This window comes from Schistocerca americana, chromosome 7 (genome assembly GCF_021461395.2).
Source record: "Schistocerca americana isolate TAMUIC-IGC-003095 chromosome 7, iqSchAmer2.1, whole genome shotgun sequence".
NCBI classification, from domain to species: domain Eukaryota; kingdom Metazoa; phylum Arthropoda; class Insecta; order Orthoptera; family Acrididae; genus Schistocerca; species Schistocerca americana.
The window spans coordinates 459,860,372-460,148,729 of record NC_060125.1 but is presented as its reverse complement, the minus strand read 5'-3'; the positions used below and the strand labels follow the sequence as shown (position 1 = coordinate 460,148,729).

The 288,358-nt window shown below is 42.1% G+C and overlaps 1 protein-coding gene and 1 non-coding gene across 2 annotated transcripts; one reads left to right on the top strand and one right to left on the bottom strand.

Annotated features, from left to right (window-relative positions):
- Window positions 1-70,138: 70,138 nt before the first annotated feature.
- Window positions 70,139-234,409, bottom strand: LOC124623009. Its single transcript, XM_047148800.1, has 3 exons — window positions 234,290-234,409; window positions 165,829-165,957; window positions 70,139-70,354 (listed from the first exon to the last, which is right to left on the bottom strand). The coding sequence occupies exons 1-3, from the start codon at window positions 234,407-234,409 to the stop codon at window positions 70,139-70,141; spliced, it is 465 nt and encodes a 154-aa protein (XP_047004756.1).
- Window positions 154,348-154,421, top strand: Trnat-ugu. The gene has a single exon. It is a non-coding gene; the product is annotated as a tRNA-Thr (tRNA).
- Window positions 234,410-288,358: the final 53,949 nt, after the last annotated feature.

The window sequence follows — 288,358 nt, the reverse complement described above, 5'->3', positions numbered from 1 at the left end:
GCAATGTTGTAGAATATGTTTGGCAACTATGTGATCGTCGATTTACTTCTTAGTGTGGTTCAGCCTTGTGCTACTAAATTCACTTGATATTTCGTTGCCATTCCTGTGAAGTAATATGATTCATTCTCACTTACGGTATGACATTTGGGTGTCAAATTTATTATATGGCTCGGTAAAGGGCATTTCACGCGGAATCTAATCTCAGATTTAACATACTGATTCCCTCTGTTGATAATGAATATTGCACTGAGAGGGCATTGAGGGCAGTAATGATTCGCTAGATAAGTGGTAACGTGACTACTTTCTGCATAAAACGCTGCCTCCGTTCTAGATTCTAATCACGTTAGAAGCGTAAAAATTTCTTTGAATATTTACTTCTTCTATTGCCGAGCTATAAACTTGTAACCTCCCCACAAAAATTTTAAAAGAAAATAACGATACTAATTAGAAATGCTGATGGACATGGCTCTATGCGTAACCTGCCCACAATCAAATGTACTGACAATAGCAACAAATGTGAAATTCGCAATCTGACTCAATTATAAATCCTTCAAAAAATTAAAGTCCATTCAGTGACAAGAAAATTCAATTAAACCGAAATATCGGTCTTTGGCCCTGTGTAAAAACAATCAGAATTAAAGTCTTACCTCAGAATAAATGGATGTCACATATCTGCTCTTGTTGTTGCGCACCACTTGGAGGAACTACATTGCAAATAATAATATTCTCCTTTTTTTTTGTAATTCTAGTGAAATTTTTCTTCAAAAAGAAGTGGAATGAAATGGGAAGTGCAACGAGATCTTTAGTTCAAAAAAATTAAACTTTTGAGAAAATGCTTTTGAAATAAAAAATTATTATTGAGAGACTTGTTGGAGAATAATTACAATAAATAAAATTTTTCATTATCTAATGATTATATTAATTAACAGTATACCTTATTCCTCATCTTGACCATTGTTGCCGACCGCCTACATCACACAACCGCACTGGCCTGCTACTACTGACCGACCGCTCTGCATGACGACTACAGACTGAGTACTGCTCTCAACTAGACAGAGCTACAGACTCGCAACGACTGACTGACTGCTACTCTGCATAGCGACAACTAACTCGCAAAGACTACTACTGACTGAGAACCGCTCGCAACACTCGCGCGGTCAAGCGCATACTCTCTGGTCACAGATGCTACAATGCCTCGCCATCGCTGCTGCGTTACATACGTGTTTCATAACCCTCCACTCGGGGGGCAAAAATTTGGCAGCGATGGTGAGTCATTTGGACTTGCCAAGCGCGGCAAAATTTTTCTTTAATTAACAAAATCCTACAACTTACAGAATATTTAAATGTTGTGCACACGCACTAAGTACAAAATATATCAGACAAGGACAAAATGTGAATACTAAACATAGTAGCAAATCAGAAAAAGTATATACAAACTTTTTGACAGATAAAGTGCACAGGCACTGAAAAAATTCTTTAGCATATGCAGAACAAATAAACAGACTGGCAAGAATAATTAGATGTAGTACATAAAGTAAATGTTGTGCACACGCACTAAGTACAAAATATATCAGACAAAGACAAAATGTGAGTACAAAACATAGTAGCAAATCAGAAAAGTATATACAAATTATTTGACAGATAACAAAGTGCACAGGCACTGAAAAAATTCTTTAGCATATTCAGAACAAATAAACAGACTGGCAAAAAATATTATGTTGACAAGTGTACATGCACTGAAAAATGTCTTTAGCATTTTCACAACAAATAAACATAATGGCAAAAAAAATTCATGTCCAAAGTGCACATGCACTGAAAATGTCTTTAGTATTTTCACAACAAATAAACATAATGGCAAACATCATGTCGACCAGTGACATAAGTGTACTCACACTGGAGTTTAGCGAATCGAAAAATGTATAACCTATGAACATAAATGATGTTACCAAAAAAAAATTTTTTCTTTATGTGACAAGAATCAGGATAGGAAAGGGAAGGATTGCATCATGGTTGTAGCACTTTAGATTGCACACAGCTGCTCTGAAAGTCCATATCTTTCCACAGTAGTACAACACCAAGTGACACAACTTGAAGTTCTTTTCCCATCAGAATTTATCAGTGTAGTCAAGACACTGAACTGTCGTAGTAATGTTCCATGTTTTCATTTTGGCAGTACATTAGGTACACCAAACAGTGGGACCATAATAATGTCTTCATCGCTCATGGTGGTGGACAGCATGTCGTGTCAACACCACACTCTTACAAGGCACACCAACGTAGAATTAGTGCAAAACCAAATATAGTGCTCCATGATCACTGGGATAAACAGGACAAATGGACATTGCAGTAATTCAGGGTAGTCAGCTTATGAGGTGAAGGACATCAAGTCACATAATATTGACAATTACAGTCTTCATTGATAGTTCGTGGCATTCATAGCCCAGTTATTGAACATTTCTGTACCAAGTATGTAGTATTACAGAAAAATGTTCATTAATTGTTTTACATAGAATCAGTAGCCTTCTTTTCCTGGTTACAAAATATTATGAAATAATCGCATTCTTTTCAGTTACAGAGTATAATTAAGAATCATTAACCTTCTCCTAATTACAGTTAATTAATCATTTGTCATTCCAATCTATTAAGAATCATTAGCCTTCTTCTAATTACAAAGCATTATTAAACAATCACATTTATTTCCAATTACAAAGTATGAACATTGAAAACAAGAGTTAATTAATGGCATAATTAATAACAATTTCGTTGATTGACATTAATTATTGGCACTCAGTGGCCATCAAGTATTGAATAGAATAAAACATAGTTCATCATTCAGTATTATTCAGATCATTACAAAGTCATTATTAAAAATCAGTTAATTACAGTCAAATCATTAGTAATCACAGGCATTACAATAAACAGTGGCAGTTATTAGCTAGTGACAAAGCATTATTTTGAATATAGTCTCATTAAGAGGTCATTACTCGAGTGACATGCTATTCAGAGTTGATCAGTATTATTCAGAATTATCATAAACTAGTGACATTATGTGGGACTGGTAATACATTTTTTTGGTAGCAATGCATTGCGTTGGGATCGATAATTAATTGCTGAGGCATAATACTTTTTGCTTTTGACCTATTGCTGCAAATGAGGATAGGTAACGTCATTCGTCATGAGTCAGCTGTAGCAATATTATGTAACAAGGCAGTACATGTGATCACATTTATAAATGATAAACACAAATGGGTAAAAAAAAATATAAAAATGCAAGTACTAGAACAGGTATAATAAGTAACAGGTTTAGTAAGTGTCATGAAAAACTTCTCCTGGAAAAAATACAAAAACGGATTATTGACCTGAAAGAAGAAACGCACACTATGCTGAAAAGTAGTGAACTTCGAATTAACAAGTAGTGAAATGTGTATAAAATGTGTTCCATAGCTGTCCTTTCCAAAACTTTCCGTCATCCTACTATGCAATGTAACACCTGCTGTCAAAGCAAACCGCAACAAATACTTAAATAACTACGTGGCATAAAGAAAAAAACTTCATTATCCATATCATCATAACTTCACCATTATCATCACCTGTAAAGAAAAACTTCATTATTCATAATACCATTTCCTTCATCATTATTCATCAGTATTCACTATCATCTGCAAAAAATCACTTCATTACTCATTACCTAACTATTCCTTATCTCTAGCATATTTCATCACCATTATCATCACCTGTAAAGAAAAACTTCATTATTCATAATACCATTTCCTTCATCATTATTCATCAGTATTCACTATCATCTGCAAAAAATCACTTCGTTACTCATTACATAACTATTCCTTATCTCTAGCATATTTCATCACTAAAACTAAGATGTGTAGTTCTCTCTGACAGCCTGCATCAATCACCTTGTATTCTGAAAGAAAAAATTAGTTAAGACTGCTATTCTGTGATGAGTATAGTATAGTCTTGTTAATGCTTGTTAATCCTGATCCCTTTACTCTTCCTCATAAAGTTATTGCATCTCCTTTCGTTTATTCCGTAGGTGAAATTCCCATTTATGTTAAATTTATTTCTTAGAATCATCATTCCTTTCTGAAATTGATGAACAAAGATTAATGTCTTGCATTTAAATCCTATACCCACTAAATAATGACTGGTTTATGGTGACACAATTAACCAGACAGCATAACATGACAGAAAACGTAATATGTCCAAGACATTGACAGTGTTCGGATGCGAAAAAATGTACACAGAATAATACAATGCAGTAGCAAAAAAAATGTGAAACAGTCACGATGTTGAGATGTCATAAGGCAAAAAAAAAATGTCAAAGTCGACTGGTGTGTGTTATATCTTAACTATTTCATAGTGCATACAAACAAAACTGGAGTACAGTCATATACACAAAAAAATGGAAAATGTGCACGGTCTGATGTGTAACGACAAGAAAAGCGACCTGCTAACCTTACCTTGCCGGGCACTTGCCAAGAAAAAAAATACGATAATCATCAATAAGTAGTCACATAAATATAATTGCAGAAATAGTCGTAAATGTGTAAATTCATCTGGAAAAATATGCACGGTCTGATGTGTAACGACAAGAAAAGCGACCTGCTAACCTTACCTTGCCGGGCACTTGCCAAGAAAAAAATACGATAATCATCAATAATTAGTCAGGTGAATTAATTGCATTAGTAAATGGCATCATAGTGTGTTGAATCATACAGTGGTTTCACTCAATAAACGGTTTAATGTTTGAGATATGGTGATTGCCTTTCGATTTTCTGGTTCTCAAAGTTTCGACGTGTACAACATTGGGGTGAGGGATGCTACGAATCCGATACGGACCTGCGTATAGAAGTTCAAATTTACTGCACTTACCTTTTAATTTGCTGGATAAATAGTGTGTACGTACTAATATCTTCTGTCCAACGTGAAAGTCGCGGCGTGTACAAACCTGTTTTTGCTGTCTTCTCCGGCGCTCTGCGGCACGTTTGATGTTGTTCAGCGCAATGTCAATTATTTCGTGGTGTCGTAGGCGACGATTTTTGGGGAATTCTATTAATTCTTTAATTTTGTTCGGTGGTTCAACGTTTTTCAGTATAACAGTCGGAGATAGCATAGTGGATTCATTTGGAATGGAATTAATTACATCTTGGAATGAGAGTATGTGTGTATCCCAATCAATATGTCTTTTGTGGCAGTATATTCTGCACAGCTTACCAATTTCCTTCATTAATCTTTCACAAGGGTTCGAAGAAGCGTGGTACTTGGATATATAGATCGGAGAAATGTTTTTAGCTCGTAACATGCGTGTCCATACACTACTACGAAATTGAGATCCATTATCAGAAATTACTTTCATTACATGCCCTACATGAGATAGAAAATGTTTTACAAATGCTTTCGAAACAGTTTTAGCAGTAGCTTTGCGTAACGGAGTGAAAGTAACAAATGTTGAAGTGAGTTCAACAGCGACAAAGATGTAGCAAAAACATGGTAGTGAGGTCGGACATGTTCTTTTGTGTTCCGATTCTACTTTGTTACTATCCGTAATAGTTTGCACGTGTCAAAATTAATCATTTGCTGAAAAACATTTGTTTGTGTTTTGTGAGTGTCGTAAATTGGTAGTGACAGCAGAAGACAACACAGCTGACGGACAGAAGCATTAGCTCGCGCAGCTGACCAAAGCATGTGAAGAAAAAAAAAAAAAAAGAATACTATGTCTCGTAATGACGACGAAATGAAATTTTCAAATGCAACTTGTTGAATGTACATGACGCTGAAATTTGCTTTGCAGAAGTTGGTTGCGATGTCTTGCTGATTGTTGCCGAGAGAACGCGATAGTGCGTCTGCTATAACATTTTGTGTACCGGGAATATGAACAATCGTAAAATTAAATTCTTGTAAATATAGTTTCCATCTACTTAATCTGTCGTGAGTAAATTTAGCTGAAAGCAAAAATTGTATAGCTCTATGGTCTGTGTAAACGGTGGTATGTCTGCCATAAAGAAAGTGCCGAAATCTCGTAAAAGCCCATACAACACATAATGTTTCAAGTTCTGTAACGGAGTAATTTCGTTCAGCAGGTGACAGAATGCGGCTTGCAAATGCGATGTTTTTGATTACAATTGAACCATCTTCTTCAATTTCCTGGAAAATATGTACGCCTAAAGCGGTGTTGGAACTGTCGGTGGCAATGGAAAAATTTCTAGTAAGATCTGGGTGCGACAAAAGTGGTGCATTCAACAAAGCATGTTTCAGGTTCATGAATTCAGAGTATGCTTGCTTATCCCAAGACCAAATACTGTTTTTACCTGTTAATTGGCATAGTCTAGGCGTGTCTAAAGCAGAATGATGAATAAATTTACGAAAAAAGTTAATTAAGCCCAAAAAACTGCGTAATTGCTTTTTTGTTGTAGGAACAGTAATGTCACGTAGAGCTTGAAGTTTTTCCGGATCAGGTGCAATGCCTTCTGCTGAAATTACGTGTCCAAGAAATTTTATAGAAGTTTTGCCAAAGTGCGATTTACTGAGGTTAACTGTGAGTCCTTGTGCATGAAAAGTTTGTAATAGTTGTTCAAGAATCATATTGTGTTCAGACCAGTTAGCTTCTGCGATAAGAATATCGTCTACATACGTCGTAATTCTGTCTTTAAGTTCTGTCGGAAGTATTGTGTTCAAACCGCGAATAAAAGCTGCAGAAGAAATAGTTAAGCCGAACGGTAGTTTGCAAAATTGATAACAGTCGCCGAAACAGAGAAAAGCTGTATATTTTCTACAATTCGGATGAAGTTGAATTTGCCAAAATCCTGATTTCAAATCTAATGTGGAATAAATAGCTATACCGTGAAATTTCTGTAAAAGTTCCTCTAATGTCTGTGGTCGATCTGTTTCATTAATAATAATGTCATTAATGTGACGTGAATCAAGTACAAGGCGAAGTGAGCCATCTTTTTTCTTAACAATATGTAGCGGGTTTATGTACGGACTAACTGCTGGTTCTATAATTCCTTGGTCGAGCATATCCTGCAATTCTTTTTTAACCTGTTCTCTGTGAATGTATGGAATAGGATAATGCTTTGCTTTAAATGTGTCATGCGGTTTGACTTGGAATTCATACATAAAGCCGGACATAGTACCAGGAATGTTGTCAAAAACTGGAGCTTGCTGTAGAAGAATTTTGTGTAATTGCGTTCGTTCGTCGTCTGTAATTGCACTACTCTCTTTAACTTTATCGGAAATCATTTGTATTACGTCGTAGTCCATTTCGTCTGGAGTATTATAGTTGTGTACGTACGTATCCGTTAACAATGTGGGATTACAGTCTATGTCATGTGTTGCGGAAATGACCTCTGTGCGGTTAATTGTTTGTTCTTCCGCAGATAATGAGTGCTGAAATTCTAAAGCAAGTTGTACATTTTCATCCTTTAACATTAAATAAGAATTCTGAAAATCAATGACTGCTTCGTGTTGTACCAGAAAATTCGTGCCTAAAATAACGTCTGTTGTCAATAAAGGAACAATCCAAAAATTAGAGTGAAACATGTGACCTGCGATACAAAATGATAAATGTGTCTGTAATTTAACGTCTACTCCTTTACTCGATACTGCTCCTTTCACTTTTGTTTTGCCTAAAGGTAATGTCGGATAAGTATTCTCTTTGTTGCACTCATTAAAAGTCTCCTCATTTATTACTGATATAGGTGATCCGGAATCAATTACTGCTGAGAATTTCGATGAACCAATTTTAATTTCGATAACAGGATGTGAAATGGTTTTCTGAATAACTGGTCTTTCCTGTAAAAGAGTGTCTCTGATGTCGTCAAAAGTAATTACATTTTCGTGAACAAAATTCTGCGTGTCAAAAGTAATGTTTGCGTTACTGTAGTATGCAATCTGTGCTGTATCTGGTTAAATTCTATCGTACGTGTTATTATTTACGGGAGAATGTTGTGGCATATCCACTGTATGAACTGTTCTGTTATTTCATACTGACGTGTTACGCTATGGATGACACCTATTGTCTGGATCATTCATGATAATGTGTTGTTGCTAATGTTCTTGCTGCTGAAAAGATCGACTGTTATTAAATGTACGCTGAAAATTGTGCTCATCATTTTTACGTCTGTCATGATAGTAATTTCTATACGGCGCATAGCGATGCGAGTTGAAATAGTGTGTTGTCTGTACGTAGTTATTTCTTTGCTGCCATGCGTTACTATTTGTTGGGGCTGGGACTATACGTGCACGCGGCGAAACATTAAAGTTTGGTTGACCTTGTAGACTGCATTGTTGGTTACGTATGCTAAGCGGTTGACTTTCATGCTATTGTGGTGAAAAACATCTATTATTACAAAAATATGGTTCCGACTGCTCAAAATTTTATACATACTGATGATTACGATTTTATCTGTAATTAAAATTACGGCGGTAGTTGTCATTACGGGAGTGCCTACTGAAAATTGTCACATTCGGTAAAAGTTTGTCACATCGGATATTCATTACATGTTTCTTAATACTAGGTAGAGCAATAGTTAAAGAGCAGTTTGGATAGATATAAAGGATAGTAGAAGAAAAGGCAGCAGTGCAGAAAACTAAAGATGAAACAGCACTACTACAGCTCGGGGCCCTATGCTCGCTACGGCACATATTCATTAAAGCGTAATGAATCCCCTGAGGTCTTTTACGCACTGCAAATAAATTTTAGCTTTTGTGTTACAGGCAATAGCGGTAAAATTTCAAAGGCAAATTGTTGTATTCGTGCTAATTCAAATTTCTTCATTACAGGCAATGCTGTTGTAAATACAAAAATAAATTGTCGCATCTGGTTCAAAGCTAGCTTCTGCATTACCGATAATAGCGGTGAATGTACAAAGATAAATTGTCGTATACAGTGCAAATCGTGTATCTGTGTTCTGTCATTATTAAATTCTTTACATTTGCTTACAAATGCAAATTGCTCGAAATCTACGTTCTCGTCACTCAGTTTGATAACACGTTCAGGTTTGTGTGTGAATCTGTTCGTCTCTGTCATTTCGGTTTTCAAGTTGCGTAGCTTTTCAGATTTTAATTCGCGTGGCTTTTCGGATTTTAAGTCGCGTAGTTGCTGTAAATTGCTCACATTATACACGCTGCGTGACTCTGACACATGTTCATAAGGTGGCGTCTGTTGTGTATTATTAACAGAAGTGTTTTTCATTTCTGTTACTTCTTGTTGTAAATTTGATAACTTCCGACGTAACGTGTTGTTAGATGAATCGATTTCATTAATTGTCAGCTGTAAATTTTGAAATTCAGGTGTTTGGATACAAGAAACCGGTGCAGTATCGTCTGATTTATTGTCATTAGTATTTTCGATAACATCAATACGACTGGCCAATTCATCACATTTTTCAGTCAGTATTTTAACCTGATCATCGGTTTTAGAATCAGACGCATTAATCTGTTTTTGCAACTTGCGCGTAGTTTCGCTCAGTTTTTTAACATCAGCTTTGATGACATCGCAATCCTGTGTTAGATCTAGTTGTTCGAATCTATCTGTCACTGTTTGAATATTTACTGTGTGTGTATCCGTTTTTGCTTTAAGATCAGAAATTTCATCCCGTAATTCCGCGTTCAATTGTTCTATGGTATTAATTTTGTCGGACACTGTAGTAATATTATTGTCTACATACGTCTTCGCTTTCGCGAATATTTTACGTTTGTCCTCTTGTCTCTGTGCAGTGATTGTTTCCATGACTTGTCGTTTTACTTTGTTTTGATCCTGAATAAATCTGCGGAAACGCGTATCACTGTTCTGTATGTGCTGATTAAAGCGCTCGTTAATCTGAGTGTTCTGCTGTTCGAATTTCGCGTCTATCTTTGCGTCCATAGTGCGCGAAAGTTCTACCGTCATTGCTCTAAACTCGTCCCGTAATTGTGCAGCTTTTTCAGAGCATTGTTTAGCGACTCCGCTAATTTCGTCTCTGAGTGTTTCTGTTGCGGCTGTTTGCATTTCTCTTAATTCTTGCGCAACACACTTAATTTCTTCGCTATTTTTTTGAGAACAAGCCTCAATTTCCACGCGCAACTGTTCCTTAGTGTCATGGCACTGCGCGGCAACGTCTCTAATTTGTTCACTAAGTTTGTCTTGTTTTTTGTCATTATTGTCAAGTTTTTCATTTAAGTGTTTGTTATCTTCCCTAAGTTGTTTGAAATTTTCACTCTGTTGTTTATTATCTTCCCTAAGTTGTAGCAGTATTGCCATAATTGGATCCGAGCCAAAATTACCATTTCTATTATCTGTACTGTTCAATAGTGGATCTGGAATTGTTTCACTTTCTGTAACCATTTGGTCATTTTGAAATTTACAAAAAGGTTTGTCACTCAAATGTATACTATCAGTTATTGTTTCGGAATTAAATACATCTGTCCTACTTTGTGTGATCTGTTCATTTTCATTAGACAGATTTGTCTGTACATTACTTGAGTTTTCTAAATCGGGTGTGTTAAACTCGGCAGCGCTCATTACCATAGAGCATTCTGCGTCATCAATTGTCGTCAAGTTAACAGACGAGACAATTGAATTCGTTTGTTCATCATTAAGGTGAAAGTCATCATTAGTGGTCGGAATGCACTGATTGTTAGTGAACGCAGGATTGTCATCATTACGTTGCGTATCACAATTACTATCGGTCACGTTGTTTAAGTCGGTAATTTCATTCACAATACTTCGCGATACACTATTCACAGTCTTTCGCGGCATTTTTACAATAGTCAAAATTTTTCACAAAGCAAATAAGCACAATGCGAAAGCAACACACAAATACAACAAAGCAGCAAATTGCCGTTGACCTGTAGAAAGAAAGTCACAATATTATTAAAAGCGTTGCGCCAAATCCTAATTATCTAAGCAAATAAGAGCAGATATCTGACTGTCGCTCAAAAGACTCTCAACGAAATACGATCCTGGACTGGGTGTCGCCAAGTGTAACCTCCCCACAAAAATTTTAAAAGAAAATAACGATACTAATTAGAAATGCTGATGGACATGGCTCTATGCGTAACCTGCCCACAATCAAATGTACTGACAATAGCAACAAATGTGAAATTCGCAATCTGACTCAATTATAAATCCTTCAAAAAATTAAAGTCCATTCAGTGACAAGAAAATTCAATTAAACCGAAATATCGGTCTTTGGCCCTGTGTAAAAACAATCAGAATTAAAGTCTTACCTCAGAATAAATGGATGTCACATATCTGCTCTTGTTGTTGCGCACCACTTGGAGGAACTACATTGCAAATAATAATATTCTCCTTTTTTTTTGTAATTCTAGTGAAATTTTTCTTCAAAAAGAAGTGGAATGAAATGGGAAGTGCAACGAGATCTTTAGTTCAAAAAAAATTAAACTTTTGAGAAAATGCTTTTGAAATAAAAAATTATTATTGAGAGACTTGTTGGAGAATAATTACAATAAATAAAATTTTTCATTATCTAATGATTATATTAATTAACAGTATACCTTATTCCTCATCTTGACCATTGTTGCCGACCGCCTACATCACACAACCGCACTGGCCTGCTACTACTGACCGACCGCTCTGCATGACGACTACAGACTGAGTACTGCTCTCAACTAGACAGAGCTACAGACTCGCAACGACTGACTGACTGCTACTCTGCATAGCGACAACTAACTCGCAAAGACTACTACTGACTGAGAACCGCTCGCAACACTCGCGCGGTCAAGCGCATACTCTCTGGTCACAGATGCTACAATGCCTCGCCATCGCTGCTGCGTTACATACGTGTTTCAAACTATATGGTCTAAAACCATTAGGGATATCTTAACTTCACCATCTTCACTCTCGTAGCATATTCGTTTTAGTACCTCGTAGATCCAAAGACGGAAGATTTAAGAAATTGTGAGCATGTACCATTGTTCAAACTTATATTTTCCTGCTTATACCAAAGCAAATCTTATTTTTCTGATTATGGAATTCACTTGACTATGTTAGGTATTGATTAATTTGGTAATTGTGTTCTCGCAACAAGGTTTACATATGTCTGTGGTAATTCGGAAATGCTTCTTAAGAAGGACACAGGAAACACATAGACGCAGATCATAGTGGGGTCAAAAAAGCGTAATGTCTAGAAAATGCGTGATATTTAGGGTGGCCTCTTGTTACAGAAACTATTCGCCTTATTGAGGTAGACTTTAACAGTAGGGGTATTCTGGTAAGGCTAGAACAGATCATATATTTTTGGCATTTCTCGTTGGTTTATGGAACATAAGAGAGAGCATAAGAAGAAAATTAATCATCAACAATATATTCCCTCCACCCACTAAATAAAACAGGTTGACGATGGTCAAGCAGCATTTGGATTCCACGTCTACAGAGAGCTACGGGTTTGGAGATAAAGAAGTCGATAATCCATGCGTAAATTCGATTTTCGTCCACAGAGAAATATTCTTGATGGTTGTTCGATAAGAAGCACAACCAAACTCCTGGACAGTTTCTTTTGTGAAATCGACCAAGTGTAGATGGGCGTTGTCGAACACTAGCTACACTAGCTGCGGTGTCCTTGGTCGCTTTTCGTATGTTGGGATCGCGAGCCGTTTTAGTTGTTGACAATGAATTATAAGTGCGATGAATATACCACTGGTATACACTTCTTAACACAAAATATCGTCATTTTGCCTCAAGACGCAGAACGTTCCATTATGAGAACTCACGCTGGCCTTTGCTTGATTTTCTTGTTAGGGCCAGCCATTTTTTTCTGTGTATGAGGTTAATACACAGTGTACAGAGTGATTTTCCGTTATTTCCTTAAGTTGGATTTTTTCAGTTCGTTTATTTGCACTCAAAAGACACGGTCATATATGTCACTTACCTTGGTACTTGCAAACTCAGTCATGAAATCCGATAGATGAAGGTGTACAAATATGTCGGTCTTGGTGGTCTTGCGGTGAAGTGCGTCCATAAAGCCTGACAGGTAGTGACGCCCAGTCATGGACGGATCACGGATTTTTTAGTCTTCCTTTTAACCTTGCTCTGACCTCTCAACATTGTGAGTAGTCACCACAAACAAAACGCGATTCAGATGCCACGTAAACTGTAGCTCTACTTTTCCCAGATGGAAATATAAGGTATGCTAGAGAGACGGAAATCGCCTAAGTGGCGTCCAATAGGAAGGCCTGCACCAGGACAATGAGTCACAAGATATTTTTAGTATTACTATTATTATTATTATTATTATCGTTATAATCACTATTATTATTTCTTTCCTTTCTCAGGCGTTATATCTATTATTATTATTATTATTATTATTATTATTATTATCAATAAACATAGATTAAGTTGTGGTGGAATCCTCAGACCGCGTGTCCTACTTGCATTTATCCCGTTTCTTTACGCGAACTTTATCCTACATAAATCCATACTGTTCACATTACATGCGGTGTAAGGAAATGTCACAACGTCCTTACGTACGTAGTTATAGAGATCGGGCTCGGATTAGAATCGTAAAGAAGAGTGTGCTCGATTTATTACCTTAAGGTTTAAACTCCGTCATGTCTATGCGCAGACCATAACTATATACCTCAACACAGACTCTCAAATGGTAAGTAACACTACGTGCAGATATTTCCGCACCCTTCGGTGTTACCAGTTGGAGCAGCTGCCTGTTACATGATTTTCTTTCAGTGATTATAAAATCAAGTTAAAAGTACGCACTGGATAGCAAAGTCTGCTAGTGAATATCGATGTAAAAAGAACAAGGAAATGAATGTTTCGAACAAGTCGTAATCAACCTCCAGGAATCAGCATTTACTTTCAATGTGCACTACCATGAACCGATACTCTGTGTAGGTTGGTAGTCTACTGGAAAGATTCTAGCTACGTATGCTTAAGGTTTGGTTTCCACGTAAGGCAATATTATAAAATTATAAATTACGTGTTATTCACGCACGTTACTTTCGTATGGAATTGAAACGTCCATATGCTGAACACTGAGCAAGAATTTTGATTTGTTGTAATCAGATTTGTGAGAAAGACATCAGAAAACTGTCAACATTACTGTGCAGTCACTAGAACGCTGTAAGTGGCCGTTTGCTGCCCAGAATGGTGGCGACGTAGGAAAAGCGACCCTACGGTACCGCTGTAGCTGAGTGGGTTGGAGGTACGATGAAAAGGGTTTCCGCCATCTTCTTCACTACGTTTACATGCGTCACGACTTCCTAAAGGCGAAAACAGAAATTCAAAAACCCTTTTTAGCTGTCGTGTTTACGAGTTAACGTCTGAAGCGGATTTGTTAGCCTAGTTATATATAGCGCCTGATAAACAGCTGTTACCTCTTATGATTTAATCAGAACCATCGCTATTTCTCTGCAGTTAGACGAAGTGTAAACAGCTTCATTCCAATATTTCAACTTATCATTCACCGTACTAAAGGCCACTCTGTCCACATTAGCCGAAAATTTTTGAAAATAAGACGAAACCTGTCCAAGCACGTTTCAAAACCGGCTTCATTTACATGGGAGCGAAAATCGATTACAGAATTGGGAAACCGGCAACCAGAAGCGGGATTACAGAATCGATTTTGAAGTGTTTACATGACCACCCAAAAGCGGTATTGGGAAATCGGTTTACGAAATCCAAATTTGGGAGCCCCATTTAAACGGGGTGATTCTGTGCCGACGAAACAGTCATGCCATGCATATCGTCTGAGTGTCGTGAAAGTGAATTACAGAGACGTTCTTGTTGAAGTATGGCATTTATTTATAGTAATGACAATGAAACGATGGTCATGGGCCTCGTTGCAACTCATTGAGTAAATGTGTATGACATTTTAACATCTGTTTAACATGCTGGCAGCAGGCAGCCAGGCCGCGTGTAACCATACTGCTAGATCGAGTAGGCGGGCAGTTGTTCCAACAATGACGATTTCCAACTTCCACCTACCATTATTGACCCTCGCAATACCAAGGGGTCGGGTGGCTAGAAGACCTTAAGCCCACCTTTTGAAAATATTGTAATCTCGTTATGTACTTCATATTATAAATTTTTGTCATTGTTTTGAATTTCCGGTAAAACGTAACCCAAAAACTTAAGCCTTGTTAGTGAATGTGACTTTTTGCGACAATTGTCGTCTTCATATAGTCAAGTTTAGGACCCTTCTTACTCAGGTATGTATCTTTAAAAAGTATGTTCTGAATATAACTCAACGACACTTAATGAAATTAGTATGTTTCAAAATTCTTACAGCGATCATAGGGTACTCACTCTGGAAAATTTTTGGTGTTCCTATGATTGTGCTGAATGATATTTGCAGGCTGAGGATCCTACCTATGCATCAGTACCTATTTAAAACAAAGCTTTTGTTAATAAATGTTTACAATAATTAAAGAAATTAGTTTTTATTTTAACTTTTTTGTGACGAGAACGAATTACCCCGTCCTTGGTAGCACGCATTATGGAAAATCCGTTGGTATTGCCAGGTTCAATAAGAGGAAAGGACAAACTCAGTGGTGGCAGCCCAGAGTAATCTATTTTCATAAAGAATATAATCTGGAAGTAATGCCTAACGTTCTGTGGCTCCAATAGTGGTCGGCTATTAAATTTACGTGCGTTAAATTAGGGTTGTCAAAATGGTGAAGAAGAAACGCTATGTTCTTAAGATTTTTTCACGGGGCACTTATTCACATCATGCAGAACACAAGTTTGGTGAATCCTTCTCTAGGCAGTTTGCCAGTAAAGTCTTTGCCAGCTACAATGGTTGCGCCTCGCATCCGAACATGTGAAATAAATAGAAACCGCCATTCTGCGAAGTGTACCTGGCCACATGGCCTGGAAAAACGATGATACGTATTCGCACGTCGAAACAGTCCGCCACTGTTTACAGATACATTACGGTACGCAGTAGCGCGTCCCCTCTGTTTGATCCGAGCGCAGCTGACAATCGCCTGCGGCAACTACTCCGAAGCACTTTTCTTGTTCCATTGTTTACGCGCAGGTTGCACAGGTCCGTAAATGGACGCAGGGTTTTTTTTAAGCAAATACGGAACGGCCGGTGGGGAAGGCGAAGCCTCGCGGTCGGATGAGCACATACACGCTGCGAGCGGGCAGCGGGCCGAACTTTGCGCAGTTTAATTCAAAAGTTCTGCCGCCCGCGACGCGTCGGGCGAGGGTGGAGTCGGAACGTCGAGGGCCTCCACTGCTCTGGGAGGGGGGGGGGGGGGGCTGAGGGTGGTGTGGTGGGGGGCAGAGGGAGGTAGAGCAATGGAGCTCCGACCGCGGCCACAATTGCGGCGAACCGCGGCGGCAGCCGCGGTCTGAGGTTTTGGCCTTAAAAATGTCGCAAGTTTTCTCGCTGACGAATGGTCGTAATATACTACCATCTCTGCGCTCACTTGCACAGAGGTCGGATATGTTGTGCATTGCGGCTCTCACGGCCTTGCTCTAACGGTCCTCCAAGTGTAATAAATCCTGTGTTAAAGACCTCATCAGCACGGGAAAGCGGAAAGAGGGATTCTCTCTATTTCCTTGCTCTCATTTAGGAAGAAAAAGATGAACATGGCTTTCGAAGCGGTATACTTACCATATGATTTCCGACTTAATACCACCGCTCGCTTCTTATATAAAAGTCATTCACTTCTTATAAGTGGTGATGATTTACCGCGCTGGGTGGCGAAATCTACAAAAGACTGCATACGCTATTGATGCGGCGTTGTGTTGCTTGACACGGGAGCGTCTCGCGATTAAATATCTAAGTTTAACATTGGAGAGCGTCGTGAAGTAGAACGAAGACGTAAGATAGGCTAGGGAAGGCTAATGGTCGAATTTTGTTTTGGGACCTTTATAGGAAAGTGTACCTGCTGTAGAAGGCGGACCTCATACAGAACGCTTGTGCTTTCCATTCTTGAGCGCTGCTCTAGTGTCTCGAATTGTCAACAGGTCAGGTTAAAGGGAGACATCGAGGTTTTGCCACAGACGTGCGCCTAAAGTTTGGTCTACAAATGGCATGAAAATCATCCTACAAATCCGCGAACAACATGATATCGCATTATATAGTTACTGTGGCACCTTTCAAGACTTACTAATGTAACTGTGCGGCGAGTGGGTTGCCTGGCTGGAGTATTATACTTGCCAGTCGTCCGTCGTCTGTGTGTGTGTGTGTGTGTGTGTGTGTGTGTGTGTGTGTGTCGGCCGTGGAATGAGGTGTATACGACCAAGTTTGCAGCGTCAGAAGGAAACAGAAGAGCTGTGAGGTGGCGACCATACCAAACACTGCTGTTCTAATTTTTATTTCATCATTTTAATGGCTTCTACACAAACGAGAATGTGGTTGCAGATACCTTTCTCATAAGAGAGCCATTTCAGAAGTTCTGCACACTGTAATATAGAATTGAAGAATATAATTTAATTTACAAGATACTTTAACATCCCTTCAATATAATCACCATTTTCACTTAGGACACCTTGATAACCTTGTGCAACGTCTGTATTCCAGATAGGGCAACTTCATACTTGAGCTGTCTGAATACTCGGGTCACCTTGCTGGAAGCTTTATCAGTTGTATCAAAATGTCTACCACAGAGTCTAGTGGACTCATATCAGATCTGTGTGGCGCGTTGGGAAGCATTACCGATCCGTATTTGTCGAGCGTTTCTCTCACGCGTAGCGCAATGGGTGGTATTTCACTATCGTGCAAAATGAGGACATCAGCAGCAAGCATGTCAGTCGTTCTTCGACTGATATTCGGACGAAAATCATTTCGCAGAAACAGGTTTCAGGATGCTCCTATTAGAGGAGCACTTTATATGTTGTCATGGTTCCATTCATACCACACGCGTAAATCATCAGTTTCACCTATGATTGTTGGCAGTGGCATTTTGTCGGGTGTGGAGAGTCGGAACTTTGCCATTGTGACGACAAAGGTTTCAGTTTTCGCTCGTAATCTTGTATCCAGATTTCATCATGTGCAACAATCTTTTTTTAGGAAGTGCTTCAATAATGATAAAAAGAACCAGCGGCTCTATTTGAATCTACCGTCGTTTATTCTTTTTAATACATGCTACCAGTTTCGACACCACATGGTGTCATCTGCAGGCCCCACCACGCCGAAACTTGTAGCATGTATTAAAAACAATCAAGGATAGTAGATTAAAATACAGCAGCTGATTTTATTACAGTTATTCAATTATTATTATTAATTACGATCGCCAGTCGATATGCAGCAGGGGAAGTCGAACGGAGTTCAATATAAAGACATTTCGACTATCACAATTTTATCTGTAAGCTGTCGAAGTATTCGTAACAAAGCTGCAGAATTTACTGCCCTCCAGGAAACATCCCTCGCTCAAATTGACCGATAGCTGGCTGAAACCGGAAGTGGGAAGTTCTGAGATATCTAGCGACTCGTGGAACGTATATCGGAAAGACAGAGTAGTCGGCATAGGTGGGAGACGGTTCACTGCAGTTAACAGAAATATTATCTCTAGTGAGGTCGAAGTTGAGTGTGACAGTGGTCGCGTTTAATAGGTGTAGCTGAAACCAAGTAAATTGTTGGAAGTTATTACCGGCCGACCGATTCCGCTGTGGTAGTTCTACAGTCGCTCAAAGAAAGCCTACGGTCAATAGTGCACAAATACCCAGATCATGTAATACAAGTTTGTGGTGACATCAGCCTGCAGAGTATAGAATGGGATGTCTATGGATTCATTGCGGGGGGTACAGACAGACAGTCATGGGAAATAGTTTTGACCATGTTTTCTGGAAATTGTCTTGAGCAGCTAGCTCGTCAAACCACACGCAATGTAATTATCTCAGACGTTTTAGCTACAAATAGGCTGGAACTTATCGACAGTGTCAGTATAGGAACGGGGATTAGCGATCGTGATGCCATTACAGCAACTATGATTAAGAAAGTGAATAAATCAGTCAAGAAGGCTAGGAGAATGTTTCGCCAGATAGAGCAGGTAATCAGTTATCAACATCTCAGGCAGCGAATTCGAATCCACAAGAACGGACGTAGATGAATTATGGACAGAAGTTAAGCAGATCTGGAGAGCTATTTGAATAAAAGTGGATAAAAGCTGGAAAAGACCCACCATGGTTTAATAATGAAATTTAGCGGGTGCTCAGGAAGGAGAGTCTGTTGCACCCTCGGTTCAGAAGGGAGAGCATAAATGATGACAATCGAAGGTTAGCAGAGAGTAGTGCGTCTCTAAAACGATCTATACGCGGAGCATACGGCTACCATTGTCACACCTTAGCAAAAGATATGGCAGAGAACCCAAGATAATTCTGGTTGTCTGTAGAATAGCTAAGCCGGTGTAAGGCTTCATTTAATCCCTTGTTGACCAGTCTCGTGTGGCAGCTGAAGACAGCAACACGAAAGCCGAAGTTTAAAATATCACACATGAGACTCGTACTAACATACCGTCATTTCACCATCGGAGAGACTACCGTATAGACAACAAAGTAATAAGCATACCTGGCGTAGTGTAACAACTGAAAGATTTGAAAGGAAATAAATCACCAGGTTCGGATGGAATCCCAGTTCGATTTTACAAAGAGTACTCTACGGCATGGGCCTATTATCTAGTTTGCATTTATCGTCAATTTCTCGCCCAGCAGAAAGTCCTAAGCGACTGTAAGAGAGCCAAAGTGGCTGCAGTATATAAGAAGGGTAACAGAACGGACCCACGAAACTACAGAATAATGTCCCTAACTTCTGTTTGCTGCAGAACCCTTGAGAATTTTCTCAGTTCGGATATAATAAACTTTCTTGAGAATGAGACTCTTCTGTCTTCGAATCAGCACGGTTTTAGAAAGCATCGCTCTTGCGAATCTCAGCTTGCCCTTTTCTCAGATGATATACTGAGAATAATGGATGAAGGGTAAAAGGCAGATCTCATACCTCTAGATTTCCGGAAAGCATTTTGTATGGTGTCCCACTGCAGGCTGTTAACGAAGCTACGAGCATATGGAATAATTTCACAGATATGGGAGTTACCCGAAGAATTCTTAAATAATACAAAGCCTATTCGGAAAGTAAGGTCCGATCGTTCGGGAAATGGAAATCACGGTGAAAATCAAAAAGGATTTATTTGCAACAGTTACCTACACCTTCCAGTTACTTCTCCACATAGTCGCCGTTCAAGCTTAGACAACTGTCGTAGCGCTGAACGTCACAGTAGCAGCCGTCCATGATTTCCGCTTTCGGTACGCTGGTCTACAGCTCGTTGTTTGTTCGAAAATATTTTCTTGATAACTAGCGATTCATGGCAGCAGAGATGAATCGGGCTGTTTAATGGGTGGTCAAATGCCGCAGGAGCATCTTCATTGCCCCTGCAGTGTGCGGTCGAGAATTTTCGTGAACAAGGAAACACATGAAAGTTATGTTATGTGGGTTGTATGACACCAGGCGATTTCTCTCACCTGGGACTCACATTTGGCTGGAGATATTGTTTTCTAGGCGTCTTTACGTGCTCACTGTGCGCTCAGAATCGAAAAGAACGACGTGACTTGTCCGACGGGCATAGTAGAGAGCCTTCCCAACACATATGTGCAAAGCTTCAACAGATTTTCACTGTGCTTTCCATTTCGAATCCGATCGGACGTTACTTTCTGAATAGCCCTCGTAGGACCCAGTAAGCTGTTCTCGGCGGCGAGTGTCCATCAGAGAAAAGGGTATCCTCAGGAGTGCCTCAGGGAAGAGTGACAGGACTTGACAGGACCACTGTTGTTCTCTATATACATAAATCATACGGCGAACAGAGTTGGCACCAATCTGCGGTTATTTGCTGATGGCGGTAAGATGTCTAAGTTGAGTGACTGTGGGAATATACTAGGCGACTTAGACTAAATTTCCAGTTGGTGTGATGAATGGCATCCAGCCTAAATGTGTAAAATTGTAAGTTAATGCGGCTGAATAGGAAGAGCAATGTTCGGATACATTATTACTAGCGTCCTGCTTGACACAGCCAGGTCAAGTGAATATCTGGGTGTAGTGTTGCAAGGCGACACGAGATGCAGCGAGCAAGTGAGAACTGTGATTGGGAAGTCGACTGGTCGACTTCGGTTTCTTGAGATAATGGTAGGGAAGAGTGGTTCATCTATAAGGGAAACCGCATATAGGGCGCTGATGCGAACTAACCTTGGGTACTGCTCAAGTGTTTAGGACCCCTACCAGGTTGGATTGAAGGAGGACAATAAAGCAGTTCAGAGGCGCACTGCTAGATTTGTTACCGATAAGTTCTAACAATACGTAAGTGTAGCGGGGATGCTTCGGGAACTCAAACAAGGGACATTCTTTCCGAGAAACACTATTGAGAAAATTTAGAGAACCGGAATTTGAAGCTGGCTGCCCAACGATTCTACTGTCGCCAATATATATTACTCGTAAGGACCACGAAGATAAGACACGAGAAATTACGGCTCCACGGATGCATACAGACAGTTGCTGTTCCCTCGCTCTATTTGCGAGTGAAACAGGAGAGGAAAAGACAATTAGTGGCGCAAGTTACCCTCCGCCACGCACCATACGGTGAATTGTGAAGTATCTATGTAGGTAGACGTAGATGCAGAAGTACTACGTGTCCGACTGCAGTCCCACTTTCCTTCATGGATTATCAGATTTTCGGAAAATGTATTCTTTCCGACCAGCAGCATTGAAGCAATTTTGCGATCCTTCTGCGACCTGCTTCCTGCTCTTCACGGAGATCATGTGGAACCCTCCTGGTATCAACTTTTCTCATCTTTAACTTTTCATTTATGCTTCTGTAAACTGAAATGACAAATATTCTGTCTTCATATGCCATTTCCTGTTTTCCATCGATCCTCTCTCAAATGTCTTTAACAGCCTGGTGGAGCTGATGGCGTTCCACTTCTTGGGTGTTCCTCAGTGCCTACCCGACCGTCTCGGAAAGGACCCGACCACTGTCATACTGTGCTAGGAGCCACTACTCAATTCCCACACACCTCTCGCAAGGCACTCTAAATCTCCGTTGGGTTCTGTCCACGCAGGGATTCGATCTGATGTCGAATCGCTGGTCGCTATGTGCAGTTCGACCTGCAGCAGTTTCAGCTTCAATTTGAGAAATGAATTACTCACGACATAGCTATGTTAAGCAGAAAACAGATATACTACCGAAGCTCCTAAAGTGTCTGATATGAATTTCAACTTGATCACGCCACCGTAACGGTTAAGCTTTATCTTGCATAATCTTAAGCGGTGCGTTAAATTGTTTCATCGTCATATTTGTTCATTTTATTATTTTCACAAGTTTATGACATTAATGCATATTTATTACAAACTCACGTTACCGTACGTATTAAATGTGAGCGAAAGTTTTCTAAAAGTTTATGAATCGTTTAGACGAAGATAAATTTCGGTATTAGTCCGGTATTCACCTAGTGGCATGTGAGAAGCTACCTGAAAGCCATACCCAGGCTGGACAGCACACCGACCTTCCCCAGAGTACACTGTGTCACTGCAGTTATGTGCAGATGTGCATTGTCCTGCTGAAAAAGCACGCCAATTCCCTGTCGATGAAATGGCAGTAGCCTTGGGATAACATGTGCAATGTAATGGGCACTGGTTACTTTACCCTGATGAAACACCAAATGTGACTGCGAGCTATAACTGATAGTCGTGACTCCATGAAGTCTAATGGGCAGGGCTTGTTCGAGAACATTTTTTCCACGTAAGCGATTTATCATCTGGCGACCCATTTCCTTCCCCTCGTAGGCTTTGCACGTGTGTCTGTTTTCGCTACTAATTGTGATACGCTTTGCATTGAATAATCCGTGCATTGTCAGCCGTGTCAAAGACCGTCAACAACGTCGTCCTGTTGCTCTTCACACTGCAAACTGTCGTTTTCGAAAGTGAAAAGTGTAAAACTGAGAGCCCCAAACGAGCGGGTGCTTTCACTGACGCCGCTTACGTGATCCCGACAGGTCTGTTCGATTAGATTGCAGAGGCGTTGAAAGAAGGCGTGAAATTTGTGCAGTAGTGGGTGTGACGGTCTTCTCATGAAGTGGCACGTCCATTGCGGCGTGAGGCAGAAGTGTGGTCAATTCGGTGCCAACATGGTATCATTAACCCAAAGTATACCTCACATGAAGTCTTGAGCTTAGTCCTAATTGTCGCATGTGTCGGCATCTCATTGTTTGAAGCACTACCGACGCCGAGTGTGAGGTCGCAGAGGGCCACGCGTTTTCGCTCTTACAGGCGAAGGTTGTAGGCCCGTATGATCGAAATTTCGAACTTCTACGCGGCAATGGGAGACAATTACGCTGTATCGAAAAAGTGATCCTTTAATTGTTCTGCACAGTGCATTTGGGGCTTTCGTAACAGCATTCAGTCTGTTGCAAAGTTGGAGGTTCATTATGGGCGCAGAAAGTTCATTGTATGTCAAACAATTAAAGAGAATAAAGGGCATATAAACAGCTTCATTTGTAGTCATGTCGGACGTAGGGGGCAAATATTCATGAACATTTAACTACGGGAGTACTTTGTGCATTGTAGGGGCTGCTAGTGTAAAACAATGTTAAGATGTAGGCGAGAAATGTGGACTTCTTTCGAAGAATGCAACGGCCGTTCTCGCTCACGCGCCGAAACCAAAGAAGGTTGCGATGCTGGACTATGTTATGTGGAGCGGGGTCGGCGTTCTAGCGCTTCTCGGCGGTGCTCCATTGGGTTTAGGTCGGGATTCTACGAAGGCCAGTCATTTTGAAGGATGTTAGATACCACAAACCATTGCCCCATAAATGCTGCTATATGACAGAATGTATTGTCACCCTAGAAAATTGATCGTCTCCGAAGTGCTACTCTACTGTATGCAGTACACTCTGCTGCAAAATATTTTCACATCCTTCAGCATTTGGTTTTTTCTTATGCACACCCTAATCACGAAACCACACCGACACCTTAACAGCACCTGTTCGATACATCACTGTCAGCCGGACACATGATGGTATGTAAAGCTCTCCAGGCATTTGCCAAATCCCAACCCTACCACCAGAATTCCTCATCGTACAGCGTGACTTCTGACTCCACTCGTTCCGAATCATCCTCTGTCCAGTTGCGTAGCCCTTCACACGACATCAAGCATCGCTACAGACTACAGAAATGTGTGGCTTCTGAGAAGCTGTTCAACTAATGTATCCCATTCTTTTTAACTACATAAGCGCAGCTACTGTGTTACCTGAATTGCTGGTAGATATTTGGAACTCACTAGCTACCCCTTCTGCTGATATCATGCGATTATTTACAATCACACTCCGCAGTGCTCGACGGTCCCTGCCTGCCAGTACATGAGGTATTCCCGGTCTCAGTGTACCTGTCGTTGTACCTTCTCCTCTCTCCTCTCCTCTGCCCTGACATCTCCAACATTCGACTTGGGCAGCTTTAGAAGGCCTGAAACGTCCCCGAAGGATTTATTACTATGGCGACATGCAGTGACGACTCCATGTTCGCAATCACTGCGTTCTCCTGAACGACCCATTCTGCTGCTATTGCTTCTCTACTGACAACTGCATTCAACCTCGCGTAACATCCAGTGGTCAGTTATACACTACTGGCCATTAAAATTGCTACACCACGAAGATGACGTGCTACGGACTCGAAATTTAAACGAAAAAAGTGGCCCTGAGCACTATGCGACTTAACTTCTGAGGTCATCACTCGACTAGAACTTAGAACTAATTAAACCTAACCAACCTAAGGACATCACACACACCCATGCCCGAGGCTGGATTCGAACCTGCGACCGTAGCGGCCGCTCGGCACCAGACTGCAGCGCCTAGAACCACACGGCAACCAAAATTTAACCGACAAGAAGAAGATGCTGTGATATGCAAATGATTAGCTTTTCAGAGCATTCACACAGGGTTGGCGCCGGTGCCGACACCTACAACGTGCTGACATGAGGAAAGTTTCCAACCTATTTCTCATACACAAACAGCATTTGATCGGCGTTGCCTGGTGAAACATTGCTGTGATGCCTCGTGTAAGAAGGAGAAATGCGTACCATCACGTTTCCGAATTTGATAAAGGTCGAATTGTAGACTATCGCGATTGTGGTTTATCGTATCGCGACATTGCTGCTCGCGTTTGTCGAGATCTAATGACTGTCAGCAGAATATGGAATCGGTGGGTTCAGGAGGGTAATACGGAACGCCGTGCTGGATCCCAACGGCCTTGTATCACTAGCAGTCGAGATGACAGGGATCTTATCCGCATGGCTGTAACGGATCGTGCAGCCACGTCCCGATCCCTGAGTCAACAGATGGGGGCGTTTGCAAGACAACCACAATCTGCACGAACAGTGCGGAGACGTGTGCAGCAGCATGGACTATCAGCTCGGAGACCATGGCAGCGGTTACCCTTGACGCTGCATCACAGACAACAGCGCCTGCGATGGTGTACTCGACGACGAACCTGGGAGCACGAATGGCAAAACGCCATTTTTTCTGATTAATCCATGTTCTGTTTACAGCATCGTGATGGTTGCATCCGTTTTTCCTGACATAGCGGTGAACGAACATTGGAAGCGTGTATTCGTCATCGCCATACTGGCGTATCACCCACCGTGATGGTATTGAGTGTCATTGGTTACACGTCTCGGTCACCTCTAATTCGCATTGACGGCGCTCTGAGCAGTGGGCGTTACATTTCAGATGTGTTACAACCCATGGCTCTACCCTTCATTCGATCCCTACGAAACCCTAAATCTCAGCAGCATAATGCACGACTACATGTTGCAGGTCCTGTACTTGGCATTCTGGATACAGAAAATGCTCGACTGCTGCCCTGGCCAGCATATGCTCCAGATCTCTCACCAATCGAAAACATCTGGTCAATGGTAGCCGAGCAACTGGCTCGTCACAATACTCCAGTCACTACTCTTAATGAACTGTGGTATCGTGTTGAAGCTGCATAGCCAGCTGTACCTGTACACGCCATCCAAACTCTGTTTGACTCAATGTCCAGGCGTATCAAGGTCGTTATTACGGCCAGAGGTGATTTCTCAGGATCTATGCACCGAAATTGCTTGAAAATGTAATCACATCTCACTTCTAGTATAATATATTTCTCCAATGAATACCCGTTTATCATCTGCATCTCTTCTTGGTGTAGCAATTGTAATGGCTAGTAGTGTACACGTTTTGGTCAGTTAGTGCACATAACAGATTTAATTCATTCTGAAACTTTTCATTTTTATTTTTCTGATGTTGTGGGGGTATAATGAACGTCTGACTTGCATTACAGGTATTAACACAGCAAAAACAGAATGTAACAGCTTACGTCGCCATCTGAGCACAGCTGGCTAGCTACCATACGTCTGGTATGTGATAAGAACTTAGCTAGCGGTGGTTTAACACTGTAATCTAACATTCAGGAATGCGAGTTGTGTTAGTAAAGTAATGAGACAGATTTTTTTATCCAGCAAAGTTTTTATTCTTTTTCAACAAACAATGTAATCCTTTTAAACGCAGCTGCCTTCGGCAGATATACACCGGCGGAGTCGTTGTTACCAGTCTTGATAGCAGTGCTGAAAGCTTAGACTGGTATGGCCTTTAAAATGACCGTCACAAATTTTTGAACGTTCTACAGAGTTCCAAAATGAAGTCATTTTCAACATTTTTCAATTTCAGGTAAAGAAAAAGTCATAAGGACCCATAACAGCTGAATGAGACGGGTGGGGAACTACAGGAATGCCTTTTGAAGTCACAAATTCCGTGATGTAAGTGGCCTTGTGACATGGGGCGTTGTCATGATACAGCAACCACCCGGTCTCACTCAATGCACACTAACTCAGACTTTCAAGGACATCTTTGTAAGACAGTTACTTCACATCTTGCCCTGGATCGGTCTAATCTCACATGAGCACACAGCTGTTTGCCATTTTCGTCTATTTTTGGAGTTGAAGGTCTCCCTCAGCATGTGCACGGCTTCCCAAAAAGGATTTGTGCCAGCGTTTCAATATTCTTAAAGGTCACACTCACGGATTCCTCAAGTTTAATACCAAATTAGATTGGATAATGTTGCTCTCAATTCCGCTGTTCCATTTTCATGACCCACAACAAAAACGCAACACTGACGACTCTCTCAAAAATCACATGATGACAGTAAGGGCTGGAAGTCGGACTGAGCTTCTGGAAGGGGGGATCACATCTGTCTACAGAAGTAGAACAACCAAGCATTGCCAGACCGCTCACCGTGTTATCAGTCCCATTACTTTTCTCAGACCCCTCTTATGAAAACATCAGTATACAGTGGACTGGTACTCTTAACTATTCTTCCTGATAGACGCAGATTCTCGTGTTCATGTGCTTAAGTCACATGTTTCCTATCCTCTGACGTAATCCTCTACACTCACTCAGAATAAATTAATGGTTGATTAAATTTTAAAAAGGACACCGAACTGATTTAAAGAAATCATCTAGGTGATTGTTAAAATGCAAAGTGTTCAAGAATTTGGCTCTTGTTCATACGGTAATTTATTTTCCATTAAACCTTAAAATATCAGCACTAGGAGTTGTTTAAAGTCAGGAATCCAAAGTTTCGTGAGTTGACCGCCTGACCTTTCTTTCTAGCTAATTAGATTCCCAAGTTTTCCGTTTGAGGCGACAGTGCCTCGCCCACGTCTTGCTTTCCCTCTGGTTTCGTTACTAATGAGCTTTGTTTCCACACAGAAAAACGGCGCTTTTCACAAAAGGCAAACTTGGACTTACAAAATGTAGCAAAAGTGATGGTTTCTGGATTTCAAGTACATTTTCATTGTTAGAAAACAATGATAACTTTACAAACCAGCCCGAAGACGCAGTTCTACGTGTACTTTTAAGCATCTTCAATAATGAATCCATCAACCCGGAACCAGTCACATGATTATAAACATTTCACTAAAATAATCAATGCTATGGTTCCTGTCGTTCCTGCCATGCCTAGCTGCACCGTTATTTGGAGTGTACATGAACTGAGCCTCCGCCATAACTATTTGAGGAAGTCAGTCCATAAGTTGGAGGACCGCCAAGATACGTCAGTTTCAACAGGACTATACCTAGTAAAGCACAGCAGTGCTCTGACCGTACTTCAGACTGAGGACGTCTTAACATTTTACTTTCTTCTACTAAAGTACCTTTTACTTTTTACGCTTGGTTTACAAAAATCTTTTTATTCTGCACAGAATCTTCGGTAACCACAGCACAGAATATTGATTCGAAACGTTCACTGTAACTCCTCTTTTAGGTTGGTGTAAGAGTTTGTAGTGATTTCCCGTGAGTTTAAATAGACATAATAGAAACTTTAGTCAACAATAATATATTCTCCCTCACCATTTACAACAGTCTGCCAAAGATGGGGTGTAACACTATCGACAGCACAGAATATTGATTCGAAACCTTCACTGTAACTCTTCTATTAGGTTGGTGTAAAAGATCGTAGTGATTTCCCCTAAGTTTAAATGTTGTTGTTGTTGTGGTCTTCAGTCCTGAGACTGGTTTGATGCAGCTCTCCATGCTATTCTATCCTGTGCAAGCTTTTTCATCTCCCAGTACCTACTGCAACCTACATCCTTCTGAATCTGCTTAGTGTATTCATCTCTTGGTCTCCCCCTACGATTTTTACCCTCCACGCTGCCCTCCAATACTAAATTGGTGATCCCTTGATGCCTCAGAACATGTCCTACCAACCGATCCCTTCTTCTGGTCAAGTTGTGCCACAAACTTCTCTTCTCCACAATTCTATTCAATACTTCCTCATTAGTTATGTGATCTACCCATCTAATCTTCAGCATTCTTCTGTAGCACCACATTTCGAAAGCTTCTATTCTCTTCTTGTCCAAACTATTTATCGTCCATGTTTCACTTCCATACATGGCTACACTCCATACGAATACTTTCAGAAATGACTTCCTGACACTTAAATCAATACTGGATGTTAACAAATTTCTCTTCTTCAGAAACGCTTTCCTTGCCATTGCCAGCCTACATTTTATATCCTCTCTACTTCTACCATCATCAGTTAATTTGCTCCCCAAATAGCAAAACTCCTTTACTACTTTAAGTGCCTCATTTCCTAATCTAATTCCCTCAGCATCACCCGAGTTAATTAGACTACATTCCATTATCCTTGTTTTACTTTTGTTGATGTTCATCTTATATCCTCATTTCAAGACACTGTCCATTCCATTCAACTGCTCTTCCAAGTCCTTTGCTGTCTCTGACAGAATTACAATGTCATCGGCGAACCTCAAAGTTTTTATTTCTTCTCCATGAATTTTAATACCTACTCCGAATTTTTCTTTTGTTTCCTTTACTGCTTGCTCAATATACAGATTGAACAACATCGGGGACAGGCTACAACCCTGTCTTACTCCCTTCCCAACCACTGCTTCCCTTTCATGTCCCTCGACTCTTATAACTGCCATCTGGTTTCTGTACAAATTGTAAATAGCCTTTCGCTCCCTGTATTTTACCCCTGCCACCTTTAGAATTTGAAAGAGAGTATTCCAGTCAACATTGTCAAAAGCTTTCTCTAAGTCTACAAATGCTAGAAACGTAGGTTTGCCTTTCCTTAATCTTTCTTCTAAGATAAGTCGTAAGGTCAGTATTGCCTCACGTGATCCAGTGTTTCTACGGAATCCAAACTGATCTTCCCCGAGGTTGGCTTCTACTAGTTTTTCCATTCGTCTGTAAAGAATTCGTGTTAGTATTTTGCAGCTGTGACTTATTAAGCTGATAGTTCGGTAATTTTCACATCTGTCAACACCTGCTTTCTTTGGGATTGGAATTATTATATTCTTCTTGAAGTCTGAGGGTATTTCGCCTGTTTCATACATCTTGCTCACCAGATGGTAGAGTTTTGTCAGGACTGGCTCTCCCACGGCCGTCAGTAGTTCCAATGGAATATTGTCTACTCCGGGGGCCTTGTTTCGACTCAGGTCTTTCAGTGCTCTGTCAAACTCTTCACGCAGTATCGTATCTCCCATTTCATCTTCATCTACATCCTCTTCCATTTCCATAATATTGTCCTCAAGTACATCGCCCTTGTATAGACCCTCTATATACTCCTTCCACCTTTCTGCTTTCCCTTCTTTGCTTAGAACTGGGTTTCCATCTGAGCTCTTGATATTCATACAAGTCGTTCTCTTATCTCCAAAGGTCTCTTTAATTTTCCTGTAGGCGGTATCTATCTTACCCCTAGTGAGATAGGCCTCTACATCCTTACATTTGTCCTCTAGCCATCCCTGCTTAGCCATTTTGCACTTCCTGTCGATCTCATTTTTGAGACGTTTGTATTCCTTTTTGCCTGTTTCACTTACTGCATTTTTATATTTTCTCCTTTCATCAATTAAATTCAATATTTCTTCTGTTACCCAAGGATTTCTACTAGCCCTCGTCTTTTTACCTACTTGATCCTCTGCTGCCTTCACTACTTCATCCCTCAAAGCTACCCATTCTTCTTCTACTGTATTTATTTCCCCCATTCCTGTCAATTGCTCCCTTATGCTCTCCCTGAATCTCTGTACAACCTCTGGTTCTTTTAGTTTATCCAGGTCCCATCTCCTTAAATTTCCACCTTTTTGCAGTTTCTTCAGTTTTAATCTACAGGTCATAACCAATAGATTGTGGTCAGAGTCCACATCTGCCCCTGGAAATGTCTTACAATTTAAAACCTGGTTCCTAAATCTCTGTCTTACCATTATATAATCTATCTGATACCTTTTAGTATCTCCAGGGTTCTTCCATGTATACAATCTTCTTTCATGATTCTTAAACCAAGTGTTAGTTATGATTATGTTGTGCTCTGTGCAAAATTCTACCAGGCGGCTTCCTCTTTCATTTCTGTCCCCCAATCCATATTCACCTACTATGTTTCCTTCTCTCCCTTTTCCTACACTCGAATTCCAGTCACCCATGACTATTAAATTTTCGTCTCCCTTCACAATCTGAATAATTTCTTTTATTTCATCATACATTTCTTCAATTTCTTCGTCATCTGCAGAGCTAGTTGGCATATAAACTTGAACTACTGTAGTAGGTGTGGGCTTCGTATCTATCTTGGCCACAATAATGCGTTCACTATGCTGTTTGTAGTAGCTTACCCGCATTCCTATTTTCCTATTCATTATTAAACCTACTCCTGCATTACCCCTATTTGATTTTGTGTTTATAACCCTGTATTCACCTGACCAAAAGTCTTGTTCCTCCTGCCACCGAACTTCACTAATTCCCACTATATCTAACTTAAACCTACCCATTTCCCTTTTTAAATTTTCTAACCTACCTGCCCGATTAAGGGATCTGACATTCCACGCTCCGATTCGTAGAACGCCAGTTTTCTTTCTCCTGATAACGACATCCTCTTGAGTAGTCCCCGCCCGGAGATCCGAATGGGGGACTATTTTACCTCCGGAATATTTTACCCAAGAGGACGCCATCATCATGTAATCATACAGTAAAGCTGCATGCCCTCGGGAAAAATTACGGCTGTAGTTTCCCCTTGCTTTCAGCCGTTCGCAGTACCAGCACAGCAAGGCCGTTTTGGTTATTGTTACAAGGCCAGATCAGTCAATCATCCAGACTGTTGCCCTTGCAACTACTGAAAAGGCTGCTGCCCCTCTTCAGGAACCACACGTTTGTCTGGCCTCTCAACAGATACCCCTCCGTTGTGGTTGCACCTACGGTACGGCTATCTGTATCGCTGAGGCACGCAAGCCTCCCCACCAACGGCAAGGTCCATGGTTCATGGGGGGGAAGTTTAAATAGATACACGTAATAAAGACAGTATTCTCTGACTCTATGCTTCGTATGCGAAGATGTCACAGAAACTTGGGTATCACTGCAGATTATGACAGACAGAATTGCAATGCTAACCGTACTTTCAATGCATGCTGTTGTCATATTCGGCTCGTACGGTTTTATTACGTGACAAAGCCAGTTGAAGAAACGATCACGGTGGCAAGACAATCGTTTTTACACTCTAGAAGCAGAGAGGGGAGGAACTACAGGTGCACACTCCAGTATTTGCATTGTGGTGCAGGCTCACGCTACACATATATGCGCCTGTACACTGTTTAGCACATCAATTAAATGTTGCCTGGCACCTTTGATTGACAAGACTGTGCAGAAACTAAACTTTGTCAGCATTTATACACAGCGTCCAAAGTTTGTATCCACTGGGCACTTCAGTTGGAACCAAATTTCATGGGCACAACAGTTTTCAGATTCTTTGCTATCCTTGAATTCCATGCGACAAAAACCGAGAAGTTTCCGTAAGGTTGGTATTTCCTTATATTGTTCATGCTATCGGGGAATTACTGCCTGTTAATAAATTTCCGTATTTGGTCACAGAGTTTTTGTTGTCTGCAATTTTCTGTTTCTTGTTTGGCGCAGATACTTCAATTCCAGTCTCAGCATCGTGTCACTCCTGGCGTAATTTGTCGCCCCCCCCCCCCGCCCCCAGCCCCCGCCCCCGCCACCGCCCCCAATTGACTCAGAGAAGATTCGGGTAAGTGTGCGCCGCGGGAAACACTGCGCAACGTTTATATCTGAATTTTAGTAATCCAGCAGTTGGCTATTCTGGCGGGCACGAAATAGCCTCTGTGGCTCACCCATTGTTGCCGTACTTTGATCGTAGTTTCATGGTTGTCCTGGTGTTAACGGCCGGGCAATGCGATAAGAACTGTTTTAAGTTATTCTCATATAAAATTTTATGTTGCAGAAATAAGCTATAACTCAGGCAATAATGGTCTTACGAATTTTAACTTTATTCCACTGTGTCCTACGACGTATTGTCAGCCTTGATATATATGAACGCAACGAGATTCCTACAAAGTGTTTCGATGTGCAGACGAAAACTGCAGTCTCGTAGTACATTGCAAGTTTAGGCGTCGCAGATGGGATAAGGCTGCGCATTACGTATCTTACCCCATTCGTTATAATTATAAACATTTTCGGTGACACGAAACTAGAAACGCTTACGAACGTTGCAGGTGGGTATTATGCACCGATAGAAAAAAACATTTTATTTCTATTTTACTGTCTACAAAAGGAAAGCCGAAAAAATTATGCACTCCAAAAACGCTGGAAGCTGCAAAACAGGGAAAAATGGGAAGTCTGAACGACAAGTAGCCAGGGAGCTTGTAATAAGTGTAGCTGGCTCTGAAATCGCCTTAAAGATGTATGAGGCCCTTTTAAGTGTTCATTAACTCTATATTTTCATTTTGAGGTCTTTTGCCTATGTAAAGATAAAATTAATACTCCTGTCCCTACTTTTCTCAGACTTTTTGGGTAAGCAAACTGGGACGATTCGGAAGAACTTTTAATGATGAGCAGAAACTGGAACTCGCCAAAGACTGCAAATCTTTGGACTGGCGTGGTATGTCACTGAAAGACTTGAGAAGATTAGTTCGTAGCTACTGTACTAGGTAAACACAAAATTTGACAAGATGGCTGGAAAGTACTGGGCTTAAGATTTCTAGCAGAGACGAAACCGTAGCCTTCGGATCCCACAAGAAAATGGTCCCGGAAATTGAATAGGATTCAACAAATAGGAAACGAGTATCTTCTATGATAATCTTTTGACGCTAATGGAGATATATTATTTAAACTTCATCGCATATTTAACATGGGTGAATCTGTTCCTAACAAAATCCCTAAAGTAATTTCAACATGTGACAGGAAGCACTTAGGTAAAACTGCATCCGTAGAAACAAATCAGTTGATAACGGTGTTATATTGTACGGGAGCTGCGAGGAGTTATATCCCTCCAGAAATAATATTTCCTCGGAGAAGGATGAAGGAGAATTTGAAGTAAGATTCCACTCCTGGGTCATGAATGCTGTGTTCGGACACTGGGTACATCAACTCAGATCTGTCTCCCACATGGGTACAACATTTTGAGAAACTTACACAGCTCACAGAAGAAAATCCAGTCTTGTTAATTCTGGATGATCTATCGTCACATTTGAGTGTGAACTCCGTCTTTCATTGCAGGGACTATATTATTCACGTTCTTTCCAATCCTCCACACAGCAGCCACAAACGGCATCCACTGGATCGCTGTTTTTCCAAGCCACTGAACGACTTTTATCCACGACAGTGAGAGCAGTGGTGCATTAATATGCAATTACGCAAGAATTTATTGCTGAATTGTTTGGAGACGTTTATCGAAGGGTGGCCACAATGACGAAGGCAACAAGATACGTGACATTTATCAAGTCGATCGTCACTCATTCACCGAGTAAGATTTCCTGCCTTCGACCACTACAGAGCAAAGTGACAAATTTAATGGTGCAATGCTTAGTTGAAGCTAGATCTTTCCACAGCCAAAATTCACAGACATCTAGAAATGAGCCACAACGAGGACGTTTCCCGAAAAGAAGTAATTTCTTTGCTAAGAAGAAAATATTGCAAAAGGCAATTAACAAGACAAGAAATAAAGAAATCAAACAGAAAACTGTTTGATTAAAATCAAGCAAACAAAAAGAAAGCGAAGAAATACTTAAATAGGTCGATGGAAAAATCACAAGCTTTCCACTGTACTGAAAAGTACAATAATCCACCAGCAGAAGTCTGGGTTCAGCGTCTAAAGTGCGACGAGTGGTAGTATGAATCCTGCTTTTGTTATGAAAGCTCTGGACACTTCATTTGTGATCTCTGTTAAACAACATTTCCTCCGATTGGAATAATTTTAAATGTTCTTCTTCTCAGGCCGCAGAATTGTTCATTAAATCGCATCTTGTATGAACAGTAACTAATATATGCTGAGAAAAAAGGCATATAATGTTTATGTACGCTATAATTGAAATGAAGAAGATGAACTGAATCGCACAAACGTTTTTCTCGTGTAATAATAATGTACAAGTTTACCCCTCTAGAAACGAATTCTTACCCCACGGTCGTGTAAGATCGCACATTTGATTTACTATTTGTACTAAGTACGAATTACAGCTTGAATTGTACAATATGACTTTCGTAGTCTGTTATATAATACACAAAAGTCGAATGAAAAGCCAGTTAACATATAATCGTAATTTGTGAAGTCTCCTTCAGAATATCGCTAATTAAGCCTTAGTGCGCAATCTTTCCCTACTTCACTCTACACAACTTGAACATTTTGTTCATGTAGTAAAAGATCCACTTCAGATACCAGTAATTTCTTATTTACTGCACGACCAGTTTCGAAGTCACCAACTGCGAACAAGAGTCGGAACTACTAGCATACAAATACTACCTGTTTGGCCCACAAGCATTATGCTATGAAACCGGTCGTGCAACAAATAAAAACTACTGTCATTGCGGATTGTTTTTTATATAAATATATTTCTCAGTTGCCGTTGTTCGCCTAATCTGTGTTTTTTAAACATTTTGATTGCACGTTCCTTTTCCTTTACCGTCTCCACTGTCATGTCTTCTTTTCTGCTGATCTCTAGCAAATTTTCTTATGTTACAGCACTTCGCCGCAGCAGTTCGCGAAGTTATTTCCCGCAGTCTCTTTCCTTGCTTGCACTGCGAGGTTTATTTTGCAAGTCGAGGTGTCCCTCCACGCTTGTACGTACATGATGACCATCATAAAAGCGTCAGTATTTCTGTCGAGAAGTCATAGGATGTCCAATTGTGATGTTATCCGTACATCTGGGTACCATCACTAACTTCAGTCTAGAAGACAGTAGACAGAAAGCGGTCGAAGAATAGCGGCTTCAGAGCATGGGGAAGAAGTACAACATCAAGCGCAGTCCGTATGTAAAAGCTCTGCGACGGTTTGAGTGGGAAGTAGGTCTGCAGTCCGAGTTGTGTGTCCAGCAGCGAGGGTGTTAGGGTACGAGTGTGTTAATTACGGTAGTTGCTGGGCGCGGACGAAGGACTGTGACGTAACAGCGCTAGCCACTTTGTGCTGCAGTGCGGCTGTACCTATTCCTGTGACCAAGTTATTTCCTGCTACAGCCGGCTCTACTGTTCGCGTTCGCGAATAATAGCTATTTGGCCACAGAGAGGGAAACAGACCACCTGCCCCCAGAGAGTGCCGGGGTGCTGGGACCTTCGTGCTCCTTGACCTTTGACTGGACGGGTCTGGACGTGGCGAGAACAGGTGTAGAGAGCAACTAACGTCACGCGTACTGCTAATTACCGACGACAGTTACTCTAAGCACATACTGTCTGAGCAGCTGAAAAATTGTGTCCGTAATAGAATCACAATGATTCAAGAGTAATGCAAGTAATACACTGATGTGGGAAAAAAGTCATGGGACACCGTTATGCACATTACAGATGGGAGTAGTACAGCATACACAAGGTATGCGTTGTCGGAGGTGCTATTTCTTCTCAGGTGACTCATGTAAAATGGTCTCCGACGTGATTATGGCCGCATAACGACAGGAATTAACAGATTTTGAATGTGATATGCTTGCATGCTTGCTTTTCGGAAATCGTTAGGGAGTTGAATGTTCCTAGATCCGCAATGTCAAGAGTGTGTCGAGAATATCAAATTTCAGGCATTACCTCTCACGGCGGCCGTCCATTAATGACTGACAGAAGCAGTTTTTGCGTGGATTTGTCAGTGTTAATAGACAAGTAACACTGCAGAAATAACCGCTGAAATCAACGTGGGGTTGATACCCCTCAGAATAGTGCGAAGAAGTTTTACAACGGTCTATGCCAACAGACGACCGAAGCGAGTGCCTTTGCTAACAGCACTACATCGCCTGAAGTGTCTCCCCTGTGCTCGTGACCATATCGATTGTACCCTAGACTACTGGAAAACTGTGGTCGTGTTAGATGAGTGCCGATCATGATGTTAGGGTTCGAGTGTGGCGCAGAGTCCATGAAGTCCTGGACGCAGGTTGTCAAAAAGACACCTTGCAAGCTGGTTGTGGCTCAATAATAGTATGGGTTGTGTGGACTGGATGGTGTCCTCTGTTCCAGGTGAACCACTCATTGACTGGAAATGATTATGTTCGGGTACTTGGAGACCATCTGCAGCCAGTCATTGACTTCATGGTCCCAAACATCGGTGTCATTTCACCGCACCACTGTTGTTTGCGATTGTTTGAAGAACATTCTGGACAAGTCGAGCGACTGATTTGACCACTCAGGTCGCCCGACTTGAATCTCATCGAACAATTATTCGACATTATCGAGAGGTCAATTCTTGCACAATATCGTGCACAGGCCACACTTTCGCAATTATGGACGGCTTTAAGTCAAAATCGCTCAGCATTTCTCCAGTGGACTTCCAGCGACTTGTTGAGCCCATGTCACCTCAAGTTGCTGCACTACGCAGGACAAAAGAAGGTCCGACACGGTATTTGGAGGTATCCCACGACTTCTGTCACGTCGGTATCTCCCGACATGCATTCGACACAGTTGCTTAGTGGCAGTTAGTGCACTAAGCACTAGCTTATCGAGTGTGTGATCAAGTTTGTCGCTTTAATTGGGGTTTTCCTTGCTGACGGAACTGTACACGTCGTGTTTAACGGAACGAAATATGTAGTACAAATGTTACAGGGATCTTACGTGGGCGTACGTGTGTGTGTACCTGCGTTTTTCTGTGTTTGCGCGCGCGCGTTCATGTCAATAACGTCCAAACGCCATTACTATATTTAGAGACGACACTTCCTTGTACGAAAGTAGCTATGCTAGAAAACAATTAATACGCTGCACTATACTCGCCGAAAAGTAGTAAAGTAATTTTGACATATTTCAATGCTGTCTTCTCTTTTGACAAAGTTTTGTCTCAGTTCTTTCATTATTTGTCTATGTTTTCGACTTTCATACGAGCAAAATTATGTATGTACCGATGGAGTCGTAACCGTAAGGTATGTTTCGGCAGATCATTCGATTATCAAATGGACCATAAAAACATTTAGCGTTGGCCAGTACATTACTAAATTGTCCCTGAATGGCCATATGTGTACTTTTGGGATGTACGCTTCGTACTACGAGTTTAGCAGATGCCGTTTAGTTGATGCTCGACGCTGTACGATTCATTTTATTATTTAGTGAACTTCTGAGACTTGTGGAAAAAATGAATACATTTCAAGCAACTACAGTGGTTTAAATGAGACTTCGACACCCTTACAATTTTTTCAGCGGTGACATTGAAGAAGTACAGTCGTGCTCAAAGGTATCCGAACGACCTGAATTGCATTTCGCATGATTCGCATGCTACCCACATAACGCAGCTCTCTAGCAGGTCCTCTATTCGCTCCTTGGTACAGTCGTTTGACTATTGAAAATGGTTCCAACAAGTCACCACGAGAAAACACTGCTCTGTATCGCAATAACTCATGATGTAACGTAATACTTCGATACTACAAATATCAGGGAAACCTTATTACAGGTAAGACTGTCCTTAAGGCTTGTAAGCTCACATTTATTACAATAAATGACATACCTGAAATGTTACCACTCTCATTATTAAGTCAGATAGGTAATGCACGTAGTAAGTTCGTCGTATTCATGGTTTCCTCTTCAAAGTAACTTGCCGTACTTATTATTTAACACAAAATGGCATTAAAAACTTAAGTTATTCACGAGCATCTAGTTGAGAATATGTATGAACTTCAAATGACACGACGAACCTTCTTGTTCTGCATATGGATTCAAACTCAGGTCTTGCAGACTAAGCAAAGATTTCGTGTCCGACGGAAACCAACAGTCGTTCCTGATTAGGCATGCAGAAAGTGATATACCACGATTTTAGACACTATCAATTACCAAATACCAACTTTAAATTACATAACGCAAACATTTTTAACGGACGCGAATTCCTACCCAACACCTATTGTCCCTGTTAATGAACTACGAGAGATGTTAATTATTGCTTCTTCACAAGTAACTTATCTGAAATCCCGTGAGGTAAAGCTTTGTGTTGGACAGAGATTCGAACACAGAGCCTAATAAGATAGATATCGAAGCACAATCAATAGTGACATATCGGATTTTCCCGGCAGTAGCTAGATGTTTTAACTGAAATGACGAGACGAAACATTAATTTTTTCCTTCCCAGGACTCCAACCCGGCTCCTATCGCTGTTATATTCTAGGGTAAAACGAACGTTAAATATGGGTTTGTTGCACCAGCAGTGACATGTGAGCATGTTTGAACTAGAAATAATATGACGAAGAGTTCAGTTCTGACTGGGATTAGAGCTCCACACAAATCGTTGTTCACTACACACAAAGAGACGTCAGCTACCGAATTCTTCTCCACCAGCAGCTCGGTATAACATCTTGAACTTACAGTGATCTCGCAAATAGTTCTGTGTCTAACTGGGAGTCAAAATTGTCAAATATCGTTAGTGTTGACACGAAGTTATTATCCACCAGTAGATAGGTGTTCTCATGCTAGAGCTTGATAATACATAATGAAGTCATTAGTGTGGGGCCAGGATTCGAACCCATTGACTCGCAATAGGTGGAGATGTTGAGGAATCGGCAGTTTTGAATAAACAACAAATTGTAGCCGAGCTGTATTGTCACGAAGGGATCAAATTCGGCGTTAAGGGCGGTCTGAGTTGCATTCCCAGTTCAGAACCAATTTTATCGACATACAGAAGCTCATATAAAAGATGGAATAAGTGTCCTGTGAGCCTACATAGCGTTTGTTTCGTCACTAGTAATAAGTAACTAGTATAAGAAAGGTTACTGGTGATAAGAGTTTCTACATATCGTCACTCCAGACTTTATTGTGGTTCAATCTAACGTCTACTTGGTAGAGAAGGAGTATCATTTTTAATGTAAATTTCAGACCTTAATGCCATTATATTTTTTTCACTTGGTGTAGCCAGAAGAGAATGGAATCTGTCTCTCCCTATCTAAAATCATTGACCGAAATTGGAATCGAACACTGACCATGGATATACGAACCTATCACCAGCTCAAAAGACCACCAAACCCTCTTCTCAGTGGATCATTTTTCTATCGTAACGCCGCTGTACGACACTGGCTGAGAATTCTGACTCACAGGCTCCCTGTATCAATTTGCAGCATGTTCAGTAAATTCATTTATTTGGTTGACCGAATCACCATGAACTAGCTGCCTCGGCTACCCAGTGCATGCATTTAACTTCATTTTGTAATCACCAAAATAAAATCACGTAACTGCCACCAACACAGAACTGCCAACAGCGTAGAATGCCGAAATTTAAATAGGAAGTGTTCCTTTCAACTTGAGCTACTCTATTGCGCTATCTGTTTGTTGAAAACGTCGTGCAGTGCAAACGAAAGGAATAACTGTATGTCTCTCATAAGTATTGACCTGGCAACATGCATTATCTCACTGCGCTGTGGAATGCAGAAGTTCTAGAGGAATTGTTGTGACTTCTGGAGCTGTTCTGGCTATCTGTCAGCTAGTGGCGTAATGGTAAGTATCGCGCACGGTAGATAAGATGTCGCGAGTTCGAGTACATTCACTGCTATATTTTTTTAAATGCAATTCTGCTGTCTGCAAAAATTATCAGTCTACTGGAACTTGTAACGTAATTTCCTTCTTTTCTCAACCCAAAATAGTCGTATCTGGAAAAAGGGCTAACTTCTGCGACATTTTGTTCATTTCAGGTTTAATAGACAGCCAGACAGTAGATGCATCTCGAAACTTTTGTATTATGTACGGGTAGAGCGCATCGTGCCAAAGTACGTCGGAAAAGTATTTTCTACATTAGCTATCGTCTGGTATTCTTCCTCAAACCTTGCTTGAGAGCTTAAACTCAGAAGAAGTTTTCTACATGCATGTAATCAATAAACTGGATGTACATTTTCAGACTGTTGTAGATAACATCAGAGAACCGTTGATGATTAATTTCTCTCTCATGTTTACTATTGTTTTAACAACATGAAAGGAAACCTTACGAAAATTGTGAACTGTATTATAAAAAATGTAATAAAACTACCCACGATAACCTTTCGACGAAACTCTGTTTTAATAAAACTGAGTGTCTGTACACAAGCGTAGCTCTTTCGTCACGAATTGGTAAAATACTACTCACTTAGATTTTGTTTTGGTCTGTCTTTAATTGGTCATCTGTGTCATACTCAAGAGGTATGCAAATGTGGCATTTCATAAATAAAGTTATGTATTCCTACAAACCCAAAATTTGCGTGTCACCAGCGGAATGAGGTGTTACCTATTGTGCAGCATTGTAAGATTTTCACCATTGCAATAAGAGCCGAAAGTATTTTCTTGCGATTTGCTTATTGATGTTTGATCTGTCTGCTTGTAGCTCTTTCACAGAAGGGATAAAAACACTACACTCAGTGAGACTGGAACTGCAAATCATGTCAGGCGCTTTTTCACAGGTCAGCACGTTACCACAGAGCTGGCGAAGAAGTGTGTGTCTTAGCTTCCTCTTACGAGACCAATAGTGGCTAGAACTCGGAAACCGCTATTTGAAGATCGAGATTAGTTGCGATTTCCACGTGCAACGACTTTTCTGGGCTGAAAACCGTAAATTTACACTCTTTTGTTACATTTCAAGCAATAATAACTCAGATTAATCAATGGAAATGACAGGTAAAATCAAGTGAACTTTGAGGCTTAATTCCGCGCACATCAGGAAGTAATTCGTCGATCACAGAGTTGCCAAACATACATTGCCTTGTTGCCAAATCTCGGTTACAATACCAGCAGGATCTATGCGATTTTACAGCGGGCTGGGAAGTGACCATAGGTGGTGTCTCCAAGTCGCGGCTGCTACGACCTGGAATATGTGATGCATCTGATTCGCATTTCTGTAACTAGGTTTAGGGACTGGAGCGTAGTTACTAACAATAGTCAGAACTGACTGCAAACTAAGCATCATAAATCAGTAACTGTCATAGTTGTTTTTATATTTCTTTCGTAAGTGTACTCAAAACCAAAAAACTCATTCACCGAAGTTTTCGTGCCTCGCCGATAGTCGAGCACAGCAAACAAATAAAAATAAAGAATGAGTGTGTGTGTGTGTGTGTGTGTGTGTATGTATATGTGTGTGTGTGTGTGTGTGTGTGTGTGTGTGTGTGTGTGTGTGACAGAGATAGAGAGAGAGCGATAAAAATCAAAAAGAATGAGAGGGAGAGAGAGTAAAAAATCGTAAAGAAATTGAATCATGGTATGTAAAGAAATCTTTCATTAAAATGACACACGTTCCACATTATTACGATATATCGTATTTATGATCTATGAAACAAGAATTAATCTAATGTAATCTAATCTAATCATATCATATTGACGACTAGCCATGGAGAATATGAATTACCGAAGTTTTTGGCAATTCCAGTGACCAAAACTAAACTTGAAAATAAAAGACGATAGTTTTTGTAATAAACCGGGAGTTCTATCAAGACCCTTTCGTCCCTATTAACTAACCACGAAAGATGTCTGATATACCTCCATTCTGAAGTAACAAAGTGTGCATGCATTTAAAGATGAAGTGCATGATGTGAAGTTCTGTGACGGAGATACGAACCCAACATGTAATCGGATTGTTCACTAAGTAAAATCAAATGTTGCGTATCATTTTTTCTTACCAGCTGCTAGGTGTTTGACTCTAAAATAAGGATACAAACTTTTGTGCCTAAGCGACAATCGAACTGCACACCTACCGTGCATTCACGAATATAGCTTAAGCATCAGTTGCTTACTCACTAACAGTAAGAAGGGTGCGTGTTTGACCAGAAATAACGACACCTATTGCGATTGTTGGCAACTTATGAACAGACATTAAAAATGCACGTTAATTTTCACTAACAGGCCGGTGTGCACGTGATAGGGCTTGAAATAAAATTATGAACATTTTTGTACTGGATCAGGATTCGGACCCATATACTTACGTTTGGAGGAAACCTAGAGAAGACTGCGGTCTTAAGAAAAGGAACGATATGTTTGAACTATACTGTTCCGAGAGATTCAAATCCTCGAAAGAGGAGATACGAATTCGAATCACAGTCCAGCACCTAATTTTTCAACGTCTCTAGTTCAATCAAGTACGAGGTGCATTCAAGTTCTAAGGCCTCAGATTTTTTTTCTCCGGACTGGAAAGAGATAGAAACATGCGCATTCTTTTAAAATGAGGCTGCGTTCATTGTCAATACGTCCCAGAGATGGCAGCACCGTACGGCAGATGGAATTTTGCCGCCAGCGGCGTGAATGAGAGCTGTTTAAAATACGTAAAATAGCGACGTTTTCCTTACTTGAACAGCGTGCAATCATTCGTTTTCTGAATTTGCGTGGTGTGAAACCAATTGAAATTCATCGACAGTTGAAGGAGTCATGTGGTGATGGAGTTATGGATGTGTCGAAAGTGTGTTCGTGGGTGCAACAGTTTAATGAAGGCAGAACATCGTGTGACAGCAAACCGAAACAACCTCGGGCTCGCACAGGCCGGTCTGACGACATGATCGAGAAAGTGGAGAGAATTGTTTTGGGGGACCGCCGAATGACTGTTGAACAGATCGCCTCCAGAGTTGGCATTTCTGTGGGTTCTGTGCACACAATCTTGCATGACGACCTGAAAATGCGAAAAGTGTCATCCAGGTGGGTGCCACGAATGCTGACGGACGACCACATGACTGCCCGTGTGGCATGTTTCCAAGCAATGTTGACGTGCAACGACAGCATGAATGGGACTTTCTTTCGTCGGTTGTGACAATGGATGAGACGTGGATGTCATTTTTCAATCCAGCAACAAAGCGCCAGTCAGCTCAATGCGAGCACACAGGTTCACCGCCACCAAAAAAATTTCGGGTAACCGCCAGTGCCGAAAAAATGATGGTGTCCATGTTCTGGGACAGCGAGGGCGTAATCCTTACCCATTGAGTTCCAAAGGGCACTACGGTAACAGGTGTATCCTACGAAAATGTTTTGAAGAACAAATTCCTTCCTGCACTGCAACAAAAACGTCCGGGAAAGGTTGCGCGTGTGCTGTTTCACCAAGACAACTCACCCGCACATAGAGCTAACGCTACGTAACAGTTTCTTCGTGATAACAACTTTGAAGTGATTCCTCATGCTCCCTACTCACCTGACCTGGCACTCTCCGTTGCCGCACATTCACCAGCCATGCTGCTATTGCCTCAGCGATTTTCCAGTGGTCAAAACAGACTCATAAAGAAGCCTTCGCCGCTGCCATGGAATCATGGCGTCAGCGTTGTGAAAAATGTGTACGTCTGCAGGGCGATTACGTCGACAAGTAACGCCAGTTTCATCGATTTCGGGTGAGTAGTTAATTAGAAAAAAAAAATCGGAGACCTTCGAACTTGAATGCACCTCGTACAAGTAAAGTAAGAGCCCTGTTCCTTTAAATGGCTATCGGTTCATCAAATAAAATAATATTTTCTAATGTAAGTAAGTTTACTGGGGACTGTATTTCTGTTTACCATGACTTCCGCTATGTCATTCCCCAACGTAAACCGGCTCTGCCGCCGGCCGCGGTCGTCTAGCGGTTCTAGGCGCTCAGTCCGGAATCGCGCGACTGCTACTGTCGCAGGTTCGAATCCTGCCCCTGACATGGATGTGTGTGATGTCCTTAGGTTAGTTAGGTTTAAGTAGTTCTGTTCTAGGGGACTAATGACCACAGATGTTTAGTCCCATAGCGCTCAGAGCCATTTGAACCATTTGAACCGGCTCTGCCCAGTTGGTAATGAAGGAACGTGATGTTTAATGCGGATTCTGGATTATAAAGTCTTTCTCTTGATGTTACCAGGGGTAAAGTAAATATGTTTGTGCCTCTTAAAAGTAGATGCCTGAACCCACGCATTGCACCTGCTATAGTTCGTTCCGCCAACCATTGTGGCCACATTTCCCAGCCCCAGGAGTGTGCTGTAACAGGTGATGCGCTTAGCTTACAAAATTAGTCACGGCGGAAAAAAACGTGAGACTATTAAATGATTAAACAGAAGCAAGCTTCTGAAGCGGAGATTATGTTATTCTCATGTCAGCAGGATGTAAAGACTCTTCTACGCGTCATAGGCTCGATGTGAAGCCATTTTGAAATTTTCACAAATTCAGCAAATTTCTTAGTTCGAGAAAATCCACTAGGAAGTGTGAAGTTACCGGATAATTCGATTATTACAGTCATTATTACTATCATTTTATTCATACCGCTGCTGGAACACTGTACTTGAAGATCATTTGATGCCTTTTGGTCACTATAGAAGTAGTTTCCCAAGAACAGGTTCTTTCCCTGTCTACAGAATCCTTTTCATGTTAATATCAAACATCAGTAATAACTCGTAGATTACATTAAAACTAAAGTAATTGATGAAGACGTTACTTGATAACAAAAACACGCTGCCTTTCTTCATTTACTTGGGCCTAGAAATGGCTATCGAGTACTGCCAAACCAAAAAGCAAGAGATCTTACTACCTTTCGATATATGTCGCTGTCAGTTCTTCCATATGATTTGGTCGACATGACCTGTTTCAAGTTGTGTGTGACGGACAAAGTTTTAGAAAATCATTTGTTTTCCTTCGCAATAAACAGAAAGATTTTCATTCTAAGCTATCCAAGTACAAAATTTTCGCAATATTTGTTCAAATTTAATATTCGCTTCTATAATGTAGGAAAGTATTTCACAGTTGCAAAACTCGCGTCCGACTCATTGACCTTACACTTAGTCGCTGACCATGAGTTCTAGCTCAGAGTGACACCAGATTAAGTAACCTAATGTAGCGAAGACTGTTTGCCGGTGCTCTTTCTCACCGGAAAATACACAATTCACTCATTGGGCTCCATAAGTACTCTGTAACAGTAATTTCTGTGTGTATGCAATGCATACGAATTAGAATTTAGTGGTGCTCTCTCTTCCACTTCTGTATACATTATGCCTGACCTAAATGGGCCCTTTATAATTACAGGCCCTGGGCAGTGCAAAATCATACTGAAAACAGTAATGTGCTTATACTGACAACCTGACTATTCGTTTTACCTGATTTTGTAATCATTTAAACCTTCCAGTGGGAGAGATTTCGTCCCCCTTTTCCTTCTGTGAAATTTGTCACTAAGCTTTTTGCCATCCTACTAGTGAAATGCGATAGAGTACGGCTGGTAAACAATTCAACAACCACGATTTAGTGCCGTTAAGACGATTTATTTAAACGTCACAAGACTGCACATAGGTGCAATCGATTTCGAGGTGCAAAGTGTTTGTTATCTTACTTTTGTGACAGGTGGGCATAAGTGATTTCCAAAGACTTTTTATTGTACTGAAATAACTTTTGTCACAAAGTAACAAGGTAAGTGTTTTATTCGTATATATTTTTTAGGAAACTGTAATCATGATGGAAGATTATACACCTGAATGTTTGACTCAACTGGTAGGAGAAAACGCTGCATATCAACCAAACCCCGCGCCTCCTCTCCATATCCTCCTATGACACGAGCATGGGATTCTCCTCGCATACCGCTACAGAGCTGTTCGTAGTACAGCTGAGAATTGGCAACATCGTCACAAACGTTAGGCAACACTGTGAAAGGGCAATCACTTCCGCCTATGGTACTGAATTGACTTGCTAAATTCACATGATATTCCTTTTCCATTTGAATGACTCTTGCTATATGATCCTCATGTAAACGAATACACTGAGACAGAAAATTCAGATTTTTGCCTAAAGAAATGCTATTCTTCACATAAGTGACAACTTTTATTATCTTTCATGATGCGTTATGAGGCTGAGCGACAAATATCATGATGAGAGCGGCGTACGGGCAGCAGTGTGTCCGTAGCCCGGTGGTACTGCCCGTGTCTCGGGTCAGAACGGCTCAATCAGTCGTCAGTTCTAATGGTGGTAGGGGCCAGCGTGTGCGAGCTTTTTTCTGATATATTTTATGGAGCTGCGAATTTCCAGAAAAAATTCTGTATCGAAATCGGAAAAAAACCCTTACACATCAAATCCTCTTGGTAGCTCGACTCAGTAAGTTATGTTAATGGTCATAGTTCTTGGCTTTCAGACTGCCAAGCTGCTTCGCAATATCAGTGTCTCTGCAGAAATTCTAATCGACCATCAGCGATACGAATTTCAATATAGTTCTTCACATAAGACTCACACACCAGGGTGATAAGTATGAAGGAAATGAACTTCTTGATTACTATAGGGGCTCCAAGCTAAATTTCCACAGTAGAAATTAGGAACACTCTGCAGACATTTGCGAACAGTGGCTCTACCAACTTACTTTTTCTCTGGGTAGCTTCAAATATGGGCAATTTTGTCGCCTTAAATCCAATTGAATATTTTAAATATCACTTGTGAACAGCGTTCACTTCTCCATTAATTAAGGTATAGACCTCAAAACAAGCAATTTGCCTGAGTAGCTATAGAGCAGGTTCTGATAGGTATTGCCACAATCTTTTGCATCCATTTACCATAGAGAATCAAAGAAAGAAACCAGACACTTTACATTGCATTTACTCTCTGTGCCTTGACTAACACATATGAATCCATGACAACAATAAATTATTTGAGGAACCTTCCGTTAAAGGAAAAAGAACAGAATGTGACGCTTTAATTGCAGTGCACTGGATCAGAAACAATGAAATTAATTCTGTGTCACATTGATGTATTGCATTCTAGTGTAATAAAATAATCATCAAATAAAAATGGTTTTGTGCTTCCTTTGCCATCAAGAATGAAACACAAATTGCAGACAGATTTTATGGGTCACCACTCAACAACATTAAAGCATTTTACATGGTCGAGAGTGCGGAGTGGAGCAGACGTTGTCGGCAGAAGGCGAGACAATGCAGTGCCTCAGCCCCCGCCGGTAGGCAGTAAACGGGTCCCAGGGAACTCAGACGCATGCGGTGTTCAGAAGCAGATGGTTGGCAAAGAAATTTTTCGCTAAAACATTGTTGGACCAAACTATTATTACCAGTGTGACATAAAGCGAAATCTATTGTAGATTCGCTTGAATTACACTCATAGCTTCTGCACCGAGAGGAAAGGGGCGATAAAAACTTTGTCGACGTGTGCTTTTAGTTAGCAGACATCGTACTAGCTAGTCTCGCGTTTTACGTCAAGACTACCGTCGTAGTCAAGAATAAAGTACTAAGACTGGGAAGTGCCGCAGTCTACAATGTTGCCAGATCGAGCATATTGCCGGACATAGGATTCTGAGAGGAGCACGACTGTATTGCCCACCTTACGTGAACGACTCGGCGTTCAATGTTTTGTTATAAGACTGTATCTAGAACACATATTGCACGCTGAAGACCCAGAAGAATTAAAAAACAAAAGTAGTTTACGAGAGCAACGTTAACTATAGCGTTCGAAGTATTCATATTATTGTATACGTGTGTGTTCCAATGCCCACTCAAGGAAGACAACGATACACAGTCTATCTTGTTGTTGTTGTTGTGGTCTTCAGTCCTGAGACTGGTTTGATGCAGCTCTCCATGCTACTCTATCCTGCGCAAGCTTCTTCATCTCCCAGTACCTACTGCAACCTACATCCTTCTGAATCTGCTTAGTGTATTCATCTCTTGGTCTCCCTCTACGATTTTTACCCTCCACGCTGCCCTCCAATGCTATCTTATATATTATAAATTCGCCACAGTTTGCGGATGACCTCAGAGCTATGTTGATAATAATTTTGAATATTTAGCAGTACTGTACTCATTGGTGTTAAACTCGTTGTCAACCAATGATTCCCACAGCTACAAGAACACTACTTGTGATACCTCATAGACAAAATACTTACGCAGTGCTATCAGACGTAACGTTCAACCTCACACAAACTGTGGGAAGTTTGTTTTACAACCTTCGTACCTGGATAATGAGGTTGTTATTATTTGAGATGTCTGTGAATGTTGCTGCTTGAGACGATTTAAGACGAAACTAAATTCCTTCAGCTACGACAATGTTTAAAGAAAGCGTCTTACGGAACTAAATCGTGGTTTGTGAATCGTTTACCGGCCGTACTCTGCAGCATTTCGCAGGCTGGAAGGCTAAAGCTTACTGACAAATTTCACAGAAGGAAAAGAGGGACGAAATGTCTCCCACTGGAAGGTCATGTTATTTTATTTAAATGATTACAAAATCAGGTAATAAGAACAGTCAAGTTGTCAGTATAAGCAAATTACTGTTGTCAGTATGATGTTGCACTGCCCAGGGACCGTAACGATAAAGGGCCCGTTTAGGTCAGGCATATTGTATACAGAAGTGGAAGAGAGAGCACCACTAAATTCTAATTCGTATGGATTGCATACACACAGAAATTACTCTTACAGTGTACTAATGGAGCCCAATGAGTGAATTGCGTATTTTCCGGTGAGAAAGAGCACTGGCAAATAGTCTTCGTAACATTAGGTTACTTAATCTGGTGTCACTCTGAGCTAAAATTTATGGTCAGCGACTAAGTGTAAGGTCAATGACTCATATGCGATTATGCAACTGTGAAATACTCTCCCACATTATAGAAGCGAATATTAAATTAGAACTAATATTGCGAAAATTTTGTACTTGGATAGCTTAGAATGAAAATCTTTCTGTTTATTGCAAAGGAAAACAATTGATTTTCTAAAACATTGTCTGTCATACACAACTTGAAACATGTCATGTCGACCAAATCATATGGAAGAACTGACAGCGACGTCTATCGGAAGGCAGTAAGATCTCTTGCGTTTTGGCAAAACACACACACACACACACACACATTCATTTTTTATTTTTAGTTGTTTGCTGTGCTCGACTATTGGCGAGGCACGAAAACTTCTGTGAATGAGTTTCTTAGTTTTGAGTACACTTACGAAAGAAATATAAAAACAACTGTGAGAGTTACTGATTTATGATGGTTAGTTTGCAATCAGTTCTGACTATTGTTAGTAACTATGCTCCCGTACCTAAACCCAGTTACAGAAATGCGAATCAGGCGCATCACGTATTCCAGGCCGTAGCAGCCGCGACTTGGAGACACCACCTATGGTCACTTCCCAGCCCGCTGTAAGATCACATCGGTTCGTCTTCTTCCTACTTGTATTGTAACTGAGATTTGGCAACAAGGTAATGTATGTTTGGCAACTCTGTGATCTACAAGTTACTTCCTTGTGTACACGGAGTTAAGCCTCAAAGTTCACTTGATTTTACCTGCCATTTCCACTGAATAATCTGAGTTATTATCGCTTGAGGTGTAACAAAAGATTGTAAATTTATGGTTTTCAGCCCAGGAAAGTCGTTGCACGTGGAAATCGCAACTAATCTCGTCCTTCAAATAGCGGTTTCCGAGTTCTAGCCACTATTGGTCTCGTAAGAGGAAGCTAAGACACACACTTCTTCGCCAGCTCTGTGGTAACGTGTTGATCTGTGAAAAAGCGCCTGATATGGTTTGCAGTTCCAGTCTCACTGGGTGTAGTGTTTTTATACCTTCTGTGAAAGAGCTACAAGCAGACAGATTAAACATCGATAAGCAAATCGCAAGAAAATACTTTCGGCTCATAGTGCAATGGTAGAAAACTTACAACGCTGCACAACAGGTAACGCCTCTTTCCGCTGCTGTCAAGCAAATTTTGAGTTTCAGCTAGTAATAGCGAATACCCTGTTCAAGAATCGCAAGAAGAGGATATATACTTGGAAAAGGCCTGGAGATACGGGAAGATTTCAATTAGATTACGTCATGGTCAGACAGAGATTCCGAAATCAGATACTGGACTGTAAGGCGTACCCAGGAGCAGATATAGACTCAGATTACAATATAGTAGTGATGAAGAATAGGCTGAAGTTCAAGACGTTAGTCAGGAAGAATCAATCCGCAAAGAAGTGGGATACGGAAGTACTAAGGAATGACGAGATACGTTTGAAGTTTTCTAACGCTATTGATACAGCAATAAGGAATAGCGCAGTAGACAGTACAGTACAGGAATGGACATCTCTAAAAGGGGCTATCACAGAAGTTGGGAAGGAAAACATAGGTACAAAGAAGGTAGCTGCGAAGAAACCATGGGTAACAGAAGAAATACTTCAGTTGATTGATGAAAGGAGGAAGTTCAAACATGTTCCGAGAAAATCAGGAATACAGAAATACAAGTCGCTGAAGAATGAAATAAATAGGAAGTGCAGAGAAGCTAAGACGAAATGGCTGCAGGAAAAATGTGAAGACATCGAAAAAGATATGATTGTCGGAAGGACAGACTCAGCATACAGGAAAGTCAAAACAACCTTTGGTGACATTAAAAGCAACGGTGGTAACATTAAGAGTGCAACGGGAATTCCACTGTTAAATGCAGAGGAGAGAGCAGATAGGTGGAAAGAATACATTGAAAGCCTCTATGAGGGGGAAGGTTTGTCTGATGTGATAGAAGAAGAAACAGGAGTCGATTTAGAAGAGATAGGGGATCCAGTATTAGAATCGGAATTTAAAAGAGCTTTGGAGGACTTACTGTCAAATAAGGCAGAAGGGATAGATAACATTCCATCAGAATTTCTAAAATAATTGGGGGAAGTGGCAACAAAACGACTATTCACGTTGGTGTGTAGAATATATGAGTCTGGCGATATACCATCTGACTATCAGAAAAGCATCATCCACACGATTCCGAAGACGGCAAGAGCTGACAAGTGCGAGAATTATCGCACAATCAGCTTAACAGCTCAAGAATCGAAGCTGTTTACAAGAATAATATACAGAAGAATGGAAAAGAAAATTGAGAATGTGCTAGGTGACGATCAGTTTGGCTTTAGGAAAAGTAAAGGGACGAGAGAGGCAATTCTGACGTTACGGCTAATAATGGAAGCAAGGCTAAAGGAAAATCAAGACACTTTCATAGGATTTGTCTATCTGGAAAAAGCGTTCGACAATATAAAATGGTGCAAGCCGTTCGAGATTCTGAAGAAAGTAGGGGTAAGCTATAGGGAGAGACGGGTCATATACAATATGTACAACAACCAAGAGGGAATAATAAGAGTGGACGATCAAAACGAAGTGCTCGTATTAAGAAGGGTGTAAGACAAGTCTGTAGCCTTTCGCCCCTACTCTTCAATCTGTACGTCGAGGAAGCAATGATGGAAATAAAAGAAAGGTTCAGGAGTGGAATTAAAATACAAGGTGAAAGGATATCAATGATACGATTCGCTGATGACATTGCTATCCTGAGTGAAAGTGATGAAGAATTAAATGATCTGCTGAACGGAATGAACAGTCTAATGAGTACACAGTATGGTTTGAGAGTAAATCGGAGAAAGATGATGGTAATGAGAAGTAGTAGAAATGAGAACAGCGAGAAACTTAACATACGGATTAATGGTCACGAAGTCAATGAAGTTAAGGAATTCTGCTACCTAGGCAGCAAAATAACCAATGACGGACGGAGCAAGGATGACATCAAAAGCAGACTCGCTATGGCAAAAAAAGGCATTTCTGACCAGGAGAAGTCTACTAATATCAAATACCGGCCTTCATTTGAGGAAGAAATTTCTAGAGTACAGCATTGTATGGTAGTGAAACATGGACCGTGGGAAAACCGGAACAGAAGAGAATCGAAGCATTTGAGATGTGGTGCTATAGACGAATGTTGAAAATTAGGTGGACTGATAAGGTAAGGAATGAGGAGGTTCTACGCAGAATCGGAGAGGAAAGGTATATGTGGAAAACACTGATAAGGAGAAGGGACAGGATGATAGGACATCTGCTAAGACATGAGGGAATGACCTCCTTGGTACTAGAGGGAGCTGTAGAGGGCAAAACCTGTAGAGGAAGACAGAGATTGGAATACGTCAAGCAAATAATTGAGGACGTAGGTTGCAAGTGCTACTCTGAGATGAAGAGGTTAGCACAGGAAAGGAATTCGTGGCGGGCCGCATCAAACCAGTCAGTAGACTGATGAGAAAAAAAATTAATACATAAATTTATTTATGAAATGCAACATTTGCATAGATCTTGAGCATGACACAGAATACCCATTAAACACAAACCCAATCAAAATGTAAGTGAGTAGCATTTTACCAGTTCGTGACGATAGAGGCACGTTTGTGTACAGATACTCAGTTTTATTAAAACATACTTTCGTCGTAAGGTTATCGTGTGTAGTTTTATTACATTTTTTATAATGCAGTTCACAATTTTCGTAAGGTTTCGTTTAATACTGTTAAAACAATTGTAAACACGAGAGAAAAAATTCATCATCAACGATTCTCTGATGTTATCTATAAGAGTCTGAAAATGCACATGCAGTTTATTGATTACATGCATGTAGAAAACTTCTTCTGAGTTAAAGATCTCAAACAAGGATTGAAAAAGAATAAAATGCCACTACCAGACGACAGCTAATGTAGAAAATACTTTTTCGACTTATTTTGACACGATGCGCTCTACCCATACATAATAGAAAAGTTTCGAGATGCATCTACCGTCTGGCTGTCTATTAAACCTGAAATGAATAAAATGTCGCATAAGTTAGCCCTTTTTCCACATACAATGTTTTTTGGTTAAGAAGTGAAGGAAATAATGTTACAAGTTCCAGTAGATTGATAATTTTAGCAGACAGCAGAATTGCGTTTAAAAAAATATAGCAGTGAATGTACTCGAACTCGCGTCATCTTATCTACCGTGTGCGATACTTACCATTACGCTACTAGCTGATACATAGCCAGAACAGCTCCAGAAGTCACAACAATTCCTCTAGAACTTCTGCATTCTACAGCGCTGTGAGCTAATGCATGTCGCCAGGTTCAATACTTATGAGAGACAAACAGTTATACCTTTCTTTTGCACTGCACGACGTTTTCAACAAACAGATAGCGCAATAGAGTAGCTCAAGTGGAAATTAACACTTCCTATTTAAATTTCAGCATTCTACACTAATTCAATCTTTTATATGAGCTTCTGTATGTCGATAAAATTGGTTCTGAACTGGGAATGCAACTCAGACCGCCCTTAACGGCGAATTTGATCCCTTCGTGACAATACAGCTCGGCTACAATTTGTTGTTTGTTCAAAACTGCAGATTCCTCAACATCTCCACATATTGCGCGTGAATGGGTTCGAATCCTGGCCTCGCACTAATGATTTCATTATGTGTTATCAAGCTCTAGCATGAGAACACCTATCTGCTGGTGGATAATAACTTCGATTTTTAATGTATTTTCATACGTTGTCAACACAACGATATTTGACGTTTTTGACTCCCAGTGAGACACAGAACTATTTGCGAGATCACTGTAAGTTCAAGATGTTATTCCGAGCTGCTGGTGGAGAAGAATTCGGTAGCTGACGTCTCTTTGTGTGTAGTCAACAACGATTTGTGTGGAGCTCTAATCCCAGTCAGAACTGAACTCTTCGTCATATTATTTCTAGTTCAATCATGCTCACAGGTCACTGCTTGTGCAACAAACCCAAATTTAACGTTCGTTTTCTCTAGAAATTAACAGCGATAGGTGCCGGGTTGGAGTCCTGGGAAGGAAAAAATTAATGTTTCGTCTCGTCATTTCAGTTAAAACATCTAGCTACTGCCGGGAAAATCCGATATGTCACTATTGATTGTGCTTCGATATCTATCTATTAGGTTCTGGGTTCGAATCCCCGTCCAACACAAAGCTTTTACACGGCATTTCAGATAAGTTACTTGTCAAGAAGCAATATTTAAAATCTCTCGTGGTTCTTTAACAGGGACAACAGGTGTTGGGTAGGAATTCGCGTCCGTTAAAAATGTTTGCTTTATGTAATTTAAAGTTGGTATTTGCTAATTGATACTGTCTAAAATCGAGGTACATCACTCTCTGTATGCCTACTCAGGAATGACTGTTGGTTTCCGTCAGACACGAAATCTTTGCTTAGTCTGCATGACCTGGGTTTGAACCATATGCAGATCGAGAAGGTTCGTCGTGTCATTTGATGTTCATACATATTCTCAACTAGATGCTCGTGAATAACTTAAATTTTAATGCCATTTTGTGTTAAATAATAAGTACGGCATGTTACTTTGAAGAGGAAATCATGAATACGACGAACTTACTACGTGCTTTACCTATCTGACTTAATAATGAGAGTGGTAACATTTCAGGTATGTCATTTATTGTAATAAATGTGAGCTTACAAGCCTTAAGGACAGTCTTACCTGTAATAAGGTGTTCCCTGATATTTGTAGTATCGTAGTATTACGTTACATCATGAGTTATTGCGATACAGAGCAGTCTTTTCTCGTAGTGACTTGTTGGAACCATTTTCAATAGTCAAACGACTGTACCAAGGAGCGATTAGAGGACCTGCTAGAGAGCTGCGTTATGTGGGTTGCATGCGAATCAAGCGAAATGCAATTCAGGTCGTTCGGATACTTTTGAGCATGACTGTACATAAGTGGACAATGCACAAAATTCTCACTGTTCGTAAAAGTACTAAAATCAGTGGATTGCGTCATTAGTGTGCACCAGATCGTACAGTATGATTGAGCTTTCTTGTAGCTTATCTTTGGTGCCAGGCCGGCTTTCTAACTTTACATATTACCTTTCTCACCTTCCAACGATGCCATCATAATATGTTCCACAACCGTACCTCCACTGGCCAATTTTCTCCAAGTTTGCTGATGATGCTGTGGTGTACGGGAAGGTGTCGTCGTTGCGTGACTGTAGGAGGATACAAGATGACTTGGACAGGATTTGTGATTGGTGTAAGGAATGGCAGCTAACTCTAAATATAGATAAACGTGAATTAATGCCGATGAATAGGAAAAAGAATCCTGTAATGTTTGAATACTCCATTAGTAGTGTAGCGCTTGACACAGTCACGTCGATTAAATATTTGGGCGGTATGAAGTGGGACAAGCATGTAATGGAAGTTGTGGGGAAGGCGGATAGTCGTATTCGGTTCATTGATAGAATTTTGGGAAGATGTGGTTCATCTGTAAAGGAGACCGCTTATAAAACACTAATACGACCTATTCTTGAGTACTGCTCGAGCGTTTGGAATCCCTATCAGGTCGGATTGTGGGAGGACATAGAAGCAATTCAGAGGCGGGCTGCTAGATTTGTTACTGGTAGGTTTGATCATCACGGAGTGTTACGGAAACGTTTCAGGAACTTGGGTGGGAGTCTCTAGAGGAAAGTAGGCGTTCTTTTCGTGAATCGCTACTGAGGAAATTTAGAGAATCAGCATTTGAGGCAGACTCCAGTACAGTTTTACTGCCGCCAACTTACATTTCGCTGAAAGACGACAAAGACAAGATAAGAGAGATTAGGGCTCGTACAGAGGCATATAGGCAGTCATATTTCCCTCGTTCTGTTTGGGAGTGGAACAGGGAGAGAAGATGCTAGTTGTGGTACGAGGTACCCTCCGCCACGCACCGTATGGTGGATTGCGGAGTATGTATGTAGATGTAAATGTAGATGTAATTCGTAGGTTGCTTAAGCCTCGTTCCATTTCCTCTTCAAGCTCATCTCTAGGCAATTGGATACTCCTCTCTTGAGTCCTAATGTTCTTTCCAGAAGCAGACTTTATCTATTATTTTCCTAAAACAAGGCTCGTATGTGAGACGGCCTCCTCTGTTGTCATAAGAGTTTAACTAGAAACTAAACTCTGACGATTTTCCACATCGTAACGGGCGATGAGCTTGGTTTTCTGTAAGATATGAATCCTTTGTGCGAAAGAATCAGAGTTGAACGACCTGCTGCAGCCCAGTAACTGTGTTGCTCAGAGCAGCATTACTGCAGTCACGAAATGAAATATTGCTGTCACACTGCAGCGGAAGTTCCGGCCGTGTTTTTACTGCAGAGGGAGGGACGCAACGGAAGTAACCGGGGGCGGAATACGTACTGGCCCAGGAGAGTTGTTCGGAAATACAAACGCTTTCTCTTTCAATACAAAATGATTAATAGCCTTCCTGGTTTTTGAATAGCAAATGTCGCCCCTTCTGTTATTATATTAGCTTCGCTTCTTCCACAGACCATTGACTGCATAAGCTTCATTTGGGCACAGTTACTGTGTTTTCTATAAGAATTTTGTTTGGTACGAAAACATTACAATTGTGCTCATAGTTTCTCGTGTAATAAAGTTCCAAAATACACTGGAGATCACTTCCGCGCGTGTAGTTTGTTTAGATAAAGAAAACGATTAGGAGATAATGTTTCCGAAAAATGAAGTTACGTAAGGCGAGGTTATTAATACTATTGACGAAAAAATGGAGTTGGTGTCATCAACATAAAAAGAAAACGTGAGTTAATGCTAGTGATCAGTATAGACGGAGCCAAACCTCAGTTGCACCGGAATTCTGAGGGAATTATCAGTTTCAAAGTTGACAGAATATCCCGGCATTCGACTGAACTGATTTACACAGACCATAAGAAATTTACGCTGTGACTACGAAATGGAGAACAGTAAAGTTATCTAGAATGAAATTTTGACTCTGCAGGCGAGTGTGCGCTGATAAGAAACCTCCTGGCAGATTAAAACTCGGGACCTTTGCCTTTTGCGGGCCAGTGCTCTATCAACTCCATTTTTTCCTTTTCAAGGGGTCATGGAACTGTTTGCTTATCTAACCAGGTATAACCTTCAAAAGTAAAAGAAACGAAAATCAAATGTACACCTACTTTTCACCGATGCTTTAACACTACCTTAACAAAAAGAAATGAACTATCTCCCTTCAGGCGTTGCTCCTAAAGATTTCCAAAAAGTCTCCCAAGGCGATAGGCTCCACGGATCTACATTTGATTCGTTTCTTTACATATTTATTTATTTTTAACTGTATGATTATAATAAGTAAATGTGTAAAAATTAAAATTCTGTAACGCAGAAAATAAAAATATGATTCAAAGTCTAAACTAAAATAGTTGTGTATATTGCTCGCGCTACTTCAGCCAAGAGAATCTCTCTTCAAGAAAGGATTCAACTGGTGTTTTCTTGTCCGCTGCAGCTAGCGTTTCCTTCTGCCAATAAAGACGTCTAAAATATTTACAACAGACTCATGGTGGCTTGCTAATGCATCAGAAAATGAAGCGTTCCTTGAATCAGCCAATCGATTTCTTTCCGCGCTGATTCCAGTTCAGGTTATCCTGTTTTCGATGTGATACAGCGCGGTACATTACACTGTGCCTGGCAATCCCTAACTGACGTGGAGCGGGTTGTGATTGTTTTGCGGGTACCACCAGTAATAAAGCTCCACTTCCCTTTGCCGAAGATGCAGTCTATAGTCATTGCCAACTGAGTTACCCAAGTCCGACTCACGACCCGTCCTCAAAGCTTTATTTCCGCCAGTACCTCATCTCCTACATTCCATGCTTTACAAAAGCTCTCCTGCAAAACTTAGAAAATAAGCGCTCCTAGAGGAAAGGTTATTGCGGAGATATGGCTTAGACGCAGAATGAAATTTTCACTCTGTGTAGTAATCTGCTCTCGTTTCACTGTTATGTTTAGTGTAATCAGATTCAATTTGCTGTATGCGTTTGCTGTCCAATACTTATAATTAGGAAGCGTACAGGGAACAATAAATTGTTATGGGCCGTTATAGGTATTCTGTAAGGAAGACCGGCAAATGAAATAACAATAATAGTAATAATAATAACAATAATGACAATAGAACCTAATGTGGCTAAGAAATGGGAAGCAATGAGGAAATCTACAAAATATAGAGAAAACAACAGAAGTAATGAATAAAAGAAGATTAACCTTTTTGGGACACCTCTACTGAACGAATGCGAACAGGCCTATGAAACATATATTCCTATGTTTCTGAATGGAGAAATCGACAGAATGCAGAAGAAATAGAAACTGGGAACAACATGGACAGAATATAGGAAAAGACAACATGAAGATGGAGTACTGGAAAAACAGAAAGAAACAAGGAAGCCAGAGGAATTGAGATCGTCACGTGATCCTGGTTGGTCACACGAAAATAAACAAAAAAGATACTGTTTACATACGTAAATTTACACCTCCTCTCCACGAGGTTGGGCCTAAATGCATGATGTCTCGGCAGTGATTCTGGCGTATAACTGCAAATCAGCGTAATGGTAGGAATAATAAGAATTTTTTTATTGACCACTTCAACGACAAATAAATAATGGAGCAATGACATTTTTTAAGTAGTGCATTCTATGCTCAGCTAAATATCTGGACTCTGCGAGCGAACTCTATCGCGTCATTACAAAATGAGTCACTAATGAACCAACAATATGAATTAGAACGTTAACACAATCCTGAAATGTCTTGTATCTCTCTTAACACGCTTCAGACAACCTAGAAAACGCTGGAAATGAGTTAGTGAGATGCAATTGTCAGTAAGTTCTCGCCAAGAACAAATCAATCCATTTCGTTCATTCGACAGCAAGGTCACTCACTGCAAACAAAATTTGCTCTGCGAAAGTTTATGGTGGCAAACCGTTGGAAGTAGTATATAATAAAGCTGTAATGAATACAAAATGTTAGCGAGAGAGCTGCAAACTTCTCACTGAAGTGAACACACATTTCTAGGACCGCTGTGGCAGTTACATATATAGGTAGTGAGGTACTCCAGGTGTTACATAATTTAACGCGAGGAGTATTAATTATGCAGTTCTGCAAGGAACCTCACTCATGACTGCACTGCGTCGCTCGGAGAACTCTGAAACATTCTATTCTAAACTTCTCCCTCCAGATTCAACTAGACGCCGTGGTATGTGTACAGATGTTTAATATAACGCTACAAGAAAATTTCTTGGAGTTTGGTTGTGATGTAGAATAGTCATATATTTTGTTAGTCGTCCCTCATCTTAGTAACAGAATGACCATTACAACAGGATTTTAACCATTTGTAGTTAAATATTTCACCGTTGCAAAGAAGACGTGACGTGGGTACATATAGTACCCTCCGCCACACACCTTCAGATGGTTTGCGGAGTATGGATGTAGATGTAGATATAGTACTATACAATAAAATTCCGGTTGTTAATAATGTCAAGATGATGTAGAAATGAATTATGCGTGGCTAACTAATTAGGTAGTGCTAAATAAGTTACAAATTTCATTTTGAGATTTTTACGCCTTTGTAGAACATTTAACGTCACTTTCCGGTATTATTTCTTCCTTCGTACGTCTATCGTACATTTTTGTCTGTCTCGTTTCTCTTCCTTAATCTGCCGAGGACCTCGTTCAGTTTTATGTACTACAGCATTTCAAGATTTAATCTTGGCTTCGTCTACCTTGCAACCGTCCTTTCAACGACTCCTCGTTCCAGGCTTTTTCTTGTCTCCCCTCACCATCATTTCATTGTCAACTCTGTTTCAACGTTTTCTTGTTTTGTCTAGTTTCTCTGATTTACTGAGTATTTGTTTAAGCACTAGCTTAGTATTTGCATCTCTCGACTGAACTGCGCGTTCTGTAACATTTGTGGCTACTGTTTGAAACTCCAGTTCTGTTTCTACCGCTGTTTCCTACACTTGTATAATGCTGTCTCGTCAATAGAAGCCACCTCAATTCCTTTCAGTTTCGCCTGAACTCTAGTAAACAGTCAGGCAATTGATACTCTCTGTCTTAAAATTGTCTAAGCGGATGCTGTTGGGTCGAAAACATCAGTCCGCCACACGGTCGTTATGTAAAACTGACCTACCACACCTATCCGTGGCTCTTCCCACTAACCGAAGCTGTCACTTTTACAACAACTACCTGATTAATTAGGACAACTCTACAAAACTGTAATCAAGTGTGAATTCGCTGACATAAACCACAATACCTCTTACCGTAACTGGTACGTATGACTGAACCCAATACTCGTAACACACACTGTCTATAGTGCTCCGATAGCAAGGGTTATGTACTCTGTCACAAGTATTTGTTACCTTAATGCACAATGTAGTCGCAACAACACCTACACGACCAAATTCAAGTACCATACTCCTTTGGCAGTTTGGGGTTAACACATAATTCTCAAATCTGAATAAATATGTCACAGAAACCATCTTGTGCCTAGTTTTCCTCTAGAAACGCGCAACACATTCTCAAACTTGGTCTACAAAACTTGAGATACAAATATATACGTACGTAGACACACGTACACAGGAAGGTCTATTGTAATGTTGATTATTGAGAAGTTAATTGTTTGCAATTTTAAATGGATATATGGACTATTATCTCTGTTATGTTTAATGCGTTTGTTACACAAAGAGTAAATGAACCTAAATGTTTTTTTTCTGGCATATATCAGCTGCTTGGTGTTGCTTAAGATATACATATCGAACGCAAAAGAAAAATGTTGACTAGTGTAAATACCAGTCACGTACATAAGTGGAAAGACTAACCAAAGCTAATTTACCGTGCTAGACGCATTTCAGTGAAAGACAATAGCACATATGTAGAAAATCTAAAAATAATGTGTTTGCTGTCACATTAATGTACTCTTTCGTTGTGCCCCGTGTTCAGGTCTCGGTCCGGCACCCAGTTTTAATCTGACAGGAAGGTTCGTACAGAAAATGCTGTTTGAATTGTAATATTTGTTTCTTTTCAGTATCATTATATGTAACCTCTGCGTTTTTTTTAAGCTTTGGCCCAGAAGGAAACGTATTTCTATGAATTTAAAAAACTGTAATCGCAGACGTGGCAGTTCATAAACGATCTATTTACGCAGGCATTCCAAGACATTTTGATGGTCAGGTGCGAGGGCGGATTATCTCTGTGAAAACTCAGTTGTTTTATGACAATAATAATAGTTCTAGTCACGTTGGAAGGCGGAATAGGTTGAAAGAATTCAGAGACAAGTTATTCAGACGAACCGTGCTGTATTTTACAAGGAGAGACGAGTGGAACTCAGAACCCTCTGGAAAACGAATGCTTCAGTATTTTGCATTAATTCACTGATGTTTCGAGAAGAAGATTTTGTTCCGAAAATCGACATAGAAGAGGAGAGCACAAGTGGGGAAGACCAAAGAAGAATTACAAGAGAGAAGATGCATTTTAATATCACTGCAGAAAATGCTGGGTAGGAGAACCTGATAAACAAACGATCTGTCACTTCAATATACGTAACTCCGCAGTCATCATTGTTAAAACTACAAATCTATGCCCAAAAGTTATAACCCGTCATAGTCCATTTCCGCTTTCTGCTCCAAAACAGTTAAAAACGCTGGAGCATTCATGGAGACATATTTGAAATTTAGTAATTCATTTTTCTAATCGACGATCTAGCAACTGCCTTTTACTACGGGTCTGCCATTTTCCGAGAACAGCAGCATTGAGATGGCTGCAAAGAACTTCCTCCACTACAGCGCATTTCCAGGTGAATTATATCCACAGTTCAGCGATTGTCATTCAGCCGCATCCCTTGTTGTACATAGAGGGAAAATAGAATTTCGATAGGCTGTTAAATTAAAGTGAAGAAAGACTGGAGAGCACTGTTAGCATTCGCTTAAGTAAATAATTGACATTATTGTACAGTATATCAATGTATGGACAGTAACAGGAATGTATCACCCAGTTTGAATTTATTATCGTACACTAAAATCATAACTGGGCCAACATTCTGGACTGTGATAACCTGCAGAGGTTAAAGTGATCTTTGTTTTGTTTTAAAAAAAACCAGATTGAAGACGGGAATTAGTTTGAAATACAACGAAAGATTTCAGTAATTGTTGAAATGGCTCTAAGCACTATGGGACTTAACATCTGAAGTCATCAGTCCCCTAGACTTAGAACTACTTAAACCTAAATAACCTAAGGACATCACACACATCCATGCCCGAGGCTGGATTCCAACCTGCGACCGTAGCAGCTGCTTGGTTTCGGACTGAAGCGCCTACAACCGCTCGGCCAATTACATTAATGTGACAGCCACCATGGTGTCAGATTTCATACACACGTGCTTCTGCCATGCACGGCCCTGTCTTTAGCACGGTAACGTAACTCTAATTAGGCTTCTCACATAAATACGTGACCGGTGTTTACAATAATCAACATTTTACTATTGCGTTCGATCTGAATGTCTCAGCAACACTGAGCGGCCAACACATGTCAGGAGAACATTTAGGTTCTCTTGCTTTTTGCGTAACAACTGTATCAGACATCACTGAGGTAATAGCCCAAATAGCCATTTCTCATAGCAATCAGTTAAATTCTTAGTAATCTAGATTACAGTCTTTTCGGACGACGTGTGTTTGCTCGCCCGTCGCTTATGGGTTGGCGGTGTGTCTCATGGTTCGGCCGTGTCATTGCTCGGTCACTGCTTTTAGCATTGATTGCGTTTTCCGTCCTAGCGTTTGTGTAATTGTGTGTAGTTTGTGATGGTGTCTGCTCAGTTATTTTAATGCTGTCTCCGTGCTGGTGTGCGAGCAGTCGGTCGGTTGGCGTGGAGCAGCGAGGAAATCTCTGCGGGGCGTAGTTAGGCCGGGCCCGCTGGTGGTTTCTATACAGTATCGAAGTGTGTGGGGCTGTTCCTATTGCTACGAGGTCCGTGGCTCACCGACCCTGTTCACGAAAGTTGAGTTTGGATTTAATTCACCAGTAAGTCAAGACTGTTCACATTGTTCCGTTTGGTTCTTGTTGTTGGCTGTTGGGACGTTCCCACGAGCAACAACGTCAGTGTTCGAGTTTGCGAAGGTTCAGCCACCTTCCAGTGCAGTCTAACTGTATTTGGTTACTTGCAATTGAAGTGCACCATCGGAATTTTCTACCTTCTGGCCGTTAACGTTCCGGATACCTGCCCTGGACGTTGACGGAAATTTAGGCAGTGTCCTTTCCTTACCGTGTTGTCGCTGTCCAGCACAATGTGTAATTTCACAGCTCAATATATGCTTGGTTGTAGGCGTCCATGCCTTTTACGTTTGGCATTGAACTCCCCGTTGTGTGCTGGTCGAGTGGAGTGCAAGTTACCTTGTCGGTGCGTCCGTTGTCTGTCTGTTGGTTGGGTTGTCGTCGGATGGAGAATGGTTGGGCCGACTGCCTGTCTCACCTAAGTGATCGTTAGTGTTTCAAGTGCTGACCGACCGCTGAAACTTCTGAGCGCCGTTAGCTGCACTGCCTGTCTTATTTTCTGTAGTGTGTATTTGTATGGCTCATAGCCGATGTTTTGAATTAAAGTTTAATTGTTTTAGTGGTATTTTAAATCACGGGCCTTCAGCCGCGTTAAAATTTAACTTCCTTGCTTGTCAAGTGTTAGATAATTTGGGCCTTCAGCCTGATTAAAATGTTGTTTATAGATAGAGCCTTGGGCCTTCTGCCTACTAAAAATTATTTTAGTTGTGTTTTGAGACATGGTCCTTCTGCCATTTCACAATTAAAGGTTTCTTGCTTGTCAGGTGTTAGATTGTTTGGGCTTTCGCCTGATTCATATATTGTTTAAAGATATAGCCTTTGTCCTTCTGCCTACTAAAAATTATTTTAGTTGTCTTTTAAGTCATGGGCCTTCACCCGTTTTTAAATTAAAGTTCCTTGCTTGTCAAGTATTAGATTATTTGGGGCTTTCAGCCTAATTGAAGATAAAACCTTGTGCCTTGTGTTTTTATATTTAATTTTATCTTGACTCTTAGATCATGGGCCTTCAGCTGTCTTTTAATTAAGGTTGTTGTTTTTCAAGTGTTAGATTTTGGGCCTTCTGCCAAATTGTAGAACTTACTTAACGTGAGGCCTTTTTTTTTTTTTTAATTAAGGTGGTTGAGCCCTTAAGGCATAAGACAGTGTGGCGTATTAAGCCGATAACTAACTTCAAGAATTTGTACTGTAATGTTTGAAGCATTCTGTTTTAATTCGAGTCTGTCAAACGAGCGTGATACTTCAAGTTAAATTCGGCCATTCAGGTGCTGTTGCGAGTAAGTTGTGTATTAATATAATAAGTACTTGTGACAGCATAGGGAAGTCGTACTAGCGCAGCATTGTAGACAGTGTGGGTTGAAAGTATTGGTTTCACTCATATTTACACAGTTGTCTGTAAGAGGCATTGTGATTTACGTCAGCGAACTCCTGCTTGCTCATACTTTTGTAAAGTAGTACTAACTAATCCGGTAGCTGCAGTAGCAGTAATAGCTTGGGTTAGTCGGAAGAGTTGCAGAGAAGTATGATAGGTCAATTATGCGCAATGGCTGTGTGGCGGATTGATGTTCTTTTCATACCTAGCAGCATCCAGTTAGACCAGCTCAAGAGAGTCTTCGGACAAAGAGTATCGAATAGGTGACTGTTTTGCTCGAGTTCAAGCGAAAACGAAAGGAATACAGATGACCTCTGTTGGTGAGGTAATTATACCACTTTTGATACATTACCTAAATTTACACGTTATCGCTGTTCTAAATTCTTCAGTTTTATAGCATTCCACATATACACTCCTGGAAATGGAAAAAAGAACACATTGACACCGGTGTGTCAGACCCACCATACTTGCTCCGGACACTGCGAGAGGGCTGTACAAGCTATGATCACACGCACGGCACAGCGGACACACCAGGAACCGCGGTGTTGGCCGTCGAATGGCGCTAGCTTCGCAGCATTTGTGCACCGCCGCCGTCAGTGTCAGCCAGTTTGCCGTGGCATACGGAGCTCCATCGCAGTCTTTAACACTGGTAGCATGCCGCGACAGCGTGGACGTGAACCGTATGTGCAGTTGACGGACTTTGAGCGAAGACGTATAGTGGGCATGCGGGAGGCCGGGTGGACGTACCGCCGAATTGCTCAACACGTGGGGCGTGAGGTCTCCACAGTACATCGATGTTGTCGCTAGTGGTCGGCGGTAGGTGCACGTGCCCGTCGACCTGGGACCGGACCGCAGCGACGCACGGATGCACGCCAAGACCGTAGGATCCTACGCAGTGCCGTAGGGGACCGCACCGCCACTTCCCAGCAAATTAGGGACACTGTTGCTCCTGGGGTATCGGCGAGGACCATTCGCAACCGTCTCCATGAAGCTGGGCTACGGTCCCGCACACCGTTAGGCCGTCTTCCGCTCACGCCCCAACATCGTGCAGCCCGCCTCCAGTGGTGTCGCGACAGGCGTGAATGGAGGGACGAATGGAGACGTGTCGTCTTCAGCGATGAGAGTCGCTTCTGCCTTGGTGCCAATGATGGTCGTATGCGTGTTTGGCGCCGTGCAGGTGAGCGCCACAATCAGGACTGCATACGACCGAGGCACACAGGCCCAACACCCGGCATCATGATGTGGGGAGCGATCTCCTACACTGGCCGTACACCACTGGTGATCGTCGAGGAGACACTGATGGCTCTGAGCACTATGGGACTTAACATCTAAGGTCATCAGTCCCCTAGAACTTAGAACTACTTAAACCTAACTAACCTAAGGACATGACACACATCCATGCCCGAGGCAGGATTCGAACCTGCGACCGTAGCAGTCTCGCGGTTCCGGACTGAAGCGCCTAGAACCGCACGGCCACCGCGGCCGGCGAGGAGACACTGAATAGTGCACGGTACATCAAAACCGTCATCGAACCCATCGTTCTACCATTCCTAGACCGGCAAGGGAACTTGCTGTTCCAACAGGACAATACACGTCCGCATGTATCCCGTGCCACCCAACGTGCTCTAGAAGGTGTAAGTCAACTACCCTGGCCAGCAAGAGCTCCGGATCTGTCCCCCATTGAGCATGTTTGGGACTGGATGAAGCGTCGTCTCACGCGGTCTGCACGTCCAGCACGAACGCTGGTCCAACTGAGGCGCCAGGTGGAAATGGCATGGCAAGCCGTTCCACAGGACTACATCCAGCATCTCTACGATCGTCTCCATGGGAGAATAGCAGCCTGCATTGCTGCGAAAGGTGGATATACACTGTACTAGTGCCGACATTGTGCATGCTCTGTTGCCTGTGTCTATGTGCCTGTGGTTCTGTCAGTGTGATCATGTGATGTATCTGACCCCAGGAATGTGTCAATAAAGTTTCCCCTTCCAGGGACAATGAATTCACGGTGTTCTTATTTCAATTTCCAGGAGTGTATTTTTGTGGTTTCTGCGTACTCAGTTGCGGTAAAGTTGGTACAGTTGTTGAACTCGTCATTTATGTCTTCCTCTAATTCGCTGTCATTTGCTTGTTTCCATAGAGGTTTCCACCAAAAAAAGAAACATTTCAATCGATAGTATGCTATGAGGCAGGTGTTCAAAAACTGCCGAAGAATATCATTGACCTACGCATTAGAAAGCGGGAAGGTGTTACCGTAAAGAAGCTCTACGCTGTTGGACAACAATCCCTGTTGGTCATTTTGAAGGGAGCATCGTAGTCGGTGATGGGTCTGACAGTAGTTCGCTGCAGTTACGATAGCTGCTTTAGACACAAAGTCGATGAGTAGGACGCCATTTCGATAGTGAAACACTGTGGCCGTAGCCATTTTATTGCCGGTTTTTTATGTGGAGTTTTTGGTCTTGATTACGAACGTGTATGAATTCATTAAGGAACACATTGTTTCGCGGATTTTGTGTGAAACCAACTGATGGTTACCAGTAACAAGGTGATTCTAAAACTTCTCGCCATTTTTGTCTTACCTGGTGAGAAATTCAGAGCAGCTCATATTCGGTGTTTTTCGTCTTCCTCTCTCAAAAGACAGAGAACCCAGCTGGCGCTCTTTTATGAGCCAAATCACCACTAAATATCTGGTGTATAAGTGTTAGAGATACTTGAGGCAAGGAGACCTTCAGCCTGTCAGTAGTGAAGGCTGTCCTGCAGAATTTGTACTTTAATCTTTGAGTTCGTCAGTCACAACTGAAGGTCGCTTAATTTCTTTTAATCATAAATATTCTTTCGTTCGCCATTGAACACGGTGCGTAATTTTTCCCACTATAGCTTCTTTTATCACCCTTACATTAATGCCTGTTATCTGTCTAACAAATTTCGATAGAGTTCTTCTTTTTTTATTCGGAAGCAGCATTTACGCGAGGCAGGATCCTCAATTTCATCACACATTTTAAAATCTCCAGAATAAGCAGTAAACGACCGTTGTTTCTGGCAATTAGCGCCATACTGGGACCAAACACTAGAAAGATCTTTGACACGACAAAGGGCATCTGGAAGAGAGGGAGAATTGCGCGACTCGTCAGACAAGACATTCTTTACTTTTCGGATGGACTTCGTACAACAATACCACAAATCTACAACAGCTACATCACTACTCTGCAATTCACACTTAAGTGCCTGACAGAGGTTTATTCAGACTTCTCTTCTACCATTCCACTCACGAACAGAGCATGAAAAAAATAGACACTTAAACATTTCGTGCTCTGATTTCTCTTGTTTTATTAGTTTAATCTTTCCTCATTCTACAAATTGGCGGCCGTAAAATGTTTTCTCGTACAGAAGGGGAAACTAGTCGTATAATTCTCGTGAAATCATCTCGCCGCAACGAAAGTAGCCTTTGTTGTTCATTAAATTATGACCTAGTTTCGGATTTGTATGCCGTTTTCAAGTGACTGAGTTTATGTCTTGCAATATATGTTAATGACATAAATTCAATGACTTGAAAATCGCATAAAAGGCCGAAAAATGGATCGTAATTAAATAAACAACAATACAGTCAAATGGCAATGTGTCAATTTTCTTAGAAAAAAGAAAATAGCCTTTATTTTAATAATCGCCACCCCAACACGCATACGATAAGCGTGACGCTCTCTCCCATATTTTGCGGTAATACCAAACGCGTTACCCTTCTTTGGACTTTTTCGATGTCATCCGTCAATCCTAGCTGGTGAGGATCCCATACAGCGCAGCAATACCCTAGCAGAGAACAGACAAGAGTAGTGCAGGCAGTCTCTTTAGAAGACTGTTTTGTAGTTAGAACAACCACAGATCAGATTATACATTGTTACCTCAAAAAATTCCTAAAATACAGCAAAATAATGTTAAGAAATCCTTCAAACACATTTGAAAAGGAATGAAAATTCTTGAAGGCTGCATGAGCTTTGTACATGTTCCTTTATCAGGCAACACAACTGTTTTCACCCTACTATCGGAGCATCTTCAGCTGATGACCTGTATTGAATACAAGAACTGTTTAAAAAACGCTGTTATTGCATAGTGCAGAGTAGCAAGGAAAAGGAATAGGTTCCTGTTCATAATTTTTCACTTCATAAGGCTTGAGAGAATGCACACTGACCCAACATTCATGTTAGATTATTTGCGTAACCTCTTAAAAGGCTGATCATCAAATGGCTAAAATTAGAATCTATACACTGTAAAATGAACGTCTGAAGTATCAGAACTCATATGGAAAAAAAACCATTGGATGAGAGCAAATCACTGCAAGTTTGGACACAGTGGTAATACTGACTGTGGTAATACTGACTGACCAAGGCTGTGTTATAAGAGACTCATCTCATGGTCTAAATAATTGACTCTTTATCAAACGTAGTGCGAAGATGCTGTCGACATTCAAAGTTATCCAAATGAATTCCTATCAGGAAAACATCCAATTTACCATTGAACACAATTCAGACGGTACGCTCCCTTACCTTGAGTTACTCATTACCTTAAAGAACTCTGGTTTCTTTATGACATTTTCCGCAAATTATCCACCTGTCACAGCTTCAGAGAGTTCTCCAATAGCCGGCCGGTTTGGCCGTGCGGTTCTAGACACTACAGTCTGGAACCGCGTGAGCGCTCCGGTCGCAGGTTCGAATCCTGCCTCGGGCATAAATGTGTGTGATGTCCTTAGGTTAGTTAAGTTTAAGTAGTTCTAAGTTCTAGGGGACCTCAGAAGTTTGATCCCATAGTGCTCAGAGCCTTTTGAAACATTTGAAACAGTTCTCCAATAAAACAGATTCTTTGGTTTGCCTTCTCCACAACATTTACAATGTAATTCCTAGGTATTTACTTGAATTTATAGCTTTTAGATTTTGTGATTTATGGGATTTCTTCTAGTACTCACACGCAGTTTCCCTTACCTAGAGTTGATTGCCACGTTTCGCAGCATATAGATATCGAGTCTAAGTAAAACTGACAGTTGTAGGTGGGTTGCAACCAGTTAGACGTGCCACAAAATGGTAATGTGACACAGGGGCGCCACTATTGATGATGTTGTTTGGTTTGTGGGACGCTCAACTGCGCGGTTATCAGCGCCCGTACAAATTGCAAATTCCCAACCTTTGCTCAGTCCAAACGCTCCACTTTCATGAATGATGATGAAATGATGAGAACAACACAAACACCCAGTTATCTCGTGGTAGGTGAAAATCCCTGACCGCGCCAGGAATCGAACCCGGGACCCCGTGCTCGGGGAGCGAGAACGTTACCACGAGACCACGAGCTGAGGACGGGCGCCCTATTGGCGCGTACTAGTGAGCACTAGGGCGACTCACTCACCGAGGACGTCGAGGCAGCCGAGCTGCTTCTTCATGACGCTGGTGTTGATCTGGCACATGTAGCAGCCGCGGTCCGTCTCCTTGACCTGGCGGATGTGCAGCCGCCACGTGCGCTCCCCGTCGTGCGAGACGGTGATGCGCGCGTTGTGCGTCACCACCTTGTCGTGCAGCGCCAGGACCGTCTGGTCCTCCGCCCTCAGCCACCCCACCTGCGGGCAAGCGAAGGGTGAGCGAACCGTGCTCACGCGTCTCACACCTGCCAATGCACAGCAAAAATGACTTTCAGTACAACCGACATACTCGTCTCGTGAGAATCGGCAACTGCAGGGTGTTACAAAAAGGTACGGCCAAACTTTCAGGATACATTCCTCACACACAAAGAAAGAAAATATGTTATGTGGACATGCGTCCGGAAACGCTTACTTCCCATGTTAGAGCTCATTTTATTACTTCTCTTCAAATCACATTAATCATGGAATGGAAACACACAGCAACAGAACGTACCAGCATGACTTCAAACACTTTGTTACAGGACATGTTCAAAATGTCCTCCGTTAGCGAGGATACATGTATCCACCCTCCGTCGCATGGAATCCCTGATGCGCTGATGCAGCCCTGGAGAATGGCGTATATCACAGCCGTCCACAATACGAGCGCGAAGAGTCTCTACATTTGGTACCGGGGTTGCGTAGACAAGAGCATTCAAATGCCCCCATAAATGAAAGTCAATAGGGTTGAGGTCAGGAGAGCGCGGAGGCCATGGAATTGGTCCGCCTCTACCAATCCATCGGTCACCTAATCTGTTGTTGAGAAGCGTACGAACACTTCGACTGAAATGTGCAGGAGCTCCATCGTGCATGAACCACATGTTGTGTCGTACGTGTCAAGGCACATGTTCTAGCAGCACAGGTAGAGTATCCCGTATGAAATCATGATAACGAGCTCCATTGAGTGTGGGTAGAAGAACATGGGGCCCAATCAAGATATCACCAACAATGCCTGCCCAAACGTTCACAGAAAATCCGTGTTGATGACGTGATTGCACAATGTTGATTGTGAAAATTTACAATTTGATCAAGCTGGAATGAAGCCTCATCCGTAAAGAGGACATTTGGACTGAAATGAAGATGGACACATTGTTGGATGAACCATTCGCAGAAGTGTACCCGTGGAGGCCAATCAGCTGCTGATAGTGCCTGCACACGCTGTACATGGTACGGAAACAACTGGTTCTCCCGTAGTACTCTCCATACTGGGACGTGGTCAACGTTAGCTTGTACATCAGCGACTTCTCTGACGCTGACGTTAGGGTTATCGTCAACTGCACGAAGAATTGCCTCGTCAATTGCAGGTATCCTCGTCGTTCTAGGTCTTCCCCAGTCGCGAATCATAGGCTGGAATATTCCGTGCTCCCTAAGACGCCGATCAATTGCTTCGAACGTCTTCCTGTCGGGACACCTTCGTTCTGGAAATCTGTCTCGATACAAACGTACCGCGCCACGGCTATTGCCCCGTGCTAATCCATTCATCAAATGGGCATCTGCCAACTCCGCATCTGTAAACATTGCACTGACTGCAAAACCACGTTCGTGATGAACACTAACGTGTTGATGCTACGTACTGATGTGCTTGATGCTAGTACTGTAGAGCAATGAGTCGCACGTCAACACAAGCACCGAAGTCAACATTACCTTCCTTCAATTGGGCCACCTGGCGGTGAATCGAGGAACAGTCGTCGAAGGTCCACGAAATTTCGGCGAACAATAGTTCCGCCATCATCAGAGGGTACTGATCGCGTGATGGATCTTCGGTGCGCTTTACAGGGTGTTTCACTAAATGTGTTTGCCTCTGTAAGTTACGAAGTAATAGGCGACGGAAATATTTATTGCGGTAGGTCACCATAAGAAACGTTACACTGTCTGCGGAGCTATGGACATAGTTTATTGTGTTGATATTCAAGGAGATACAGTAAAAAGATATATATTTTTTTAAAAATGGAACAATAGTTGTTTCTAACATGCACTGGAATCAGTAACACCAGTTGTGTATACATTAATTCAAATTACATCCCTATCACTTTTAGTTTGGGAGCAACAACCCTTCAAAGTTTCAGGGCCTGATGCCACACGATGTATATAATACATGGCTCTGTTGTGGGTGATGGGTGTTCTGGCGGTGGGAAGTTGATCTAAATCAGATGTTCAAATGTGTGTCCATGTTCCTGAATGCACAATGCAACGCGCCTTCGAAAGGATCTGCGGACGAGATGTAACATCGCCGGTATCGTGGAGCAACATGCGTCCTCGATGCGCCGTTTTCGATCATCTGGGGATGTGGGCTCAGTGACATAAACACGATCTTTTAGATATCCCCACAAAAATAAATCTAATTGTGTTAAATCGGGCGACCTTGCGGGCCATGAGTGAGGACCGTGGCGCCCCAACTACCTTCCTGCAAACCTGTTGTTTAGTTCTTCCAAGCAGCACACGCAGAATGGACTGTGTGACCATCGTGCTGCATCCATATATGGACTCTCGTGTGTAGACACATATGTTCAAGGAGTCCATCTAAACTGTCGACTATACACGCGCGATGCAACTCGCCTGTCAGTGTACCTGAGAAGTGGTGTGGACCGATGATTTCATCCCAAAGGATTCCACATCATACATTAATAGACCCCCCCATGAACCATGGACCTTGCCGTTGGTGGGGAGGCTTGCGTGCCTCAGCGATACAGATGGCCGTACCGTAGGTGCAACCACAACGGAGGGGTATCTGTTGAGAGGCCAGACAAACATGTGGTTCCTGAAGAGGGGCAGCAGCCTTTTCAGTAGTTGCAGGGGCAACAGTCTGGATGATTGACTGATCTGGCCTTGTAGCATTAACCAAAACGGCCTTGCTGTGCTGGTACTGCGAACGGCAGAAAGCAAGGGGAAACTACAGCCGTAATTTTTCCCGAAGACATGCAGCTATTGTATGATTAAATGATGATGGCGTCCTCTTGGGTATAATATTCCGGAGGTAAAATAGTCCCCCATTCGGATCTCCAGGCGGGGACTACTCAAGAGGACGTCGTTATCAGGAGAAAGAAAACTGGCGTTCTACGGATCGGAGCGTGGAATGTCAGATCCCTTAATCGGGCAGGTAAGTTAAAAAATTTTAAAAGGGAAGTGAATAGGTTAAAGTTAGATGTAGCGGGAATTAGTGAAGTTCGGTGGCAGGAGGAACAAGACATTTGGTCAGGTGATTACAGGGTTATAAGTACAAAATCAAATAGAGGTAATGCAGGAGCAAGTTTAATAATGAATAAAAAAATAGGAGTGCGGGTTAGCTACTACAAACAGCATAGTGAACGCATTATTGTGGCCAAGATAGACACAAAGCCCATGCCTACTACAGTAGAACCAGTTTATATGCCAACTAGCTCTGCAGATGATGAAGAAATTGATGAAATGTATGACGAGATAAAAGAAATTATTCAGGTAGTGAAGGGAGACGAAAATTTAATAGTCATGGGAGACTGGAATTCGTCAGTAGGGAAAGGGAGTGAAGGAAACATAGTAGGTGAATATGGATCGGGGGGAAGAAATGAAAGAGGAAGCCGCCTTGTAGAATTTTGCGCAGAGCATAACTTAATCATAGCTAACACTTGGTTCAAGAATCATAAAAGAAGGTTGTATACCTGGAAGAATCCTGGAGATACTAAAAGGTATCAGACAGATTATATAATGGTAAGACAGAGATTTAGGAACCAGGTTTTAAATTGTAAGACATTTCCAGGGGCAGATATGGATTCTGACCACAATCTCTTGGTTATGAACTGCAGATTGAAACTGAAAAAACTGCAAAAAGGGGGGAATTTAAGGAGATGGGACCTGGATAAACTGAAAGAACGAGAGGTTGTAGAGAGTTTCAGGGAGAGCATAAGGGAACAATTGACAGGAATGGGGGAAAGAAATACAGTAGAAGAAGAATGGGTAGCTCTGAGGGATGAAGTAGTGAAAGCAGCAGACGATCAAGTAGGTAAAAAGACGAGGGCTAATAGAAATCCTTGGGTAACAGAAGAAATATTGAATTTCATTGATGAAAGGAGAAAATATAAAAATGTAGTAAATGAAGCAGGCAAAAAGGAATACAAACGTCTCAAAAATGAGATCGACAGGAAGTGCAAAATGGCTAAGCAGGGATGGCTGGAGGGCAAATTTAAGGATCTAGAGGCTTGTCTCACTAGGGGTAAGATAGATACCGCCTACAGGAAAATTAAAGAGACCTTTGGAAAGAAGAGAACCACTTGTACGAATATCAAGAGCTCAGATGGCAACCCAGTTCTAAGCAAAGAAGGGAAGGCAGAAAGGTGGAAGGAGTATATAGAGGGTTTATACAAGGGCGATGTACTTGAGGACAATATTATGGAAATGGAAGAGGATGTAGATGAAGATGAAATTGGAGATACGATACTGAGTGAAGAGTTTGACAGAGCACTGAAAGACCTGAGTCGAAACAAGGCCCCGGGAGTAGACAAAATTCCATTAGAACTACTGACGGCCTTGGGAGAGCCAGTCCTGACAAAACTCTACCATCTGGTGAGCAAGATGTATGAGACAGGTGAAATACCCTCAGACTTGAAGAAGAATATAATAATTCCAATCCCAAAGAAAGCAGGTGTTGACAGATGTGAAAATTACCGAACTATCAGTTTAATAAGTCACAGCTGCAAAATACTAACGCGAATTCTTTACAGACGAATGGAAAAACTGGTAGAAGCGGACCTCGGGGAAGATCAGTTTGGATTCCGTAGAAATGTTGGAACACGTGAGGCAATACTGACCTTACGACTTATCTTAGAAGAAAGATTATGAAAAGGCAAACCTACGTTTCTAGCATTTGTAGACTTAGAGAAAGCTTTTGACAATGTTGACTGGAATACTCTCTTTCACATTCTAAAGGTGGCAGGGGTAAAATACAGGGAGCGAAAGGCTATTTACAATTTGTGCAGAAACCAGATGGCAGTTATAAGAGTCGAGGGGCATGAAAGGGAATCAGTGGTTGGGAAAGGAGTGAGACAGGGTTGTAGCCTCTCCCCGATGTTATTCAATCTGTATATTGAGCAAGCAGTAAAGGAAACGAAAGAAAAATTCGGAATAGGTATTAAAATTCATGGAGAAGAAGTAAAAACTTTGAGGTTCGCCGATGACATTGTAATTCTGTCAGAGACAGCAAAGGACTTGGAAGAGCAGTTGAACGGAATGGACAGTGTCTTGAAAGGAGGATATAAGATGAACATCAACAAAAGCAAAACGAGGATAATGGAATGTAGTCATATTAAATCGGGTGATGCTAAGGGAATTAGGTTAGGAAATGAGAAACTTAAAGTAGTAAAGGAGTTTTGCTATTTAGGGAGTAGTAGAGAGGATATAAAATGTAGACTGGCAATGGCAAGGAAATCGTTTCTGAAGAAGTGAAATTTGTTAACATCGAGTATAGATTAAAGTGTCGGGAAGTCGTTTCTGAAAGTATTTGTATGGAGTGTAGCCATGTATGGAAGTGAAACATGGACGATAACTAGTATGGACAAGAAGAGAATAGAAGCTTTTGAAATGTTGTGCTACATAAGAATGCTGAAGATAAGGTGTGTAGATCACGTAACTAATGAGGAGGTACAGAATAGGATTAGGGAGAAGATAAGTTTGTGGCACAACTTGACTAGAAGAAGGGATCGGTTGGTAGGACATGTTTTGAGGCATCAAGGGATCACAAATTTAGCATTGGAGGGCAGCGTGGAGGGTAAAAATCGTAGAGGGAGACCAAGAGATGAATACACTAAGCAGATTCAAAAGGATGTAGGTTGCAGTAGGTACTGGGAGATGAAGAAGCTTGCACAGGATAGAGTAGCATGGAGAGCTACATCAAACCAGTCTCAGGACTGAAGACCACAACAACAACAACAACAACATTAATAGACCACCTACGTTGACGGTAGACAGGTCGTATCCACCGAGGATTGTCTGAGGGCCAGTAGTGCACGTTATGGCGATTCACTGCACCATAATTTCTGAACGGTAACTCATCAGAGAACATAACACCTTGTAAAGACTCCAGCGTGAAATTACGCATGGCATATTCACAGAATGTAACTCTTGGACGGAAATCGTTCCCGTGCAGCTCCTGTGTCAGTGACAGGCGGTACGGCTGAAACCTGTGGCCGTGTACTATACGCTACACAGATGTGAGGCTGACACCAGCGACTGCAGCAACGGCTCGTAAGCTGATATGACGATCGTGGTGTACCGCAACTAAAACCAACACCTCCGTCTCCTCACTTCCTGCAGTTCTTCGTCTGTTACTGCAGCACATTAACAAGCTGCCTGTTTCCCGAAGTCGTTGTTCGACACGTAAGAACGTAATGTCTGCGGGAGCACTTCGCCCAGGGAATCTCACGGTGTACGCCATGCTTGCTTCAGTGGCATCGTGTCGGCACTCGCTGAGCATCAGCAACATGCCACCGTACTCGTTGTTAGTGTATGCCATCTTCATCCGATGTCAGTAACTGTAGTATATTGAGCCCCGTTTGTTTGGGTGGCTCGAACTGTCGCGTATACGGCCGTGTGCGGCGACAGTGGGCAGCCTAACAGCCCATCGAGGAAGCTTCTCGCTCCGTGACACCGTTGACCTTACAAATCGGCCGCACCTCATTTAGAAAACGCATTGCATTATGTGCAGCGTGTGTGGTATCTGCCCCTGACATTTTGAAGGGTTGTAGCTCCGAAACTAAAAACGATAAGAATGTGATATAAATTGATGTATACGCAGCTAAGTCCAGAGCATGATAAAAACCACTATTGTTCCTTTTAAAAAATTGAATCCTATACATATTTTGTGCGTCCAGACTTCTGGCCTCGCAGGGTGCACACCGTGTTAAGTTGTGGGGAGACGTGTGGTTGTTGGTGTGGATTGACTGAGGGGGAGGCCAAAGTTGTCTGCGGCCGCCGTCCGCGTCGCATGTCGCATGAGGGTGTTAACGATTTTCTTTAATTGAGCTAAGCACTGGCTCCCATGCATTGCTTAGTTTGAAGTCCGTATCCTTCTTTATTAAATTATCCGTCATACGTATTTCAATCGCTTCTTTAAAAATGCATTCCGACAATTTGTTCGTGTTGGCAAAGACTTCCGTTTGCTTGTGATTCATTACTGTCCACTCTCAATGCAGTGTTCTGCTATTGCCGACTTGCTGCGCTGCAGTAAGCTGGTGTGTACTTCGTCTTCTGTCTTCAATGGTATGGATTGTTTGACCAATATAGGTTTTCACACGTTCACACGGGACTTGGTACATACCCACAATGGTATTTGCGTCATGTATGGGGATAAAGCCAATCCACACAGGACGGCTAGATAATGATTTCTCGTTTTCAGGAGGATAGTTTGGACATTAACGGCTCTCCGTGTTCAGGAAGACTTTCGGAGTTCGATGAAGACCGTTTAAACACATTAATCCACAATGATCCACATCAGTGTACTCTAGAATGGCGGATGTGATGAACTGTCATCATTCTAACATCGTGCAACATTTGTATGCAATGGGGATGGCTATAAAATGTTGTGAACGCTGTAAAGCCAAAATTACAAAAGTCAGCGAGGGGCCACGAGTGTGTGTCTGCTTGCTCCTCGTCTATTCGCCGCTATATGACACCGAGCATTCCTATCCTGTAACATTAGTAGTGACGAGTAATGCTGTGTTTCTGGTACAAAAGAATAATAGAAGGAATGGTTGAGTCCAAACAAAGCAGAAATTCCCCGTCGAAAGACCAGCGCACAGCCTCGAGAGGTAGCGTTACGTATCTGGTGGCGCAGCGACGTTGCGGTTTACTCCGAATTGTTTCACAGAAGTGTAAACACCTCTGGTGGCATTTATTGTCCCAACTGAGACGTCTTGCAGACGCAGCCTATAAACATTTCGAGGGACGGCGTGAAGCTATGGTACTCCACGATAACGCCCGCCCGCATTCTGCTCGACTGACAAAAAAACTCTAAGCAGGAAGTGAGTTGGGAAGTTGCTGCGCGTCTGCCTCATGTAGCCGGTCTTGCGCCCTCAGACCTCACCTTAAACACCACTGCTGGCGTTTGTTGTCACAACGGAGACGTCTTGTAGACGGAGTCTATGAACAACGTCCAGGAAATCTGCTCAATGATGATGCTCCAAAATAACACCCGCCCGCTTTCTGCTAGACTGCTAGATTGGAAAGAGTTGGGTAGGGTAGGCACTCCGCACCTTCCTTATCCACATGATCTGGTGCCCTCATTTCCGCAGCTTTTACTCTTTGTATCGAACAACTTTCAAGGAACTTTCTTTCTGGATCAAACAGCTCCCAAAAATGGCTCAACGACTTCTACGTCTCAAAACACGTGGTTTCTACACTCGCGGAATCGAAAAGTTACCCGAGTGTTAGCAGACAGTTGTAAATAGTAAAGGAGAATATTATGTATGGCTAAAACTTACGTGTATCCTTAAACGTATGGAAAAACGCTGTCAAGTTATCTACCAATTGAATATTTATATCCCCCAGATCGTTGAAGATGCGGAATTTTGGGTATTACTGCCTGTACGAGAGTTTCTTGCAGCATTTTGTTCTAGGAAAAATTTAATTGTGAGTTAATCAAAGAATAAACTAGGTCACATTCATTTCCATGGATACTGATGGGAACACGTCCAATAGCTTCTCCGTGAAATTATAGTACTGAAAGTAAATACACATTTTAAACAGACACTACAGATGAAGTTCAGTAAAGTTTTCATTCATTATATAGTACGTTTTGTCTGCATTTAATTTTTATCATTTTCTTATTAAATGTACCATGCAAAACAATGAAGTATTTATCTATGTGATGCAGTTAATAACCGTTAGATGAAATTTCATACGTTAGAATATTCTGTGGCGGACTGCCTTATTATTTTGGAGCCTGAAGGGATATAACATCTATGTATATCATACTACATCTGAACCTCCACATTGCCCGAGGAGATGGCTGTAAGTTTTATTCACGTTGTATGGGCACTAACTGCGTCGTGTACAGTACTTGTCTGATCTTCCCTTAGTAGCGCACATATTGAACATGGTTACAAGTGTTGATGGACTTGATCACGTAATGGAGGAAGGTCGCTTCCTTTCATTGGCGCAACGTAAATTTGTTGAATTTTAAAGCTGAGTGGACACCGTTACGTAAGTCTGTAGTATCCCTCCGCTCAGAGATCTACCAAATACAGTGGAATCTATGCAGCGTGTGCGATTTGGAAAAACCATACAATAGTGATTACTATAAAAGCATACTCAGTACTGTTAATCTACGTACTTGGTTAGAAAACGCCAAAGCCATAATCTCGGCGAAGAACAGCGCTATAGTTATATGCGATTAGTGACCCCGGTCCGAAATGTCTTTCAGCAGTTATCTCGTGGATCATTGGCAAAATGTCAGCCCGCATCTCGTGGTCGTGCGGTAGCGCTCTCGCTTCCCACGCCCGGGTTCCCGGGTTCGATTCCCGGCGGGGTCAGGGATTTTCTCTGCCTCGTGATGGCTGGGTGTTGTGTGCTGTCCTTAGGTTAGTTAGGTTTAAGTAGTTCTAAGTTCTAGGGGACTTATGACCACAGCAGTTGAGTCCCATAGTGCTCAGAGCCATTTGAACCATTTGAACCAGCAAAATGTCAGCGTAAAGATCCAAAGGTCTGAACTTCGAATTCTGGTCAGTCCTAGGATTTTCATTTGCCAGTTTTCACTTCGTTCACCTCTGCCAATATTTGTTCATGTGAAAAATTCCGAGTTGTATGGTATTTTGGGATACACGTTAAACAGTAGATCCTTCCGTATTCCGGCAGAATAAGTTAATTCAAAGATCAGAAGAAGGCGTTGTGCATACAACTACAAATGGAATATGCATACTAAAGCAGTGTAGTGTTCTAGCCAATCTTCAGGGTGAAGGTGGCTTACACTTTTTACAGCTTACAATCACCCGAGGCTGATATTTAGTAATGGTTGCTAAAAGAAAAAATTATTCCTAATGGAACACAGGATAACACAAATTGCTCTTACGATGCAGGAGGTACTAATCTTGTCTTCTTTGTGTCCCCAAAGTTGCCCATATAAAACATTAAATCATAAAGGTGCCAATCAGTTCGTGAGGAAATTATTGTTTTTGACGGAAATACAAGGAAATACAGTGTGAATGAGGAGGTAAAGGTACATTCATTGAGGGGTGATAATATTAATGATCCGGAACAAAAACTTGATATGAACATATATCCTGTTCCGAATGATTTCCGAGACGGAACACATCACTTAACATCAGTTTTGTGCGTTTTTCTTAAATAACCTTAAAACCGTACACTCTAGCAAAAACATGTCGTAGTACAAAATCATACTACGTTAAATTACCTTTTGCGTGAAGAGAGCTTGAGAATAATGGAAATCTCCCAACCTCCTCTACACTTCTGTGGTACGCCTTAAACAATGACAGTGTTTGACCAATACAGAAAATAGTTAACGATAAACGTTAAATATGATCTATCTCTGAAATCATGCGGAATAGGGCCTATGTCCATATGATGTTTTTTGTTGAAAATCACCGATAGTATCACCCCTGAAAGCATGTACCTTTCATCCTGACTCAACCTTTATATAATCAGTTACGTAACATGGAAATTAGGAAATGACAAACCATATTCTGTGTCGTGGATATTACAAGCAATGAACTACATAATTTAAATGAATTCTATGATAAAATTACGTCTTACGTGGAGTATTATACTAGAACCATGTATATATATATATATATATATATATATATATATATATATATATATATATATATATATGCGAGTGTGAGGGATTGAGAAGTATTAATAATAACAGATTAGAACAATTTATTTGGGTTTACGGGGTGAGTTAGCAGCGACAAATAATAGTAATACACCCCTCGTTAAACGTCTGTTGAGTTCTATGGAAAGTGCTAATGTTGCAGAACTGTTGGAGAAAATTTGGATGGTACCAATTTCTTACCTGCCGGTATCAGTGGAGCTAAGTAGAGTAACAGTGCTAAGGATAATAGTACGACCTACATGGAACTCGGTTGTTGGAGCTACATTGAGATGTTTTGTGAAAACAACGGTGAAATTAAAGCGTTGTTCCTGCTGACTTGTCGATAATCTTCCAGCCAACTCGTCCAGTCATTTTGATCAAGTAAACTGATCAAAAATAAAGTTGAAACATCGTTCTCACTCACTAAATCATGTTCTCTGTATTATTGGGAACGTGTTTCAAGTTCCCTTCTGAGCACAGCCACGAACAGTCACCTGTACAGTAGGAGACGGAAGTAAACGTACATTCTCGATACACACTGACCAGGCACAATACTGTAACCACCTGTCAAGAGCAAGAATAACCGCCTTTCACAGCGTGGACGTGCAGGGAATCAGTACTGGAAGGTACCGATTACGGCGTGGAACCTTGCTGACTCCACTGCCGTGACCAGCTGCGCTAGCTTTCTCGGTTGAGGATCCTTAGCGCAACAACTCGATCGAGCTGGTCCCAAAGACTCTCGACTGAGTTTAAATCGCGAAGTTTGGTTTCCAGGGGAGTGTGGTAAATTCATCATGATGCTCTTCGGACCACCCACATACACTGTGAGAAGTGTGAAAATTCCTTTGCCCTGGTGGTAGATACCAGCATGGTGAAGAAAAAACAAACTGCATGTATAAATGCACATGGTTACGACGGATAGGTGGATACTTGTGTTAATCGACTGTGGCGTCGATCACGACGAGATCACCCAGGGATGCCAAGAAAACGTTCCCCAGATCGTAACGCCCCATCCTCCGGCCTGGACGCTTCCGATTGTTGCAGGACCGACCACGAGCACAATATGTGATTCATCTGAAAAGGCCACCTGTTGCCACTCAGTGGACGTCCAGTTACACAGTACTGGCGCGCAAATTGTAGCCTTCGTCGCTGTTAACAGTACTCAGCACTGACACATGAACCAGGAGTCTGCTGCGAAGGCCCATACGTACCAACGTTCGCTCTATTTTATCGTGTTACTGGTTGTTCGTTAAGAAAATGCAGACTAGAACCAGGTGGGGAAACAGTGCTCGGTGATGGGCCAATTGAAGCACCTATCTGTGGCATACGGAGAAAACTTATTCGGATCTTCGGCTCTTTTACTTGGTTGCCGTCCTCGTGATGCGAAAGGCGGGCCCTGGGGTAACATGAGAGTTCGCCGTGATATCCTTGTACAATTTATTTCAATGTTTTAATATGAAAAATTATGGTTCTATCGTGTAACACATTATGCAAAAAATATTTTAACGTTTTTAAGGTATATTCACTTCAGAGAGAATCGTTTTTCCTGTCCGCCATTGTTGCCTTTAGAATCAGGCAGCTACAATGCAGAGTCTGGATGAAAGAGACGTAACTCGTAAGAAGTAGAAATTCTGAGTTGAGGACGCAAATTGAAAATGCTAGTTCATTGAGCTTGAAAGATAGGAATCCGCATTGTAATTGCGCTTTGCCACACAGTAACTATGTGCGGAAACAGTCAACGTAGTACATATCGCTATATCCCAATTAACATAGAATTTCCCTATATGGGTCCCTCTAGCACATGATATCGTACCACATGTCCTGTAACAATGTCCATCTTTCTTTCAACAGTTTCCACGTATTTCTTTCCTCGTCGATTCTGGAGAGAGCCTCCACATCTCTTAACGGTCCACCTGGTTTACACCATCTTTCTAAAGCAACGCATCTCAAACGCTTCTATTCTCTTCCGTTCCGCTTTTCCCTCAGTCCATGTTCCACTACCATACGAGGTGCATTCAAGTTCTACGGCCTCCGATTTTTTTCTCCGGACTGGAAAGAGATACAAACATGCGCATTGTTTTAAAATGAGGCAGCGTTCATTGTCAATACATCCCAGAGATGGCAGCACCGTACGGCAGATGGAATTTTACCGCCAGCGGCGAGAATGAGAACTCTGTTAAGTACTTAAAATGGCGACGTTTTCCTTACTTGAACAGCGTGCAATCATTCGTTTTCTGAATTTGCGTGGTGTGAAAACAATTGAAATTCATCGACAGTTGAAGGAGACATGTGGTGATGGAGTTATGGATGCGGCGAAAGTGCGTTCGTGGGTGCGACAGTTTAATGAAGGCAGAACATCGTGTGACAACAAACCGAAACAACCTCGGGCTCGCACAAGCCTGTCTGACGACATGATCGAGAAAGTGGAGAGAATTGTTTTGGGGGATCGCCGAATGACTGTTGAACAGATTGCCTCCAGAGTTGGCATTTCTGTGGGTTCTGTGCACACAATCCTGCATGACGACCTGAAAATGCGAAAAGTGTCATCCAGGTGGGTGCCACGAATGCTGACGGACGACCACATGGCTGCCTGTGTGGCATGTTGCCAAGCAATGTTGGCGCGCAACGACAGCATGAATGGGACTTTCTTTTCGTCGGTTGTGGCATTGAATGAGACGTGGATGCCATTTTTCAATCCAGAAACAAAGCGCCAGTCAGCTCGATGGAAGCACACAGATTCACCGTCACCAAAAAAATTTCGGGTAACCGCCAGTGCTGAAAAAATGATGGTGTCCATGCTCTGGGACAGCGAGGGCGTAATCCTTACCCATTGCATTCCAAAGGGCACTACGGTAACAGGTGCATCCTACGAAAATGTTTTGAAGAACAAATTCCTTCCTGCACTGCAACAAAAACGTCTGGGAAGCGCTGCGCGTGTGCTGTTTCACCAAGACAACGCACCCGCACATCGAGCTAACGTTACGTAACAGTTTCTTCGTGATAACAACTTCAAAGTGATTCCTCATGCTCCCTACTCACCTGACCTGGCTCCTAGTGACTTTTGGCTTTTTCCAACAATGAAAGACACTCTCCGTGGCGGCGCATTCACCAGCTGTGCTGCTATTGCCTCAGCGATTTTCCAGTGATCAAAACAGACCCTAAAGAAGCCTTCGCCGCTGCCATGGAATCATGGCGTCAGCGTTTTGAAAAATGTGTACGTCTGCAAGGCGATTACGTCGAGAAGTAACGCCAGTTTCATCGATTTCGGGTGAGTAGTTAATTAGAAAAAAAAATCGGATGCTTTAGAACTTGAATGCACCTCGTACAGTGCTAAATCCTCAGAGATTTCTTCCTCAAATTAAGACCTATGTTTGATACTAGTAGACTTCTCTTGGCCAGGAATCACTCTTTGCCTGTGCTAGTCGGCTTTTTGCGTCCTCTTTGCTCCGTCGATCGTGGGTTATCTTACTGCCTAGATAGCCGAGTTCCTTTACTTCGTCTACTTCGTGATCCCTAATTCTGACGTGAAATTTCACAATGTTCTTATTTCTGCTACTTCTCATTACTTTCGTTTGTCTTTGATTTATTCTCAATCCGTATTCTGTACACTTTACACTGTTCATTGCATTCAACAGATTCTGTCAAAAAAAAAAAAAAAAAAATAAGCGTGTGGCATTGTTGGCCGGGAGGCCCCATCCGGTGAAGTGCGGCCGCCGAGATCAAGTCTTATTTTAGTCGGCGCCACATTGGGCGACTTGCGGGCCGGTGATAAGGATAACACACCCCCCAGTTAACGAACGGAGAAAATCTCCAATCCGGCCGGATATCGAACCCGGGCCGCTGCATGGGAGGCAAGCACATAACCACTCAGCTAAGCAGGCGGACAACAGATCCTGTAATTTTTCTTCACTTTCACTGAAGATAGAATGCCATCAGCGAATTTTATCATTGACATCTTTTCACCTTGAATTGAAATTCCACTCTTGAAGCTTTTTTTATTACCGTCATTGCTTTATTCGATGTATACACTGAACAACACGTGGAGTCGTGTCTTATACCCTTTTGATCCAAGCATTTCGTTCTTAGTCTTCCAGTACTATCGTTCCCTCTCGGTTCTTGTACATATTATATGTAACATCATCCCCTATAATATACTCTTACTTCTCTCAGAGGAAAGTACGACTTTTATAGGTTGACAAATCCAGTGATCGCGTCGCGAATTTTTTTCAGTCATGCTTCCATTATCAATCGTAACGCCAAAATTGCGACTGTAGTGTCTAAACAATCCCTAACGCCAAATGATCGTCATTTAACATATCCTCAATTTTCTTTTTCATTTTTTTCTATATTATTCTTTTCCGCATCTTGGGTGCATGAGCTGCTAAGCTGATTGTGCGATAGTTTTCGTACTTATCTGTTCTTGCCATGATATTTTTTCTGAAAGTCTGGTGGTGTGTCGCCAGTCTCATAGGTTCTACAGATGCTCTTCAATAGTCGTTTGGTTGCCATTTCCGCCGAAGTCCTGATGGAATGTTACCAACCCCCTGCCGTATTTGATCTCAAATCTTCCACAATTCGTTTAACTTCGGACTCTATTAGTTTATACCCTCTGTCTCTCATATCGACTCCAAACATTCTGGCAGACAAGTTCTCCCTCTCATAGGCAGAGTTAATGTTATGACCCGGCTGTTAATTTAAGTAAATGTTGTTTTTCCTTTTCATTATACCTAATTCTTTCAACGATTATTCCTTTTTAGATTTCTTCACATATTTCCTGGAGCCATTTTGTCTTGGCTTTCCTGCACTTCTTATTTATTTCGGTATTAAGTGATTTATATTAATTTATCCCTGTCTCTCTCTGAGGATTTTTGTACTTCCTTCTTTCGCCAAACAGTTGAAGTATTTCTTCGGTTACTCAAGGTTTCTTCACAGTTGTCTATCTTCTACCAATGTCCGTCTGTGTAACATCTGCGTTTGCCGTGTTTGGAGATGTACACTGCTCTTCAGTTAAACTGCCTCCTGTGATATTCCTTATCCCATTATTCCCATCCTTAACGAACTTCGAATGTGTTTCATCATTCATCAGTATTTAACCATCTCACTTCCTCCCGCACTGATTCTTGCGGACTATTGTGTGAAAATTTAGTCACCTCTTCGTAGTTACAAAATTGTTATCTGACTCTACATCGGTTTCTTGGTACACATTGCAATCCAATGTCTGATTTTGGAATCTCTGCTTGGCCATGATGTAATCCAGTAGAATCTTCCCCTGTCTCCAGTCATTTCCTATTATATCTTCTCCTCTAGTGCTTGATGAGTAGAGTATTAACTATTAAGCTCTTACCATCTAATATTTATTCCAGAGCTCAGTTTAATCTTTCTTCTCTCTCATTCCTACTGCCAAGCCTATAAACTGCTGTCACCCTTTCTCTCCTTTTTTCACCAAAAGCGCGTTTCAATCATTATTAGATTTTCATCTCCCTTTACACAATGAACTGCCCATTCAGCATACTATATGCAGACTGCTTAATGTTTGTTTCTCATACAACTTGAAACGCCATAGACAGTAAGCGCTCCTGGAAATCTGACGGTGGACAAATTCTGAAACGCGTCATGAGAGAAATAATTTCATTCCTTGTCTGACGTTTGACATTTACCATTGCGAACCAGCCAGCGTGACTGCAGAACTACTGTTTGCTTTAATTCAAGGCTTACCTCAGATAATAAATGACGAAAGTAATACTTTTTTCGTGTGATATAACAATAAATTAACGATTTTCGGATGTTTTTCCTTTACTTGTTCTATGAAACCTTGCTTCCTGCCAAATTTCATGATTTTAGGTCAACGGGATGTACTGTACATGTTTTGATAAGTTACTTTGCGAGTATCAAAATATGTGACAGAAACGACCGCTACGTTTAGTACACCGAGACTTCAGTATGTGACCGAAATTTCAACTTGGTGCATTGCCGCAGCCTGAGAAAGTGGGGTTTTAACAGTCGGACAGACAGACGGACATACAATAAGGTGATTTTATAAGGGATCCGTTTTTACTGAATGAGGTACGATACCCTACAAATGAATTACCGATGCCGGCTGGAATAGCCGAGCAGTTCTAGTCGCTACAGTCTGGAACCGCGCGACCGCTACGGTCGCAGGTTCGAATCCTGCCTCGGTCATAGATGTGTGTGATGTCCTTAGGTTAGTTAGGTTTAAGTAGTTCTAGGTTCTAGGGGACTGATGACCTGAGAAGTTAAGTCCCATAGTGCTCAGAGCCATTTGAACCATTTTTGAATTACCGATAATCAAACAAATAGCTGTAGTGAACGGATTAAATACAAACATTACACAATATTATTAAGACAAAAATATAGGAGACACCTTGTATACAAAAATAAACAGCGCGTCATCAACTTAAAAACAGAAACACGTAGAACGTAGACACACGGTACACAAATATACAGAACACACACAAAGGCACACATGAACAAGAAACACCCATACTAACAAGCTAAATATACACTCTCACTTACAACAATGAAGCATCCCACAGAATAGGAAACGAACTAAAAAAAGAAAGCCAAAAAATAGCCTGTAGAACAGCTAACGGAAGGCAACTAATACAAATCCAAACAAACAGAACACGTGTGGTATTTACTAACTGATAAGGCACTGCAGCAAATCAATTTATGCAGGACAGACAAGGAGAAATTTTAATAGCAGATACACAGAACGCAGGAGAGCACTAAAAAGTAACAGCTGTCATTCCACATTTTCTGAGCACCTTATGGACTTGAAACACAGTCCAACAGACGTCAACACAGACGCGAAAATTCTCATATGCAACAACAGCTCACCATAAAAAGTAATAATTTAAGAAAACTATCAGTTACAAAAAGCCATCGTAGAAGGAACACAAATTACAAATGAATACATACCTCTATACGGAGGAACTCTATTCTGTGCACTCAAAGAACTATAGGACGATACCAACCCATAAACACACTCACTCATCAACCCACCCACATGCACTAAAACACACACACACACACACACACACACGCACACACATACACATACCCGTTACGTGAAAATGAAATCGATGGACTCAGTAGGACCATAACGCCCTGGTAAATCTCTGCTGCCTCAGCGACTAGCGCCCGAGAGAACAAATACTATCGTTTTCTCGGCTATAACTACCCAACCGTCATGTCACTTACCTTGAGCGTTCAAATAGGCTTGTTTGCCGTAGAGACAAGTTTCCAAGCGAATATTGTGACGGCATCCGGAACACAGCAGACTGTTAACACGGCGTGCATTGTTGCGAGTTCTCATGACGCGGTGACAGACAGGAGCGCGCCGATAATGTACGTCGAATGACAATACTGAAACGCAAGAGTGGCACTGCTTGGTCTTCTCAGATGAATCTCTGTTCTGCGCACAGTAGCACGATAGAGGTACATATATGTGAAAATAGGGGTATACAGATCGCTGCCATCGGACCACATGCGACCCGCCACTCATCTGATGGCGGCCGCAAATCACCGTTCGATCTTGTGACCGTTTTCTTTTTTTTTTTACTGGCCTTTCATTCCGTCGGGTAAAGGAGAGAGCGGGCCATTCCTCAACTTAATTCATTCGTGCCCAGTCTAGCTAGTTGTGGGATAGAGCTATCACAATCCTTATATAAAAAAATTAAGGCTGCGTATGTTTGTGACCGCAAAACTCCAAATCTAGAAGCTCGGCTGACTTGAAATTCTGACCCAACGTTGAATTCGAATATGGGCGTGGATTTACATACCTAATAGAGCGCCAAATGTAATACATGAATACATATTTAATATAAAGGGAAACGTTGTTACAAAATTTTCGGAAGCTTCTTGCACTATTTCCTTCAAATTTTTCCACAATGCTCTCGTAAACACTCAGATGGGCATAGGTTATACACATTTCAACTTATATGATATAAAATACATGGGTGTAATATGTTAATAGTAAATGTTATAATCAAATATCTCGAAAAGTTCTTCAACAATCTATTTATACAATGTACTTTTACAAATTACTCGAACGAATATTTGGACAGATAAAGGCTATTTATTTTGTTACTAAAAGTCTCCAGAAATTTTCGACCGGTTTTCTTCAGATTTCTCCACAATACTCTAATGTACATAGACGGACATAAGCTATTTATATATAGTATATACATATATATGTAATACATGATTGGGAAACATTGTTACCAAACCTTGTGCATCAGTTTACTTCAAAATTTAGCACGATTAGCTAATAAACGTTAAGACAGACATAGACTATATATTTTTCAACGACATTATTGTATTTCTAGGTTATCGGCTTATTACTATAATAGTACTATAGAGTATGAATCGTCAGAAACTTGTTATTTCAGCTGATTTGCAGATTAAGATTATGCGAAAAACTGTTACGGAAACTACAAATCCAGCAGCTGTAGAGGTGTCTCTCATACCAAATATACCAATGATCCCAACTGATTTACCCATTCATTTCAACCGACTTCAATTCTCAGTCAGGTTTTCGTTTGCAGTAACAATAACCAATATTCATGATCAGAGAGAGGAGTAAGAGGACCTGGAGGGGGGTTGAGTGTGGGGGTGTTGGCGGAGGAGAAAATGGATATAGGGAAGAGGAAGGAAGAGATGGACAGAGGTGTGTGTGAGTATGGGGGTGGGGGGAGGGTTGAGCAGATAGGCATAGAGAAGGGTCAGGGAAAGAATTGTGGTGTATATCCAATAACCATACATGCTTAGCATCTGCGACGCACTGCCCCATTTCAAAAATTTCTCCAACATATGCTGCTAATGTGCGAGCACTCAAGCTAGCGTAATGAAATTACACACATTTTAACCAGACGGATGGTCGAGTGCAGCTAGTTGGGAGTAATAAATTGTCTCACGCCACGTTATGTTTGAGCTTGGGGCTCTTATGCATTCATCAGAGTGAAGGTTTGCGACCCGTGGTACTAGCAAGTCCGTACACCCATGGTGTAAAGTCTTCGAGTAGAAAGAACGTTGCCATGTTCCAGTCTCCATCGTCATAAGGGTCCTGAGCCTAGGTTTGAAGAATATATAACACCATCACCTACAGTTCACATAGATGATAATTAGAACAGAAGGCATTACGTTTCTGGAGTATTACGGTACGTTGCTGAATTCTATACCAGAAGAGCTGGGATTTTATCTTTCGACAAAAAAAGGCAGAACCGCGCTGCTCTGATAGAAATCGATGCAGAGTGCATTCGACTTTTGTCCCGACTACCAGATTTTTAAAGTGGCTGGTATCGGTTATCGAGGCAGTACCACGGCCCGAGTTGCCAGGCATTGGCATAATGTTGAAGCAACATTGATGACACTGGAGTCCAGTTCGATGCTATTGTCAACAAGTTTCGAACCATTGTTAGGATCAGAGATAAACAGGTCTTCTGTGGTAGATTTTACACACCGTATACCACCAAATCACCTGCTAATTTAATCATAAATTCTTACTATTGTACAGCAAACACGTAATAAGTATATTTACGCTATTGACTGAATTTCTTGGTGTTTGCAATTTCAGTGGCTACCGGAGTAGATGCGCTGACCGAAAGAAAAAATCACAGTACCATGGAGTTGTGCAAAGATTATCGAAAGTAGGTAGGTGTGTTTCTACATCTGAAAGATGTGGAGCTAGTAGCACCACTATCACGATGAAAATCAGCTTTACTTTAAATACACCCTTGTAGCGGTCGTGAGCGTTAGCAACCTTTGAGATTGGACTTAGTGAATTGACGCTAGTCTCTAATACCTTTAAGATGACGACGACACCATAATTCACCGCTCAATGAGTTTGAATGAGGTCGTTTAATAGGGCTATGGGAAACTGGATGTTCCTTCCGGCGTATTGCAGAAAGACTTGACAGGAATGTAGTTGCTGTGCCTGACTGTTGGCAGTGGTGTTGACGGGAATGTACGGTTGCAAGAAGACGGACTCAGGGCAGCCACGTGCACTACCGTGTGGGATGACCGTTGTGTTTGGTGCATGGTGGAGGCGCATAGTACTGCATCTGCCGCAGCAGTTCGAGCAGTAGTTGGCACCACAATGACTCAGCGACTTGTTACAGATCGGTTACTTCAAGGACAAATCCGAGCCAAATTCCCTGTAGCATGCAATCCACTGACTCCGAACCACAGCCATTTGTGACTTGAGTTGTACCAAGCGAGAACTCACAGGAGGGAAGAGTGTGTTTTCCAATGAACACCTGTTCTGCCTCGATGCCAGTGATAGCCGATTTCTGCTTAGAAGGGGGCCAGATGAGCACCGGCAACCAACCTGTCTGGGGCTTATAAACACTGGACCTACACCTGGACGTATGGCCTGGGGTACGATTTCGTATGACGACTTAGAGCACTCTCGCGTTATCCCACGCACCTTTATCACAAATATATACACCAGTCTGATGATTCGACCTATTATCCTGATGAAAAGCATCCAAGGGAGGGTTTCTCAACAAGATAACGCTTGACCACGTACTGCTGAACCCAATATGTTTTACACGGTGTCGACATGTTGCCTTGGCCTGCTCGATCACAGGATCTGTTTCCAACCGAGCAAGCATCCGACATCGTCAGACGTCAGCCCCAATGTTGTCCACAAACTGCATTAACCATAACAAGTTTGTTTGCGCGGCCATACTCCACAGCAATCACAGAAATATTTCTTTTGTAGATAAACAAACGAAACAGGATAATACATATAGTGAAATTACAGTAGTTACATTTTTGAATTAGAGTTTCGGATCAAATAGCTATAACTAGTGGTAGAAGACTAATAGTACACAATAACAATAAGATCAAACAAGATGAACAGTGTGAAAAAAAGTTCAGAATATAAAACATGCTTATTTTTCGTAAATGAGTGGTAGTGCAACTACCAGCATGTGGCCAGATGAGAAAAACGGTAACTATCCCTCTGAAGGTGCCTTAAAGTAAAAAAGGTGAAACGCCTCTGGGAGAAATAAAATACAGTGCAGGAAGAAGACCCGATTTTTATTTACATAACGAGCATTACCCATCCCTGTACTGACTAACCAAATGCAACAGGCATGGTACTCAATCCTACTAACTGACATCCCTCACCTATGCACATACACGTTTGCACGTTTGAATTGAAGTTTCTGGCGGTTACGCCAGACATGAATGTACCAGCATTTCACATATACCATGGCTTGTTTCACGCTTATGTCATCAGACTTTGAACTTGCAACGTTAACCACTCAGCTAGTTCTCTACATTAAATATTTTCTGGTGCTTGGACTTTTTTCTGTCAGTTTATCTGTGAAATCCTCAACACAAGTAATATTGTACCAATGTCTGAAAGTGCACTGAGTGAAGAGAGGATAACAAGCAGACATGGCAGTACCGTGAAAGTAGCGCGTCTCCAGTGTCGACAGTGTAAGGAGAACAGAGTAATAAACTCGCGTCCTACGGGCGCTTGTGAGTGCTACCTTTACGCCGCTCACTGTGGAAGGCCCCCACCCCGCGCTACAGGCTAGGCTGCTCTGCACAACCGCGCCGTTACTCGTGCCACTGCCCCTCAGGCTGATATTGCGCCATTCTGCGTGGCGATCCGGCCGTACGGCTCTTTTATACGTTTAATTTTCTGTTACGGCTCCGGCAGCGAACTGTCCTCCAGCGCCAAAGACGGATTAAACGGGGAGCGGATGTGGCTATTCGGCACCTTTTAAAAGGCGTCGCCGCCATTTACGCGGAAATTTACTTTCAAATTTCTTCCATTGAAGTAGGTTTTTCACAGCACGTAGTCGCTTAATACGAAGACATTCTGCTCGTTTGTGGAATAAAGTTACCATTCGGCAGCGTATGTCTGATGGTCTCGGAGAATACGGTCGCGTCTCAGTTCCCTCGTTTTGTGACCGGCCCACGAAAATTACTATGTCTTGCGGTACTTGCCCGACAGCGATATAATAATACATAGCTATTGAACAGGACGGTATTATGGTTGGTGCTATTGGAAGGGTGCTGTCTCAGTCCTTCTAATGTAATTGTTATCTATAATACATTCACATTCTTATAGCCTTGCTGCTTACTCTTCAACTGTTTCTTTAGATAAATCGTAACTAGGAGAAGGATTGCATAGGGAAAAATCGTTTACTGATCTTGCTAGCCTTTTCCCCAGAGCTTCGCCGATGCATTCGACATATATAGACAAAACACCTCATCCTGCCGGTCTCTCCATCCCCTTTTCCTCCCTCCATCTGCCCTCCTCATCCTCCTAACTCTATCTGTGAATCTATTCCTCCCCACTCTCTCTCTCTCTCTCTCTCTCTCTCTCTCTATTCGTCTCCTCTGTCTTTGTCAAATTCCTCCACCCCCTTCTCTTCCTGCCCATGTCTTCCTCCCCCTTTTCACTGACCATATTCTGCTCCCCTGAGTCTTCCATCTCCACATCACCCTCTTCCATTTTGAGCTGCCTGCCGTCCCTCTTCACCTTCCACCTGCCTCAGGCATCTTCCCCTCCTCCTCCTTCTCTATCCATTTTCTCCTACCCATGCTTTGTCTATTCCCTCCCCCCCCCCCCCCCTCCCATATTCTTCCCTATCCATGCTCACAGGCGCTTGTAGCCTCAAAAGTTCAATAAAGCAGGTCAGTACTGCTCCCATGCAGGGTAGGCTACAAATCAGGTTGTTTAAAATCATTCATATGACCCTGACATACAGGCCATCATCCAAAGCATATGGATGAATCAGACCAATACTAATCCAACACACGCTGTCATGCAGCGAAGCCTACTTGTCGAAGCAAGGAAAGTCGTTGCTTGCCACTAACGTGTAGGCTGCCCTGCAAAGCAGGTTGATTTGGCAGGCAGATTGCCTGTTGAAATCGATCCAGGAGTTTGGAGGGGACACTGAACATACATAAGTACACTCTCTTTCATATAACAGAAATTTCTGTATTACACAACAGAAACCTGAGTTACCTTCTCCCCATAATTCCTACTGTGTAGAGGCTCTATAATGTGTGGATGAGTGAGTGAATGGATGATGGATGTGTACCTGTAATGGGAGAATCATGTAACAGCTGAATAAAAATAATCTTGGTTACGAAAATATTGAATGACAATGATGTGTGCACCATCAAGTTGTGATTAAGCAGCCGGACATGAAACACATCCCTCATATTAGCCATATTAAATGGAAAATGGACGCAATAATTATTGGACACAAAATCCATCCAACAAAAAACGCATAAAATTCAAGCTGGACCATGAGCACACCAGCTGACACCGCCACAGCAATGTAAAATAGGGCCCTGCTTATAAAATAAACGCAGTATGAGCCTCACGCAACACAATGTCCGTTTGTGTGCACGGCAAAAGGATATTCACCTGGGACAAGGCGACGACCATTTTGGAGGTTTGCTGTCTCCCACCTATCTGGGTAAGCCGGTCACGTCTCCTGAGCATTTTGCTGATTTGCTTGCAACTGCCTCTCATTCTGTCGCTATATTCAATTAACGTAAATTTCTAAAGCGTCGGATGACAGCCCTCTGGCTTTATGGTGTGGTGGGTAAGACATTATCTTTCGGGCTTAACCTGGTATAAGTTATTTTTCGGTTAGGATCCATTAGATAGTTCGTATTTATGTGGAAGTGATCACTGTGTTCTTAAAATTCAACCGCCAGGAGAATAAATGATCATTGGAGATGTGTGAAGTGATGATTTTTCTAAGATCTGCTGCTCTTCTGTTTGCTAAGTATGAGTGTGATCTCATTGACCCAATCCTCATGAGAGTTAATAGCTGAGTCGAACGAAAATCTAGATGGATATTACAATTTTTAATAATTTTTCTACATATCTGGTGGATTGAGCTTAAAATGCTAGACCACCCTCTATTACTGAAAGTTTGATACAATCAATTCCCAAGACATCGAGTAGAAATCATCACATAAATTTCGTTGTGCATTTGATATACTTCAATGCATCACAATCTTTTAACGGTTTCACGTGACATTCCTCCATTCATAAAAGTTGGAGAAAGAGTACTACTGTCTTTCCGATTACCTGTCATTGACAGGAAAGTCTACGTGGCAGAGAGGTATAATTTTCCTCCAAAAATAAATTCTCTGTATCATCAAACCTAACGCCGGAGGTGAGCAATGCACAATACAAATTTGATTCAGCATTTTCCATGGTGCATTTGCTCTTGCCCACGATTTAAGACCTTCATCTTCTTCAGTTCATGGAGTGGGCTTACGACCTACTCTGCCTCCACTGAAGCCATCTGTTCTTCCACAGTACTACTTCATCTCCTTATGGTTTACAACTGACTTTTGTTTAATTGTTGTGTCATCCCCAAATTCCTTAATATGTTGTTTCCATTCTATGCATCCTTACTCAAATTTTAACTCATATGGTACATACTGAGATATGCTCTTATAAGACTGTCTGTATTTGATCTTTGAGGATCCATCCTCTAACAGTCCTGAAAATTTTCATTTCAGTTGACTATTCTTCTTTTGTTTTTCTTAGTTAATGTCTGAAATTCATTTTCATACATTAGAATAGGGTTGCCCTACTTATGTGTCCTGTGTGTTGTGCACATGTCATTTGAATCTATTTTTATTGCATTTTCATAATCATAGCTGTGTAGCAGGATGCACTGGGAGTGGAAATTGGCGGGGGATTATGTGGACGTAAAATCCTTAACAATATTTAAGTACATTTATTAACAACAGAACTCAAGAAATCAAAGCCTACGACTACGATGAAATAGCCAGTGCTCAATTCACGAGCATGCTAAACTTAATATGTAGTTGAATTTAAGAAACGTATAAGTGTTCTAACCATCAGGATACATTTTGCTTTATAACAGTAGATAGGAACAGTTCTTATGTCATATTACATGGATACAATGTGGTGCAGAATTCATTGTAGCACGTCAAAACACTTTTTGCCACTCTGTCATATCTCAATATCGACCCATCGTCCCCCCCCCCCCCCCCCGGTTGCTGAGAGGTTAGCGCGACGGAATGTCGTACCTAATGGCCCTGGTTCGATTCCCGGCTGTATCGGAGATTTTCTCCCCTCAGGAACTGGGTGTTGTGTTGTCCTCATCATCATCATTTTATCCCCATCGACACGCAAGTCGCCGACGTTGCGTCATCTTGAAAGACTTGCACCAGGCGGATGGTCTACCCGCACGGAGGCCCTAACCACACAGCATTTCCATTTCCTTCGACCCATCTAACTGTATTGACTCCATACGACAGACTGGCGCATAACACGAATTCACCATCACGACTTACGTTATCAGTAGAGTGTCACATGGCCGAAACATTAGTCCTACACCGTTTACAGCGCTCATAAGCGAGTCTTATAAGAGAGTATCTAATCCTTTAGACGGTTACCATGTCATCGAAATTGATTGTGACTTACTTACGCTATGTGTTGTGATACGATTAACAAATGTATAACCACTCAATGCAACTTTCAGTTCCTAATACTGTGCAGGCATCTACATTCGGGACGGCGGCGGTTCAGATCCCCCTTTGGCCAACCAACTGTAATTTTCTCATGATACCCCTAAATATCTAAAAGCAAACGCCGGCTCGGTTGCTTTGAAAAGGATTCGGCCGATTCTCTTAGCTATCCTTCCCCAGTTCGAGTGTGTGTTTCGCCTCTAATGACGTTACATCAATTGAGTGAGTACTGTAAGAGAACAGTATGCATACAACTACACATGCGGTTACGATGTGGTGATATGGCTTAAGAATTTGAGTATTGCTGCTCATAATGGGACCCTTAACAGAGGGGACTGATAGAGGAAATAGAAATCTAAAGAAGAGCAGCACTTTTCGTCACAGGTCTTCAGTAACCACAAAAGCGACATGAAGATGATCACTCAACACCACGGGGTGTTGTGCGTCAGGGTGTGGTTTACTGTGGAAAAGAAATATGGGAACACTGAAACAACAATACATTACCATGTCTAGTACGGTGTAGGAAAGTCTTTGGCACTCGTCTCGGAATAGGTATAAAGAGTTTCTGTAAAGTATTCAAGGGAATCTTACACCAGAGTTGCCACAAAGTAGTGGGAAGTTCAGGTAACGATGACATAAGGCCGGCCGGAGTGGACAAGCGGTTCTAGGCGCTGTAGTCTGAAACCGCGCGACTGCTACGGTCGCAGGTTCGAATCCTGCCTCGGGCATTGATGTGCGTGATGTCCTTAGGTCAGTTAGATTTAAGTAGTTCTAAGTTCTAGGGGACTGATGACCTCAGCAGTTAAGTCCCATACTGCTCAGAGCCACTTTCTTGATGACATAGGTGGACAACAATCACGCAGCCTTCTCTCCAAAGCAGATCGTGAAGGCTTAATAATACTGAGCTCTATTGGAGGTGGTGGCCAGTAGAGATGCAACAATTCATCCTCGCGGACGTAAAACCGCAATGAGATCTGTGTGAATAGCCGCTTTGTCATCTTGGAAAACAGCATCATCATTCGGAAAGAAGACGCCACTTGCAGGCACTGCTAGGATCTGCATTTGTGTTCAACCATACATTTGTCGCGGTGTTTCTATGTTTTAGTCCAATCCCTGCATATTTCATTGAAAGATCTAGGAGGCAAAATCAGATTCCAGCTCGCACGGAGCCTTACCAGAAATCACCCGTTCCGGGAAACGTTCGCTAATGAAACAAGGTGTGGATGGAGTGACAGTGGTACACAACCTACGCTGCGCCACACACCACGAAGTTTCTTGGGTAGTGTAGATGTACAGCAGCGTCAGAACGTCACGGAAACACCTGAAATGGCAGACCCAGTTTTAACTAACGCTTCCATGGAGACGGCGAAGCCAGGAGTAGATCAGTTACAGCGCAGGAAATGATTTTTGGTAGGCTGTAATAAGCTGTACATTGAAAGTACTCTCTACCACTCACTTCACAGGATTTTGTAAATTATAGCTGCACAAGAATATGTGTTATGTGATTATGCATCACACGGTTGAATATACACTCTGAAGGATAGCCACACAGTAACACAGGCAGTTATAGTGGCACCTCGAAGTATTGTTATATACACGTTACAAACAAATAAAGGTGATGCCAATACATTTTTATTTAAATGTAAAGTAGTAAAAGTAAGATCCTTCAAGAATAACTGGTTTCTCACAACAAAAAAGTTAGTTTACAAAAGAAATCAATTGTTGTACTCAAAAAATCAAAAAGGTATTGGCAGAAAAATGAAGTTACAGTCTCCTTAATTCACGTAACTCAGTTCTTTGATCTTGTATGGATACTGTTGTCACTGATGGCTCGTTGTGAAGGTCTTGCCACTGAGCGAACCAAGTTGCGAGTAATATCTGATGACATCTTCGTCCATTCCTCTAACAAAACCGTCTGAAAATCATGCTTCCCCGTAGAACGACGTTTTCAAACTTTTGTATTGAAGTGTGCTCAAAGATGCTCTAACGGGTTAAGATCAATGCCCCGCGCTGGAGTGAAAACCCTTTGTGGAGCATTAGATTATAACCACTTCCGAGGTCTCAGAGCCGTTTATGTAGCGTCGTTGTCTTGGTGAAAGTAAAAGACGATATCAAGACCCAGTTTCTACGCAATACCTCATAAATGTCACCGTACAGCATTAATAGGTTTAAGTTTACCCATGAAACCTTCAATAATTGCCAAGTCACAAACACAAGAAACTGCGATGCATCCCCAAACCAATGTGCTTCCTCCCCCATATTTTACTGTAGGTAGGACATGTTGTCACTTGACCTCTGTATTTGCTTTGAGCCACACTTTTAGCTTTCCGTGAGATCCAAACAAGTTGGATTCGTCAGAAAATAGCATAGTGTTCATAAATTCAATGGCTTTATTGACAAAATCTTCGGCGAACTGCAAGCGTTTTCGTCCCTTAACTTCCGAAATAAATGTCTTACTTTCGGATATCTGCCTGAATATCAGCTGCGTTCAAAACATTCCTAATAGTCTGAGCACTGATTATGTGTTGGACATTGACTGATGTCCGATACAAAGGACCTCGCATTTTTAAAGGGCTGTTTTTTTCCGATACGAACTATCCGTCGACGCTTCATACAAGTGAGAATTCTTGGATGTCCGAATATACGTTTATTATCTGTTGGAACAGTCTCTTGAAACTTCTTAATGATAGCCCACACTGCTGTATAATTAACAGAAAGATCCTTACCACGGTAACATTTATCCTCCGAATGCAATGAAAACTCCTTGTTGCAGAACGACACGCAGTAGCCCTTCCCCCTTGTACTCATCGTAGATGTGAAAGCGTGTTACACTGGCCGTCATAAAAGCGACAGAACTGTTTGCCAACTTCGACTGCAAAAGTCTAGTAGGCGCAGAAAACACAATAACAAACGTCGCACAGTGTATACATGCGTGGTGTCTGTTTTTTTCGGAGGCGTGCCGAGATAGCCAGAGCAATTGCGATAAACACTGTGTTCCTGATTCAACTGGTATCACTTTTCGTCTTTTTCTCGTCCCTCCTCCTTCAAGTAAATCGAGTTGAACGGTGTGCCAATGCTTTTTTGAGCAGGAGAAAACACTCATTTAACTGATTATGTGTGTTTTTGTTGTGTTGAAAAAATATTTTAATATACAGTTTATATCCTTATTCAGAGTTAGTGGAATAAAAATAATGTTTCTAATATTTATACATTTTGTATTAGATGCGGGAAACTGCCTGTGCCAATACTTTTCGTGACACTGTACTTAGAGCTGAAGTGGCATAGGTCTCCAATAACAGTTACTTGTGGATATTTAATATACCAGGTTTCCTTTTTGCAAAACATCTATGCTGCCTGCCAATGGTTCCAAAGTTAATAACAAGTAGCCCACCCAGAAATAACGTCTGTCACGTACGAGGATCACTCCAAAAGAAATGCACACTATTTTTGTAAAAATACAGTTTTCATTCTTTATGTGTGAAAGTTTTACAGTGTGTAGATACATCCTTCCCGCTTGTTTTCAAACTCAGTTCAACCTGTTCCCGTGAGTGGTGCCGTCACAGCGTGTCTTCAAGATGACTGCTACACTTGACGTTCGTCAGAAGCAACGTACTGTCATAGAATTCCTGTGCTGTGAAAATGAGACAGTGGGAAACATCCAGAAGAGGTTGAAAAAGGTGTATAGAGATGCTGCTGTCGATTGCAGTACAGTTAGTCGGTGGGCAAGCAGGTTACGTGATGAAAGCGGGTACGGCAATATTGAGGATTGTCCTCGCAGCGGCAGGCCTGTACTGCACACACTCCAGACAATGTGCAGAGAGTTAACGAATTGGTGACTGCTGACAGACGCATCACAGCGAACGAATTGTCATGCGACGTTGGGATAGGGGAAGGAAGTATTTGCAGAATACAGAAAGTGTTGGCGTTAAAAAAGGTTTGTGCCAGGTGGGTTCCCAGGATGTTGACAGTGGCTCACAAAGAAACAAGAAAAACGTTATGCAGCGAACTTTTGGAACAGTACGAGAATGGTGGAGATGAATTTCTTGAAAGAATTGTGACAGGTGATGGAAACATGGCTCCATCATTTTTCGCCAGGGACGAAGAGGCAATCAATGGAATGGCATCATGCAAATTCATCCAAGGAAAAAAAAAATTCAAAACCACACCTTCTGCTTTAAAAGTTATGGCTACGGTGTTTTTCGATTCGATTGCTTGTGGACATCATGCCAAGCGAAATTCTGATGCATATGTGGCGCCACTGAAGACACTTCAGGCTCGACTGAGTTATGTTCGACCACATCGGCAAAAGCAGGATGTTTCGCTGTTGCACGACAATGCACGGCCACATGCCAGTCAAAAACCAAGGAAGCGATCACAAAACTCGGATGGACAACACTGAAACACTCGCCTTACAGTCCTGACTTGGCTCCATGTGACTATCATCTCTTTGGGAAACTGAAAGGCTCTCTTCGTGGAAAAAGGTTTGAAGATGATGACTCCCTTGTGCACGCTGCCAAACAGTGGCTCCAACAGGTTGGTCCAAAATTTTACCGTGCGGGTATACAGGCGCTGGTTCCAAGATGGCTTTAGGCAGTTGAGAGGGATGGAAATTATGTGGAGGAATGAAAATATTGTTCGTAAAGGATGTATCGACACATTGTAAAACTTTCAAACATTTAGAATAAAAGGTGGATTTAAAAAAAGTAGTGTGCATTTCTTTTGGAGTGACCCTTGTATGTATGTGGGAAAATCCCTCAGACAGAGAGTGATACAGCAGCAGCGCAGCAGCGAAGGTTGCAGTTGGTCTCCCCGTAGCATCTGCCGCGGGGCTTGAATGAGGTGTGTGCACAGCGGCGCGGCCCAGGGACCTAAGTCTCCCCGGCTGTCAGCGCGCGTGTGTTATTGCGACAGGCGGCCGCGCGTGCTGAGGGAGGAGTCCGGGAGGCAGAAAGACTCCGGCAAAGTTCCGGCGCGGACTTCCACGTTCCCTTTGCCCTCTCCCCACCTCGTCACCACCCGACCCACTCCGCGATGAGCGAGGCCCCGTGGGTCCAGGGGATAGCGGACTGTCGGCAGACAGTGTGTCAACACAGACCTGGCCGGACGGAATGACGAAGACGTAGAGGGAGCGGGAAGGTGGGACGAGACGGTGAAGGGTCTCGAAGGGCGCGATTCACTGGCGCTCCAGCACCACGTCCTGCGTCGTTCCCCGTGAAGCTGCCGATTTCCCGTATAAGCGTTACACTGTGGTCGTGAGTTTCTTCCTTCTCGGAAGACGAACTGCCTGCGCTAGGAAACGTCAGCGCTCACTTTTCGCAAAAGTATCCCGTCTCCAACAATGAAACTGGGACCTAGAAATATTTTATTGTCCTCCAAAATCACGTTCATCTCAAGTCCTGCCATCATGAAGAACATTCAGTAGGAAGCGAAGTCTCCAGTATCAAGCACTCGTTGCAATCCGTCTCTTATTTACGGAATTGTGTTCAGCTAAACTTAGTAATCTCTTAAAGAATTTTTGCAACGAAAGATTTAGAGTAAGTCCCCACAGTGGGAAATAATTAAAATAAAACTGTTTAATGGTAAAAGTAAATGAAACGTCATGAAAATAAAGAAAAATAAAATTGATTAACTAGGCAAAGCTGGTAAAATTTATAAGAATAGTTACAATTTAGAAAAGAATGTTTAAAACCCCGTGATCACAACACTAAAATTAATTGGAACAGTAATATCAGCTTTGGAGTAGCTCTTCAAAATAGTAATCCATTGCTCTATGTAGTGCCTATGAGGTAAGTTTAGATGTTTTGCTATATTATAATCTAATTTCATCACTTCTGTTTTCCTGGGCAAGAAAACGCTGTGTAAACTTTTAGTATGTTTGACTAGCGCATCTTTTACGTGATGAGTGAAAGCTTGTTTTGTAAAAGTACCCAAAGAAGTTACTTCCCCATTTTAGAAGAGCAACACGTTCTACTAATGAACTTTTGGGGACAGAAAATTGCACTGCTACATCCCTGATGGTGAATTTACTAGTTAATGCACCTTGTAAAGCCTATTGCACTGTCTCCTTATCATGATTTGTTTGACACTGCTATTCTAGCAAATAAACTTGAGAAATGAAAGCTTCAGTTTTTTCATGTAACACATAATGCGTCCCGGATTGGGCAAAAATATGATGTCCGAGACTGGGTTCAACATTACGTGTCTAAAAAAATACAAATGTTCAAATATAGATAAGTTTCATTAGCGAAAAAAACTTCGTAATTCATGCCCATTTTAACTAGTACCATAATAGTTACTAAGAAGTTACAAAATCGTGTCCCAATTTCAGTAGTAATAGTAACTGGTGACTAACCGTTGTCAAGAGGTTGTCCCTTTAGCTAGTAATCAACATGTCCTGGGTCTCCGCTTCTAACCTTCCACTGCTTCAATATATGTCAACAAAAAATAGATGCCGTTCGTTGGTAACCGTTTCAGTCTAGAACGACTGGATAGATGATCATTTTAGCTCTAGTGCCAGAGAGGTAGTAGTGACGTTACAGTTGATAACTGAAGGAAGACTAAAGAAAAATCAAGACAAGCTCATTGGACATGTCGACCTGGAAAAAGAGTTCAACAATGAAAATGGTACAAGTTGTTCGATAGTCTGGGTAAAACAGGGGAAACGTGTAGGGAAAGACGGGTAATATACAATATGCAGAAGAACCAAGAGGGAAAAATGAGACTGGAAGGCCAAGAACGAAGCACTCGGATTAAAAAGGATGTAAGAAAGAGTTGAAGTTTTTCGCCCCTACTGTTCCGTTTATATATCGAAGAAGGAACGGTGGAAATAAAAGAAAGATTCAAGAATGGAATTAATGTTCGAGCTGAAGTGGTGTGAATGACAAGATTCGATGACGAGATTGCTATCCTCAATGAAAGTGAAGAAAAATGACTGGATCTGTTGAATAGAATGAACAGCGTAACGAGTATAGGGTATAGATTGAGCAGAAACGAGAGAAAGAAGACACAATTGAGAATTAGCGGAAATTAGAAAAGAAAGAGACTTAAGATTAGACTTGGGATTACGAAGTACTTTAAATTTAGGAATTCTGCCACTTAGGCGGTAAAATAACCTATGACTGACGGAGCAAAGAGGACATAAGAAATTGACTAGCATTGGCAAACATGACGTTCTAACATAGATTTTAATTTTAAAAGGATGATTCTGAGAATGTACGTTTGACGCAAAGCTTTGTATGGTAGTGAAACGTGGAATTTAGGAAAACCGGAACAGGAAAGAAACGAAACATTTGAGATTTATATCTACGGAAGAATACTGAAAATTAGCTGGACTGATATGGGAAGAATGAAGAGGACCTACGCAAAATCGGCGAGCGAAAAAGTATGTGGAAAACATTTTGCTATATATTTGCTACAGCGCAGCACAATCGCTAATGGGGATGCCCCATATACACTACCGGCCATTAAAATTGCTACACCACGAAGATGACGTGCTACTGACGCGAAATTTAACCGACAGGAAGATGATGCTATGATACGCAAACAATTAGCTTTTCAGAGTTATTCACACACGTTTGGCGCCGATGGCGACACCTACAATGTGCTGACATGAGGAAAGTTTCCAACCGATTTCTCATACACTAACAGCAGTTGACCAGCGTTGCCTGGTGAAACGTTGTAGTGATGCCTCGTGTAAGGAGGACAAATGCGTACCATCACGTTTCCGACTTTGATAAAGGTCGGATTGTAGCCTATCACGATTGAGGTTTATCGTATCGCGTCATTGCTGTTCGCGTTGGTCGAGATCCAGTAACTGTTAGCAGAATACGGAAGCAGTGGGTTCAGGAGGATAATACGGAACGCCGTGCTGGATCCCAACGGTCTCGTATCACTAGCAGTCGAGATGACAGGCATCGTATCCGCATGGCGGTATCGGATCGTGCAGCCACGTCTCGATCCCTGAGTCAACAGACGAGGACGTTTGCAAGACAACAACCATCTGCACGAACAGTTCGACGACGTTTGCAGCAGCATGGACTATCAGCTCGGAGACCATGGCTGCGGTTACCCTTGACCCTGCATCACAGACAGGAGTGCCTGCGATGGTGTACTCAACGATGAACCTGGGTGCACTAATGGCAAAACGTCATTTTTTTCTGATGAATCCAGGTTCTTTTTACAGTATCATAATGCTCGCATCCGTGTTTGGCGAAATCGCGGTGAACGAACATTGGAAGCGTGTATTCGTCATTGCCATAGTGGCGTATCACCCGGCGTGATGGTATGGGGTTCCACTGATTACACGTCTCGGTCACCTCTTGTTCGCATTGACGGCACTCTGAACAGTGGGCGTTACATTTCAGATGTGTTACGACCCGTGGCTCTACACTTCATTCGATCCCAGCGAAACCCTACATTTCAGCAGGATAATGGACGACCGCATGTTGCTGGTCCTGTATGGGCCTTTCTGGATACAGAAAATGTTCAACTGCTGCCCTGGCCAGCACATTCTCCAGATCTCACCAATTGAAAACGTCTGGTCAATGGTGGCCGAGCAACTGGCTCGTCACAATACGCCAGTTACTACTCTTGATGAACTGTGGTATCGTGTTGAAGCTACATGGGCAGCTGTACCTGTACACGCCATCCAAGCTCTGTTTGACTCAATGCCCGGGTGTATCAAGGCCGTGATTACGGCCAGAGGTGGTTGTTCAGGGTACAGATTTCTCAGGATCCATGCGCACAAATTGCGTGAAAATGTAATCACGTGTCAGGTCTAGTATAATATATTTGTCTAATGAATACCTGTTCATCATCTGCATTTCGTCTTGGTGCAGCAAGTAGTGTAATTTTAGAACGAAGAAATTGGAGCCCGGAGATTGTTTTGTACGAAGCGACGAGTGAGTCGGGCCGAAGCGTGCTTGCAGGGCAAATCCCGAGTGCAAGCCTTTCCCACGATCGCATATAAAAGTAAACTATTTAGTGTAAAATTTTTAAAAAGTCATGTTAGAGCCATCACGGAAGTGGGACGCATACGTAAGGGAGTACAGTGATAATCGTTTTAAAATAATAATTTTGAAGCTCAGAATAAATTCTGTGTGGAGGAGTTGTTATATAATTTACTGGAGATTGTACACTAATAGATGGGCTAAAATAAACTCACATAAATTCGAGATACACTATGTGATAAAAAGTATCAGGACACACCCAAAACCATACCTTTTTCGTATTAGGTGCATTGTGCTGCCACCTACCGCCAGGTGCTCCATATCAATGACCTCAAGAAGTCATTAGACATCGTGAGAACAGAATGGGGCGCTCCGAGGAACTCATGGACTTCGAACGTGATCAGGTGATGGGTGTCACTTCTGTTACACGTCTGCAAGGGAGATTTCCACACTCCTAAACAACCCTAGGTCCACTGCTTTCGATGTGATATGAAGTGGAAACGTAAAGGGACAGGTACAGCACAAAAGCGTACAGGCAGACCTCGTATGTTGACTGACTGAGACCGCCGACAGTTGTAGAGGGTTGTAATGTGTAATAGATAGACATCTGTCCAGACCATCGCACAGGAATTCCAAACTGCATCAGGATTCACTGCAAGTACTACGACAGTTAGGCGGGAGGTGAGGAAACATGGATATCGTGGTCGAGCGGCTGCTCATAAACGACGCATCACACAGGTAAATGCGAAACGAAGCCCCGCTTCGTGTAAGGAGCATAAACATTGGACGATTGAATAGTGGGAAAACGTTGTGTGGAGACTCGAATCACGGTACACATTGTAGCGATCAGATGGCAGGGTGTGGGTATGGCGAATGCCAGATTAACGTCATCTACCAGCGTGTGTAGTGCCAACAGTAAAATTCGGAGTTGGTGGTGTTATGGTGTGGTCGTGTTTTTCATGAGGGGGGCTTTCTCTCCATGTTCGTTTGCATGGCACTATCACAGCACAGGCCTACATTGATGTTTGTTGAATCACCTTCTTGATTCCCGCTGTTGAAGTGCAGTTCGTGGATCTTTCAACACGATCGAGCACCTGTTCATAATGCACGTTCTGCGGTGGTGTGGTTACATGACAATAACATCCCTGTAATGGATTGACCTCACCTGAATCCTATAGAACACCTTTGGGATGATTTGGAACGTCGACTTCGTGGCAGGCCTCACCGACCGTCATCGATACCTCTCCTCAGTGCAGCACTCTATATCTACATCTACATTTATACTCCGCAAGCCACCCAACGGTGTGTGGCGGAGGGCACTTTACGTGCCGCTGTCATTACCTCCTCTCCTGTTCCAGTCGAATATGGTTCGCGGGAAGAACGACTGCCGGAAAGCCTGCGTGCGCGCTCGAATCTCTCTAATTTTACATTCGTGATATTCTCGGGAGGTCGTAACTGCCGTCTGCTTCACGTCTGCTGTGCAGCGAGCTACCTTAATTTAAGTATTAACTGTATTTTTCTTACTTGTCACTTCTTCTTCCGTGTGTATTTGTTTTTAGGAAGCTTTAATTGTCGGGTGCTATTAATAGTGTTCCATAGATTTCGTGTTTGTTTCGAATACAGTCAGAGAGAGTCCCTTTAGTCAGCCATAGTGCCAGTAGTGTCAGTGTCGTCGTAACTGCCGTCTGCTTCACGTCTGCTGTGCAGCGAGCTACCTTAATTTAAGTATTAACGGTATTTTTCTTACTTGTCACTTCTTCTTCCGTGTGTATTTGCTTTTAGGAAGCTTTAATTGTCGAGTGCTATTAATAGTTCCATAGATTTCGTGTTTGTTTTGAACACAGTCAGAGAGTCCCTTTAGTCAACCATAGTGCCAGTAGTGCTAGTGTTTGTTTTCAATACGGTCCAGAGACTGGTAGTGCTATTTTCATTGTTTTCTACAAGAAGTGCCTAGCAACCACAGTTTAGTGAATAAACAGCCGCCTTTAGTGAATTAGCAGTCTAGTTAAAGGTTGATTAACTCTCTTCAGTAAATTGATTCCTTAGGATAGATAGGATGTGTGACTGCTGTGTACGGACGCAGGAGGAGCTGGCCACTGTTCGCGAACAGCTGAGCGTGTTGATGGCCGCGGTCAGCCGTCTTCAGGCTGCTGCCTCGGAGTGTAGCGGCAGTGGGGAGTCTGGTGCGTCGCAAGGTACACCCCAGGTGTTACATGCTTCACCCACTGTCCCTGCTGTCGAGACATCTTCGCATGTACTGGGCGCGGTTGGGCCACCCTCTCCCCAAGGGGAGTGGCGGGTTCAGCGGCGTTCGCGGCGCACGAGGCGGAGGGTCAATGTGGAGGCTGGCCGTGTGGCATCGCCCGCTCTGCCTGTGAGTGGACATGTGGCTGCTCCTTCAGCAAGGTCCAAGCAGGCACACGGGGGGAGGGGTTTATTAGTTATTGGGAGCTCCAACGTTAGGCGGGTGATGGAGCCCCTTAGGGAAATAGCGGGAAGGTCGGGGAAGAAGGCCAGTGTTCACTCTGTCTGCTTGCCGGGGGGGGGGGGGGGGGTCTCATCCGAGATGTGGAGGAGGCCCTACCGGCGGCGATAGAGAGCACTGGGTGCACCCGACTGCAAATTGTTGCTCATGTCGGCACCAATGACTCCTGCCGTCTGGGTTCAGAGGTCATCCTCAGTTCGTACAGGCGGTTGGCGGAATTGGTGAAGGCGGAAAGCCTCGCTCGCGGTGTGAAATCAGAGCTAACTATTTGTAGTATCGTTCCCAGAACCGATCGCGGTCCTCTGGTTTGGAGCCGAGTGGAAGGCTTAAACCAGAGGCTCAGACGATTCTGCGGAGATCTGGGGTGCAAATTTCTCTACCTCCGCTATCGGGTGGAGTAATGTAGGGTCCCCCTGAATAGGTCAGGCGTGCACTACACACCGGAAGCGGCTATAAGGGTAGCGGAGTACGTGTGGAATGCACATGGTTTTTTTTTAGGTTAGATACTTCCCTCCCTAGGCCTGACAAGACGCCTCCTGAGACGCGGCAAGGTAGGAGTAGGCAAAATGCAACAGGGAATAACAATATTAATGTGCTAATAGTAAACTGCAGGAGCGTCCACAGAAAGGTCCCAGAACTGCTCTCATTAATAAACGGTCACAACGCCCATATAGTACTAGGGACAGAAAGTTGGCTGAAACCAGACATAAACAGTAATGAAATCCTAAACTCAGATAGGAATGTATACCGCAGAGACAGGCTGGACAGTGAAGGGGGGGGGGGGGGGCGTGTTTATAGCGATAAGAAGTGCAATAGTATCGAAGGAAATTGACGGAGATCCGAAATGTGAAATGATTTGGGTGAAGGTCACGGTTAAAGCAGGCTCAGACATGGTAATTGGATATCTCTATATGCCCCTGGCTCAGCAGCTGTTGTGGCTGAGCACCTGAAGGATAATTTGGAAAATATTTCGGGTAGATTTCCCCACCATGTTATAGTTCTGGATGGAGATTTTAATTTGGCGGATATAGACTGGGAGACTCAGACGTTCATAACGGGTGGCAGGGACAAAGAATCCAGTGAAATTTTTTAAAGTGCTTTATCTGAAAACTACCTTGAGCAGTTAAACAGAGAACCGACTCGTGGCGATAACATATTAGACCTTCTGATGACAAACAGACCCGAACTATTTGAAAAAGTTAACGCAGAACAGGGAATCAGCGATCATAAAGAGGTTACGGCATCGATGATTTCAGCCGTAAATAGGAATATTAAAAAGGGTAGGATGATTTTTCTGTTTAGAAAGAGTGGCAAAAAGCAGATTTCAGAGTACCTGTTGGCTCAACACAAAAGTTTTGTCTCAAGTACAGATAGTGTTGAGGATCAGTGGACAAAGTTCAAAACCGTCGTACATAATGCGTTAGATGAGTATATGCCAAGCAAGATCGTAAGAGATGGAAAAGAGCCACCGTGGTACAACAACCGAGTTAGAAAACTGCTGCGGAAGCAAAGGGAACTTCACAGCAAACATAAACATAGCCAAAGCCTTGCAGACAAACAAAAATTACGCGAAGCGAAATGTAGTGTGAGGAGGGCTATGCGAGAGGCGTTCAATGAATTCGAAAGTAAAGTTCTATGCACTGACTTGGCAGAAAATCCTAAGAAATTTTGGTCTGATGTCAAAGCGGTAGGTGGGTCAAAACAAAATGTCCAGACACTCTGTGACCAAAATGGTACTGAAACAGAGGATGACAGACTAAAGGCCGAAATACTAAATGTCTTTTTCCAAAGTTGTTTCACAGAGGAAGATTGCACTGTAGTTCCTTCTCTAGATTGTAGCACAGATGACAAAATGGTAGGTATCGAAATAGACGACAGAGGGGTAGAGAAACAATTAAAATCGCTCAAAAGAGTTAAGGCCTCTGGACCTGATGGGATACCAGTTCAATTTTACACAGAGTACGCGAAGGAACTTGCCCCCCTTCTTGCAGCGGTGTACCGTAGGTCTCTAGAAGAGCATAGCGTTCCAAAGAATTGGAAAAGGGCACAGGTCATCCCCGTTTTCAAGAAGGGACGTCGAGCAGATGTGCAGAACTATAGACCTATATCTCTAACGTCGATCAGTTGTAGCATTTTGGAACACGTATTGTGTTCGAGTATAATGACTTTTCTGGCGACAAGAAATCTACTCTGTAGGAATCAGCATGGGTTTCGAAAAAGACGGTCATGTGAAACCCAGCTCGCGCTATTCGTCCACGAGACTCAGAGGGCCATAGACACGGGTTCACAGGTAGATGCCGTGTTTCTTGACTTCCGCAAGGCGTTCGATACAGTTACCCACAGTCGTTTAATGAACAAAGTAAGAGCATATGGACTATCAGACCAATTTTGTGATTTGATTGAGGAGTTCCTAGAAAACAGGACGCAGCATGTCTTTCTCAATGGAGAGAAGTCTTCCGAGGTAAGAGTGATTTCAGGTGTGCCGCATGGGAGTGTCACAGGACCGTTGCTATTCACAATTTACATAAATGACCTTGTGGATGACATCGGAAGTTCACTGAGGCTTTTTGCGGATGATGCTGTGGTGTATCGAGAGGTTGTAACAATGGAAAATTGTACTGAAATGCAGGAGGATCTGCAGCGAATTGATGCATGGTGCAGGGAATGGCAATTGAATCTCAATGTAGACAAGTGTAATGTGCTGCGAATACACAGAAAGATAGATCCTTTATCATTTAGCTACAAAATAGCAGGTCAGCAACTGGAAGCACTTAATACCATAAATTATCTGGGAGTACGCATTAGGAGTGATTTAAAATGGAATGATCATATAATGTTGATCGTCGGTAAAGCAGATGCCAGACTGAGATTCATTGGAAGAATCCGAAAACAAAGGAAGTAGGTTACAGTACGCTTGTTCGCCCACTGCTTGAATACTGCTCAGCAGTGTGGGATCCGTACCAGATAGGGTTGACAGAAGATATAGAGAAGATCCAACGGAGAGCAGCGCGCTTCGTTACAGGATCATTTAGTAATCGCGAAAGCGTTACGGAGATGATAGATAAACTCCAGTGGAAGACTCTGCAGGAGAGACGCTCAGTAGCTCGGTACGGGCTTTTGTCAAAGTTTCGAGGACATACCTTCACCGAAGAGTCAAGCAGTATCTCGCGAAGAGACCATGAGGATAAAATCAGAGAGATTAGAGCCCACACAGAGGCATACCGACAATCCTTCTTTCCACGAACAATACGAGACTGGAATAGAAGGGAGAACCGATAGAGGTACTCGAGGTACCCTCCGCCACACACCGTCAGGTGGCTTGCGGAGTATGGATGTAGATGTAGATGTAGATGTAGGTGTAAGTAGGGGGAAGCAATATATTCGATACCCCATCCAGAAACGCACCCTCTCGAAACCTGGACAGCAAGCAACATCGCGATGCAAAGCGCCTCTCTTGCAGAGTCTGCCACTTGAGTTTGCTAAACATCTCCGTAACGCTATCACGCTTACCAAATAACCCTGTGACGAAACGCGCCGCTCTCCTTTGGATCTTCTTTATCTCCTCCGTCAATCCGATCTGGTACGGATCCCACACTGATGAGCAATACTCAAGTATAGGTCGAACGAGTTTTTTGTAAGCCACCTCCTTTGTTGATGGACTACATTTTCTAAGGACTTTCCCAATGATTCTCAGCCTGGTACCCGCCTTACCAACAATTAATTTTATATGATCATTCCACTTCAAATCATTCCGCATGCATTCTCCCAGATATTTTACAGAAGTAACTGCTACCAGTGTTTGTTCCGCTATCATATAATCATACAATAAGGGGTCCTTCTATCTAAGTATTCGCAATACATTACATTTGTCTATGTTAAGGGTCAGTTGCCACTCCCTGCACCAAGTGCCTATCCGCTGCAGATCTTCCTGCATTTCGCTACATTTTTCTAATGCTGCAACTTCTCTGTACACTGCAGCATCATCCGCGAAAAGCCGCATGGAACTTCCGACACCATCTGCTAGGTCATTTATATATATATTGTGAAAAGCAATGGTCCCATAACACTCCCCTGTGGAACGCTAGAGGTTACTTTAACGTCTGTAGACGTCTATCCATTGAGAACAACATGCTGTGATCTGTTTGCTAAAAACTCTTCAATCCAGCCACACAGCTGGTCTCATATTCCGTAATCTCTTACTTTGTTTATCTGGCGACAGTGCGGGTGCTGTTTCGAACGCCTTCCGGAAGTCAAAGAAAATAGCATCTACCTGGGAGCCTGTATCTAATATTTTCTGGGTCTCATGAACAAATAAAGCGAGTTGGTCTGACACGATCTCTGCTTCCGGAATCCATGTTGTTCCTACAGAGTATATTCTGGGTTTCCAGAAACGACATGATACGCGAGCAAAAACATGTTCTAAAATTCTACAACAGATCGACGTCAGAGATATAGGTCTATAGTTTTGCGCGTCTGCTCGACGACCCTTCTTGGAGTGTAGGACTACCTGTGCTCTTTTCCAATCATTTGGAACCTTGCGTTCCTCTAGAGACTTGCGATACTAGGCTGTTAGAAGGGGGGCAAGTTCTTTCGCGTCATCTGTGTAGAATCGAATTGGTATCCCGTCAGGTACAATGGACTTTCCTCTGTTGAATGATTCCAGTTGCTTTTCTATTCCTTGGACACTTATTTTGATGTCAGCCATATTTTCGTTTGTGCGAGGATTTAGAGAAGGAACTGCAGTGCGGTCTTCCTCTGTGAAACAGCTTTGGAAAAAGGTGTTTAGTATTTCGGCTTTACTCGTGTCATCCTCTGTTTCAATGCCACCATCATCCCGGAGTGTCTGGATATTCTATTTCGAGCCACTTACTGATTTAACGTAAGACCAGAACTTCCTAGGATTTTCTGTCAAGTCGGTACATAGAATTTTACTTTCGAATTCACTGAACGCTTCACGCATAGCCCTCCTTACGCTAACTTTGACATCGTTTAGCTTCTGTTTGTCTGACAGGTTTTGGCTACGTTTAAACTTGCGGTGAAGCTCTCTTTGCTTGCGCAGTGGTTTCCTAACTTACTTGTTGAAGCACGGTGGTTTTTTCCCGTCCCTCACAGTTTTACTCGGCACGTACCTGTCTAAAACGCATTTTACGATTGACTTGAACTTTTTGCATAAGCACATTGTCAGCGTCGGAACAGAAATTTTCGTTTTGATCTGTTAGGTAGTCTGAAATCTGCCTCCTATCACTCTTGCTAAACATATGAACCTTCCTCCCTTTTTTTTTATTCCTATTTACTTCCATATTTAGAGACGCTGCAACGGCCTTATGATCACTGATTCCCTGTTCTGCGCTTACAGAGTCGAAAAGTTCGGGTCTCCAAGTTGTTATTTCCACGAGTCGGTTCTCTGTTTAAATGCTCGTGGTAATTTTCGGATAGTGCACTCAGTATAATGTCACTCAATGCTCTGCCCCTACCACCCGTCCTAAACATCTGACTGTCCCAGTCTATATCTGGTAAAATGAAATCTCCAAATAAGACCATAACATGCTGAGAAAATTTATGTGAAATGTATTCCAGATTTTCTCTCAGTTGTTCTGCCACTAATGCTGCTGAGTCGGAAGGTCGGTTAAAAGAGCCTATTATTAACCTAGCTCCGTTGTTGAGTATAACCTCCACCCATAATAATTCACAGGAACTATCCACTTCTACTTCACTACAGGATAAACTACTACTAACAATTGACAAACACGTCACCACCGGTTGCATGCAATCTATCTTTTCTAAACACCGTCTGTGCCTTTTTAAAAATTTCGGCAGAATTTATCTCTGGCTTCAGCCAGCTTTCCGTACCTATAACGATTTCACCTTCGGTGCTTTCTATCAGCGCTTGAATTTCCGGTACTTTACCAATGCAGCTTCGACAGTTTACAATTACAATACCGATTGCTGCTTGGTCTCCGCATGTCCTGACTTTGCGCCGCACCCGTTGAGGCTGTTGCCCTCTCTGTACTTGCCCGAGGCCATCTAACCTAAAAAATCGCCCAGTCCACGCCACACAACCCCCGCTACCCGTGTAGCCGCCTGCTGCGTGAAGTGGACTTCTGACCTATCCAGCGGAAACCGAAACCCCACCACCCTATGGCGCAAGTCGGGGAATCTGCAGCCCACACGGTCACAGAACCGTCTCACTGCCATTCCCCAAGATCGCTTCTAGCACCTGATTGAATGTATGCCTGCGAGAGTGGAAGCTGTCATCAAGGCCAAGGGTGGGTCAACATCATACTGAATTCCAGCATTACTGATGGAGGGCGGCACGAACTTGTAACTCGTTTTCAGCTGGGTGTCCGGATACTTTTGATCACATACTGTTGATGAGTGCAAGTAGAACAATTATGGAATTCTACTTTAGTTCAAACTGGAATAGAGCAGCTGTCTTGTAGAAATGTGTTCATTTATTAGAAACTCTTCATTATTGTCACAATGTTTTGTAAGGGGATGACTTATTGAACAGTGTGGGAGGAGAAGTACGTCATGCGTCGTAAATTCATCTTGAGAACTTTAGTTATCGGCTCATCTACATTGGTAGTAAGCTCGCCGTCCTAAACTAGCTACTTAGAACGCCTGACGCCTATTTTTTCATCCAGATAGACAATAACAAGTAATAATCAACTATAAATCAATGGAGGGCGGCTTACATTTGTCGATTGGTGACATGACTGCGTTGTTCAACTTCGAAGGTGGTTGTTGAAAGAATGGAAAGAGTTTTGCCACATTTGTATACGAGGAACAACCGCTAGAAGAAATAAGGAGGAGCAGGACCTCAAATCAAGAAAAGGGATCAAGCAGATGTCACAACATAACGAACCAGCCTGCTGCATAGCAACCAGCAACGAAGGAAAATGTAGCACGTAGTGCTGCAAATTGCTGCCGGCCTACCAAGATTAATGCCGCACAAATAGATTTACAGTACAGCGTAGACGAGGCAGTGATTAAAATGCGTGTCAAGAAAAGTGATATTTCAAAAAGTTGGAACATCGATAGAAGCTGTGTAATGCTTAGGAAGCAAAATTTTTGTAAATGGAATTGCAAAAATGGAGCCAAAATAGCCGATGGATAAGATCAAAAACGCGTGTGTATCAAATTAGGACGATTATCAGTGGAATGTAGAAGGAGAGGAACAACATTTAACAGAAAGTGAAATTAAACAAAAAGAAAAGTATAGTGGGGAGCAATATCTAAGTGATATCCTAACTGAATTCTCCTACGCGAATAGCCCAATACAGGAAAGCGCGGAAAACTTAGCCTCACAGCGAGCGACAAACGCGGGAAACGTGAAAAATCCCTGAATAGTAAAGTGCGAAACAGTAGTAGCGAACAAAGACAACGGGTATGATGCATTCGTAGGAATATCTAAACAAAGGGTAGGAACCGGTATATGTCTCAAACAGTTAATGGAAGTGTTGGATGGAGCGCGGAGGGAAAAACAAGAATTTAAAGCATCGGTAAGAGAAGATATTCAGAAAATGGGAGAAAAGGATGGATGATAAATGGTGTAAGAAGGAAATTACTGGAAAATCTTGAACAACAGCCCGAAACCGTACTGGAATAAGTAGCTCACGTGAAACAAGAGGCTGACAACCAAAATTGAGCCGGAACCGCGCGACTGCTACGGTCGCAGGTTCGAATCCTGCCTCGGGCATGGATGTGTGTGATGTCCTTAGGTTAGTTAGGTTTAAGTAGTTCTAAGTTCTAGGGGACTGATGACCTCAGATGTTAAGTCCCATAGTGCTCAGGGCCATTTGAACGAAAATTTAGTGTGACAGCGTGAGCAACGGATAACGCTACAACGTGGAAAGCAGTCAATGGATACCGAAGCGCTATTACAAGGAATAAATCAGAAAGAAACCACGACCCAGATTCATAACGTAAACGACGAATTCAAGGGACATGTAGGAGAAATAGTGTTACACCTCGATCAACCAACCAACTACCAACTCTCGATCAGACAGCCAGTGGATTGTTGTAACAAACAAGTTACGGAAGTCAAGACACCAGTAACATAGTGACGAAGGGCGTGAGAAGCAAATATGTTTCTAACACAAACTAGTGAGAAAATTGAATAAAAATATGTGGGGGTGTTAACTATGAACGGAAGATGAAACGGTTGGATACTGCGTAAAGAAAAGATTGTGAGCAATTATTTGTGAAGGTTATGTCACAAATATGCCTCGTGGAAAGTGGCATGAAAAGGCATTGTGTTTCCGAGATGAAACTTGTGAAGAAACGAACAAAAATTTGTGTCCATTTTGAACATCAGATACGGGTACAACGGACGAATGCTGCTTAGGCTGATGTGGAAGAAGAACAAGTACTATGCTGACCGATACAACTTGAAGCGTGCACTCTAACTGAAAACAGAATATGTGAGTACCAGATGAAGAAGGGGCAGAAACGGCGGCACAAAGAAGAGTGAAGGTCATGCAGCAAAAAGCGTGGAAATAGGCCGCCAGAGACCCAGAGCAAGGTATTCGGTACAGTCGGATGAGAGGAAGTAGAGCGTGGCGGACGGCAACATAGATACGAAGATTGAGGCCGAGAAGTGGGGCGGAAGTGGTAGAGAATGAGAATGCAGGAGATAGAGGAGGGTTTTAGGACTGGCTCGACCTGAAACCTTCAATAACTTTTAAAGAAAAGAGAAAGAATTTACGTAACAAAAGCAGGATAACTTGTAACCTCCCCACCGTAATTTTTAAAAGAAAAAGAAATGACAATACTTAATAGAAATGGGAGTCAAGTGTAACCTCCCCACAAAAAATTTTAAAAGAAAATGACGATACTAATTAGACATGCTGATGGACATGGCTCTATGCGTAACCTGCCCACAATCAAATGTACTGACAATGGCAACAAAAATGTGAAATACGCAATCTGACTCGAATGTAAATCCTTCAAAAAAAAAAATTTAAAGTCCATTCAGTGATAAGAAAATTCAATTAAACCGAAATATCGGTCTTTGGCCCTGTGTAAAACAATCAGAATTAAAGTCTTACCTCAGAATAAATGGATGTCACATATCTGCTCTTGTTGTTGCGCACCGCTTGGAGGAACTGCATTGCAAATAGTAATATTCTCTTTTTTTTTTGTGATTCTAGTGAAATTTTTTCTTCAAAAGAAGTGGAATGAAATGGGAAGTGCAACGAGATCTTTAGTTCAATAAAAAATTAAATTTTTGAAAAAATGCTTTTGAAATAAAAATTATTATTAGGGAACTTCTTGGAGAATAATTACAATAAATAAAATTTTTCATTATCTAATGATTATATTAATTAACAGTATACCTTATTCACCATCTTGACCAGTGTTGCCGACCGCCTACATCACACAACCGCACTGGGCTGCTACTACTGACCGACCGCTCTGCATGACGACTACAGACTGAGTACTGCTCTCAATTAGACAGAGCTACAGACTCGCAACGACTACTAACAGAGTACTGCTCTCAACTAGACAGAGCTACAGACTCGCAACGACTGAACTGACAGACTCGCAACGACTGACTAACTGACTGAGAACCGCTCGCAACACTCGCGCGGTCAAGCGCATACTCCCTGGTCACAGATGCTACAATGCCTCGCCATCGCTGCTATGTTACATACGTGTTTCATAACCCTCCACTGGGGGGGCAAAAATTTGGCAGCGATGGTGAGTCATTTGGACTTGCCAAGCGCGGCAAAATTTTTCTTTAATTAACAAAATCCTACAACTTACAGAATATTTAAATGTTGTGCACACGCACTAAGTACAAAATATATCAGACAAAGACAAAAATGTGAGTACTAAACATAGTAGCAAATCAGAAAAAAGTATATACAAACTTTTTGACAGATAAAGTGCACAGGCACTGAAAAAATTCTTTAGCATATTCAGAACAAATAAACAGACTGGCAAAAAATATTATGTTGACAAGTGACATCATTGGAGTTCAGCGAATCGAAAAATGTATAACCTATGAACATAAATGATGTTACCAAAAAATTTTTTCTTTATGTGACAAGAATCAGGATAGGAAAGGGAAGGATTGCATCATGGTTGTAGCACTTTAGATTGCACACAGCTGTTCTGAAAGTCCATATCTTTCCACAGTAGTACAACACCAAGTGACACAACTTGAAGTTCTTTTCCCATCAGAATTTATCAGTGTAGCCAAGACACTGAACTGTCGTAGTAATGTTCCATGTTTTCATTTTGGCAGTACATTAGGTACACCAAACAGTGGGACCATAATAATGTCTTCATCGCTCATGGTGGTGGACAGCATGTCGTGTCAACACCACACTCTTACAAGGCACACCAACGTAGAATTAGTGCAAAACCAAAGATAGTGCTCCATGATCACTAGGATAAACAGGACAAATGGACATTGCAGTAATTCAGGGTAGTTAGCTTATGAGGAGAAGGACATTATGTCACATAATATTGACAATTACAGACTTAATTAGTAGTTTGTGGCATTCATAGCCCAGTTATTGAACATTTCTGTACCAAGTATGTAGTATTACAGAAAAATGTTCATTAATTGTTGTACATAGAATCAGTAGCCTTCTTTTCCTGGTTACAAAGCATTATGAAATAATCGCATTCTTTTCAGTTACAGAGTATAATCAAGAATCATTAACCTTCTCCTAATTACAGTTAATTAATCATTTGTCATTCCAATAATCATTAGCCTTTGCCTAATTACAGTTAATTAATCATTTGTCGTTAATTAATCATTTGTCTAATTACAGTTAATTAATCATTTGTCTAATTACAGTTAATTAATCATTTGTCGTTAATTAATCATTTGTCTAATTACAGTTAATTAATCATTTGTCTAATTACAGATAATTAATCATTTGTCGTTAATTAATCATTTGTCTAATTACAGTTAATTAATTGATCATTTGTCATTTCAATATAGTAAGAATTATTAGCCTTAATTAATTACAAAGCATTATTAAACAGTACCATAGTTAATTAATTATGTGTCATTCCAATCTATTAAGAATCATTAGTCTTTTCCTAATTACAAAGCATTATGAAACAGTCACATTCATTTCCAACAACAAAGTATGGCATCGAAAACAAGAGTTAATTAATGGCATAATTAATAACAATTCGTGGAGTGACATTAATTATTGGCACTCAGTGGCCAGCAAGTATTGAATAAAATCATCATTCAGTATTATTCAGATTATTACGAAGTCATTATTAAAAATCAGTTAATTACAGTCATAGCATTAATAATCATGGGCATTACAAGTACTCATTACAATAAACAGTGTTCCTCATTCAGTAGTATTCAGATCATTACAAAGGCATTATTAAAATCAGTTAATTACAGTCAAATCATTAGTAATCACAAGCATTATAAGTAGTATCATTACAACAAAAAGTGGCAGTTATTAGCTAGTGACAAAGCATTATTTTGAATATAGTCTCATTAAGAGGTCATTACTCAAGTGACATGCTATTCAGAGTTGATCAGTATTATTCAGAATTATCCTAAACTAGTGACATTATGTGGGACTGGTAATACATTTTTTTTGGTAGCAATGCATTGCGTTGGGATCGATAATTAATTGCTGAAACATAACACTATTGGCTTTTGACCTATTGCAGCAAATGAGGATAGGTAACGTCATTCGTCATGAGTCAGCTGTAGCAAGATTATGTAACAAGGCAGTACATGTGATCACATTTATAAACGATAGACACAAATGGGTAAAAATATAAAAATGCAAGTACTAGAACAGGTATAATAAGTAACAGGTTTAGTAAGTATCATGAAAAAAAACTTCTCCTGGAAAAATTACAAAATGTATTATCAACCTGAAAGAAGAAACGCACACTATGCTGAAAAGTAGTGAACTTCGAATTAACAGGTAGCGAAATGTGTATAAAAATGTGTTTCATAGCTGTCCTTTCCAAAACTTTCCGTCATCCTACTATGCAATATAACACCTGCTGTCAAAGCAAACTGCAACAAATACTTAAATAACTACATAACATAAATACATAACTTCAACATTATCCTCATCTGTAAAGAAAACTTCATTATACATCTCATCATAACACCATTATCATCACCTGTAAAGAAAAACTTCATTATTCATAATACCATTTCCTTCATCATTATTCATCAGTATTCATTATTATCTGCAAAAAATCACTTCATTACTCATTACATAACTATTCCTTATCTCTAGCATATTTCATCACTAAAACTAAGATGTGTAGTTCAGTCTGACAGCCTGCATCAATCACCTTGTAATCTGAAAGAAAAAATTAGTTAAGACTGCTATTCTGTGATGAGTACAGTATAGTCTTGTTAATGCTTGTTAATCCTGATCCATTTACTCTTCCTCATGAAGTTATTGCATCTCCTTTCGTTTATTCCGTAGGTGAAATTCCATTTATGTTAAATTTATTTCTTAGAATCATCATTCCTTTCTGAAATTGATGAACAAAGATTAATGTCCTGCATTTAAATCATATACCCACTAGATAATGACTGGTTTATGGTAACATAATTAACCCTACAGCATAACATGACAGAAAACGTAATATGTCAAAAACATTGACAGTGTTCAAATGCAAAAATATACACAGAATAATACAATGCAGTAGCAAAAAAAAAAAAAAATGTAAAACAGTCATGATGTTGAGATGTCATAGGGCAAAAAAAATGTCAACGTCGGCTGGTGTGTGTTATATCTTAACTATTTCACAGTGCATATAAACAAAACTGGAATACAATTGTACATAAAAAAGACAAATGTGACGTTCGTTGTGTTCAGCTTGTATAGAGGCGAGAATTAAAGACTTTAATGAAAAAATGTAATGAAATTAACACGTCATTAGCTAATATTGCATAATTAGTCATAAAGTACGTAAGTTCATCTGGAAAAATATGCACGGTCTGATGTGTAACGACAAGAAAAGCGACCTGCTAACCTTACCTTGCCGGGCACTTGCCAAGAAAAAATACGATAATCATCAGTAATTAGTCACGTGAATTAATTGCATTAGTAAATGACATCATAGTGTGTTGAATCATACAGTGGTTTCATTCAATAAACGGTTTAATGTTTGAGATATGGTGATTGCCTTTCGATTTTCTGGTTCTCAAAGTTTCGACGTGTACAACATTGGGGTGAGGGATGCTGCGAATCCGATATGGACCTGCGTATAGAAGTTCAAATTTACTGCACTTACCTTTTAATTTACTGGATAAATAGTGTGTACGTATCAATATCTTCTGTCCAACGTGAAAGTCGCGGCGTGTACAAACCTGTTTTTGCTGTCTTCTCCGGCGCTCTGCGGCACGTTTGATGTTGTTCAGCGCAATGTCAATTATTTCGTGGTGTCGTAGTCGCCTACAGTTGGGTAATTTTACTAATTCTTTAATTTTGTTCGGTGGTTCAACATTTTTCAGTATAACAGACGGAGATAGCATAGTGGATTCATTTGGAATGGAATTAATTACATCTTGGAATGAGAGTATGTGTGTATCCCAATCAATATGTCTTCTGTGGCAGTATATTCGGCACAGTTTACCAATTTCTTTCATTAACCGTTCACAGGGGTTCGAAGAAGCGTGGTACTTGGATATATAGATCGGAGAAATGTTTCTAGCTCGTAACATGCGTGTCCATACACTACTACGAAATTGTGATCCATTGTCGGAAATTACTTTCATTACATGCCCTACATGAGATAGAAAATGTTTTACAAATGCATTTGAAACAGTTTTAGCAGTAGCTTTGCGTAACGGAGTGAAAGTAACAAATTTTGAAGTGAGCTCAACAGCGACAAAAATGTAGCAAAAACCTCTGTTAGTTCTGGGAATCGGACCAAAAATATCTACTGCGGCCATGTGTCTTAATTTAACAGGCATAATGGGATATAATGGAGGAATATGTGAAGTGGTGTCTGATTTAGCTTTCTGGCAAATTTTACAAGACGCTAAAACTCGTCGTATACGTTTCTCCATGTTGGCAAAATAACAGTTCTGTCTCAGTATAAGAAAACATTTTCTTGCTCCGTAATGTGCGTAACTTAAATGAGTGTACCAAATTAATTTGTTAACCAGTTCGTCAGGAATGCATAATAACCAGCTGTTGCTGTCAGGATGAGAGCGGCGAAACAGAATGTCATTACTTACAGTGTAATGGTTTCTAATCGTAACATTATTCCTATCTTGCCAAAGCTGTTTAATTTCTTTCCACACGTTGTCTTTATTTTGCTCCTTTGCTATGTCCTGTAATGACGATGAAATAAAGTTTTCAAATGCAACTTGTTGAATGTACATGACACTGAAATTTGTTTTGCAGAAGTTGGTTGCTACGTCTTGCTGATTGTTGCCGAGAGAACGCGATAGTGCGTCTGCTATAACATTTTGTGTGCCGGGAATGTGAACAATCGTAAAATTAAATTCTTGCAAATAAAGTTTCCATCTGCTTAATCTGTCGTGAGTAAATTTAGCTGAAAGTAAAAATTGTATCGCTCTGTGATCTGTGTAAACAGTGGTATGTCTGCCATAAAGAAAGTGCCTAAATCTCGTGAAAGCCCATACAACACATAATGTTTCCAATTCTGTAACAGAATAATTTCGTTCAGCAGGTGACAAAATGCGACTTGCAAATGCAATGTTTTTAATTACTGTAGAACCATCTTCTTCAATTTCCTGGAAAATATGTACGCCTAAGGCGGTGTTGGAACTGTCGGTGGCAATGGAAAAATTTCTAGTAAGATCTGGGTGCGATAAAAATGGAGCATTCAACAAAGCATGTTTCAAATAACATTCTCGTGAACAAAATTCTGCGTGTGAAAAGTAATGTTTGCGTTACTGCAATATGCAATCTGTGCTGTATCTGGTTAAAAACTATCGTATGTATTATTATTTACGGGAGAATGTTGTGGCATATCCACTATATGAACTGCTCTGTTATTTCTTACTGACATGTTACGCTATGGATGACACCTATTGTCTGTTTCATTCATGATAATGTGTTGTTGCTGATGTTCTTGCTGCTGAAAAAATCGACTGTTATTAAATGTACGCTGAAAATTGTGCTCATCATTCTTGTTACGTCTGTCCTGATAGTAATTTCTATACGACGCATTGCGATACGAGTTGAAATAGTGTGTTGTCTGTACGTAGTTATTTCTTTGCTGCCATGCGTTACTATTTGTTGGAGCTGGGACTATACGTGCACGCGGCGAAACATTAAAGTTTGGTTGACCTTGCAGACTGCATTGTTAGTTAGGTATGCTAAGCGGCTTACTTTCATGCTGTTGTGGTGAAAAGGTCTATTGTTACCAAAATGTGGTTTGCTGTTAATTTTACTTTTACACATACTGATGATTACGATTTTATCTGTAATTAAAATTACGGCGGTAGTTGTCATTACGGGAGTGCCTACTGAAAATTGTCACATTCGGTAAAAGTTTGTCACATCGGATATTCATTACATGTTTCTTAATACTACAAAGAGCAATAGTTAAAGAGCAGTTTGGATAGATATAAAGGATAGTAGAAGAGAAGGCAGTAGTGCAGAAAACTAAAGATGAAATAGCACTACTACAGCTCGGGGCCCTATGCTCGCTACGGCACATATTCATTAAAGCGTAATGAATCCCCTGAGGTCAATTACGCACTGAGAATAAATTTTAGCTTTTGCGTTGCAAGCAATAGCAGTAAAATTCCAGAAGTAAAACGCTGTATTCTTGCTAATTCCAGTTTCTGCATAATACGTAATGCTGATGAAAATACAATAGCAAATTGTCGCCTCTGGTTCAAAGCTAGTTTCTGCATTACAGGTAATAGCGGTGCATGTACAAAGATAAATTGTCGTATACTGTGTAAATCGTTTATCTGTGTTCTGTCATTATTAAATTCTTTACATTTTCTTACAAATACAAATTGCTTATTATCAACCTTCTCGTCACTGAATTTGATAACATGCTCAGGCTTGTGTGTGAATCCGCTCGTCTGTGTCATTTCGTACTTTAAGTTGTGTAGCTTTTCAGATTTTAATTCGCGTGGCTTTTCGGATTTTAAGTCGCGTAGTTGCTGTAAATTGCTCACATTATACACGCTGCGTGAGTCAGACAAATGCTCGCAACGTGGTGGATTCTGTGACGTATTGGTGACTGAGATAGTTTTTTATTCTGTTACTTGAAAACTTTCGACATTTTGGTTGTTCTGTCGTTCACTTTTATAATTGACTTCCGTATTCGCAGTGTGTGAAACTTCCACTGACTCTAAATTAACTTCGTCGCAAATCAGTACTGCGTTTTTAGGGCATTGCTCAGTGATTGCATTAATTTCGTGTACCTGTGTTTCGTTTGCTGAACATTGTTCGGTGACTCCAATAATCTCGTCTTTATGTGATTCTGTTGTGCCTACACGTGTGCTACTTAATTCTTGTGCAACAGTGCCAACTTTTTCATTACTGTTATTAGCACAAGTCTTAGTATCCTCACGTAATTGTACTTTATTGTCCCGACATTGAACGGTAACAGCTGTAATCTCTTCCCTGACTTGTCTGCTCCGTTCGTTAAGGTTGTCTTGTTTCTCGTTCGTCAGTTTGAAACTTTCATTAATTGTTTCGCTAAGTTGTTTGTAATGGTTGTCGACACTTTCATTTCGTTGTTTGAACTGTTCAATAAGTTTGTCAAATCTTTCATTAAGCTGTTTGAAATTTTCCCGCAAAAATGCCATATATTGATCCCAATTAACATTACCTACTCCATGATCTGTGCTGTTTGACTGTATACCTGCAATTGTCGCGTTAAATGAATCCGTCGAATTTTCAGTACACTGACCATTTTCATTCGAAAAATTTGTCTGTACGTTATTTGAATTTTCTAAATCGGGTGTGTTAAGCTCGGCAGCGCTCATTGCAATAGAGCGTCTCGCGTCATCAATTGTCGTCAAATTAACAGACTAGACAATTGAGTTCGTTTGTTCATTATCAGGGTAAAAGTCATCACTAGTGGTTGGAATACACTGATTGTTAGTGAACGCAGGATTGTCATCATTACACTGCGTGTCACAATTACTATCGGTCACGCTGTTTAAGTCGGTAATTTCATTCAAAATACCTCGCGATACACTATTCACAGTCTTTCGCGGCATTTTAACAATAGTCAAAATTATTCACAAAACAATTAAGCACATATGCAAAAGCAACACACAAATACAACAAAGCACAAATTGCCGTTGACCTGTAGAGAGAAGGTCACAAGATTAATAAAAGCGTAGCGCCAAATCCTAATTATACTTAAGCAAACAAGAGCAGATATCTGACTGTTGTTCAAAAGACTCTCAACGAAATACGATCCTGGACTGGGTGTCGCCAAGTGTAACCTCCCCACCGTAATTTTTAAAAGAAAAAGAAATGACAATACTTAATAGAAATGGGAGTCAAGTGTAACCTCCCCACAAAAAATTTTAAAAGAAAATGACGATACTAATTAGACATGCTGATGGACATGGCTCTATGCGTAACCTGCCCACAATCAAATGTACTGACAATGGCAACAAAAATGTGAAATACGCAATCTGACTCGAATGTAAATCCTTCAAAAAAAAAAAAATTTAAAGTCCATTCAGTGATAAGAAAATTCAATTAAACCGAAATATCGGTCTTTGGCCCTGTGTAAAACAATCAGAATTAAAGTCTTACCTCAGAATAAATGGATGTCACATATCTGCTCTTGTTGTTGCGCACCGCTTGGAGGAACTGCATTGCAAATAGTAATATTCTCTTTTTTTTTTGTGATTCTAGTGAAATTTTTTCTTCAAAAGAAGTGGAATGAAATGGGAAGTGCAACGAGATCTTTAGTTCAATAAAAAATTAAATTTTTGAAAAAATGCTTTTGAAATAAAAATTATTATTAGGGAACTTCTTGGAGAATAATTACAATAAATAAAATTTTTCATTATCTAATGATTATATTAATTAACAGTATACCTTATTCACCATCTTGACCAGTGTTGCCGACCGCCTACATCACACAACCGCACTGGGCTGCTACTACTGACCGACCGCTCTGCATGACGACTACAGACTGAGTACTGCTCTCAACTAGACAGAGCTACAGACTCGCAACGACTACTAACAGAGTACTGCTCTCAACTAGACAGAGCTACAGACTCGCAACGACTGAACTGACAGACTCGCAACGACTGACTAACTGACTGAGAACCGCTCGCAACACTCGCGCGGTCAAGCGCATACTCTCTGGTCACAGATGCTACAATGCCTCGCCATCGCTGCTATGTTACATACGTGTTTCAAACTAACTGACGAATAAAAATACTTGTAGGAAGAGACTGTTACATTGAAAGGTAGAGTAGTAATTATCCATATAATTGAATAAAATATATAAGCGTGTGACTAAATAAGCAACCGACTCGGGAAGACTGTTTTTTGCGATACCAAATAACGTATAGAACGAGATACTAGAATCAGGAAACGATATACCGAATTCACCGGTTAGTGATTCAGAATAAAAAAAGCTGTAGGTGGATATGGAAAAACAATTGTCAGATGTCTTTGGAGGTTGAAATAGAAGGAGAATCACTTGGAATGGACGCTGTAGTCGTGCGCAATTTGTAACAGGAAGTCATTATGTGATCAGATTGGTTGACGGAGCACAAAGCAGATGTAGATTATGGGAGAAATGAAATGAGGTTTTGCGACTCAGAGAAGGAGAAATGAGGTAAAACTTAACGACAAAATGACAGCAGATACAACGCAAAGTTTTTGCTGCTCACTGCGATTGGAAGCTTGTGAATAGGAAGTAGAAGAGAAAAATTTAATACATGCTAGCCGAAGTGCTGTAACTCCGAACCACGAGGAAGGATCAGATGAGCTTACATGGGAAGAAATTAACAACAAAATAAATGCGATTTCTAGTATAGGCAGGGTAAGAGGTGGACATCTCTTTCTTGTAACTGAAGGACTGTGGGAGATTTTTTAGAAAGAGTTAGGGAATAAAATATGGCTCACCATATAGTATAAAAATAAACCCTCATAAACCATATTTTAAGACACCTTATCGAATTCCACCGGCCACAAAAGATCTGCAGAAGAAGAATTGCAGAAGATTCCGAATACAGGAGTAATAGAGAGGGCTCGAAGACAGTACAGTAACCCTTTATGCGTTGTGGCAGAGACAAACGTAAACGTGGAACTTGTGCTGAATACATGGGAAGCCAATGAATAAAAAAGTAAGACCTAAAAGTCAGGGATGATCAGTGTGAATAATGTGTAGTTAGCCTTGAATGTGCTTCACTTAAGGACGATACTTGATTGTGTAAATGAACAAGGCTAAAGAAGTGTTATATATGTACAGTTTTGTTATGTAATAACTAAGATTGCTTTGAACGTATTCAGTTACACAGCACCTTATTTAGACCTTTGCTTTCAGGCGTACTCATTTAACTGATAGAAAGCATGAGCCCAGCATCTGCGACAAGTGTTAGGTGGTGTGGCAGATGCGAGCGGCCACAGACAATTAGCGAGAAGAAACTGTAGCTCACAACCCGAAATGGGTTGTTACATGCCGAGAACAAGCGGAGTGAGGCGCTGCATTTAGCTGCCTAGAGGCGCAGCGGAGAGCAGCTGCCATTGATGAAGCTTCAGGCAGCGGCTGACAGGAAGGGAGAATTCAGCAGCCAGCCGGGCGCCTTTCAGTGAGTGCAGGCATCGACCCCAACAGCTGACCAGCAGCCGTTGCGGACCAGCTATCGGTGGCACACTGAGTCGTTGCACATGTAACACAGCGATACACGTAGTCTTTTCCTTGAATTTCTTGCATGTTTTTCTTTTTAAGAGGCTTCATCTCGCTTTTTGTTAAGTGTAAAAGTAATACACTAGTATGCTCATTTGTTTTGTTCTGAATACAAGTGTCACTTATCGTAAGGTCAGTTGGTAGTCATATATTTGTTTACCTTTTAGCACTCCTAATTTAGAGAATCCCTTTAAATTATTCTAATTTTTCTTTCCATCACTTTAAACTCATCATTTCCAGTCATTATCGAGTTCATAATGGAAGGGTTCTGTTTTTTACAGAATATGGTAATTTTGGTAATATTTTCGATGGCACTGAGTAACAGCGGGCAACATCTCTGCCAAAGGGGCTGCGCTGCGACAGACTGCTAGTAGCACCATTTTCTTGTGAGTCGAGTGCAGTATTTGAGAGAGAAAGGAGTGAAGTTGTATCTTCTGATGGAGTAAAAGGTTTTTAGGCCGTGCCGTGTAACGGCAATAATTTGCTTGTATTGTTTCTCATTGATTGAGAGACATTTTCTAAATTCGTTAAGAAGACTTCAGAGGGTACTGTAATGGCGCATTTGCCTAGACATCCAAGCGTAGTAGTTAATTATGTCTGGCATTTTGAATTGGAGATTTTTATGATAACATAACAATGTTTGATTTACTGATTTTCCTACATAGATGGATAGTATACATGTTTGTAAGAAAGTAAAGAAAGTTTGGTCAGGTTTATTCACTATTAATGTAAAGTGAATTTTTAATATATCAAGAATTAAAATATTTAGTCTGATTGACGCAAAGTTCTCTTAATATAGTTACTGTTGTATTTCCATCAACCAGCATCCATGTCTCCATTTTAAGTTTCATATGCGTAATTTTGCTTTCCATAGTTTCTAAGTAACAGAACATTAATTGATATTGATCACTACAATGATGAGATTTACTAGCTCAGTAGTTTTGTCGATGTCTATAGATTAAATCAAGCATTACACATCACTTTGCTAGCAATTTTCAATTTTATATCTTGATTCGTGTAGCAGGAGCAGGTGCAGTAGTTTGGATATAGCAGCAGCACAGAATTTATTCATTGCACAAACAGCTAAGCCATTCATAATTTTAGTGTGATACAATTAACATTTCAACAGTAGCATAATGTTCAGACAGGGCACTTTTGGTAGTTATTTATACTCGAATATCATAATTCTCTCGCAGTCAGACTGCTTGCATTAATGTTAACAGGATAGTTTTCTTCATTTTAACAGAACAGACTTTACTCTCGCATAAGAGTTGTGGCACACAGTTTAATGAAGTATTTCTATGGAAGAATGCCAATGGGAAACAGTCTGTCCCACTGAGTTCTATTCGATAGCATCTGATTTTAACAGAGTGCACTGCAATTCATGTATTATTTAACGTTTTGTCATCAGGATATTTTGCTTTTCTATTAATCGGTTTTCAGACGACATTCTACAGTGATGATTGTCATGGGCTGTTAGCAACGTTTTTCTTGTGCAAACAGTGAATAAGTGAAGTGACATATCTTACCAATATCTTACCAATGGACTGAGCAATACCTAGCTCCAAGTTTTCAAGTACTCATTTCACATTAACTACATAAAATGCTTTGTGCATGAGTGCATTATGCCTGCAAATATGTCCCTCGTACAAACCAACTCTGGTTTTGTAGTTTTCCTTCACGTTAAATGTGATTATTTGTTCTTCTATTTTTCATTTTTCGTGAGTGGTATAGTATTTTGCAATGATATTTGTGTGACCTACGGAAATCATCTGGCCAGAAAGGTCGAGGAGTAATTTAAGGATTTTGTTTTATACAGAATATGGTAATTTTGTTAATATTTTGGATGTCACATGGGAAAGTAAAGATGCAATATCATCTGAGTAGTAGCAGGCAACATCTCTGCTAAAAGGTGCACTGTGAGAGACTGTTTAGTGGAACCTGTGCTTTGAGGAGTGCACTTTTGAAATGACAGGGGGGACAATATTTTATTAGATTATTTTTTAATAAATGGAGAGATATTTACAAATTCATGTAAAAGACTGCAAAAGGTACTGAACGGCACATCCTAATTAATTTGGTGTGATATTTAAAGTTTAACGTTTTGTTGTTAATGTAACAATGTGTGACGTACTAACTTTCTTTCAAAGATGGATAGCATACATACGAGGGTTATTCCAAAAGTAAGGTCCGATTGATTGCCAAATTGAAACCACAGTGAACATCAGAAATGTTTTACTTGTAACAATTAGCTACACCTTTCAGCTACTTCTCTATGTAGTCGCCGTTCTGACTTAGACTTTTGTCATAGCGTTGTACCAACTTTTCAATAGCCTCATCATAGAAGGCAGCCGCCAGTGCTTTCCGCCAATTCTCCACGCTGGCCTACACCTCGTTGTCTGTGTCAAAATGTTGTCGTCAAAGACAGCGGTTCATGTGACCAGAGATGAAACTCAGGGGGAGACAGTTGCGGACTGTATTGTGGGTAATCTAACATTTCCATTTGAAAACGATGCAGGAGCATCTTCATTGCCCCTGCAGAATGCGGCTGAGAATTGTCGTGAAGACGAAACAGCACGACAGTTATGTAATGTTGGCTGCATAGCTTCAGGCGAAATTTCTCACCAGGCCCTCGTACTTGGCGGCAGACACTATTTTCTAGACATCTTTACGCACTCACTGCGAGCTCAGAAATGAGAAGAGCGACGTGATGCTAACTGGGGTTATACTAGAGACACTACCCAACACATCTGTGCAAAGCTTTATCGGATTTTCATAGTCGTTTCCATTTCGCGACCGATCGGACCTTACTTTTGGAATAACCCTCGTATCTGTAAGGAATAAAGAAAATTTATTCAAATTTTTCCACTATTAAGGGGAGCCGGACGTGCCTATGCTGCCCATGTTAAAATCACTAGGTTTGAGGAACATTTATGAATAAACTACCAAATAGAAAATTTTGAATTTTTTTTTACATATAGAGTGGTTTAGTATTGCAGTTATGACTGAGGGATTTTGGAGTATCTTTTCTAGTTTCCTTCCAATTATTTTTTTTTATTAATGAGCCAAATTTTTTTACAAATAATTGCTTTATAATTAAACTGAAATGAAACTACTGAACATATTGCCAAATGGCTGTGTTACAATGTAAGTTTGACCACTAGGAGTGCTGTGTAAAAATTTCATCTATTTAGCTTGAGTGGATTTTTTGAAAATGTTCCTTATATTCGAATAATTCTAATTTATGGGAAATGGCTATGAAACTTCCTGGCAGATTAAAACTGTGTGCCCGACCGAGACTCGAACTCGGGACCTCTGCCTTTCGCGGACAAGCGCTCTACCATCTGAGCTACCGAAGCACGGCTCACGCCCGGTACTCACAGCTTTATTTCTGCCAGTATCTCGTCTCCTACCTTCCAAACCTTACAGAAGCTCTTCTGCGCACACTCCGCTGCAGAGTGAAAATCTCATTCTGGAATGGCTATCAAAGTTTCTCAATACATTCCTGCACTATAGGATGGATTATCAGGCTCTTCTTCTTCATCCTCCAAAAGCTTCCTCTTCTGTCTTCTTTTCTGGCCTGTTGTTCCATCATACTTCATATGCCTTTCTCTTCTTTCGGCTCCTCTTATCCTTTCTCTCTCAATATTTCTTAGTGCTCGTACAGTGTTCACCCCAGCTGTAAATCCTAACGCCTTTAGAACTTCACACTTCACACTGTTCCCTTAGTTTTAGGTTGCTATTTCAACATAAATGCCAAAATGCAGTGTTTTTATGCTTACAAACGCCCTTTATGAATCACTTTCCAAATCAAATTGTTTACGCTCTCATTAGGATTCTGCGTCTTTCCATGTAGACATTTGTGTAACAATTATGGCTGTGCTAAGTCATGAAAAATTGGTTTTATTGTTCCCTCCTGATTCTTGTACATACTGCATATTACCCGCTTTACACAAGAAGTATAGGGCTAATACTACCAACAACAGGCGCAACACTGAACTAATTCGAAACGGTAAACAGCAAAGAGACGATGTTCCGCGCTCTTATTCATTGTAGTATCGCAACTTGGTATTAGTGTTAATTTTCTTTTCCCTACGTTCTTCCTCATCTTATATACACGGTTATTAAAACGTGGCATCATAACCAGAACAAAAGTGTACGACAATATTAAATGGATCAAGATGTTCGAAATTCTGAGGAAAATAGGAGTAAACTGTAAGAAAATAAGGGTAATATTTGTCACAGAAAGCAATGTAGCCAACCCTTGCACACTCGCTGTATGCGTAACATAAGGCGCTGTATGCGTAACAGGCCGAGAAAATCCCAAGCAGTTCGCCAGGAAGTCACGAGAGGGTGTTAGATGCATTCAGCGGCAGCCCGTTTCCTCTGCAGGCGTGGGGGGAAAATGGTAATAACTCCACTTCTAGGGCGAGTAGAACAATAATTCAAAGTTTACATTAAAGAGGAGTGTTCCAATTAATTTTCGGTAGCAAGAAAAAAAAATCGTAATTTTTTGGATTTGACCACCTCCGGCTCCCCTTAAAATAAAGTCAATTTTTAATATTTCAGTGGTCGAAATATTTTCTCTCAATGATGTCAAGTCTTGTTAATGTAGTTACTTTATTGTTTTTCCATCAATCAGCATTCATGTCTTTATTTCAGGTTTCACATGCATAATTTTGCTTTCCTGATTTTCTCACTATCAGAACATTCATTGACAATGATCACTGCAGTAATGAGGTTTACTAGCACAGGATTTTGTGGATGTCTCTATACTTGAAAGCACGCTTTACACCAAGCGTTGCTAGCGGTTTGAATTTTTATTTATGAACTAGAGTAGCAGCAGTAGTTGTAGTAGTTGGGATATAGCAGAAGCACAGCATATATTCACTGAACAAACATGTAGCCCATTTATAATTAACTATGATGCAAGTAACATTTCAACAGTGACATACTTTTCAGACTGGACGTTTTCGGTAGTAATTTATATATCTTATTTCTCTCGCAGTCAGACTGCTTGTATTATAGTTAAAAGAACAGTTTTCTTAATTTTAACTGAACAGGTTTGACTCTCGCCACGAGCGTTCAGTACCCAGTTTGATGTTGTATTTCTGATTAAATTATGGATTGCCCATCACTTTTCAAGAATTATTAGTTTACTTACGAACTTTAGTACGAGCTTAAATGTTTCTCTAATAGCGAGTTGAACTTCACATTACCACACATAGAAAATACTAGTAAATATAATAAATATGACTATAGATCACTATACCAAAAATAGCATCACGGACCATATTCGGAAAGTCTTGCTCAAGTTTAAAGTGGAGACAATCTTTCGACCTACCAAGAAAATTAGAGAAAGATTAAGATTGATGAAAGACGCACGACACCATTTAGCTACCCCAGACGTGTATTAAATTCCCTGTAGCTGTGGCATGGTTTATATTGGAACAACTAAAAGAAGTCTTAATACCCGCCTAATGGAACACAGAAGGAACTGCAGATTAGGACAAATTGACAAATCAGCTGTAGCGGAACACGTTTTCAAAGACGGTGATCACGAAATAAAATTTAGTGAGACAAACATAGCTAGGACCTCACGTTATTATACCCGCATGTATACAGAAGCTATAGGGATCTACAAGCACGAAAATCATTTTAATAAAAAAGAAGAAGGATTAAGACTAGAGAAGACATGGCGGTCGACTCTGTACCAACGAAGTGACTATCGATTACCTATTATCGAGAAAGATGGCACTAGCCAGAGATTGTTTTAAAGTCGATAGCACGTGATGAGTGGTGGCGGCATCTAAGCGCTCTATATAAGCGGGACCTCCATCGCCTAGCAGCCAGTCGCCGACTCACCTCAGAAGATGTTGCCCGCAGTAGGCAGCAAGGAGAAGCAGTTTTATATATGGACCATGGCAATTCAGCCCGAAATTTTCAATTAATAAAGAGAAAACTGTTTGAGTACGTTGAGTTTTGCTCAGCTGTTTGAAAATCAAATAATTTAGAAGTTTACCAGCACATTCATTGATAAGGGGACGTTTCAATATAATAACTACCCATCACAAATTGACTAAAATAATGACAGGTCTACCATTTTGTTAATATAATTCCAGCACTCAAGTTCATTTACATTCTGACAAAAGTGATTACCTTTAATGCAGGTTAACAGCAACAAACACAACCAAAGGGCAAAATCAATTTAGGATACACTTGGGCCATGTTGTCAACTGGAAAGGTTTCCAGTTAAAAGTGATTGCTGTTAGGGCATAAACTCATAGTCGTCTGTAGTCTTTCAAATATAGGGATCTACAAGCACGAAAATCATTTTAATAAAAAAGAAGAAGGATTAAAACTAGAGAAGACATGGCGGTCGACTCTGTACCAACGAAGTGACTATCGATTACCTATTATCGAGAAAGATGGCACTAGCCAGAGATTGTTTTAAAGTCGATAGCACGTGATGAGTGGTGGCGGCATCTAAGCGCTCTATACAAGCGGGACCTCCATCGCCTAGCAGCCAGTCGCCGACTCACCTCAGAAGATGTTGCCCGCAGTAGGCAGCAAGGAGAAGCAGTTTTATATATGGACCATGGCAATTCAGCCCGAAATTTTCAATTAATAAATAGAAAACTGTTTGAGTACGTTGAGTTTTGCTCAGCTGTTTGAAAATCAAATAATTTAGAAGTTTACCAGCACATTCATTGATAAGGGGACGTTTCAATATAATAACTACCCATCACAAATTGACTAAAATAATGACAGGTCTACCATTTTGTTAATATTATTCCAGCACTCAAGTTCATTTACATTCTGACAAAAGTGATTACCTTTAATGCAGGTTAACAGCAACAAACACAACCAAAGGGCAAAATCAATTTAGGATACACTTGGGCCATGTAGTCAACTGGAAAGGTTTCCAGTTAAAAGTGATTGCTGTTAGGGCATAAACTCATAGTCGTCTGTAGTCTTTCAAATCATACAGCAAGACCAGTGTAGTCTTGCACACTTACAGATTACTGAAAACTTAGACGTTTGCGAAAATTTTTCCTAACAGTTTTGTGAATTCCAATAGCATAAAACAAACAATTACATCGTTGTATTCGTCGAATCTTCTGATTATAAACAACTCTGCTTCTAAAGCTTAAGTCTGGTGCTAACTGTCAATGTAGTCATTTTAGTGTAACGTTTACAAAAGTAGTTTTTCTGTCATTACCGTCAGGGTGCGTTTCGATTAATAATGTTAACGAAATAAACGGCTGTGCTGGTGGCGTAATAGCCCAATAAACAGAGACAAAGAAACATAAAGTATCAAGAATAGTTAGCGTATCAGGAAGCTTTTGTGTAGTGGAAGGAGGGAGTGCCACGAACAACAAACTAAGAATCATGACTGGTAAGGATGAGTACGGGGGGTTAAGGTGTGTTTAAAGTTCACTTTTTTGCTTTTTTCTTGAATAAATCGAAAACTGTGACATGCAACGAAAACGTCTCCCAGTAAAATATTTAACGACATTAAGTTTCCTACAAAATGGTCCTGTTTCTTGTTTCTTGTTGCGCTGATAGTTCTCTCGTAGCGAGCGAGAGAGAGAGAGAGAGAGAGAGAGAGAGAGAGAGAGGGAGGGAGGGAGGGAGAGTACGGAAATTTCGTGCCTGGTTTTTAAAAGCCAAACATTAAATTGCAGCGTACATTAAAAGACATCGGTAGCGGCAGCATCATGGTGTTTGATCTAACTTGAGACGACTAAATTCCTAGAAAACGAAGCATCGTATGAAAAAATATGTTTTATGTGAACAATTTAATCTTAGTAAAAGGTACATCTGCTTGTGCTAAAACTGGCCACCACCTAGCCACCCCACTTGCTTGGGCAGGCTCAGCTTTGTATTTTCGAATAGGAATGCCCCATTTTTATTCCGTATTCTGGTTCTACGTCAAAGCATACGTACTACCCCATATCGAAATTATTACACTTGTCTTCCCTTTAGAGATCTGCGTGCTCGCTCGAATTGTTCTGTGCAGTTAGTTTTGTCAGATGTCAGTACAGCCGATTATACTGAGAGGCAGCCGCACTCGACTTAATGACGCTCGTTCGAGCATCGCCCTACTGTCCACTATAGCTACCAAAGCTTCGCTCAGCTGCCTACTGTAGCACCATGGCGCGTTAACGCGATGTGAAGGAGAGTGCGATAGCCAAACTTGATTTGGAACAATGTATACAGAGTGTGAAAGACGGTAGTTGTAGCAGTGTTTGGGAGAGAGTTTCGTCAGCGACCGATAAGAATGTCGGCTATGTGTACTGTGAAAAGTTCTCTGCTCCTATCTCACAGATCCGTCACCACACATCTGAAGGCCCATATCTGCAGAACACTACAATGTGTACGTTCTAAAGCATTAGCAGTTTCAGTGAAAACTACAGTAATTAGAAAGGTGCCCAGAAATGTGTCCCAGAGACCTTCGTCCAGTTACATGAACAATAGGTGAAGGATTTCGCGCTTTGCATCTGACGCTTGTAAATGTAGGTTCAGAATTGGATCACGTAAACGTTTCCTACATTCAAGATTAGGTACTCTGAAATATGGTATTTGTGACAACTCACGTTTCTGAGCAGAAAAAAATGGGAATTTATTAAGAACTTACATCGAGGAAACATTATTGAAATTGATAGGAGCTAATCCCCAGGATTTTGATAACATTTCGTTTTCCACTGACGATAGCTTTAATATATGAAAGGCACTGCAATCCTTTCAGCATTATGCATGCACTATAGATATTTTGAATTCAGTCCTGAAGTACATGTTGAATGACGATTATTTGACAAATGGGCTTGGAGTGATTTATTCCACGACTTTTTCTGCTAAGATTGCGTCCTTTTCGTGAAGAAAACAGGTGACGAGAATTCGATGCAGACGAGCTTGAAGCAAGAGACAGAGAGTAAGTGTTATAGCTCGTTTAGAATGGTACACCATGTAGTAAGGTAGTAAGACTATATTGGAGAACTGCTTTTGGAGAGAGGAGTCTCTGAAAAAGTTACTGGATGCGAAATAACACTCCAAAAGAACGTGTGACATTTTTAGACCCATTCAAAGATGTAACAGAAATGCTGGAGGGCGGCAAGTTTTCAACAATTCAGTTTGTTCCGTTATGGGTGTACAAACTGAATGGTCTTTATAATACATAATACATAATACAGATGTACATACATTTAAATTACCATAGACACGCTGCGTGTCCGGCAAATGAAAATTGCTCTTAATTGCAAAACGCCGCATTCAATGTCGCTGTTATTTTGGAGTACACTTCATCTATTAACATCAGATATTACGAGAGATGAAACATCACTGTCTCTGTCTCGAAAATGAGAGTGTCAAAATTCCGACGTTGGACACATAAGAATACAATTCTGTGATCGCCCTGCCGATTATTGGATGTGATGTCTGTTTCTGATGGAGATGAGGCGTTAAATACTGTGCGTCAAATGTGTGATGAAATATGAGTTTTTGATAAGCTGGGAAATAGTTATAGCGTACTCTGTTTTTGTTATATCTGTCAATATTTAGTTATGGCTATAGAGAGAATGACTGCCGCTCTCAGCAATCAAAAAAATGAAGTCTCTAGACTGTGGGCCACATCACACTCCATCTGCCGACGAAGCTCACTTGTGTTTAACACGAATGGATAGTGGTGACGACGAAGATACGTTTGAGAGAGGAAAGAGTAACCGCAGACTTTTCCAAACTACCAAATTCAGCGAGAAGAAAGTTTTGCGTTCCATCCTGAAATGCGAATAGTGAAAGAAATTTAAGCGTGGTTTGAACGGAAGAAGCAAACTTGATCCGAAACGAGTCGATTCAGTGTAGCTACGCCAACGGGGAATAATTTGGAGATAATTTGGTTTTGTTAGATTTCTAATTTGTTAACCGTTCATGTACGCATATTTACATTTGAATAAGTAAAGCAGATGGTGTTATAAAAAAAAAGCAGCAATTTGATTATGTTGTTGTTGTTGTTGTGGTCTTCAGTCCTGAGACTGGTTTGATGCAGCTCTCCATGCTATTCTATCCTGTGCAAGATTCTTCATCTCCCAGTACCTACTGCAACCTGCATCCTTCTGAATCTGCTTAGTGTATTCATCTCTTGGTCTCCCCCTACGATTTTTACCCTCCACGCTGCCCTCCAATACTAAATTGGTGATCCCTTGATGCCTCAGAACATGTCCTACCAACCGATCCCTTCTTCTGGTCAAGTTGTGCCACAAACTTCTCTTCTCCCCAATCCTATTCAATATTTCCTCATTAGTTATGTGGTCTACCCATCTAATCTTCAGCATTCTTCTGTAGCACCACATTTCGAAAGCTTCTATTCTCTTCTTGTCCAAACTATTTACCGTCCATGTTTCACTTCCATACATGGCTACACTCCATACAAATACTTTCAGAAACGACTTCCTGACACATAAATCTATACTCGATGTTAGCAAATTTCTCTTCTTCAGAAACACTTTCCTTGCCATTGCCAGTCTACATTTTATATCTTCTCTACTTCGACCATCATCAGTTATTTTGCTCCCCAAATAGCAAAAGTCCTTTACTACTTTAAGTGTCTCATTTCCTAATGTAATACCCTCAACATCACCCGACTTCAGTCGACTACATTCCATTATCCTCGTTTTGCTTTTGTTGATGTTCATCTTATATCCTCCCTTCAAGACACCATCCATTCCGTTCAACTGCTCTTCCAAGTCCTTTGCTGTCTCTGATAGAATTACAATGTCATCGGCGAACCTCAACGTTTTTATTTCTTCTCCATGGATATTAATACCTACTAATTTTTCTTTTGTTTCCTTTACTGCTTGCTCAATATACAGATTGAATAACATCGGGGATAGGCTACAACCCTGTCTTACTCCCTTCCCAACCACTGATTCCCTTTCATGTCCTTCGACTCTTATAACTGCCATCTGGTTTCTGTACAAATTGTAAATAGCCTTTCGCTCCCTGTATTATACCCCTGCCACCTTTAGAATTTGAAAGAGAGTATTCCAGTCAACTTTGTCAAAAGCTTTCTCTGAGTCTACAAATGCTAGAAACGTAGGTTTGCCTTTCCTTAATCTTTCTTCTAAGGTGAGTCGTAAGGTCAGTATTGCTTCACGTGTTCCAACATTTCTAAGGAATCCAAACTGATCATCCCCGAGGTCAGCTTCTACTAGTTTTTCCATTCGTCTGTAAAGAATTCATGTTAGTATTTTGCAGCTGTGGCTTATTAAGCTGATAGTTCGGTAATTTTCACATCTGTCAACACCTGCTTTCTTTGGGATTGGAATTATTATATTCTTCTTGAAGTCTGAGGGCATTTCGCCTGTTTCATACATCTTGCTCACCAGATGGTAGAGTTTTGTCAGGACTGGCTCTCCCAAGGCCGTCAGTAGTTCCAATGGAATGTTGTCTACTCCGGGGGCCTTGTTTCGACTCAGGTCTTTCAGTGTTCTGTCAAACTCTTCACGCAGTATCATATCTCCCATTTCATCTTCATCTACATCCTCTTCCATTTCCATAATATTGTCCTCAAGTACATCACCCTTGAATAGACCTTCTATATACTCCCTCCACCTTTCTGCTTTCCCTTCTTTGCTTAGAACTGGGTTTCCATCTGAGCTCTTGATGTTCATACAAGTGGTTCTCTTATCTCCAAAGGTCTCTTTAATTTTCCTGTAGGCAGTATCTATCTTACCCCTAGTGAGATAAGTCTCTACATCCTTACATTTGTCCTCTAGCCATCCCTGCTTAGCCATTTTGCACTTCCTGTCGATCTCATTTTTGAGACGTTTGTATTCCTTTTTGCCTGCTTCATTTACTGCATTTTTATATTTTCTCCTTTCATCAATTAAATTCAATATTTCTACTGTTACCCAAGGATTTCTACTAGCCCTCGTCTTTTTACCTACTTGATCCTCTGGTGCCTTCACTACTTCATCCCTCAAAGCTACCCATTCTTCTTCTACTGTATTTCTTTCCCCCGTTCCTGTCAATTGTTCCCTGAAACTCTGTACAACCTCTGGTTTAGTCAGTTTATCCAGGTCCCATCTCCTTAAATTCCCACCTTTTTGCAGTTTCTTCAGTTTTAATCTACCGGTCATAACCAATAGATTGTGGTCAGAGTCCACATCTGCCCCTGGAAATGTTTTACAATTTAAAACCTGGTTCCTAAATCTTTGTCTTACCATTATATAATCTATCTTATACCTTTTAGTATCTCCAGGGTTCTTCCATGTATACAACCTTCTATCATGATTCTTAAACCAAGTGTTAGCTATGATTAAGTTGTACTCTGTGCAAAACTCTACCAGGCGGCTTCCTCTTTCATTTCTTAGCCCTAATCCATATTCACCTACTATGTTTCCTTCTCTCCCTTTTCCTACACTCGAATTCCAGTCACCCATCACTATTCAATTTTCGTCTCCCTTCACTATCTGAATAATTTCTTTTATTTCATCAAACATTTCTTCAATTTCTTCGTCATCTGCAGAGCTAGTTGGCATATAAACTTGTACTACTGTGGGCTTCGTATCTATCTTGGCCACAATAATGCGTTCACTATGCTGTTTGTAGTAGCTTACCCACATTCCTATTTTCCTATTCATTATTAAACCTACTCCTGTATTACCCCTATTTCACTTTGTGTTTATAACCCTGTATTCACCTAACCAGAAGTCTTGTTCCTCCTGCCACCGAACTTCACTAATTCCCACTATATCTAACTTTAACCTATCAATTTCCCTTTTTAAATTTTCTAGCCTACCTGCCCGATTAAGGGATCTGACATTCCATGCTCCGATACGTAGAACGCCAGTTTTCTTTCTCCTGATAACGATATCCTCCTGGGTAGTCCCCGCCCGGAGATCCGAATGGGGGACTATTTTACCTCCGGAATACATTACCCAAGAGGACACCATCATCATTTAATCATACAGTAAAGCTGCATGCCCTCGGGAAAAATTACGGCCGTAGTTTCCCCTTGCTTTCAGCCGTTCGCAGTACCAGCACAGCAAGGCCGTTTTGGTTATTGTTACAAGGCCAGATCAGTCAATCATCGAGACTGTTGCCCCTGCAACAACTGAAAAGGCTGCTGCCCCTCTTTAGGAACCACACGTTTGTCTGGCCTCTCAACAGATACCCCTCCGTTGTGGTTGTACCTACGGTACGGCTATCTGTATCGCTGAGGCACGCAAGCCTCCCCACCAACGGCAAGGTCCATGGTTCATGGGAGGAATTTGGTTATGAGACCAACAAAAGTTGATAGTTACATAGATATCCTGTGAAACTGAAAACTGTTTCCACATTTTGGATATTGCATAAAACACGCAATTTTCTCTTTCGGATCATAGCGGTGTCACTATTAGACACTACCATACAGGAATACAGTGTAACAAAGTTATCTGGTTGTAGTTCCAGCATCTGATGAGAGCTTGTCAGGGGCGACACCAACCTGAAGGCATCACACAGCTACTGTCAGGTCGGCCGCAACAGCAATGTGGGGAGCGCGCCAGACCCTACGTTGACTACCGTACCCATAGCATCTCGTTCGACCACATCCTTCCCGCTCCGAGTGTTCGTACACGGGCAAGCCATGCCCGAGTGATAAGGGCTCGAACGAGTATGAGCGAGCGGAACGCACTAATTGCAGACTTCTACTTTCCGTGGTCGTTATCGGAAACACGCGGTTTCTTTACAGTAAACAAGTACGGAGGTGACTAAGCAAAACGCATCGCATTGTGAATGATTTCAAGACCACTGTGATTGTACTGTCAAGTGTTTCAGCGCGTCAAATATCATGATAAAAACTCGTGACAGGCCGATCGAAGCGTCCTCATTTCTCAGGTGTAGTTATATAGTGGTCGACTAACACGGTTTATTCAAACCTTTGTTTTCCATCGTGGCGGATGGTGCTGTAATCAATGAATATCATGTGTGCCCGTATTCGCAGTTAAGGGCCACCGCATTTCATTGTACCTTTCATCTACTACGTAATGTAAACCTTTGTGTTTCAACGTTTGATATTTATATTCTAAATTTATTTTAGTGTTGCAATTTTGATTGTGCTATAGAATATAATTAGCTGATTCAGTGTCTGGTTAGAAACTACGTTTAGCATGATCCAGAAACAATGACGTAAACATTTTAGTTTTCTTTTCCCACCGGGATGCTTGATATCGGACACTCTCATTGTCTCTAGCGCTGGGGCGCTTGATTTAGGTCAATTGCCTTGCCTCTCGCAATTGGAGTGCTTGATTTCGGTGATATCCAGGGCAGGTGCGCTTGCCACTGTCGCTTCGTGGACATTTTGCCATACTACAATGATTGTGGTTTGTATCGCGCCGGTAGCCACGTAGCAGAGAGCGCGAGAGTAGCGGCAATCGGATGGAAACAAACATCGAAATCAATCACCCTGCTGCCGGGGTTCTAGGGCGGCCACCGAAATCAAGCATCCCAATGTTTTGGGGGACTCACCATAATCAAATTTGTTAGGTGACAGTAAACTACGTTCCCATACAAGTGGCTTGTTCGCCAGAAACATCAATGTCTTGTCATATACTTTGTACTGCAGAGTCACATTTGCAACTGTCAAGCGTGTCTGAAAATCACTGTTAACCTTCGAATACAAAGGTTTACACTTATATCGTAAATGAAATGTGGAACCAAATTCGTCGGTTGTCAAGCTCCCTTGGTGTGCAATGATTACAGTACTATCTGTTCCGGCGTTAAGTCAAGCGCCGGAACGCCGTTCGGGAATATTAGAGCAGAGGGGGCTGTGAATAAGACGTCAGCCAACTCTAGGATGACAACGAGACAGCAGCGGCCTCTAGGCGAAGAATACGTAAGCGCCGCGGCTACAGGCCGCGGCACAGTTCGCCGACGTCTACAGCAGCATCAAGAATAGGTGCTTGTATAGCAGCGAGTTAGGAACTGTATAATTCCACTTGCATTCCGACCTGTATATACTGAAGAGATTTCTTATTTTTTCTGTCACCCTTTGCCTGTGACACTCTGTATTTCACAAAGTTTAGTGTTGTAATCATTTCCTTTTATAATCAGCTTCATTAATACGATTTGCTTGAATTGTTGGCTAGCGATCCGAGAAAGCAGGGTTCCTGACACTCTATCTTTGACGAGTAGGCAGGATATAACACAATCTACCGTGAATGGAAAACAAGCGTTTGAGTCAACTGCACGACTTTATTCGTGTGGAATCCTAAAACGCAATGAAGGCAGGAAGGATGGTAGGGAGGTGGCCAGTTGTAGTTCAGACAATTGTCCCTTAACTGATATTAACTTTCATGTAATAATTTTTTTTTTTTTTTTTGCTTTCGATGCGTCGTTTTCGATATATTTAGTTGTCTCAGATTCATACCAACACCCTGTATATTGGAAATTGTGGCTAGTTTCATGTTTGAAAGGGACAAATCCTAAGGTTTTGTAAATGTAATTTCTCAGAAACTGCTAAAACAATTTAGAAGAGTAAAATGCCGTGGAATTCGTCTCTAAAATTTCTATATCTCTGTTTAAAAAGCAAAGTTGATACCTACCTGTGAAAAGAGACTATAAACCATCTAGTGAGGACTTTGTCCATAATTAATTTAGTTGAAAACAAGATTAGTGTAAGTTAAATGGTTCGGGAAATATATACAGGATATATATATATATATATATATACAGGAAATATATACATAATTCAGCTTAGCCGTTCTCCGTACACTATTTCTTGAGGTGAAAGAATAATCCAAAATCGAGTCAGCAGGATCATCTAGACAAAAATGAACAGCAAAAGGCTAAACATCCATAACGAAAAAAAGTGAGGTGGAGAGGTAGTACAAGAGTTGACTACAGAAAAGGGTAGTACTCTCTCGACGTTGATGTGAAGAAGAAGAAAAATTGGTCAAGCGTTACTCAGATAGACTTAGTCTCTAGTGGAGACTACGAAACGTAGCACGATGACGTCAGTACACCAATTATCGTTATCAGATAAGTACCAAATAACTTTCTTTGGCAACAAATATCTAATGGAAATTCAGAGAAGATAAGAAAGACTTGAAGCTGGAGCTGGTTTGAAGTAGGAACACGATAATGACTAATAACTACACAGTATTACATTCTTGGAGGTCTGTGGTGCTTTCATCCATTTATTTATCCTTATACACCAGGCTGTTGCAGCTCGTGGGCTCCGTTGTGAGCCGTGGAGCGCTCCCTGCTCCAGGGAGCCGTGTCGCTCGCTGTGACCATTCAAGTGGGCCGGCACGCCGGCTCGTGGCACGGCTGGCTGAGGCAGGCGGCAAGGCAAGCGTTTTGATGTGCCAGCTGCGTCTTACAAGATCGACAACTTCACACTCTTAGCTGCTAAGACGTGGTGACGTGCTACACCAGGAAATACCATCTTCAGGAAATAAATAAGAAACACATGTTTTACAAGATATTGCATACTAAATTTATTGGGCCTCTGTAGTTTGAAATTTTCTTTTCATTGCAAGATCGGAAATATCAGGCGTCAAAGTGTTCGCAGCGTTAATGTGGAGGATGGCCTTCATTGTTGCATCCCGAAGAAGCGATCGTTCCTTACTTTATAACTGTTTTCATTGCTCAGAAAAGCTGCTCACATCAAAACGTAGATCCAAACATGCTCATGATCTGAGCGGCATTGTTGTGAAGTTTGGGAAATGTTTTTTTCTGTAATGAACACTACCATCGTGAAAAATACAACGTGTTGTAGTACCTCTCTCTCAACAAGGTTGAATTTTGCAAATCAATAATCTCCAATTGAAGTGACGATGACAAGTCATCGGTGGAAACTGAAAACGGAGTGCTGAACACCTTAAGTTCCATTTCCAAACTAGTGAGGTCTCGGAATCGTGTTTCAAACGACGTGTTGAGCTGCTTTAAGTTTGCTTGGTAATCACCGAAAGTAGTACCTTCAGGTAGTTTTAAAGAAGCAAGATGATTGAAGAACGTTAGATGTCCATTACTCATCTGCCTCTCAAATAAACGTAACTTGTCCATGAACACTTTGATCTGGTCGTGCATGTCAACTATTAGCTGCCCTTTGCCCTGCAATGACAGATTTAAATTATTCAGATGCATAGTTATGTCTTCTAGGAACGCCAGGTCTGATATCCATTTTATATCTTTCAGACAACGCATTTCTTCCCCTTTCATTTCGAGAAAAGGGGTATTTCCTCACTAATGGCAAAGAAAACATCAAGAACTTTTCCCCGGCTCAGCCAACGAACTGTACTGTGGTAAGATATATCCCCATACTCCGCTTCCACATCTTTCAGGAATCCTTTGACGCCGCACAAAATTCACACACTTCACGACATCTTTCATTACGCCACCTAGCTCAACTGTTTCAGCACACAGTGCCTCTTGGTGAATATAACAATGAAGAGTCAAAATGTCTTTCCCGAATTCGTCCCTGAGTTTAATTTTCAAACGAGTAGCAAAACCTTGGTGACGCGCCGATCATTTGTGGTGCACCGTCTGTCGCTACACAATGGAGCTTATCCCACGGCAAATTCATATTGCCACTGATTCACAAACGGCTTCAAAAATGTCACGTCCTGTTGCGGTGTAATCGAGTGGTACCACATCCAAGAGTTCTTCAGTTACTTGCAGCTCTATGTCGACACCACGCACAAAGACTGCAAGCTGAGCACAGTCCGATATGTCGGTGCTTTCGTCAAGCGCTAACGAAAATGCAGCAACGCTCTCCGCCTTTTTCCTGAGCTGTGTCTCTAAATCCGCCGCCATGTCCAGGATTCGACGAGACATTGTTTGCTTCGACAGGCAAACCCCTTCAATTGCCTGCACCTCCCTTGGAAACAAACATTCTGCAACTGCTACCATGCACGATTTTACGAGTGGTCCCACCGAAAACGGTTTGCCACTCGTCGCAGTGATGTGAGCGACCCTGTAGCTTGCTCGAATTGCAGATTCAGTAGTGTTTTCTCCGCTCTCATTCACCTGAAAATTATAAACGCATTACAGAACACGAACTATGTTGCATGTTTTGATACCCTCCGTATTACGAATCCGTTTTTAAACATACATCTATTGGTATGTCGTTCTTAAGCCTGGCTACTAGTTCTCTGCGTGCAACGCCTTCTACCTGACTGTATTTAATTCTGTATATTGTACCTCTTCGCAGAATTAAATACTTTATGACATACAAAACACTGCGGTCGACCATGCCTCTCACTGAATAGAAAGGTATCCTCCAATAGAGGTACAGAGCTCCCGCGGCTAGTCATAGCTGTCATTGAGCACGGATTATTACGGCTGCAGGGGGCCAGGGGGCAGTGAGTTCGCTTTCCCCCTCCACGCGGGCTCCGAGCTGCCGCAGTGAGCGCTCCGGAGCGCTCCGGCTCCCTGGAACTCGGTTGGAACAGCCTGTTATACACAGTACATCTCGTGCACTGGTGTGCTTTCAAATGAGGTAATTCTTTTTTTCCTCGAAGCTGTGAACGTTACGTATACATTTGTTGTTGTTATTTCTTCATATGCAAGAAATAAAGAAAAATGAAAATGGAATAAAAGTGCAAAACTAACGTTACCGGAAATGTCAACGTATGAAATAAAAGAGACAATTTACGTCAATAATTATCTCAGTTATTATCTTAGTGTTGTCGTTGGTTATAATGGTGCTCCACAACCAATTTTCCTTTTCTGTGTAGTTCCTGTACCTAATGGCTGCTGTAATGGAATATGTCCCGTTTAAACATCCACTTTTTTTCTTCAGAATGGCTTCACCGCAATTCTAATGGACTTAGTAGTCTACTGGAGATACACTTCTACTATCAAATTCGGTTTTGAATCTCAGTAGAGCATGATCCAATACTCTATCAATTTACGTACATAATTTTGTGCCATTCATGTGACAGGTAACGACCCACACAATCGAAATACCTCCACTTCTATTACAGCACTGTTGTCTGCGACAGACAGAGACCAAAACAATTTTTAATGGAAATTCCTAATCTAATTTACGACAAAAAATAGACAACTTTGTACTCACATATTTATGTCGAATGTGACGCGAAAGGGAAGTCATAGGCACGTATTTACCCACAGAGCTTAAGGGAAACCATATAAATGCTGTATTAAGGGGAATCCCTGGAGTGTATGTACAGTGGTAGGAGAGCCAATGACACACACTTAACATCGAACCTCTGTTAATAACTATACGCTTGCTACAAAATGATAAAAATAACATGGTTAGGTTTAAGCATTAAATCAGAAATCATGTGCGGTATAAGCAAAAACTGTGAAAGAGTGGTGTTGGGTGCCATTCCCCACCCATGTGTGATAACAGAACTACGCTGGGAATAACTCAGAGGCGTGCCTCTGAGTATGTCCAGCTCAGTTCTGGAGGAAACGTCAGGAACAGAAGAGTTTCTTGGACCACGACCTCACATCCCGAAATGTTTACCGGCAGCAGTTTCTAGAACAGACACCACTGATATGATGCAAGAAGGTTCACCACCTGCGTTTGATTCATCTCTTCTTTCAGGTGTTTGTAATTCCACAGACGACTCATTCATTGGAATAAAACCCTCCTGTGAGAACAAATCTGATTGAGTGGAAAGGATCCTCTCTTTTTAAAGCAGGAAACACCTTTATCAATTCCTGAAACGTTGATGTAAGCAGAATCAAATAGAACACGGACGTCTGCCTTTCAGATTCTTTGATATAGATGACATCTCATAAACATACTACAGTACATTCTTTGTTGTAAGCAGCCTTAAATGGTCCGCAGAAAGAAATTTCTAATGTGTGTAGGCGGTGGGAAGTGGGGATGTGTGCGTTGGCAAGAAGACCCCTACAATGCCATTTTCTTTGCAGAAATTGTACCTAATTAGGGAATTCTGAGAGGAATGACCGTCCATAATGAGAAGGGTTAGACTTGCAAGTGACGAAAATGTCAGGTCTGCGAAATGTCTCAGGCATCTTAGAAACAATTCATCAGTGATCCACCTACAATGCCCTCCTTCTTATGCCGGCCGAAGTGGCCGTGCGGTTAAAGGCGCTGTAGTCTGGAACCGCAAGACCGCTACGGTCGCAAGTTCGAATCCTGCCTCGGGCATGGATGTTTGGGATGTTAGTTAGGTTTAACTAGTTCTAAGTTCTAGGGGACTAATGACCTCAGCAGTTGAGTCCCATAGTGCTCAGAGCCATTTGAACCTCCGTCTTATGCGTGGAATTGTAGCGAGTAGGAAGCGACTCTGCCTTCCTTCTCTGGTTTATTTATTACTAACCTGGTGTCTTGCTCCTTCGGTTGTCCCTCATCGCAGCAGTAGCGCTCAGGCGCCGGGTCCAATGTAGGTTTCTGATCCTGCTGAAATTGGGTGTGTCGGGATGTCATTTGTTAAAGGTTAACAATGTCTTTTAATATAACTGTTTTAATGAAGAAGATTTTAAAACACGCCTCACATACTTTCCAATATAGCAGCTCTTGGCTGTGCTGTTACACTCGACACTTTACAACACCGTTATCACTTTCAATTCTCGTTATACATACTGCCCACGACACGTGGCGTTCACTGATAATTAATACCGTTCACTTTAACTTTGTATCTTGTTTATCACTTTTATATTTGTGGTCAGTTGTCCATTCTGCTACTGCCACTTCCTATTCGTGATCGTCCCTTTGGAGCCGCCTCCGGTTACTCGACGGTGCGTTTTGAGAGGCACCGTGCTGCTAACTTCGCACCGACTTCTCGACGCAGAAGAGAGACCCCACCTTGCTCCCTCAGCCAATAGGGATACTCCAATCGTCTCCTACGCATATATATATCAAAATTCACAGCAAATAAGCCTGGGCGATAGAAATATGGCTATAGCGCTCGTTACACTACGAAGATATGTTTCAGTCACATTCCAAACTTGTAACAGTACCTAATTGTTTCTCATCACTCTCATCGATGATTGATGGAGGTTGCTGTAGAACAGAAATTCTCATGTCGTCGAAATAGTAAAACAGTGATTATGGAAATTTATACTTCTCCGTGACTGTTATGCGGTTCCATGAAACGATTATATCTCTTGTTGAATGAATACAAGAATCCTGTTCACACTTCTTGGGCCTGTTTCCCGCACGCTTAGATTGGAAGCCACCTAAAAAAAATTTTGTAACCAGTTTTTCCAGGTGGTCCAGTTTCAGAGCTGAAACTATGTTTCAACTTGTTTTAACTTGTTTAGCTGATTCTTTAGCAAATCGCTTTAGTTCTGTTACACTCACACCATAAAACAATTTTACCAGCAAATAATGAACAAGTTCATTTTCCTGCTGATCACTTAACACTCTTTTTGTGCTCATGTATGTAGTCTCATAAACAGCAAACAGTCGTCCATCTTCTGTAGCCACGGCTGCAGCTAACGAATCTTCCGTACACGAAGCTCAACAAGTTTTTCGGGCATGATTCGAGACATGTAAAAATAAAATGATTCTCTCACTATAAGCATTGCATGACCAAGATATTGTTTATTTTAACCATTTCAGACCCTCTGGCTGCAATTGCATGTATTAATGTTAACTGTGTTTTAGCTCCAATAGAAACATTTTATGCCAATGGAAATCTAAGGTACACATTAGGTGGTTCAACCTTTTGATCTTGCGCAAGTGCTCCCAGCTGTTGTGTATTACTATGAAAATATCAGCAAGTCAATGTATCAGTGCACAACGACTCATGACCACCGGAATACACAGGCGTTGTTGTTCACTATATTCCACTGTATAATTAAATATTTTTATTATTATACTGCTTGGTAATTAATGAACGATCATTTCACTTATTATTATAGTAGAGAATATTAGATAATTAGTTATTGCAGTCAATAAAATGAAGTCAGGTGTATCAAATTATGTTTTGAAAACGGGTAGATATTTTTCTATGAGTCTTGCGTCTACGATCATTAAAAAAACTCATAAAGGAAAATAGACCTTCCACCGGAAAAAAATTCGGATCTGAAACGGTTAAGAAACTAAGTATAAATTAAAGGGTTGTTGGTTACGCGAGGGTAATGTTACGTAGGACGGAGGACCATTACCGCAGGTTGCGCCATTTTGTTTTGTTCACTTTGGCACTGAAATGGAATGTATAACTAATGAAGGTGTAGAGCAAGCATTTTGTACCCTTCAGTTTCCAGAATATCATTAGTAGTTTTGCGACTATCGTGCACTGTTCGCACAGCTATTCTCCTATTGTATCACGACATACGGTAGTATGTAAGTGCGTCCAATTAATGTGAACAGTAGACGAAGTGGATGGGCTCGCGAGTAAACTTCTGGAATAAGAAGTACCACCGTGTTCAAAACAATAGTTTTCTGCTTACTTTATTTATAAGCAGGAAATATTCTTAGAAGAATATGTATTAAAACAAAAATCCAACCTTAACTTAAACGTCTCTTACTGGAGCGGATTGCGCTGCCCCTGACGCCGGAGGTTCGAGTCTCCCTCGGGCATGGGTGTTTGTGTTGTTCTTAGCATAACTTAGTTCAAATCAGTTTAAGTACTGTGTAAGTCTAGGGAACGATGAACTCAGCAGTTTCGACCCTTAGAACTTCACAAACACTTTTTTCTCACTGAAGCAACTCCAACCTATTAGTGATAGCTCAGGCAGTGGCCATCTCACTAGAACCGCATTCTGGTGGACGGCGGACCAAACCCGCTTCCGCCCTTTCTGATTTAGGTTTACCGTGATTTCACTAAATCGCTTCAGGAACATGCCGGGATGGTTCCTTGGAAAGGGCACGCTATCCTTCCCTAATCCGATAGGACCGATGACCTTGCATTGGTCCACTCCCCCAAATTAACCAATCAACAAACTGACAGCTTGGGGAAGCTGTCATTGCACTCAACTGTAGCTGACTTCCAATGATGCGTAATATTACCTCTCTCTTCCCCACACTAGTACTAAACAGAGAGTAAGAAGAGTATCATATTGTAGACAGACTGTATTACAAACCTTCTTGTTCAAAATACCTGCATATAAATGGCTATCTTCTATGAAATAATCATTCTGTAAGTATTCATTAGTTTATGCTCTGTGTTATGGTGTGTAGGATGTTTTCGACAGGTGCTACTGCAGTAGTTTGAGTAGTGAGTGAAATGTATCATTCACTTTCTTAATAATATAAAATTATTTTTATATCTGGAACGGCTTAACGTCTCATTGCTGTTGCTGTGGAAACAATTCCAGAAATTCAAGTGATTGACAGTGGAGACCTGCCGCAAGCTTACTGTTTCCAGTAGGAGATACCTTGCTGTGAGCCGGCCGGAGTGGCCTTGCGATTCTAGGCGCTACAATCTGGAGCCGAGCGACCGCTACGGTCGCAGACTCGAATCCTGCCTCGGGCATGGATGTGTGTGATGTCCTTAGGCTAGTTAGGTTGGTAGTTCTAAGTTCTAGGGGACTGATGACCACAGACGTTAAGTCGCATAGTGCTCAGAGCCATTTGAACCAATACCTTGCCTTATAAGGCTGGTGATTAATCGAACGGACGCGCCACCAGCTTAGTACGAGAGCTTAGTGTTTTCTGAACGAGGAAGACACATATAGTGTCTGATCAGAGTAACCGGACATCTGTTCTCCTTTATGGCGGCTTAAGCTCTGCTAATAACACTTTCAGTGAGGTTTCGGAACGTTTGTGGAGGGCAGCAGCCCAATCGACCCAAAGAGATGAAAATAGAGACGATAGTGATGCTGGGCGTTGGTCTGCCACGAAGTGCACTTTGTGACCAAATCCACAGGTGTTCCGTTCAGTTCATGTCGGGACTTGGTGCAGAGCACTCCATTTCAGGATCATTGCCTTACATGTGCTGCTTTATGACTGGGTACATTGTCATGCTGGCGCAATGATCGTCTACGAATTGTTACTCTACTCTACACAGTACCTAATAGCACTCGTATATTAGAATAAAATGTTTTCATATCACTCCGCATTCAGAATTCTCTTTACCACAATGTGGGGGGCTACATCCTAAACTCGAAAACTACTGCCATAACAATTCTCCGTACTTTACTGTTGGCACCACGCGTGATGGCAAGTAACGTACTGGAGCCATTCACAAAACCCAAACGCTGCTATCGGATTGTCACCGGGTATTGCGTGATTAATAATACCAAATCATTCGTTTCCAGTCATCCAGTGTCCAGTAGTGCCGCTCTTTACTCCACCTCAAACGTCGGTAAGCCTTGACTATATACATTTGTGGCTCATGAGCCGCTGCTCGACCATTGTTATTATTTTTAGCTCCCATCGCACATTGTGCTAACTGGAATCCTGGTAGTACTTGGAAACTCATGAGTAGTTCCTTCGATTTCGTACTACACTGCTGGCCATTAAAATTGCTACACGACGAACAGGAAGAAGATGCTGTGATATGGTCCAAATGGCTCTGAGCACTGTGGGACTTAACATCTATGGTCATCAGTCCCCTAGAACTTAGAACATGGTCATCAGTCCCCTAGAACGTAGAACTACTTAAACCTAACTAACCTAAGGACATCACACAACACCCAGTCATCACGAGGCAGAGAAAATCCCTGACCCCGCCGGGAATCGAACCCGGGAACCCAAGCACGGGAAGCGAGAACGCTACCGCACGACCACGAGATGCGGACTGACATGAGAAAGTTTCCAACCAATTTCTCATACACAATCGGCAGTTGACCACCGTTGCCTGGAGAAACTTTGTTGTGATGCCTCGTGTAAGGAGAAGAAATGCGTACCATCACGATTCCGACTTTGATAAAGGTCGGATTGTAGCCTATGGTGATTGCGATTTATCGTATCGCGACATTGCTGCTCGCGTTGTTCGAGATCCAATGACTGTTAGCAGAATATGCAATCGGTGGGTTCAGGAGGCTAATACGAAACGCCGTGCTGGATCCCAACGGCCTCGTATCACTAGCAGTCAAGATGACATGCATCTGATCCGCATGGTTGTAACGGAGAGTGCAGCCACGTCTCGATCCCTGAGTCAACAGACGGGGACGTTTGCAAGACAACAACAATCTGCACGAACAGTCGACGACGTTTCCAGCAACATGGACTATCAGCTCGGAGACCATGGCTGCGGTTACCCTTGACGCTGCATCACATACAGGAGCGCCTACGATGGTGTACTCAACGACGAACCTGGGTGCACGAACGGCAAAACGTCATTTTTTCGGATGAATCCAGGTTCTGTTTACAGCATCATGATGGACGCATCCGTTTTTGGCGATACTGCGGTGAACGCACAGTGGAAGCGTGTATTCGTCATCGCCATACTGGCATTTCACCTGGAGTGATGGTATGGGGTGCCATTGGTTGCACGTCTCTGTCACCTCTTGTTCACATAGACAGCACTTTGACCAGTGGACGTCACAATTCAGATGTGTTGCGACCCGTGGCTCTGCCCTTCATTCGATCCCTGCGAAACTCTACATTTCAGCAGGATAATGCACGACCGCATGTTGCAGGTCCTGTACGAGCCTTTCTGGATACAGAAAATGTTCGACCGCTGCCCTGGCCAGCACATTCTCCAGATCTCTCACCAAGTGAAATCGTCTGGTCAATAGTGACCGAGCAACTGGCTCGTCACAATACGCCAGTCACTACTCTTGATGAACTGTGGTATCGTGTTGAAGCTGCATGGGCAGCTGTACCTGTACACGCCATCCAAGCTTTGTTTGACTCAAGGCCCAGGCGTATCAAGGCCGTTATTGCGGCCAGAGGTGGTCGTTCTGGGTACTGATTTCTCAGGATCTATGCACCCAAATAGCGTGAAAATGTAATCGCATGTTAGTTCTAGTATAATATATTTGTCCAATGAATACTCGTTTATCATCTGCATTTCTTCTTGGTGTAGCGATTTTAATGGCCAGCCACCCTATGGTATTCTCCATGGTCCCTATCAGTCAATAGTTACGTTATACCTGATGTCGGTATTGCAGTGGTTGTTCCTTCGCGATTCCACTACACAAATCGATCACCAACGGTAGATGCATGGAGTTTTAGAAAAGTTGAACCAACGCTGATCGGTTTTTTTCTCAGGTGACTTGCATTGATTAGTGAACGTTCGAAGTCACTTACTTCCACCGATCGACATGTTGTATTGTTACTAAATTTGTGCTATCAAGGCAATAATCCCCCCTAAGCTGCTTACAGGCGTTGACATATGTCAACGGGGACAGATGAGAATGTGTGCCCCGACCGTGACTCGAACCCGAGACCTCCTGCTTATATGGCCGATGCTCTATCCATCTGAGCCATCGTAGTGCCCCCGCCCATTATCTTTCGGACATGTCCGAAAGAACAGATACCAAAGGCTCACCGGTCACCTGACCATCTTCTTCTTCTGTGAGAATGCACAGTGCCCGAACTCTTACGGGAATCGGCAACGCGCCGCGAGTAATGAGTATAATGGGCGGGGGCACTACGAATGTAGTGCGGGATAATACGTTGAGAATGTGGGTTTCGCGGGAGGCGTGCCAGAGATAAATCGCTGCAGTCGTGCTATCCTCTGTGTCCTCGGTGGCTCAGATGGACAGAGCCTCTGCCATGTAAGCAGGAGATCCCGGGTTCGAATCCCGGTCGGGGAACACATTTTCATCTGTCCCCGTTGACGTATGTCAACGCCTGTAAGCAGCTAAGGGTGTTCATTTCATTGTAATTTCATTCTAACGATGTCCGAAAGAACAGATACCATCTCAGTATATAAATACTCACCGCGTCCGTTTATAATGGCGGGCCCGCCTCCCGTGATATCTAACGGTCAATTGTGCATTCCATTGGGATGTTCGAATGCTTTTAGTGACGTAAGTACTTATTGAGGCATGTAGAAGAGGCTAGGCCAGATATTGCCTGCTGTGTATTCTATAGTAGGCAGTAATAAGCTACAGGAAAGGAAACACATTCCTCCAGATCTTAACGCAGTTGTATGGTTTCTTTTGAAGTCCAGAGCACGCTCGGAGAATGTGGAGTCTACAATACAGGATGCCTCAAAAATTCGATGAGATTTATACATATCTCACATACGTCTCACATATATTTGTAAGTACGTTTCTACGTTCAGAATTGTCTTTTTGAACACTAGGCTTATACCAACACCAATCAGACCCCCAGCGCTGAACTTATTGCAATTACGCAGCAGTCGGTTGTTCATTACTGAATTACTACGTAAGCAAATGGAGCGAAAATTCCTTTGACTGTAGTCTTTCTGTTATACCAATGTAACATCAACAAGACAAATTTTAGCTACAGTACGACGAGAGGAAATTATGCCTCTAACAGTTATAAACATTATCAATCCGACAAATAGAAAAACAGTGAAATAAAACAAAACGATGATAAATATTAATTATTTCTATATTTTTTTTACTTAATTGGACATATCTATGTGTATCATAGAAAGACAACGATAATTGTAAATTCCTTTTATGATCTGCGTTTGTTTTCCTTTGTTTTTACCTTGTTTTGGTAAGCTTTTGTAGGTTGCGGACGCAAGACGCATATAAAACTGAAGTCTGTTAAGAAATTGTAATTATTTGTTAATTATTACTTGAGAATAGAGTTCATTATAATTATAAATATGAGTGAATAATTATTTGTAACTTTAATTTCTCTCTCAATAAGAATTATCAGTGTTAATTATTTCTTTCCGCTGCAAGGGGCGCAGCCATTGATGATAGCGATTTGTATCGCATTTTTATCTGTGTTTCTTACGAATGTATCAAAGGTTTGCTTGATGAAACCTAGTCTAAGTAGCGCACAGTATAAAAGTAAAGTTTAATAAGCATTAATTCAAATACTTATCCTGTTGAAAGGAAATTTGCTCTAACAATAGAAATTCGCTGTCAGTTGTCTGCCACCATCTTAACAATTATCTCAGCGGCAAATTCAAATTATGCAACTTTGCAGAAATAAACGCCGAAGGTAATAAAATGTGTAAAAATAAATGTGCACCGGTGACCCCAACTCATTTTAATGAAAATAATTCGATTCAGATTGGTTGTTTAAAAGCAATGCTCATAGCACGATCCATATAACAAACTGTTTCTTGCTGATGTATGGAGCCGAAATTAATTATGCACGAGTTGCAAAGAATATTGTTGCAGGTAATGTACGTCAGTGTTGTGCACGGCAGATATTCGGTGTTTTTAATGATCGTTTTGCTGAAGATAACTGTTTCCATCATAATCAATAGTTGTATAGAAACTGTTGTATGAACTGTGATTTAGTGACACTTACACAACTTACAGACAACATTAACATGGATTTCGTTAACAACTTGACCAAATCTTAGCCGGGAGAAAAAATTATTTTGTAATTACTCACTGCAATGAAATGTCATTATCACTTTCATTTACAAAATAGTGATATACCAAACCACTGAATAACACAGCGAACGCCACCAGGAAAGATAACACATGCCCTCATATCTTAACGCAGTTATATGGTTTTTTGAAGTCCAGAGCACGCTGGGGAATGTGGCGCTTAGGAAACACGATGCCTAAATAATTCTATGAGATCTATACATATCTTACATACGTCTCTCGTATATTTGTAAGTACGTTTCTACGTTGAGAATTGTCTTGATGAACACTAGGCTTATAACAACACCAATCAGGTCCACAACGCTGAACTAACTGCCATTACGCAGCATTCGGTTGTTCATTACTGAATTACTACGTAAGCAAATGGAGCGAAAATTCCTTTGACTGTAGTCTTTCTGTTATGTCGGAAATGAAACGTGAGAAACGCGGAAGTCTCTCATCATATTTTAATGAGTTTCCGGTAAGCGTGTTCTTTGTGCACCTCAGAGTTTCGCTGCTGTTTATGCGAGCTTAATTAAATTGTTTTGAAGGAGGTGTATTGTCGCTTCAAACGCCTGCCGTGCGACAGTGTAAAGGCAACACCTTGCTCACTTCTTCGTTTCTCTGCGAAAGTTTGTGAAATGTAAATAATTTGTGCTTTACGCCTGACTGTGTTCTGCCGTATTCATTGAAACAGCCCTCAGAGTCGTTACTGGGAAACAAATTTTACACACATTATTAGATGTCCCACGACGATTAAAAGTTCTCGAAACTCACACTGAAAGAATTTTTTGTGAAATGATGTACAGATTAATACATTGTCCCTAAAATTGCATCAAGCTATTCAAGTAGCGAAGAGAGTGACCAGTTTTCGTACATACCCCTGTCATGACTATCATCGGAAATCACACTTTTGAGTCGGTTGGTCGGTCTACAAAATCGAAAAGTATTATGTAAGTAAATTCACTCTGACAACTTGAAACGATGATATTACACCAGAGAGAACGACTGTCGTTGTCACTCATGAACTTTTTATATGGTTCGTTGATAACAATGAGTTAAAGTAGGACCGCCATCTTACTAGAATCCAGTTTTTGTTTTGGAATTGATGTTGCTGATGCAGGTCAAATCAGACGCAGAAACAATTACATAACATAGATCGGATAGGGGTGACTTATGGAAAGCGAGCGAAGTAGAATGTCGCACTCACGGCGTGTGGTTCGTGTCGAAGGCAGAACGGAAATTGTGTCTCCTCTTTTTTCTTTCTTTCTTTCAAATCATCATCATAGTCCGCACACGAGATATGGAAGGTGTTGGCAGAATGATCGCAAAGTCTTCCTCAAAAACAGATTCTGACAATTTGTCCGCTTGCTTAGCTGAGTGGTAAGGTGGTTGCCTCCCATGCAGCGGGCCCGGTTGAGATTCTCGGCAGGGTTGGAGATGTTCTCCGCTCGTCGACCGGGTGTTATGTTGTCCTTAGCATCATTTAATTCTCATCACCGACACAAAAGTCGCCCAATGTGGTGTCGACTGAAATAAGATTTGTACTCTGTGGCCGAACTTCCACGGATGAGGCCTCCCGGCCAACAATGCTATACGCTCATTTATTTCATTTCATTTCTGTCAATTTAGGCGACAGGGGTTATTCTGAAATAACGTTGTCTGCCTTCCAGTTTTTCCAAGTTAAGTTTCCGGCCAACAATGCTATACGCTCATTTCATTTCGTTTCTGTCAATTTAGGCAACAGTGTTTTGCTGAAATAACGTTGTCTCTCTTCCAGTTTTTCCAATTTAAATTTCCCGTTCATCTCTGTTACGCTACGAACATCCCTTAATTGTTCGCACTATTGTGTTGTATGGATTTCCTTCACAGATGCATTGCGCTTCCCCAGAAACCTCCCATCGAATCAAAGTATACTGAAGCGACGAATCTTTCGTGGCCACTTGCTGACACATTTCTTTTTGTGTTTTGTCTTGCTCGTTCTGGGCCTACGTTTATATTTGAAGATTAAACAAATGTCAATCGAAAATCTCGAGACGAAAGGCAACAGGTAACACATCAAATCTACGTCTTTCATTCACCTTCTCTGATACAGATTGTACGTGATCGTTCCATTATCAGACAGATTTTTAGTATTAGCCCTTAACACTTAAAAGGTGTGGCGTGCTACAGAGTTCCCATTCATTCTTGTAATCGGATACTATCGGTTTCTTTCTCTTTATTACATGCGTCGCAAATACCCTCGCTTAAAAATAGTTCTCATTCATTATACCAAGTAGAATTTTTGCCCGTTTTTCTTTTTCTCCTCGACTATGACTACAGAGATATGGAATATATAATGTGAATCGTCAAGGCGGTTGAAAACTTTCTTCAAAAAAGTAAATGCATTAACATGGTATTTATTAGTTAGGAACTCGTTTCTGAAATTATTTACAGAGTAGCCTAATACGCAGTTTCATTAGATACGATCATCAGTTGCACGGACAATAAGGGAACAGAAGCTTTCGAAAAGGGGTTCCAAGGAAGAATGCTGGATATTATATTAGTCATATTAGTAGCTACCAAGGAAAAGATTGAATTAAAAGGATAATGCCGGCCGCGGTGGTCTCGCGGTTCTAGGCGCGCAGTCCGGAACCGCGCGACTGCTACGGTCGCAGGTTCGAATCCTGCCTCGGGCATGGATGTGTGTGATGTCCTTAGGTTAGTTAGGTTTAAGTAGTTCTAAGTTCTAGGGGACTGATGACCACAGCTGTTAAGTCCCATAGTGCTCAGAGCCATTTGAACCATAAAAGGATAACAGTTTGTTTACACAACCTGAGTAAAATCAGAGGTAGGTTGTTAGAACAAATACTCAGGCGCTAAGGTTTTATTGCTTTGGTACTGATGGGAGGCGTGGGCGATATAAATTGTGGAGAGAGGGGATCTGACTATAGAATGCAGATTAAACTCCATCTTGGGTGGAGTGGCGCTTAAGACTAAGAGAAGGTACAATAGAGTGCAGAAATTCTTCTACATGGGTACATGAAAGATCTTAACCACTGAGCGTGCAGCTTGTGCAGAGATGTTATTCTCTCCTTTGACAATGCTGCATGGTTATCCACCAACATTCTATCGTTCCCTCCAAATCACTGAATGGCACAAATTCTCCCGTGCTTTCTCCTTTCCCAACGTGAACCCTTTACCACCCATCACAGTGCCTCCTCTCCTCACTAACACTGAACACTTCTGAGTATCCATCACTATTCAGAAAACCAAATCCAACAATCGTGGTGTTTCCTAATTGTGGTGCCTTGCAATGACACATTGCAGCAACCCTAAAACTGCACAAACTCCATGTTCACAATGAATACAACATCAACCGACTCAGACTCACAGACAATGAAAACCTCCACGACATTTATCCATCCTATGGACTACAGCCCTAATTTCTGTATCCCTTTCCTCTTGATACAATCGCCTAGTCCACTCTATATGTTCTTTTCTGTTTCCTACAGTTACACACAGGGCCAGTTGGAGAAAATCTTTGTCAACAAGTGACTTCTCGTTTGGCACCCCCTACCCTCCCTCCTTCGCTCCAACCATTATTTCTCGTCCACTTTCAACCATGTGAATATGGAGTAGTAACAACTACCTTCACTCTCTTGTAAGACGACGTGGTCTCCTGACCTACAGCCGGCCGGGGTGGCCGTGCGGTTCTAGGCGCTACAGTCTGGAACCGAACGACCGCTACGGTCGCAGGTTCGAATCCTGCCTCGGGAATGGATGTGTGTGATGTCCTTAGGTTAGTTAGGTTTAATTAGTTCTAAGTTCTAGGCGACTGATAAGCTCAGAAGTTAAGTCGCATAGTGCTCAGAGCCATTTTTTTTTCTCCTGACCTACATTGCTTACATATTCCACCCTCACAATCAAATTCCGCACATCAAGACGCTTCATTCGAACCGAAGCTCGATAAGATAAAGTCAATGTTGTATGAATTCATGTAAACAATATGCAAGTAACAAGTGCGCACTAGGGTTGAAATACTCGAGGCTGGCGTACACACACACATTCCAGACACGATGGTGACAGGAGCTTTTAGTTCGAGAGAGGCAGACCACACACCGGGAGGCTGGTCCCTTCAGAGGATGAGTCAATCTCGACCGCTCGCGGAGCGGACAGTGTTTGCCTGAGTGAAAGGAAGAACGACTCCATGATCAGCTTAAAAGCAAATTCCGCTACATTGTGTGGGAGCGCCCATCCTACGCATTCTTTACAAATGTAGCAAGCAGTTTCAGAAATTTTCACAGGGAGACAGAAAACGCCAAACGCAGATGCTCTCCCGTTTTAGAAGAGCAATGCTGATTGGCAGACTATATTCCTGATGCCTTGAGCTGAAGGAGTAATGGAAGAGACTGAAAGATATACCACTTCATGTATGGCGTGGATAGGTGCCGTTCTGTTGTCGCTCTTGGAGTGAGAACACGTAACGAGAGCATGTGCTCAAAGAGCGAGGAACAAGTCTCTCCTCAGAGCACCTCTGTCGAGAGCGAATCGGAGTGCGACTCTATACTGAGTCCTTGCGATTAAACGTTGTTCACTGTGCTGTCTGACACACTTATTGTGCGGTATGAACGGACAGAGTTATAGTTAAACGCCTGCGAGCGAACTTTTTAGTCGCATTGCGGTGGACTGGTTATCTGACGGGTGTACAACACTAATAGTTAGACTAGGGGCGAATAGGAGTCCTTGACTTCATTAAGGTGTAGGGAGAGTTTGATTGGCAAAGGTCACAGCGAGTGGCGCAGACAGCAGTCATCACAGCTTACGGTATTGTGCACTACAGCTCTTGCAAACCCCATATTTCCTCCACAACAGTACACTTCGCTGCATTTCACATGCAACAGCCTGGACCATACCTAGCAAGATTCTAACACATAATTATTCAAGTTGGGTAGGCACGGCTCTCAGCCATTCTGCTAAGTCAATAACAATCTTAAACTTTGTATAGAAATTTCATTAGCGAATACTATCCTTAAGAGGTAACTTCACATTCCGAAAACAACCCAGAAATAACTTGTTCAGTTCATATCTAAAGGTGGCATTGCAATTTCTCAGAATTTTAGCAAAATAAATAATAATTTTCGTTAGTTTCATGTATTTCTTACACTAAGTAGCACTACTCCAGTACCCAAGTATCCCACTAGTTACATAAGAAACTTTGTGAATTTTTGTGTCATTTCCTTACAGCAGACGACTCCAGAAGATATTTATTGCTGAAAGTTTTTCAGGCATTTCTCTTTAGAACGTTAGGAGCGTCTGTCTGACTTCCGTAGTAGTGTGGGGGTGGAAATTGCATCATGCTGGAGCCACAGGGTAAACGGTACATCTCAGATTAATCCGTTGCGCAGAATGACAGAATAGCACCCACACGCTCACAAAAAAAATGGTTCAAATGGCTCTGAGCACTATGGGACTTAACTTCTGAGGTCATCAGTCCCCTAGAACTTAGAACTACTTAAACCTAACTAACCTAGGGACATCACACACATCCATGCCAGAGGCAGGATTCGAACCTGCGACCGTAGCGGTCAGGTGGTTCCAAACTGAAGCGCTTAGAACCGCACGGCCACACCGGCCGGCTACACGCCCACACTCTTAGGAAAAACCCAACAACCTCTTCCACTTCTGGCGACGTCCTAAAACTCTAAAAACCGTCTAACGTTTCTGTTTCCTTCCCGAGTGTAAGTCCATCAGTTTTTAAAGAAAGTACATTGAGGTGACAGAAGTCATGGGATAGTGATTAGTGACATGCAAATACACAGATGGCGATAGTATCGCGTACACAAGTTATAAAATTGCAGTGCGTTGATGGATCTGTCATTTTGTACTCTTGTGAGTCATGCGAAAAGGTTTCCGATGTGATGATGGCCCACACGGGAATTAACAGACTATAAAAGCGGAACGGGAGTTGGAGCTAGACGCATGGGACACTCAGTTTCAGAAATTGTTAGGGACTTCAGTATTCCGAGGTCCACAGTGTGAAGAGTGTGCTAAGAATGTCAAATGTGAGGCATTAACTCTCACCACTGACAATGCAGTGCCCGACGGCTTCTGCGTAACGACCAAGAGCAGCGGCGTTTGCATAGAACTGCCATAATAACGAGCACGTAACAACGCATGAAATATCGCCAAAAATCAATATGGGACGTACGACGAACGTATCTGATATGGTAGTGGGACGAAATTTGATGTTAATAGACTACGGCAACAGTTGACCGACACGAGTGTCTTTGCTAACATCTCGACATAGCTTGCAGCGCCTCTCCTGGGCTCTTAACCATATCAGGTAGACCCTAGACGTGCTTTCAGCCACTCGTTTCTCTCATCGTCATCATCATCATACAACACCAACATCTCGCTATACTATAAACACACAAATTAAAAGTATCAATAGACGACTGAGATGAGTCCCGATTGCAGTTGGCATGAGCTGATCATGGGGTTCGAGTGTGGCACAGACTCCACGAAACCATGGACTCGTGTTGTCAACAAGGCACTGTGCTAATGGCTGGTGGCTACATTGTGGGGGAAGCTGTGTTTAAATGGAACGGACTGGGCCCTCTGGTGCAACTGAACCTATGACTGGAAATGGTTATGTTTGTTTACTTGGAGGTCATTTGTAGCCATTCAACGATAGAATTTTTGTGGATGAAAATGCGCCATGTCACCAGACAATAATTGTTCTCGATTGGTTTGAAGAACACCCTAGACAATTAGAGCGAATAATTCCTCTACCCAGATTGCCCGACATGAATCCCATCAAACATTTATGTAGCATAATCGAGAGGTCAGTTCTTGTACATATTCCTGCACTGGCAACACTTTCGCAAATATGGACGGCTGCAGGGGCAGGGTAATTCTTACGATTTGTTGATTCTGTACTGCGTCGAGTTCCTGCACTACGCCGGGCAAAAGGTGGTCCGATGCGTTATTGGGAGGCATACCATGACTTCTGTCACCTCAGCGTGTGGTATTTCATTTTCACATTTCACTTATCTGGAACGTATTGTAATAGTAATTTATTCATTTTTTCTGTAACTTTGACTTTTTTGCTTGTGGTTACAAATGAAGGAAGTCAACAGTGTAATCTTAAATTAAGACCATTAGCCAAATTCATCTTTATATATACTTTAAAAACTTATAGTGATAAGCCAAAACATTATGATCACATTTCATCGTGAGACTGAATGCCAATCATTGGCGCTATGAGAACGAGACGTGGTAGATGACGTATATCTGTGAAGCAGAGACGAATGGGGAATCGGTCTAGTACAGATAATTTATTTATTTATTATTATTTTTTTGTCAAGTCGTATCCCGTCTGACTGGTTTGATGCGGCGCATCGCGAATTCCTCTCCAGTTCACTTCCGGCCTACGTCCTCAATTACATACTGGACATATTCCAACCTCTGTCTGCCTGTATATTTCCCTATAGCACCATGCAATTATTCCCTGTTGTCTTAGCGGACATCTTAGTGTTTTCTATACAGATCTTTCTTCGCCGATTCTGTGGAGAACATCATCATTCGTTACGTTATCAATCCAGCTAATTTTCAACATTCTTTGGAGGCACACACATTTCAAATGCTTGCATACTCTACTGTTCTGCTTTCCTATAAATCCATGTTTCGCCACGATACAATGTAATGCTCCAGACGTACATTCATTGATAATAGCAGACTCCCCTTTGCCATTAATCCCGTCTTTGCTAGTGCTAGTCTGCTTTTTATGTCCTCCTTGCTCCGTCCATTACGGAGTATTTGCTGTCTTTGAAGCAGAATTCCTTAGCTACATCTACTTTGTGATCACTAGTTCTCACGTAACCATGTATATTGGTATTCTCATTTCTGCTACTTCTAATTATTTTCGTCTTTCTTCGATTTACTTCGAAGTCAAAGTCTTCACTCATTATGCTGTTCATTACATTCAACAAAGCCTGTATTTCTTCTTCACTTTCACCGAGGATAGAAATGTGATCAGTGAATGTTATCATTGAAATCCTTTCACCATTAATTTTAATCCCTCTGCTCGACTTCTCTTTTGTTTCCGTCATTGCTTATGTGATGTGGAGACAGAGGAGGAGAGGCAAGGAGGAGGAGATTAGTCTTTAACGTCTCGTCGACCGTAAGGTCTTTAGAGATGGAGCGCAAGCTTGGATTAGGGAATGATGGAGAAGGAAATCGGCCGTTCCCTTTCAAAGGAATCATCCCGCCAGTCACCTGAAGCGATTTAGGGAAATCGCAGAAAACCTAAATCTGAAAGGCCAGACGCGGTGTTGAATCGTTGTCCTTTCGAATGCAAGTTCAATGTGCTAACCACGGTAGAGGTGAAAGACTATTTATACCCCTTGTGATCCCTGCATTTCGTTCTTGCTCTTTCAGTCTTATGTTTCTTTATTATTGCAAATCCTGGGTAACATTTATGTCTTCTTATAGCTCAGAATTTCGTACGTCTTGCACCATCTGACGTTGTCCGACGCTTTTTCGAGGTCGACAAATGCTGTGAACATGACATGATTTTTCCTCACTTCTGCTTCCGTGACGAACGACAAAGCGAGACCTGCTTCTCTGTTGCCTGTACCTTTCATAAAGCAAAACTTACAGGCATCTAAAGAATTGTCAGTTTTTTTTTTCATTGATGTCAGTAACTTGGATGCATCAGCTGTTAAGCTGATTGCATGATAATTATCGCCCTTGTCGGCTCTTCGGAATTCGGTGCGTGATGTTTCCCTGAAAGTCTGATGCTGTATCTACACACCACCGTGAATTGTCGTGTGGTTTCCACTTTCCCAGTGATTTTCGAAATTATTGTGGAATGTTATCTGCCCTTGTACCTTATTCGATCTTAAGTCTTCCGAAGCTTTTTTAAAATTCTGTTTCTAAAACTGGATCCCCTACCTTTCCGTTATCGTCTCTTGATTCTTCTACCACTTCTTCAGAGAATTCTTCCCACTCATAGAGGCCGTCAAGGTACTCTTTCCACCTATGCGCTCTCTCCTCTGTGTTTAACAGTCGGGGTGGGAGGAGCGGTATATTATGCTGTAAGTGACGTTCAGCTGGGCTCCCAACGGAACTATGGTAATTGCGAAAGGTACCATTACAGATGTGAAAAATGTGAACGTTATTACGGACCATCTGCATCCCTTTATGACTGGCGTCATCCCCGAAGAAGATGACAGGATAACTGTCCATGTCACAACGCCATAACCTAGCTACAGACATCAGCTTGCTATCTTAGCCCCCAACTTCGCTTGATCTGAAACCGGTGGAACGCATCTGGTTCGCTATCGGGCGGCAGCTCGTCGTACACAATCAACCGATCCATAATGTACGGGAACTGCGTTACCTGTGCGTAGACAAGAGGTGCCATGTACATGCGGAAAGCTACCAGTGCTTTGTGGAATCCATGCCACGAAAAGTCTCTGCTGTCTGCGTCACAAAGATGGACGAACATGTTACTGAGAAGGTGATTATATTGCTTTATCTTTTCAGTTTACGTAATTGCCACTTCACCCCCTGTTCAATATCTTTTTATTTTCGGTATTTCTGGCTGATCAGAGGGATATTTTAGCCGCTGACGCCCCCCATCCACTCCCACATCAGTAGGTGGAGCGGACGCCGAAACAACAATAACGAAAATAAGACTCGGTGCTACCTTGTAGGGTCCCAGGTTGGAGACTGGGCAGGAGAGGACTGCCTCGCGGCCCACGGCCACCGTCGCGTTGCGGATCTCGTCCGTGAAGTCGGGGTCGGCGATGGGATCTTCGGGCACCGGCCGCGGCAGCTGCTGCACCGCCGCGCCGTCTGCGCCTCCGCCGCCAGCGCCGTCTCCAGAGGCGCCGGAACCTGCCGCACCACAGAACTCCCGTCACCGGACAGTCTTCACTCCAAGCTGCTGACCAAACGTGTCAATTAAGTTTACTCAAGATATACTGTGCCCAGGATGAATTTTTACCTTGGGATGTGTGTTGGAGCGGACTCGAAACTGGGACCATCCTTTCGCGGAAGAAAGGAGTGCTACTTCTGTAGGATATGCAGGAAAACTGCGCAAAGTTTGGAAGATAATAGCTGAGGTACTGCCGGAAGTAAATCTGCGAGGGCAGGTCGTGATTCGTGCTTGGATAGTTCATTAGGTAGAGCATTTGTCCCTGGTTCGAGTCGCTGTCCGTATCACAGTTTTAATCTGCCAGGATCGATTTATCGTCTGTCTTTCAACTGAAACGAGCTCGTGCGTATCCACTCCGGCTATAAATCTACACCAAAAGGACCAACTACAATGTGCATTACAAGCTTGTACCTATCCATGTGTGGCGCGCCTTTTGAATCAATGGCGAAGCAGTGCAATGACACGCCCAGGGAGTGTTTACATTTTACTAGACGCGTTAACATCAACAAGATGCAGGAATAACCCCTAGAGATACGACTAACGCCAGAAGCTGACAGCTGTAGAACACACATACAGTGCAGCAAAGTCCACAGCACTGGTAGCTGGGAGAGGTCACTTCCCCAGCCACAACTGCAGAGTACTCTTCAGTTTGCAGAAGTATTAAACTAATTTTTTGTGAAAGTCCATCCCTCTTGTGGACGTCTGACCGCATCTGACAATATAAGTAACGGAAATAGAACACCACAGCCGTATTTTCAAATGGATTTATTTATTCAGGCGTCTAGTTTCAACGATACAGTCGCGTCAGCTACACGTCCCAGTATTATCCAAATCAGTACTACCAACTACAGGCTCATGTATCATAGGATCCGTACAATAACTAGATGTCGTTGACCGCTATTCATCAGAAGTGTATATTCCCAACGTCCTTATTTCGTTAATAGTAGAACCTGAAGATGACTTAAATGTCAGTAACTAGTCGTCTGAATAATAAATACATCGAAAATACGGAGGTGGTGTTCCATATTCATTATGACTGCTCTATTGTTTTTCTCTGAAGATTTTTTACCCAACTGAGTCCTTCTTTACAAACTGCATCATGACTGCTATTGGAAATTTTTTATTCTGCTGGATGTAAGTGAAGGACGTTTCTGTGTTTATCATATATTTTATTATACCACTACTCGTTTTGATGGCTTATACACTCCTGGAAATTGAAATAAGAACACCGTGAATTCATTGTCCCAGGAAGGGGAAACTTTATTGACACATTCCTGGGGTCAGATACATCACATGATCACACTGACAGAACCACAGGCACATAGACACAGGCAACAGAGCATGCACAATGTCGGCACTAGTACAGTGCATATCCACCTTTCGCAGCAATGCAGGCTGCTATTCTCCCATGGAGACGATCGTAGAGATGCTGGATGTAGTCCTGTGGAACGGCTTGCCATGCCATTTCCACCTGGCGCCTCAGTTGGACCAGCGTTCGTGCTGGACGTGCAGACCGCGTGAGACGACGCTTCATCCAGTCCCAAACATCCTCAATGGGGGACAGATCCGGAGATCTTGCTGGCCAGGGTAGTTGACTTACACCTTCTAGAGCACGTTGGGTGGCACGGGATACATGCGGACGTGCATTGTCCTGTTGGAACAGCAAGTTCCCTTGCCGGTCTAGGAATGGTAGAACGATGGGTTCGATGACGGTTTGGATGTACCGTGCACTATTCAGTGTCCCCTCGACGATCACCAGTGGTGTACGGCCAGTGTAGGAGATCGCTCCCCACACCATGATGCCGGGTGTTGGCCCTATGTGCCTCAGTCGTATGCAGTCCTGATTGTGGCGCTCACCTGCACGGCGCCAAACACGCATACGACCATCATAGGCACCAAGGCAGAAGCGACTCTCATCGCTGAAGACGACACGTCTCCATTCGTCCCTCCATTCACAACTGTCGCGACACCACTGGAGGCGGGCTGCACGATGTTGGGGCGTGAGCGGAAGACGGCCTAACGGTGTGCGGGACCGTAGCCCAGCTTCATGGAGACGGTTGCGAATGGTCCTCGCCGATACCCCAGGAGCAACAGTGTCCCTAATTTGCTGGGAAGTGGCGGTGCGGTCCCCTTCGGCACTGCGTAGGATCCTACGGTCTTGGCGTGCATCCGTGCGTCGCTGCGGTCCGGTCCCAGGTCGACGGGCACGTGCACCTTCCGCCGACCACTGGCGACAACATCGATGTACTGTGGAGACCTCACGCCCCACTTGTTGAGCAATTCGGCGGTACGTCCACCCGGCCTCCCGCATGCCCACTATACGCCCTCGCTCAAAGTCCGTCAACTGCACATACGGTTCACGTCCACGCTGTCGCGGCATGCTACCAGTGTTAAAGACTGCGATGGAGCTCCGTATGCCACGGCAAACTGGCTGACACTGACGGCGGCGGTGCACAAATGCCGCGCAGCTAGCGCCATTCGACGGCCAACACCGCGGTTCCTGGTGTGTCCGCTGTGCCGTGCGTGTGATCATTGCTTGTACAGCCCTCTCGCAGTGTCCGGAGCAAGTATGGTGGGTCTGACACACCGGTGTCAATGTGTTCTTTTTTCCATTTCCAGGAGTGTATCATCATCTTCAGGTGGAAACTTACAAGTATTTCATTCTCTCGGTGCTCATTGATGAGCACAAACGACTAATTTTCTAAAGGAACAAGCAAAGAGACGATAATATTAATGGTCGTATTTCATTTCTAAAAGAAAAGCAGTTACACCGGAAACACCACCATTGAATATATACGGAGGATGTTTCATTGGGAACAGAAACCTTGTTCAACATCATAGACCTAATTAGAATAAAATATCCCATATAACATGTGTCCAGTTCTTATTGGTTACAGAGCGATAGCTTGTCCCCGAGCTTATGTTTCATTTCACGTGTTGTACTCCAGTTACTATGGGTTTGTTTATCGACTGCGTTTTCTGTTTTCACGTTCAAGTACTGAAGTTGCGCTTGAGGTTACAAAATTGAATTTTTCAACTCTGATTGTAATGAGTTGGAGAACTATGCTGTATCGTTCAAGCAGTCCACACGTATTCATATATGCTAAAGTGTGATGATACATTATTTCTGTACCGATCTTGTAACGGAAATGCTGTTACTACTTGTAGAGGATGCGCTACATATTTTTGCTAACCGCAGAGTAATAAATTCTAGTGCGTTTACTCGCGTTTTAACTAAACTACGTGTGAGTGGTACAAAACGAGCAGTCATATGCCATCTGAACCTGCAAATAAACATTGTGTAGATGAAGCAGAGGCATATTTAGTTTTTTATAAATGACATATAAGTACTGCCATTCATTCACGATGATTCTGTACTTTGTATCATACGTTTTTAATCATAGTTCTGTGACCATGTTATAGACCATTCTTTGAACGTGCAGCCATGTACAAAATTTTGACATTACTCGCATGGTTGCACAGAGTCCTTCAATAAGCACATGCAGAATTTCAGCACGTAGTGGCGTTCTACACTGACGGAAAAAGATCATAAAAACAAGAATTGTGCCATAATATAAAGTTGGTTGGCGCGTGTATACATCTGAAAGATGATCTAAATTTAGATTTCACCACCAGCTGCATAAAAGTGACACTAGTAGCACCACTATATGGATTCAGATCAGGTTTGTTTTAAATACACTCTGTAAGGGTCGCGAACGTCGGTTACCTTTCGGACTAGACTTGGCAAGTTTCTGTTAGTTAATAATGCCTTTAAGGCGACAAAGGCCATTATCAACATATCTTTGAGTTTGACAGAGGTCGTGTAACAGGGCTACGGGAAGCTAGATGGTTCTTCTGCCATATTGCAGAAAGACTTGGCAGGAATGTAGCTACTGTACGTGAATGCAGGCAACCGTGGTCACAAGTATATACGGTCACTAGAAGGCCTGGTCTTCGGACGGCCACGTGGCAATACCAAGCGGGAAGACGCTCGTTCGGCGTTTGACTCTGGCGCATAGTATTATATCTGAGCAGCGGTTGGCACCACAGTGACACAATGAACTGCTAAAATTCAGTTACTTCAAGGACAGCTCCGAGCCAGACGCCCTGTAGTGTGTTTTCCACTGACGCCGAACGGCAGCGTTTTGCGACTTTTGTGGTGTGTAGCGAGAGCTCATTGGGGGCAGGTTGGGAGTCTCTTGTGTTTTCTGATGGAAGTTGATTCTGGTTCGGTACCAGTGATTACCGTGTATCGATTAGAAGTAGGTCTGTTGAGAGTCCGCAAGCAACCTGTCTGCATGCTAGACACACTATACCTACATATGGAGTCAGTGGTGGTGGTGGTGGTGGTTAGTGTTTAACGTCCCGTCGACAACGAGGTCATTAGAGACGGAGCGCAAGCTTGGGTTAGGGAAGGATTGGGAAGGAAATCGGCCGTGCCCTTTCAAAGGAACCATCCCGGCATTTGCCTGAAACGATTTAGGGAAATCACGGAAAACCTAAATCAGGATGGCTGGAGACGGGATTGAACCGTCGTCCTCCAGAATGCGAGTCCAGTGTGCTAACCACTGCGCCACGTCGCTCGGTATATGGAGTCAGGTCAACGGCAGCACTCTCGTGGTTATCCCACGGACTCTGACTGCAGAACTATTCGTCAGTCTGACGATTCGACCTGTTGTACAGTCGTTCAAGAACAGGTGGTGTTTTCCAACCGGATAACGCTCGCCCACATACTGCTGTTGTAACACAATAAGCTCTACAGAGTGTCGAGGTATTGTCTTGGCCTATTCGATCACCAGATTATTCTTCAATCGAGCACGTATGAGACATCACGGGACGAGAGCTCCTATGTCATTCACAAATGACATTGACTATCCCTGTACAGACCGACCAAATGCAACAGACATGAAACTCCATAGAACTGACTTCCGCCACCTGTACAACACCCATTCATGTACATCTGCATGCTTTCATTCAACATTCTGGCTGTTACAGAGATCATTACTGTACCAGCATCTCAAATTAACAATGGCTTATCTTGCGCTTACATTAATCTGCGGTCTTGCAAGGTTAATGGTTTAAATGTGTTATCTAGACAAACGTATCCCGAAATTTCCTTACACTACATTAATTTATTTTTGGTGTTGCAGTTTTTTCTGTCAGTGTAGACACAAGAATATGACTTACATTAAGAATGCACAGCCTCTTTCATTGTTACCAGCCGATTCAACACTTTCGAGAAAGAGATGGCCGTAGATGACTGAAATTTTGTCGACGACTAACTTAAAGTCGCCGAGCAATCATTAATACTGTAAACCGATGAAACCAATCTCTCTCGAAAGCGCACCAGAAACGGTCCTAAGTGACATCGGTGGTCCTACGCTAACCCACATGCCTCAGTGAAGACACATTTCCATCAAAGCTTCTCTGTAACTGTACACTGATGAAACCAGAAGCGCTCGTAACCGTATCAGTAACGATCGTAACTCACATAGGTTACCCTACGATAACCCACATTCCATTGCGGAGACACATTTTCAACAATGGTTCACTTTAAATGACTGGTCTGGTAATGACCGAAAATACATTGATTGGATCTATTGCGTTACTGAATTGGGGAACGAAGACTTATTATGTAGACGTTTATGAAAACGAACTTCCAGTACTGTTGCAAGTGGTCCCACTGGCTATAGGGGCGTTTTACCAGTAAAGCTGGGCTCTTCTACATTCAGGTCGTCTTGTGACACACAATATAGTTAACATGGATCTGATAAGGCGAGCAGGGGTTTACTCGCAAAACTGTTTTACCAAAGCCGCTGCAATAGTACTGTTGCTCTTCGCGAGTATCGACACATTACAGGAATACGGAGACGTCTCCTTTCCGCACGGGGGTTGAATGACATGATTCGGAAGTTCGCTTTAACTGGAGCTTTGGGAATTGCTCATGGGAGCCACAAACTGTTGAAGAAGTTACTTTTGCAACGGCTCAGAATGCTGGACGTAATGTGCGATTTCCAAAACCAGTGTGTTACGACAGCTAAACGTTCCATGGGCCACCGTTCTCAGAGTGCTGCAAACAACTCTGAAATGGTATCTATAGAGAGTTTTGAGGCTGTCGTCAATGCACACTGTGGTCATAATGAGCAACGATTGTAATCTGCGACGTAAAAAATGGTACACGATTAACAAATGTAACCTTCTCATGTGTAAATTAAAATGTGTTAGTTTCAATGATTTACTCGTTATTTCTCTACAGCATATTAAAAATGATTCCACGTTTCATACCTCCTATGTATACTAGGTTTCCATGGGTGTCATCTCAAGTAGCGAAAGTTAAATTACAACCACACTATATTACCCCAACGCTACACCAATACGCTTCTGGCCCTGTACTAGAACCTCATTTAGGGACACCGCAAGCATAGTACTACGTAGCGACCAATATAGCACATCAGCAAGTTAGGGTGTTTTCCGAAAATACTGGAACAGAGGCGGGCAATCCTGTATTTATTTCCTTAATACTATACTAATACCATCGAACAATTTTAATTTGGGGTTTACTCAAAGCTTCGCGAAATATCTCGCAGTAGCTTTACGAAGTGGATGCTGAAACACACTGCAGTAAATTTGTAATTCGATAGACAGCAGCACGCGAATTTGTGGCGGTTATTAGCCATAGCGTTCGTCAGCTCTGGGAATTGTTCGTTTATTAAGCACTGTTCTTTTTTTATATTCGGTTATGGATTAACGAACCTGATCATAAAGCGATAAAATATGTGCCATCTACGCCGGATGCTGGTTGGTCACTGGAATACTCATTAAAACTGGAATCCAGTTCCAGCTCCTGCAAAAAAAATCACCCTGACCTGGAGCGGAAGATAGACTCTCTAATCAAACACCGTGAACATTTCAATGTAACATTTCAGCCTTTTAGATGACAGCCGAGATTTTGTACCGACCGGTTTTTTGCATTCTAGAGTATGAAGAATTTTTCCACTATGCAGGCAGTGGCGTGAATGTAGCGCTGCCAATATACGCTGCTAAATAGACAAAGATTTCTTGGAGGTAACTAATGAACATGATGTTTATAAGGTCATTTACTGGTACAAATTACTGTCTTCGAATTCATATGGCTCTTTTCCTGGTGTACGGCTATGAATTGGATGCCATATTAATAGAGAGTAGAGAATAACTATGTTTTGATCTTGATGATGACGACATTCATTATGACGATATAGAAAGGAAAACGTGCTGATAAATAACAACTCTTTTCCAAGAGTATCTAGGTGGTCGCGGCGTTTAATGTCCCCATCACATAACCGTAACAGCTACAGAGATACATTACTGTAATTGTGCCTAGGTACAGCACGTTTGTATCGATTACGTTCAGACAGACTCCTTTGACACGTTTGCTGCACATTTGGTGGTCATATTTGACGTAAATGTATTTTGTGATCCATTGAAGTACAGTGTATTTCATCTGTGAAGATGAAACCGCTAGAGAATAAACTTATAACTATACAGCTAAAGGCACAAATATACTTTTTTTTCAAAATAATTAACAATCGTAGACTGTCAACAAAAAAGTTCCATTTTACTTATTATTGTCATGTAGGCTATCCAACTCTTTGTGGCTCTATCCGTCGAAGAAGCCTCATTATCTTTTATTAGCTTTCGTTTTTGTACCTACAAGTGCAGCTACAAGCGACTGGCATAAACTGCACAATAAGTTCTATAAGCAAACTTCAGAATTTCAAGAATGTTTCCGTTCTTTTTTCCTTTCTTTTTTTTATATTAATTTTTTCATTAAAAAGGAAAAGCCAGCTTGGTGATGAATCTCAACAATCTCTACAAGACAGATGTTAGTCAAAACAAGCTAGTATAGCAATTCAACGTAACCTCCATGATGTCTCCCATGAAGCGGAAAGTGCAAGTTACGATTACCGGAATACAGTAGATCAATAGCTACGATACTCTCTTACATCTATATGCCAAAAACTATTTTTTTTATCCTTGAATACTTACCTAAAATTAGAGCTGGAAGTATGGGAGGAAATATGTATCGTGAGGAGAAGACTTTCCCTAGATGTCATCACTGCCAAGAAATATTTTTATATTTCGACAGAAGAGAATATCGATAAGCGAACCTTAAAAGTTTTTTTTTCATAGTATAATTTTTGGAATGAAAAAATCACGTGTCACAGATATCTCTGTGCTCTTTTTCTCCTTCAACTATCTATTACTACACGAGTAACTTCCGTGATTTGTACTCATGTCCCATTATTTCGCATATGAATTTCTTTATGTTTCTATACCTGTTTCTAAAACTGAAATTTCTGTACGCTCGCAACGTTTTGCGTTTGGCCTGCACAATGTTTTTGTGACTTACATACTTACCCATACCAACGCCTCAATTACATAATTCTCACAGATGCAGTTTGAGGCTTACCTAACGTAATAATTGCTTGATAGTTTCTTCGACGTAGCTTCGAGGCGTATTGTCTAAACTACACAGTATTTCCACGAGGCAGCTACTCGTCATCTTCAGGTGTGAATGCGGCTATCTTTTTTTTTTTTCGTGTGTAGTATGTTACAGTACAGCATCACCGGTCGTTGGCAGTCTCACTGTGTTGGTGAGGCAGTAAATTCATTCACAGGGCAGTGACGCTGCATCACTGCAATACACTCTGGAGGTGTGGCGGTGGGACTTGGAGTCCCGTACCACCCTCCAACGGTGACAGTACTACATCAGTCAGGCAGAGAAGCTCAGCCCGACTAGCGCAGGTAGGGTGGGAAAGTAGTGGACGTAGAATAGGGGGCTAGTCCTGACAAAGGAAACATCCGTGGTGGCGTGCCACGCCAATCGTTAGCCGTGGTCGGAATCCGATTCCTCTAGGATGGTTAGGGCAACCGGATGTCGATGCCAGCGGCGTGGAAGTGTAGTCCCAACGTGGCGTAACCCATGGACAGTGTCCAGCAGGGCATCCACTTTCTCATAGAGCCACCGCGTGTTGTTGAGTATGGTCATTTTGAGGGGGACGATATCCGCTTCCTCGTGGAGAATCACAATTTTCGTGAGTGGCGAGGCGTGCAGGCTCCACCTGAGAACAATGTTCTGCAGGCGCTGCAACGTCCGCATCCTGATGACAATAATCGTGGCCCACGCAGAGGAGCCATAAGTGAGGGCAGGCAGGATAACTGCTCGGTAGCGGAGCTTGGCATGCAGGGTAAGTTCCATACTGCGGAAGAGGGGGTACAAAGTCCTGGTCAGCTGTTGCTCCTTGTTGGCAACACTCTCCGCATGACAGTGGAAGAGAAATTTGTGATCCGTGGCTAGCTGTTGTGGCACGCCACCTACAAAAGCGCAGACGCCGAAGGGCGGGACTGTAACCTCATGAAAGGGTCCGTTGACTTCCAGAGCAGCCTGTCGGAAAAGCGAGAAGCGAACTCCGCTTACGCGGCGAGGAGTGTTTGGGCTACAAGCACCAAGGCCCAACAAATGCACGCGTGAAAGTGTTATGGTGCCCGGTATAGTTATCCTTGTTTCGTTCCCCGTTGGTATTTTGCCCCAAAATATTTCACCGACAAGTGAGGAGCCTTAACCAAATCAGGAGAAAAAAGAAGCGAAAAATTTGAAATAAATAAACGTGATCCACTGAAGTCATGAAGACATTCATCTGTCTATTTACAAGAATGATTGCCTGAAAAACCTGCTAATGAAATATGTAAGTCAAACAGACCGCAGCCTCCGTCTCTTGTCGTATGACAAAATTTTCGATCACATTGCTGGTCTTGCCACCTGGCGGACGTTAGGTAAATTTTCTTTGTAAAACAAATCCATTGGGATTTGTGAAACAGCTACAACAGGTTAATTTTCCTACGTTGTTTCATGTAAAATACTTACAAGAAGACGACGTGGAGATCTGAGTGAAGTTATGAACTCGAGTATCAATCGCACAAAGCAGGTAGGTGCAAATCTCAAAAACTGTCGAGAAAATCGACTTTGAAATCTTCAAGTTTTATGATTCTCTCTTATACCTTAAAATAAGGTCAGTGTTTGGACAGGCAGATTCGTCGTCTGCAAAGTGGGCGATCTGGATTCTACTGCTGCGTGCAAATAAAGGTGCATCTTCTACGAGCGCTTCCGTGAGGTGTAAAATGCATAGAATGGTAGAAGACTAACAACGCTCGAGACTGGAAACTGCCCCATCCAGTTTCGCTTCGGTCATTATATTTTCGTTTTGTTGTTGTTATTAAGTTTACTTTAAATATAAAACTAATCAAATATGTGTGAGATAACACATGTCTATTTTTATGATAAATGCGTATCTTCGTATTTCTAAATTCATATCACTCACAAAAATCCGCTTTGCATTGCACACAGAAATTCTTTATTGCCGATATTTTAAAAAGATTCTTAATAAAGTTTGTTTCAATTACAGAAAAACCTTGCTTATCGTGTTTTCCACCTTTACATGCAAGGGGTGTTCCATAAGTAATGCAACATTTTTTTCTAAAACCAGGTTAGTTTTATTCGGGATTGTAATACACCATATTATATCCCACACTTCTGGCTATAAAACCCTATTTTTCCACATAATCTCCCACCTTACTGGGATGAACTGTATTCTCGCAAGCTACAAGTATACTGGTCGACGTCAGAGCCAACTTCTTGCTGTGTCAGTAGACTCCCCATCATCAACTACTGCTTCCAGTTGAGCAGCGATATGTTTGATTGTGATTCGTCGATCCTCTAGAATGAGAATGTGGGCACGTTCCAATACTGCAGCAGTCACAGATGTGTACGTCCGGCCAGCACGATGAGATCGGATTTGTCTGTGCGACCTTGTTGGGATGATTACAGACGTCACACTTAATGACTCATCGTGCTCTGTTCACTGACAGGTCTCCGTAGGCATTCTGCAATCACCTGTGAATATTTTCGATGCTCTGGTTTTCCGCCAGAATAAGCTTACTGCCAGATCTCTGCTTGGAACGCACTTTCGTTACAGACGCCACTTTGAAGGCTGCGTATGGCGCCGCTATATATGAGGACTTCATGAAACTATATGGACTGAAGCAGGAATATTCCGCGGAGTCCACCGAAAAATTCGGCATTTTTAAAGTGAAATAGGCCGATAGAAGAAATGTGTTGCACTACTTACTGAACGCCCCTCGTATTGTAGTCTTCACGGAAATATACGTAGAGCATACACTCTGCTTAAATAAGAAAAGATGAATCTTATCGCAGCTGTGGATCACACCAGTGTAGCACACGTGGTGGGAAAAAACCCTACCAAAGTGTCATGATGTCAGTCAAAGAATCGATTTTACCTTAGGGTATTAAAGACAAACAAGTCGAGGTAAATTTGGGACCAAACTGCTGAGGCCATCGGTCCCTAGGCTTACACGCTACTTAATCTAAAACAAAGTTACTCTGAGGACAACCCAGCCACCCATGCCCGTGGGATGACTCGAACCTCCGGGAGCAGCCGCGTTAACCGTGACAAGACGCCCAAGACCGCACGGCTACCCCGCGTGGAAAGTCGAGGTGTGAGATTTGCTATTACATTGTGCAATTCATATTTGAGTTCTGAACTCCACGCCCCGTAAGTATAAAAAACTGCGAAAATGCCATATCTGTGTAGTTTTCTTGATAACTGGCAACGGACCATCGCCTTGCCAGTCACAGCGACACATTTAGCCTTTGCCCAGGGCCACGGGAAGGCACCGCCGTTTTATTGCACGTTTCTGCTACCATTACTATTGTAACTGCAACTAAGCGAAGATTACTTGCAATATTTGTATGGATTTAACCATTGTAATGTCTTCGTGATATACAGAAAGGTTATTTTTTTAATTTATTTTTATGTCTCTTACACACATCTCTTTCTGCAGGACCGAACTTAGGAGCAATCTCGAATGTCTTCTCTGGTAAATATCTGATTATGTAACATTGATCTAGACAGCAATACGTATACCACTATATTGCTGTAAAGTGTGAATTAAGATATTCATGGAAGGAGTTTCAAAAATAAACTATGTTGTCTGAAGACTTTAATTCAACAGTTTTACCATGTTTTATAAGGAGCTTTAAAAGACTGTTAAATATAGTGGAGACTTTCGTAGAATCATCAAACAAAGAGAATTCAAAGGTAAAATGTTACAGGGTGCTACAAAATTATCTTTAAAATTTTGATTAAGCGTATTTCAGAAGCGGGTTTAGGTAGAAAGGTGCGGTTTTGCGGATAATATATACACATAGCTTCTATTTTTTTCGGTTTAGTCATTTACGAAAATCGTTACCACCAATAGATCAGCACTTAGCACAACATGTGCAATGGTTGTTAGAGACCAAATCCGACTTCCTCATTTGGCAGAACTTCCGGACACTTCACACCACCGACCGATAAGGGTAGACACACAGTGACAGAGGAAGTTCAAGGAATCCGAAAGTGTCATGAAGAGGACTAGATACGGGTGTCGGAGCACGAGTGATGCAAATGTGGATAGGGTACAATTGACATTTATCTGGAGCCCTATCCTGTAAATCCGTAAAGTGTTTCAATAGTTGCAGCTACATCCAACCACGATGCATAGAGTTCTGCACAGGAGACTTAAACTTGATGCCTACAAAGTGCAGTTGCTGCATTCATTTCAACCTGATGACAGGCCAAAGCGCAAAATCATTTGCAATTGAGATTCTAAGTAGCATCAACGATCCAGACTATTTGAATAAGGTGATGTTCGCGGACGAAGGTTGTTTCACGCGTCCAGGGAGATAAACTGGGAACCCCCACTTCAGCATGGAAATTGTGCGCGACTTTTCGGTGTGTAGGTGTGGTGTAATCTCCTTCGTGACAGTAGTGTTGGACTGTATTCCCTTGCTGAGGCATCAATAACGTCGGCTGCTTATCGGGACATTTTGTTGCAGTTCGAGATTCCACAGGTCTAATAACTGCAAAGTAACATAATGCTGACACAGGATGGTGTCATTCATCATTGGGACTCTATCGTTAGGAAGGCTTTCGACGACTCATTTCTAGGTCACTGGATTGGCAGAGGAGGTCCCATTCCCTGGCTACCTATGTCTCCAGGCATAACCTCACTAGATAACTTTTTTTACGATCTTATGAAGTCTGCTATCGACCAGACTCCGGGTTTGGTACCTGTTACAACTGCGAGCACTCATGACAGCAAATGCAGCATATGTTAATGGGTACATAGTAGGCCGGGCATGGGAAGAACAGGAATATCGCTTAGATATCTTGCGTGCTACAGGTGTCACACACATTGGTACACATTGGTACTAAAACGTTAGGTGTGTGTGAACATTATGCTGCAAACCGCACCTTTCTACGGATTCCTTATAACCGAAGTACTACATACTTGTTGAAAGCTGTAAGATAATTTTTGACACTCTGTGCTCTACTGTCGCAATGGGAAGATCTACCATATACAGGCATTAAGAATTATAGAAATATCGAAAGTTCCATTAAAAGAAAGCCAGAGACAACATACAAGTACTAAATATATCAAATATTACAGAAGTAACTTAAAGGAAGTCGTAGCTCAATAGTATCTCCAGTACAAGGTTCCAACATAATATAGGAACGAGCATCAGCAACTTGGATTACTCAACTTTATTGTTTGCAGTTTATTTCACAGTTAAATTCAAATTAATTTTGTTTATGGAGTCCAGCTTTGGACTACATTGTCCATTCTCACACCACAACCTTGGTTGTAAATGTTAACACTGTACGCATATGCAATAGCCATTACTGGTATTCTTACATATTTATATAATAGTAATGCTTGTACAAGTACAACGACTTCACAAATACCAGAAATGACAGCAGTACTGCAGACAGTAGGAGGGAGCTGTTATATCTGGTCTTTTTGAAATCAGTGGATGTTGTACAAGCAGGACTATTTTATACATATAGTGGGTGTAATGCATATGAGTGTATATATTTTTATGTGTTGTACCTTAATATTTACAAACATCACTGTGTTGATTGTTTCTTCTCTCCATCGAATAGTCTTCCCACAACACTTCACAGACTTCATGACCTCATGTTTTACGCAAGGTTGTAACTGCTCCACTAAGAAGTGGTCTATGCCTGTCTGTATAGGCTACATATTTTGCACACATGTGTCCATACTTTAATGCCCGAAATGTTGCCCAGGGCAAAAAACCACTAATGGCTTGCTCTTGCCACACATGCCTGGAGGTACTACACATCCTGAAAACATCGGATGTTTAATAGCTATAATTGTTAATCTGTAAATGACGTAAATACTGATGTAATGGTGTCCAGTTCAGCGTCGTCCGTCACCACTAGAAATATCTGCACTAACACCCATTGCACCGTGTGGACGAATTCCAAGCATGGCCATTGTGTCCGCTATGTTAACATTTACAGCAAAGACTGTGGTTTGAGAATGGACAATGCAGTCTGAAACTTATCCACCAGAAATACAAAAATTTTGAATGCAACTGTGACAGATAGTGGAAAAATTTAACTTTGTGTCTGAAGTGTCAAGTGAAAGATGAATTCATTGCTGGTTACACTCTGTCAATGAAAAGATAGAACTATATTTACACTTAAATTACGTTTCTGAGCAAATTATATTTGCATCTGGATTCTAAAACCAATATTCTAACAATGTACTAAATATGCAAACAATAAATACGAGGGGCGTTCAGAAAGTAAGCTCCGATCGGTCGCGAAATGGAAACGACTATGAAAATCCGATAAAGCTTTGCACAGATGTGTTGGGTAGTGTCTCTAGTATAACCCCAGTTAGCATCACGTCGCTCTTCTCATTTCTGAGCTCGCAGTGAGTGCGTAAAGATGTCTAGAATATAGTGTCTGCCGCCAAGTACGAGGGCCTGGTGAGAAATTTCGCCTGAAGCTACGCAGCTAACATTACATAACTGTCGTGCTGTTTCTTCTTCAAGACAATTCTCAGCCGCATTCTGCAGGGGCAATGAAGATGCCCCTGCATCGTTTTCAAATGGAAAAGTGAGATTACCCACAATACAGTCCGCAATTGTCTCCCCCTGAGTTTCATCTCTGGTCACATGAACCGCTGTCTATGAAGACAACATTTTGACACAGACAACGAGGTGTAGGCCAGCGTGGAGAATTGGCGGAAAGCACTGGCGGCTGCCTTCTATGATGAGGCTATTGAAAAGTTGGAACAACGCTATGACAAAAGTCTAAGTCAGAACGGCGACTACGTAGAGAAGTAGCTGAAAGGTGTAGCTAATTGTTAAAGTGAAACATTTCTGATGTTCACTGTGGTTTCAATTCGGCAATCAATCGCAGCTTACTTTCTGAACAGGCCTCGTATTTTCTGCAAGAGCCACCAGGTACAGAGATAGTAAATATAAAACATCAACATAATTACTTATCTAATTACATGACATATGATGGTAGGCAGGCACATGGTCACGTAATAATAAGGCGTACCGCAGCACTATCCATCTTAGAGCTACATTACTAAAGCTTTCCGCTACTTGAGCCTGTGTAGGCGGAAAATATTTACGTTATGGGTATAAATCTCTACAGGAATAATGTTCAGGCTCTACGCTACAGGATTTGCGTCTTTTTTATATTGTCATGATTTGTCGTTAGGTGGTACTGGTACGGTAACATGGGGATGAAACACAGTCATTAAAAAAACAGTCATCAGTGTGAATTATGGTTGCAGACGGTCAACATGTGTCTGGATAAGGTATAAGATAAAGCCGTTGTATCAAAACAACAGCAAAAGGGCAGCTTCTCTTCACGGTTATCGACGTAGTAAAATAGAATGGAGAGTTCCCCTTACTCTACTGGGGTTAAAGAACACGAAGTTCGAATTAACTGTTGATTAGGGTATTGATCCTGGGAGAGGCCGGTGGCCAATTGCGTCACAAATTGTTGAAGGAATTGCCACGGCTGAAAATGCTGAGCAGAATGTACGATGTTCAAGCAGGGTACGAGCTGAATTACGACAGCTGAACATCCATGGTCCATCGTTGGTTCGGACAGCTGTAGAGCAATCTATAGTGCGGTTCGAAGCTGTCTCCATGCAGATAGTCGTCACACTGAGCAACTGTTGTAGACTGTATCGTGAACAAGGTTCACAATTAACAAATGTTACATTCTCATATGGAAATTAAAACGCATTTATTTCAATGGTTTATCCGTTATCTGTCTTTCGAGTGTTCTTACAAATGTTCTTACAAATGTTTCCACAAAGTTCATTGTCCTATGATCACTCGCTCGTCACACAGCGTCGGCACATTCTCTGAGCTTATTACAGGTGGCAGTTGATGGTTCTGTTACTCGCTATGAACTACCTATGCCATACTATGCAAAAGCAAAGGTTTTCTAGGCTGCCATTTTTTGAAAATTTACTTGGGGCGACGGCTTACCACAGGCCGATGATGATACTGCCACACATTTTAAGAATCTTTTGTTATAAAACTTGATACTACGAAACGAAGTAAAAAATATGCGAGTGCAAGATTATCTTTTATTCACAAAATATTGACGAAGGTTTAATTACGGCATGTTATGGAATAGTCTGAAGCATAGATCTACACACGAAGCGAAATTGCAATTTAAGCAGAATAATCTGGATCTTTTTTTTTCTTTTCTTGTAGTTCATATACCGACGATATCTCTAATTCACAGTTTTATTTAGTAAATGCTCACTCACACTTGAAATTCTGAGTCACCAGGGACCTCAAATCTGTCTACTTTAATGACTACTGGTGGACACGCACGTCGTTTCCTTGATGAGAATCCTGACAGTAATTCTCTCGTTAACTGTAAGCTGTTCCCCATTTCCTGTGACTGCTACGTGCATTATAAACGCATTCACAATGATCACAGTATCTCCAGAATATATTCCATTATCCAGAAATGTTTTCATTAGGGCGTACGAAGTGAAACAGTTGTCAAATGCAACAATACATTTACTGTTTTTCATATGTGAACTCAGTTCGACTACAACCCTTCCACCAAGAGGAATAGTGGCATTATTGTCTTCTTCTTTTCCACAACATATCTTAAAATGCAGTAAATAGTGTCTCAGCATCAGCCAGGCACCGGACCTTGTACACTTTTTATAAGCTTCATAGGCACATATTGTTTTATGCTCGATCTTTAATTGAAAGGTATCATAGCCTCATCAACGAATAATCTGGCTGAATGATTATATGCCTCTAAGAAATTAGTATTTAGGGCGTCAGTTAAGTCCTCACTTTAGGTAACTTATCATACACAGGAGCACCCTTCCCCACTGCCTTCGAATTATCGTTAAGATGATGGTTCCTAAAATTTTTAGGACCTATTTACAGTCATCACTATCGACTCTATTTTAACATGCAAAAGAATATCTGAACTACAGTAATTTGACAAACGTGGCAGTTCGTGGATGCCCATAATGATGAGCAACCCAATAAATGCTTTGATTTCAGTGTCTGTCATTTCCTCCCGTTTCTTTGTTGTTACAGGTATATCAGAGGTCAATAAAAAATTGTTGTCGTTCGTAGGAGCCATACACGTTTGTTTACTCAGAAATATTCAGAATGATACTTTTATTGAAGATATCAATAAGAGACTAGTACGGATGATTCGTTTCAGAGAACGCTTTCTTTGCTAGTGCTAAGCTTTCTCTGCCAGAAACTGAGGCAGTGTTTCATCCCAGTCAGTTTCAGGGCTCTCATCACTACCGCTCAGAGCTAGAAGTTTTGACGACTTTGTGGGAGAACGTGCAGAGACCGAACGCAGTCCGTGGACTATTATCTATTACTGAGGGAATTTGTTGAAAAGTAATAGGAGTGTGTGGAAGGATATTTAGTATATTATTTTCCTCATCTATTGAAACATCGCCTGATTCAGTGTCGGAAACTGGCTCACGCTCAGGAGGCGAGTACAGGTACCCTAGCACGTCTTTCTTACTGGTAAAGTAATTCTGTAGTGAGAAATACCCAAGATAAGGGAATATGCATAACACCTCAGTAAACAGGCATAATGTCTACACCAAAAGTGTGGAACAGTGCTAGACTTATGGCCAACTTGGACCATGGGAGCAAACATTCCCACACGTTTACAACATATTTTTGATGCGTTAGAATGGACTAGAAATTTTATTTCATGCGTTTAAATCAAGAAAATTATATGCTGTACCAAATAAGTTCTGTAAAGTTACTTGCAAACTACAATTTCTGCAGATATATAAACGAAACCACGAAATAGCACCAAAACGACGTCTTCCTGCAACCGTATTGAGCACAACAGACATATAATGCTCTGCCAGTTGTTGTCAGTGCAACATCTGGCAGCGGTGGGCATTTTCACGTGTTTGTAATTCTGATCTAAAGATGGCAGCATCAGCAACACGTGGGAATGTCGAATCCTTCTGCCCCTGCAGGAGATAAAAGTATTTACTTATTCTTCTAATGTTTATCCATAATGCCTGACAAAGTTAGAATTCACCGTTGGCCAACGCATCTCGGGAATGCAGTTCGTACCGTTGAAAAAATCGCTGTAATTGCGACTCTCCAGCTTAACAAGTAAATACCTAAGTGAGATTGTAATAACAAACACTAAATTCAATGTTTCCATACACCCCCATAGCAACGATTTCATTGTGAATGTTTCAAAGCTCTGCTCACGTAAGTGTTGAGACAACAAAAAACTGTTCTCAGAAGAGAGCCTTAATTTAAAAGTTTTCGCGTTCGAGTAATTTATTCCTTCTCCTAGTGAAATAAGCAAAAAAAACAACGATAAAAAACAAAAAGGAAAAGTCTGCAGGTAGTCCATGAGTGGATTTGCATTAAAAAGGCGGAGGAACGGTCGCCGTATCGCGGCGTGTGACCGTAGGCCCCCACACTAACTTTCATTATTATGTAAACAGTAGTCGGCCGGCGCTGCGGGTTGAGGAAGAGAACGGCGGTATGCTTAAGCTGCTTACGCCGCGTGCCCCTCAAAGTGCTTCGTACAAAGGCTCGCGCGACGATTTAAAAAGGCAAAAGCCCTGAAAGAAAGACAAAGAACGTCCATTGGCTGGGATAAATTAAACGAAGCACTACTTTCTGAAATGAGAAATTCATTAAATTCTTCGCACCTACTCACGGCAGACACTTTACCCTGTCCAGAGCGGTGACAATCTGAAGATAAACTGACATGTCTTCCTCCGACCTATAGTTATTCGCTTATTCCCTACGAAATATTTTACATAAACTCTACTCTGGGGAAGAGCAGATGTGAAGTTTATCGTGTAGCCCTCTCGGTGCTACCTTGTGGAATAATTTATAGTACGCTAATTAGTGGATCTGTGGATAACAGAGTAAATAATGTATTCAACTTGGCTACAAGTTTACGAAATCACTATAATACGTGCGTTAATTGACTATTGCCTCGGTTCTTGATGGAATGTTTCATGGATTGCGAATAGAATAACACACGACACTAGCATAATATTCGACAGGGTGGGCCAGAAGTCGCGATCGGAAAATACTGAGCTATATAGTTTCACGGTAACATGGATCTGGAAAATTATTCTAGATTGAAAATAATGTACCCTGCACATATTACGTCTGCCTACCGGTAGAGGGCACTCAAATTACAACAATGCAGGCGTCCCACCATAAAAATACGTCATACAATCGCGTTTTGCTTGCGGTTCTCGCGACTGCTACGGCATGCGATGGTGTTCTGTTTCAATACGGAGTGGTACTCTAGTAAACATTTGTGTTACAGACTAAGGAGACAAAAGAAAAGAAATAGCGAAATGCACATATCCAGATGGCAGTAGTATCACGTACATCGCGTATAAAACAGAGGTGTATTGGCGGAGCTGTCATTTGTACTCGGGTGATTCGTGTAAAAAGCTTTCCGACGTGAATATAGCCACACGACGGGAACTAACAGACTTTGAACGAGGAATGGCTGTTGCACCTAGACGCATGGAACACTCCATCTTGGAAATCGTTAGGGAATTCTACATTCATGCTCATAAATTAAGGATTATTGCAGAATATGGTGCCACACAAGATGGCACTACACAAAACTGGCGCTAATAGCACAGGCACACAGGAAACACACAAGACACAGATCTGTAAGTCCACGGTATCGGTGATAAGTTGAGAAAACCGTACCGAAACACATGTTCTACAAGACGCCACTGTTTCCTGCGCATGTTCCCCTACATCAATATGGGATATGATCATCATGCACAGGGACACAGGCCGCACAACGGGTTGGCATACTCTGGATCAGGTGGTCGTGCAGCTGCTGGGGTATAGCTTCCCATTCTTGAACCAGTGCCTGTCGGAGCTCCTGAAGTGTCCTAAGGGTTTGAAGACGTGCAGCGATACGTCGACCGAGAGCAACCCAGACGTGCTCGATGGGGTTTAGGTCTGGAGAACCGGCAGGCCACTCCATTCGCCTGATATCTTCTGTTTCAAGGTACTCCTCCACCAGGGCAGCTCGGTAAGGCCGTGCGTTATGATCCATCAAGAGGAAGGTGGGGCCCACTGCACCCCTGAAAAGGCGGACATACTGGTGCAAAATGACGTCCCGATACATCTCACCTGTTACAGTTACTCTGTTAAAGACATGCAGGGTGTACGTGCACCAATCATAATCCTAACCCACACCATCAAACCACGACCTAAATACAGGTCCCTTTCAAGGACATTCAGGGGTTGGTACCTGGTTCCTGGTTCACGCCATATGAAGAACCGGCAAGAATCAATGCTCAGACTGTACCTGGACTCGTCCGTAAACATAAACTAGCACCACTGTTCCAATGACCGTGCACTGTGTTCTTGACACGAGGTTTTACGGGCTCTCCTGTGACCAGGAGTCAGTGGAATGCTCCTTGCAGGTATCCGGCGAATAAACCATGTCTGTTCAGTCGTCTGTAGACTGTGTGTCTGGACACAACTGTTCCAGTGGCTGTGGTAAGGTCCCGAGCAAGGCTGCTGCAGTACTCCATGGCCTTCTGCGGGCCCTGATGGTGAGGTATCCGTCTTCTTGTACGCGGTGGAAGTCCCGTACTGTAGCACCTGGACACGTTTCCTGTCTGCTGCAATCGTTGCCATAATCTTGAGATCACACTTCGTGGCACACGGAGGGCCCGTGCTAAGACCTGCTGTGTTTGAATAGCCTCCAGTCGCCCTAGTATTCTACCCTTCGTCATCATTATGTGTTAATTGAGGCATTTTCAACATACACTCAACATTAGCACGTCTGAAAACGTCTGCACACTTACTCGCTGCACCGTACTCTGACATGCACCAACACCTCTGCGTATGTGGACTGCTGCCAGCGCCACCGTGCGACGACCGCAGGTCAAGTGCACCACATGGGCCTACCCAGAGGTGATTTAAATCGCAAACCGCCCACCAGAGCGTTTTTACACCATGTATCAGCAATATTCTTAATTTATGAGCATGAGCGTATATTCAGAGGTCCACAGTGTGAGGGATTTGCCGAGAATACCAATTTTCGCGCGTTGCCTTTCACCTCGGACAATGCAGTGGCCGATGGCCTTCACTTAACGACCAAGAGCAGTGTCGTTTCTGTAAAGATGTTAGTGATAACAGCAAGGTAGTACTGCCTGAAATAACTGCCGAAATAAATATTGAACATACTACGAAACAGTGCGGCAAAATTTGGCGTTAGAGAGCTATGGCAGCAGAGGACCGACCGGGGTGCGTTTGCTAACAGCACTACATCGGCTGCAGCGCCTCTACTGGACTCGTGACCATATCGGTTGGACTGTAGGAAACTGGAAAACAATGGCCTCTTTGGATGAATTCCGATTTCAGTCGGTAAGAGCCGATGGTAGGGTTCAAATGTGGCGCAGACTCCTAGACGCTATGGAACCAAGTTGTAAACAAGGCACTGTGCAAACTGCTGGTGGCTCCATAACGGTGTGGACTGTGTTCATGTGGAATGCAGTGAGTCCTCTGGATGATCAGCTTGGACACCATTTGCAGCCATTCATGGAGGTAGTGTTCGCAAACAACGATGGAATATTTATGGATGACAATGCTTCATGTCACCGGGCCACAGTTGTTCGCAACTTCTTTGAAGAACATTCTATAAAAATTGAATGTTTTGACTACCCAGATCACAATCTAACTTTTACGGGACGTAATGGAGAGCTACGTTCCTGCACAAAATCCTACACCGGCAAACACTTTCTGACTTATGGACGGTTGTAGGACAGGATGGCTTAATATTTCTGCAGGGTATTTACAACGACTTGTTGAGTCCATACCACGTAGACTTGCTGCACTGTACCGGGAAAAAGGAGGTCCAACACGATATTGCGAGATATGACCTTGGGCACCTCAGTGTAATGGCGCATAAACGCAGATTCAGAACTGAAGAACGTCTCCTTGTTAGGAGAAGGGGAGTAAACTGGGGAAACGTGATGAATGTAGGGAAAATCGTTTTAATCTCTTGGAGGAAGAAACCGCTATGGAGACTAACATTCGGAAACTGGAAAGAAAGGCCTTTGCTAATAGGTCTGAAACAAATGCACCACGCAATGGAAGAAGCAAGTAACATGACAACGGTAATGAAGTTGCTGAACACATAAATGTGTCTTTGCTCCGTTCACCAGCAAAATAAACATGAAGCGCTCGGCGGAGATGAATATTCCCAGAAAGTCCATGCATCGCAGGAAGAAGGCATTCGTTCATTTCGAGTCGGCAGCATCAATGAATTTAGTGATAGAGTTATGACTAAACGACGTCATTCGTGCGAACAGCTACTTTTTCAACATAGCAGCTCACCATAAGCTTTTGACGACAGATGACTGTGCAGTGTGTCGTACCTGCAGTTCTCGAACTGTTTGCATCTGGGGGAAAGACAACCCTCATTATTGTGCAGAAATTAACCAACACATCCCTCATGTTATGATTTGGGCCGGTGTTACCAGTGACCTTACCATGTCTCTCCGATAAATCTCTGACAAGGCGTCGTACCTGCTTGTGTTATCTCACTGACTGTTACCTGAATTCGACAAACTTGGCCTCATGGACAACGTTGTTGTACTACATGATTGTTTAAGGCATTATTGTTTGTATGTGAAAATTCAGTAATTCGTAATATAAACCAGTTTCCGTTTCAATTTGTGGGCCTCTTATATGGCCGCCCAAGCGCCCGGACATATCAATTTGCAGTAATTGGCTGCGGTTTCTCTCAAACGAGAAGATCTGCGCTACTCGTGTACTCGCATGACTTCCTTTGGAAAGCAGGAAGAAGACTTTACTAGTACCATGGGAATGATTACTCCCGAAATGCTGCGCAGGGCATGCAATCTCACATGGTAGCGAATTCAACTCTGCACCGAGAATGATGATCAGCCTACCATTCGTTTCTGTGATATTCCACTCTTTCCTGTACCTTTTTCTGTTAAATAAAATTTCTGCTAGAGTTAATGGAATCGTACTTGTTCTTGTGTTCATTTTGCTTCTTATATCAATGCAATAACATTAAACATTTTCGATCCTGACTTCTGCTCCACCCTGTACGATATTTGATATTTATTACTTTACAGCTCTGTAACATCCACGTGATAAATTTTTGGCTACAGTGCGACGAGAGGAAATTATGCCTCTAACAGTTATAAACATTACATATTCGACGTATGAAAAAACAGTAAAAACTTATAAATATTAATTATTTATATAATATTCTATGATGTAATTAGACATATCGATGTGTATCATACAAAGACAATGATAATTGTAAATTCCTTTTATGATCTGCGTTTGTCTTCCTTTGTTTTTACCTTTTGTTGGTTGGCTTATGTAGATTGCGGACGATTATCAAACTGAGGTCTGTTAAGAAATTGTAATTATTTGTTAATTATTACTCAAAAATAGAGTTCATTATTATTATAAATGTGAGTGATTAATTATTTGTAACTCTAATTCCTCTCTCTGTAAGCATTATCTGTTTTAATTATTTCTTTCCGCTGCAACGAGCGCAGCCATTGATGATAGCGATTTGTATCGCATGTTTGTCTGTGTTGTCCTTAGAAACAAATCAAATGTTTGCTTGATGAAGTCTAGATAGTGCACAATATGAACGTGTAGTTTACGGAGTTTAATAATCATTTAAAATACTTATTTGCTCTAACAATAGAAAGTCTCCATCAATTGTCAGCCGCCATCTTAACAATTATCTCCGCGGCAAATTCAAATTACGTAACTCAGCAGACATAAATGCCGAACGTAAAACAAATGTGTAAAAATAAATGTGCGCCGGTGGTCCCGAACTCATTTTAATGAAAATAATTTGAATCAGATTGGTTCTTCAAAAACAGTGCTCATAGCACGATCCTTATAAGAAACTTTTCCAGCTGATGTATGGAGCCGAAATTAATTACGCACGAGTTGCGAAGAATATTGTTTCAGGTAACTTACGTCAGTGTTGTGCGCGGCTGATATTCGGTGGTTTTAATTATCATTTTGCTGAAGATAACTGCTTCCATCATAATCCATAGTTGTATAGAATCTGTTGTATGAACTGTGATTTAGTGACACTTACACTACTTACAGACAACACTTTAACACGACGTTAACTGGGAATTCTTTAGCAACTTGACCAAATCTTTAGCCGGGACAAAAATTATTCAGTAATTACTCAATGTTGTAAAATAAGATTATCATTTTCATTTACAAATTAGTTCAATACCAAACCACTGAGTAACCCAGCGAACGTCACAACCCCGATTTTAGGCTGTTGAACCATCTTCAAATACAAAGATATTTATTTTTTCACGTGAAGATGGCGTAAAATCAGAAAAAGGTTTTTAAAACAATAAATATTACGGAATATGACCCAAGTCTCTTGTGTTGTTAGATTCGCAACTTTGGTTTGTGTTACACCAATGAATACGACAGCAACCCTAGCTGAATGATCACGAATCCGTATCTGAGATGGTTGTTGTTTATGTTTGCAAGGTTGCTTGAAGTCTAAGATTGAAAGAAGGAAATGACAAGTTCGAATTCGGATAATTTCAGCCCGATTCACATGCTCATATATCGTATTTCTAGCAGCAAAAGGAAAAAAAAATCTGCAAGGCATAATGGAAGGCTAGAAGATTACGAAGATGAACTAAAGTTAATGTAGAGCCTACTGAAGAATTCGGAAAATAAACCAAGAAGATTTGTTCCATATTTTGTGGGTGAAATTTTCATCAATGACGTTACTGATTAAGCATAGAAATTGTTGGAAGAAGCTAAAGCAAAAATTTTCAGCAATGAAAGATTGGAGGATGAACGTAGCAATACAGTATTAAAAACGAAATGAATGAAATGAAAACTTTATATTGAATTTAGGAATCACATGAACACTGAAGCCGATGCTCCATTTTCTGTGAGAAGATTTTTTTGAATTTACATTTTGTTTTTTTAGACTTTTATATGATTTGTTATTAAATGTCTACATACTGTACACTATACACTGACGGAAGAAAGCGCAACACCAAAAAATAATTAATGTAGAGTGATGAAATTTTGGGAATACATCTGTCCAACTAAGATTGAAAGATGACACATTAATGTAAGTGCGAGGTAAGCCACTGCTAATGTGAAATGCTGGAACATTAATAATCAGTGTATCCCCCAGAATGTTGAATGCAAGCGTGCAGACGTGCATACATTGTGTTGTTACATGACCGTTGGACTTGGTCGATAAATTCTTGGACAATTAATCCTGTCTGTGCATGATGATGGAGTCATCCAAGGATGCTCCATATGTGCTCGACTGGAAACAGATTTGGTGGTCGAGCAGACCAAGGAAACGTGTCGACTGACTGTAAAGCAAGTTGGGTTACAAAAGAGGTACGTGGGCGAGCCTTATCCAATTCGAAAGCACACCTTGGAATGCTGCTCATGAACGGCAGCACAGCAGGTCGAATCACCAGACTGATGTACAATATTTCAGTCAGGGTGGGTGGAATGACCACCAGAGTGCTCATGTTATACAATATCGCATCACGGGCCATAACTGCAGGTGTAGGACCAGTGTATTTAGCACCCAAACATATTGGTTGTAGGCCCTCAACTGACCTCCTTCTAACTAACACACGACCATCGCTGGCACCTGGGCAGAAACAGCTTTAATCAGAAAACATAACAGACCTCTACCCAGTTCTCCAGTGAGCTCTGGGTTGACATCACTGTAGTCGCAAAAGGCGGCGGTTTGCGGTTATGGAATGCAAGCCTCAGGGTGTCTGGCTCGGAGCTTTCCTCGAAGTAACCGACCTGTAACAGTTCTTTGTGCCAATGTGGTGCCAACTACTGCTCAAATTGCTGCTTCAGATTGCGGTAGGATGCGCCAGAGCCATATGCCGTACACGAAGGTCTTCTCTCTCAGTAGTGCCACGTGGTCGTCCGAAGCCGATCTACTTACGGTAGTACATTCTCGTGAGCATCGCTGCCAGGAATCATGTACAATGGTTACGTTGCTGACAATTCTGTTGCAATATCGCAGAAGGAAAAACCGGCTTCTTGTAGCCGTATTATATGACCTCAATCAAATTTAGTGACGGGTTGATAATGGTGGCTTTGTCGTCATAAAGGTGTTTGCGGCTAAAACGTCCAATCTCAAAGGCAACTAACACTCACGACCGTTATAGTGTGTACTTAAAGCAAACTTGATTTGCATTCTTATAGTGCCTCTACGAGCGCCAGTCCTATGCGACTGCCGTGAAATTGGAATAGTCATTGCCTTTCAGATCTGAAAACACGCCTACCAACTGCCAACTGTCGTTTATTTTTCACAACCCCTTCTTGACGTTGCGATTTTTCCGTCAGTTAGCTGGAAGCTCACCATTTCGTGGCTGACGCCGTTGATTTTATATATATATAAAATCAACGGCGTCAGCCACGAAATGGTGAGCTTCCAGCTAAAGAATAGGTCGTTTTCACTGATGTTATAATACACGAGGGCAATAAAATATTCTACAATATTCATCGTTTTGAAACCGGATGTCTGCTCTTACGTCATCGTCAGGTACAAAAAGGGCTCAAATGGTTCTGAGCACTACGGGACTTAACATCTGAGGTCATCAGTCCCCTAGACTTAGAACTACTTAAACCTAACTAACCTAAGAACATCACACACATCCATGCCCCAGGCAGGATTCGAACCTGCGACCGTAGCGGTCGCGCGGTTCCGGACTGAAGCGCCTGGAACCGCTCGGCCACAGTGGCCGGCGTACAATAATAGATATCTGTCTTTGTATGTGACGATGTTGCAACTGTTGAGAAAAGATTTTTAAAACAATACGAGGCTATTCAATAAAGAATGGTCATAATTTTCTTTGACAACATAACTTTACTCATCCTTATAATTTTGATAGTTCTTCTCAAAGTAGTCTCCCATGTATGCGATGCACTTGTCCCAGCGCTTCTGCCAGTCTTCAAATACATGCTGGAAATCATTTTTTGAGAGGTCCTTCAAAATAGCCTCCGCAGCCTTCACCACTGCTTCCCATTGATAGCGGTTCTCACGAAGGGGTTTCTTCATGTTAGTGCATAAAAGAAAGTCACGTGGACTACATCCGGACTATATGGAGGATGAGGGATGCACTTCACGTTGATTTTTGCAAGATATTCAGCAACAACATTGGCAATATGTGGCTACGCAGTATCGTGGTGCAGCAATGTTTTCTGGACATCCCTGAAATAATAATGAATGAGCGTATGGCATTGGTGGCCGGGAGATCCCTCGCGGGGCGGTTCGGCCGCCGCTCCACAAGTTCTTTAACGCCACTACGGCGACTTGCGAGTGAATGAGGATGAAATGATGATGAAAGACACACAACACCCAGTCATCTCGAGGCAGAGAAAATCCCTGACCCCGCCGGGAATCGAACCAGGGACCCCGTGCTCGTCAAGCGAGAACGCTACCGCAAGACCACGAGCCGCGGACATCCCTCAAGTATTGTCCAGTTACTGATGTGTGTGCAGGTACAACATGCTGATAAACCATTCCATGAAAATCAAAGAATGAGATGACCATAACTTTCCCAGCAGAAGCATCAACTTTTGCTTTTTTGGGGGTTGGTAATGAAACAGTTTTTCACACTGAGCTCTGCTGTCTGCTCTCAGGATCAAAATGATGTAGCCAAGTTTCATCAGCAGTGATTACATTTGAAAGAAACTCACGCGAATGTCCTTTTCTTGGGGAATCAACAGTCGTGGAACACGTGTCGTATGTAAATTTTCAGTCACCAGCTTGTGAATGGCACCCAATGAAATGTTCAGTATTTCGGAAAGTGATCTTAAGGTAATTCGTCGATATTCTCTTACAATGACATTAGCAGTGTTTATGTTTTCTTCCGTTAGAGCAATAAATGGAGCACCGGGTCCACCTTCCTTTCAAATTAACTGTCTTCCATCTTTAAACATTTTAAACCACCTTCGAGCTGTGCTGTAGGGAAGAACAGACTATCCATAAGCCTCCTGTAACACTGTATAGGACTCAGCCGAAGATTTGTTAACATGAAAGCAGAACTTCAAATCCGCATATTGTTCCTCGGGTGTTACCTCTATAGTAGCGGCAGGCGATACTGAACATGTCTGACCTTGCCTACCTCTCACAGGCGAGAACCAGGAGTACCAACAATGAAACTACTACGGCCTTTTCGTTGCACATTACGCTAACAGAGTATCAAAGATAAAATTTTAGCGTGAGAAATGATGGCCATAAAAAACTGATGATCATTCTTTGTTGAACATCCCTCGTACATATTGTAGAACATTACACCAATGTCTCGAATTAATTAATCTATAATGATAAGACATTCTAAAAACAACCAAAGGTAACGTCGGTTAAAGCATATTTTTATATATTTTATATCTATTTTGGTGTCGCAGTCTTCACTTTTAAAGATCTTCTTTCCTATTCCCAGTACTCCTGACTTCTTTCTCTGAGGTAGGGTCCACTGGTTACAGAGAGAAGTTTTCATTTCGAGTGCTGTTTCTCCAGTTTCTATTCATCTTGCTTCGCAATCCTTGTTATCAGCTGCTGCCATAGACGCTATATCAAGGCTGTTTTTACCACAAATTCAAGAATTCTATGCTCCGATTCAATGGTAAAAAATCCAATCAATTTGCTTCGACATACGTGTATTTGTGACGTCCAAGAATTTTTACCTTTTTCTTGCCACACACAATTGAGACAAAGACCGGGAAGTATTTCAAGCAAGCCAAACTTGCTTTCATAATTTTGCAGTTTCAGTTATTGCTCAATAATCGTGTTAGTTTCTCAGTTACAAAATCATCCAAGAATACTTACTGAATAACAAAGCCTAGGTCGTTTCCAGTTTCAAAGTTGGTCATCGAACAGACGCTCAAAAATGCAGACTGAATAAGTCTCAATACTTGACGGAGAAACACATCCATGCTACAGGCAGACGACCATTCAGACTTGGCACAACTTTGAAAGATAGAAAGGTCTTAATCACACAATTCTTCATTAAGTGTTAGGCATTTCAGGATTTCCTCATCAGACTGAAGCCGTGGAATAAAGTGTACAAGTAATTAACGACAGCAAATATGTACATAATAACGTCAATATGCATCTTAGTTTCCATATAGAGAAAATTCAGTTATTATCGAACTTACGTTTAAAGCAGTCTTTAGTAGAAACCTCACGAAAGTAGGCGTATTTGACAGGATCGTTGTCTGCCGGAAGAGAACCATTGCCAAAGTGAGTCTGGTGATTAAGCTGTCAAAGAAGTAAGCCACCTACTGCCCTTCGTTTACTTCTTTGATAGCTTATTCGCCACACTCAGTCTGGAGCTGAACCTCTTCGATTAGACAAAGGCTCTGACAAATACGCATACAGCCTGCGAGCTCACTCTCATGAGTTTATTTACTAAAGTTTGATTTGAATGTAAGTACGATACTAACTGAAATTTCTGTATATGGAATATTAAGATGCTTTCTTACGTTATTATGTATAAATTTGCTGTTGTTAATTTCTTGTGCACTTTATTCCACAGCTTGAGTCTGAAAATGAAATTTCGAAAAACCTAATGGCTTAATAAAGAACTGTGCGATCAAGTTCTTTTTGTATTTCGAAGTTGTGCCAGATATCAATCTGTTTAGAGAACAGGGAAACGTTGATGGCTCGAAAATTATGAGTTTTCTGTAGACCGAACATCACCTCTATAGGAATCAACATTCGTTCCGCAAACGATGATGGTGTGAAACCCAGCTCGCTGTATCTGTCTATAAAAGATAACGGCAGCAGATGCAGGCGCCATAGCTTACTGCAGGCCGTCGAGGCAGTTACGAGCGGTCGCCTAACGCAAAAAAAGAAAAAGAAAGAAATACGTGCGTACAGAATACCAGAGCAACTTATGGCTACATGAAATAATTAGTAGCAAACAGAACACAGCACGCTATTCTTAACAGGGAGAAATCGTCGGATCCCAAAATAGCGTGAGGTATAGCTCAAAGAACAGAGAGAGAGGGGTAGGGGGGAGGGGGAGACAGCGAAAGAGACTGATGGAGAGAGACACAGAGAGAGAGACAGAGACAGAGAGAGAGAGACAGAGAGAGAGAGATGAAATGCTGGTTAAGAGACGTCGCAATATCAGAAAATTATGGAAAAAAGCAGGAAGAACTTCAGATGAGCGACACTTACTGCAAGCATTGGCGGTTGACACTCAGCGTGAACAAATGTAACATATTGGGCAAAAACAGATAAAGATATACAAACATCAAAGAAAGTTTTCCATCATCCCGGTTCCCAACAGATAAACATATACAAACATCAAAGAAAGTTTTGCATCACCCGGTTCCCAGAACTCCTGAAGATAGACGTTGACTGTGGACATTGTGTCACAGGCACAGTCCCTTTGACTGTTGAGAGATGTCACTAAAACCGCCCAAAGATGTAAACAACCACGCATGAGCAGATCATATTAGACGGAGGGGGTCCAAGAGCCGATCAGTTCCAGTCATGCCACAAGGAAGGAGGTACAGGGTGTTTCAAAAATGGCCGGTATATTTGAAACGGCAATAAAAACTAAACGAGCAGCGATAGAAATACACCGTTTGTTGCAATATGCTTGGGACAACAGTACATTTTCAGGCAGACAAACTTTCGAAATTACGGTAGTTACAATTTTCAACAACAGATGGCGCTGCGGTCTGGGAAACTCTATAGTACGATATTTTCCACATATCCACCATGCGTAGCAATAATATGGCGTAGTCTCTGAATGAAATTACCCGAAACCTTTGACAACGTGTCTGGCGGAATGGCTTCACATGCAGATGAGATGTACTGCTTCAGCTGTTCAATTGTTTCTAGATTCTGGAGGTACACCTGGTCTTTCAAGTGTCCCCACAGAAAGAAGTCACAGGGGTTCATGTCTGGCGAATAGGGAGGCCAATCCGCGCCGCCTCTTGTATGTTTCGGATAGCCCAGAGCAATCACACGATCATCGAAATATTCATTCAGGAAATTAAAGACGTCGGCCGTGCGATGTGGCCGGGCACCATCTTGCATAAACCACGAGGTGTTCGCAGTGTCGTCTAAGGCAGTTTGTACCGCCACAAATTCACGAAGAATGTCCAGATAGCGTGATGCAGTAATCGTTTCGGATCTGAAAAATAGGCCAATGATTCCTTTGGAAGAAATGACGGCCCAGACCAGTGCTTTTTGAGGATGCAGGGACGATGGGACTGCAACATGTGGCTTTTCGGTTCCCCATATGCGCCAGTTCTGTTTATTGACGAAGCCGTCCAGGTAAAAATAAGCTTCGTCAGTAAACCAAATGCTGCCCACATGCATATCGCCGTCATCAATCCTGTGCACTATATCGTTAGCGAATGTCTCTCGTGCAGCAATGGTAGCGGCGCTGAGGGGTTGCCGCGTTTGAATTTTGTATGGACAGAGGTGTAAACTCCGGCGCATGAGACGATACGTGGACGTTGGCGTCATTTGGACCGCAGCTGCAACACGGCGAACGGAAATCCGAGGCCGCTGTTGGATCACCTGCTGCACTAGCTGCGCTTTGCCCTCTGTGGTTGCCGTACGCGGTCGCCCTACCTTTCCAGCACGTTCATCCGACACGTTCCCAGTCCGTTGAAATTTTTCAAACAGATCCCTTATTGTATCGCTTTTCGGTCCTTTGGTTACATTAAACCTCCGTTGAAAACTTCGTCTTGTTGCAACAACACTGTGTTCTAGGCGGTGGAATTCCAACACCAGAAAAATCCTCTGTTCTAACGAGTAAACCATGTTGTCTACAGCACACTTGCACGTTGTGAACAGCACACGCTTACAGCAGAAAGACGACGTACTGAATGGCGCACCCACAGACTGCGTTGTCTTCTATATCTTTCACATCACTTGCAGCGCCATCTGTTGTTGAAAATTGTAACTACTGTAATTTCGAAAGTTTGTTCGCCTGAAAATGTACTGTTGTCCCAAGCATATTGCAACAAACGGTGTATTTCTATCGCTGCTCGTTTAGTTTTTATTGCCGTTTCAAATATACCGGTCATTTTTGAAACACCTTGTACATGGGTCCTGTTATCTGTAGTTCAACCATGCCTAGGCGGTCAATACCGTGGTTCGATCGCGTCCGAATTATTACTTTGTGCCAGAAAGGGCACTCAACAAGGGAACTGTCCAGGCGACTCAAAGTGAAACAAAGCGATGTTGTTCGGAAGTGGAGGAGATATTGAGAACAGGAACTGTCGCTAACATGCCTCGTCTAAGCCGCCCAAGGGCTGTTACAGTAGTGGATGACCGCTACCTACGGATTATGGCTCGGAGGAACCTTCACAGCAACGTCACCGTGTTGAATAGTGCTTTTCGTGCAGCCACAGTACGTCGTGTCTCAAGTCATACTGCGCGCAATAGGCTGCATGATGCCCAACTTTACTCCCGACGTCCAAGGCGGGGTCCATCCTTGCAATCACGACACCATGCATCCGGTACAGATGGGCCCAACAACATGCCGAATGGATCGCTGAGGTTTGGCATCACGTTCTCTTCACCGACGAGTGTCGCATATGCCTTCAACCAGACAATCGTCGGAGACGTATTTGGAGGCAACCCAGACAATCTGAACGCCTTAGACCCACTGTCCAGTGACTGCAGCAACGTGGAGGTTCCCTGCTGTTTTGGAGTGGCCTTCTGTGGTGCCTACGTACGCCGCTGATGGTCATAGAAGGCGCTGTAACGGCTGTACGATACGTGAATGCCATCCTCTGACCGATATCGGTACCATATCAGCAGAATATTGGCGAGTCATTCGTCTTCGTGGACGACAGTCCGCGCCTTCATCGTACACAGCTTGTGAATGACTTCCTTCAGCATAACGACATCGCTCGACTAGAGTGGCCAGCTTGTTCTCCAGATATGAACCCCATCGAACATGACTGGAATAGATTGAAAAGGGCTGATTACGGAAGACGTGACCCACGCCGAATAGCCGTCGAGGAGTGCGACAATCTGGACCAACAGTGCATTGATGAACTTGTAGATAGTATGGCACGACGAATACAGACATGCATCAATGCAAGAGGACGTGCTACTGGGCATTACAGGTACCAGTACGTACAGCAATCTCGACCACCAACTCAGAAGTTCTCGCTGTATGGTGGTACTACATGCAATGTGTGGTTTTCGTGAGCAATAAAAAGGGCAGAAATGATGCATATGTTGACTTTTTCTGTACAGTTTCGGGAATTCTCGGAACCGAGGGATGCAAAACTTCTTTTAATTTGTGTAGAATGACGAGATAGTGTCTGATTATGCGATCGACGAACAGTAACTGGAACTAGTTGTGTCCATTAAATATCGATATGAGAGTTAAAGAGGATTGGCCACATAAAACTAATCGTTGTAAAAGCAGAAATTATTTTGATATACATCGGAACAACCCTTAGGAAACGTAGTCCACACAGAAAGGTGGTAGCTTACGTAATGTTTGGTCGACCGATATTTGAATTTACTTGTCAACCTCGGTCATAAACCAGATAGTTTTGATAGAGGAAATAGAAAAGATTCTAGGAGAGCAGCGGAAATCGTGACGTGTCCGCTCCAGAAGGGCGATAGCACCACGCACACGCTCATAGAGTTCCAGTGGCAGGTGCTGCAAGACAGGAGTCGTGTGGTGAGGCTTGCTGCTAATTGAGGGTTGAATAACACTTAGGCGGTTTTTTGTTCTACTGATTTTTATTTGTATGAACTAGTTTTCGGGTTATTAGGCCATCTTCGGATAACTACTGGCTATTGGTTAGAAGGAGCTTGTGTTCTTAAGAACCAAACATTCTGGACTAAGATACAACACACTTAACATACGAACTTTAGTTGTGGTATTGTATTTGGAAATGTGAAACGGGTGTTTTTGCTTTTTGTTCTGTAGAACTGATCTTTAACGCAATAAATAACGTTTTATGGTTTATCCATACCTTGTATGACAACACTTAGAATTATTTAGATTATATATTATTAGAAAATTACAATTTTTTGGTATTTGTTGTGAGCAGTTGCACTGGACACCAATTGTTGGTTGTCCAGCAGTGATGTTTTGTTTGGGGGCTACATTTTGCTATTAGAAAAATTCATCATTAATAAATAACAAATATTGCATTGTTACAGTAGAGCTACAGTTAGGTATATATAAACACCTAAGGATATTACATTATACTGGGGTGTGCATTTGTTTACTATTATGACATTTGGTGATGAGTAGCAGGTTTACTGTACTGTGTAATGTTTAAGAGTGCTGATGTGTTCAGTTGCAATTGGTCTTTTAAAACCAGCTGGGGGTTTAGGGCTAAGTGTTTGTCAATTTCAAGTGCTTCTAGTTGGCTGTGTTTTGTGCCTTTGTTAGCTACATGTAGCACTTCTGTGTGTGTTATGTATTTGTGTCCTTCTTTGAGCACATGTTCAGCATAGGTGTGTGTCTGATTTATTTAATTTCAAGCTGCGTTCAAGTTCAGCCAGCCTTGTTGATATGGACCGGCCCGTTTGACCAATGTAGAGTTTATTGCAGTCAGTGCAGGTTATTTTGTAGACACCACTGTAGCTTAGTTTATCCGTTTCGTCCTTGCTGTTGAATAGGAGATTAACTGTAGTGCCTCTTACATAAAATGATGTTTTATAGTTTTGGGATATCAGTGTTTTTACTACTTTGTCTGATAGCATACTTAGATATGGAACGGTACACCAATTGGTTTTTGGTGTGGTTGTTATTGTAGAGGGGGCATAAATGCTGGACAAGATTTTCCTTCTTTGTTTCTCGTGCAGGATTTTGTAACTGATTCAGGGTTGTAGCCATTGTTATTTGCAATATATTTAATGGTGTCTACTACTGTTTGGAAATTTTATTTTGGCATTGGCATGGATGTGAGGCGATGCACCATGGAATGGAAGGCTGCATGTTTCTGTGTGATTTAGTGTTGCGAACATGAGGGTATTCATATGACTATAGTTGTCTGTTTCCTGCCGATTTTGAAAGTATGTGTATTTGTGGTGCTATCTATGTTAAGGTCTAAGAAGTTGATGCATTTTTGACCTAGTTCCATGGTGAATTGTATGTTTTTGTGTTGTGAATTTAGATGTTTTAGGAATGTGTTCAGTTGTCTGTTGGTACCTGTCCACATACGCAGTACATCATTGCTGCTAATCATTCTAGAGCGTACGGTTCTCAAAGAGACCGTCAGGATGTTGCTTTCACGTATGTCTCGCCAAGGTCAAATGAGGGAGAGTTGAACTCACACGAAGTATTACACATAATCTCTCTTCAAACACACTATTTGCGACTGGCAAAGAAAAATGACTATAATTCAAGAAGCAGCCTCATTCACGCACGATAAAGTGACTTACGAAGATTAGATCGTAGAACATAGTAATCATATCTTAGCTTGTATCTAAGGTGTATCACGCTCAGAAGGTCACCTGTGAAATGTTGCAGGCCCTCAAGTACGGTTAAAGTGTTTACTCTGACCGAGTAAGTTAATGAAAAGCTGGACACACCTTTAGCACAACAGAGTGAGTAATGAGTGGTCCACCAAGTGAATAATGACAAAGTACTAAGTTTGATATTAATGCAACGTGTTAAGAGAAGCAAGTTTTAAGTGAAAACATTCATTTATTCAATTCAAACATACATTAAACGCAGCTGACTATGAAATCTCTCCAATGAATGTGTCGTAGATAAAGTATACCAAGTAAGCCTGCTGGTTTACACCGTTACCTCAAGCGAAATGAGTATGTGCCCTTTAGATGCAACTGACATTCTAGAGCTTTTATTCCAACGAACACAGTGGCTGTTGCTACTGGCAAACCTTTGGGGATGTGAGGTCGTGGTCAAAGAAATCCTTGACATTACGTCCAGGACTGCGCTGGACATCCTCAGAGGCGCTCCTCCGCTGAGTCTTGCCGACTGACCGTCCGGACGTCCGACAGTGACCTATATACTGTAAGAAAGGGGGCGTGGTTCACCTGACACATGATGAGCAGAGATAATCTTTGTCAAATATAAAACTTAACTACCGATAGTCACTTGCCAAAGATAAAATTGTCTCGTGACTTCGGAGAGCTACTGTCCATATGTCACTAGGTTTTATTGCTTCCTCTTTCCTTTTAAAATCATCCTGATGCCTATAAATTTTCTTAATAGGAAAGAGGAGGCAATAAAACTTAGCAACATATGGACAGTAGCTCTCAAGAAAAGCTAGACAGTTTTATCTTTGACAAGACGACAATCGATAGTTAAGTTTTATCTTTGACAAGGATTATCTCCGCTCATCATGTGTTACTTCGACCGCGCCCCCTTTCTTACAGTATATATGTCGCTGTCGGACATCCGGCCGGTCACTTGGCAAGACTCAGCGGAGGAGCGCCTCTGAGGATGCCCAGCAGAGTCCCCGACGAAACGTCAGGAACAGAAGAGTTTCTTGGACAACGACCTCACATCCTGGAAGCTTCACCAGTAGCTATGTCATCCAGTCGGGAAAGCCTTCATTCTATAAACACTCACAGTTGGCCCAAGAGTTAGACTGAGGAACACATGCAACTACTAAAGCAATGCTGACCTTGGGACAACTGCAGTGATCTGAGAAAATGCCGGCGAAGCCTTGTCCAGACATGACAGTGCTCCCAATAAAGCTCGCTGTAGATATTCAGCATGAGTCCAGCAAAACTATGCCGTCGTGCCCGTGTCTCTGAAGTACAGCGGAATGACCGTGCTTCTGCCAACACAAACTGTGGTCCCCCGTCGGCTGCTGAGCTGCGTACCAGATCCGCGCCTCCCCATCTCTGGACAAACTCTTCGATTCGCCTGCCTCTCTTCCCACAGCCAACTCCTTATCTCCTAAGTGAATCGTACAGCCTGCTCTTTTCTTCTTGACAAAAAGGGCATGCCAACCAATCGCTGAAAATCAACACTTAGCCAGCCAGTGGGTGACACCTACTTCCACAATAATCCCACCAAGAAAGTGTGTCATGTTATAAATGCCAATGACTTTCCTATTCGCCCTTCTTTCTCAAAACAGCTACTGCTTCTGCTCCATCTTCATGACGTTACAAGCGTTTTTACCAGTCACACTTTTTTGTGCCCCGTGACTAGCCTCAAATCAGAGGTCCTCTGAGAGTAATAACTGCAAGCTGTGTTCCTTTAGGAAAGTGTAAGACGGTTATCAGCTGAAGGCACTTTTCAGAATACAAGAAGGCGCTGACTCCCTCTGTTAAAAGTTCCATCCCTGCCCTCTGCTCCGCTAGAAGACTGGGGGCATTTCTTAAACGCACAGTAGCCCTGAAACCCTGGTGCTCACCCAGCATGGCGACTGTCACGGAAGCAACACCTGTGGCTGCCTACCTGTGCGAATGTGAGAGGCTGCTTTTTTCGTTATGTCCGACACTGCTATACCTTTCCCCGCCCTGGCGGTGTGCCTTTTTCTCACGCAATCTCAAAAAAACCGTAAGTAAAGAGGACCTGCACAATGTTAAATGTAGTTAAGATTTAAAGTTAGTTGGCTCGCAGTACATACAGTCACCGCAGTCGAATTTGCTTTTATAAACATTATTGTCACAATCTTCCTCCTCGTTGTCATCATGTAGAGTGTTAGTCTCGTGTTAAATGAAAATGGCACGCCAAATGGCTTGCCGCTTTTCAGAAGCACTCATGCAGTGATATTTACGTGTAGTTGTCCAGAAAGCTGTACGGAATGACATAGCATAATATTGGCTGAGAAAAAAATTAATGGCTTCTAAATCCTCCATGGAGCCCTTGTATCAAAGTCCAGATACGTTTCCTGGCACTAACACAATAGTGCATTGTTTTTGAGATGCACTCCGAAGCCCATAAGAAGGAGAAATTACGCCATTTCTAGCATTTTAATGACTGGAGCCACTGCTGAATTTCACGCGGCCTGAAACATGGTAATTTTGAACCAAAAATAGCGGGAGGTATGTGTTGGTCATTTCAAAGAAGTTTTGTCATAGGGTATGAGGTGAAAGGCTAAAAAAATTACGATGTACTTTATGAAATTTTGGTGTATACTAAGAATAGTCAGTTGAGATGACAAATAATCTTCCCCTTCTTTCTGAGTTAAATTTATTTTAGTGGAGTGGCTCAATAACCAACGTTCACCTTGGTTGGATGTCTTTATACACTTATAATTGAAAAAATGACGTTAGATGGCACTCTGAGCAAGTTTAACTTAACGCAAAAAGACAGTTTGTGGGCTACTTTTTATCTTTATTCGGATTATCAGTCTTCAGACAGACATGTAATGAATAAAGAGAGGGGGTTACATTAGTTCAAAACTGATGAAATTGAGAAACAGACAAACAAACATCTGCAGCATCTAGAACATGAAAATTCGTAAGGTCAGCAAGGTGGAGTATCTAGACGGTTAGAGTAGCTTCAAATGTATTGTGCGTGAAGAAGAGAGCCATACAGTATTTTGAATGAGGAAAACTAGTTTTCGCGGAATGCTTATTTTAACATATGCTATAATGTGCTTTGCTAAATGTAAGATGCCTGATGTTTCCATGATTCTCTAATCGTCGATACAGCTAGATTTTGTACGGCCTGCACGACTGTGCCGACCTTGGTGGCCGTGCGGTTCTAGGCGCTGAAGTCCGGAACCGCGGGACTGCTACGGTCGCAGGTTAGAATCCTGCCTCGGGCATGTATGTATGTGATGTACTTAGGTTAGTTAGGTTTAAGTAGTTCTAAGTTCTAGGGGACTGATGATCTAAGATGTTAAGTCCCATAGTGCTCAGAGCCATTTGAACCATTTTTTTTTTTTTTTTTGCACGACTGTCTGCCTGTAAGATGCACAGCCACACATCAGTTCAAATGGCTCTGAGCACTATGGGACTCAACATCTGAGGTCATCAGTCCCCTAGACTTAGAATTACTTAAACCTAAGGACATCACACACATCCATGACCGAGGCAGGATTCGAGCCTGCGACCGTAGCAGTAGCGCGGTTCCGGACTGGAGCGCTTAGAACCGCTCGGCCACCACGGCCGGCGCCACAGATTAGTGGCACGGTCGACGATCAACGTACTGGGCTGAGGAGCTGATGTGATTAAACGCATTTTTTTCCGTAATGTGTCCATTATTAACTTGTGTAATAATTAATTATAATATTCTAACGGTATGTAATACTGAAAATTCCTGGCAGATTAAAACTCTGTGCCAGACCGAGACTCGAACTCGGGACCTAGCCTTTCGCGGGCAAGTGCTCTGCTATCTGAGCTACCCAAGCACGTCTCACAGCTTTGCTTCTACGAGTACCTCGTCTCGTATCTTCCAAACTTTACAGTAATATTAATCGTTAATCGTACAGTAGTATTAATCGTTATTTTGTTAGTCTCTGCAGTATTAACGTATTATCAATATGGCTATTACTAAATGAGGGCGCTAGAGTACATTGTCAGACACGTGACTATGTGTGAATATTTCTTACTACTTAAATTTATAATTTCTGCACTTTTTACAAAATACTCCCCATAGCCACGAACTGCAAATGACAGTAATTATGTATTAATTACTTTATGACGTTTCAGTTTTTCATTTGTGCACTGGCGTAAATGTAATTTTAAATAATATTATGATCGGTATTATACTATCTTACCCGTATCTTTTGTTTCATTGATACAAATCTGGAGACGAGTTGCATCAATGATCGGAAACGGTAACCCGAAAAAACAAATTGTGATATCACTCTTTTGTCTTTCTTCACTATTTTCCGACATTCCCCATCTAGCAACTAATCCAGAAATTACAAGTGAAAATGATTATTAAAAAGTTTAATTGGCATTTCAAGGCGCTGAAACTAACGAACCCGTGGATGGGAGAAAACTGGTCACGTAATTCACGTAGAGGAACACTCTTGTGATCGGCAAACAGCTACAAAGCACTATATTTCTCATGAAGCGGAAGGCCGAAAATAGTGACAATTTTAGAACGCTAGGGAAACGCTTATGCAGCTCTACGAAAATTTCATTCACTTCTATTTAGTGACAGAAGAATCCAGTTAGCTAAGAATAGCTCTTCCTGTCTTAACGTGGCCAGGAAACAACATTGTACTCATCAGATATGATTTTTCCACGACGTAGTCGCTAACTAGCATTTAATTACCTGCTACAACGCCCGTCCCTGCGGAGTGCTATATTCCAGGCACAGTATTCTTGTTTGAGACCATTCTGAGGAGGTAATGCTCTCCTTTCGTCCTATATTAGATGCTACTAGATCTAAAACGGCTTGTACCGAACACGGTTGGAAGCTTTAGCCACGTTCTTTATTGAGTACGGATATTCGGTATTCTCATAAACAGATTAAGCCTGTTCCTTGTGCAGTTATCCTGCGCTTCATTTATAAAACGTATTTCTAGTCCTGTGATCGAAAATGAGATTGTAGGAAGCAGGCAACTGCACACGGCTCTTATCCAGATTTGGGTCATATTACTTTGGTTGCACTGTGGACGTGTCTCGTGATTATTCTGTAGGGGTAGTTTCAGTATTACAATTGTAAGTGCGTATGTGTGTGTGTGTGTGTGTGTGTGTGTGTGTGTGTGTGTGTAAACAGATAGAAGAATTATGCGACTGATCCCAAAAAGTACTGAACGAAATGTGTAGCTCGACAGAGATAGTATTTAGAGTTTTTTTTTTAATACCACCAATTTTCACAATAACTGGAAGCTGCTTATCAAAAAGCAAGGCTGCAGAACAGCTAAATATAATGACGCGTTACAAGAATGCACAGTCATCTTACGGACACAGACCACGCCGTAATCCCCTACGAGCGTACGCCGCTGCTATTATCTGGCGGTTTGTGTAGACACCTTAACTAACATGACTGACACGTGCTTAACTATCTAACGGAAGTTATAAATACGAAATGTAACAGCATTTGATGAACTAGTCTCGACATCATTAGAAGTTTTACGATTTTTTCAGAGGTTGTTTGTTATTTAAGATATTCTAGAAGCTTTTCTTTTTGCCCGCATCTCGTGGTCGTGCGGTAGCGTTCTCGCTTCCCACGCCCGGGTTCCCGGGTTCGATTCCCGGCGGGGTCAGGGATTTTCTCTGCCTCGTGATGGCTGGGTGTTGTGTGATGTCCTTAGGTTAGTTACGTTTAAGTAGTTCTAAGTTCTAGGGGACTGATGACCATAGATGTTAAGTCCCATAGTGCTCAGAGCCATTTGAACCATTTTGAACTTTTCTTTTTTTTTTTTTTTTAATTTCTGTTCCTTATTCGTGAATATATTGCATAAGTAATACAAATTCAAAAGAGGCAGTAAATATTGATGGTATGCTTTCGAGTGTTCAGCCGAGTGGGTGAATCACTTTCATGCAGACTGTAATGTCGCCAGGTCCAAAGGTGTTGCGAGCTCTGTTATTACGCACACTCGCCGTGTGGGCTCCCATGAGAGTGTGAAGTACTTTGCTGTCGCGCAACTACTTGTGGTCGAGTTTTACTTACGGTGCCCGCGACTCTCTTTGATGTTCATTTGTTTTATGTTGGAGCGAAAAGCCAAAAATCGGGTAACCGCCTTATACTCGACTATCCTCCGAAAACATAGATCTCTTATCAGTCTCAGTAACGTTTTGGGAGCACTGGAAACTTTCTTAAGGTGTTCGGCTCGTGAACACTGTTTGAAGGACTACGATTAAAGTACAGATTTATGGGTGAAATAGTGCTTAATATCTAGACGCTTTATCTACGATCAAGATTAAGAAAGTATTTTCAGTCATAGCAGTATGTGTTAAAACAAATACCTATGAAAGAAATGCGTAGCAGTTCATATTAGCCAAAATTAGTGGCAAACTGAACATTGCGATAAAATATTTCGGAAAAAAGAAACGTATGTACAATCGTTCCTCGCCTGGAAGAGAGTACCCCTTCAAGACACTAAGACTTGTGAATGTGTGTGTGAATTCCTAAGGGACCAAACGGCTGAGGTCATCGGTCCCTAGGCTGACACATTACTTAAACTAACTTATGCTAAGAACAACACACACACCCATGCCTACCCGAGGACTCGAACCACCAGCGGGAGGGCCCGTGGAATCCGTGACAGGGCGCCTCTAGCCGCGCGGTCATTCAACGCGGCAGTCATAAATAACTCGATATCTAAAGACGAAATTGTGTGAAAGTCAACACTGTCTGTCATATATTCTGAACAACGAACATAATACCTACTCAGTACCAACAAAATAGTTTGATTAAGTTTGACTTCGTAGATCACATCAAAATCGGTCAACAGCAGATCAGAGCCGCGCAGGATTAGCCGAGCGGTCTAAGGCGCTGCAGTCATGGACTGTGCGGCTGGTCCCGGCGGAGGTTCAAGTCCTCCCTCGGGCATGGGTGTGTGTGTTTGTCCTTAGGATAATTTAGGTTAAGTAGTGTGTAAGCTTAGGGACTGATGACCTTAGCAGTTAAGTCCCATAAGATTAAAAAAAAAAAAAAGAAAAAAAACCAGATCAGATACATGAACAAAATGTGTGGCGTCTACACTTACGACAGAAATATGTTACCGACATTCAGTTTAATGTCTTTGTGCTTCGTTGTAACTGTTATGTGCTCGGTCTTCTCTTCCAGGAGGCCTGCCCGCAGGAGGGAAAGACGGGAGGAGGGGGGGAGGAGGAGGGGGGGGGGGTTTCCAGTGCGTGTCTACCCGACTATTGGCGTGACAGCGTAACTCGGTATGATTAAGAGTACTCGACAGTAATACGAGTAACCATATATGCCGTCATCAAATTGCAGTCATGCAATTCTTCGTCACTCTTCTTCTTAGTTTCCTTCGTTTCCTGTTAATGAACCCGCAGAAATAATGTAGCTATAAATGCTTAATTCTATATTTTCAGTCATATGCGAAGAAATACAGAATGCATCGATCCTCGTTACAATAGAAAGAATCAGTTGTAATGCAACAAATAAGGCAAATAATTTTTTAAAAATGTCTCGAGAGCCCTGGTCCTTGTATGTGCCACCACGTCAAAGGTGAAACGTTAGTACGGTCAGCTGCCTCTTCACACCCATCAGTACAACAGGGTCCAGAGATTGGAAGCACTGTAGCAACACCGCCACTGGACTCGCGAAACAAAACAAAAAAATATCTCTCTTCTTGATTGACGAGCTGTGGTATGGTTCTAGCCATACTGAGCCGAAATCGACATGAGACGATGTATCATGTTGGCCGACAGCGAGCTATTCACCTACATTACATCACATATAGCCCAGTTCTAAGGTAGAAAAATAGTTCAAATGGCTCTGAGCATTATGGGACTTAACATCTGAGGTCATCAGTCCCCTAGAACTTAGAACTACTTAAATCTAACTAACCTAAGGACATCACACGCATCAATGCCCGAGGCAGGATTCGAACCTGCGACTGTAGCAGTCGCGCGGTTCCGAACTGAAGCGCCTAGAACCGCTCGGTCACAGCAGCCGGCTCTAAGGTAGGACATCGCTACTGAATTTCCTGAACACACTGAGAAACACACAGTGGAAGTGATGGTATCTGCGTTACGTCACAGACTCGTTCATAAGTTATGTGGTCTTACGTAGCTCGACTTCAGTTTTGCGGAACTGTGTATTTCTTTTATACGCAGTACTAGTGACTGCTTCACCTAACTGTGATTCATTTCAGTTCTCGATTTTTCTGGAAGTGTTGGTTGCTCCTTAACCATTTGCTATACCAGTTTGTTTCAGTATATGGAGACCTTTATTTGTTTATTTATTTATTTATTTTTATAAAGATCGGCCTGCTAGACTGTGAATCGTGGAGTTGAAATAAGCTCCTTTGTAATATTGAAGCTGACATGAATGGATGTCTACTATGAAATTTCTGCATGTTGGCTTTTTGTAGATTCGAAAACATGTTTATGCTGTTTTCTAGTTACAACTTTCAACACAGTGATGACGTTACTGCAGTTATCATCCTCTAACTGGAGAGGGAATTTGATCTTAGGGTCCATGGAACTCTTAATTTCACCAAAGTTATGTACGGCTCCCTCACTACGCTTAAAGAGGAGAATCGCATTTTCTACGTATCATTTCTAATAAACATTTTCCTGTTTTCAATTACCATATTTCTCAAAATATGCCAGTGGTCGTTATATTAGTTAGCAACAATTCCTTAATTAATAACAACTGGATTCGTTACATGCGTAGTATATGTGCCTGATTAACTTGTTCACGTAGCAGAGCTCAAACGGATAAAACAAATCAGACATCATTTTAGAATGTGGACTTCAAAAGCATATGTGGATGATTGTAGAATTACGTTATGCCGGTAAGTATTTGATAGCAGCCGAAAAGCAGGTGCATTTTTTTTTAAAAAAAAGACATATTATTTGCGTAGTTGATAGCGTCCAAACTTCTATTTTCCTCAAACCTGTGCCCACAGTACTGGGATGGGCTTTACTGTTCTGTGTGGATTCATGACTGTGTATCTGCCGATGACTATCTGTCAACATGCGTTAAATAATGTGAACAAAAGATCAGCTAGAAGATTTAACGTAATTCACTTAATAAAATCTATGCCGTCTTCCAAATTCATTGTGTGATCCGTATCATATTCATTTCATTTCATGTATTCAAATCAGTTAAGAATAGTAATAGTTTTTAAAAAGTAATATAAAACAGTCTGAAAGAAACTACTGAAAAGATATAATCTTCTGCAGTTCGTTTCCCCCATGCGTGTCTTGAAATACGTATTCTGCAAGAAGAGAGCTTTGAATGACATTGTTTAGCTTCTCGTAATCAATTTTCTCATAAAATCTGATATTACCTTGGACGTCACTCTTTGTGTGGCGAGGGAATTAATATGCGTTTTCCACGCGAAACCTTAAGGAATATAAAATTTACTACGCTGTATTCTTCTGCATGTAACGCCATGAGAGTGTGTATATTAACTTAGTTCTCTATTTCAGGCGCTGTTGTGACTGACGTCCAGTAACTATAATAGCAGTGCTGATAACGATATTCTGCTATGTGGAACTACATAAGCGGGAGAGACCAAACAAATTCTAAGAATAGCTGCTCAACAAAGTTACGTGAGGGGCACTGCAGGGAGCCTCAAAGTTTTGAGTAGCTTACATTTCAGTTAATTACTGGCTACAGCATACAATATTCATAATAAACACGTCATTCACTTAGACACATAAAGGAGTATTAATAACGATGAGTAGAAGACAGCGCCTGTTACTTACACTCTTTTTCAACATGCAAGCCTTTTAGTTACGGAATTCTTTTTTTGAAAACGAATACAAAGTAGTGATATTGTTTTCAGATCACGGAAAAGATCCATAAAAATTATATGTAAGCTTTTGTCCGGAGCTTCCGAATTTTGACTTCATCGTGGCAGCACATATATCACTCAGTTATACAGATGCAAAATAAACTGTGATTACTTCACAGACAGCTCTATAAATGCTATGGAAAATGATCCAGTCAGAAATTAAATTTGCATAGAATTAATAAACCAAGGATTCAGAACAGCAGTTTTTACCAAGATACGATTTGTCTAATGAACTGCATAATTACCTTAAAGAGATCACGGAAACAAATTTCCTTAAGAGACAGTCGAAACGTATCGGCCAATTGTCTTTAGTGATGTATTACGAGGGCGTGCTGAGAAGCAATGCCTAAGAATTTTTATGTGAAAACACTTAACGTTTTTTTTAAAAATAAAACACACATAGTTGACGTTCTACGTCATTAATCTTCATGTCTACGTATTTGCAGCCCTCTGCCACTGGAAGGCTCCGAATTGTAACGTATAACATGGCGGTATGTAACTTATGTCGATGTGTGAGAAACAGCGTGCTGTAATTAAATTTAGAATTCGAAGTGTTCGTCGACACATGGAGCGTCCTTTCCGTCTCCATGACATAGCCAGAGTACGTACGAGCTCTGCGACATCTACACCAGTCCGACGCCTGGGGTTGACTGTCATCGATCATCCTCCATCCCACTTCCCCATCAGCTTCCAGAACTTAAAGAACACCTCCGAGAAATTCATTTTTATAGTGATGGAGCGGTGCTAGCAGATTGAGGTTGTGGCACCGTCAACAAACATTCAGCAGTGACGGTATCAACAAACTGGTCTTTCATTGGGAGAAATGTGTCCGTTGCCAGAGTGACTACATGTAGACATGACGAATAAGGATTTAGAATGTTTATAACGTAATTTAGATCAAAGTGAGTAGGGGTTTGCTAACGAATGGACCTCAGGTAACTGGTAATGAAACCTCTCCTATCACTTCACAACACATTTTCACTCTATAAAGTAATTTTTTCCTAAAATCCCAACACCAATTTCCTAAAATGTATGAAACTAAGATTGCATCATCTTTCAGAACTCAACGTCTCACTTGCTATGTAGGGACACTAATATGATTTTTGGGGTAAGCGAATGGTAAGCTGCATTACAAAAATGAAAACTAGATGTAATCGTATTATTCGTGATGTCTACAGACAGTATGTGTATAGTATGTGTAACAACTCATTGTATGAGATGAATGTACAGTGTAGCACTCGATCTCACCGTTAGGACAAGTCGGCTTTGTAAAAATGTGTAAAAGAAATATTGTTCCCTATGAACCAACGGAACGCGTTTACGCTGTAGTTGACGGAACAACCTTGTACTTGGTGGGGGCGGGGGGAGGTTCGGGGGGGGGGGGGGGGGCGGGAGGGAAAGGCTATAATAGTCATTCTCACATCCTGATATTAGCTTACTCTGATATCTCTGAATTACGTGGATTACTAGGATGATTTCTACCGTTAGGCCACAATCCACCTCCTGTGCTATGATTACCAAACTACACTTGGATGTATGTAACCGATGATCAATAAGGCTTTTTAGAACGAGATTTTCACTCCGAAGTGGAGTGTGCGCTGATATGAAACTTGCTGGGAGATTAAAAGTGTATGCCGGACCGAGACTCGAACTAGGGACCTTTGCCTTTCGCAGAGAAGTGCTCTTGGGCTTACCGGCGAATTGCAAATGTCCCCATTTCGAGTCTCGGTCCGGCACATGGTTTTCATCTGCCATAAAGTTTAATATGACTTTTTTTGTCTTCATCTGTAATTCAGTGACACACCCCGCAACCTGGCAAAAGAGTTCGAATGGGTGAATGAAACTATTACTATTTCTAGAGTTCCTTCCTGGGTACTATTCCAGATGAAATGAGTGGGTTAAAGGGAGAAGCGGGATATGGGGACTGCCTGAATGATTCGTTGTCTTGAGCATTACAAAAGGAGCCCTAAGCGTTGACTTCGAATACCTGCCGAGAGTCTGGGCGTGCATGATGTTTTCAGGCATGTAAGGCCATGAATAGTGGAGTCTTGAGCGCCTTTTCTACGCTGGCTTAAGATGAACGCAGTTAAATCGTATAATAATTCCTCTGTCACTCATTATCTCACACTCACTCTTCATGCAACTAATCAAATTCAACCAAAGAAAAGGTAAAAACATAAACATCGTTTGATGTATGGTGATAAGAGGCAGAAATAAGAGAAGAAAACACAACTTGATGTTGTGGAACGTCTGGCTGGCTAATTAAAAAAAAGCGCCACAGTTTCATATGCAGTAATTTAGGGAGCAGATCGAGCACTGAATAAAATCTTCAAATTTATGTCAACTTCGTAGCATTATATACTTACAATAGAGCAAATCAGACCAGAAACAAAAATCTGGCTTCTTGTGTGAACATAAAACATGTGACGCACAATGGTACGTACGATACAAGATATGTACAAAGACTAGACCTCTCTCTGCGACATGAAACCTGATACGTATCACTGTGAAAATCGCTTCATCACGCCAGTGCGATAGATAGAAGTTTCCACACTGCCAGATTCAGGGTATTTCAACAATATTCATCCGAATACATAACACTGTATCTTTCACTAAAACTAAAGCTGAGAAAGACGCTGACAGCACCTGGAAGCCTGGAAAACTCTAGGTTTTGATGGAGTCAAGAGGCTGCTTCTTCAGAAGATCTGGTCGTGTACTTAAAAGGACACAGGCAAATGTAACCGAGGCAGTATCCTCTCCGATTCTGCGTAATAAATAGTGATGGTCAATCACGAGGATATTCCAAGTGGGTCTTAGCATCTGTGGGACGTAGGTGAAAAGAGATTGGCCGGCCAGAGTGGCCGAGCGGTTCTATGCGCTACAGTTTGGAACCGCGTGACCGCTACGGTGGCAAGTTCGTATCCTGCCTCGGGCATGGATGTGTGTGATGTCCTTAGGTTAGTTAGGTTTAAGTAGTTCTATGTTCTAGGGGACTGATGACCTCAGATGTTAAGTCCCATAATGCTCAGAGCCATTTGAACCATTTTTTTGAAAAGAGATAGAAGGAAGTTCCGGCAGTGAGCGGTATTGCCTCGTAGTTTACTTTGAACTTAAAGCACAGAAATGCTGTAAAATGAAACATCTCTGGTACTAAAAGGTATGTGAAGCAATATTCCAATTGAGATAAAGTCGAAATTAAAGTTAAACTCTTTGAAGAATCAATCATATAAACAGAAATTGTTTTCTGTAACGAGGAAAAGTTTGGTTCGCTGTTTTTTAAAGTGAGAATGAGGTCATTCCTCATGCTCAACGAAGCCGAGCTACACATTTAGAGCCTTGAATGTGAGCTATTAAGTATTTTGTCACTTGGCAGCTCTTTCCTCCGAATTTATTTCCGAATTTAAAACATTGTAAAACATTTTAGTGGAAGAACTTCTCTAATATCAAAATAACGTACGAGAGTGAAGTCGGGTGAAGTTTTTGACAATCGTCGCGATTTAGAGAGATGCACTCTCTGTCATAATCAAAGCAGAAACGCATCAAGAGAGCGCTGTATAAGGAAATTTAAAACCTCTGTATGCAGAACATATCTGGAAAGCAAACACTCACACACCCACACACACACACACACGCTGTAAACACTAGCGCTACCACATCGTCAAAGGTGACCGACAACAGAAGTTTTCGATCGTAAAAGTTAATAGCCAACGGTGATGCAGCATTAACCATGTTTTTTGTGAAGAGAGAGAGAGTAGGATTCGAAGTAGGATTTAAGAAAAATATCTCCATAATTATATACAAGGTCAATCGCTGATTTAATTTTAATTGCTTTCTTAATTACATCATCAAAATAGGTGGAATTACTTGCTCGAACCTTCATGTTCTGTATTATCCAAACAACGACTGACGCCAGTGCAATATTCTGCAATACCAGATTGCTGCATTACTATGAACAGACAGATGGAATTAGGATGGGAAGATCGTTGTCATCTATCATAGCGGATTTGTTTATGGGAGACATCGAGAAAGGTGCCTTGGAGTGGGCTGTACTAAACCGTGTGTGTTTTCTCAGATCTGTAGAAGATACTTTTGTTGTTTGTCCTCACGGTAGTGAGGACGTAAAAGGCTTTTTAGACTACCTGAATATTCGTTTCACGATGGAGGTGGAGAAGAATGGCTGCTTTACGTTCCTAGTCGTGTTGGTCAAGAGGAATTATGATGGTACATTGGGGCATGCCGTTGTAGGAAGCCAACTCGCAATATTGTGTGTCTACAAACTGATAAGTGTCACATGAAGAGGTAGCCTAATTTGTACCGCGGTTCATAAGGCGCATGTCATCTTGAACTTTAAAGATTTGTCAACAGAGTTAGCCCATCTCGAAGACATCTTTCGTCAGACTGGTTGTAATGAAAGACGGATGAGACGTCCGTGGGCCGGCCGGAGTGGCCGTGCGGTTCTAGGCGCTACAGTCTGGAGCCGAGCGACCGCTACGGTCGCAGTTCAAATCCTGCCTCGGGCATGGATGTGTGTGATGTCCTTAGGTTAGTTAGGTTTAATTAGTTCTATGTTCTAGGCGACTGATGACCTCAGAAGTTAAGTCGCATAGTGCTCAGAGCCATTTGAACCATGTGAGACGTCCGTTGCCCTCTCTACCTACCGTACATCGTGTAAGAGCTGTTAATGACGAGGTCGCACTGGAAGTCGATCGTCTTTTCACTAACGCAGGAAATATGACATGGAATAGAAGATTAAGGCCCTTTAAGACCCATAAAGTGTGATCTTCGTTCGCGTAAGGTGGATGCTTGTATTCCTTGCAGTTCAACAGCCGAGCAAATCTGCTGTTGCAGAACATTGCCCTGACACCGGTCGCCCCATCGAATAAAAAAGTGACATTTCAATTGCGTCACAGCCACGAGCAGATTTAAACGTCCGCCGAACCGAGTCGTCGCGACCAGTGCGGGTTGCTAGAGAAGTTTCCACTTCCACCACGCCTGTTGAGAGGGAGCTTCACGGCCTCTTCGCCGCTCCTGCCTCCACGCGTGCTCTCAGTTCCTGTTGGGCACACAACAACTGAACACCGCAGAAACAACTCGTACTGCATGCGAACGTCTTACTGGGTGTGGCGACCACAAGCGAACTTGGTAACACTAATGGTTCCTTGCAGGAATGATGTCGCGACATGGCCTGCTCTGTATCTCTTGTGTATCAGCAATATTTGGCTTGCTGGAAGATTGTGCAGAAGCAGGCTGGATTGGGTTACTGACGCTGTCGGTCAATAATACGCGTGGAACTTGTATACCACGGACTGTGGCCACTTATCATTAGTTGACATTAGGGAGACAAGTGTGTTGCGTATTGGATGCCAGTCACTGTACGTGGCCATTCAGTAGCATCAGTTACTTATATGATATTTTGTTCGCTGTATATTTTGCTGGTATACAGTCTCTCTAATGTTACTCGTAATTATTGCAAACAAAGTCTTTGATGATATAGTAAGACAACGTATGAATGAACTAATTGCAGATATTCACAGTCACCTGAAAACTAGAAGAAATGTTTTTCAGTCGGAGGGGTCTGCGTACTTTTATGCTGGACAGCTGTCGAGGCTTGTAATTCGTTCCGGAGGCTGCAATCATGAACAGACCGTGTGCAGCAGGCTCGACTGCGACGTTCAAGCTCGTTTCCTCGCTGTGCCGATGTACTGCAAACTCTTATAGAAGATTAATGGTACAAATAATCAGGGAATTGAAGTTGCCTCGTCATCTACCCAATATTCCAAGTATTGCTAGTTACAGCATAAAACACATAATGATTCTTCCCGACAGTGAAGACCTCATTAATCATTTATCCTTACTAGATACTCGACCAGATTATTTCCTTACTCTATCCAGAAACACCATTGGAATAATACTTCTCTGCAAAATTAATAAGACACAAAAACAAGGAGTAAACGCTGGAGAGCATATGAAAGCTACATCGTAGTCACATGTAGCTTTGCACCAAAATATAGTGTTTAAAATACATTTAATTACATGTGTGGTCACTTGTCACGCTCAAGCTCAATGTCATATCAGTTTATAAATGTTCTACTTCACTGGTCCCTTTTATTTAAATTTATGTTCTGACGCACTGAAGGAGGGGGCCGTTTTTAAGTGATTGGTGTAATCGTTATGATAGTGTGATGTTACTGTTTTAAGGGAGTATGAACAAGGCTATTTCTTTAATTTGGTTCCTGCTCTGATCTCATTCAACAAATTTTGAAAAGTTTACGCAACTTCCTAATTTATGCTAATTTGTATTGTTTTTTATATATCTTGGGAGTCATAATACAGGATGTTAAAGTGTAGAATACACTGAGAGACGGTAGTCCTTATCGAAACAAAAAAAAAGTCTGACAAAAATGTGTTTAGAAACGAATACTTTCAGAGATAAAGACGTGTTAATAGGAAGGCCTGCGCGACGATGGCTGCTGATGGTATCACAGTCATTGCATTTTCGCTCCGGCAAATGTGTCGACAGTGTATTAAGATGTCTTACAGTACTCTACCCACCATTAGGTGGTCTGCAATCAGTTGGGTGGTACGAATGGTGTTGTAAGCCATGTTACTTTTCGTCTTGTTTGTGCGCCTTACGGTACAGTACTGTCAACACTGGCTACGTATCGTTGTCTTTCACCTTCTTCCAAACGCGGGTTCACTTATGTTTACTGATATTGGATTGTCTGCACGCAAAAATGGTGTAAAGCATTTACATTTTCCCTCTTCTACCACTTGTCAGCAATGCAGGTCTACCACTCGACAAGTGAAATGGCGGATATGACACTCTGCTACGGTTCAGCAAATGTACGCAACCAGCGAGCCCGTGCCTCTACACTGAAAGACGTCCACAGCGCGGAGAGCTGTTAGATAGAATATTCTAGCGCCTGAGGAACACAGGCCCCTTGCACTTCGGAAAACTGACAGTGGAAGGCGACGCACAGATCGCACGCCTGCATGTAGGCGTGCGTTTACAGTGTGTGTGTGTGTGTGTGTCTGTGAGAGAGTAAGAGAGAGAGAGAGAGAGAGAGAGAGTGAGAGAGGGGGGGGGGAGGAGAGAGAGAAAGAGAGAGACAGCGAGTGAGAGAGAGTTGATGATGGTGTTTGGTTTGTGGGGCGCTCAACTATGAGGTCATCAGCGCCTGTACTATGTCCCAATTTGTACCTAGTCCACTTCCTTACACAGTCCATTCGAGTCACTGTCACGAATGATGATGATGATGATGGTGATGATGATGATGAAATGATGAGGACAGCAGAAACACCCAGTCCCCGGGCAAAGAAAATCCTCGACCCAGCCAGGAATCGAACCCGGGAGGGAGAGAGAGAGAGAGAGAGAGAGAGAGAGAGAGAGAGAGAGTGTTACGTTTCCAGATATGCTCTGCATACCGAGGTTTACTTTGCACGGCGCGGCGTTTTTGCATTTGTGCCTTGAAAATTACAGGCTGTGCTCCTGTAGAAAGACCAGCTGCTTTCGAAGACATGACTCAGAAGCATAGCCGTAAGTTATTTGAACATTACGCCGGGAGAAACTCATGTTTTAAATTTCTCGTACGTTCGCTGATTTTACTACTCAATTAACCTATCAAATAACGGTAAAACACCCAGGTGCAATCTTGGACGATAGGGTAAACTGGGATATGTTAAGTGACAGGATGTAAAATATATCGTTCTTCTCCATGTACAATTCGAAAATTCATAAACAGTGTTTGTACAAAAACTACTCTAGTCGTTAATGGTGCAGAATTATACTATGGTAACGTAGTTCTAAACGGCACAAATAGTTAAAAACTACACACGACTCGAGTTAGCCTTGGATGCTTCCATAGTATACAACGTGATTCAGCACTGAGTTTTATGCAACACACAATGCTTTCAAATTCTGTGTGCAAAATTCTCTTGCTCGCTACACGAAAGATGGATCAAATGTTGAGAATAAGTTTGTTATCATTTTCAATTTAAGTTTTTTATCTCAATTGTTCTTTTTCCTGCTCTTTTAATAAGATTTGGCTTAAATAAGAAAAAGTTTATTTGATTAAATAGAATTAATGTAGCCGAAAATATGATGAAAAATAAATAGGACCACTCTGTAGATAATTTAATGTAGTTAAATTCTCTAATGGGATGCGTTTTAAACAAATGCCGTAGTTATCGAATTATTCAAAAAATGTACGAAAGTGACCTTCAAACATGTTTTTCTTAAATAACCCGAAAATCATGGGCCCCAGCAAAAACACGTCCCAGAACATAATTCAGCTACATTAAATTTCCTACAAAACGGTCCTGTTCATTTTTTCTCTGAAACTAATAGTTTGTATGTTGCGAACTACAGAACATGAAAAATTTATGTGTGGAATTTGAAGATGTTGAGCACTGCATAAAACTTAACAGTAGGGGCAGCTGACTTATGCAGTGTATGTGATTCAATTCATTCGTCAGTCCTTCTTTTGTTCAGTTAGGTTGAATGCGTACAGAGAGGTGACATTATTTTTTGATGTTGTGTTCTCATAGTCGGTTTCGTAGTCACTGTGGAATATCTAACATCATTCTGTAAATATAAGACAGGATTCGATATGTCAATCATCTTTGCTGTATCTGTGAATACCCCTGTATGTTTCATCGGCTGAAACTCGTTTCTAATGCGAATTACCCGTTAATCTAAATCTGATCCTGTTTTAAGCAACGTAACTTATTCTCTGTGCATACATCTCTTGCCCAGCAGTACTTTTGCCACGTTGTCAACAACTATATAGCTGTCCTCATCCTCATTTACTCCTGTTTTCTCTTTTCTCTCATGTGTCGGTCGCTAATTTCCACACATCATACCTCTCTCCTACTTAGAGCAGAGTGCTTCTTCATATACGTTTGCCTCAGCACTGCTGTCACGCATTTCATTTTGTAATATTTTCGTTCAACATGAACGTTATTTGATGAGAAATGATCGTAACACAATGCTAATCAAACTAACATTATTGTTGTGTATATACTCATTTCTATGCAAAATATATATGGCTGTCTCAACACCAATGAGTGTTTGAAAACTGCAGTACTTTAGTAGGCAATACCAATCTCAGGTAACATGTTGTTGCATTCCTGTGACCTTTATACTGACATATTCTGCTTGTCACAGTGAGAGCTACATTTTAACGTAGGGTATGCTAAAGCTGATCATTTGTCACATGAACCACGTTAAGCCTTGTTACTTTTGACAGTGTGCTTTGATGTTCTTTATCACCAAAATACGTTCTTGCTTTCGAATAGGTTTCCTTGTAATTCTCTGACCAGAAACACCATGTCTTACTTTAGGCTGTGGGTCTCGATTTATCCGGTCAGCATCCTCTTCCAAGAGAGATCTCTGTCTTCGCGCTTGATTCCTAATATCTGCAGTTTTTCCTTGTGTCCGTACGCTACAACATTGGGGTTTGAGGTTTTCTGTGGGATGAGTCAAAGATATCTTATATTGAGACTGTTACTTTCCATTCGTTTGAAGTAACAACAGAATCATGCTTGTCTTTCAGTGTCTTTTTTCCGCTTTAATGCAAATTTCTTTGTAGAAGTATGTTTATGAACACCGTTCTTGTCAAGATATCACAATATTACTTTAATTATTGTGCACTCTTTCTTCTTCAGCTCTTTGTGGCATCTGTTATCGTGCGCCAGATGCAGGGTAGTGGCTGCACACAAAATTACTGATTCCAGAATTGTTGTATGATAACGTAACCGTATGTTGTGGGAAAAGTGTCTTTTGTTGTATATAAGAGATTTCTCCCACCAAACCATTTCACATATTGATTTGTTGTAGATGCTAGTATTTTCTATTTTTCTACTGTCTTCACATATTTATGGAGCATCTTTAATGCGGGGCAGTACTTCGGTTTCCTCAAAAGATCCCTGTATGCTAGTATCTTGGCTCCATTTAGGATTTCGTGTCTTTCAGGTCGGCTGTGATTGTGGACAGGTATTTCAAAATTCGTTAAGGGCTCGTAATAGGACTTACCGTCTATCGAGGTTAAAGTCAGCAGATAGTTACTAACACTGTTTATCCCAAAGTAGCAATTCTTCTTGGTCCTTCGTTTTGAAAATGTTAGTCTGTTAAGTGACGGTTCCTGAAATACAATTCGTATTTACCAGTCTGATGACCTACCCAGGCAACTAGTCGTTGCAGAATAGAAAATGTAAGTATTTTGTAGGACTCCTGGAGCAGAGAGATGCCTTTACAATTGTTTACGTGGTGAGTTGGATGCATTTGGCCTTTTTTTCAAACTTAGTGTTCGCTTTTCGCATTCTAAAAGCCTTCTATTAGTTTATTTATTATTATATGCAGCTAGCGTGCTGTGCACAGTGTAATGCTTCGTGTAGCGAGAGATTCAATATGTTTGGTTAATTCTTAGAGAGGCCCTACAACGAAAAATATTGTTGCTTGTAAGAAATGGATACATAGATACATAAATTAATTTGTAGTATATTACGATAAGTTGGGCGGGATGGTGGGAGAGAAAGGTCCGATTGTGTACTTGTGTCTCTAACCCATTACAACATGAATTTTTTGCTGTGTACCATGCTTTCATCCAGTAAATGTTGTTCCACGACATTACATTTCAACAACACCACATTGGACTACTGTCAGATAAAGGTACAATCAGTCACGATTGCTTAGTTATTTCTCTTGTTCCATGAGATAAAGTGAAGCTATCTATTTATTCTTATTCGTGGTTCCGCCATCGAACAAGATAATGAGGTATAGAACATTAACTGCCAGTTGGGTGCACTCAAGAAGATTAGCTAGACAGTTCCATCTAAGAACTAGTCTGCTAGGACGCGAGAATTTACGTCCTGTACTATAAAGTTACGCTCGTATCGTGGCCGCCAATTCAACCAGGAGCGCTTCCCGTGAGCCTCTCTGCCAATATTCTCCCGACACCTAAGGTGAGTGGAGAAAACACGTTGCTGTTTACGGCAAGTGTCTACAATCAAAATGAGGGCATCCTGTAGCTGTCGGAAATAACACGTCCGAAATTACGACTACAGTACGGACGCCTTAACGTGACAATTTGTGGAGGGGGAGGTATTAAAATATGGGTATGTAAGGTTCTGGTAGAGGTCTGAAAAGACTTAACTTGATCTTCACACTGCCAACCTCAGTGTATAATTACGGTAGCCATCACCGAATCCTCTGCTTTGGTCCGTGCGCTACTTGTTGTTTACGTGTTATCTACCAGCTGACAAACATTGTGCTACCCAGACGTTCATTTTGTGAATTTTCTAATAGAAACGAAACCTTCTGGTGGACTCGGTGTGAGGTGATCATGGACAGTTTCTCTTCGCAGGGCGCAGCTGCTTCGCGTGTCTCCAACACAATTCTGTAAACGTCTCTATGGCAACGCCTCTTCAAAGCACTGTAGTTTGTTAGTTTTTTCGCCTACAGCTGTTGCGCTTTGCAGTTGAATGCTGTGAAAACCGCTGCAAGGTGTCAGGGATTTCCTTGACTTGATTATGGAAGTGTCTTAGTAGTGAAAAATAAATGTATTAAATCTTCATGCATGATGCGGCAAGTTTCACGCATCTCATTGTGTATGACGTCATATCTACTGAACTATGGTACGTAGGTGGTTCTTACCTCGGCAGCGATTGTTGACTAACAGTAATGGATAGGTCTATGAAGTACTAGTACATGAGCCGGCCGGAGTGGCCGAGCGGTTCTAGGCGCTAAAATTTGGAACCGCGCGACCGCTACGGTCGCAGGTTCGAATACTGCCTTGGGCGTGGGTGTGTGTGATGTCCTTAGTTAGGTTTAAGTAGTTCTAAGTTATAGGGGACTGATGACCTAAGAAGTTAAGTCCCATAGTGCACAGAGCCATTTGAATTTTTGAACTAGTACATAAACACATCCAGTTTTATAATGGGTATGGATATAACTAAGTAAATGTCTCGAGACCCGGAACACAGAATCTTCTAGTTCAAGGTTCGCTATCTAAATGCTTCCAATGGGAACAAAAGATTCATATGTAATACAGTTAACTGAACTCAAGGAAGTGAAGCCTTTTCGAACAAAATTTTTTTCAGCTAAGCCATTCTCATCGAATAAGTACTACTGTATTTTATTTTATAATTACAGTGCATGTTTGTGAAAGGTTTTTAAGTACAGTAGAATTCGAAAATTTGATATAAGCTTCACTTACCTTGTTCAAGAAAGTTCAAATTACATTTTAGTATAACAGCTCACTAATATACAGTACACCATACGTAATAGTTTCTATATAACATCTGAACACCTCATTCAAATAACAGTCAGAAATTTTTGTTTGTTTCTTGCTTCCCTCAAAACGTTTTCGATCAGCTATTTATCGCCGTCCTTTCATTTGAAACATGTCAGACGGGGTTGACTCACTTTATTGTTCAAAAATTTTAGTGCTACCTAAAGTAACAGCACAAGTACTGTGATTTATATGCTATACTGTATCAAGTAGGCTTTTGAAAGATAAGAAATATTTCATTTAGGCTTACTGCAAGTGCTTGACGCCGGTCGTCCGCTGTCACTTTGCCATCTAGGTCATCTACTTCGTGCGCTCTTCGATCGCGTTAGCATTTGACTGCCACACTGTTTCTACAATTTCTTGATCCAAGATTTCATGCAAATGGTCCGCTACAGCCCATATATATACCTTGCACATATCCAAGGCATTCACTTGGGACTTATTTTTACCGTTTCTGACGGGTTTTAAAATTTTTTCAAATCGTCAACTTCAAAAGTAGCATGCGGTCTTCTGCAGTATCTTTGAAGAGTTCATGCTTTCACATTATTCCAGGCTTCGGCAAACAAGTAAACTGCGTGTTTCAGATTTACTTCCTTCTACGCTTCATTCATGTACTTGTTTTGCATGTTTAACTGTAACTATTATTCCCAATCCAGTGGCTGAATTATAATTTTAAATTGGGGCGAAGGAAACACACAAAAAATCTCCACCTTTCAACTCGCAAAGATACATAGGTGGATTGTCAGTTACTAAGTTTGTCTTTTAGACAGAACTTTTCTAGTTTTCGGTGCAACTGGTCACTAAAACATTTGGCCAAGAGATCACAACAGATCCATGAAATGTTCTGGACTCTATACAAAACTGGTAGTGTGAGTGTATTTCTGGAACAGCATTAATCGTTATAGGTTTTTTCAAATTCCTGATGCGTACGGGCGTCACTCTCTGTGTGCCTTTGCATCTGATCCCAAAAGAATTGTTTCCCGTTTTTTTGTTTAATTTTGTTTTGTGGCAGGTGTTTCTTTGAAGAAAGCTAAGGATCTCGTAGGCAACATCTTAAAATTAACACCCGTTTCCTGGGCGCTGTAAATACGATCCGTAGTGTAGCCTCGACTGCAATCTTCAAACTCTGTTTCCAAAACACCAACTGCGTCTAGTCCCTGCAGAAACTTTTCCCCGCATACATTAAATTGCCGAACGCCGTATCCGTTATTGAACCTGTCTAGCCACCCAGAGCTTGAAAAAAGGTATCTTTCCATTTCTCACCTAATAACTCATTCAACATTTTAGCTTTTTCTTGTGTTCCCGAGCTAGCGAAAGGCATAATTCTTTCTCGTTGCTGCTTCAAGCAAAGGTAACGAACTTTTCCTATTTTCCCAAAGTCGGATGTTAATCGGTCTATTTCTGTGAGGAATTTTAACACCTTGCACTATAAATATAGACGTCACTCATCCTGACAGAAACACCAACTCTGTAACTAGTTGCAACAGTTTTGGATGATCTTCCTTTTTCAGTTTTTTCGATGGTAGCTAATTGATCAGCAAAAATAATCACAAAAATCTTCCGCCTAGCTACCAAAGCACAAAAATGCACACGCAATAAACAATGATTTGAATCTACCGTTGTTGGCAGAGTAGCTACATTTACACTGGTGTGTCGGTGGGTGGGGAAACAAATCAAGACCGGGTGCTCACCACGCTATCTATAGTTATCAATCTCGCCATCGAGTTATTTCCATGCATTACACTGGTAATTTTTGCTACTGAAATTTTCGGAGGCGTTTCGGATAATTCAGGTTTTCGCTTGCGTAGCTTAACGTCAGATTCTTAACATATTAACTCGTTTGTCAAGTGACCAGATGTCAAACGTCTAATTTATAGAATCGGGTGTGTTACTGCTTTGTATAGCAGTAAGTGAAGAGGCTACCCCAGGTCTATTAAGGAGCACTAGCATGACTCTCATGAGCTCAAAAAGGACCTCCGGTCGCTATCACAATATGTCGATATCACTTTCGCATGCGTATACGTCACGGACTTAGGCTTCCAGCCTCAGCCAGGGTTACATTATTTTCTGTCCTGTGGCTCTGTTTCAAAGTTTTTCGGAGACCTCCTGTGGTTGCAAGGCTGACAGTGGAACATGGAATCCTTTCCCAGGCATTCCTGTTCAGAATTTCCCGCTATCATCTCGTCTGGTATTTGGCTATAAACAGGTCAGAAGTCCAGCAGTCCGGCTCTTCCTTTACTGGAAGCGAATGAATAACACAAAAGAAGAAATATCTCTAGGCCACTGATATCTCCGCCGCGTTGAATGCAATTTCTTGTCTCGCGTGGTCTTTTCAAGACATATGGCCTCCGGTAGGTTTTTTCTTTTGAACTGTAGTTCGCATCGTAACAAATTATCTGCCCGGCTCTTAACATGTGAGTGTGTGTTTGCCTCTATAGCCACATGGCAACAGCCTTGCCACAGTGGATATATCGGTTCCCGTGAGACCACCGAAGTTAAGCGCTGTCGGGCGTGGCCGGCACTTGGATGGGGTACTATCCAGGCCGCCATGCACTGTTGCCATTTTTCGGGGTGCACTCAGCCACTTGATGCCAATTGAGGAGCTACTCGACCGAATAGCAGCGGCTCCGTCACAGAAAACCATCATAACGACCGGGAGAGCGGTGTGCTGACCACATGCCCCTCTTACCCACATCCTCAACTGAGGATGACACGGAGGCTCCAGACAGCGTCACAAATGTGTTCCTTCGTGTTCATATCAGGAGATTATGGCGGTCAAATGATCAACGTGCGTTCACAAACTTGCTCCTCAAACCACTTTAGCCCAGTTCTGGCTTTAAGACGTGAAAGGTTAGAAAATGCCATCACTATAGTCGTGAACATCAAACATTATGGGATGTGGTTCTCGACAGTTCCCATGATGCCTTCGATTTCTAACACAGGTCTCATGAAAACTCACGTGAAAATCATACACTTATAATATTTGCCTGGCAGACTTGAGTCTGCCGCGGTGCACGTTTCGAGCAGCCGTTAGCCAGGCTGATGAAGTAACCAGTCATATAATCAACATGGTAAAACAGCGGAACGCGTAGCACGTTTTTATTAATCGACACATCCAGTCTAGATAATCCCTTGTTGACTTCACTGGGAATAAGCAGAGATTGTCCTCTGCGGAGTCCCGAACAGTGTGAGCTGAACGGTGTGCTCAAATCACTTGTTCCTACACCAGTACAATTGTCATCAGATTTGTCATAGATCGCCGTCTATTCCGCGTTTCAGTGAAGTCTGCCTCCGAGTTCCACGTTCTGTGATGAGATGTGTGGAAGTGCAACAACTGGTCTCCTAACTGAGGTTTCAACCATTCTTGAGTCATTTTCCATAGATGATCACGCCATTAGCAATTGAACGGCGTACCACCTTCGTCTTATCTGGGATGCCCGTTCCGAGGCACAAGGTCATAATAATCAGCCCTCTGTCCTAGTCATTTATGTCTGTGGATTTCCCCATTTGGTCCATCTCCGTAGCCGAGTGGCCAGCTTCGGTTGCTTTTCACGTGGAAGTCTCGGGTTGTGTTCCTGAAACAGCAACGGATTTTTCTTTGGTGGGACAACGGACCCGGGGTGCACTCAGCGTCGTGGTGCAAATCGAGGAGCTACCTGAGTAAAAAGCAGCGGCTCCGCGTTAAGAAAAGGCGACAAAACGACCGCCTGCTGACCACATGCTCCTCCACATCGAAGGGCGCTGCGATGCAGAGGATAACAAGTTTCCCAGTAGACAGCCATTGGGGGAGTCGTCGGTAGAATGATTGGGGCTCTGCTGCGTTTTTAAGCATTGCTTACCGAATCGCGTGCATGCAGTGCCACCTGCTAGCTTTCAAATTCGCGATGGGCAGAGACTTCTGCGGTCGACTTTGGAGAAAAGGTTGCTTGATAGCTATTCACCTCCATCCACTTCCCGCTATTTTGCAGGAAGGATGGTGTGAGATTCCCTTGAAGACTTGTATTTAACTGTTCCCAGACGACTTGAAACCGTTCTGGTGTCCATCACCGTGAGTGTAAGCTAGCTCATTGTTATAGAAGTGCAATTTTGTTTGCAAAGCTAATAAGGTGAGCCAGTATGAATTAACATGTAACAGCATTAACTTAACAGAATTTCACAATTTATAACTTTTTATAGTCCACAAGTTAACAATTATAAGGGTGAGCCATAACTCAGTTGGCCGGCCAGGGTGGCCGAGCGGTTCTAGGCGCTACAGTCTGGAACCGCGCAGCCGCTACGGTGGCAGGTTCGAATCCTGCCTCGGGCGTGGATGTGTGTGATGTCCTTAGGTTAGTTAGGTTTAAGTAGTTCTAAGTTCTAGGGGACTGATGACCTCAGAAGTTAAGTCCCATACTGCTCAGACCCCTTCAACCATAACTCAGTTGCCACTAGCTATCCTTAGACTCTGTGTGTCCTAATATAGTGGTAATCAGTTCCCAACATGACTAGTGCGTGATAACCATAAGACAATTGATACAAGCAGTTTAAAATATCCTCTTCGTTGTTATCTAAGAAACAATGAATAGAAAGTTAACCAAAGATCAGGGTGATTTTTGTTTTGCCAACACGGCGGAAACATGACTATAACTACAGGGATGCTTGGGTTTTGGTTATGGAAACCTTTCCAGACTTTAAAATTGCATCTGGACGCGATTTTTGGAAATTACCTTAAGAATATGAAGATAGTGGCTAGATGGCAGAGTGCCATCACTCAGGTAGTCTAACGCCTGTTATTGTAAATGATAATCTTAATGAAAAGCGTTCACGCAGTACGGAATAGTAAGACGAAGCCTCCGAAGGCTTCAGAAAACCTAAATGGAGCACATACGGTCTGCTTTATATCCAGCTCTACATGAAGATGATCCGGACAGGTGTCTGCAGTTGTTAAAGTTGTACACAATCCGACAAGAGGCTTATCCCAAATTTCACAAAAGTATCTCTTGGAGCGACGAAGCGCCTTTTACTGTGGATGGCAGCTTTAACATTCCCAGTTGTGTCTACTGGGATTCGAAGAATCGCCAGGTGGCGATGCAGACAGAGTTAAACTCTACTGGCGGGAGTGGTGTGGACAGGGAGTTTCAATGATTGCTTGCTCAGGCCTTATCATTCTTACCGGTTCTGTCGCTTCTGCAAAGTACCTACAATGCTTCAAGAACTACTGTTAGAATGAAGATCTACATCTACATCTAACACTCTGGTGGAGGGTACTCTTTACCACTACCTCTCGCTTCCCCTCCTGTCCCACCCGCAAACAGACGAGGGAAAAACGAGGGTCTGTACGCCTCCGTATGAATCCTAATTTCTCGAATCTTATCTTCGTGGTTCTTACGCACGGCGTATATTGGAGGAGCAGTATCGTTCGGGACTCAGTTTCAAATTATGGTCCTCTAAATTTTCTCAGCAGTGTTTCTCAAAAAGGACGTCGCCTTCTCTCCGGGGATTTATATTTGAGTTTCCGAAGCATGTCCGTAACACCTGAGTGTTGTTCGAACGTACCAGTAACAAATCTAGCAGCCCTCCTCTGAATTGCTTCGATGTCTTCTTTCAATGAGACCTGATACGCATCCCCGACATTCGAGCAGTACTCGAGAATAGGTCCCACCAGCATCCTATATGCGGCCTCCTTTATGGGTGAACCATTCTTTCCTAAAATTCTCCGAATAAACCGACGTTGACCAGTTGTCTTCCCTACCACGGTTTCCACATGTTCGTTTCATCTAATATAGCTTTGCAACGATACACGCAGATATCTAAACGACTTGAATGTGTCAAGCTGGACACCATCGATACTGTACTCGAACACTAGAGGTTTGTCCTTCCTACTCATCCACATTAACTTACATTTTTCCACATTCCCCTTGAATCTGATGAGCAATCGCCATAGGAGGACAATATACTGGGTTCTCTTATTTAAGAAGTCTTGGAGCCACTCACATATCTGCAAACATATTCCATACGCTCGTACCTTCGTTAACAGTCTGCAATGGGACTCCGTGTCAAATGCTTTCCGGAAATGTAGAAATATCGATTTGCCTGTCGCCCTTCATCCATGGTTTTCAGTACGCCATGTGAGAAAAAGGCAAGTTGAGTTTCGCACGAGCGATGCTTTCTAAAACCTTGCACATCCGTCGACGCAAGCTGCTTAGCCTCATGAAGGTTTATTGTACTCGAACTGAGAATGTGTTCAAGGATTCTGCAGCAAACAGAAGTTACGGATATTGGTGTGTCATTTTGCGGGTCAGTTCTTTTACCTTTCTTATATACTACAGTCATCTGTGCTTTTTTCCAGTCGCTTGGAACTTTCTGCTGGGCGAGAGATACACGATAAATGCAAGTTAGCTATCGGGCCAGTGTCGTAGAGTACTCTTTGTAAAATCGACTGGGACTCCATTCGGACTTGGCGACTTATTTGTTTTCAAATCTTTAAATTGCTTCTCTACGCCAGGTATGCTTATTTCTATGTCTATGCGTTGTTCAAATGACGGTTTGTTTTACGGTTCTCCTGCTTGTACGATTTCTTGAAAGTGAAATTTAAAACTTCCGCTTTCGTTTTGCATTCTTCAACTTCCACACGAGACCGGTCAAAAAGAGACTGAATTGAAGCCTGAGATCCGCTTAGCGATTTTACATGCAACCAGAGTTTTCTCGGTTTCTCTGTCAGATCTTTTACTAAGGGGTGACGGTGGTAGTTGCTGTATGCTTCGCACATAGATCTTTTCACAGACGCACGAGTCTCTACTAACCTTCGCTTGTCGTAGTTTGCGTGTTCTCTTTTGAAAAAAGAGTGCGACAGCCTCTACTTCTTCAGTATTTTACAAATTTCGTTATTGAAACATGGTGAGTCTTTTCCATCCCATATCCACTTGTTAGGCACATTTTGATCATTTGCAGCTGATTAAGGTAACAAGATGCAACTACCACCGTATTATTTTGTTAGTGTGCTCGGGTATACTAAAACATGAGTTTTATTATACCAAGGTTGGTAACTTTCAGTGTTTGAAGGAACGAATCCAATCACAACTTGAAAACCTATCGCCCCAGAAGATTTGTGAAAAAATTGTAAATCGGTATTGGAAATGATTGGACAGAGCAGCATGGAAACCACACTGAGCATCTTCTGTACGTTCATTGAACTCTACTTGTATTTCAGTGTTGATAACACATTCGTATTTCCATCTCTTTATTATTATTCCCCAATTCCATTTTTCACTGCTGTTGTACTGCCCTTGGCGTAGATGATAAATACTGCATTTTTAATTTCTTTTGTAATTATGGTTTCAATTTTTATAGAAAGTTTGTTAGACGCCCTGCTAAACCCACAGGAGAGGACAGGTGGTTTAAATTGTGGAAAGGGGCCAAAATAAGCGGCTGTCAGTTACGCTCGAACATACAACTTTATTTATTTGAGCAAACATTATAAGAGCAAACAAATTAAAAAAACACCATTAATTTTTGTAACGTAATTACCGGCTGTATTCGCCATACAATCTCATGCCTTAATGCCAAGACCACTTCAATTTCAAATCGTCTGAAAGCCAATAAATGAAGACTCAAACCAAAATTGGAAATGTAATTGGCAGAAGGTCTTATCTTAAATGAGTTCTTTAAATTAGGCTGAATGCCCAAACAATCTTACGCCTTAAGGGCAAAACAACCTTAATTTAAAAATCGACTAGAAGCCATAAAAATACAAACAACAATATCAAATAATAAAAGGCAATACTCCCAACGGCGCTCAGAAGTTTCTGAAGTTGGCCTGAAATTCAAACACTAACGCTCGCTTCGGTGAGACAGGCAGTCGGCCCAATCATTCTCAATCCGACGACAACTCAACCAACAGACAGTCAACAGACCCACCGACAAGATAACTTCCGCTCTACCTGACCAGCACAAAACAGGGAGTTCAATCGAACAACTATACATTCAGCTGTCAAACTACACACCGGGCTGGACAGCAACAACACGATGAGGAAACTACACTACCTGAATTTACGTCAACGGCCAGGGCAGGTAACCGGAACGTTAACGGCCACAAGGCAGAAGATTCCACTGGTGCACTTCAATTCAAAATAACCAAGTACAGCTCAACTCCACCGGAGCGTGGCTAAAATTTGCCAACTTGAAAACACACGTTATTGCTGAATTACGTGTCGATTTCTTGCTTTATGGTAGTGTACTGAGAGCAAAAGGTCAAAGTTATTCGGGTTCTGTTTATTATATGCTACGGTAGTATTAACGTGGAAAATAGGGACCATCGCATTATTTGAAGTTATGAGTAGCGGAATGCATCTGATACCTGGATCAAAGACTATATTTAGATTGAAAAAAAAGGGCAAAATTAGCCTACAACTAGCAAAATTCCGTACATTAGACAGGGATTTCGGAAAGTGAAGTATGCGTTCAGTAAGATAATTTTACTACCATTGCCTCATCTGTTTCGCGACAGAATAAATACTATTAACGATTTTGTGCATAATTTATCTGTTTGCATATATCCCAACTAACACCTAGATCAATGTGGCAGCTAAGATGATTCAGTGATTTATTTTCCTGTTTGGGAGTTTCTATGTACACTACTGGCCATTAAAATTGCTATACCACGAAGATGACGAGCTACAGACGTGAAATTTAACCGAAAGGATGAAGATGCTGCGATTTGCCGATTATTAGCTTATCAGAGCATTCACACAAGGTTGGCGCCGGTGGCGACACCTACAACGTGCTGACATGAGGGAAGTTTCCGACCGGTTTCTCATACACAAACAGCAGTTGACCGGCGTTGCCTGGTGAAACGTCGTTGTGATGCCTCTTGTAAGGAGGAGAAATGCGTACCATAACGTTTCCGACTTTGATAAAGGTCGGCTTGTAGCCTATCGCGATTGAGGTTTATCTTATCGCGACATTGCTGTTCGCGTTGGTCGAGATCCAATGACTATTAGCAGAAGATGGAATCGCTGGGTTTGCAGCAGCGTGGACTATCAACTCGGAGACATGGCTGCGGTTACTCTTGACGTTGCATCACAGACAAAAGCGCCTGCGATGGTCTACTTAACGACGAACCTGGGTGCACGAATGGCAAAACGTCATTTTTTCGGATGAATCCAGGTTCTGTTTACAGCATCATGACGGTCGCATCCGTGTTTGGCGACATCGCGGTGAACGGACATTTGAACCGTGTATACGTCATCGCCATACTGGCGTATCACCCGGCATGATGGTATGGGCTGCCATTGGTTATACGTCTCGGACACCTCCTGTTCGAATTGACAGAGCTTTGAACCGTGGACGTTACATTTAAGATGTGTTGCGACCCGTGGCTCTACTCTTCATTCGATCCCTGCGAGTCCCTACATTTCAGAAGGATAATGCACGACCGCATGTGGCAGGTCCTGTATGGGCCTTTCTGGATACAGAAAATGTTCGAGTGCTGCCCTGGCCAGCACATTCTCCAGATCTCTCACCAATTGAAAACGTTTGGTCAATGGTGGCCGAGCAACTGGCTCGTCACAATACGCCAGACTTGATGAATTGTGATATTGTGTTGAAGCTGCATGGGCAGCTGTACCTGTATACGCTATCCAAGCTCTGTTTGACTCAATGCCCAGGCGTATTAAGGCCGTTATTACGGCCAGAGGTGGTTGTTCTTGGTACTGATTCCTCAGGATCTATGCACCCAAATTGCGTGAAAATTTAATCAGATGTCAGTTTTCGAATAATATATTCGTGCAGTGAATACCAGTGTATCATCTGTACTTCCTCTAGGTGTAGAAATTTTAGTGGCCAGTATTGTAAAATATGTTTCTCGTTTTGCTATTCAGTAGGTGTACATTTGCAAATTCGAGGTACAGGTAAGACTTCCAGCGGGCAGTGAAGACAGTGACGTCTCTGAGACTCGCTATACACGACATTTCAGCTCTTATACGTGATGGTGGCAAGCCAGTTGCCGACGGCAGCTAACGGCTGATCTCCCGCTGACACCCATTCAGCTGCTGACCACTTATTTGCAAGCAGGCGCGACAGCAGGGTGGCTTGGTGGGTGCGGTATTGATCCATTGTTTACGGCGGAGTGCGCCGCCACGCCCCCTCTTGTCCACGGCGTGCCGTGCGGGCCATCTGACACACAGGTGCGGCAGAAGATATGGCCCGCCGATCGACCGCCCGCTCGGACAATAGGCCGCATTGTCGCGCCGGGCCGGCGGGCGCGCCGCAACTATTGAGCCGTTCGGCGCGTCCGCCGTTTGAGCGTGCACACCCTGCCCCCGCAGTTCCCAGAATGGCCGCTATTCTTTGTCTGTCGCCGCACGCTGCCCGCCGTAGCCGACTGTTGGCGCTTTTGCGGCATTGTGGCCTTGCGGAAATGTTCGTTACCCTCTCACGAATGTGTGACGCTCTGCAGTGTTTACGACAAGTGGGGCGATCAACTTGCAGTATTCTAAGGGCTGAAAGGGTCGGGATGAAACGGCGCAGTATAGGCTGTGGCGTGATATCAGTGACTTTACTGCTCTGTATACGAGTACTACCTGCCAAAGCCGTTATGGTACAGGCTTCGTATTTTACCTAGCTTTTCGATATTTTAGACACAGTTACACTCATAACAACTACAGGGAACGTTAATGCCTAATTGAAATAAAATACATTTTCATACTGCCAGTTTAAAAGATCTAACATATAAAATATTACCACCCTCGCTTCCCTTCGATAGAATATAACTTCCGTTTATTGTATCTACATCAGTATAGTTTCGACTCCAAAGGCATTTAAAAATGTATACTTCAGTACAAACTGTTACACTGTGATATTAGGATAAAAACTTAGATTTAGTCACATATTTTATTTAATATCGTAATAGTAGGATGTTTGCCACATTGTTAAACTCTATAAAGGAGTCAAGACAACTGATTCTTGTACAGCAATAATCCATCGTATCACTTACCACTGTGTTAGTAAATGAGGATCTAACAGGTTTAGATCACTTTGGTTATTAGGCCAACAAAATAACCGATGAATGCCGAAAGCGTAGAGAATACAAAATGCAGACAGGAATTAGCAAAAACATTTCTGATAGGAATAAATTGTGAAATTCTGATGTAAATTTAAAAGTTCGGAAGTCCTATTTGAAGGAATTTTTGTGGACTGTAGCACTTTATGGAAGTGAAATATGGACGATTACCTGTTCAGACAGGAAAATAAAGTTAGAGAGTTTTGAAATGTCGTGCTACAGAAAAATGCTTATGTTTGACAATTAGTGAGAAGATACTATATCGTATTAGGGAGAGAAGAAATTCATTACTCATCTTGATTAAAATATGCAATCGACTGAGATGATCATAGAGGGAGTTTAATGAATCAGTATAGTACCGGAAAGAAGGGTGAGTTTACGGAAGTGAGGTGCATTTGCGAGAAGTGGGAGGTAAAACGTAGAGGAAGATAGGATAAATTAGGGTGGAGAGCTGCTTCAAACCAGTCTTCAGACGGAAGCCCACAACAAGTGAAAACTAAAATGTACAACTTAAAATGGTTCAAATGGCTCTGAGCACTATGGGACTCAACTTCTGAGGTCATTAGTCCCCTAGAACTTAGAACTAGTTAAACCTAACTAACTTAATGACATCACACACATCCATGCCCGAGGCAGGATTCGAACCTGCGACCGTAGCGGTCTCGCGGTTCCAGACTGCAGCGCCTAGAACCGCACGGCCACTTCGGCCGGCAATGTACAACTTAGCATTGCCTAGTAACCACATAGGCCAATTTCGTATTTTATTATTTTGTGGTATTTTCAAGTGAAGAAAGTAAATTAAATTTAATAAAATATTCTGGGGTTTCAATCTGCGTCCAGCGGTTAACTGTCCACTATTTTTCGATAGAGATCGCATCTGCCACTGTCAAGTGGTTGACTGTCGTCTGAATGCCGGTGTCGTGCTTATGTAGCAAGTGACGTCACTGGTGCCTAGTCTCACGCATAAATGGAAATGTTCTGCTAGCGCTACCGCTACGCCCGCTTCAACTTCCCAATCGCAGGATCCTATGCCATATTCAGCTGTAATCCATAGTCTTTAGTAAGGGTGTTGTGATATATTTTGATATCCATTGCTTGATGTGTGCGCTGTTCCAAAAGCCATTGATGCATTTAATAATAAAAGTATCGTCAAAGACAATTTGGTGTCCGTTTTCCTGTGTATGCTCCGTTACAGCCAATTTTTCCGGACAGCGTAGGCATAAACACCTTTTATATTCCATGTGACGCTGGCCAATAGTGCAGACAGTCTGACCGACAAAAAAAAGCGGCCCACTTGGACTCGGTATTTTGTATATTCCACAAGTGTTTTGATGTCTGCATCGTCTTTCATGGGCTTCATTAGTGGCTGGATCTTTACTGGAGACCTAACTACTGTGCTGATTTCATTTCCTTCAGGAACCAGCTAATCTTCCTTGTTAATGAGGAACAGAACGATAAAAACGCAAATCTTTGTCGTTTCTTCGTCAGATGAAATTGCTTGCGAAATGTATCTGTTGTTTTCCTTGAAAACTTTATGCAGGTGACTCAGTTCCCTCGTCAGGTTTTCGGCGTCCGAGACGGTTTGAGCTCGATTTACCAAGGTCCTCAAACAGATCGATTCTGTGTTGAGTGGTGGGAGCTTGTGGCGTGCGGATACTGACCCTTGTGGGTGCGCTTGCGGTAAACTCTGTGACCGAGACACCGATTGGGTTTACGGCGGACAAGGACGTCAAGAAACGACAAGTAACGGTCCTTCTGTTCTTCCATTATGAACTTTACGTAGTCCTGGATGTTGTTCATGTGATCCAGGAACTATTTTTTCATGTCGATAAGGCCGTACGACGATGGTATCGTCGACGCAGCCGCGCTAGGTTGCCGAGAGGTCTGGGGCGCCTTGTCACGGCTCGCGTGGCTCCTCCCGTCGGAAGCTAGAATCCTCCCTTTAGCATGCGTGTATGTGGTCCTTAGCGTAAGTTAGTTTAAGTTAGATTAAGTAATGTGTAAGTTTAGGGAGCGATGGCCCCAGTAGTTTGGTCCCACAGAACCATACCACAATATTAAAAATTTTTCCTCGACGTAGCGATAAAAACAATTAGGCTTTGCAAGAGCAGTGTTCAAGGCAATGTCCTCTAAATTCTCAATAAAGAGGTTCGCTACAACCAAATTAATCAAGGCAGAGAACCACGAAGGAGCAGAAAAGGAAATTCAGTCGGCTTTCTCTACAACAACATGTGGCAGAACGAAAAGTGCCGAACGCAACGTGAGGAACAAGACACTAAGAAACCTGGATGCTGGTGCCATCTCAACACTGAAAGAGGGAGTAAACTTCGCTCCTTCATGACTAAGTACACCTTCTGCTGATATATTAAGCGTTGTTGAAAAAGTAGTTCGTAATTTTCCCAGTGAAACTGCAGAATAAATTCGTAGGGAACTGAGCTGCAGTCCTTTAAAATCCAAGAAGCCTGTTCCATACATGACTAGGGCTGAACGCGATGGTCTCAGGGTTCTCCGCAACGATCCATTCACCGTCGTCCTGCCAGCTGACAAGGGCAATGCTGCCGTCCTTACGCAACGTGCCGACTATAAATCGAAAATCCGAAGGGTGCTGGTGGACGACACGCACCAAAAACTGCCTCGGAAACCAACATCCATAGCAGTGAGGGTGACTTTGGCTCTTCTCAAACGGTCATCGCTGAAAGAGAATGTTAATAAGAACGTCCTCCCTCAAGCACCGAGACCACCCAAGTTCTACGGCCTGCCAAAGTACAACGGACACATTTTTCGGGCCTATGGTGAGCACCATAGAATCGCCGATCTATAGACTTGCAAAGAATTTGGCCAGCCTCTTGTCGACGCACGTTGAACATAGTGCGCAACGTATATGGAATACGGCGGACTTCATCGATCGAATTGAACGTCTACGCCTTGCTAAGGGGGATATTATGTGCTTTCACTACGGATACCACCGTGGTTTTATTTAAGCATACCTTGACGTCATCGTAATGGCGGAAAATCTTTCAATCAGACGGACGTTGTCGCGATTTGGAGCCCATTACAGAACCCAAAAATATTGTATTAATGGATATCACCGTGAGAGCATGCATTCGTACATAAATGGAATTTAGTTGCTAAACAGACTGGTACACTACAATTAGTCCTTCTATCTGAAAAATACATGATCATGTTTATTAGCAAAAACCATGTAAAGCTGCCTGCTTCAGAACACTGACTCTCTAAGCAGAGGAAACGACGTGGTCTCCTTTGTGATTCGAATACATTTCAGACATCGACAATTCTTACTAGACACCAAAGATTCTCAAAACTTCGCGGATCCTGATAATTCAAATGACCCGTTTGTCATATTCGGTTAAAGTATTATCTTCAGTAACATTTCATTTTAATGAATTACTGAAATCCTCACCCCATTACGCAATTTGTATACCATCAAATAACAAAATAGAAATTTCAGTTCTGCAGCATGGATATCTGGTTAATCTGGTTACTAATTCCTATATAGATAATCGTTCTTAAGCTGTTTCACAAGTTCCCGAAGATTGCTCGTACGTCATTTTGCTGTAATCAGCTTCATATCTTCCTTACACACTTTTGGGTCTCCTGAAACATTTAGTTTTGCCTCACATCATTCGTCTGAAATGTGGATTGTGGTTTCTTTCGGGTATCTTGTCTGCAGACATCTTCCTTGCTATTGAAGGTATTACTTCCACTTTTCCTAGTCATGCCGGCCATCTTGTCATTGTCTGCAGTTGAAGAGTTCACTGGCTGAGAGTACTAAATACTGTGACACACTCCAAGTCATTACGTAAAACCCAAGTCTGTCGTCATGTTACGAGGAATCGACGCAGAGGCAAACATCAAAGTCAGAGAACACTGTTTACATGGAATGGACAAAAATATAGAGACCAAACATGCTCAAAACTTCGCGGATCCTGGTAATTCAAATGACCCGTTTATCATATTCGGTTAAAGTATTATCTTCAGTAACATTTCATTTTAATGAATTACTGAAATCCTCACCCCATTACTCAATTTGTATTCCCTCAAATAACAAAAGAGAAATTTCAGTTCTGCAGCATGGATATCAGGTTAATCTGGTTACTAATTCCTATGTAGATAATCGTTCTTAAGCTGTTTCACAAGTTCCCGAAGATTGTTCGCATGTCATTTTGCTGTAATCAGCTTCATATCTTCCTTACACACTTTTGGGTCTCCTGAAACTTTAAGTTTTGCCTCACATCATTCGCTGAAATGAGTATTGTAGTATCTTTCAGGTAATTTGTCTGCAGGCATCTTCCTTGCTATTGAAGGTATTACTTCCACTTTTCCTAATAATGCCGGCCATCTTGTCATTCCCTACAGTTGAAGAGTTCTCTGGCTGAGAGTACTAAATACTGTGACGCACTGCAAGTCATTACGTAAAACCCAAGTCTGTCGTCACGTTATGAGGAATCGAGACAGAGGCAAACATCAAAGTCAGATGTCACAGTTTACATGGGATGGACAATATATGGAATACCGAAAACACAGACTTTAACATGATTAATGCAGTGAAGGAATACGGTTGGCATTAAAATGCAAAGAGCTTCCATGCGTCTCAGAAGGGATAAATACAGATTCTGTTTGGTTTTCAAAGCAATCTTCTGTAATTCTTCCTGCAAAATAGTGGCGAGTTGAGCTAACGATGATGGAGGTGGCTAGCGATCACGCACCCTTCCCTCGAAGGTAGAACACAAACGCTCAATAATACTGACATCTGGTGAGTGTGGTGGCCACGAGAGATGTGACAGTTCATCAACGTACTCAAAAAACAAGTCCTACACGGTGAGAGCAATACCAACTTTCGTCTCGGAACACACCATCACTATTAGAGAAGTAACATTTTAACATGGGATGGGCCTGATCTGTCACATATTCCTTGGCAGTAAAGCGATCTTGCGGTGTAACCATGGGACCCATGGATTATCACGATATACCTGCCCAAACCATATCCCGAACCACCTCCACATTTGAGTTTTGGGACGTAAATTCGGCCAGAAGTTGGAAACTGTGTGAAAGAAGCTCCAAACGCAAGGCCTTATGGCCTCGGCACTACGTTTTCCTGTTACGGGGTTTTGCATCACTTTTGACTGGTTATGAGTGAATTCGGAACTGTAGTTCGCCCTGCAATCCCCAACTCATGAAGCTCCCTTCGTGTTGATTTCATGATGACAGGGTTCTCTAGTGCGATATTTAACACTACAGTTTTCATTTGCAGGCGTTTTCGCCTTGTTTTGCATCACAATCATCTTCAATGACCCTCTGTGACGATCACTTCCTTTCGACCGCGTTGTGAGTTAGCGGACGATGTCCTTCCGCCCACTTTGCATACAGTATAAATCCTCGACACAGTGACCATTGAACACCAAACACTTCGGCTCCCTTGATTACGGATGCACCCACCAAATATGCACCAACACTCTGCTCATATTTCAATACACTTAACTGATACATCATGCACTTAAAATTACACAGATTACTGTTCTGACGACAACTGGTATTTGAAATGTCCTGAGGACATTTCAGGAGTGCAGCTCGTGGCTAAATACAACATTGCGACCTGCAGGCTTGGCTATTATATGTATTTATATTCAAACATGCATTTCTCAAGGAATTTCCATATTTTTTCCTACCGCTTTAGGTTGTCAACAGAATAATAGTCGACACATACGCTATGTGATCAAAAGTATCCGGACATCTGGCTGAAAATGACATACAAGTTCGTGGCACCCGCCATCGGTAATGCTGGAATTCAGTATGATGTACGCCCACCCTTAGCCTTGATGACAGGCTCCACTCTCGTAGGCATACGTTCAATCAGGTGTTGGAAGGTTTCTTGGGGAATGGCAGCCCATTCCTCACGGAGTGCTGGACTGAGGAGAGATATCGATGTCAGTTGGCGAGGCCTAGAACGAAGTCGGCTTTCCAAAACATCTCAAAGGTGTTCTGTAGGATTCAGGTCAGGATACTGTTCAGGCAAGTCCTTTGCAGGGACGTTATGGTCGTGCAACCGCTCCGCCACAGGCCGTGCATTATCAACAAGTGCCCGACAGTGTTGAAAGAGGCAGTTGCCATCGCCGAATTGCTCTTCAACAGTGGGAAGCAAGAAGCTGCTTAAAACACCAATGTGGTCTGGGCCCTGAGACTGCCACGCAAATCAAGAAGGGGTGCAAGCCCCCTCCATGAAAAACACGACCGCAGCATAACACCACCGCCTCCGAATTTTACTGTTGGCAATACACACGCTGGCAGATGATGTTTACCGGTCATTCGGCATACCCACACCCTGCCAACGGATCGCCACATTGTGTACCGTAATTCGTCACTCAACACAAAGTTTTTCCACTGTTGAGTCGTCCAATGTTTACGTTCCTTACACCAAGCGAGGCGTCGTTTGCCATTTACCGTCGTGATGTTTGGCTTATGAGCAGCCGCTCGACAGTAAAATCCAAGTTTTCTCACCTCCCGCCTAAGTGTCAAAGTACTTGCTACGGATCCCATTGGAGTCTGGAATTTGTGTGTGATGGTCTGAATAGATGTCTATCTATTACACATTACGACCCTGTTCAGCTGTCGGCCTGTACGCTTTTCTGCTGTACGGGTCCCTTCACGTTTCCACTTCACTATCATATCGGAAACAGTGGACCTAGGGACGGAAATCTCGCGTACAGACGTATGACACAAGTGACGCCCATTCACCTGACCACGTTCAAAGTCCGTGAGCTCCGCGGAGCGCCCCATTCTGCTCTCTCACGATGTCTAGTGACTACTGAGGTCGCTGATATGGAGTACCTGGCAGTAAGTGGCAGCACAATGCACCTAATGTGAAAAACGTATGTTTTTGAGGATATCCGGATACTTTTGATCACAGTGTATCTGTTACTGGTGCACGAACGAAGCTGGACTAAATTGCCGCTATGTGGGAAGGTTTGTTCCGCTCAGGAAACAACCACATCACTCCATATGACGGGAAGTGCCGAACGACCGTGTGTCTCCGGCCCGTTTCTACGTCTCTTTGTCTTCTGCGAGTCACTGCTGCGCTCTCGAACTCTGACTACAGCATACCCGAGCTCTAGCATAAGGCATCATGCACACGCCAATGGGGAGACGGGATGTAGGCGCAGCGGTCTACCGGCCGTTATCGGATTTCCAGACTTCTGAGCCGCTCCTTCTCATTCAAGTAGATCCTCCGCTGAAATCACGAGGCTGTGTGGAACCCGTGCCAGTCCTCTCACTAAGGAAAAATCCCTGGCGGAACCGGGAACTGAACACGGGTGCTCCACACTGCTGTCAGATGCTTGCTTATTGGTGGAAGTTGATCAATAATAGTTAAATATACATTTATAAAGCCGAATTATAGAAGCTTCTAGTGTCAGTCATTCAATAGTGACGCGGCTGGGGAAAGCCCTAGCAGTAAACGCCTGCTGAGGTTATCCTGAAACAGTGAAGAGGTAAAATTATGGGTCATTTCTAAATCTATGAACTTACAGGGCGTCCCATATCCTTCTGGTCCAATTTATGCAGGTGCTGTAGGATCTTAACCTAGATAAGGAAGAAACTAGAGGGGATGAGTAATTAGAGAACGCGCGTCTTATAAGAACTTTTGAGCTCAGGCCTTTGTTTAGCATGTGTCGGTACCTTGGTGTTTGATGCGTTGCCAAGTCAGAGGGGGACGTTCCCACGACGCCACCACAGGTGATGGTTGCAGGTACCTTTGAGCCGAATTTTAAACTTTTGTGTCGCAGTGGGAGAAAATTAAAATTCTCCAAAATTTACCCTTCGTTATGTCGCGCCATTAATTACCCAATGTCCCCCTGTAAACAAACTCCGTGTGTATATGGAACACCAGACAAGCTTTTCGACTGGATTATAGAATTTCTAGCAATTAGCACGTCATTCTTAAGTAGGTTCGGACGAGCCCCAAGGGAGTATTGTTTAACTATTGTTAATTTCAAATACACAAGTGACCTAATGGACAACACTAGTTCGTGGATGATGCTGCCGTATACAGCGATGCCTTAGTGCTAGAAAATAGTAGCGAATGCGGGATGTCATACAGACTGTCCATGCTTGATTCCGTGACTGGCAATTGACCCTTATCATTAAGCTGACATATTACTCACAAAAAGGTGGTAAGACCGGTCATTGTATGGTTATGACATGGCCGAATACTGCTGGAAGCAGTGACATTCATTAAATACCTGTGAGTATGCGTAAACGATTTGAAGTAGAACGACCACTCTGACAAAGGGCGGGTTTATTGTACTTCCATTATTTCAAGAAGTTCACCGTTAATCAAGTGCGCCGATTAAATCTGAGGGAGCAAATATGAGAACGTTATGGCTCTGCGCCTGGGAAAGAGCATCTCAGTAACAGCGAAGTTAGTTGGCTTTTCTCAAGTTGCTGTCTTACGTATCGGTGGAAATAGGTTAAATGACGGTGAAATAACGTGTTGCACGTCCATGTCTCACCACAGATGAGGAGGTGGGAGGCATGCCAACTCGGTACGGCCGGACAGACGGAGGGTTTGTGCCAGGTCCACCGACGGAATAGAGTACTGGTGCAACCACAAGTGTTTCGGAGCACACAGTTAAGAGCACACTATTGACAATGGGGCTCCGCAACAGGCGACCACTACATGTTTCTATGCTGGTCTAACAACGTTAGTTACGGCTACAGGAAGTACAGGTTCATGGAGACTGGACCGTGGATCAACAGAAAGTAGCCTAATCGAATGAATTACGTTTATTTCTACGTTGTGTCCGAATACGCCTTCACCTAGGTTTAAGGCTGCAAGGGTGCTCGAAACACTTACCACGCCACGTACTCAGGAAGATGTGTAGCAATATGCTATGGGGAACTATTAATTCGGATTCCATGGTACCTATGGTAGTAATAGAGTGCTCCGTGACTTATGGGTGCTACGTGAACACTACTGCGGACGACCTGCATCCTTTCCTGCTTGATCTTTCCCGCCGACGATGGTATCTGCTGTGCGACAAGGCCAGAATGGTTCGATAGTGGTTCGAGAATGACAGTGAACTCACGACTTGGCCACCACAGTCGCCTGATCTGAAGCCGATGAAACACATCTGAGCACACAAGCAAAAGGTTCGCAATTTACAAGAATTGCATATTCTGTCTATAGAAGCTTGGTCCCGCAAGACCATGAAGACCCATGAGATACTTGTCGCGATACCCGCAGCTTGGCAGATCAAGCTAGTGACTGAGGATATGGGATTACGTTCGGGGAGAAACGGGTATGTTTTTCATCTTGTCGGGTGAGTCGGTAAAAGAATCACTAGTACAAACATTTACAGCCCGTTGTTATACTTGTCGGAGCAGGATTACGCTGGGACAAGGAGTAAAGATTTTATATAACAACTGTATGTTGGAATGCAAGAAAGATTTATGTTTATAGTCCTGTCAACAAATAACCTGAGCGATTTGCTAATAAATGATTGAACAACCTCTGGCAAGGATGAAGACCATGTCGGTTTCAAAGTAACCAGCCTACCAGTTCTCCAAAGCAGTTTCAGTAAAATACAGAACTTCTTTCGAATAAAATAGGCCATGTCGTTTTCAAATTAAGTATCCAGCCTTTGGGTCTAGCAGTTTCACGGAACTACAAAACAATACTTTCACCAGAGGACAATCAGGGCGTTTTCAAAAGTAACAGTCAAGCGATTAGGAAGAAGGGATATAAGGAAACGAAAGAAGTGTACTTTGGAAGAAATTTTGCAATGTCGTTTTCAAATCGGTAGGCCAGTGATTTCAGGAAACGAAGGAAAACTTTATTTGCTTGGCCGGATAGAGAACAGACCCTCCTATTCCTTCTGAATCTCTCACTGCTACACTTTGCTCAGCCAGAATTTACTTCAAGTAGTCGTTTAATGCGTCACTATCTTCCCAAGTGCACAAACATTTGGTCGCGATACATGCTTGTCATAAACTGTAGTTGTATTTCACTGGTGGAACCAGAGTACCGTTGGGTAATTTTTCCACGGTAAAGAAATAGAAGTATACGAGTTTAATTTGGCGCAGCCGAAGGCTTCATTAGGCAGAGACTGAAGCTGATGAGGAAGCCTGACAACTGCCGGAAGTGGTCTTCATCGATTCTTCTACAGACCTTTCTCAATATGTTATCCCATCTACTCCTCCTAATGCGAGCAGGACAGTCAGCACGCGTGTCCGCCATCAGCGATTGCTGACGGCCCAGCTTCGCCAACCTCACTGTAGCTACCAGATGGTCACTTTCTACAACGTCAAGCTCGCTTAGCCCAGCCGGCGCCATTACGCAGGTAATTAGAACCCAAGTAATTGGCTAATAAATAAATGCGCTGCACCGGTTCAGGGCGATTTATGACAATTGATGTTCGGCGCCGGTTGCGCCAAACGGCAGAGCGGACCTGGCTGGAACGAGATTAGATGGCGGCCAACATTTTTTAATTATCCGCACCGGCCGCTAATAATGAATGCTAATTTTTTTTCCATCCGCTGATATACCCACGCGCTGTTCTTCCACCTCCCCCTTTTTTCCCAATCGACGTCCCTCTCACCCTTCCTCCCTCTCACCTTCCCCTTACCCACCCCAACCTCTCGCGTGCTCACTGGAGCGCAGCGCTACATTTATTCTCGCTCTGCGGACCGCTGTCGCCGTGCCGACGGGTTCGCCATTATTTCGTGGCACCAGTTTTAATAAAGGCAATCAGGTGCAAAATGGCCTACGGCGTGGACGGCGGAAATTTCGCGACGAACAGCTGAGCAGCAAGCAAGCACCACCACGCAGTCTTGTTATTAAAACGTGTTTGATCTTCTCGCAGAGAGCGAAGACAGGTAATTACCCGGCTAGGAAGGAAATTATTGCAGTATCTGTGAAACGGGGGAGAAAGGAGAAACTTGGTAGCAATAAATCACGGAGAAAGTTTCCAGTAAATTAATAACGGGCGTCCCGGAGCGGCCTTTGATAATGAGTAGTTGTTTCGCAGGCGGGCACACAACTTCAGGAACCACTTTGAGACGAGAGTACAGTGGAACGCTGTGTGCGGTAACCGAGCACCGGAGGTGGCTGCTGCAATTTCGTGTAAAGTGGCCGCGGTGATCAAGCTAAGTGTTCTGCCGGAGTGCTTTCGCCACTGCATATCGGCACGTCATCTCAGCTGCGCGCTATATTTGTACTATCTCTTACACACCGAAATGGGAGGCACAGACTGACAATTAATGGTTATATCAGCTAGTTAGCAGGTGCACCTGAGATTGCAGGGAAGCTAAGTCTCCAAACATTGTTGCTACAACTCGAAACCTGAGCGTAAATGTGTCATACTGTTGCATGTTGTAAGTGTCTCTCAGTTAGTCCCTCTTAGGGAACACTATGGGTAGCTTTAATGTTGTAGCAAAGGGTAATTCTGTGGAACTGTTACCAGATCACAGGCTATACCTATGGCACGACTTGTTTGAGAGTATTTCCTTTTTTTTTCAAGAAAAAAGATAAAAAACAAGATGAGAGGAAGAGCACACTATGAATATTTTTCTTTTTTCATCTTAAATCAAAACTCATCCTCGGACAACCAAAAACGAAAACATATACATTTTAAAAACCTCGCAGCACGGTGATAATTCTTTGAAGGGAAAGCAATGAAACACTACACTTCCATTTACAAGCTGAAGGACATGCTCTGGGACGCAAGTATTTCGTGAGGAGATAATATGGTCCGTAGATTTGATGAATGTAATTAGAAAAGAGAGGGGTCTGTTAGGTAGGAATGATATGGAGGTAAAGGTAGGATAGTGGGAAGACATAAATTGAGAAAGACAGACGGTGAAGAGAAGTTTGACATGTGAGCAGGTTAGTGGTTAATAAGAGAGAAAGATTGGGGATGGAAGGAAAGGAAATTGGGGAGAAGAGCCCAGATGTAGAGGGGCATAGCTGCAGGAGCATTAAAAGTGACAGGTGGGATAAACATCCGGTCGTATCTCACTGGGAGCGGGAGTTGGTTGAAGTTGAGTTGGGAGAGAATATGGAGTGTATGCAGATGTAGGGATGGTGATATGTGTTTGTAAAGCCGCGACAGCATACCACGGATGGTGATAGGAGGGTAGACTGTGGGGTTATTGGAATCTAGGTTGCGGGCAGTATAATAGATGCGCAGATGTTCGATGTGCGTGGGGAAAGGTTGGCATTTGATGCGATGATAGTAAATCTCTATGGGGTAAGGTAAATGAACAAGGAAAGTGAGGTGGATTCCATGACGTTCGAGGATGTGGAGGGAATTACGGAACTTTGATGGGGCACGCATTGCATAGCAAAGGATTGTTCAGATCGGGGTTTCGTAGCTGTGGAGAATAGCGAAGGGTTTGGCCTATTAAGGGCTTTCTGTTGGCTGGTTAGTACCTGAGACTTCCACGTTTGTTGCTGGTTGAGGGTGAGTTCGAAATACGATGAAGAGCCAAAGAAACTGGTACACCTGCCTAATGTCGTGTAGGGCTCCCGTGAGCGTATAGACGTGCCGCAGTATAACGTGTCATGGACTCGAATAACGTCTGCAGTAGTGCTTAAGGAACTGACACCATGAATCCTGCAGGGCCGTGAGGTTGCAGATCACTTCTGAACAGCACATTGTGAGGCATCCCAGATGTGCTCAATAATGTTCATGTCTAGGGAGTTTGGTGGCCAGCAGCAGTGCTCAAATTCAGAAGTGTGTCCTTGGAGCCATTTTGTAGCAATTCTGGACGTATGGGGCGACACGTTGTCCGGCTGGAATTTACCAATTCCGTCATAAAGCACAATGGACAAGAATGGATGCAGGTGATCAGAAAGGGTGCTTATGCCCTTACCACCATTACAGAGCCTCCACCAGATTGAAAAGTCCCTGCTGAAATGCAGGGCTCATGAATTCATGAGGTTGTCTCCATACCTGTACACGTCCATCCTCTCGATACATTCAGAAAGGAAACTCGTCCGACCAGGCAACAAGTTTCCAGTCATCAACCGTCCAATGTTGGTGTTGACAGGCCCAGGCGAGGCGCAAACCTTTGTGTCGTGGAGTCATCAAGGGTACACGAGTGGGCTTTCAACTCCGAAAATCCGTATCGATTATGTTTCGCCGAATGGTTCGCACGCTGACGCTTTTTGATGTCCCCACATTGAAATCTGCATCAATTTGTGGAAAGGTTGCACTTCTGTCACGTTGAAGGTTTCTCTTCAGTCGTCGTTGGTCCCGTTCTTGCAGGATCTTTTTCGGTCGGAACGATATCGGATATTCGATGTTTTACCGGATCCTGATATTCACGGTACACTCGTGAAATGGTGCGAGTTGCCGGGGCTAGCAGTGTATTTAACACTAAATTCTTCTAAAATCTTCATATGGAAATGATGCTCTAAGCCCCCCCCCCCCCCCCCCCCAGATCCTGACTCCGACTTTTACTGTTGCATGGATTAAGAAGAAACGCGAGCTGACTGTAATCGAGTGGAGTAGAAAAGAGTTAGGCACCTGCAATATTTTAATTTGATAGAAATTAATTTGATAAAGGAAAGTTTCATTAACGTAAGTGAAAAATGAAAGGGTTGCTGTACAGATCTGCAGAATGAAAGATCTGTCCACAATAACAATTTGATGTATTATGACTAAACTCAAAATAAAATAATGACTAGGTAGGAAGTACGCAATAATGCTAACATACACTGCTCGCCATTAAAATTGCTACACAAAGAAGAAATGCAGATAATAAACGAGTATTCATTGGACAAATATAGTATATCAGAACTGACATGTGATTACATTTCCACGCAATTTAGGTGCATAGATCCTGAGAAATCAGTACCCAGAACAACCACATCTGGCTTTAATAACGGCCTTGATACGCCTGGGCATTGAGACAAACAGAGCTTGGAAGGCGTGTACAGGTACAGCTGCCCATGCAGCTTCAACAAGATACCACAGTACATCAAAAGTAGTGACTGGCGTATTGTGACGAGCCAGTTGCTCGGCCATCATTGATCAGACGTTTTCAATTGGTGAGAGATCTGGAGAATGTGCTGGCCAGGGTAGCAGTCGAACATTTTCTGTATCCAGAAAGGCCCGTACAGGACTTGCAACATACGGTCGTGCATTATCCTACTGAAATGTAGGGTTTCGAAGGGATCGAATGAAGGGTAGAGCCACGGGTCGTAACACATCGGAAATGTAACGTCCACTGTTCAAAGTGCCGTCAATGCGAACAAGAGGTGACCGAGACGTGTAACAAATGGCACCCCTACCATCACGCCAGGTGATACGCCAGTTTGGCGATGACGAATACACGCTTCCAATGTGCGTTCACCGCGATGTCGCCAAACGTTGGCCCATCATGATGCTGTAAACAGAACCTGGATTCATCCGAAAAAATGACGTTTTACCAATAGTGCACACAGGTTCGTCGTTGAGTACACCATCGCAGGCGCTCCTGTCTGTGATCCATCGTCAAGGGTAACCACAGCCATGGTCTCCACGCTGATAGTCCATGTTGCTGCAAACGTCATCGAACTGTTCGTGCAGATGGTTGTTGTCTTGCAAACGTCCCCATCTGCTGACTCAGGGATCGAGATGTGGCTGCACGATCCTTTACAACCATGGAGATATGATACCTGTCATCTCGATTGCTAGTGATACGAGGCCGTTGGGATCCAGCACGGCGTTCCGTATTCCCCTCCTGAACCCACCGATTCCATATTCTGCGAACTGTCATTGGGTCTCGACCAACGCGAGCAGCAATGTCCCGATACGATGAACCGCAATCGTGATAGGCTACAATGCGTCCTTTATCAAAGGCGGAAACGTGATGTTACGCATTTCTCCTCCTTACGCATCATAACAACGTTTCACCAGGCAACGCCGGTCAACTGCTGTTTGTGTTTGAGAAATCGGTTGGAAACTTTCCTCATATCAGCACGTTGTAGGTGTCGCCACCGGCGTCAACCTTGTGTGAATGCTCTGAAAAGCTAATCATTTACATATCACAGCATCTTCTTCCCGTCGGCTAAATTTCGCGTCTGTAGCAGGTCATCTTCGTGGTGTAGCAATTTTAATGGCCAGTAGTGTAGTTAACTGGAAGTGCGTGTGTCTGGAGTTTGTAAGGGAGAACGGAATGCCGTTCTCGGTCGTAGACTTTCTCTAGGGCGAGAGTAACAAAAATGGTGGATTTACACTGGTGAAGGCGGTAGAAAAGAAGCTGGATGAAGTGTCAGAACTGGTCATCAGTGGAGAAACTGTGTCAAAGCCACACCGGATAACATATAGGAGCGTGCTGTGTAACGCATACTTCAGATTTATGTATCAAGATATTAGTTTTGATATTCGACACTATATAGGTCACTTAGTAAAATTGTAACGAATTTATATATTTTAAATGTACATAATATCTTTATGACTTACTTCTTGAGAGCTGTACAAAGAGATTTCTGTATAGGTGCTTATGTGTGAGTCCAACTCATAAATATTAAGATGGTAAGCAGCATGTGGCATAAGACAATAATGTACTGTGAAAACGTGTCGATTGTACAGAAGAATCATTAGTATTTGTACTCTGTGACGGACCGTTACAATTTTCTCGCGTGCAGCTTTCCATGAACAAGCGTGTATGATTTATAGCTTTGCTTTACAAGACCTGTCTCCTTGATGTTTCCGATTAGATGTGACGTTTTAATAATGAATGCTATTGTTATTGTAACGACTATCATTTGGTGCTCCTTACATACGGTCCGGTAGTACTGATATGCCTATCGCCCATGTTGAACGTCAACGTGCAGTAACCACTCACAGGCAGCAGCTGACAGCAATAGGTGTGGTCGGCGTATGAATCGTTCCAGAGGACACAGAAAAGAGGGCATTAATTGCCAGAATGCGAAAGCGGAGAGATTTACCTGACGTCCAGAACGGAATGATCATTCGGTTTAGGATAAAGGTTGCAAGCATTTCCGTAACGGCTTAATTTATGTTCGCGTGCTGCCGTGGTTAAAGATACCGTGCATGACAAAATGTCACTATCCAGAACCAGCGCCTTGGCAACTATGGTTCACCACGGGCCATATATGACACGACGAGATGTGTACTGGCGAATAAACGTGCAACTTATGGCTGACATGAACCAAAGGCCTACCAGTGGTATCACTTCAACGACCGTTCAGCGTACGTTGCTACGTAATGTTCTGTGTAGGAGCTGCCTGGTTCATGCATTCATGCTGGCTGCTGTTCATAGTCTACGAAGGATCGCATTTGCCACGCCATTACTGCAGTTTGTAAATAATTAAATATACATACACATACACACACACACACACACACACACACACACACACATATATATATATATATATATATATATATATATATATATACACTCCTGGAAATTGAAATAAGAACACCGTGAATTCATTGTCCCAGGAAGGGGAAACTTTATTGACAAATTCCTGGGGTCAGATACATCACATGATCACACTGACAGAACCACAGGCACATAGACACAGGCAACAGAGCATGCACAATGTCGGCACTAGTACAGTGTATATCCACCTTTCGCAGCAATGCAGGCTGCTATTCTCCCATGGAGACGATCGTAGAGATGCTGGATGTAGTCCTGTGGAACGGCTTGCCATGCCATTTCCACCTGGCGCCTCAGTTGGACCAGCGTTCGTGCTGGACGTGCAGACCGCGTGAGACGACGCTTCATCCAGTCCCAAACATGCTCAATGGGGGACAGATCCGGAGATCTTGCTGGCCAGGGTAGTAGACTTACACCTTCTAGAGCACGTTGGGTGGCACGGGATACATGCGGACGTGCATTGTCCTGTCGGAACAGCAAGTTCCCCTGCCGGTCTAGGAATGATAGAACGATGGGTTCGATGACGGTTTGGATGTACCGTGCACTATTCAGTGTCCCCTCGACGATCACCAGTGGTGTACGGCCAGTGTAGGAGATCGCTCCCCACACCACGATGCCGGGTGTTGGCCCTGTGTGCCTCGGTCGTATGCAGTCCTGATTGTGGCGCTCACCTGCACGGCGCCAAACACGCATACGACCATCATTGGCACCAAGGCAGAAGCGACTCTCATCGCTGAAGACGACACGTCTCCATTCGTCCCTCCATTCACGCCTGTCGCGACACCACTGGAGGCGGGCTGCACGATGTTGGGGCGTGAGCGGAAGACGGCCTAACGGTGTGCGGGACCGTAGCCCAGCTTTATGGAGACGGTTGCGAATGGTCCTCGCCGATACCCCAGGAGCAACAGTGTCCCTAATTTGCTGGGAAGTGGCGGTACGGTCCCCTACGGCACTGCGTAGGATCCTACGGTCTTGGCGTGCATCCGTGCGTCGCTGCGGTCCGGTCCCAGGTCGACGGGCACGTGCACCTTCCGCCGACCACTGGCGACAACATCGATGTACTGTGGAGACCTCACGCCCCACGTGTTGACCAATTCGGCGGTACGTCCACCCGGCCTCCCGCATGCCCACTATACGCCCTCGCTCAAAGTCCGTCAACTGCACATACGGTTCACGTCCACGCTGTCGCGGTATGCTACCAGTGTTAAAGACTGCGATGGAGCTCCGTATGCCACGGCAAACTGGCTGACACTGACGGCGGCGGTGCACAAATGCTGCGCAGCTAGCGCCATTCGACGGCCAACACCGCGGTTCCTGGTGTGTCCGCTGTGCCGTGCGTGTGATCATTGCTTGTACAGCCCTCTCGCAGTGTCCGGAGCAAGTATGGTGGGTCTGACACACCGGTGTCAATGTGTTCTTTTTTCCATTTCCAGGAGTGTATATATATATATATATATGATTATTTATATTATTTTGTTTTTTTATAATTTTTGTTGAACTGAATTGAGATGGATGGAAATATTTAAAAATCAGTGAATATATTTAAACCATGGTAAGTTGGCATCGGACATATACTTCGAGAATTTCGTCGCCGTAAGAAGGAGGTTCGTGGGCCACGTTATTTCTGAGCTAAAATGAGATAAATATTGAAAATACAGTTTACATATAATGTTGAAATTTTAGGATCATGGATTAAGCAAATAATGAAATCACAATAGCGTTAATCATAACTATAATTACTGAAGTGCGCTATGCTACTTACATTGGGAATACAATATTAATCACTAGTGATATGTCGATTATCCGCACGTCGGTATCTCGTCCGTGCGCAGTGGAAATTTCCTTATATAATTACTAGTATGCGCGAGTATGCGCCCTGCAGTACGCAATGACTTTTTATAAAATTAAAGAGTTTAAATTAGAGCGGTCTAACGCGTTAGGTTCTCCCTCGACTCCATTCCAGAGCAGATAACAGAAGAAGTAATTAACAAAAGACTAGACATCCTTTCTGTGTCTCACCAGCGATCACATGCGACCGCGCACAAGATAACTTGCATTAGCTTTCATGTTTCATTAAACAGGGTTCTCTGATTAAAAAAAATAGATTTATATGCTTTGGCTAAAAATGTGCCTTTGAAAGTTGTACGCGAACTGTGTGGTGACAGGTGAGTCACTTTCCATGCTTCATGTACGGTAGTGTAACAATCCCCGGAAGGGTCCAGGCCGAAGAACGGGGAGCTTAGGTCTGGGGAATCATTCCGTGGCATTCCCTGTGTTATCTCGTCATTCTGTAAGGCACGACCGATAAACAGAAATACCCTGAGGATCTTGTCCACCCCTATATGCAGTTTGTATTTCCTCGGCACGATGTTATCGACCAACAGGACAATGCAATGTAACACAGCTCGCAGTATTCGTGAGTGGTTCGAACAGGACCAGGCAGAATTTACCGTATTCCCCTGGCCACCAAACACTCCGGATCTAAACTCAATAGAGGATCTCAGGACATCCTCGAACGGGCTGTCCGCGCCATGGCTTCTCAACCGAGAAACCTAGCGTTTGAAAGATTTGACAGTACCACCTCAAGCCAAGCTTCTATCCCTAGATACTGTAAACCTCTACAGCAGTATATCTGTAGATGAAACAGTTGAGATAATAAGAATGAACCTATTGAGAAACAAGACAATGAGCAGACCAGAAATCAGAGAACTTGTAGATGTACTTAATTTGGTGCTCTCGCATAATTACTTCTCTTTTAACAATAAAATTTACAAGCAGGACCAAGGACTAGCAATGGGAAGCTCTCTCAGTGGCCTATTCGCTGAAATATTGATCAACCACATAGGAAATAAAATTCTAACACTAAATCATAACATCATAAGCAAAGCTAAATTCTATAAGAGATATGTAAATGACACCCTCATTCTATTTTATGGCACAGAGGATGAAGTGTCAAAGCTTTTTAACAAATTCAATAGCCTACATAAAAATATTCAATTCACCCTTGAACACGAAGAGAACTACACCATACCTTTTCTTGACTTAAAAATACCAAAACAGAACCAAAAGGTAGCTTTCAATATTTACAGAAAACCCACTGGCACTGACACCAATATACCAAACTCCTCTACACATCCCATCCCCCACAAAAAGCTGATTATAGATCAATGCTGTACAGAGCACACAAATTTACACTTCAACATGCAGAACTCCAACAAGAAATAGAAACCATAAAATATACTACAGTAAACAAAGGATGTGATCCTTCTCCAATTAATACCATGTCCCAACATATAAAAATAAACTGAACAAACAACATTAAACTACACTCACAACTGACAGTGCTCCAGCAGTCAAATATGTAAAAATGCCATATCTTGGAATAGTATCTGACAAATTACCAAGACTATTCAAAAACACAGAAGTAAAAATCGGCTTCAGCATTAACAACAACCTAAGTAGGAAGCTTAGTCACAATATAACACCACCAGACGCAAGTCTTGACGCATCTGGAATTTACAAAATTACCTGCAACCTTTGTAATAAATATTATATCGGCCAAACAGGCAGAAATTTCAGAACCCGATTTAAGGAACATTAAAACTGCTACAGGCTTGATAAATGTAACAAATCAGCAGTAGCAACTCACATTAAGGACACAGGTCACCCTTTGAAAATCGAAGACAACCTCGACATTTTACACAAAATACGAAAATGTAAAAGAATGGATATCATGGAAGGAATGGAAATTTTCATACATAATACATGCATAAGCATGGAGATAGTATTCTTCACGAAATAACCGAATTCAAAAACTCAAAATTCTTCAACAGTCTTAAGCCAGTTCTAACTCAATAGATTCAAGATATGTCAGTGTAAATAATTGACTACAAATCTGTCAGTACCAAGAATATCGATACAAAACCTCGATAATCGATACAGACCCACATGCTACAGGCCACCATCTTGTGTTGTGTGAATAACGTCGAAGCAGATTGTGCAGTGAATTACGTTGGCAATCAGTGACAAAATACAATGAGCAGTAGTGTAATGTCAATCAACAGCTCCGCCATTAGACCAGTGATGCAAGTGAAGCAGCAAGATGATGAAATCGTAAGTGATCAACTGTCATAAAAGCCTTTCACACTATTTTCGTAACACATAACTGATGCAAATCTATCTGCATCCTATCTGCAGGCTGTGATATCATACGTAGTCAACCACAAGGAAGAAAACCAGCAGAAGACATCACTGATTTCGATTTCTTGCCATACACTCCCCCCTCTCCCCCCCCCCCCCTGAATGCCACACCTGCCAATACAATAACAAACAATGGACAAAGATTTCTAGATTAATCTAGTTTAAGACTGTTTAACTTTAAGTAACATTTCTCTGTATGTATGTATGTTTGTATGTACCGGGTGATCAAAAAGTCAGTATAAATTTGAAAACTGAATAAATCACAGAATAATGTAGATAGAGTGGTACAAATTGACACACATACTTGGAATGACATTGGGTTCTATTAGAACCAATAAAACTCAAATGTTCAATAAATGTCCGACAGATGGCACTTCACCTGGGCAGAATAGCAATGATTAGCATAACAAAGTAAGACAAAGCAAAGACGATTTTCTTTACAGGAAATGCTCAATATGTCCACCATCATTCCTCAACAATAGCTGTATCCGAGGAAGCATGTCCGGAGTTCTGGTGAGGCATTGGCGTCGGATGTTTTCTTTCAGCATGGTCGATCACGATACACTTGCGACTTCAGGGAACCCCAAAGCCAATAATCGCAAGGACTGACGTTTGGGGACCTGGGAGGCCAAGCATGACGAAAATGGCGGCTGAGCACAGGATCATCACCAAACGATGCGCGCAAGAGATCTTTCACGCGTCTAGCAATATGGAGTGGAATCCTGCATAAACATCGTACGTTCCAGCAGGTGTTTATCAGCCAGGCTGGGGATGATGCGATTCTGTAACGTATCGGCGTAACTCACACCCGTCACGGTAGCAGTTACAAAACCAGAATCACGCATTTCCTCGAAGAAAAAAGGGCCGATGACGGTAGATGTGGTAAATCCAACCCATACCGTGACTTTCTCGTCGTGCAGTGGAGTTTCCACGACAGTTCTAGGATTTTCGGGAGCCCAAATTCTGCAGTTGTGGGCGTTCACAGACTCTTGGAGCGTGAAATGAGCTTCGTCTGTCCACAACACGTTACTCAACCAATCGTCATCTTCCGCCATCTTTTGAGACGTCCACACCACAAATGCCCTCCGCTTCACTAAATCGCCAGGTAACAGTTCATTATGGCCATGGATATTGTACGGATAGCATCGGAGGGTACGCCTTAGTGCTAACCTAACAGTAGTGTATGGAATGCAGGTGCGACGTGCGACTGCACGAGCGCTGACTTCCCCGTGCATAGACGAACCCGCTACAGTCTCCATTTCTTCCTGAACTGTCGCAGCAGCATTATGCCTTGTGCCCGGTCGGCCGCTACGGAGTCTATCGTCTAAACAACCCGTGGCTTAGAACTTCGAAATCATTCTCGCCACAGCTGCATTTGTCAACGGACGTTTACCCGCTTCCTATGGTGATAGGATCGTAACGCTGAACTAGCACATTCCCCATTTTGATAATACAGCATCATTAAAAGCGCCTTTTCAAGTAACGTCAACATGCTGCGACTGCTGGCGCATCTGATTCTCTCTCTCATTACAGCTCGTTTTAGACACGATTGTCATGCGCAGTCACTGACCGTTTGCTGTCCAGCGCCATCTGTCGGATATTTTATGAACTTTTTTTTATGTTCTAATAAAACCCCATGTCATTCCAAGCATGTGTGTCAGTTTTTACCTCTCTATCTACATTATTCCGTGGTTTATTAAGTTTTCAAATTTATACTGACATTTTGATCACTCGATATGTATAAACGCCTGAAGATGAAAAGAACATGTTCGAAACGCGTTGCATTAAGTTAGATTAAACATAAAATAAAGAAGTGACTGGTAGCAGAAACTAGAAATAGATAACTAGCGCAGCTGGCCACAGCACTGGAGTCGGCATGGGCATGGCTGCATATCCGATGGCGAGAGCGGTGACGGTGAGACCGTGAAGGTGAAACAGTTAGCTCGGGGTGCGGCGGCTGAGGTGAAACCTGGTGGCAAGGCGAGAATACAGTGCCAGCAGTTGACGGATAGTACAAGTTCGGCAGTTAACAGTCATCGGCGTTGAGCCTAGCAGCGATACCAGGAAGGGACATTCAGGTCGATTCCTGAATTGCTAACCAGTATTACCTCGGTAGCGGCCGGCTGCAGAGCTTCGGACGTGTGGTGCGCGTACCCTGGGAAGGGACGTGTTGTGTGCTTCAGCGACCTGACATGGAGGCAGACGGCGGGCCGCCGCTATGTGAAAGTTGTGTACCAGCTTCACACTGTCCTTCCTGGATCGCTGCTCAATTATGTCTGGTGAGCTTCCAAGATTAGTTCGGTAGTTTTCTGGCTGTTTGTTCAAGTTTCACGTGCGGTTCCATATCAGACTTCTGGTTACTGAGTCCGCTTCTGTCTCTAGGCAGGAAAGTTGTCAGTGCACTCCTATAAAATTACTGAATTTGTTTCATTATTTAATGATCCAATCTGAGTGTCACTTCCAGAGTTCGGTCTCAACTTCCTAGTTGGCTGCCTTAAGGCGCCCGATTTGTGCCGGCAAGCACTTATACACTGAGAGACAAGAAACGGGTACACCTGCCTAACATCGTGTAGGGACCCGCGAGCACACAGCAGTGTCATGACACGATGTGGCTGTCCATAAATTCATAAGAGTACGAGGGGGTGGAGATCTCTTCTGAAGAGCACATTGCAAGGCATACCAGAAATGTTCATGTCTGAGGAGTTTGGTGGCCAGCGGAAGTGTTTAAGCTCAGAAGAGTGTTCCTGGGGTCACCCTGTAGCAATTGTGGACATATGGAGTTTCGCATTGTCCTGTTGGTATTTGTCAAGTTCATCAGAATGCACAGTGGGCATGAATGGATGCAAGTGATCAGAGTCGTATGTGGACGTATCAGGCTTTCTCCATCACTCCAACTGCACACGCCCCACACCATTACAGAGCCTCCACCAACTTTGAAGAGTCCCCTGCTGATATGCAGGGTCAATGGATCCATGAGGTTGCCCACTTACCCGTACACGTCCGTTCGCTTGATGCAATCTGATACGAGACTCGTCGGACCAGGTAACATGGTTTCAGTCGTCAACAGCCCGTTGTCGGTGTTGACGGTCCCAGGCGTGTTAATCATTGCGCTCCTACTGCAGCACTCCCTTTAAACATTTTTTATTTCTAGCTCATGTAAATGGTTGATGTGTTAATCAAGGTAGTTTTAAAGGCGAGTAATTGCTAGACTTGTTTACGTAAATACATTTACTCAAGTGTGCCTCGGCCAACTGAAGGTTATTAATCACATTCCTTGTAAGCACTGTTGGTCTTTGAGCTGCCGAACACTTGGAGATTTAAAATCTGCTAATTTCATGAGGATTTTCACTGACTATTTGTAACATTCAGGACGCAATATTTAACACCAGTTTTGTCTCGCTGCTTCTCTTGCATGCCTTGCACACTTCCGGCTTTTTTGGGATGAATTGTTAGCTCTTTTATTTTACTTCTAGGGCTTTTGTTGTATTTTTTGTTTACTTTTAATTAACATGATGCAGTTTTATGATAATTATTCTGTTTGTTAGTAGTCAGATCTACAGGAAGTGTTTTAGTGCAGATGTTCAATAAAACTTACTTAGTGTGTTATGTTAAATTGAAGATAAATTTCCCAACATTAATATTCAGTCTCCCTTTTGGCCTGTCCTTCCTACCACCCACATATTGTATAATATAGTATTGTATTATATGGTATTGTGTACCACAGGACGCTGTCAGTGTAATACAGCAATACTATACTTTTAAAGTCGTTAGTAAGAATGTTATAGAAGTGTGAATGTCTTTGTACGGGCGTGACTGCGCGTGTGTGTGTTCGCGCGCGACTAGCGAGTGTGTGTGTGTGTGTGTGTGTGTATATGTAATGGTGTTTCTGAAAATCGTAGGACAAGTGTACTGGCATGATCTGGAACACTGGCTGACGGAGCTGCCAAGTGTTACACCGTAAGAAACAGTCCGATATTTATCAGTCTTTACAAAACGGGTACGAATTAATCATAGTTTCGTTCTGTACAGAGCTGATGTTCACCGTCAACATCATTATAGGGTGTTTTCCACACGGGCACGAATGTACTCCTGTATTCTTTGCGGTATGGATGTACTTAGGTTTTAAATGTTAACTTGAGGAATTTCTTGCCATGCCTGAAACTGTTGCTGTTGTAAGTGGGCTGTTTAGGTTTTTATGCTGGTAACGCCACGTAGCGCTCTATATGAAAATCACTGGCTGTACTGTTGCAGTCTGTGGCTGGTTTGCATTGTTGGAATTTGCTATTGTAGTAATGGGCAGTTGGCTGTTAACAGCGCGTAGCGTTGCGTAGTTGGAGGTGAGCTGCCAACAGTGGTGCAAATAATGGTGTAGACGGTGAAACAATTAGTTAACAGTGAAGCATTATCGATCGATCGGTCGGCAACAGCTTGCCTCAGGAATCCGAAATGACAGGACACAATCTTGCAAATACTGTAGATTCAGATTTTGCGTCCTCACCGTCTTCTCAAATAAATCAAGACACATTTTCGGCTTTTCAAAATGCGAATATTGCCGGTTCAAATGGACTGCCGAATAGCACACGAGGAACATGTTTCAGACACAATGTATTGCTATTACAGTTAATGCAACAAATGGGACAAAGGCTACAAAAGTTAGACACAACGCTTGAACAAAATCAGAAACAAATGGGACAAAATCTTCAAAAGTTAGACGCAATGGAACAAAATTAAAAAGAGTCACAGCAATAGCTTCAAAAGTGAACACCACGTTTGAACAAACACGTGAAGATTTAACTGCTGAGTTACTTAAAATCGAATCGAAATGTCAAAAAGTCTATAATGACGTAAAAACACAAATTTGTTAGCATTTCCAACCTATTTTTTCGCGTCATGAATATGCATTGCAGAATCACGAAGCAGCCATAAAGGAACTGCAAACTATTGTTCATGAAAATCACGACACCTTGCAAGCTAAAATTGACTCAGTTGCATCTACCGATTCGGTCACGCAACTTGCAAAAACTCAGGAAAAATTAAAGGACACAGTAGATACGATTTCAACACAAATGGACGGTCTGAAACTTGGTTCAGAAAAACACACTGAGGAAATAAGTTCACTATTGGAGAAAGTAGCCGAACTTTCGGATGAGTTCACTAACTTATCTACAAAGGTGGATGATTATCTGCGTGACACAAGACCTGTAGCCTTTACTGACAGAAGAGTATGAACAAATTAAGAAATTCAAACAAAATTAGAATCAAATTAATACGCAACACAAAAGAGAAACCCGAGAAGTACAAGATCAGTTGGTACAAGTAATACAATAATTACATATTTCAGAGGACACTCGCGCTCCAACACGGGAAGAGGGACTTAGAAAGACGGAAAAGTCACAAAATAATAACACAGGGCATTTCGGAAATTATGAAAGAATTTGGCAAGGTGCACCGAATTTTGAGGTGGAACCGCCGACACGACGTAACAATGACCGATATGCGACTCGCCTACACGATGATTTTGACTATAAGCTGTTCATTATTAGACGTAAATTCAAATCATTTAAGAATTCTGGCAACGACATTCATCCACGAGCGTGGCTTCATCAATTCTCTCATTGTTATCCTCCCAACTGGTCATTAGAGCACAGATTAGAATTTATGTGTGGCTATTTAGAGAATGAACCAGCTGTAAGAATGCGATCGGTCATTCACGATTGTCACAGTGAAGGACAATTTTATCATGCCTTCTTCTCAGCATATTGGTCTCAAGCTACACAAGACCGAGTAAAACATGGCATCATAATGATGAAATATTTCGAACAATCTGAATTTTCCAGTCTTGTGAAATATTTTGAAGACATGTTGCACAAGAATCAGCACCTGTCATACCCATACAGCACCTCAGAACTCATCCGCATTTGCTTAATCAAATTGCCTAAACATTTACGACACATTATTTTGGCAGGACGTTGCAAAGATGACATTGAAGCTTTTCAGGGACTCTTACCAGAATTGGAAACTGACACTAACAATCGCGGGACGCGAAAACAGGAACACAACAATAATAGGTCACATCCGTCACAATTCCGTGATGAAAGAAATAATAAATGGACTTGACAAGGCTATTCTTACAACGCAAATCGCGACCAAAACAGACACCACCCATATGACAACCGTTGGTCTCAGTAACAATTGCAATGAAAGATCACCTCTCCGCAGTAATGACTATCACGAGGCAATCAGAGAAACAGACAATACGGGAACCAAAATAATTATTATCAAGAGAGACAGAATAACTTATGATGCTACGGTCCACCGTGCAGTTACGATTCCGGGAGAAATTCTCCACCATATGACCGACAAAAAAGAAACTATGTAAACTACCGACAAAACGACAGACCAGAATTTCATCAGAACTGGTTGGATTCAAACAGAGCAGGGCCCTCTCGGCAAGGTGAATTTGTAGAAGTTAGATCTCCAAATCCCAATAACGATGCGCGCCAACAAAGAGACAGTAGGCAATGACTCACACCGCTGGCAGCAACAATACGTACTTACGAATCTGACGACGCAGCTGCCGAAGCTAGTAATTACGTAAAAATGGAAGACATTAGAGACGTCTTACTGCAGGAACACGATGTAAAACAAAATAACATTGCATATCCTGTAATTCACACTACAGTAAATGACGTAAAATTTACGGCAGTACTTGACTCTGGCAGTCCCATGTCAGTAATTAATGAAACAGCTTTTAGCAAATGCAACAAATCGAACGAATGCCCCAAACTTCCTTTACGTAAGATTAAATTACAAGGTGCAATTTTTGGAAAAAGTGTAGATGTACGCGAATAAACCAACTTAGAATTGCTATGTCAAAGCCACAGCTTCTCTATGAACTTTCTTATTGTTCCGTTACCGTCGACGGAAATTATATTGGGAGTATACTTTGTGAAAGAATACAATGCAATCTTAAACTTTCACGATGCTGAAATAAGTTTAGAGAAAGAAGGTAAGTCAATAGCTTTGAAATTTGAAGATTGGCTCTCAAACCATGACGAGGAAATTAATCAGCTTTACCTCCTGTTAGACAACAGTTCGGAATTTTCGACGGAACTGCACACTAACAATCACTCTGCAAGTATTGAGAGGGATGATATCGACGGCTTATTTGATACTAACGAGTTAATTCAGAATAAAATTCAAACAATTGAGAATTGTAATGACACTGATAGGCAGAACCTTTTTGAGATTTTACAAGTACATTCCACAGTTTTTACTCACAAGACAGAAACAATCAAGGGATTTCAATACCAATTTCGTGTTCGTGAGTATACTAAATTTTGTGTTAGTCCATACGTAATTCTGGCACATTATAGGGACCGTTTTAGAACAGAAATACAATCTATGCTTGACGAGGGCATTAAGCCTGCAGTAAGATCATACAACAATCCATTACATGTTGTCGAGAAGAAAAAAGGGTCGATCAGGCTTGTCTTAGATTCGAGACAAATCAATACTATCATCATTCCAGAAACAGACAGGCCGCAAACGTTGGAAGAACTTCTTCAAAATTTTAATGGTGTCAAAGTGTTGTCTTCAGTTGACCCAGCTTTTATTAGATCGAACTTCATCCAGAATGTAGAAAATACAAAGCTTTTCTTTGTTTCGGCGTTTGTTATCAATTTCGGAAACTTCCTTTTGGTTTGAACATTTCTTCGGCAGCATTAATTCGTGGCCTAAATTCCATATTACCTGAGTTCCTAAATCTTCACATCATCTTATATTTGGACGATATCTTGATAGCAGAAGCCTCAAGGGAACAACATAATCGCATCCTCAACAGCGTGTTACATATTTTTGCAGAATCTGGAATTACAGTTAACTTGGAAAAGTCTGAATTTGGTAGGACAAAGGTGAAGTTTTTGGGACATATTATTCCTTCTGAAGGCATTCAGCCGGATCCTGAAAAGTGAAAAGCAATCAGAGCCATTCCAGTTCCATCCACAAAAAAACAAGTCCACAGTTTTCTAGGTCCGTTAATTTTTACCGTCGTTTTCAGAATATACAAATTCTAGTTACACAAAAACTTTGTTGAACAGGCACAGTTGGAATTGAAGTCTTTGAAAGAATCGGTACTTAACGCGCCTATATTAGCTCATCCAGATCTGTCACAAGGTTGCTGCCTTTGCACAGATTCTTCTAAAGTCGGTCTTGGTGCCCATTTATTTCAAGAAGCCATAGAAAATTACGCTACTGTTCAGAATACCATTGCTTTAGCTAGTCGAGTGCTAACAAAATCTGAAAAAAAATAATTCCGTTGCTGAATTAGAAGCTTTAGCAATCGTTTGGGTATTTAACAAATTCCGTTTCTTTCTTTCTGGTAAGCACGTAGAAGTATACAGTGATCATCGTGCATTACAATTTCTTATGTCTTCAAAACTAAATAATGAGAGGTTAAAATGTTGGGCATTGTTTCTGCAAGAATTCCACTTCACAATAGTCTACATTCCCGGCAAGGACAACATTGTTGCGGACGCACTGTCACGCGCACCGGCTGGGCTTGAGAAAAGTAACACAGAAGGCAACCTCGAGAAAAATTTCAGTCGCCTTTGAAAACTTCATCACCACATCTTTAAAGGACATTGCTCATGAACAAGATAAAGATCCGATTAGTAAAGACATCAAAAGTAAATGGCATGAAAAGACACACACACAGATTCGGCATTATTACCTGGTTAGAAACAACAAACTCTTCAAACGCTGCACTGTTGATGACGAGCTATTGGTACTTTGCATTCCTGACGATTTTGTTAATAAGCTGATTTGGTACATTCATTTCAGCTACGCACATTTTGGTCCAAGAAAATATTATCATATTCTTCGGGCTTGTTTTTTTAACAATGTGCAAGAGAGAATTCGAAGAGTCTTGTCTATTTGTAAGGCTAAACCATCTGCTATCTCACATCTTGCTCCGATGTTTCCTATCATCCCTTCTAAATTAAAAGAATTTGCTGCTGTTGATCTCTTGAGATCCCTTGTCAGAACATCGAATGGATTTTCGTACGTTCAAGTCGCTGTTGAACTTACTTCAAAATTTGTTTCTTTCACTCCGTTACGTAAAGCCACTGGACGGTCTGTATCCAACGCCTTTGTTAAAAATTTCTTAGGTGAAGTTTGACATGTTAGTGAAGTCATTTCAGATAACGTACCGCAATTCAGATCTTCTGTTAGGTCACGCATGCTTCGGAATCATAAAATCTAACCTGTTTTTATTTCATTGTACTCACCACATTGTAACCCGTCTGAACAGATTATGAAAGAAATCAATAAGCTTTGCAGACTTTATTGTCACAGAAACCATCAGCTTTGGGACAGATATTTACACTTATTTCAAATCGTGCTGAATGAAATGCCTCATGACTCCACTGCTTTACCACCTATTCTTGTACTGAAGAATGAAGAACCACCAAACAGAATCAGAGAGCTTGTACCTTTTCCGAATACACGTAAACTTCGACACAAAGACATAATTAATTTGGCTATAAAAAATATAAATTCTGCTGCAGACAAAAGGAGAAAGCTACACGGTAAAGCAAATGCAAAGAAACTATATATTGGTCAGAAAGTTATCATTACAGCTCATTCATTGTCACATAAGAAGAAACACTTGAGTCACAAATTCTTTCTGATTTACAATGGACCCTACAGAATCCGACGTATTCCACATGATAATTGCGTTGAAGTTGAAACTCTGCGTACTAGGAAGAGTAAAGGTTTACACCATATTGCACATGAAAACGGTTTGTTGAGAGATAATCTGCTTTTTAACTTAGTCTTTCCTATAAAATTTTTCGCTTTACATTACTAGTATGCTTTGTCAGGCTTAGAATCATTTAACATGCAACAATGTTTGAAGTCAAGAACCCAGAGAACTTATTTAAACAGAAATTACGAATGGATTGTTATAGTGAACAGACAGCACAGTGTTGTTATTTGTACATTCTTGCTTGTTAGTTGCACGATTACGTAACGAATATACGGCTTACATACTTAGAACATATACTGCTAATGAGAATTCAATGCAACATTTTGGTTTGCTTGAACAGATATTGTTTATTTGAAGTACATTTTGAGGGATTAAAGATGACTTAGTATTTTGTTTCTTTGATAGCTACACGATTATATCACGACGCTACTGATATGTGACACAATTTACGTTGTTGCTTTTGCGGTGTATTTGCTTTATATCTGCACAGTTTTTCTGTATTATTCAGGAAAGTAAAACATGTCTTAGTAGTAACTTTGTGGTATAGTTACAATGAGACAGCCTTTTCCGTAGCACAACAATACGTTACAGTACAGTACTTTCTTCATCCCGGCAGTAAGCGTAATAACTACGATATCTATACGCAAAGCATTTCACTTTTGTTTCTGATGAGGTGAGTACATTGACTTCAGCAGAACTTTGCTTACAGAGGACGATAAGTACGACACTTCCACAGAATTATCTTACAGCAAAACGCAAATTTAGCGCTACAAGTCACGCATTTGAGTGATTAATTTTATACTTCATGTATTTATTTTTAAAGATTTTTGAATTACAAAGATACAAAGGTTTTCCGTGGTACATTTCATTCCATTGTTGTAATCTGTAACACCTGAGGGTATAATTACTTAAATCCTCAGGGGGTACACCCCTACTTTGTGTACCATGTGTTTGGCAAGCAAAAGGAGCCCTAGCTAATATGGTATTTGCTTATACAACTTTACACATCGGTACCATATTTCTCTAACACATAATTACACAGCTATCTGATCATTTAACTGAGAGACACAAATATTTTTTTTACTTCATCAGTGACAGAAGTCTGCATAATTACACAGTAGGATAACTTCACACTTACGAAATTGTGTTTTGTCTGTACTTTGTGAACTGTTCATATTTTTTCGGAACCACTGTGATACTGTGAGAGCTTTGAATGATGTATTCGGTATGGGATCATGATTTTTAAAGTACGTCTGAGGTATATGACACTATTTAAATGAGCAGAGAATTTTATTTAGGTTTTGAAATTATTGCAGAAGGCTACGACGTTTTTATGCTGTTGAGGTATGTTTATGACCAATAAGCTGATGCCATATGAGAAATTTCATTATGCTGCGTATTTATTATGATGAAATATTGAAGAATTGTCCTCGAATATGTATATGTGTAATAAGGTAAGGAATAATGAGTAGTGGTTAGGGACTCTTGACTTGTGAGAAAGGATGTTGGAAACCAAGAATCGTACTTTAAGAGTAATGAAATGTGTGTAAATGCGTGAATGTATCACAATGCCAGCGAAAATCTTTTGGACACTGTTATATTTATAGGATTTTGCTCCTAAACATTTCTCGACTTGTGAAATCTTATTTGTATCAGACTGTCACTGTAGCGCAAACTGCTGTCGTGAATATTTCGGTCAGAAAGTTAAGTGATCTTCACGTAATGCGTCATGGGCGCCCAGCTGTGCCACCTGCCTGGAGAAAAAGCCATTAGGTGGAGAAAAAAAAGGGAGATTATCAACCTTGATATTGACATTCCTTTGTAGAAAGCATCGCAAATACGACACTTTCTGATATATACTGAAACGACTAATGAAACGATGGGATACATTTCACGGCTATTGTCTTGCTAGTTGAGATGTTTGTTACTGTCTTATGAAATGCCATATGGCTAGTGAATGACGTTTCACCCCTTGCTTTAAGTATTTATTTGCTCCTTTAGCTAATAGCTAGTTTCTAGTTGCACTGCAGCATTGGTTAAAATAAAATTTAATAGATGTACTAATATGACTATTTTCTGTCTACAGACCCAGTAAAGAATAATTTTATGATCTACTTTCTTAGAAAAGAGAGCACAAATAGACATTTCCCTTCACAGGAATTGCATACATATTTTTGTCAATGACTGGGTAATTTGTTTCGTAGAGTAAGTCAAGGTGATGCATCACTCTAGTGTTAAGATGTGACATAGCTATTAGACATTTCCTATCTTTACTGTAATATTTTTTCTGCTTAAGCTTTGTCATGTTTAGGTATAAGTTATAGCATCTGCTGCTGTTGTTTGCCAGGCATAGTTCTACTGATTTTTACATTGTATTAAGCCAGTTTTACTACTGATTTATTTTTGTTTTTGCTGCACATTGGCTCATATTAGTGGTAATGTTGCATTTGCTTTGCTAATTTAGATATACTGCTCCTTGCTTTGCTACTTTCATAGAAGATATGAATAGCATACAGAAAGCATGCTTGGATAGGATTTTTTTTGTTGTTGGTGGAAACAAATGTTGAAATAAGAGAAAAGATCTATGGAATGAAGTTTTGGGTTGGACTGCAGTACCAGACGTCTCGCTGAAAACAAACCCTGTCCTTCTCTTTTGTGTTATTCCGCTATGTGTTTGTGTACCCTTGTGTATTTGTGTTCTTCCTGTCTTTATGTGTGTATCTGATAACAGTTATGTTGTAGAGTTTTTCTAATAATACGTTATTTACTTTGTAAAGATGTTTAGACATTATTTCTTCTGTTTTGTTCTAATGCTGATGTGTGAAGGTGATGTTTCGAAAGTTATTCTGATCTTTTATTTATTTACTTATGTCAAAATTCCTGTAACACTGATGTATATGTTTATTTCTATTCTTTCATGAAGACCGTATTACTACAAATGTTATCTCTATTGTTATGTTCTTTAATGATGTATTTTTTACCTTTGTAATTGTATTCTTATGCTGTAAATTTATAATTTATAGACACCAGTTCTTCAAATTAAGTTACATTTCACTGCACACGTTTCTGTTGGTCATAGTATATGCACAGTAGATGAGAAGTTGGAACTGTTAGTGTTTGCACATGTGTTGATAATTCAGCAAGGGACTGGTTAAGAACATTACTGGTTCTAAGGACATACCAAACAGTTTGTGAGTTCACAAGTCGTGGTTTATGGACTTGCTATATTGTCCGCAAGACACTTCGATGGTGACAGTGCACCTGCACAGTCGCAACAGATGGCTGCTGGCCATCTCTGCAAGGACTACAGTGGGTCTACACCTTTGCTGACTCACCAGTACCATTATTTCTATAAGGACTGCAGTGGGTCAGCACCTCTGGTGGCTCACCAATACCATAATCTCTACCAGGACTACAGTGGGTCTGCTGTGTGACGATCTACATACCAATATTCTTCAAAACGTCGACTGTTCTCTGCGGTAGGTTTGCTGTGTTGTGGCCCATTACCTGTCTGCATGTCAAGAATCAGCACTGTCTTTCCGTTGGAAGTACAACACTACTTCTCCAAGGCAGCATGGAAATCCACTACTTCCGTGTGCGTTATCTTTTACTGATCACACTTTGTGCAATGAAATTATACTGTGATGAATGATCAGGAGTGTCTTTATGAGAACAATTTTTGCTTTTCACTTACAGTGTATCAATAAGTGTGTGCATTTGATTTCTTTGTTATTGTAATTCCAAAAAAAAGTCATATGTGTTTTGGCCACTGCCCATAACAATTTGTAAATTTTTTGTGGGGAGCATGGGGGCTATGTAAGTAGGCTGTTTAGGTTCTTATGCTGCTAACGCCACGTAGCGCTCTATATGAAAATCACTGGCTCTGCTGTGTGCAGTCTGTGGCTGGTTTGCATTGTTGGAATTTGCTATTGTAGTGTTGGGCAGTTGGCTGCTAACCGCGCGTAGCGTTGCGTAGTTTGAGGTGAGCAGGCAGCAGTGGTGGATGTGGGGAGAGAGATGGCGGAGTTTTGAGATTGGATGATCTGTACGTGTGTCCATCAGAGACAGTAAATTTGTAAGACTGGATGTCAGGAACTGATATACACTCCTGGAAATTGAAATAAGAACACCGTGAATTCATTGTCCCAGGAAGGGGAAACTTTATTGACACATTCCTGGGGTCAGATACATCACATGATCACACTGACAGAACCACAGGCACATAGACACAGGCAACAGAGCATGCACAATGTCGGCACTAGTACAGTGTATATCCACCTTTCGCACCAATGCAGGCTGCTATTCTCCCATGGAGACGATCGTAGAGATGCTGGATGTAGTCCTGTGGAACGGCTTGCCATGCCATTTCCACCTGGCGCCTCAGTTGGACCAGCGTTCGTGCTGGACGTGCAGACCGCGTGAGACGACGCTTCATCCAGTCCCAAACATGCTCAATGGGGGACAGATCCGGAGATCTTGCTGGCCAGGGTAGTTGACTTACACCTTCTAGAGCACGTTGGGTGGCACGGGATACATGCGGACGTGCATTGTCCTGTTGGAACAGCAAGTTCCCTTGCCGGTCTAGGAATGGTAGAACGATGGGTTCGATGACGGTTTGGATGTACCGTGCACTATTCAGTGTCCCCTCGACGATCACCAGTGGTGTACGGCCAGTGTAGGAGATCGCTCCCCACACCATGATGCCGGGTGTTGGCCCTGTGTGCCTCGGTCGTATCAGTCTTGATTGTGGCGCTCACCTGCACCGCGCCAGACACGCATACGACCATCATTGGCACCAAGGCAGAAGCGACTCTCATCGCTGAAGACGACACGTCTCCATTCGTCCCTCCATTCACGCCTGTCGCGACACCACTGGAGGCGGGCTGCACGATGTTGGGGCGTGAGCGGAAGACGGCCTAACGGTGTGCGGGACCGTAGCCCAGCTTCATGGAGACGGTTGCGAATGGTCCTCGCCGATACCCCAGGAGCAACAGTGTCCCTAATTTGCTGGGAAGTGGCGGTGCGGTCCCCTACGGCACTGCGTAGGATCCTACGGTCTTGGCGTGCATCCGTGCGTCGCTGCGGTCTGGTCCCAGGTCGACGGGCACGTGCACCTTCCGCCGACCACTGGCGACAACATCGATGTACTGTGGAGACCTCACGCCCCACGTGTTGAGCAATTCGGCGGTACGTCTACCCGGCCTCCCGCATGCCCACTATACGCCCTCGCTCAAAGTCCGTCAACTGCACATACGGTTCACGTCCACGCTGTCGCGGCATGCTACCAGTGTTAAAGACTGCGATGGAGCTCCGTATGCCACGGCAAACTGGCTGACACTGACGGCGGCGGTGCACAAATGCTGCGCAGCTAGCGCCATTCGACGGCCAACACCGCGGTTCCTGGTGTGTCCGCTGTGCCGTGCGTGTGATCATTGCTTGTACAGCCCTCTCGCAGTGTCCGGAGCAAGTATGGTGGGTCTGACACACCGGTGTCAATGTGTTCTTTTTTCCATTTCCAGGAGTGTATATATATATATATATATATATATATATATATATATATATATATATATATATCAGTTCCTGACATCCAGTCTTACAAATTTACTGTCTCTGATGGACACACGTACAGATCATCCAATCTCAAAACTCCGCCATATATATATATATATATATATATATATATATATATATATATTACGACTTTTGAACACTATTAAGGTAAATATATTATTTGTCCTTTATCAAAGTATTTCATTTGCTAACTATGCCTATCAGTAGTTAGTGCCTTCAGTAATTAGAATATTTTATTCAGCTGGCAATATTGGCGCTCGCTGTATTGCAGTAGTTCGAGTAATGAAGATTTTTGTGAGGTAAGTGGTTCATGAAAGGTATAGGTTATTGTTAGCCAGGGCCATTCTTTTGTAGGGATTATTAAAAGTCAGATTGCGATGCGATAAAAATATTGCGTGTCAGTTTAAGCACAGTCATTTATAATTTTTGTAAGGGGACGTTTCACTGTGACAGTTCATGAAGATTCTTGGCGGGAATCCGGTATGAAAGCAAATGTCTTCCCTAGAAGCTGAGACATGATATGTTTGACACATGTGGGGACCGAGCAGGTAAGTGAAGGTTCATACTTTACTCCATGTGTCTGTGGTACCAGTCGCACTGCGTAATTTTACATTATCCTGCTGTAATAAGCCTTGATCTTGAAGGATATGAGAACAGGGTTTACTATTCTTGCCGCATTCTTTCGGTCATTCAATCTTTCCTCAATTTTACCATATCAGTCTCGTCATATCCTACAGCTATCCAAGCAACTATTCCAGTGATATATAGGTGTTGAGAATTGTGCCTTCTTGCGACCTTTCACCAGGCAATCTAATGACACGTTTGCTTCTATCTGTCATAGAAAGAAGAGAGGTCCATAGCTGAACACCGCACTACGCCACTCAGTATCCCAGTTCACCTATGGTTTCACACCGTGCGAGCTTCAGCAATAAACGAGCGTGTTAATTGGAATTTTCAACTTCCAGCACATTCTTCATCATCGTTCGTGGTACCCTCTGCTGTACCCCTTATCCATACTCTAGCTCTTGTTAACCGTCTACTCGTGAGAGCCAGTGATATCGTATTTCTGGAACGACTCGTCTCTGATGTTCGTGCCTCGTTGTCCTGAACCCATCTCGTCAAAACTAAGTCTGCAGTCATAGTACTATAGCTAACTGTCGGTACGATTTGTGGATAAGATTCCCCATTGATCCTTTTACCAGTGAATTTATCTTTCTCAAAGTCCAAAAGATGGCGATAAGATTTACGTGTATGACCGTTGGGCTTTTTATTTTTCGATTTGCACCTTAAGAGTTCGAGCAACGTTACACATAGCAAATAGCCATCATGTGCATCACTCTTAATCTGTCGGAACGCTATTTTTTTAAAGTTCCGAATACCAACTTGCACTAATATAAGATATTAATCAACATATTCAAAAGGATAAATGCTAGGTTTGGTAGTATTCCGCCAAGGTGCTATGCTGTAACACCTTATTTGTTAAAATCTGCGATGACGTCTGAGCGTCTACACAAATACTAAATAATGGTGTTCGAACACTGGTTCTAGCGTCGCGAGTCAATACGCAATAGCATTTTGTTGCAGTAAGCTGCTATGCAGTACGGCTCCTAGCTTTGGAGCCGCTGGCGGTGATAGTAACAGCCGCTTGTATCTTAGCGTGACTCATTCGCACCTGTCGCTAGCCTAGCCTTGGGAAGCGGTACCTGAGTCAATTCGAGCGACAGAATATTCAAGACCCTAAGAATCTAAACAAAATACGTTAAATATTGTTCAATTTAGTTAAAATCAATATACTGACGTTTGTTATTAAAAAGATATCTAAAAATCTCAGATTTCTAGCTGGCACACTTTCAGAGTTAGAGAAAATTACCTAAAACACCCCAAACCGACACTTGTAAGATTAAAGTAAGTTAGGATTCATAACAATTTGTCTTTTAGTATCATCTAGATTCATTACTGAAGTTCAAAACATGTCATGTAAATTTACTTGGAATGTTCATAATTAAAAACGTTACCTAATATTCATTTTCATAATACAAAATTCAGAATAGATCATAGTTTGTGTCTTATGTCGTTGTGGGAATAAATGAGAGTGAGAGTGTGTATGTGGGACATACGTTAAATTTCAAAATTAATTCTATGTAATACATTACATAATCATAGTGTGGGAAAGATATTTGTACCCACATTGCTGATGTCGTTTGTCTAAAATTACTTGCTTTTGTAAGGAACCAGCCAGAATAGCCATTTGCAGAGTAATAATTTTCGAAAGTCAATTCAAGATTAGTTTTCTTTTCCTTTGGTTTTGTTAAACGTTTTATTAACATTTGCATGATGAAGTGGCGTTAACGCATTTGTGAATATTGATTGGCTTAGGACAGTTTTGTCGTGAGAAAGAACTCGAAGGATTGTTTTGATTGGCTGGTCATTTAGCGCGTATTGCAAGTAGTTATAGGCCCTGGAAGGAATGGCAGTGAGTCAGTCGCTAGGCCTCTATCGGACGTGCAGGTCATGTTGAACGCTTCCATCTTTATTATGTGTAAAATGAAGAAATAATTGGCTTCTCGCGTCCAGATTGTGTGACCGTAATTGTTGTTGTGTTCTTCAGTCCTGAGACTGGTTTGATGCTGCTCTCCACGCTACTCTATCCTGTGCAACATTCTTCATCTCCCAGTACCTACTGCAACCTACATCCTTATGAATCTGTTTAGTGTATTCATCTCTTGGTCTCCCTCTACGATTGTTACCCTCCATGCTGCCCTCCAATACTAAACTGGTGATCCCGTGATGCCTCAGAACATGTCCTACCAACCGATCCCTTCTTCTAGTCAAGTTGGGCCAAAACTTCTCTTCTCCCCAATCCTATTCAATACTTCCTCATTATTTATGTGATCTACCCATCTAATCTTCAGCATCCTTCTGTAGCACCACATTTCGAAAGCTTCTATTCTCTTCTTGTCCAAACTATTTATCTTCCATGTTTCATTTCCATACATGGCTACACTCCATACAAATACTTTCAAAAACGACTTCCTGACACTTAAATTTATTCTCGATGTTAACAAATTTCTCTTCTTCAGAAATGCATTCCTTGCCATTGCCAGTCTACATTTTATATCCCCTCTACTTCGACCACCAACAGTTATTTTGCTCCCCAAATAGCAAAACTCCTTTACTACTTTAAGTGTCTCATTTCCTAATCTAATTCCCTCAGCATCACCTAACTAAATTCGGCTACATTCAATTATCCCTGTTTTGCTTTTGTTGATGTTCATCTTATATCCTCCTTTCAAAACACTGTCCATTCCGTTCAACTGCTCTTTCAAGTCCTTTGCTGTCTCTGACTGAATTACAATGTCATCGGCGAACCTCAAAGTTTTTGGTTCTTCTCCATGGATTTTAATACCTACTCCGAATTTTTCTTTTGTTTCCTTCTTTGCTTGCTCAATGTAGAGATTGAATAACATCGGGGAGAGGCTACAACCCTGTCTCACTCCCTTCCAACCACTGCTTCCCTCTCATACACCTCGACTCTTATAACTGCCATCTGGTTCCTGTACAAATTGTAAATAGCTTTTCGCTTCCTGTATTTTACCCCTGCCACCTACAGAATTTGAAAGAGATTATTTCAGTCAAAATTGTCAAAAGCTTTCTCTAAGTCTAAAATGCTAGAAACGTAGGTTTGCCTTTCCTTAATCTTTCTTCTAAGATAAGTCGTAGGGTCAGTGTTGCCTCACGTGCTCCGATATTTCTACGGAATCCAAACTGATCTTCCCCGAGGTCGGCTTCTAGTAGTTTTTCCATTCGTCTGTACAGAATTCGCGTTAGTATTTGGCAGCTGTGACTTATTAAACTGATACTTCGGTAATTTTCACATCTGTCAACACCTGCTTTCTTTGGGATTGGAATTATTATATTCTTCTTTAAATCTGAGGGTATTTCGCCTATCTCATACATCTTGCTCACCAGATGGTAGAGTTTTGTTAGGCCTGGCTCTCCCACGGCTGCCAGTAGTTCTAATGGAATTTTGTCTACTATCGGGGCCTTGTTTCGACTTAGGTCTTTCAGTGCTCTGTTAAACTCTTCACGCACTATCATATCTCCCATTTCATCTTCATCTACCTCTTCCTCCATTTCCATAATATTGTCCTCACGAACATCTCCCCTGTATAGACCCTCTATATACTCCTTCCACCTTTCTGCTTTCCCTTCTTTGCTTAGAACTGGGTTTCCATCTGTGCTCTTGAAATGCATGGAAGCCGTTCTCTTTTCTCCAAAGGTTTCTTTAATTTTCCTGCAGGCAGTATCCATCTCACCCCTTGTCAGATAACCCTCTACATCCTTACATTTGTCCTCTAGCCATCCCTGCTTAGCCTTTTTGCACTTCCTGTGGATCTCATTTTTGAGGCGTTTGTATTCCTTTTTGCCTGCTTCATTTACTGCATTTTATATTTTCTCCTTTCATCAATTAAATTCAATATCTCTTCTGTTACCCAAGGATTTCTACTAGCCCCCGTCTTTTTACCTGTTTAATCCTTTGCTACCTTCTCTACTTCATTCCTCAAAGTTACCCGTTCTTCTTCTACTGTATTTCCCCCATTCTTGTCAATTGTTGCCTTATGCTCTCCCTGAAACTCTGTACAACCTCTGGTTTAGTCAGTTTATCCAGGTCCCATTTCCTTAAATATCCACCTTTTTGCAGTTTCTTCAGTTTTAATCTACAGTTCATAACCAATAGATTGTGGTCAGAGTCCACATCTGCCGCTGGAAATGTCTTACAGTTTAAGACCTAGTTCCTAAATCTCTGTCTTACCATTATATAATCTATCTGAAACCTGTCAGTATCTCCAGGCTTCTTTATCTCCAGGCTTCTTCCACGTATACAATCTTCTTTTATTATTCTTGAACGAAGTGTTGGCTACGATTAAGTTGTGCTCTGTGCAAAATTCTACCAGGCGGCTTCCTCTTTCGTTTCTTACCCCCAATCCATATTCACCTGCTACGTTTCCCTCTCTCCCTTTTCCTATTGACGAATTCCAGTCACCCATGACTATTTATTTTATTTCATCATACATTTCTTCCATTTCTTCGTCATCTGCAGAGCTAGTAGGCATATAATCTTGTACTACTGAGGTAGGCGTGGGCTTTGTATCTATCTTGGCCTCAATAAAGCGTTCACTATGCTGTTTGTAGTAGCTTACCCGCATTCCTATTTTCCTATTCATTATTAAACCTACTCTTGCATTACCCCTATTTGATTTTGTGTTTATAACCCTGTATTGTGGCCGTAATAGCAGTTGCATTTACTGACCGTTTTGTTACGTTTCGAAGTTTTTGGATTCTTTTGTTGGAAAGAGAACAGCGTGTGAACTTCCGGCCTTTATAAAAATCCGTGTGGGATGCTTCATATTAGTCTATGGAATATTTGGCGAGCGATTTCTTTATTAGATTTCCACTGAAAAAGGACCGAATGTGAAGCTCATATATTGTAGCAGAGTAATGACTGTAAATCGCGTGATAATTGGGGTTGGACTTAGGTACATTCCTGGCTGCTTTGTGTGTGTGGTACTGGGTTGTCTGATCTGTGAGCTGTGGACTGTGATATTATTCGTTAATTAAGTATGGGCTGATGGCAAGTTTTATTTTGAACCTGTAGAAATAAAAGAAATTGTTGCTAAATTCTGGCATTTTTCTAAAGAGATGAAGCAATCGCCCTCCACCCGATAATTGTAATATGATGTTTCGGGATAGTTTGCTACCACAGTTTACGCGGACTTAGCAAACGTAAGTATCGACGGTGTTTTCCTTCAACGCTGCTTTTAACGCCGTCCGAACAGTATCTACGTATGCAGAGAAAGGGGCTGGTGATCAGATGCCGTGCTGAGTAGGTGGAATTTTTGTTGTAAACGGTACGACGAGAGACAGTCAACAAACATTACGCACAAATTTCTAACCCATCCCGCCGCATGGTGTCCAAAACTTAGAGCTGTAAGTAACTATCGCATGATGCGTCACGGCCGAATAAGACAGCTCAATGGAAACTCGACCATACATAGAAAGAATTGCTACAGTGTACTGCGAATGGCAACTGAAACGAATACGCAATGAGACGAACAGAGATGACACTTTTACTCTATGACAATAAGACTGAAGTACCGCTTTCCGTGAAGGTCCCCTGAACGATAGAAAAGGTGGGACGTGATTTTTAACATTGTATGTGATGAGCATGGAAATGAATGCTCTGCAACGTGCTTTTATGCTGTCCACAAAGTTGGTAAAGACTTCTGGTAGGAGGACGTTCCATCCCTCCACTCTCGCGTATGACAACTGCTGGATGGTATTTAGTGGATGTGAATGTGCTGCAATACGATCCTCTGACGCGTTCCACACGTGCCCGATAGGATTAAACTCGGGGTTAAGGGTGGACCACTCCATTCGCCGAAAATCCCCTCATTCCAAGAGATATTCTACCTGCACTGTTTATTATTTCAATAGTAGCTGCCAGTACTGTTAATATATTTTCCCTATTCTGAGCCAAGGCGATCACTGCCTTCATGGAAAAGTGTTTGCAGTGGGCTAAGGAACCATGATTGTACCGAGGCGTGCACCGCCTCGTGCGAAGCAGATAGACGGCCACGAACTTCTTCAGGGCCCCAATTTTTTAGAATGGCGTGGGGAGACATCGTAACCTAAAGAGGATGCATAGGTACTTCCGCAGCCTAGTTGAAATGATTTTGGCAACGTATGAGTGTGAATTATCCTGCGTTACTTACTTTCCTTGTCCGGAACAAGAATTCAGACTCCCAAAAATCAGCAGCCAATATGGCCTTGTCATTTGCCTCCCATAAGTCATTCATTGTGCAGGGCTGGTCTAAATATGGACAGATAAGCAGGTGTTGAGGATCCTGGACAGAACCACACAGACAGAGAGTGTTCTCATTCTCTTTTACGAAACGCCACTGCTGCAGGTTTGTCTTGCACCTTGGCACTTCTTCCCTCATACGGTTGAGGGTTCTCCAGATTGTGTATGGTAGGTCTCCCGCAGGCGCCAGTTCTTCTTTTACATCTTTATGGGGGTTTCTCAGGTCGATTTCCCACCTTTTCAAACGATTCTCTGCACCCGACCCTTCCAGGGCTCGGGTACATGACAGGAAACTCTTCCTCGACCAAAGCCGTCGGTCAGCAGGCTGGTTTCCATATAAAGGGTGACACATGTACTTTTCTTGCTTGGTTTTTTCGGCTTCGGCAGCGATGTCACGTCGTATGTTGGTCCGTGCGATCCCCATGATTAAGTACATCTTGTGCACTGGGGTTGGCCTCAAGCAACCGTTAACAATCCGTGCCATTTCATTCACCGCGGCATCAACTTTTCTCGCTTGTGTTCAAAAGTTCAAAAGTGTTCAAAAGTAAACTCGAGTTACTGAGTGATGTCAAAGCGGCTATCGCAAGCCGACGGAGTTCGCGTGTGTTTAGCGTAGTGTCAGACACTGCAGGGTATAAATAATGAGTTAGTGCAGGCCTAGTGTGGCTCTGTCGTATTATTTTTAATGATCCATGTCTAGAAAACACCAAATATGTACAAACTTTTCCCTCAGCGACGACGGATTACAATGCCTGTGGTCATACAATAGGTGACACTTGATATTGTGAAGGGCAAGAAATTTATTTGTTGTCAACATCCTGCAATTAGTCGAATGTACATTTGATTTTTGGCAGCAGAAGATAAGAGCAAATTAATCTGAGTCTTTGCAGTGGATGGACTTTATTAATAGTTTCCGATATACTACTTAATTGCTTTCTAGTTTGAGATGAAAAACCCCAGAGACCCAAAAATAGAATTAAGTTGGTAGATATTTTTACTTCTCAATTGACTGATGAACAAGATGTTCCGTTTCGAAATTTTCACTTTCGTATTTCTTAGGGCGTGTAGTAACACAAATTATAAAAAATTACACCTCATCTCTGCCCCTGGGGTGTTTCGATGTACGTATTTTAACAGAAAGAAAGAAGAGAGGTTAGACCTTGATGTCCTGTCGATATCTAGGTCATTAGAGACAACAAAAAGAATAATGGGCGAGTTCAGCGTAGCCTTAAACACTTCATGGCAGGTAAATTAATTGCTGTCGTTCGATGCAGGTGTGCACCTCATTTATGTTAAATTTCCCCGTTTTCCGATGGCGGGCAGAGCAGCAGCCGCAAAGGAATCCCCACTCTGCGACAGCTGACAAATTAGATAGTAAATAAGACAGCTGTAGCAATCAGTTTTCAACGGGAGCAAGTCTATAACTTCATTACTTTATCGGTATAATTTTGACAGTCCAGTAACTCCTCGTGTTTCATAGCACAAAAGAAATAGGGGATTACGAAGTCATCAAACGTAAAGCGACCCACATTTCGGATAGTCTTTTACTTTACATAATGAAGTAAAAATTCCACTGAAAAATTTAAGCAATAGTACAAACTGAATCATATTGCAGTTCAGTATGTGCTCCAGATCATTCAAGACCAGACACACATGAGTAAGTCATTAGCATTTGTTTCGAGTTGCAAAATTCAATATTTTTACCACTTCCTTTTTTTCATTTTTCTTAATGATGTGGTCGTTGGCAGAGGTGATGGTTCATCGACTGGAGTCAATGACGACCTCTCAAACGATCTTCTTTGTCTAGTGACAAAGATCAATAAATGAAAATTGAGATAATGGCGTTTGAGTCACTGGTTATGTTTCCACTGACAGGGAATAGATTGTAGCACCTATAACATTTAAGGAATCTAGATGAAACGAAGGTCAAGTCAAACGGCTTTTCAGTAGACTGTTCCTTGGATCACCTGAGCTGATTTTACCAAGTTCTCAACTTTTTACCTGCAACTGTGTTTAAGGTCTTTCCATTTTAATATCACAGTCTTAATCTGAATAAAAACTAGATAGATGTAAGAAAATGTGGCCCTTTAGTTCCATATGGTTGTCATGCATGAAAATAGATGGACTAAGTAAATGCAGCAGGATTACGTAACTGTGCGTATGTCATTACAAATTTCAGACAGGCTAAGTAATTATGCATGAATGATAAGACTTTTTCCTCATTGACTGTGAAATATATCGAAATTTCTTCTTTAAGATAAATAAAGAATAAAGAACCTTCTATTAAAAGTAGACGGGAGGCGTCTGATAAGTGTACTGCAGAAGCTGAAGCGTATGTCAGCGGCGTGCAAGGCCGCCTGCTCGCGCCGGAAATAATCAGCTTTTTGGATGTCGCTGGGGCGACCCAGCCGTCAGTGTAAACTAGTACTGTTGATATTATAAAAAACATCGAGAATCCGATATATCGATATTTAGAAATGCCTAAATACACACTCTCGATATATCGAAAAAAGTAGCGATGTATCGGTGTATGAAGTGTCGACATACAGGCCTATAAAAATATCGGCTGCACATGGTAGACATACTGCCGCTTTAGCGCTGTATGTTTACTTATTGATTTATCATCAGATATTCAACAAGCTAGGAGCCTTGTAGCGCCGGAAATGCATATCCTCCTATTTCCATCTATCGTACTATAAATTTTTCCTTATTTTGTTACCTGAAGATATGACTTTTCTGTGTCTTTATATATTGTAATTGTTTTACTATTTGTATATATATATATATTTATGTATTTATGTCGATGTATTATTGGTTTGTTTTGTAAATATTATTTGTATTTTTACGCTGGGTCTTGCCTAGGGAAAACTATCCTATCGAACGAATACATCGATAGGTCGTGTGGAGAACCAAAGTGTTTAGGATCTTTGGTAGTGTGAACTCGGCCGGGTGGAGCGCGGGCAGAGGGGAGTCTGGCTGGGGTAGGGCGGTGGAGCAGAGGTGTTGTGTGACGCTCCCGCGAGTTGCCGCGCTTTCGGGGTTTGGCAGCATGTAATTGCGCTCGAATTGCTATGATAGTTTCTGACACGGTGTCGCGGACGAGAAGCATTAGCTGGCGCACATCAAGAGCCCGTTTCGCCTGGTGACCGTGTCGAGAAGAAGGGGCGCCAACATCCAGCTTCTGCAACAGCGACGGCCGACAATGAGTGACTGTCGTCACCTGCTCGACCGACGACTGCAAACCTGGCTACAATATTTAGATTACACAAGCACAAATTAAGAGTGCAAGTTTTGTTACCGTATTTTAGCTTACCTGTGACTGCAGCTCAGCTTGGTACGTACTAAATTTTACTATTGTTAATTGTTCAGAATCATTTAATTCAAGTTCAAAGTTAAATCTCTTATTTCTAAATTGCATAGATTCAAGTAGCTTTTGAAATGATTGTTGAGTTAGCCCAAGACTAACCGTATTTTACTGAATTTCGATGTGCTTCAGAAACAAAGCTCACTATTAATTTCAGTCACTAAATTAACTTTCAATCTTCCGGTTTTATTAATTATTTTGCAAAATTAAGTCAGAGTGTAGCGAAATTTATTACTTCTGACAGACTTTCAGTTTTCACACTACACGTGTCAACCTTCAGTTGCCACGCTTCTAGTGCTAAATATATGTGTAATAACCTTTCTTTTTCAATTACTATAGTAATTGTCCATAGGACTGGCGACCGTAATTTCCCCCAAATCTCAAATATCTAATTACCGCTAGTTAATTGTTAACGTAACGGCCGCACATTTACTAGTAGGCTTGGGCTTCGTATCTGTCTTGGCCACAATAATGCGTTCACTATGATTTTTTTTTTATAACCCTGTATTCACCTGACCAAAAGTCTTTTTCCTCTTGCCACCGAAATTCACAAATTCCCACTATATCTAACTTTAACCTATCCATTTCCCTTTTAAAATTTTCTAACATACCTGCCCAATTATGGGATCTGACATTCCACGCTCGGATCCCCAGAACGCCAGTTACGTTTCTCTTGATAACGACGTCCTCTTGAGTAGTCCCCGCCCGGAGATCCGAACGGGGGCCTATTCTACCTCCGGAATATTTTACCCAAGAGGATGCCATCATCATTTAATCATACACTAAAGCTGCATGCCCTCGGGAAAAATTACGGCTGTACTTTCCCCTTGCTTTCAGCGGTTCGCAGTACCACAACAGCAAGGCCGTTTTGGTTAGTGTTACAGGGCCAGATCAGTCAATCATCCAGACTGTTGCCCCTGCAACTACTGAAAAGGCTGCTGCCCCTCTTCAGGAACCACAAGTTTGTCTGGCCTCTCAACAGATACCCCTCCGTTGTGGTTGCACCTACGGTACGGCTATCTGTATCGTTGAGGCACGCAAGCCTCCCCACCAACGGCCAGGTCCATGCTTCTCAAATTGGTTCAAATGGCTCGAAGCACTATGGGACTTAACTTCTGAGGTCATCAGTCCCCTAGAACGTAGAACTATTTAAACCTAACTAACCTAAGGACATCACACACATCCATGTCCGATGCAGGATTCGAACCTACGACCGTAGCGGTCGCGATGTTCCAGACTGTAGCGCCTAGAACCATTTGGCCACTCCAGCTGGCGGTATGGTCCTAAATAACATTTCTCCTCATCCTAAACCCCCCATCCCTCTCCCTCTCCCTAGAAGTAGTAAGAGTATCTTAGTCCCACAGTATTTTTATACAAATTGAAATTATTCCAGATGTTCCATAGCTAATCTTTTATGTAAGCCTCTTCACACTCTATGCTATGGGTCAGTGTATATTGGTCACAGTAATTTTTCCAGACTGACAATTATGCAGAAATATTACGATGATAGCCCGCATCTCGTGGTCGTGCGGTAGCGTTCTCGCTTCCCACGCCCGGGTTCCCGGGTTCGATTCCCGGCGGGGTCAGGGATTTTCTCTGCCTCGTGATGGCTGGGTGTTGTGTGATGTCCTTAGGTTAGTTAGGTTTAAGTAGTTCTAAGCTCTAGGGGACTGATGACCATAGATGTTAAGTCCCATAGTGCTCAGAGCCATTACGATGATATGTCACTGGGTTTGTCCACTGCCCAACCCTCTAGAGGTGAAACGTCATCATTACTGTCACCATTGATCCTAGCGATCCTCTCTCAATCAACCTTCAGCCCTCTGTTTCTATCCACCTCACCCCTCTCTGACCATCTCCTCCTCCTATATCTCTGTCTATCTACTCCTCCGGTTGTCTCTGTCCAGCTGCTCCTTCCCCTCTACCTCTGTATCTGCCCCTTCTTTATTTAGTCCGTTTTTTCCTTGCCCCTGTGTCTGTGCATCTCCTCAGCCCCCTCTCTCCGTTTCCCACCACCCTTTCTCTAATCGTCTGCTACTCCCTGGCTCTATCTCCTCCTTGCACATTTTATCTCCTCCTCCTTTTTCTATTCTCTCTGACAATCTCTTACCTCGGTCTCTGTCTCCTCCGTGCTCCTCTCTCTCGTTGGCCCCCTCTGTCTTCCACTCCAGTATCACACCCTTTTCAAAATCACCCTGACCCTGAAGGGGGATGGGTGGTTCTTACCGCACAGTGCTTTTTTCGAGACAGTAAGCGATGTGTATACTCGTCTAGATGAAATCGTTACAATGGAATTGTGGGACGCTTGAGGGCATTCAGTAACCAATACAACTCACTTTTCCGTCATTTACGGATAAAAATGCGTAATTTGTTGTGGTAAATCGTGGAAGGTTCCCACTTCATACCGTACAGTTTCATTAAGTTCTGATAGGTGACGGCGCTATACATAGCCTTCCAAAATGGTTAATGGAAGTGCGTCCAACTAGAGAGCTGTCATTGAATTCCTTTTGGCAGCAAACCGGAGAATCTCTGATATCCATAGGCGCTTGCAGAATGTCGACGGAGGCTTGTCAGGGAATAAAAACAGGACGCGTCGGTGAGCGAGGTGTCTGTCATCACCGCAACAAGATCATGCAGATCTGTCCGATCTGCTGCACAGCGGTCGGCTGCACAGTTGAGACTCCTGCAATGTTGCAACGTGCGGACACTCTCATTTGTGGTGATCGACGGATCACAATCAAACACCTCGCTGCTCAACAGGACATCTCTCTTGGTAGTACTGATACACTCGTCCACTAGTTGTGTATTAAAGTTGTGTGCCCACTAACCCTTCTTCGTCGCATAATAGAAGACCATAAAGAGCAACGATGGACCAGCTGTGCGGAATTACCTGCGCGTTACGAGATTGATCGTGAAAGTTTTTTGTTGAACATCATCAGAGGCGATGAAACTTGAGTTCACCACCTCAAACCAGAAACAAAACGGGAGTCGATGGAGTGGTGCCACGAAACATCTCCTACGAACAAAGAGTTCAAAGCCGCACTCTCAGATGGTAGAGTCATGGCAACGGTCCTCTGAGACTGTGAAAGGGTTATGTTTGATGCCCTGTCTCATGGGGAAACCATCAACTGAGTACTGCGCTACCCTCAGGGAACTGAAGAAACGACTTCTGTGTATTCGTCACCACAAAAATGCAAACGCCGGCCGTGGTGGCCGAGCGGTTCTAGGCGCTCAGTCCAGAACCGCGCGACTGCTGCGGCCGCAGGTTCGAATCCTGCCTCGGGCATGGATGTGTGTGATGTCCTTAGGTTAGTTAGGTTTAAGTAGCTCTAAGTTCTAGGGGACTGATGACCACAGATGTTGAGTCCCATAGTGCTCAGAGCCATTTGAACCAGGCAAAAATGCAGACGAACTTCCCCTTCTCCATGAAAACACACCATTGGACTTTTCTTCCTCATCCTGTATCTCTCAGCTTGCGGCTTTCATCTGTTAGACCCAATGTACTCCACGGGAAGCAGTATGTCGAGGACAAGGAGGTTACTAATGCAGCAAGACGTTGTCTCCGACTTCTACAGTATAGCGGTTCCGTGAGGGCATACAGGCCCTCGCCATAATGTGGTGTAAGGCGTCGCACTGAACAGAGATAATGGTGAGAAATAAGGTTTTGTAGAGAAAAGAGTGCAGTGCGATATGGTGTATAGGACTGCTGAGTAAAACCATTCTGCTTTCAGAGAAAAAGGTGTTGCATTAGTTACTGAACGCGCCCCGTAGTTACATACATACATCTTTATTATATAAGTACAGATTCAGGAGACAATCTGAGCAGCTCTCTAGGATTGTTTTCAGATGATTCTGACGTTTGTCGCCTGTTAAAGACATCATAAGATCAAAACGTAATATATAATGTATTAAAGAATGTATGTACATGAGGCGAAAAGTGGGACTTGATCCCAAACAAATAAAAGTTCAGATGGTTCAAATGGGTCTGAGCACTATGGGACTTAATATCTGAGGTCATCAGTCCCCTAGAACTTAGAACTACTTAAACCTAACTAACCGAAGGACATCACACACATCCATGCCCGAGGCAGGATTCGAACCTGTGACCGTAGCAGTCGCGCGGTTCCGGACTGAAGCGCCTAGAAACGCTCGTCCACCGCCAAATAAATGTCTGAGGTACTCTGCATGTGTAACAGAAACAACGAAAATAACACAAGTTTAAGGGCGGCACATTCACAGATTAAAATTAAAAATTACCTGAGCTGGAATCAGCAGAAAGAAAAAAAAAAATCTGTGTTACAGAGAAGACGAACCAAAGATTCTGCTTTATCGACATAACACTTAGAAGAGACAACGACTCTGCTAAGGATACGCTAGCCCGTCTTCTGCTTGACTATTGCTATGTAGTATTCCAGATAGAACTGACAGGGGACATCAGAAAAATTCGAAGAATGGGAGATCTTTTTGTGTTTTGGGGAAACCGGGGAGAGTGTGTCAAGGATATGGTAAACGAGTTGTCTCAGGAATCATATTTCGTTTCGGAGAGATTTATTGACGAAATTTCAGTTACCAAATTTCTTCTACAAATACCACAATACTTGACTGACTCCCAGATACATATGGAGAAATGACCGTTGCCACAAAATAAGAAAAATCAGAACTCGCACTGAAAGATTTACATGTTCACATTTCCCACCCCCTGTTCTGGAGCTGAACAGTCGCGTAAATAATACGAAACTGGTTCTATGAACATTCTTCAAAAGTTTATGTGTGCAATGCGGAATACACATGTATATTTATACGTGGATGTTTAATTAATCCGTCTGGCGACGTTGTAGCAGACCTAAGGAATACACAATGTGTGACCGTGAATCAAATGGTTAGACGAGTTGTAAATCGTTCTACGTTAAGCGGATGTCCTGCCTAGTATTTGAGTTTATTGTAATTTGCACTACGTAGTTGTTTCGTCGACTGTAGTTAATATTCGGGCGACTGTGATAATCAACTGGCTGAGTAAATGTGATCATAGAATTTCTTAAAACAAGAAAGGTTGTTACGGAATTTAAAGCGAATTAGGCTACAAGAGCGAGGGTAATCATCTGGAGTCGTTGTTTACAAATCGAGTGTTTCACCGTAACCGTAGCACGACTCCAGAGAACGCCTGCTAACTCTGCAAATGAACTTTGTTGAATTTTGTTATCTGAACGGCGCACAAACGGCTCGAGGAAATAAATCACCCGGCGCTAAGCCGTATCTCCCACTCCACCCTCTCGCCGCAGAGAGAGAGAGAGAGAGAGAGAGAGAGACGCAGACGTGTGCGCGTGCACACACACACGCACAAATTTTCGCAGTTCCGGTGGGTGCGCCGGCGTTGCCATAATTCCCTTAATGCGAAATAAAACAGTGGCGGCGAAGAAAGCGGACATGCAGCCGTAGACAGCCACGTGGACGCGAGCAGAAATAATGGCAGGCTGAGCCGTCGGTGGTCGTGGCGGGATAAAATACTGGAAATATAAGAGCGGGGCTAGTGCCCCCGCGGAATTTCGAACAAAACGGACGCCGGTCAAGAGCAGAGCCCGGCTGGTGTGCCGCTGTCAGTCGTTCAAACTGCAGCGCGGCTGCCGGCATCCGCGCAGCCGCCGTTGCCGGGCCATCCGGCAGGCTTTCAGCGAAATGGGAAGAGCCTGCACGAGCCGGCCGCTACCACTGTTCCTCCGTCTTATTCTTATTCCCTAAAGAGGGGGGAAAAAGCGGGCGCGCCCAAAGAGAAAGAAAGGCTTCCTTTTTTGTACAGACCCTTGCCGGGCGGGGCGTTCGCTCCCGGTTTGAATGCGTGCGTCGCGGATCCCTCTCCGGACCGCCTGCTGGAACCTGCGTCCTCACAATTCTGCTCCTCCTCTGCGTCTCGGGAAGTCCTCCGACAACAGCCCGTCTTTTCTTCTGAAAAATCATTGCCCACAACATTGCGGAGGGGCCGTAATTCCCCAGCGTTTGCTTCCCTCCCACTGGGCCGTCATTGTCTTCGCATATTTTTGTGAGCCCCACCGGTACTCCTTTCCCAGTTACAGTTCTAATACGAGTAGCTCGCTAGTGAAACGCCTATTGTTTTTTGTAAGTCCTCACTCTTTCGGATGGTCTCAAGGAGCTCTTCATCGTTTCCTATCTTTTACTAACCATCTGTCTTCGTGTCCCTCTTACACCCAACATCTTGTAACTGGTCATGACTGAGTCAGTTACTTTATATGAGGGACGATGAGTGTCTGCACGACATAACTTACCGGTAGAAATTTAATATGATTTCCTACCTAAGGTGACCATATCTTCGGATTCCTTCGATGTCTCCCAAATTTTTTATTAACTGACAAATAATTAAAATTTTGTACAGCGTAACATGGCACTTTCAATAAAATATGACTTGAGATATTTGCAGACTTTTAAACGTGAGATGCTCACTGAAGATAGTCTTTGTATCTTGTACATAGCTCGTTGTATGTGTTAGCTTCGCTGCGCTTGGAGTATTATGGTTGTCATACAGTTTTCCTGTACGATGATATCTAAATCCTTCAAGGAATGCAAAATTTTGACGACAGCTGTTGGACAGCAACTCAGACCTGGGAGAAGTTGTAAAATTCACTTTATTTATTTACTCGATGACTAGTTTCGGGCCGGAACTCATTTTCAAATCACCGTAACATAATCAAAAATGCTATTTCCAAAAACGCAAAAAAAACATGTCAAAAACGTGCAAACAAACAGTTACAGCACATACAGACAGCTTCAGATTTATCTCTAAGCGGTGCCACTGTTCGTTTGCACATTTTTGCACGGTTTTCGCATTTTTTTTGAGTAGCATTTCCTACTACGTTACGACGATCTGGAAATGGCTCCCGGCCCAAAACTAGTCATCGACTGAAAAAAAAAATGAAATTTGCAACTCTGGACTGGCGTTTTCAT

What these genes read in the sequence shown, in the direction of transcription:
- LOC124623009 (XM_047148800.1), bottom strand. Translation starts at nt 234,409, where the DNA reads ATGCGGCCTATTGTCCGAGCGGGCGGTCGATCGGCGGGCCATATCTTC. An exon ending in GCGTGGCGGCGCACTCCGCC is followed by an intron (nt 165,958 to 234,289) that starts GTAAACAATGGA and finishes GCGGTGCAGCAG; the next exon opens with CTGCCGCGGCCGGTGCCCGA. An exon ending in CCAACCTGGGACCCTACAAG is followed by an intron (nt 70,355 to 165,828) that starts GTAGCACCGAGT and finishes GCTTGCCCGCAG; the next exon opens with GTGGGGTGGCTGAGGGCGGA.